The sequence below is a fragment of the Sorex fumeus genome, unplaced genomic scaffold (genome assembly GCF_029834395.1).
Source record: "Sorex fumeus unplaced genomic scaffold, SorFum_2.1 ptg000056l, whole genome shotgun sequence".
NCBI lineage: Eukaryota > Metazoa > Chordata > Mammalia > Eulipotyphla > Soricidae > Sorex > Sorex fumeus.
In genome coordinates, this window is record NW_026606113.1 from 11,815 (window position 1) to 300,172 (window position 288,358).

A 288,358-nucleotide genomic window follows, 5' to 3' on the forward strand; every position below is an offset into this window, starting at 1 on the left:
TATAGGATTTTCTAGTGTATTTTCTGTTATGATGAAAATACATATATGAAAATAATGTATTTTTCAGAACAAAAGAATTTTGAGCAAGCTTATTTTGAGAACCACGGTCTGTTTCTCTCATTTTGGTTTCACATCGAACACTTTATAGATCAGTCTCAATATTATTAAAATAAAACTTTTTTTCTTAGAAAATATCACTATGGTAGGCATTGTAGGAAGAACATCCCCTAGATTTGTTATTTCCTATTTTAAAAAATTGCATTTTTTAGACTGCTAAAGAGTGTGTAATGAATGGGGAAAAGGAACTTTTTAATAAAAGTGAAAAAAATAATTTGTAAAAAGAGATTGTGAGCAAAGTATATAAATATAGTTTATATAATAATAACTATGTTATTAACTATTCAGCTACCAACTTATTTAGTCCCATAATGTTTGGAACACTAAACAAGACTGTCTAATGTAAAATGCACTTGCTTTCAAACACCCTATATGGTATTTGATCCAAACTATTATGAATAGTAGCTGGTACCCAGGATCAAACTAGGGTCAGTTGTACGCAAGAAATTATCCCTTGCACTGTTTATGTAGTCCATAGATATGATCTATGGGAAAAATATAAAGTTAAAGTATATATAAAACTCTTATGATACTAAGCACTGTCACAGAACCAGAGAACTACTTGTAAACATACAAAATTATTTTTACTCATGGAATACTTCCTATTGCCTTGATATCATCTGTCCAGAACACCTGAGGGAAAAAATGCGAGATTGCCTTATTGGAGAAAGAAGTAGCAGAGACTGTCCTAATGAGGCCTGTCATGAAAAAAGTGACATAAGTCTGACATCATTATTATTCAGGTTTTCATTTACTCATGGGGTTTCACTCAGTTGATAATAAAATTGAGCATCATCAGCTGTGGCACTGGTGACTCCAAAGTACCACTGAGGCAGCACTGATGATCATTGTCATCACAAGGTCAGTAGCATACCCGTGGGCACTACTACTGAACTATCAGACCCAGTTGGGCAAATATCACCAGGAGTTGTTCCCAGGATCATAGAGCACTGCTTGGGAACCCCTGGCCCCAGAGAAACAAACACTAAATTCACCTTAGTTTCTAAACGTCATAGCTTAATATAACATGATCAGAACAGATAATAGCCTACATTTGGACATCATCACCTATGACAAGATATTTTACTGTAAATTACTGAAAGTTCTGTAAAATGTAGATGTTTAATAGACAACAGAGGGTAAAAACACAATACACACTGTCAAAATAATGGTGATAACACCTTATACTTTGGTTGTTTACTTTACTGAGGGGAAATGTGGATCCTTATATCAGCCCAGGATTACAGCAGATATCATACCACATATTTCTAACCCCAAACAAGTTCAAAATTTAAAGTGTTGTTTTCACTGAAAACAGATCACTAAAGTGTTATTTTAAAGCATAATAATAATAATGTCTAATCCATTTAAATTAGAAATAGTCTCCATGCTATTTGAAGCTTAATTTATTCATATTAAGAATTTTTCTTTTTACTTAAAATAATTAAAGTTTAAACATGGTGGTGTCTAAATAATATCCTACTAGGACATCATTATGTAGATGCTTGTTGGATAACTCATAGATGAATTACTTAACCACAGTACCAATCAGCTGTCATTCATTTTTTCCCCCAGATCAGCAGTGCTAAGTCAAAAATATAACTAAGCACACTTAAAAGGCTAATCAATAACAGACAAGTAAAGTTCTTACAAGATCAGTCCAAAAAATTAATTGCCCTATCCTTGAAAAGATACCTTTTTTAAGTTAATAAAGTTTTATTTGTTTTCTAGCTGCTAAGTTTATAGAAATTAAAAGTCTTGACTATACTTCTTTTGCCAACATGAATTTAAAAGTAGCTTTAAAAAATCTCATTAACATTGTGTTTTTTTCCTGTCCCAAGCTGATTCAATACAAAACAGATTACCTCCTGTCTGTGCCACTAAAGTGCACATAAATATTTCACAAGCCAATTTATCTAAAAATTTTGTCATTCCTCATTTTGAGTCTGGACACAGCACACACTTCACTATAAAGCACTTTAGTTTTTTCAGATAGCATGATCATTGAGATTATGATATATTTTTTCTCATTTTTGCTTGTGCTTAAAATATTGCTTTTGAGTGTTTCAGAATTTCATTATGCCAGATTGGTATACACACCATTATTGGGTCTCAAAAGAATAACAAGAAAATAATTCATTGACATAATTTAAGAGTCAGAAAACTGATAAGATTCTCACCAGTGATTTTCCACCACTGATCCATGGACTGGTGCCAACCTACAGGCAGAAAAAGAAAAAGGTTGAAAACCCCGGTCTACACTATTGAGCCATAAGGAAAGGAGAAAATAAATTTAGCTTTTACTGACCCATGTGGAGAATATAAAAGCTATAGTTCTGATATGAATAAAGTGGTCTAGCCCCATGTTTCTCAATCAAGGAACATGTTTTCCCCACCCCAGGCACCCAGGATATTCTAAGGTTGCCACAGGCAAAATCACCTAAATGTCAGGGTCAGAGCATGACACAAGAATAGAGAGCCAGGTAGTAGGAGGGGGCATGAGAAGTAAACATGGTCAGTAGGGGACCATTACTGGGAAATTGTTGAAAAATACTAGTTTAACATATTGAGAAATGCATAAAGAAATCTGATGAAATTTTGGCACTGAAATTAAAATGAGATCATTGGGGTCAAAGAGATAGTACTGGGAGTAAGACATTTATCTTGCAAGCAACCAACCCCAGTTCAATTCCCCATGTCACCTATGGTCCTCCAAGTCCCACTAGAAATGATCCTAGAGAGTAACAATAGAAGTAAGCATTAAGCATTGCTGGCTGTGGCCTCGAAACCCAAACAAAACAAACGATTTGCAGCAAAAGATATATCATGGATTTAAGGCATTTGCTTTACATTCCTGGTATCCTCGTCCAAACTTTGGCACCAAATGTCCTCCCAGGATTCAGGAGTCAGTTTTGAGCATAGAGCCAGGAACCGTTCCTGAGCACCTCTGGGTGTGGCCCACCCTCTCCCCCCCAGCAAACAACAAAAATTTAAGAAATTAAGTTAACACCTCCTGTCATTTTTTAATCAAAAGTTAAGTGAGCAATCTCTTATCTCTAGACCAACATTTGTCAAACTTTTTTTTGGAAAAGGTGAAATAGCACAGGATTTCTATGTGGTCATAAGACTTCTATTACAACTAATTTACCCATTCATAATCATGCTTATAAAATTCAATATATCTGCATTTCAACAAATATTTATTTATAAAAGCAAGTAGAAGTTCTAATTGTTTGCTAACTCCTGAGTTAAAGGACTAAAATCCCTAGATCGCAAGGTAGAAACTGCAAGTTGACAAAGGACACTGCTGAATCCATGAAGAAATGATAGAAACTTCATGCCCATTGGAGTAACTGTAAATAACCAAGAAAACCTAAGAAGGGTATACATGGAGTCAAAATAGGAAGAAGTTTTATTTATTTATTTATTTATTCCTATTTTTGTGAAACACCATGAGGTACAGTTATAGACTTACAAATTTTTGTGTTTGGGTTTCAGTTATACAATGATCAAGTACCCATCCCTCCACCAGCGCCCATCCTCCACCACCACGGGTCCCAGCATCCCTCCTACCCCCCACCCCACCCCCGATCCCACCCTGCCTCTGTGGCAGGGCATCCCCTTTTGTTCTCTCTCTCCTTTTGGGTCCTGTGGTTTGCAAGAGAGGCATTGAGTGGCAATCATGTTTGGTCTATAGTCTACTTTCAGCATGCTTCTCCCACCCTGGGAGGATCCTCCCAACACCCTGTTAGAAAAGATGAAGTCCTGAAATTTACATACAAATGGTACTACATGGAAAGTATCATGTTAAGCGAAATGAGTCAGAAAGAGCGGAATAGACACAGAAAAATTGCATTCATCTGGGAAACATAAAGCAACAAAATGGGAGACTAACACCCAGGAGTGGCCGAAGTTAGTACCAGGAATTTTGCTCCATGACTTGGAGGTCAGCCACACGTGCTAGGGAAATAGGAAGCTCAGATAGAGAAGAGAGCACCAAATAAAATAGGAAGAAGTTTTAAAGAAACATTTTGATTGACTTTAGGCTATACTATCACAATATTTTCTTATATATATTATAGAATGCATATCAACATAACACATAATATATATGATAATGGAGTATAATAGTTATATGAAACAATTTACAAACTATGGTCCTAATTATTTTTTCTAAATGCAATGCTAGAAGAATAGTTTTATATTCCTGGTAATTAACATGTTAATTTTCATTAAATCGCCATATTATGTGATCAGATCAGAAAGTCCAGTTTGTGTAAATTCACTTTGAACTTACAGAGATATGAACCAAAACCTATATTCTTCAGTCCTCAAAAAGTAATGAATAGAGTTTTATTTAGTACACAGGCTCTAGAACCTTACCATCTGAATGAGACTGACTGTGTTTCTAGAGGGAAACTATCCAATTTTACTGAGTCTGAGTAAAAATGACTAATAGCTGTAACTTCTTAGATTAGAGGTGATAGTCTGAAAATTTTGTAGACTACCATGTTTAGCTATTACAATATCTTTGAAGTTGATATTATTTTGCCCGCAATATAGTTGTGAAAACTGAGGAACGAGAAGGTTAAACATCTTATTATGGTTTCTCTGAAAAAAAAAAAGACCACTATATTAAATATGCAGTCTGGTTTCAAGGACTAAGATCTAAACAATGTTCTATATGGGTTGGGCAAACGACAATCCTTTGACCAAATTAATCATGACCTATGTCTTTAAATAAAGATTTATTGGAATACATATTTAGGCATTCATTTACATATTGTTTACATCTGCTATTGCATCACAAGATTGGTGTTAAGTTTTCTGGCCTCTACTCTAAGATATTCATAAATGGTCATCTGTCCTAGCTCTTACACTATTTCATTTATGTCAATCCCAGTTTTTATCATAAATTAAAGATCACGTCACAGACTTGCAGTGTTGTTAATTGAATTAATTTCTGCTATGCATATGCACTGTGCCCTTTAAAAGTAAGGAATAGTTAGTATTTTTTAAAAGTGATTTGCCCACAGAAGTTGTGGTTTTCGATTGCTTGTTTATTCCCCTATAAGCATTTTCTGCTAATAAAATTTAAAAAATTTCTCCAAAGGGCATATGAGAAATAGCTTATGCCTCTTATTTAAGAAGAAATTCACATATAATGCTTGAGATCTCATATCTTGTTATGTAAGGAAATTTTAAAAAGTTCCCTGGTAGTTGCATTTAGAACAATAACCAAGATATAAAAACAACCCAAATTCCCAACTATGGATGAATGGATCAAGAAGTAGTAATGTATCTACACAATAGGATACAATTCAGTTCTAAGAAAGAACAAAATCATATAATTTGCAGCAACATGGATGGAACTAGAATATGTAATGCTGAGTTTAGTCAGTCCAAAGGAAAGGGAGACATGCAGAATGATCTCTCTCATATAGGGGACTTAAAATACAACGAAGAGCAAGAAAAGTCTGAAGGCATAATAAAGAGAAAATTAATCCATGCAAGTGAGTGTGGGCAGGACTAGACTGGAAGGGTTCTGGCAAAGGGAGAATGGGTACACGGTGATGGGTAAAGTGCTGGAATTACATGTATGTGAAACCATTATTAATAGTATTGTAAACTACAGAACTCAATTAAAAACATAAAATAATTTTTAAAAATCAGGAGATCCTCCCAACAAGGCCTTATTGCCTATTCTTTCTCTCTGTCAACTACACTGCCTCCAAGGTTTAATTTAGTTATGTTGCTTCTCTGCTGTCAACTATTCCCAGCTTCAGACGAGGTTCTGAGTTCTTTAAGAAAAGAGTCATATTTTTATCTCTGTCCCCAGTAAATTATACAAGACATAAAGTATAGTGAATTGCATGCTGAATGCTTAGTATCTGGACAAAACCTCTGCACTTGCAATGTTTGGGATTTCCCCTTTCAGTCAGCATCTCATATGGCTAACTACAAGGTTAGATGTAGATTTCCCCCACTTAAAGCGTGGGATTCTCTCCTTACTTCTAGGGTAAGCCACATGCCTCTCCTGGTGCTAAATAATTATATAAGAAAGTATAATTTATTTAAATTACATGAAATCAATGGTACACCTTTGAAAATAATGCAAATGGATAGAAATAGAAATGGTAAATAATTTGACTGCAAATTCTGGAGTTCTCTTTAAATGTAGACCATTTCATTTCAGAGTATAATTCTATAGTTTCGTGGTGTCATATTCACTGTTGGCCTTCTATGCAATGCAATGATTTCACCTTATATTTAATAGAAGATGGAGTAAATTTTCCCAACCCCTGAAACTTGGTTAGATTTATTTTAATCGATGAGTCCTCTTACCCATCTCTATCCTGACACAATTATGGCCACAATAATGGAGTATTCATATCATCAGGATTCAATGAAAATAAACTTAGAAAATTGTTTTAGAAAATTTATGAAACTCATGCCTTGTTACTTGGATTTGAAATCAACACCTGCAACAGATTCCATTTCACTAAACTGTATATGTCACAAGTTTATTGTTATTAGAGTGGTGTATAAGAAGTAAAGACTGTCATGGAAAGCTAGAAAGCTAGTTCTGGAACCACACTCTATAGTGGTCAAGCACTTCTGAACTGGTAATGTCACTACACAAGTTAACAATCATAATGTCAGTGTACAGATTTATTGAAATCTGAAATCTATTTCCTATTAATCTCAAACTTCATGAGAATAAGCAGCTAACAAAGCCATTTGATTAGTGCCTTGATATGCTGAATGTTCTTGAGGTCAGATAATTTCCCCTCTTATGTGTGTGATTTTGTGCTTGGGGTTACTCCTGGCTCTGAGCTCAGGTATCAATTCTGGCAGGTTCAGGGGACTCTGTGGGGTGCTTGTGAAGGGGGGGGATTGCTAAAGATTGAACCCAGTTGTGCTTAGAGCAAGACACATGCCCTACCCACTGGTACTATCACCGTGGCCCTGGGCAAATTTCTCAACCAAGTTGGCTGAAGCCTCATCAGAGATCTTAATTTCAACTGATTATAACAGAAGGTTATTAATACCTGATAGATCTAAGGTAGCAATGATGGATCTTAAAATATAAAGACTCAAATTGTGAAAGCTGCCTAAGGCTCACAGTGGCTCCCCATAGAGCACCCTCTACCCTTGGCCCACCGCTGCCCCCCCCCCCACACACACACAAATGATGCATTTGGGCCTAATAACAACCCAAGACATTCAAACAAAGTCTTATTTTTGTTAATATGAAAACCAAAGATGATATCTGATCACTCACCCAGCAGTAGAGTATGTCAAAGTTAGTTCTATAGTAAAATTTATAGCTGGAATTTTTGGAGTTAAACTAAAGAAGGCAGCCTTATTTGGAAATGGCTGAGGAGACCACATATGAGTTTTTATTATTTTGGTTAAATAAATGGGAAACATAAAACCTTGAAGATGAGACCGTAGAATTTCTCAGTGATTTTTATTGATTGCAAGAAAGCTCCAAAAGGACTCAAACTAAAAATAAGCAAACTGCATTTTTTTTTCTGTTGGTGTTTCTTCCAAGCCAGGTTCCCTGAACCTGTGTTTACAGTAGCACTGTCCTCCCGTTGTTCATCGATTTGCTCGAGTGGGCCCAGTAACATCTCTGTTGTGAGACTTGTTACTGTGTTTGGCATACTGAACACGTCATGGGTAGCTTGCCTGATTTCAGATGGAAGTCACAAGCTGAAAGAAGAGGAGCCAGCGTCAGAGGATCTACAGCAAGGCCCCTGGCTCCTTTAACACATCATGAGTGTCTACAGTATTTAAGAAAAATTAGTTTCCAGGAAAGAGTAAGCATATGTATCAGATATTTTTTCAAAGGGTAGTGATCATTTTTATTGCAGTTATTCTTAACACTTCATGGTGATGTTTTCCTGATTTAAGTCATAAACCTATCAAAGTTTCTACCTGCTACTAAATATAGATCTCATATTTTGACAGAATGTTTTAAATCACAAAGACAGAAGACAAAAATAATGCAGAGTTAATAAATATAAATATAATAAATATTATAGCAACGTCCCAAAGTTCCTTCTGAATATGCTCTGAACTCTCATTTCCATACTATACTGATTGCTTCTGAAGTCAATCTGACGTAAATTATGTAGGCGAGGCTAAGATAATCTAAAACACCAATTCAAAAGTTCATTAGAATTACAAAAAAGAACATTCAACTAGGATTTTAAAAATACCATGATTAATAGTTATAGAATTAAAATATACACAAATTCTAACTCATTTCTCTAATTTACTAGCTAAAACTTGGTGTAAAACTCAGGAAAATAATGTAAGCTTTCTGTGCCTCAGTTTTAATCAGTAAAATCAGCATGCTAATAGCTACTTCAAGGTTAACAATAGCATGAATTAAAGCTAGAAGAAGACTTAACTTTTCCTTAAACATAATGAATATTCAACAGATGTGACTTATTAAAATATGATGATAGCAGTATTTATTATTCAAAGTTCATTTGTTGTTAGCGGATACCCTAATTCAAAGTATATGCTATGAACTGTTTTCTCTTTTGAGTACAATGCAGTTAAAACATCAACATTAATAGTTCAACTAGCATATGGGAGATATTGTGCTACCCAATGCTTCTGCATTTTCTCATTAAGCAAACACTATCAATTCATTTCTATCGAATTAGATAAATTCTTACCCTTATAATTTGTCTAAACTTTAATACTGAGCAAGTAAATTCAGGCCCAGGATGGGAGTGGGATGGGGGATAGGAGTGTTGAAACAAATACCCAACCAATCAAGCAAACAGAAAACACTACTTGATTTCAAATCTAACATTCATCATCACTTAGCAAGCAGCACTAACTACAACTATAAAATCAGACGGTATGCCGATCTTTGTACCTGCATTCTCACTTGTCTCCCAATGATCACTTAAAAAGAGTAAGTTAGAAAAATCAAAAGCTCAGAGATACAATGATCACTGGTCTGCCTTTCCCTCCTCCAGACCTTAAGTCAGAATATACTACATGGATCCTCTTTTTTGATTACCATGTCAACAAAACAAATATGGGGCTTATAATTTATTTGCCTTATTTTCATCTTCTAACCAATTTTGCCATAGCTCTTGGTTTTGTCAAAGGAGTTCCAGAAACAGAAACCATAATCCTGGACAAAGGCACTCTTACTGGCTTTGGGGTTTAGACCACTTAGTACTTAGAAGGGAAAAAACATAATAACCTCATTACTACAACCACCTGCCTGCCATCAGTGTTGAGTTTCTGACTGCTTCCAGGTGCTAAGCTGGCAGGTTTGGATCAACTACTAATTGTAGTTGAAGCTGAAGGCAATTAATTATAGAACTTTATACTGTTCAAGTTCAGTATCACAGGATTACTTCATGAAAATGGAATATAAAGAAAAATTATAGCAAATCAAGGAAAATAACTATAAATGAGTATTGTTTTGGGGTTTTGATTAAAACAAACTCGTGTATATAATGTATACTCGTCAGGCATGTTATACCCACCCATTATAAATGAAATACTTGTTAAAATCCGATTTATCATTCAGGGCTGAAAAAAAAGAGTGAATATTACTCTCAGAGACCAAGGGGAAGATGCTTTCTTAATGTTCTGCCAGGCAGGCTGTCAGTTGAATTCCAAGTGGACGAGACTGTGGACTATGGGGTCATAAGATTAGATTTTGAGTTATAGATTTATTTGCCCTTAGATAAATAGGAAAGTGATAACCTTTCTCTTTTTTTCAACTGAATCACCGTGAGATACAGTTTCAAGCTTTTGTGTTTGAGTTTCAATCATAAAATGATCAAACACTCATCCCTCCACCACTGCATATTCTCCTCCACTAGTATCCCCATACCCCTCCTTTGAACCCCCCCCCACCTCCATGGCAAACAATTTCCCCCACACTCTCTCTCTCTACTTTTGGGTATTATGGTTTGCAATACAGATACTGAGAGGTTATCACGTTTGGTCCTTTATCTACTTTCAGCACACATCTCCCATCCCGAATGATTCCTCCAACCATCATTGTCTCAGTGAACCCTTCTCTATTCCAGCTGCCTCCTCTCTCAGCTCATGAGACAGGCTTCCAACTATGGAGCCACATTCCTGGTCCTTGTGTCTACGGTCCTTGGATTTCTGTCTCATATTATGTTATTTTATATTCCACAAATAAATGGAGTCTTATATCTGTCCCTCTCTTTCTGACTGATTTCACTTAATATGATAATATCCATGACCATCCACTCATAAGCAAATTTCATGACTTCATCTCTCATATCAGCTGCATAGTATTCCACTGTGTATATGTACCAAAGTTTCTTTAATCAGTCGTCTGTCCTCAGGCACTCAGGTTGTTTCCAGATTCTGGCTATTGTGAACAGTGCTGCAATGAACATACAGGTGCAGATGTCATTTCTATTGTGCCTTTTTGAACCCTCAAGATATATTCCCAGAAGTGGTATTGCAGGGTCATGTGGAAGCTCAATTTCTAGTTTGTGAAGAAACTAATTCCATATTTTTCCAAAAAGGCGGGACAAGTCAGCATTCCCACCAACAGGAAAGAGCGGCACTTTCCCCCCACATCCACGCCAGCACTTGTTATTTTTTTCTTTTGAATGTGTGCCAGTCTCTGTGGTGTGAGATGAGTGATAACCTTTCTCAATCAACATTTCCCTCTATGTATAAAGGGTTACTTTTGACACTGGTGAAAATAAGCAAAATAGAGTGTATATTGACACAAATTCAATGCTTACTGCATGTTAAATGTCACCACTCTCTCCCGACCTTCACACAAGTTGGAAGATTGCCAAACCTTTGTTGAATTTATGCTACAATTAAAACTTCCCAATGACCAGGCAAGTGTTTGAGTCTGATATCACTATGAAGGACTCAGAATTTGAAGTGTAGCTATGTAAGTTTTTGCCGTGACTGTATTTAATGAAGTACATATCCAGGGACCAATAACGTAACTTCTTCATGTCCATATATCCTACAATGAAGAGAAAAATTACTTAGTTCATATAATTGGCTTGGTAATTAAATACAATAAAGCACAGCTTTTATATATGTAATTAATAGAGCTATATGTCTCAACATTGTTAGGGCATGAACTTCTATGGGAATTATAATATTTTTTTCTCTTGGTATTTTCCACATCCTCAGGACACCACAGTATATCAAACTAAATGTTTTGGATGGACTAGGAAGATAATGCCAGAAGTGTTTGTTTATGTTTGAAACTAAAAAAATAGGAAAAGCTATGTGAAAATGGAAAAAGTTAAAGAGGGAGAAAAGTAAAAAAGCAAAAACTACTCCAAGAGTAAAAGAAAGGTTACCCCAGAGCTGAAACACATTTCTCTTGGCAAAGTCTAAACTAGTAACAATAAGACCAAGGTATATTCCCCTAAGAAGGGGAAAATGAGGGTATTATGATTTTCACCCATAGCATGGGTATGGGAGAAAACAATGGTGAATTTCAAGAAAATGGCATGAGGTTGAATGGCTAGCTTCAAGCACAATAAGCTAAAGACCTCACATTTGGCAAATAAGTTTATATTTTACTATAATTCAGAAGCACAATGATCATAGCAGGGAATTACTAAATATTCATCAAAGCTTATTTCCTCTGCTTGGGTTCACAGAGAGATTAATTTCACCAGACTTTCTAGATGGGAACTTAGATCCATAATTACCTATGGAAGATAATCCCCCTTGATGAATATAAAATTTTACTAATTCCTACACCATGATATTTCTTTTTGGTTTTTGGTAGAATGCATAAAATTCAACTGGAAAGTATGAGGATACTTAGAAAATGGATGAAAGAACCAGGATCTCTAAATCAACATACAGTCACTGACCAAATATTAAGACTATATTAAGATTGAGAAATGAAACTATATTAAATCACTATGAATTAGATGTCACTTATTACAATAGTTTACATTAATTACTCTGCTTAGTAAAATACCTGGGATAGAATATTTCATTATTCCTAAAAGATAAAGAATAGAAAACAGTAATTTAAGGGAAGCAAATTAACATGGTAAAACTAATACCTAAGCTTATACATAGCTTTATTATGATTGATATTGGATTTTGCACATAGAAATCTAAGTAAAATGAAGTAACTAAATTATTAAAGGCTAGTATTCTATATCATGGGTTGTTCTGGTAACTAATTCAAACGATCCCTATGATAGGGTTCTCTTGTTCAAGAAAAATATCAGAATAGGGGCTCTAGAGACAATAATATGGTTAAGACACTAGCCTTACTTGTGGTTCAAACATGTTTCACCCTGGCACCACCTGGTCCCTTGAGCTTCTCCAATGCAGTTCTGGAAGTACTGAGAAATCTAGGGTAGCCCAAGAAATCCCCAGCAACATAGGTCCTAAACACTGGCTCCTCTCACCTGCAGATAGAACCACCTGCCTAACTTGTCAAGAGTAGTCAGGAGGGTTCCCTGGGTATCCTGTGCACAGGTTGGGATATCCCCCAAAATATCAGAGTAGAAGGGGCTGTCTCAACTTTTCCATCATGAAAGCAACTCATTATTTTGGTACTGGAATATTAACCAAATTGTAAAGTCCTTTGCAAATAGAAATGATGCTAAAAACTGATGGTTTTCTAAAGCATGAATAAACATGACCAAGCAAACTAAACTAAATTCGAGAGCTAAATTCCAAAGGCCTTCAAAACTATAAGTGAGCTTTTCAAACTTCATTGAAAAGACTCCTCAGGGTACCTGTACAACACCTCCAAATTCTACCATACTCAAATTCCAGTAGGAAAGAGCAAACCAAATGGGATGAGAAAGTAATTCAGAAACCACGTAAATTCAACAACAAAAACACAAACAGAAGGCTCAAAAAGGCTCAACTAGCAATGAATCGCTTAGTAAATCCTTAGACAAAGACTCTACAACCCCATGGTGAGGCATAACAATTTTCACAATTTCTCTTTTACTAAGTATTTTTGATAATTCCTTTAGTCGTTCAGTTCTAACAAATAATATAAAAAAATATTGCTTGACTGCTAAAAGGTGAGGTGTGATGGGATGGTTGGGAGAATAGGGAATGACAGAAGAAAGGTTGCTCACATGATGGGACTGGTATTGAAACACCAAAAGCCCATAACAATTCTATTAAGAACAACGTTACAAATACCATGGTGCTTAAAATAAAGATAGATAAGTAAAATGAAAAGCAAAATAAGAAAAACAAAAGAAAAGGTTGTCATCTTTCATCCATATCTTTTTACATCCCTCAAAAAGTACCTGATCCATCAAGTTCTCATATATTATATGAGGGTTTTTTTTTTTTTTTTGGCTGGGGGGGGCGGGACTTGGGTCAAACCCAAATGTGCTCAGAAATTATACCTGCCTTTGTACTCAGGGAATGGACTTGACTAAAAGATAATTTTGAGTAGATAAGTACCTTACCAGCTGTACCATATCTCTAGCCCCACCATTCAATTTTTAAAAGGCATGAGAAAGTGCTTGGATGCCTCTCACAAACCATTCTATATGTTTCAGTGATTTGAAGCACCTTGGACATAAATTCATTAGAATGCTAATTAGGTCTGATGTGAATAATTTAGTGCTATTTTATACTGACACACCTGACAGAGCACTGGATCGCATTAGATTTGATAACATTTTAATATTTGCTTAGAAAATTCTGCTACATTTAGTCCCTGGAGAGAAAACAGCCACTGTGCCAAAAGCAGAGCAAAGTATAACTTTTTTTTATTTACTCATGGCTGAGAGTTTTTGATAAACTTCCCTGCCCAACATCCATTCCTCTCATTTTAGGGTTTAGGTCTATTTTGCCTTTGGGAACCGAGATCTCTCAATGTCAGTACAAATGGTTCATGAACCATACTTCACAATCCCTGATTCACATGGTCCAGAAGTATCTGATTCCACCTCTGACCTCCTCATGCTTTCAAAAGAGGCTATGGAAACAAAGAAAGTATGATCAGCCCTTCCAGATTCTGTTTAAATTGGTGAAAGTGTGTTTCTAACACGGGTCCAAATCCCTATACATTTTAAGAAATGATATTGAAATTTAACCCTTTTACTTAAAATACCTCACTTGGCAGCACAAAAACCTGAAACTGGTTTGGACTGCTTCATCACCACTTGGAAGTAAGTAGAAAAGAATGGTAACAATGCAAAAAAGAGGCCAGTGAAATTATAAGGAGAAATAGATTCATGGTGATTATGTTTGAGCAACCTGGATCTAGTTTTATTTTACATAAGCAAATAAATTACTTTTTATGCTTCATCTGGTTTAAATTAGTCTCTTTATAGGCATCAAATCTAATATCACAGGACTGAATTATACTGATAGCATCAGGGCCATTTTTTCATGGAGGTGGTTTTTAGTCATTTTTACATTTGACTGCCCAAAGATTTTTTGTTCACTAACTTGTATCTTTGTCCCCGTTATAGTCACTTTATTTATTTATTTATTTATTTATTTGTGAAACACCATGAGGTGCAGTAGTAGACTTGAAAACTTTCGTGCTTGGATTTCAGTTATACAATGATTGAGTACCCATCCCTCCACCAGTGCCCATTCTCTACCACCAATGATCCCAGTAGCCCTCTCCCCCCTCCCCCCTTACCCACCTACCCCCTGCCTCTGTGGCAGGGAATTCCCTTTTGCTCTTTCTTCCCTTTAGGGTGTTGTGGTTCCAGAAACTTTATAAAACATGTGATTTTTACCTGACTAAAAATTATGTATATTCTATAGAAATTTGGGAAATTTATAGATTACTAAATTATCTGTTGATAAATTCTAACATAGAATGTCTTTTGGAAAGTTACCATATTGGACTGCTCAACAAACAACCTTGGTGATTCTGTCACAGGTAGCCACATGTTGAAAAAAATTACAGTGACAACCAGCTCAAAATTCAGGGAGTGATTATGGTTGCTTATTGGATAAACTAATTATTGTGCATTAGCTATTAGTTAATTAGTATTAACTACCACTAATTCCTATTATAATAGGAATGGAGCGATAGCACAGCGGTAGGGCATTTGCCTTGCGCACAGTCAGCCTGGCCGAGCCAGGTTCGATTCCTCCACCCCTCTTGGAGAGCCTGGCAAGCTACCAAGAGTATTCAATATGCCAAACACAGTAACAAGAAGTCTCACAACGTTACTGGGCCCGCTCGAGCAAATCGATGAACAACGGGAGGACAGGACAGTGACAGTGTAACTACTACTAATTCCTATTATAAATAATCACACTTAAGTTGGTAGTAATGAAACATAGCATACTTACATTCTGGTGTAGAAAGGAAGACACAAATTTATTTCTTGGTGTTATAAATGTTCTGGTGTTTAAAGAAAAGGAAAACAGATCCTTCCCATCTTACCAAAATACCTGCCAGTCCTATTCCTATTGTCATACTCACAAAGACTTACGACTTTAAGTTTGTGAATATATTTTTAACCCTCACACTAAAAACACTTTTACATTAAATAGTAATGATTTAAGTGCAGAAGTGAGCAATGGAATATGTAATATCAAAGAACATATATACAGCTTAACTAACAGGTATAGTTACACAAAGAAGAATGTTAATGGCAAACATTGAAGAGGGAATAAAAAAGATGACTGTGCAAGATCTTAGTTGTTACGGAATCTTAATTTGTAGTCCAAAGTTTGAGGGAGGGCTGGCCATCCAGACTTCTAATCACAGAAAATTATCATCTCCCATAAGAGCCATCATATAGGTAAGGCACTTAGCTTCTAGGTTTTAGAGTATAAATTGCAGGAAATGAAGCCAATATTGTGTAGGTGACTAGTGAAATAATGCAATATGTATATAATCTTTATCTAAAAAGTACTCATTACTCAATAGTATCTTATTTGGCAGAAGATACTATTGTTTGTATAAAGTGGCAAGACAAGGATACATTTCATCTGAAAAATATTGAACATTTTATATTTGTACAAATATGAAAGTGAGGAGAAAAAAATTCTATTCTATCAACTTCAGTAAGTGGGAATAAAGAAGAGAAATGAAGACAATTACTAGTGTAAAATTGCACTATTTCATTTCTTTGGAGAGGCCTTGGATCCCCTTTACCCATAGACATGATAGAATAGTGAAAATACACCAGAAACAACTGTGAATCAGATGTTAAGGGTGGCTAACACCTGTCTCCAAAATTCACTTTTTAAGGATTAAGCTTTTCGCCATGAAAGTTGGAAAAAAATCAATTCTACAATTTTCTTCTTTACCAAAATGCCCTGGGCCTCTGCTGATAAAGCATTGATTTAAATCAATGACTAAGGTGGGAATTTTAGTCTGTTCTTAAAGGATAATCACTAGTATTCTTCTTGGGATGCATCTGTTTTTAACCAATTTGTCAGCCCCTGAGTGTGGTAATTAAACAGAGTTGTGCAAAAAATAAATAGTGAAAACTGAAAACCAGCTTCATTATCTTCTGTATCTGAGGTACCTGCAGGTGTGTGTTAATGAATTACATGACTGGTAAAATAAAATTAAAGACAGGTGCATGTGTTTACGAAACTTCAGCCACAAATTACAGGTATCTGTAGCATCTATAATTCATTCATAATTGACAATTTTCTTATTACTGAGAGATAAAGAATTAAGTCATGCAGATGAGTACAATATTTGCCTTGCAGCACTAGAGACTTTGCTTTCTTTCTTATATAGCTTCTTAAATAAATTAGATTTTTAGGGACGTTTTACCTCAAATTAAAGACCAAAAAATTTCAGGCTGTCTAATCCCCAATTTCTTCTCCCGTCTCTAACATTTAGAAACCTCTCAATGCAATAGTGAACTTACATGTAAATGTTAGAAATCCACACACTGCATTCATTTCAATGTTATCTGAATCTAGAAGCCTGAGGAAGTGTTTTTAAATCCTGTTCCTCATTTTCTATATTATTAGATAAAATAAAAATAGCACCTCCTTAACAGGGTCATTATATTTAATTGAGTTAGCTAAGATTAATTGAATGCATACAAGAAGCTGTAGTGGCTGGCACAGAGTAAGCACTTAATGATTATCCATCTACTTATGTCTCCAAGCCTCAGTTTCCATAAACACAAAATGAGTATGAAAGCATGTTGGTATATGTGGTCATCAAAATAATAAAATTAGATAGTGCTGATCAAAAAGACAAAATAGGAATTATGGTGCTTACCTTGTAAGTGGCCAAGGGAACCCTGGTTTATTACCCGGCATGTGATACTAGAGAGCCCAGAGTAATACCTGAACACATCAGATTTGACCTCCCAAAAGAACAAAAACAATAACAACAAATCTTCCTAATACTAAGCTAGTTTTTCAAAGCCTCAATGATCTGTGGGTGCTGTTTGGATTATATTGAATACTGATAAATTCTTCCTATTATTGAGAGTATTTTAAATCATGGTACCTCAAATAAAATAAAAACATATGAGATGATCCATATAAATTTCCTCCCTTACTTTTAGGCACATGAACATTTTATGTTGTACACTGTAGTAGACATTGTAGTAGCAGTAGCTTGATCTCATGTAGACAAAATTAATTCATATTCTAATTTTATTTGAATTTAATTTTTTGTATTTATCCCAAGTCTTATACACAGCTGTAGGGCATTCGCCTTACAAGCGGCCAACATGGCCGACCCGAGTTCGATTCCTCCGCCCCTCTCGGAGAGCCCGGCAAGCTACCGAGAGTATTCGATATGCCAGACACAGTAACAACAAAGTCTCCAATGGAGACGTTACTGGGCCCGCTCGAGCAAATCGATGATCAACGGGAGGGCCTTTACCTTTACCTTTATCCCAAGTCTTGGCTTATAATTCATACATATTTTAAATGGTTTTATTTTGGCATTTTATGCAGATATAATTAAATTTAATCTTAAACTTCAATAAATTTTACCTTAATAAAATATTTCTCATACAATGCAGTGATCTGAGCATTGTTGATCTTTCAGCTCTCTACCTTGCCCCCAAATAGAGTTGAGCAGACATAGGAATGTAATTCTCTGCTATGTGATGAATCCGGAGGCTGCTTTAAACAGGTACCAGAATTGGAAGAAAGTTGAAGACAGCAGGGGAGTTGATGGGGACAGAACTGAGAAGCTATAAATAGACAGGTCAAAAGATTTTTCTAAACTATATATGGTAAGGGGGTATGGTGCTGCCAGCAGGTCAATCTGTACCTGTGAGGTGAGTGCATCAGCAGCCTGATGGAACTGTCAGACTTTCAGATACCCTAAAATTGCTGCTGTGCCTTTGGTCAGACCACAAAAAATTGGGGCAAAGTTTACCAAGAAAGTAAAAGGCCAAAAGTTAGGTATGTAAGAGACACACCAACAAACCAACTGCGGCTCAGCTATATAATTGGAGGCATGGCCTCTCTGGTTCCTAATTGAACTGCTTAATGGCCATGATCCCAGAGACTCAGAAATTAATCTCTGAACCCAAAGGCTTTTGGCAGAAATGTGTCCTGTTCCTGCAGTAGGTTACTGAGGCTGGGCCACTCCAGGTGGGAATAGGTGTCATGCCTTGGCCTGTTCCCCTTGGCGGCCCAGTGATCGTCATCCTCCAGAGGCCACTGGATGGTCAGGTTTGGGCCTGCAGTAATGAGACATGCAGGGACTCACCAGACGGGGGTGGAACCGGCCCTTTCCTTCCCATCCCAGCGAGACCTCGAGTCTCTGCCTACAAATGACCTCTCTGACACCTGATCAAGCTGATTAATGACCATGATCCCAGAGACTCAGAAACAAATCTCGAAACCCAGTGGCTTTTGGCAGAAATGCATCTGGTCTGCATACATGGCCATGACTCCAGAGGCAAAATGACTTAATCCAGAGCCCAGCAGCTTTCAGCAGAAAAGTGAATGGACCATGCGTTGAACTATGGTGCCATGCTTCTCCAGGAGGGAAAGGGTGTTGCTCCCTTCTGCCTTTCTCCCCCAGCAGCAAGGTGGCCACCGCCTCAGAGCTTATTGGAAAGCCAGGTATGAGCCGGCAGTGACAGGGGAACTGCAGTCTCATGGGAAGGGGGGTGGTACTGGATCGTCCTTCATGCCCTACCGAGGTCACGAGTTGCCCCCCAAGAGTGGCTCACCGCCACAGCCATAACACCAGGCGCACAGAAACCAATCCCGTAATTATCTGGCTCTTTGCAGAAATCCAAAATTGCAGCTGCATAACATTATATGATTCTCATAACCAGCTATAGAAAACAAAGTATTTCACAATGCCTGTTCAGCAATTCTGATTGTTGGGGGGGGGGGGATTCTAAACAATAATGGTGCATCTTTTGTTGAAATAATGAATGTAATCAATGTAGAGAAGAGTTAAGTGGAAATCATCTGCCTCACAGGCATTGGGAGGGGTGGGACAGGGGATATACTGGGGTTCTTGGTGGGGGAAAATGAGTACTGGTGAAAGAAGAGGTGCTTGATCATTGTATGACCGAAACTTAAAACTGAAAACTTAGTGACTTCCCCCACAGTGATTCAATAAATAAATATAAGATGAAAAATAAATAAATAAATATAACTATGAAAGAAAAAAAGTAAGTTGGAGTTCATGCCCAATTCAACCAGCTAATCAGTGGCTGAATAAAAACCAGTACTCCTACATAAAAAAAAATAAAAAATAAAAAAAAACTATACATGGTAGTCTGAATTTCTCAGGCACCGTTATTCAGAGATAAGATGTTGAGGGTCTGCCTTCATATTATGTATTTTGGTTTCTATCACTGTTATTTAGGGAACAGAATAAAGCAATTACCCAATAATGCTCAAGTGAAATTTCTTTGACAAACTGATCTGTACATGCATCCAAGTTATTGACCCAGTAGGTATAAAACACTCATTCATAATAACAGGAGAGGTTAACACATAAGAATTCTACCAAGGTATAGACTGCTGAGTTACTTCAAACGGTCATTGAAAGGTCATATTTTTTATCAGTGGTAGGTAACTTTATGGCACAATATGGCACAATATGAAGCCATCATCAGACAAATCCCATTAGTCAGAAACAAGTGAGCTATACAAGAAGCAAATGATACTTAAGTTGACATGTTGCTATAAATTAGTTGTACTCAATACCAAAATTTTTCCTGCTTTTTCTCCATAGAACCACTCCACATACAGGTGCTCATCTAAGGTCAAATCCAAGAAATGGCAGAAACAGAATTAATTCTTTCCCTCAACTTACTGTAGCATATAATCAACAATGTCAAATAATTTATTAAAACTTCAGATTGGGATATGACATTTTATTTCACAGCAAGATTATTCCAAAGCACTTGACCTGTGTCTCCTAAAATAATTTACCAAGTGTTTTCTCTATACAGGGTCAAATTTAATTTGCACACTAGGTCTGAGAAGCAGAAAGTGAGGTGCAAACCACATTTTTATTCACTAAGATCATGGAACCTAGATGAGTAAATATCTTTCTCCAAGTCTATCTTTAATTAGATAAACAAAATGTGAATGGAATACATGCACAGTAAACTATGAAAATGATTTTTTTCTTAAATGTTCTTTTTGCTTTTATTTGTGTGAAACCTGGCAAGGCTCAGGGCTTACTCCTGGATCTGTGCTCAGGAACTTCTCATAACATTTCTCAGGGAGGCCATATGTAGTGGTGGACATCAAATCTGAATCTGCTATGTGCAAGGCAAATGCTCTACTTGCTATCTTATCTATCTCTCCACACTTCTTTTCAATTTTTGTAAGTGTTGTAAGAAAATTGTTTCAGGCCAGAGACCAAAGTAAACACAGCCACAAAACTACATTCCAGAGCATAGAGGTTTTTTGTGGGGGAGATTTGGTTTATACAGGGTCATGATAAGGGCTTATTTCTGGCTCTGTGCTTAGGTATCACTCCTAGTGGTGGGCCATATGTAGTGCTGAAGATAGAATCAGGGTCATTTGTGGGCAAGGAGAGACTTTACCTGCTGTACTCTCCGAACCCAGCAGAGAGGGGTGTGAGGCATTTAAAACTCCTTGTTTATTCTCTAACCAAATCACTCAGATCTATTGCTGCTAAACTCCCAGCTTGAAACAAGAAAGTCTGTTTAAACAACAACTAAAAATATTTGTGTAAATACTGTTTCCCTCTTCAGGAGTATCACTCTATTTATCTGTGTTGCCAGATAAACTCTCTCCAGCAAAAGATTGACTCAAACTTACTCTGTTAGTAGAATTTCTTCTTCCATACTATATTCCTCAACCTCTGCTACACTTTAGAATCACCTTTGGAATTTAAAACTACTGCTGTATGGGTTTCATACTGAACTAGTGGAAAGAGATCTTGAAATCTGTAAAAACAAAACAAGACAAACAAACAAACAAAACACCCTACATTGTTTTTTTTTATCATTTTTTTTATTAGTGAAACACCATGAAGTACACTTATAGACTTATAAATTTTTGTGCTTGGGTTTCAGTTATACAATGATCAAGTGTCCATCCCTCCACCAGTGCCCATCCTCCCCCACCACGGGTCCTAACATCCCTCCCACCCCCACATCCCCCCCCCCGCACCACCCTGCCGCTGTGGCAGGGCATTCCCCCCTGCTCTCTCTCTCTTCCTTTGGGTACTGTGTTTTGCCAGAGAGGCATTGAGTGGCAATCATGTTTGGTCTATAGACTACTTTTAGCATGTCTCTCCCACCCTGGGAGGGTCTTCACAACACCCTTTATTTGGTGCTCTCTTCTCTATCTGAGCTTCCTTCTCACCTAGCACATGTGGCTGGCCTTCAAGTCATGGAGCAAAATTCCTGGTACTAATCTGAGCCATTCCTGGGTGTTAGTCTCCCGTTTTGTTGCTTTATGTTCCCCAGATGAATGCAATCTTTCTGTGTCTATCCCGCTCTTTCTGACTCATTTCGCTTAACATGATACTTTCCATGTAGTACCACTTGTATGTAAGTTTCATAACTTCATCTTTTCTAACAGCTACATAGTACTCCATTGTGTAAATGTACCAAAGTTTCTTTAACCAGTCATCTGTTCTCGGGCACTCAGGTTTTTTCCAGATTCTGGCTATTGTAAAGAGTGCTGCAATGAACAAACAATTGCAGATGTCACTTCGACTATACCTTTTTGCCTCTCTGGGATATATTCCCAGAAGTGCTATAGCTGGGTCAAATGGGAGATCGAATTCTAATTTTTTGAGAATCGTCCATACTGTTTTCCAAAAGGGTTGGACCAGCCGGCATTCCCACCAGCAGTGAAGGAGGGTCCCTTTCTCGCCACATCCGCGCCAGCACCTGTTGCTTTTGTTCTTGTGGATGTGGGTCAGTCTCTGTGGTGTGAAATGATATCTCATTGTTGTTTTGATCTGCATCTCTCTGATGATTAGTGATGTAGAGCATTTTCTCATGTGCCTTTTTGCCATTCGGATTTCTTCTTTGCGAAAGTTTCTGTTCATTTCCTCGCCTCATTTTTTGATGGGGTTGGGTGATTTCTTCTTGTGTAGTTTAACCAGTACCTTGTATATCCTTGATATCAACCCCTTGTCGGATGTGTATTTGGTGAATATTCTTTCCCATTCTGTAGGCTGTCTTTGTATTTTGGTCACTGTTTCTTTTGAGGTGCAGAAGCTTCTTAGTTTAAGATAGTCCCATTTCAATTCAGATAGAAAGGGGAACACCAAGTGGAGGGTGTTTGGAGGATCCTCCCAGGAGGGGAGATGCAGGTTGAAAGTAGACTGGGCTGAACATGTTCGCCACTCAATGCCTCTTTGGCTGATCACAGCGCCCAGGAGGAGAGAGAGAACAGGGGGGAATGCCCTGCCACAGTGGCAGGGGGGGATGGGGGGACGGGAGGATGGGGGGGGAGGGATATTATCCTGGTGGTGGAAAATGGGCACTGGTGGAGGGATGGGTATTTGATCGGGGTATGACCGAGATCCAAGCACAAAAATTTGTAAATCTACAACTGTACCTCATGTCGTTTCACTAATAAAAAATAAAAAAAAAAAAAAAAAAAAAGATAGTCCCATTTGTCTATCTCTGTTTTCATTTGCTCGGCCAGTGGCGTGACATCTTTGAAGATACCACTAACTTCAATATCATGGAGAGTTTTGCCAACTTTGTCTTCAATAAACATTATGGATTCCGGTCTGATGTTGAGGTCATAAATCCATTTCGATCTTACTTTTGTGCATGGCGTTAGGCAGAGATCTGAGCCCACTTTTTTGCATGTAGCCGTCCAGTTTTGCCAGCACAATTTATTAAAGAGGCTTTCCCTGCTCCATTTCACTTTTCTTGCCCCCTTATTGAAGATTAGATGATTATATGTTTGGGAGGAGATGTCAGTATATTCAACTCTGTTCCATTGGTCTGCAACTCTGCCTTTGTTCCAGTACCATGCTGACAAAACACCCTACATTAAATCATGTAATGTGTTTATGTTCATAACTGAGCTTCTCAGAGCTTTGAAACATTCATGTATCACATTGGTCTCTGAGATGGATGCTATAGTTTACAATAGCACTTTAGCACTGTCCTCCCGTTGTTCATCGATTTGCTCAAGTGGACACCAGTAACGTCTCCACTGTGAGACTTGTTGTTACTGTTTTTGGCATATCAAATACGTCATGGGTAGCCTGCCAGTCTCTTCCATGCAGGCTGGATACTCTCAGTAGCTTGCCGGGCTCTCAGAGGGAAAGAAGGATCAAACCTGGGTTGGCTGCATGCAAGGCAAGCACCTTACTTGTTGTGCCATCACTCCAATATTTGACAAATTTATTTCAGTTCAGTTATCTTTTGGTTCTTGAACATCCATTGAGACACAAACTGACACATGGAAGGAGGAGAAATATTTTGTTTGTAAGTGCCACAAGGTGTCTTTTCTTAAAATAAAGGACTATGCTGAAGAGACACTAGCGAGGTTAAGGTGTTTCCATGCATGCAGCAAACCCATTTGATCCTCAGTACTGCATTTGGCCCCATGAGTGCTGCCAGGAATGATTCCTAAGCACAGAGCCAGGAGAAAACTCTACACAGCAGTAAGTGTAACCCCAACTCCAAACTACCACCCCTGCACCGCCACACATTCTGATTCCAAAACCAACCTTATCTGTCTGTTGGAAATGCAGAATCTCGGGTCCCATCCCAGATCTTTGAACCAGTTTCTGCATTTAGACAAGATTCCCAGGGGAGTCATATATCAGAGTCATAATACTGATATAATCCACCATTTTAATAAAGTCATTCCTAAGTTTCATCTTCCTGACTTTCAGGTAAGTGTTATCAGTATGACAGCAGTAAGGACCTTTGCAGCACAATCTTCAACGTGACACTGAAAGGGAGGAAAGGCCAGGCTATGCCACCCCAGGGCTTCTACTCAAGTCGTACATAAAGTGAATGTATCCCTTACAGCTGTGAAAACTAGGGAAATATCTTCAAAACTCATAATGGATAATGGGGCTGTTGAACATCAGTTTTATTAAAACTTATTAGTTAAACTTCAAGTCGATTGCCTCGAGCAGGCACCAGTAACATCTCTTTCGTCCTAGCCCTGAGATTCTAAAAAGTGCTCCATTCAAGGCTCTTTCAGGGTCTCCTGCCCCCGCCTGGCTGTCCTCGCCAGGGCCCCTTGAAGGAGGATGGGTTGAGTTTCCCTCCCCACCCCAAGCAGAGCCCCGGCAGCCAAAGACCGCTGGAACTAGCCACAACCATGCTGAGACCACTCTGGTACCGGCAGAGGAACAAAGGCATGCAGGTCCTGGGGCTGAGATCTCCAAGCCTGCTCAGATGGGTGCTGAGCATCCTCCACCCAGATCCTCCAAATTCCAGTAGGCGGGGGTCACACCCACCAACTGCCCCTCCCCCACGCCGTGTAATCCCATCAGCGGTCAAGACCCAGAGACTATAAACTTCAAGTATTCATATTAAATCATCAATGTCTTTTCAATTTAATTCACACTATTAAAATTAATTGAGCACATATTAAGGTCTAAGTATTGTGATGTCATTTTCTAATTGTTATTTATTTTGGGTTTTGAACCACAGTTAGCAGTGATCAGGACTTAATTCTGGCTCTGAGCTGATGTATCATTGCTGGCTGGCCTGGGCTCCATATGTGGTGCTACAGACAGAACTCTGAGTTGGTTGTTTGCAAGACAAGTGCCCTACCTGCTGTACTATCATGCCCTACCTGCTGTACTGTCTCTCCAGTTCCTCTAGTTGTTATTTTATATTATCTAAGAAAGTGGGTTCAACTACCAGTCTGTAGACTGGCATTGGGTAGCAAATATTTCCTGCCAGTCTGGGAAAAATTTATTGCCACTTAACAGTTAAGCCCTATCAGTGAGAAAATCCAAACAGAGAAACTGAACAGAAGTCAATGCAATGCTTCAGCTCTCTGCAGCTGTGGTGATCAAACGATCTAGCAAAGAAGAAGCAGCAGATTGTGCACCTATATTACTTGAAATAAACATCACATGCTCAAAAGTTCATGATATTGTATTATTAGCATTTTTGTTTATGGCTCAGTTTCTGGTTATTTTAAATTTAAATAATATAGGATTTTCATTTTTAATATTAGATTTAAAAACGAATACACAAAATACTATTACAAATAATGGTTTTTATTATTTCTGCCTTAGTGATCTATGAAATATTTCTCCCTTTTCACCAGTTCAAAGATTTGAAAAAGGTAAAAACCACTACTCTAAAATATAATCCATTATTATCTCCTCCATTTTCTGATGAGGAAATGGAGGTTCCTGTGGGTTTATAAAAGATGTCATTCTCAAGGTCAAAAAGTATGAAAATAGCAGAGTTGGGATTTGACACTAAGTCTAACCTCAGATATCAGGCTCTTATAACAAAACACAGACTTAAAAACCTGAGGATAGTGACAAGTAAGAAAGAATTTAGTGAACATATCCAAAAAAAGGAAATTACTATAAAAAGTATTTCCAAGTGTGCTCTTAGGAGACATAGTTTTTACTTTGTCCAATATTAAATTAGAAATCAGCACAAGTAATGACAAAAGAAACGTACTATATTGTTTCGCGATTTTTATATAGAGAGATAGAGATATACAGATATAGATAGATATCTAAATGGCTATATAAATCACCATTCTGACAAATAATTTGCATTGTATTTTCAAAATCTGCAAAAGATTACACTCCTGTTTTATCCTCACAGCAGTACAGTTGAGAATCTTAACTTTATCTACATTTTAGTGAGTCATATTTTAGTAAGGCATAGGCAGCTTATAGATATTTTTCTGATAATTCAAACTCAGGATGTACTTGAAATGAATAAAGCGCCTATTCTGGTTTTAGCTCTCAGTGATGAGATTCGAACAAGGTCTTGGTGGTGGAGTGATAATACAGCAGGAAGGACATTTGCTTTGCACATGGCTGACCCACATTTGGTACTCAGCATGCTATATGGTCCCGGGAGCCTGCCAGGAATGATCTCTGAGCACAGAGCCAGGAGTAAACCCCAAGAATGGCTGGGTATGGCCCTGAAACCCAAAACAACAATCAAAACCAAACAACAAAAAAAAACCAGTCTTACAACTTCCAAATCCTAATCTTCCACTGTGACAGTCATCTTCCCAGCATCAGATGTTTAGGTAGATACACTCTTTAGTTGGACAGCCCAGCCTGGACAGCTGGCAGCGCAGGAGTGGGCACAGGAAAATGAATCAATAAAACAAGTACAAAATTTAGAAAAGGGCTTCCAAGAATTTTTCACACTTTAGCAGATGTTGGGTTCTAACAAATGGTTGACTCTGGCACCTAAGAGGACAGGAATTTATTATTCCACAGCCCTAGTATTTGAGTTTTTTTCTTCTACATTCAAAAAATGTTTCTGCCAGCCATCCTTGGAGGAGACGCAGACACCTCAAAAGAAGAGATTCCTCCAGGCTGCCTGGCTGCCTGCAGATATAAAGGAAAGATCAGATGGTGAGGCCAGGCCGCCTGAGGGACAAAGTCATTAGCACAGGCCCCCAGGGACTGGACTACACAGAAATTAGACCAGGCCAGGAGTAAACAGTGTCCCAGAACTCTAGAACCAGCAGGAATCTTGAGAGGTCATTTGAGTCCTTTCCTTTTCCTCCAGAAATGTCTCTGATTTATCCTTTTATCTGGACCTTCAAAGAGAAATATTACTTCAGAGAACACTGGGAAGCAGGGTTTACTGTGAACCAACTGAAGCTATCTCTGGAATTCCTCAATTCTTTTTTTTTTTTCCTAGCCTTTTGGGTCCCACCTTGTGATGCTCAGAGTTACTCTTGGCTCTGCACTCAGGAATTCCTCCTGGTGGTGCTTATGGGAACATAAGGGATCCTGGGAATTGAACCCCAGTTCGGCCGTGTGCAAGACAAATGCCCTACCCACTGTGCTATACCTCTAGCCCCAATCCTCAATTCTTAAACTCTGGTTTGAGATTTGGTCAGAGGTAATTTTGCACTCCATTGTGACTCCTCACTCTTCATCCTCTAGGAGACATTTAACAGTGTCTGAAGATTTTTGTTTGTTACAACTAAGACAGATTTTATTACTGTTTACCTAATATGATGACAAAAATGCTATAAGACACCCTACAATGCTGATTACACCTAAATGACAAAAAAAGTCTGACCCCAAATGCAATATAATAAAGTTAAAAAGCTTCATAGAAAGAGACAAAGGAATCATTCTTTGCATAGAGCTATGTGTATGGGTACAATGTTAGATAATAATATCATGCCTGTCAAACAAGGACCTGACAATAGTGGGGTTAGATTTCTAAGATCCAGAGATACATTTCTTCACAAGCTAACATAAACCCATCTCTTTGAGTTAGACTGGCCTGCCTCTTTAATGAGTATCTATTTAGCCTAACAGACTATGGAGCTGATACATCAAATATTCTTGGGTGAGCATTTAAAAATATGAAAGAAAATTCTACAGAACAGTTGAAACAAATTTGTGCTGTTACAAATAGAATACTACATAGAATGTTTATGAATATTTTATACACAAAAATAATATGTTTTTACCAAGTTAATCACAAAGTGAAAATCCTCGGGACAGCGCATTCTAATCGTAGATATTGCTTTGCCTTTCACAATAGCAACTCTACTTTGTCATGCTCTAGTCCACTCCTTAGAAATGAGTCACCTCTGAGAGAGTTGTCTTAGAGTACCAGAGCTGAGCAATTCATGGCATGTATTTAAAGTGCTCTTGGAAGGCTACCAACTACCACTATCACAGACAACCCATTTCTGTTTTAACAGGAACTACTTTAGCCCATCCTGTTAGAGTGGGAGGTTTCTCCAACTTCCTTTAGACTTTAATTGATAACACACAAATCTGTTGCCGCAGATGGTTGGGTGGGTAGCATCTGAAGCTGAGGTCTAGAGAAAGCCTTCCCACCCTCAACAAATGCAAGAATATTTAAGGGTGTAGATGCAGGGTACATCATGGAAACATCCGGAAAGCTCTGGATTCTACACCAAAGCATCAGGAGTTTGGATTAAAGCATCAGGTCTCCCACACAGAGAAAATTAAAGCTACCCTGCTTGCTTTTCTATCAACAGCAAATGATATGACATGATCTTGAGTTCCAGATTTATACAATTGTTAACTGTATGGTGTTGGGTTATTTATTAATTTTTTAAAAAATTTATTTTTCCTCATTTGCTTTGATGTTGGTAACATTCTTAAGATTTTGAAGAGCATGGATTATATATAAACTGTATTTCTATCAATTACATAATTTCCTGATGTATCACACATAGCAATCCTGGAGATAATATCTAATCTTCTTGTTCTGTCACTGTCACTGTCCTCCACTGTTCATCGATTTGCTTGAGCGGGCCCAGTAACATCTCCATTGTGATACTTGTTACTGTATTTGGCATATCGAGTACGTCACGAGTAGCTTGCCAGGCATTGTTCTGTGGGTGAGATACTCTTGGTAGTTTGCTGGGCTCTCCGAGAGGGGTGGATAATCAAGCCTGGGTAGGCCAGGTTGGCCACATGCAAGGAAAATGCCCTACCCGCAGTGCTATGACTAGAGTTCATATTTTTTCAAAGATGAATCTTAATAATTTTTCTAATGGGGAGATGGAAGGGAGAATTTCAGTGCTAAGGAGCTTAGGAACAGGGGCTGGAGCAACAGTACAGTGAGTAGGGCAATCGCCCTTCACATGGCCAACTCAGGCTTGATCCCCAGTATACAATATGGTCCTTTGAGCCTGCCCAGAATGATTTCCAAGTGCAGAGCAAGAAGTAAACCCTGAGCACTGTTTGGCGTGGCCCCAACACAAACAAACAAAACTGCTCAGGAACCTCACAATCTTTGGAAATAACTAATGGGCTCTTACCTAACGTTAATTACTCACAAGAAGGTAATAGTTATCTAGGAGGTCATGGATCTCAGAAAGAAGATGGCATTTCCATTTCTTTCAATAGTATGTAATTGAGTCAACCAAAATTGCCCCAAAAATAAACAGAAACTATCAGCTTTCATCATAGACAAAGAGCCCCAGAAGTAAGTGACACACCAGACAGGATCCACTGATCAAAAGTGATCACTCTGCCCAATTCTTTGCCTAGCTTTCTTTTGTGTTGGTTTAACACATAGTAGCAAGGCCCTTTTCAGTAATGGCAGGATTTCCAGGCAGATTGTCTTTCACTGTTGAAGCCAGTATAGCAAATTGTATTCTTCCCAATACTCCAGTGAAAGTCTCTACATTTAGTCTTTATGGATCAAGCCTGAGTTAAATGCCAATTATTGTCATTGGTATACATCTGAACCAGGTAAACTGAAGAGGCAGAGGAGTACCTAGGCAAAGGCAGAATAAATTCTAGGCTGACAAACAAAAGAAGAAAATTAGCCAATGCTTTTGCTAACTATCTAATCTCTCTCTCTGTCTCTCTCTTTCTCTCTCTCTCTCTCTCTCTCTCTCTCTCCCTCCCTCTCTCTTTTATCAAAGGCTTATCTTACCTGCCCCCATTTATGCTGCTATATTATGGGGTGATTATGGAACAGAGTTGAGCAAGTCCTGGAATGAAAACAGATTTTGAACACACAGAAGGCTTGAATAAATGTCTTGTGTAATTTTAGTTTCATTTAAATTTTCCTCCATAAGAACAAGTGATATGGTGACCATGTTGTTTATCATTCATGTAACAATTTGGCTTCATGAACAAAGCTGACTTTCACATGTTCCTGACATCCACTGACTTTTTCACTCCCCTTTAGTTTTTCTCAGATACAAAAATCTGTTAACAATACAAGAGGGAACCCTAGTTTGGTTTTGAGATTCTAAGCATAAACATACAAGCTGATTACCCTAAAACAAGCAGAAATTTGGAGTTATTTTAAAACGTTTCTGCTAGAACTTTCTCTAAGTCACTTTGTGTTTCTTTAGTTCATTGGGGACATGCCAATTTACTGAAAATAAGTACACTTTAAGGATTAAAGGCTTAAACTCTTAGTTAGCTGATGTTAGAAATAAGGGCAGTATGGGGCCAGAGCGATAGCACAGCAGCTAGGGTATTTGCCTTACATGTGGCCGACCCAAGTTCAATCCCTAGCATTCCATATGGTCCCCCAAGCGCCGCCAGGAGTAATTCCTGAGTGTAGAGCCAGGAGTAACCCCTGAGCAAAACTGGGTGTGACCAAAAAAGGCAAAAAAAAAAAAAAGAAGGGCAGTAGAGGGGCAAAGGCTGAGATTTTAAAATTAGGCACAGTGAGCACTAAAGTACTGAGAAAATTGTTTGACTATCCTGAAAACATTTCATCTTTAGTAAAATATATATGATAGTAATATGCTATCACTGCTATAAATAAATGCTTTCATGCATGGAATCTTTGCACCAAACTTCATGAGTAGTACCTATTATAATTTCCATTTTAAAGATGGTGGCACAAGAAATTTAAAAACCTGATCAATATTGCACCTCTATAAAGTTACAAGAAAGTATTCAATATAGGGGTGGGGATAGGGGATTCATCAAACGTAAAAGCCAATAAAAAAGGCTCACAGAAAGAATGCTGATAAATACACTTCTTTTCTGAAATGCACACTCTAAAATACTGAACATAATTCAAAGTGATTGAGAAGAAAAAGGTATGGTTATTGATTGGAAAATGCAGTAGTTTAATCTGAAAGGATTTCTGGAAGAGGAAATTTGTTTTGATGTTCTAGTAAGTGAACATTTATGTTCAGCTCCCTCTGACAAAAGTCCAGTTCTTTCTTTAGGAGCAATCATCTGTACATGAGAATAGTATTAGAAGAGAACCAACTCCCAACCAGGCCAAATTTTCTGAATCAACTTGTATGATCAATGGCAAATACTATTATCACCAAATTACCTAAACTGTGAATAACATATAGTATGTCAGGCTGTAATAGAGGATGCTTTTCTAATATATCTTATAAGCAAATTGCAATTTCAGATGCAGGAGTGAAACTGAACCCAATGTACCTCAGGAAAAGAAGTTGGGTAACACCTAGTATTTACGGAGGATTTATTTATAATTTAATGATTATTATTTCACTTAGTCATGAAAACCACCTAATGGCTATTACTATTCCCATTTTTAGATAAACAAAATAAAGTTTACTTGCTCTAAGTTTACATGAAGCTGGTAAACAGTAATTCCAGACAATGATGAAGATCTTGTATCTTTAACTACGTATACATTGCTTCTCATGTTAACATGGACTGAAACAGAGTAGATAAGTGCAGTTTTGTAGGAGATATACTATCAATAGAAAGAGATTCTATACTAGGCTTCAGTTCTAATCAAAATGCACATCAGCTCAACTCTTTAAAAGAATTTCTATTGTCCATGTGAAAAAAATCTTAAAGCCCCCCAAATCCTTGTTTATCCCATAATAGGAAATGATTTAAATGTCCCAACTTAGAAGAAGCAATTACATACATTTAGTTTTTATAAAGAAGTGAGAAAATAACTGGCCACAGACTCTGTCTTTATCATCACAAAACTCACTGTACCCACAGTGAATCAATATTTCCCCATATTGCTGCTTGTCTCCCACTGAATTCCTGGCAAATTCTACAGAGTAAAGCAATGCTTACAGTACATTATTACTTTGATGGTTCTGGGGATTATTCATTCCCATATATTACTGAAACTGTTCACTTTACAGCTCCTACTCCCAACTCGAATTTGCCATGGTTCATATTTCTTTTACAGCTATTCAAATTCACAATTTCTGATGTTAATTGACCTGATATTTTGCATCTCAATGTTTGCATGTACAGACTTCAATCAATATTACATATAATGGTGTATATTACAAAACAGAAAAATTAATACCCCAACGAAACCCCATAACAATTAAGATTTACTGATGTTTCCAAGAATTCTAAAGACATATGAATAAAATATAAAATTAATGACAAAAACTATCTTATGCTACATGACTATGCTCAACTCCTGGAGTAAAGGATTTGTCGTATACTGACTGGTTTATTCCATATTTCTCTCTTGTAAATAAAATTTAGGGCACAATTTTATCACTATTGTCAATATTGAGCCATATAGAATCATCCAGCTCTATTATGTAAGTTTTTAAAGTGATTCATATTGTTTTTTCTTTTAAATGCAACCTAACTATTGGATTATGGAAACTAACTATGGTTAAAAAGAAAAAACCAAGAATAATTACCAATACTGATGAATGTATCTCATATTCAAACAGTGCTGTTTCATGTGTTGCTAGTTGCTCCATACAAACTATACAAAAAGTTACAGATTATATCCTTCTAATGAATGAAGAGGCACAAAATTATTAGGTCACTTCTTATGGTCCATTAAGTTACTAAATATTGGAGTTAAACTTCCAATCCAGTTTTTAAATTCCAAAAGTAATAATTAATGTACCATCTCCTTTATACTAAAATGTATTGAATTACTTTAAATGTGATGACTGAAGTTGAAAGATAGCACAGTTAGGAGGGTGCTAACCTTACACTGACAACCCAGTTCAATCCTCAACTGGGGTTCAAAGCCCCCACACTACATATGGTCCCACAAGCACAGAGCCAGGCTTAATCCTTGAAAACCACCAGGTGTAACTCTCCAGCAAAACAGGATTCATATGTGTTACTAAGTAAATTCATAATTCATGACATAACACAAGTAATAAAATTCCAATAATTTTAATTTTAATTCTAATAAAATTAGAAAAAAGATACTTTTGCTGACTTCCGTACTCCATACTTCATATATTTATTTTAAGTATATTTTCTATATATTTGCTTATTGTCGACTATGTAGCTTGATTATTTTTTTTGATTATTTTTTCAAGGGAAATAAAAACAGAAGGGCCTTATACAGTCTCTTATGTATTTCAATTTAAAAATAACACATCAATTCAGTTCTCAGCCAATTGTCATGTGACAAGATTCTCCCCAGTCTCAAGGAGGTAGGAAAACAAATATTCCTACCTCCTTGAGGCTGGGGATAGTACACAAATACACAAATATTCAATAATCAAAATATTTTTCTCTAACAGAACTTCATTATTCTGAATTAAGAGAACACTGAATACATTGGCAAGCACGCTTTACTTTGTATTTTCTAGTTATTTACTATAGCTTCGTGTTTGTTTGGGGGCCACATAGAACAGAATTAAGGGGCTCGCTCAGTTAGATGTTTAGGACTCTATATAGATTTAGTGATTAAGCCCACACCTCCAGCGTGAAAAGCATGCCTTCTAGCCCTTTGAGCTTTCTTTTTTGAATCCTTTACTCTAACTTTTATGAGTTAAATATCTGTTCTGATCACTGAATTCATAATATTTCTTTAAGTTTTACTATCAATGATAGCTAAAAGTGTGTGTTGAAAATTAGGGCTTTTCCTATATTAAAATAAAAAACCTTTAATGAAGACATATATGGGGTAGGAAGAAACAGGTTTGAGTATTTCTAGTACCCCACCACTAACACAGCAACATTTCCAGATTTTGCTAAATATAATGCTGGCATTATTTCCTTAGTTTTAAAGGAAAGTGCTAAGCTTGAATGATATCCTTATGTAAGATGGCTTATTGTAAACATTGTTTAAATCCTGTCCCTACTTACCCATTATTTCATCAATTTTTAGCCATAGACAGTTGACCAACACAAGTGCAAATCTAATCATTGCTAAGGGCAATAACTTTGTGATAGTGTTGGTTTCCTTTTATCTCTTTCTACTTCACTTTAATCTAGAAGCAAAATTTTAGAGTAAGAAAACCTCTATATTCACAGAGTTAATGTTTGAGTTTCATTCACTCTTTGGGAGGAGGGTATCCATCTTCCCAGTGCTGATAAGATCCAGGAACCAATCCACCACAATACTTGGGCAACCAACCAAATTGAGTAGCTCAGTAGTAAAGCATGAGTGTTGGGGGCCAGCCACCAGATTGACACAGAATAGTAAGTGAGGTCACCCAGGGCTATAAATTTTGTCCTTTCTGTGAATGCCCAGATTTTAATTTGCCTGAACTCAGTCTGACCTCTGAACTATCTCTCCTGACCCTTATTCAATTTTTATATGTACCCATCAAGTTCCTAGGACTTTCTATTTTGTAGAGTTGTACGATCCTTTCTTTGACTATTTTGTTACAGACAAGCTACAACATGAAAACTTCTTTACTAGACTTAAAATTAAACTCTCTTTGATGAACATAATCTGATGGTATAAACTATTTAGAAAATTTAAATTATTGGAAAAAGGTCAATACTTAGAACCCATTTCTCCATTTAATCGTAAAATCAAGAATATAATAAAACATAGAAGACTTGAGAAGAAAAAAATATACTTTATGTTGAAGCGATAGCACAGTGGTAGGGCGTTTGCCTTGCATGGTTCGATTCCCCCGCCCCTCTCAGAGAGCCCGGCAAGCTACCAAGAGTATCTCACCCGCACGGCAAAACCTGGCAAGCTACCCATGATGTATTCAATATGCCAAACACAGTAACAACAAGTCTCATAATGGAGACGTTACTGGGCCTGCTCGAGCAAATCGATGAACAACGGGAGGTCAGTGCTATACATATTTGCTCTGCATTTTTGCTTTTGTTTCTTCCTATTCGAAGAAGTCTCTTATTCCAGGTGAAGAGAAAGATTTTCCTGCAAAGCAAGAGATAGAGAAAATACTTGGAAAACAATACTGCCTGGACATAATGGAAAAATAATTCTTGTACTTTCACTCTCATTTTGAAAAATTACATCCACAAAACACTATAATGAGATATTTTTTCTCCTTAGACAAATACTCTGGGCCTGAGTGACTATAATGCCCTTAATAAACTGGCAAAGGGAGCATCCTTTGAAATCTCATCACACCATTGCACCAAAACTATTTATTAACTGAGATGCAAATTAATTGATCCAAATAATATCTTACTAGGCTGCTCACTTATAGAATAGAGACTAATGTTTCAATTATTATTATTAACTTTCCTTTTTGACATATATCCATCAATAAGAAGGCAAATTAAGAAATAAGAATCCTCTGTACTTTCTCCAATGGTTGTTTTTAATCTTTCTCTCCATGGTAATTGATATGCATATAAACACACATATACAGAAATATTACACTTCCTTCCCAGTGTGCTCATTTAAAAAGAGAAGTAATGACTGCATGCACCATGTGAATAGGTTGCCATGGAGAAACTGTTCTAGGTTGGAAAAAAAATAAGAGCTACATAAAGGGGGTATACAGCTTGTCAGCATGAAAGCTCTAGCAGGGTCAGAGAGATAGTACAGTAAGGTTTAAGGTGCTTGCCTTGCATATGTCTGACCTAGTTTTATCCACCACATACGGCTCCTCAAGCATCTCCTGAGCACAGATATGGGAGGAAGTCCTGTCTGAGAGGTGTGCCCCAGAACAACAAGAGAGAGTGTCTCAGAGTGATCATAATTTCTATCCCCTATTTTCAATGCAATATTATTTTACTGGACTCCAGAAAAGGTTCAGTCCTTTCGTGAGTGTTCATTGCTATAGAGAAGAGCTATTCCCTGACTACTTGTATACATATCAAAACTTACTTCAAAAGCATATACACAATGTGATATATTAAATATATCACATTATATTTATTATATTTAAATATCACATTAAATAGAACTCTAAAGGCAATGTTTTGTTCGAAGCTATTTCCTCCCTTTAAGTAAGGTGTCAATATATTTTGTTTTCTTTTAGTTAAAAAAATTTGTTAATCTTTGACTTCTGATCTATCCCAATGTGAAAAGAATATGTTCATTATATGCTGTCATAGTTATATCTTCTTTCATCTTTCAAAGAGGCATAAACTAAATTCAAAAAACTATATGCAAGTTCATTTTTCTGGGGTGCAAACTTTTTCTCTGTTGATTGAGAATTATTTGAAGATAGAAAAGCAAATTTAGATTTTATTATTAGATTGCAGCACAGCTTCCCACGTTCAATCACTTATTCCCTCTCCCGCCCCAATCAGAATCCCACTGCCACACACACACACACAAACAAAACAGGTATCAAACACATTTTCCTCAAATGTAGAGTTATTTAAATGGAAAAATTAAAAAACCTGAATATACTGAAAGGAGCAAAGGAAAGATTACTGTGCTTCAATGAGACTTATTTAAATAAATTGGTATCAAGGCAGATCCAATGGTCTACTCACTGAAAAATTAATTTTCAACTTTGAACATACACTATCATTGAGATCTCTTGGGCATGCATTATGTTCAAACACTTGAGTAGATCTGTTATGCTCAAAAATACATTTGATCCCCAATGTGAAGAATGAGATGATAAACTGCATTCAAGAAAAAAAATTTCTTCTAGGAGAAAAGCAGCTTGCCTAAGTCTGTTCTTCCATGATATGATCAATCTGGGGTCTGAACCCATGTCTTACAGATCGTAGCATCTTTACTTCCTCCATGTTGCCACCAAATTAGAAAACGATAATTTCCAAATGCAGGCCCTCTGCCAAAAAAAAATGTGCCCCTTGGCAGAGTACTGGCAGGATGTTAGAGAAAAAAGTGTGGGTTTGATAAGGTCAGAGCTTAGAACTCTGGAGATGTATTATAGTGTCAAATACAGCTCAGGCACAACCTGAAATCCATTCTTTCCTCATCTTTACTAATAGGTGGTAATGTACCAAGCTAAACAAATGCATTTTCAGGATACAAAATTATGAATATGTTTGAATACTGAGATCATTCAAAAAGTTTTGGATAAAGTTTTCAGAAAGGTTTTTTAAGGGTCTCATTTGTTTGGCAGGTGGCCTTTGTTAGTTTTCACTTCTTTGTTCTTACTATCTAGATTCATCCAATGACTTAAGGTGTGTGATAAGCATAATCAAAAAAGAACTTGAGACATGAAACGACAAAATGAAAAATTTCAATATATGGAGAGAATGAGATTTTAAGTTAAATTTCAATATATGGAGAGAATGAGATTTTAAGTTCAAACTTAAAGTAGAATAACAGAAAATTACCTAATATCTTTTCTAAGTCACTATTAATTGAGATTGGTATTACACAAATTCAACTTAAAACTTAAATGTTGCTAGCATAACAAATAAAAGAGGATCAAGCTGCAAGCCCTTATTTTCCTGATAAAAGAATCTCTTAGGCTTTCTCTTTCAAGCCCGTGTTCTCTCTTAAACAGTTGTCTTTGTGTGCTTACTTTGTCTACTCTGAAGAAGTCATGTTGTCTCTTGAAGACATATATTTTGCCCTCACATCTATCTAAGTAAACTTATTCAGTGAAAACTATCTTGCTTCACTATTTTGCCTCCTTCTGAAATTCTTTTCTGTGAGGGAAAGGCAACTAACCCACAAGTTTGTGCCTAAGTTGGGCCTGACTTTCCTTTTCTGGAAAGTATAATTCCTCACTCCAGCCTGAGTCAGTGGCTCCCTGAGTGAGTCATCAGGAGACAGGTGTTATCTCCCACCCTGTGCATAACAGGTGAATTTCAAGCACAATTTGATCACTGCTTCACATGAGGCTGATTGGACAGGAATGTCTGTGTCATGTAGATGCTCATAGCAGACTTTACTAGTCCTGACCCAAGCCAGACATTTCCCTAGGATGGTCAAGGTGTTGCAGGCAGATAGGTAGAGAGCACTCTGGTAATGTACTTTTGGGAAACAAAAAAAACCTTAGAAGAGATCACTAGGCCCTAAAGTAGACCAGAAGCATATAAATTCTGAGATTTATGGAGAGGAGAAACTGAGGCACCGCCCACATGCAGAAATAGATGCGCCACCCAGAGAAGGGTGGACCATTTCCTTTTTTCACCTATGGTTCTAATAATTTTTCCTCTAAAATTGTCTAATATTTCTCAAAAGCTATAATAGATGAGAACATCCAAGTCTCTGAAGTTGTTGGAAGAAATTAGAATAATTTATACATCAATGTGCTTTAGTAAGTATCTATTCTACATGAAGCATTCCGTGAGTATTTGTGACCTTGATAGTATAATTTAATCAAATGTCAGGTCCAGGCCCTTTGTACAGCTTCATAGTAGAACAGATAGATTTTCTTTTATATGGTGGACCTGAGTTCAATCCACCCAAATTGGAAATGGACCTCTGAGCCCTGTCAGAAATGATGCCTGAGGGCAGAGCCATCAGTAAGTGGCCCATGTTTTGTGGCCCAAACAGAACAAAACACGCAAAAGTCAATTCCACAGGGTCAAGTGTTTATCACAATCAATAAATCTATTTGTCAGTTAATTCAAGGTTTTCCTTCTAATTACGTACTTCGATTGTCATTTCAATAAAATCCTACCTCTATTTTGATGTTCAAGTCAAATTCAACTCTAAAAACCTGATCTTATTACTATGGAGTTAGAAATGCTACATCCTTTGTTATTTCTTCTCTTAGAGGAGGGAACTTTCTTCATAACTTATGCCAACATAGATTTTGTGAGTAGAAACAAATATGCATATGAAGCAAAGCAACATCAGTGCAACTGTTTTCTAAATCACATTTTGAACACCCACCACATGCCAGATACAGGGATAATTATTGCTCATATGATGCTTCTCAATGAATGGGGATGTTCTACATTAATTCCTATTTCAAAAATGAAATAAAGAATAAAACGAAGGCACTAAAACTGAGCAACTGACCACAAATTACATCTCATAAAGGCATCCATGCACAAGGGGTGTAAAATATGGATTCTAATCTCTGTGTCACTGCATCTTTAAAGTACTTTCTTGGACCTGAAGGGGTTTTTGCAGCCTTTCTGCATGCAGCAGAAACCAGAACATCACTCAACCTGCTCAGCAGCTAAAGACATACTTACGTCCATTCCATGCAGATTTAATAGCTTACAGAAACAGCCAAAAAGTTTGCTTAATCTACCTTGGAACAGTACTAATAAGCAGAGAAGCAGATTGAATAATGGTAGCAGCATGGTCATGGAAAATCTAAAAATAAATATAAGGATTCAGGAAGGGTGAGATTTGAAGGTAATTAACTTACACTCTTGCACTGAGGAGAACAGAAGTCAACTAATTGGACAAAGTTAGAGTCAAATTCTCCTTTTTTTCAGCATCTGTGCTGTTTAGAGATGAATATTGAGAGATGGCACCACACCTCATGGTGGGTATGGCAGAATGTGGGAACTTCTAAGTTGGTTATGACAAAAGTCATAGATGAATAAGACAAGTAACTACCACTTAATGCTACCTTCAAATTTTAGATAAATGATTGGTCAATTGTGGTGTAAATACTTTGGAAGAAGATAATTCACCAATCATTCATTTCACCGGTATTTATTTTCTAAAATATTTGAGAATTCATTGTGAGTCATGCAACACGCAGGTACTAAATATAAAATGATGTACAGGTCATAAACCAACTCTTATTTTGTACAGCTTACGTTTTGCTTGGGAAATGCAGACAAGAAGCAAACAATTCAATGAGTGGACAAGGAAATGATGTGGTTTTTGTTGTTTTAATTCATTAATTTTTACAAATATGTTCATGATTGGATTTCAGTCATACAATGTTCCAACACCCATCCCTCCACCAGTGTAATTTGCTAACACCAGTGTTCCCAGTTTCTCACCCACCTCTCCAACCCTCACCAACCCTGTCTGCCTCTATGAAAGGTACCTCTCTTTTCTCTTTCTCTTTTTCTCTTTCTCTTTCTCTTTTTCTCATGTTAGGCATTATGCTTTGCAATACAGATGCTGTAAGGTTATCACGTATATCCCTTCACCTACTTTCAACACTCCGTTTCTGTGCAGAGTGATCATTTCCAACTAATGTTGTCATAATGGACCCTTCTCTATCTTAACTACCCTCCACCCCCATACCCTTGTGGTGATTTTTCCAACCACTGACCAGTCCTTCTGACCTTGGGTATCAGTTTCATACTATTTTTAATTTTTTTAAGGAAATAATGTATTAAGATAAACTGGCAATAGATTGTAAAAAGCCAGAGTAGGTGACAGATGGTTTTATTGAAGTAATGTTTGAGCTGAGACAACTAGGATAGAAAAGAAACATTTCTGTAAAGACCAGTATGCAATAGAGGCATTTTGGCAGAGGCATCAAGAAGTGCAAAGGACCTGAGGCTGAAAAGTTTTATGTGACTGATGAAGGAAACTATGATTGGAATGTATCACCAAAAAACAAACAGAAATGAAGAAAATGATGTGAACGGGCTACAGGAAGAGTTGGAATAAAAATGTGGAACTTTATTCTAAGAAAAAAGAAAGTGTAGGATGGCACCAAACATAGAGAGAACAGTGCAGTTTGTATTATAGAAAACTGCACTGCACTGTCCTCCCATTGTTCATCGATTTGTTCGAGTGGGCACCAGTAACGTCTCTATTGTGAGACTTCTTGTTACTGTTTTTGGCATATCGACTATGACACGGATAGCTTGCCAGGCTCTGCTTTGCGGGTGCAATACTATCGGTAGCTTTCCAGGCTCTCTGAGAGGGGCGGAGGAATTGAACCGGGGTTGGCCTGGGTTGTCTGCATGCAAGGCAAACGCCCTACCTGCTGTGCTAATATTTGTTATAGAAAAAAAAACATTAAAAATAGCAAATAGAAAAATATTGACAATAGTTAACAAGTTGTGGAGGTTAGAGTGGTTTGGTTGAACATGGCAGCAATAGAAATGAATAGAAACAAAAAGCTGTAATTGAATATTAGAAATTTCTTTGCCCAAAGGCATCATTGCCACATATGTCAGAAACAAAACTACTGGAATGAAATCATAAAAACTTAGTAGATTACATTCAAAATGAATTTCAAAGCAACGCATTAGGAAATTTCCATTCTAACATCACATAAAAGAGAGAATCAGTAGACTGTGCCCTATAGGACAAGGTCTTCCTTGGCTACTTGCAGTACTACAGTAATAAAATAATTAAATATTAAAAAATATAGTAAAATCCCATATGGTGCTTTGACAATATTTTGCAAGATGACATGTTTGCTTGAATAAATATGAAAGTAAGTATTCCATAGTCAAATAGATGCTTAGGCATCTATCTATATTGAAAAGGTATCAAAATCTTTAATAAATTAATATGTATGGCAATAAACCAAAACATATATTTCTCAAACTTATTTCAAGAAGGATCTTGTTTCTCTTAAGCCACTTATATACAACTCCTATAAAATCTAGATTGATAAACATGGTTTTGTAGTGATGTAAAAGACCATAATTGAAATGCCAGAAAACATTTTAAAATTTGAAGTTTTCTAACAAAAAATAAAATGCAATGCACAGTTTTAATTAGTGTTTTGGCGAATTATCAAGTTAGGGAGGAACTGTCATATTACATAGCAAAAACATAAACTACTAGTCAAGAATAATATGAAAACGAATACTTAAGTAAAACTCTGGAAATGCAGTCTCTTAATCCACATGAGTAATCTGTGAAATAGACATTATGATCTGCACTTAGCAGAAGAGAAAACTGTAGTGTAAAGAGTTTGAATAGCCTAAATAATTTTTTCAAACTGGTGTGCGCCAAAATGTTTGTAAAATGAACCAGATGGTTCTTTTTAAATGTCAGGATTAGATACAGTTGTTAGGCTGGCATGGCATCTTTTCTAATCCTAACCACAAGTAGCTACCAAAAAAAATCAAGATAAACAAGACACTTAAAATCTCCTGGTTGTAATACTCGCCATTTGATGTTAGATAAATCACTTAACCTCCCTAAACCCAACTAACTTATCCACACAAAATGAATGACAATGGTCTCTTTCTCTCACCCTCAAGTTTGTTGTGAGGATGAAATTGGATGAAGAAAGTTCCACACATAGTTTAACTACTGGCAGATCTGGAGGCCCTATTAAATGCTTACCCTTGCTCATTTTGTGCAATGTTATTAGTTTAATTTGGGATGAATGTGTGGCAATATATCCTAAAGGAAAACTGGATAACAAAATTTAGGAAAATATTTTCCTATTGCAGATTTTTAATATTTTATAAACCTAATTGTTCTTCATGTGACATGAATACAACAGTGTTAACAATTATGATTTGATGTATAAAGTTATTTGTTTGGGGGTCCCAGTCAGCAAGGTTTAGAGTCTTTACCTGGCACTGTTTGGCAGCCATGAGATGTTGGGAATTGAATCCCTGGTTTTCTACAGCAATGTATTCAAACTAGCCCTCTAAAATATCTCCCTGGAATCCCCTTTTGGAAATTTGTTTTATTAGCATGATTTATTCTAATGTTACAGACCAGGCTGGAATGACAAGATCTAAAATTGCACATATTCATTCAATCCAGAGATAGCATCTTTTTTCTTTTTCTAGAAATTGTCTTGAAGTAAAAATCTTTTCTCTCCCAGGGAACACTCATTTTTGAGAGAAGTTGCTGAACCAGAGAAATGGGAAGAAAATTGGACTCCTATTGAGAGATAAGGGCTTATTGGATTATAACTATATGATTCCCAAGGTGCTGTTCTACATACCACAGATTTTCTCTCCATAGAGTAAATACACATTGTATCGGGTGGCTAAAAAACAGGGAGAACTGATCATGAGGGCTTAGTAGACATTTGTGCAGGTGTGTGGAGAGAGTTTGTTCGATAAATAAAGCTACTGATTTCAAATCATAGCTTATTTTTGCCTTAGTTAAATCTACAGGAAATCAGTTTTTGACCTTTAAAACATATCACCTTGTTCACATTTCCCTGGGAGTCACTTGTCTACTTAATGAAATTGTTGCTGAACTAATAAACTGTGGTTGAAGTCCTGCCTCTTAGCTATTAACTTCAGAATCTGGCACACTTTTCTATTCATTACAGTCTTCAGACCCTGAGAACTAGGATGTAAGGCCTTACTTAAAATTAAATTTGGATGGTCTGTGATCTTGATGAGTTTGAATTAGCACAATAGATGTTAGATTTGTACAAAGACTACATAGAATTAAGTCTGGCTGGCCTCTGTGACTGAGTCTCAGATCCATCAATAACTAGGTGACCTCTTCAAGCCTTTTTCTTCAGCTTTGGAGCCTGAGTACTAATGATTATACTAATGCTAATAATAATAATAATGTATACTTTCAATGATTATGATTATTGAAGGAAAATAGTGTCTGGACCATATATACAAAGTATCATTATTGTCATTACTACAAATATATATATATATATATATATATATATATATATATATCAGAGAGTCCAAAGAGCTACCGAGAGTATCCCGCCCAAATGGCAGAGCCTGGCAAGCTACCCGTGGCATACTCAATATGCCAAAAGCAGTAACAATAACAGGTCTCATTCCTCTGACCCTGAAAGAGCCTCCAATACAGCAGTGTTGGGAAAGACAAGTAAGGAGAGGTTGCTAAAATCCCAGGGCTGGGACAAATGGAGATGCTACTGGCACCCACTCGAATAAATCAACGAATAACGGGATGACACTGATACAGTGATACAGTGATGCTACCAGCAGCACTACTGTCATCACAATCGTTATCAATATCGCCATTAATGTCATCGCAACCACCACAATCCTACCCATCATCATCATCATCATCAACAACATCATCACAAGCACCAGCATTATTTCTGTAATTATCACTACTTTGAAATAGAAATGTCATGACCTATTAACTCATCTTCATGATCTGTTTGATGTCTCTTTTCTTAAACCTAGACATTTTTATTTTTTCCCAAGTTTATTTTATTTATGCTCATGTTTTCCACATTTAGCTAAAAGTAGCCCTAAAGCTAACAACACATAATAAAAACTATCAGAAAACAAACTGACTTTAAAACTACCTATTGTCATCTCTTTTTGTTAGCTTAATTACACCACCTTGCTATGTGATCACTTTCTGTCTCTCACTTTAACAACGTCCCCAATATTTAATTATTGGTAACTAAATACAACATTATATATTTATAATATTTCTGTTGTTCCATTATTTTTAATAGGGGACATTTGTGGCATGTGGTGCTAGGGATTGAACTCTGGGACTTGCACATGCAAGACAGCTGTACAATTTGAGTCACATCCCTGGCACTCATTCTCATATTGAATTTATCTATAAGGATATAAGTAAAGAGAACACCCAATGTAACCTGCTTTGAGATCTCGTTGGGAATGGTTGAGAATCACTGTGACTTTTGAGAAGCACAAAGAGGACTTTGTAGAATTTCCCGTCTGGAGAATAGAGGTTGCAGTGCTTACCTGCCAGCACTAGCCTAGCAGTTAAGGGTTACTTTGGGGTTACCCTTGTGCATAGACTCAGAAGCATTCCTCAGTGTTGAAAAAGCTCATGAAACAGAAAATATAAACAATCTGAGTGCATCCAAGGCGGGATCCTCCAGTGGGAAGAGAATACAAGCCCCTAAGACACTGCCACCACAGCTGTGGCTCAAAGGAAGAGAAGTTGAAACACCAAGGACAGTGGCAATCATCCCTTTAATACCATTTTAATCAGTCACTGACCCTCATCTCAGAGTCTATGTTTGTGAGTTTAAAAGGACCAAAGGCTTTCACATCTCAGAGTTCACACATTTTTGGATAGCGGATCGCTCTAGCACTAGCACATTTAGAAGCATCCTTCAGTGCATAGCCACATACCAAGCAACTAAGTTTGGTGATGATGTTTATTTTCATTTTTTCAAGTGTATAAAATGATGATTTTCAAAACAGTAGCAACAAACTTCTAGTATCAGTAACCGCAAATAAAACAGAAGCATGGGTTTTCCTGTTGTACCAATAATTCTTACTCTTTGTTACAGTGCTTTGCATATAACATCTCTTTTATCATCATAAAAATTTAGTGTTATAGGCACCATTATTATTATTCCATTTTACAGAGTAGGCAAATGAGGAAAACGAAAGCCATTAGTTATGCTAGGAGTGAAATATCCAAGGGAGTTTCTGGGTGAATATTCCAATCCATGTTATCAAATTCTACACTCTATATATGCTACATCATATCATCTTACACACATCATGATGCACAGCATGTTACATACTAATGATATCATGCTACAATACATCATGTTGCTTTTCTAAATTTAATAAAAAATAATTCCCCGCTACCATTTTTGGTAGTGGTGCGAGTTATGCCCAGGTGCTGAGTGCCCAGGGATAAAATCCAGCAATCCTTAGATTATGAGGCTCTGCCTGTCAAAGTTGCATATTTGAGTTGATCAATGTAGTGGTCACCAGGGTCACCTCTATCTTGGTGGCTCTATCTGAGCCACCAAGGCTACACTCAAATGTTCTCAGGGGTTGTATTATGACAGAGATCAAATGCAGGTACTGTGAATACCAAGCATACACCCCTGTGTTTGAACTATCCTTCCAAACCTCTATCCCATTTCTTTCAATTTCATCCTCTTCATATATATATATATATGTATATATATATATATACATACATATATATAGCACATATGATCATCTATTTTCAAACATCACAAGAGCTTCAGCTTCCCCTTGGAGGAAGTATTGGTGTATTTCTGTTTCAGAACTGAAAAGAAATGCAAAACTTATCTCTTGAGAGACCGCAAAACAAATTTAGAAATCACCATCTTAATTCCTTACTCATACTTGCAGTAAAAGTTATCCACTTTTGAGTAGTGACACGTCGCAAGTGGTTAGTGACAGACAGGTTTCAAAAATTATATTCCGTGAAGGAGCCAGATGTTCACGCTTTGGGTTTTGCATGACATAAATAATTTAAAGTATTTGTTTCCTTATATGTAAAATAGGCATTAAGATGGTGGTTACACAGCCTTTTCCAAAGTGGGTGAAGCTGTTAACCCAAGATAGAGGCAGATGTTAGAAAAATATAGAAGTGTAGTAGCAGCTTTCAATGTATCAAGGAGCACTTTTAGTTTGTTCACTGGAAAAAAGTAGATAAACAGGATGTTAGTGGGAGAATTGCTTAAATGGGACAGTGTGCCAAATAGTTGTAAATAGTTGTAAATTCTTTAGCACAGTACATTAAACATGGAAAGCAGTTGCTGCTGCCATGCTCCTCAGGAGAGCACCCATGGCTCTTAACTTAAAGGGTTATGAGTCCATTTGAAAATTTCAAGATGTTATGTAAGGTCTTCCTTCACAAAAACACATGTACACTCAATACATTGCATGCTCTCATATATATAATAACTCATCCCTACGGACCACACTCTATCTGTATATCTCTAGGTGAACTCCATTAAATATTTACCAAATCAGCCAGTCCACAGGATTTCTTATGCCCCAAATTATATTCAGATTAAATAGTCACTTCGTAAACTGTTAACAGGACAAACAATAAAAAGCATAAACTTTTTTCATTGTTCAGTCCTTATTATAAAACCCTCATTACCACTGAGTAATGAAGCTTGCATCCATCAGAATTAAATTTATAATTAATAAAAATGGAGTCAACAATCACTTGTTTTTAAAATCTATAGATTCACATAGCTTAGCAAATAATAAAATGATTTTATTATTAAACAAATTTCATGCCATCACACTTCACTTGTCCAATACTCAAACTTAAGAAATTGCAACACACATAACAATTGGGTATGAGATGCTCTACTTAATGAAAACTTAAGGACAGTATCTGCAAAGTTTAATAAATCAAACTCATTTTCAAAATTACTGATCTTAATTAGAGCATTAAGCAAATCAGAGCATGAAGGCAACGTAAATATTCTTATAGTATAGCCAGTTAAGGAAGCAAAGATGACTATAGTATCAGTACAAATGGTATGTACAGGCTTCCCTAACAAATACATTTGTACACCAATCTCAGAGACATCATACCTCACTAAGCATTCCTGTCAGTCTATATATTAACTCTGCTTGTCCATCAATACTCTTAAAGAGGAATATCTAAACATCTCTAAATTATCTAAATTATCTCTATAGTTATTATTAAATTACAATCACATTCCAGGTGAAAAAGCATGCAGATTTACAAATATTTTCTGGTGATATCTCATTTTACAAGCAAGCCTTTAACCTTTTTGGATTGATTTTTGTGTATGGCAACAAATATCATTCTATTTGCATTTTTTCCAAGTGTCTGTCCTGTTTTCTCAACAGCATTTACAAAAGAGACTTTTTGTTTCATTTTATCTTCATTGCTCCTTTGCTCTCAAATTAATCTATGTGCATGTTGTGCAGGAGGTGTTATCATAGTGCCTTCAGTTCTATTCCATTTATCTCTACATCTGTTTTTACTTCAATATATGTAAAGAATCATAAAACTCAACAAAAGGACAAAAAAAGCAAAAAGAAACCATTGAAAAATGGTCCAAGTGTCTGACCAGTTAGCACTTATTCATCATCTTTTAATGATAGGTTCATCATCCTTTATTGAAAAATCAAAAATCATAAGATATTAGCTTGCAACCGTGGAATTTACTATTTTTCATTTTAAAAATGTGGGTCCCAGGGCTGACATCTCCAAGCCCGCTCGGATTGGGGCTAAGCATCTGCCATCCAGATCCTCCAAATTCCAGTAGGCAGGGGTCACACCCACCAACTGGCCCCCTGGCACTGTGTAATCCCATCAACGGCCAAGACCCAGAGACTATAAAACCCAGCTCCCAGAAGTGCACAGCCGCATTTGCGGCCGCACACCTTATTATCTCATTCTTACTTTGAACAACCTGGCAGGCTGCCGAATGTAACCTGCCCACATGGCAGAGTCTGGCAAAATCCCCATGGTGTACCCAATATGCCAAATACCAGTAACAATGTGGGTCTCATTCTCCTAAACCTGAAAGAGCCTTGAATATGGCACTTTTTAAAAAATTCTCAGGGCTAGGGCAAAGAAGACGTTACTAGGGCCTGCTCGAGGCAATCGATGAACAACAGGATGGCCGTGATCATGATCGTGATCTCATTACAAAATTGGATATTTATCCAATGCTAGGCCAAACCCCTGTGTTAAGAAATGATGAATTATGTAAATCAAATATAACTAACCACTTAATTAAAAGTAACATCGAGAAGAGATCATCCAATATTTCAGATGAATTAAAACATCTTACCAGACTTTGAGATCAGAACAAACATGTCTATATAACACGGTGTCCTGGGAACACTATAGGGATAGTTTTATACAATTTTAGGCAGGAGCCTTCTAAACCTGAGAAAAGTTGTATAAGAGAAATAAATCTTTTCCACGTCCCTCATTTTTAATCTTCTTTGTCCTTTATCAATCTCTTATTAGAGATTATTAGATATTATCTATTAAATGCAGCTTGAGAAATATTCAAATAAAGTGTAGCTTTAGAAAATCCTTCTAAGGTATCCTCTGACTTCGTAAATTGTAGGTTGCAATCCCAAATTGAATCTTGTGACTGTTGAAATCTCTCATAAATAGAGGTTGGAAAAGACTTGGCAATAATAAAAGGTTTCTAAAGGTGCAATGGCCAAAAATTAATTTAAGATCAACCATATATTAAATCCGAGGTGTTTTCACCATGCTCACACATGTTCCTTTTACTGAAGGAAAGTGGTCATGACTGAAAAAAGTTGAATAAGCTCTATGATATCCTTAAGGCAGTGGTCCACTTTATCTACTTCTTATCAGTTCTGCTTGCCCTTTCAACTTTTCTGGACTCAAAGTAAACATGAACATATGAGGAGATGAATCTTAAAAATTGTTAGAGATTTGTCAACAAAATAAATAACACATTTCTTTAAGGCAAGAGAAAACTCATTTGGGAGATATCTTCTGTGTAGGAAGGATGAAAGGAAGAAAAGATGAAGAAGTTTCAATAGACATATTTTTGAAATATGACATGAAATAAATGTAACATCATTTTCTTTATTTATATTTACAAAAGTGGTCCAATCCTGCTATCTCGTGCGTCATGAAATTTTCAGGAAAATATGTGCACCCAGAAACATATGATAATAAATTCTATGAAACCAGTTATGGTGAAAAAGAACGAGTAAAGTCTAATGTAGAAAAATTAAATTACTTGTTTTTTTCATGTTCTTTTAATGGAATTTTAAGCAAATTGCCTTTTTTCATTCCTTGCATTTTATGATAAACAAATAAACTATACCAGCGGCTAATAACCGTGTTTTTTTTTTACATTGGTTTTCATTGAACATGGTCTTAAGTTCTGATTTAACTCATTTTCTCTCTTCATTACTCAAGCCACTCTTTATGCTTAGCTCCATATAATTTTTGTTCTATTATTTGTATATCATTTATTATTCTTTTTACATTGGCCTTCCTCCTGGGATTTATGTGATTATTTCATTTTTGATAACTTATTTTTCATAAAATTCAGAATACCCTCAGTGTCAATGTCTTTATAAATATGATGAAATCTCTACATGCAAGGATCACTCCTAGGACTTGTGTCATGGTCATAGAGAAACAGTGCCTTGTATTCTTAAATAGAAAAATCTTGGAAATTTATAAATGGAGTTAAATTACATAGAAGTATTAAAAAAGATAAATTGGATTAATATTGATAATTAAAGGGGTAGAGTTTTATCAGAGGCACAGATGAAGTAGAACCATAATGAGAATTTATCTCTGGGATTAGATCAGTTTGAATTCTGAGCCAAAGTTTTTCTAAGATTTCAAGATTCTTTTTTTGCAAAATGGAGATAAATTGGTGACTGGTTTATGGGATTGGAGATGGAACATTGTATGATTAAAACCCTATTATTAGCAACTTTGTAAATCATGCTATACACATCAGAAGAAAAATATTCTTCATGGAACACACACACACACGCACACACACACACACACACACACGCCTATGTAGGAGCTATGAACCTAAAGGATTAGCAGAGTGCTTCAAACATATTAAGTACTATAAAGCAGTTAGTTGGTATTGATAACAGATTAAAAGGACCAAACATAGTTGCAAGCCTCCCACAATAATCTTTCCTTCTTGTTTTCAAATAACTATATCCACAAAGTCCAGATTCATATCAATACTTTAGTTTATGAAAGTAAAGATACCTTATCTTAAATTTATTGTTAATTTATTAGAAATTATAGTGTATACTGCATTTTAATTATCTAGATGAGAAAACTATGATATGAACAAAATAACAAATTATGTCCAATCTTGCTAAAATTTTATATTCAGCTGGAAAAATTGTCTTATTTGGAAGAGCTGAAAAACACATGAGTATTGAATTAGGGACACCATGGAGAACTTAGTATCCCAGCTGGTTCATTCACACTCCAAACACACACTGTTCTTATTCAATTACAGCCTGTACATTCAGTTCAAGAGTGTTCTTCAAAAACCTTGTTCGTGAACTTCAGATTTCTTGGAACATCAAAAATAAGCTTGCATATGTGAAAGATCCACTGATACAGAATAATTAGTTCTGTTGGAATTTTATAAACGAGAGAAAATATTATGTTCTATCATTTAATAATTACAAGCCAGAATATATTAAGTTCACACATATGAAACCTCAGCTCTAGTGCATTTACACACACACACACACACACACACACACACACACACACACCATTTTACATTCTAAAGCAATTTACATCCTATGAATAATTAGGAAGGGATGCATTATAAAAAGCATTTTCAGCATACATTGACACATTATTACCAAGAGGGCTAAAAAATATTGGGGTTTTTTTGATACTTGGAAAAAATTACATTGTAGCTTGCCATCCCAATACTGCTGACTTGATAATAATAGTTAGTTGAGTCAAAATAAAACGTAGTAGGAGAAAAAGGAGACTATGGTCACTAAATAGAATTTGAATTTGTAGTTTAGCCCTTTTTCAAGTTATGTGAAAATAAGGGTAGGAGTGAGTCATGGTGAGGAGTACCCTAACTACTGGGTGTGGATCCCAAATCCAAATAATAATAATATTAAATTTTCATCAATAAATCTTTCAGGCACTTGTCCATAAAAAAATGGTTGCAAACATTATATTCCAAAATGGACAGATACCTGGGTAAAGTGTATTAATCTTTCAAAAAATGCTTCAGATATTATTTTCATTATGAGGAAAATTAAGTCTCTTGAGAAGATCTCACCACAAATTCAAAATAATGGGGACTAAAAATTCATGGAAAATCAAGTTTCTCCAGTGAATTTTAATAAAAGAGCAGGCAAAAAATATATACTGTGCAGAAACATGAAGAAAGATAATGGTGTCTTGAAATGATCCTTTACTTCAAAGTTATAAACTTCACCACAAGTAAGATGAAATGGTTATTATTTCTGTACCTTCACACAAACCTTATACTATAGAGACTTAGTATGAAAATTGCAAAATATGGAGACAATTAGGGCTTTGAATATTTTTCAAACCATCCCCCCTGTTAAAGATAGTCTTGAATATTCTTTTTTAAAAAATTTTTATTAATGAAACACCATGAGGTACAGTTGTAGACTTAAAAATTTTTGTGTTTGGGTTTCAGTTATACAATGATCAGGTACCAGTGCCCACCAGTGCCCATTTTCCACCACCATGGGTCCCAGTATCCCTCCCACCCCCCATCCCCCTATCCTCTTCTTCTCTTTCTCTTCCTCCTCCTTCTCCCTCTCATTCTCCCTCTCCCTCCCCTTCCCCTTCCCCTTCCCCTTCCCCTTCCCCTTCCCCTGCCCCTGCCCCTGCCCCTTCCCCTCCCCTTCCCCTTCCCCTGCCCCTTGCCCTTCCACCTTCCCCTTCCCCTTCCCCTTCCCCTGCCCCTTGCCCTTCCACCTTCCCCTTCCCCTTCCCCTTCCCCTTCCCCTTCTCCTTCTCCTTCTCCTTCTCCTTCTCCTTCTCTTTTTCTTTTCAAAATCGAATCACCGTGAGATACACAGTTGCAAAGCTGTTCATTTTCAGGCTTCAGTCATACAATGTTCCATCACCCATCCCTCGAACAGAATACATTTCCGATCAGCGATGTCCCCAGTTTCTCTCCAAACTATCCCCCACACTCCAGACTGTTTATTCTTAATTATTAAGAAGATCATGTTTAATGAAAGAAATACTCATAACAGGCACTTGCATATGCATCCTCATTTTCCCCCTCATCTATAACAAAATTAGTCTTTAAACTTCATTACGACCAAAACTTTATTAACAGAATTGCAAGATAATACTCATGTAAAATTGTATGGGTTCCAATGGAAAAGTTGTCTTGTATAGCCCCTGTGGAAAACAGTGAGGAGAGTTCTCAGTAAACTTAGAATTGAACTGCTATATGACCCAGTAATGTGATTTTTGGCCGGGCTGGCCATGTGCTATATATATATATATATTATATATATATATATATTACTATAGAACTATCCTTCTGTTGTTCATCAGGCCCAGTAACATCTCCATTGTGAGATTTGTTACTGTGTTTTGAAATATTGAATGTGACAAGGGTAGCTTTCCAGGATTTGCTGTGCGAGCATGATACTCTTGGTAGCTTGCCGGGCACTCTGAGAGGGGTGGTATATTGTGCATATACACATATATATGCAATATGTTGCATATATATGTATATGCACAATAGATTATTATGTAGCTGCAAGAAATGATGAAATCATGCAATTTACTGCAACCTAACTGGAACTGGGAGATATCATGTTGAGTTAAGTAAGCCAGAAGAAAGACAAACACTATTATTGTGGTTCCTTTATGTATAAAATAATTTATTCATAAGTGCTCTTTTTTTTAGCAATAGTGTACTATTTATTTATTTATTTATTTATTTTTAGATTTTTATTAGTGAAACACCATGAGGTACAGTTGTAGATTTACAAATTTTTGTGCTTGGGTTTCAGCTATACAATGATCGATTACCCACCCCTCCACCAGTGCCCATTCTCCACCATCACTGATCCCAGAATCCCTCCCACCCTCTACCCACTCCCATTCCACTCTGCCTCTGTGGCAGGGCATTCCCCTTTGTTATTTCTCTCCTTTTGGGTACTGTGGTTTGCAAAAGAGGCATTGAGTGGCAATCATGTTTGTCCTAGTCTACTCTCAGCACACATGTCCCATCCTGAGAGGATCCTTCCAACACCCTTTATTTGGTCCTCCCTTCTCTATCTAAGTCTTGTTTTGTTTTAAGATTTCACTTACTGTGTAATCAGAACACTGGATAAGTTAATGTATTGTAATAAAGGAGAGATGCCTAGATCATCCTTGACCCCAGTCTTTAGGGGAAAGAAGAGATTGGGAAGTAGTGGGTGAACAAGCATCAGAGCTTCAGTTATACTGGTGATATGCTGAATGATATAGCCATATATCCAAATCACAGACTCAAAGATACTGAAAACATGAGATATAAGCTATAAACACTGAATCTTTGTAATGTGCCTGTCATGTTGACAGGTGGGGGATATGACAGGCATTGGAATGGAAAGAGAATATTGAAACACCCATGGAGGGAAGTTAACACCAGTGATGGATTGATATTGAAATGTCATATGCCTAATGCTAATGCTCAATTACCAATAATATTCACGGTCACACGGTCACGGTCCTCCCGTTGTTCATCAATTTGCTCAAGCGGACCCAGTAACGTCTCCATTGTGAGACTTCTTGTTACTGTGTTTGGCATATCGAATATGTCACAGGGAGCTTACCAGGCTTTGCCGTGTGGGCGAGATACTCTCGGTAGCTTGCCAGGCTCTCCAAGAGGGCCGGAGGAATCGAACGCGGGCCAGCCATGTTGCCTACGTGCAGGGCAAACGCCCTACTGCTGTGCTATCGCTCCAGCCCACCAATAATATTGTAACTCACAATCCTTTAATAGCACTGTAGCACTGTCCTCTTGTGGTTCATCGATTCCTCGGGCAGGCACCAGTAACATCACCATTGTGAGACTTGTTATTACTAAGTTTGGCATATTGAATATGCCACGGGGAGCTTGCCAGGCTCTGCCATGTGGGTGGGATACCCTGGTAGCTTGCCGGGTTCTCCGACAGGGACAGAGGAATTGAACCCAGGTGGACTGCATGGAAGGCAAACGCCCTACCCACTGTGTTATCTCTCCAGCCTCAAGAAATAGCTAAGAAGATGAAGAACTTCCAGTTCCGGGCACATCTCTTTGATTCCACTTTTCTTCCTACATTAACATATGCCTCAGAGAACTGGGCCCTATGAAAAAGGGTGAGAACGCTATTGGGGTTTCCCAAAGAGGAATTAAAAAAGCGATGCTTGGGGTATCACGCTTCACTCAAACGAGAGAGAGAATCCAGAGTTCCAACCTCCATCTATGGTCAAGAATAGGCATGCTGTCTCATTTGCCAAGGCATCAAAATTTAGATGGGCTGGACAAGTAATGAGATTTGGATGCGATCGCTGGACTAGAGCTGTTGCTGACTGGATTCCACGGGACGTCAAAAGATGGTGTGGCTGCCCACCTACGAGATGGTCAGGCTTCTTTGTCAAAACCCTGAACGATCGGTTTAAGGTTCTTTGTGTTCCTAGAATGAACAAACGCCATAGGGCTACACTAGTATACAACAGGGATGAATGGAGAGGTTACTGGCGCCCACTCAAGCAAATTGATGAGTAATGGGATGTCAAGTGATCAAGTGAAGTGATCAGTTCTTAGAAGAAAAAATAAGCTACTTCCCCTCCCAGGCCAATTAATCTGCCAGTATTCGAACCCGGGACTTGGCTTTCTTCATGCAAGTGCCCCAGACGTCCTCTAGGACCCTGGGACAACAGCAGTGCTAAGCCTCTTCCTCTTTGTCCCCAATGCTGTCCTGGTCTTCTTTCCCTCCCCGGTCAGTTAACCTGCTAGTATTCGAACCCGGGACTTTGCTTTCTCCTTGAAAGCGCCCCAGGTGTCCTCTAGGAATCTGAGACAACAGCAGCCCTTAGCCTCTTCCTCTTTGTTCCAAATGCTGTGCCAGTTTTCTTCCTCTCCCAACTAGTACCCCCCTCCACATACACACACCAGGCATGGCCTCTTCAGAAGTGGGCATGGTTCCTGTAGTAGTGGGCATGTCTATTTTGGGCCAGCCAATGCTCTCACATGGACGCAGGTAGTTTAGTCATACCAATAAATCTAGTGTAGCATCTCAGTTTCCATACTTACACACCAACATGAAAAAACAACACAAATCCCCACCACGTGGGGACAATGATGAAAAGAGTCCAGAAGCCTTAGTAGGTGCTACTCACCTAAAGGAGCTCTCTTAGAAAGAATTCAGATATGAACTCATGGAGATGTTCGATGAACTCAATGAAACAGTCAGACAGATATCCAGTAACATGAGAGAAACAATAAAGATATTAAGAGAAGAAATAAGATCAGAAATGTCACAAATAAAAGATTTTGTAGATAAAATTAAAAACTCAATCTGTGCCCTCAAGAGTAGAATGACCACAGCTGAAGACAGAATCAGTGAGCTGGAAGATAAGCTGCACCAAGCCAACAGGCAACAACAAACAATGGTAAGGGACCTCAAAATAGCTCTAGAGCAATTCAGAGTCCTAGGAGATGATTCCAAGAGGAACAACATTAGAATCACTGGAGTACCAGAAGCTCAGGGAAACAATCCCAATGAAAAAGCCATGGTTAAACAAATAATTGCTGAAAAATCCCCAGAGCTGGACAATGCAGCTATTCAGACTCAAGGAGCCTAAAGGGTGCCAGCTAAAAGAAACCCTAATAAAAACACTCCAAGACATATCATTGTTAGAATGATCAATGCTGGAGGATAGAGACACAACACTGTAATCAGCAAGGTCAAAGAAGGAAAACACATACAAAGGAGCACCCCTAATATTCACAGCAAGCCTATTAAAGGAAATCCTCTAAGCCCAAAGACAATGGTGGGATATAGTGAAAAAAATCACTGAAATGAATGCTTCACCAAGAATACTCTATCCGCTAAACTCTCACTCAAATTCAAAGGAACGGTACACTATTTTCTAGAGAGACAGCAGGTCAGGAACTTCATAGACTCAAAACCAAACCTAAAAGAAGGGCTAAAGTGGCTACTATAAGACAAGACAAACCCTACAAGCACAACAGACCCTTACAGAAAGATGACACAAAACCCCATAACAATAATCTCTCTCAATGTCAACGCTTGAAATTCACCAATTAAGAGACACAGAGTGGCAAAATGGATTCAGAGACAGAACCCAACATTTTGCTACCTACAAGAAATTTATCTCAACAGTCAGACCAAACACAGACTCAAAGTTCAAGGATGGAAAACAATCCTGCAAGCAAAGCACTTCCTCAAAAAAGCTGGGTATGGGTGGCCATACTAGTATCCGACAACATCAATATCAGGTTGAAAAAGATTAGAAGGGACAGAGAAGGCTATTTTCTATTCATCAAGGGATACATAAAACAGGAAGAAATCATACTCGTGAATGTATACACACCTAATGAGGGAACAGCTAAATATTTAAAACAAATGCTAACAGATTTTAAGGAGGACATTGCTAGCAACACAATAGTAACCGGAGACTTCAACATCACCTTATCACCTCTGGATAGATCAACAAGAACAAAACTCAGCAAGAAAACATTGGCTTTGAAAGAAGAAATAGAGAAAGGGCTCATAGACCTATACACATTCTTCTCCAGTACACATGGAACATTTTTCAAAATAGACCATGTTCTAGGACACAAAACATACCTCAATAGAATCAGGAAGATAGAAATAGTATCAGCCATCTTTTCAGACCATGATGCACTGAGAATAGAAGTGAATCACATACAGACATGGAGAACCAAATCAAACACCTGAAATTAAACAACTCAATGTTGAACAATGAGTGGGTCAGGAAGGAAATCAAGGATGAAATCAAAAGATACCTGGAAGCATATGAGAATGAAGACACGAGCCTCCAGAATCCATGGGATGCAGTTAAAGCCATGTTAAGGGGAAAATTTATAGCTCTACAAACATTTCTCAGGAAGGAAGAAAGAGCCCATATAAAAAACTTGATTTTAAAGCTCAAGATCTTAGAAAAGATCAACAAAAGGAGCCCAAATAATGAGAGGGAAAGAGATCATAACACATAGAGCATAAATCAATGACATGGAAACCAAAAAAACAGTCCGAAAGATCAATGAAACCAAGAGCTGATTCTTCAAGAAAATAAATAAGATCGATAAAGCACTAGCAACACTCACAAAGTAAGAGAGAGAGAGAACCCTAATAAACTGAATTAGAAATGAGAAGGGGGATAACACAACAGAAACCAAAAAAAGTCAAAAGATCATCAGAGACTATTTTGAAAATCTGTATAGCACAAAACAAGAGAACCTAGAAGAAATGGATAAATTACTGGATTCTTATAATCTCCCAAGGCTGAATCAAGAAGGTCTAGAGTATGTGAATAGATGTATTAACATCAAGATATTGAAACAATAATCAAAATTCTTCCCAAAAACTAAAGCCTAGGTCCAGATGGATACACTCGCAAATTTTTCCAAACATTTAAAGAGGACGTATTTCCAGTTCGTCTCAAGGTTTTTCAGGAAATTGAAAAAACAGATACTCTCCCAAACAGTTTCTATGAAGTCCATATTTCTCTAATACCAAAAGGAAACAAAGACACCACAAGAAAAGAAAACTACAGGCTGATATCCCTGAGTTCATCATGGATGCAGAAATTCTCAACAAAATACTAGCAAATAGAATTCAACAACTCATCAAAAACATCATACACCATGACAGCACAGAATCTCCTGTCCCTGCATCTGGCTGTCCTCACCGGGGCCCCTTGGAGGGGGGTGGGTTGAGTTTTCCTCCCAGCTCTGAGCAGAGCCCCGGCAGCCGAAGACCTCCAGAACCAGCCACAGCCATGCTGAGACCACTCTCCACACACATGAAGGTACTGGCAGAGGAACAAAGGCATACGGGTCCTGGGGCTGAGATCTCCAAGCCTGCTTGGATCAGTGCTGAGTATCCTCCACCCAGATCCTCCATCTTCCAGCAGGCAGGGGTCACACTCACCAACTGCCCCTCCCTTCCCACTGGCGCCGTGTAATCCCATCAATGGTCAAGACCCAGAGAATATAAAACCCAGCTCCTGGAAGCGACATCTGATTATCTCATTCTTATTTTGGACAACTCGGGTCAGCCATGTTGGCTGCTTGTAAGGTGAACGCCCTACCGCTGTGCTGTATTCTAGCACAGCGGTAGGGCATTTGCCTTACACACAGCCAACATGGTCGACCCGAGTTCGATTCCTCCACCCCTCTCGGAGAGCCCGGCAAGCTACCGAGAGTATCTTGCCCACACGGCAGAGCCTGGCAAGCCACCCGTGATGTATTCGATATGCCAAAACAGTAACAACAAAATCTCCAATGGAGACGTTACTGGATCCACTCGAGCAAATCAATGAACAAAGGGAGGGCCTTTACCTTTACCTTTACCTATTTTGGACAACCTGGCAGACTACCAAATGTAACCTGCCCACACGTCAGAGTCTGGCAAACTCCCCGTGGTGTACCCAATATGCCAAATACCAGTAACAATGATGGGTGTCACTCTCCTAACCCTGAAAGAGCCTTGAATATCACACTTTTTAGGATACGTTACTGGTGCCTGCTCGAGGCAATCGACGGACAACAGGATGATCGTGTGATTGTGACCATGACCAAGTGGGATTCATCTCAGGAATGCTAGGGTGGTTTAAAATTTGGATATCAATCAGTATAATCCATTATATCAATGAAAGAAAAGATAAAAACCATTATGATCATATTAATAGGTGCATAGAAAGCATTTGATAAGATCCAGCACATGTTTTTGAAGAAAAGCCTCACCAAAATAAGTGTAGAGGGGACTTTCCTCAATATAGTTAAAGACTACCACAAGCCTACAGCAAGCATCATCCTCAGTGGGGAAAAACTGAAAGCCTTCCCTCTAAGATTAGGGATGAGACAAGGATTTCCACTCTCTCCACTGCTGTTCAATATAGTAATGGAAGTACTTGCAATAGAAATTAGGCAAGAAAAAGATATTAAAGGCATCCAGGTAGGAAAGAAAGAAATCAAGCTCTCACTTTTCGCAGATGATATGATACTATATTTAGAGAACCCTAAAACCTCTACTAAGAAACTCCTAGAAAAATTAGACTTGAATAGTAAAGTTGCAGACTATAAAATCAACACCCAAAAGTCCATGGCTTTCCTAACACAAATAGTTAGAGAGAAGAAGTGACATGAGAAAACAATCCTGTTCAGATTTGTGCCCCAGAAAATCAACTACCTAGGAATTAGCTTAACTAAGGAAGTAAAAGACCTGTACAAAGAAAACTACAAAACACTACTTCAGGAAATAAAAGAGGACATAAGAAAATGGAAAGATATTCCCTGTTCTTGGATCGGGAGAATTAAAATGGCCCTCCCGTTGATCGTCGATTTGCTCGAGCGGGCCCAGTAACGTCTCCATTGGAGACTTTGTTGTTACTGTGTCTGGCATATCGAATACTCTCGGTAGCTTGCCGGGCTCTCCGAGAGGGGCGGAGGAATCGAACTCGGGTCGGCCATGTTGGCCGCTTGTAAGGCGAACGCCCTACCCGCTGTGCTATTGCTCCAGCCCAAAATAGTTCAGGGGGAACTGTCAGAAGTGGGATTAACATTGTCAAAATGGCACTACTTCACAAATTTTACAAATTCAATGCAATCCCTATACCTATACCCATGAAATTCTTCAAAGAAATGTAGCAAACATTCCTGAAATTCATATGGAACAATAAGCATTCACGAATAGCTAAAGCAATTCTTGGGAAAAAGAAAATGGGAGGAATCATCCTCCCTAACTTCAAACTCTACTACAAAGCAGTAATAATTAAAACAGCATGGTACTGGAACAAAGGCAGAGCTGCAGACCAATGGAGCACGGTTGAATATACTGACACCTCCTCCCAAACATGATAATCTAATCTGTGAAGGGAGCAAAAAATGTGACGTGGAGCAAGGAAAGCCTCTTTAACAAATTGTGCTGACAATACAAGATAGCTACATGCAAAAAATGGGCTCAGATCTCTGCCTAACACCATGTACAAAAGTAAGACCAAATGAATTAAAGACCTCAACATCACACCAGAATCCACAATGTACGTTGAAGATAAGGTTGGCAAAACCCTCCACGACATTGAAGTTAATGGTACCTTCAAAGATGTCACACCACTGGGCAAGCAAGTGAAAGCAGAAATAGACCAATATGACTATCTTGAACTAAGAATCTTCTTCACCTCAAAAGAAACAGTGACCAAATCACAAAGACAATCTACAGAATGGAAAAGAATATTCTCCCAAAACACATCCGACAAGGGGTTGATATCAAGGATATACAAATTACTGGTTGAACTCCACTAAGAAAACATCAAACCCCATCCAAAAAAATGGGACGACAAAACAAAATACACTTTCTCAAAGAAGAAATCCAAATGGCTAAAAACACATAAACAAATGCTCTACATCATTAATCATCAGGGAGATGCAGATCAAAACAACAATGAGATATCATTTCGCACCACAGAGACTGTGGCCCACATCCAAAAGAACAAAAGCAACTGGTGGTGGCGTGGATGTGGTGAGAAAGAGACTCTCCTTCATTGTCGGTGGGAGCGCTGAATGGTTCAGTCCTTTTAAAAAATGGTATGGACGGTTCTAAAAAAATTAGAAATTGAGCTCCCATTTGACCCAGCAAAACCACTCCTGGTAATATATCCTGGAGAGGCAAAAAAGTACAGTCGAAATGACATCTGCACTTGTGCGTTCATTGCTGCACTGTTCACAATAGCTAAAATCTGGAAAAAAACCGTGTCCAAGACCAGATAGCTGGTTAAAGAAACTTTGGTACATCTACACAGTGGAGTACTATGTAGCTTTTAGAAAAGATGAAGTCATGAAATTTACATACAAGTGGTACTATGTGGAAAAAAGTATCATGCTAAGCGAAATGAGTCAGAAAGAGAGGGACATAGAAAGAATGCATTCATCTGGGGAACATAAAGTAACAAAATAGGATACTATCACCTAAGAATAACCGAGATAAGTACCAGGTGGTTTACTCCATGGTTTGGAAGCCAAGTGCACATGCTAGGGGAAAAGGCAGCTCAGATAGAGAAGGGAGCACCAAGTAAAGGGTGTTGGGAGGATCCTCCCAGGATGAATAATGCATGCTGAAAGTAGACTATAGACTGAACATGATTGCCACTCAATGCCTCTTTTGCAAACCAAGCACGCAAACCAACCATCCCCTTTTGAGAGAACAAAAGGGAATCCTCTGCCACAGAGGCAGGGTGGGATGGTGGGAATGGGGGGTGGGAGGGACACTGGGATCAGTGGTGGCATAGCATGGGTACTGGTTAAGTGATGGGTACTCAATCATTGTATAGCTGAAGCTCAAGCACAAAAATTTGTAAGTCTACAACTGTTCCTCATAGTGTTTCACTAATGAAAAAAAAAAGAAGCACAAGAACAAAAAAAAAAAAAGAAGAAGAAAAAATAACAGAAAGGCTTCTTAACATTGTACTTGGCAATATTGTCTTGGACCTGACACCAAAAGCATGAGAAGTTAAAATTATATCATTTATATTATCTATAAATTGATAATTAACATCATGTGACACAACCATCAGACAGAAATGGCAACCTATGAAGTAGGGAAAAAATAGTTACAAATTATATAGTAAAAAGGGATTAATATATAGAATATATAAAGAACAAACTTTTAAATAAAAACTTTAATTAAAAATAGCAAAATATTTGAATTATGCATTTACGTATTCTAAAGTAGGTATGCAATTTATCAACACACACAAAAAAATATGTAAAATATCACTAATTATGAAAAAAATAAAACTATAATGAGTCTCAACTTTAATCCACAAGAATGCCTATTATTTTTGGGTTTGGGGGAGTGTTCTGGGCCTCACCCAGTGGTACTCATTGAAACATGCACTTGGGGGACTATATTTTGTGCTGGAGGTTAACTGGGACTGGCCATATCAAGGTAAGATATTTCTCAACTGTTCTCTTTGGTCCTAGAATGTCTACTTTTTAAGAAAATAGCTAGTGAGCTAGTGTGGGTAACAGAAACTGGATTCCTTGAATACTCTGGAAGAAAGGCAAAATGGGGTACTGATATGAAAAAGTGTATAGCGGTTCTTTGAAAACTTAAAAATTGAGTAATATAAGACCTGACAGCTTCACTTATAGGTATATATCCTAAATAATTCAAAACAATGTTTTGAAGAAATGTTTGTACATACATCTTCATAGTGGAATCATTCATAATAGAAAATTGTATAAACAACCAAAGTATGTTCTTCAGTGAATTAATGAATAAGATGTGTGTTTGATAGAAAATTATTTATCTTAAAAAGGATGGAAATTCTCACACATGGAAATATGAATGCTGAATAAACCTTCAGTACATTATTCCAAGTGAATCAATCACAAATACAAGTAGTATATAATTTTTCTTATATGAATTTCAAGGTTAGTTAAATCCAGGAAACAGAGAGTAGAATTGTGTTTGCCAGAGAAGGTGCAATGGGAGAATTATTATTGTTAAATGTTAGATTTTTTATTTTCAAGGATAAAAATATTTTTGAGACCATTGCACAACAAAGTTAATCTATTTAAAGTATCAAACTGCACATATCAAGATAGTCAAGAATGTAAATTTTATTCTATTTGAATTTTATCATGTTGCTGAAAAAGGTGATAGGGCCTCTTGAAAAAAATTAAAATTATTATGACTATATGAAACATTCTATTATAAAATCTTTAAAAAACTTTTAAAAATTTAAATTTTTACATTCAAATCTTTAAATTTATCATAAAGTTTTCAAAAATTAGATCTTTAAAAACCTAACCCTTAAGTTGAACTGCATTTTCACTGTAGTATCAGTTTATTTGTTATCATTTGTACTTATAATAAGTAAAAGCTTAAGGGAACTACATGTATCAACTAATCTAGGTTTTTCTAGGTAACGGAGATTAAATTAAGCAATATAGCTTACAGATGTGACCTACTGCTCAAATTTATAACTAAAGGAATTACAGACCTAAAAACCAATCTACTCTGCTTTCTGCTAGGTCTTTAAGAGTGTATTCCTAGATATTGATAATTTATTATGGAAATCTAACTGTCAGTTATATGAAATCATTCTTGACATTCAATATACCAGATTACATCCTTATTAGCTTGGTTTTATATGTGACTTGTAATCTGATATGCTAGTAACATTCTTCTGAGAATTAACGAAGGCTTGAACAAATCTTATAGTACATAATTAATATGCTCCTGAGAAATTACACCTAAATTGATTCGTATTCTCCCATATCTCATAGTACTTTAGCATAACCAAAACCCCAAATTGGCTCCAAGGGAAAATGAAGGGTACTTAATGACTCGAAGAGAGTAGTAGAGTTCCAAAGAGAGATCACAATGTAATAAAACAATTAATTAAGGGTGACATGCAAAAAGATACCAGTTCAGGAAAAAGACATTTGCTTAAGACACTAAGTAATAATTGCTTCATTATTCAATATTAAACAACTGAGGATAAATGACAATACTGTAGCCATTGCTTTAGATTAAGAAACAGTACTTTTTTCCATAAAGAAGCAGATGTGAACAAGTCATATTTACATTATAATAAGTAAATAGGTCCAGACAATCTGTTTCTAACTCCTAAACCCTGCCATTGTAGCACGAAAGTCATTATTAAAAAGTGTAATTTAGTGGCATATCATGCTCAATACAATTTTGTTTGTAAAATGGGAATAACTGGATTTGACCCATAAACAATAGCTGTCAACTTTTGTTTCATGTGTTAGAGTACAGTGAAGAGACCCAGAGGTTTTTGTATTCTTTAAGCATATTCCAGTAAATAGGCAGAGTAGAAAGCAAGATAAAAATAAATACCTGAGGATCTGTCTTTAAACTCTTAATTCAATTCCATTGGTCTGAGTGTCTGTCTTTATTCTAGTTTCAGACTGTCTTGATTACCACAGCATTATAGTATAATTTAAAATTGGGGAAAGATAAATCTCCCATCTTCATTTATCCTAGGATTTCTGTAGCATGCGTGTGTGGGAATGAGGGGTTGTATTTTTCTATATAAAGTTCAACAACATTTGGTCTATATCTTTTTAAAATGTTACAGATAATTTTATAACAACTATATTAAATATAAACAGTGCTTTTGGTAGTATCATTTTGATGAAAATAGTAATACTTTAATTTATGAAAAGGGGATGTATTTCCATTTCCGTGTACATACTTTTATTAGTATTAATAGTGATTTATAGTTTCAAGATTTTTTATTAATATTCTTGAATAAGCTTCCAATAATTTTCTTTAACTATAAGTTTCTTTTGGTACTTCGTACTTGTTATGAAAACCTTCTAAAATAAGCTGGGGATAATTAAAACTTACTCTGTGAAAGAAAATTCTATACATTATTTTCCCTTAAATATGTTCTTGAATAATTTCATTAAATTATTTAATAATTGAATCTCAATTGTAGTAAGTTTATTTTAATTCAATTGAATTTAATCAATGACTGCAGGTCCATTCATAATTAACAGGAATATTTTGGTCATACTTAAGAAATATTCCAGAGATCTCTTTTCATTTTACTGGGAAAAAAATTTATTTTCCATTTTTTCCATTGTCCTTACTTTATTTTGTTTTTAATTTTTATTAGTGAAACACCATGAGATACAGTTGTAAACTTACAAATTGCTCTGCTTGAATTTCAGTTATACAATGATTGAGTACCCATCCCTCCACCAGTGCCCAGTCCCCACCATCAATAATCCCAGTATCCCTCCCATTCCCCCATCCCCTCAGTCACACCCGCCTCTGTGGCAGGGCATTCCCTTTTCTTTGCTCTCTCCTTTTCCGTGCTGTGGTTTGCAAAAGAGGCATTGAGTGACAATCATGTTCAGTCTATAGTCTACTGTCGGCATGCATCTTCCATCCTGGGAGGATCCTCCCAACACCCTTTACTTGGTGTTTCCTTCTCTATCTGAGATGCCTTTTCCCCTAGCATGTGCGGCTGGCCTTTAAACCATGTAGTAAACCTTCTGATACTTATCTCGGCTAGTCTTGGGTGTTAGTCTCCTATTTTGTTACTTTATATTCCCGAGATGAATGCAATCTTTCTATGTCTATCCCTCTCTTTCTGACTCATTTTGCTTAGCATGATACTTTCTATGTAGTACCACATGTATATTAATTTCATGACTTCATTTTTTCTAACAGCTACATAGTACTCCATTGTGTAGATGTATCAAAGTTTCCTTAACCAGTCATCTGTTCTTGGACACTTGGATTTTTTCCAGATTTCGGCTACTGTGAACAGTGCAGCAATGAACATACAAGTGCAGATGTCATTTCGACTGAACTTTTTCTGCCTCTCCACAATATATTACCAGGAGTGGTATTGCTGGGTCAAATGGGAGCTCAATTTCTAATTTTTTTAGAACCATCCATACCATTTTCCAAAAGGGCTGAACCAGTCAGCATTCTCACTAGCAGTGAAGGAGGGTTCCTTTCTCACCACATCCACACCACCACCAGTGCCTTTGTTCTTTTGGATGTGGGCCAGTCTTTTTGGTATGAGAAGATATCTCATTGTTCTTTTGATCTGCATCTCCCTGATGATTAATGATGTAGAGCATTTTCTCATGTGCAAACACTCATGTGCAAACATTTTCTCATGGAGCAAACACTTTTGAAATTCATATGGAACGATAAGCACCCACAAATACCTAAGGTTATTCTTGGGAAAAAGAAAATGAGAGGAATCAACCTCCCTAACTTCAAACTCTACTGCAAAGCAGTAATTATTAAAACAGCATGGTACTGGAACAAAGGCAGAGCTGCAGACCAATGGAGCACTGTTGAATATACTGACATCTCCCCCAAACATACAATCATCTGATCTTTGATAAGGGAACAAGAAACTTGAAGTGGAGCAAGGAAAGTCTCTTTAACAAACTGTGCTAGCAAAACTGGACAGCTACATGTAAAAAATGGGCTCAGATCTCTGCCTAATACCATGTACAAAAGTAAGACCAAAATGGATTAAAGACCTCAACATCACACCAGAATCCACAATGTACGTTGAAGATAAGGTTGGCAAAACCCTCCACGACATTGAAGCTAATGGTATCTTCAAAAATGACATGCCACTGGCCAAGCAAGTGAAAACAGAGATAGACAAATGGGACTATCTTAAACTAAGAAGCTTCTGCACCTCAAAAGAAACAGTGACCAAAACACAAAGACAGTCTACAGAATGGGAAAGGATATTCGTCAATACACATCCAACAAGGCATTGATATCAAGGATATACAAAGTACTGGTTGAACTCCACAAGAAGAAAACTTCCAATACCATCAAAAAATGGGGTGACGAAATGAACAGAAACTTTCTCGTAGAAGAAATCCAAATGGCAAAAAGGCACATGAGAAAATGCTCTACATTGTCCTTACTTAAAATGCAAGTAAAATGAAAAAGAATGTATCATTATCATGTCCCTTAAATTTTTCCATATGTACAAATATATGAGATCTTATTTTTATTACTGGTATTACTTTTCCTCCTTCTAAAAATTAAACTTACTAGTTTATAATATTAATCCTTTCAAAGATCAATTTTAGGTAATCTAATATTCACTATTTTTTTTGTCATAAACATGGCAGTTTTTAATGTGTCTTTTACTCTGGTTATTTCTTTTGTGGTCCAAACACACACAAAAAAATTTTAAGTTGATGTCCATTTATTTATTTTGCTTCCATTTGCTTGGCAGTTGACATTGAATTATTGAAGATGCCTTTTGATTTAATGTCAGGAAGGGTTATGCTGATTGTGTTTGATATAATTTATGAAATTGGGCCTTCTATAGAGTTATTTAATGCTTTTTAAATCGACTTTTGTGAGTAGAGTGAGATAGGGATCAGAGTTCATTTAAGCAAAGAAACAAACATAAATGGCTTTAACTATATTGAGGAAAGTTACTTGTATCACTATTTTATTGAAAGATTTTTTTTTTTTTTAGCCATGAATGTGTGAGGGCTGGAGTGTTAGCACAGCAGGTAGGGAGTTTGCCTTGCATACAGCTGGCCCGGGTTCAATTCCTCCAACCATCTCGGAGAGCCCGGCAAGCTACCCATTACTTATTTGACAAAAGGTTAGTTAGTATCCAAGATATATAAAACGTTTGTAAAACTTAACAGGAAAGATGCTGGAAAGTATATAAATCATCGTGATTAACATAAATTCTTAAAAAAATCAGATCCTAGCTTTATAATTTCTTTCCTTCTACTCTCTTTAAATATTCTGTTCTTTGTGTTTTGAGAAGGACTTTGAGTGAGTTTTTTGTTTTAATATATGTTCTCACTGCTACTGTTTCCTCTGAGCATTGCTATAGCTGCATCTAAAAGCTTGTAATGTTGTTTATTTTAACTTAGATGAAAAATTTTCTTATTTACGTTGCAATTATTTTCTCAGATTTTGAACTTTGAACTATTCAGTAATATGCTACTTTAAACATTTGAAAATGTCTAGTTATTATTGTGTTCTTAATTTCTAAGTTAATTAAACAAGTTTAATTTTTGAAAATTTGTTGAAAGGTTCTGAAATAATGTAAATTCTTAAAAATTTATCCTTTGTGAAAAAATTACTGAGTTTGAAAAATACTTTATACACTTACTGATTTTTGGTTTGCTTATTATATTTTTATGGAGTCAAAATTGTTAAAATTTGCCAACTTTTAACAAAATTAACCCTATACATCATGAAGAATTGTAATAAAAACTTTGAAGGACTGTTTACAAAGAAATACAGTCTGAATTTTCTAAATAAATTTAACCTGAATAAAATAAAATCTGCACTGTGATTGTGTGGTTATTCATGTTTCTCATTTTATTTATAAATTTAGATCCATGTTCCTAAGCAAAATTAAAATTAAAATTCATATATATTCTTGGTGAATTTCATATTTTATTTTATTATATTGTCCTTCTATCTTTGCCTCTCATAAACTTTTCTTATAGTTGACTTTATCTGTTGCTAGTACGAAACCACGGTCCTCCCGTTGTTCATCGATTTTCTCGAGCAGGCCCAGTAACGTCTCCATCGTGAGACTTGTTACTGTGTTTGGCATATTGAAGACTTCACGGGTAGCTTGCTTGCCAGGCTCTGCCGTGCAGGCGAGATACTCTCGATAGCTTGCCGGGCTCTTCGAGAGGGGCGGAGGAATCGAATTTGGATCGGCCATATTGGCTGCATGCAAGGCAAACGCCCTACCCGCTATGCTATAGCTCCACTAGACCAATTTTACTTCCTTAGTATATTATGGAGAATCTGCCAGGCACACTTCTGATAAAATAGTAATTTGGAAAGTAACTAGCGTTTAATTAGAACAGTTGTTGAAACTGTTGATACAATTGCGTTGAGTGAATCTATTATCATAGCATGTGCTTTGGATTTCACTGTGCTCTACTATGTTCTCCCGCCCTCCCTCCTTCTCTCTTTCCCTCCCTCTCCTCTTCCCCCAGACCCCATGTGTGTGCTCATTTATATAATTCCTTTCCAGAATTAACTAGTTTTGCAAGTATTTGGTATTGGACCTGAAGATCAAAACATATATATAAATTATATATAATCAACATGGATTGATGTCTATATACATATACATATATATAGTTAACATGAATTAGAAAGTTACAATGATACTCATGATTGAGTTTCAGGCCTACAATGTTCCAACACAAATCCATTCTCCAGAGTCCACTAGCTTCCACCCAGGTCCCCAGTTTCTCTCCAGGCCCCTAGTGGCAGGTACTTTCCCCCTCCAACATTGTACTAGTGTTCCTCCCTTAACTCTTTCCATTCCCCTCACAGAGGTGGCAAACTTCCTACTGGAGACCAGTTCTCATTTGATATTCCCCTAATAGAGTTTCTTTGTATCCCATTTATGAAAGCCATCATTCTGAGTCTATTCCACTTCCTCTGACTGACTTCATTCAACCTGACACTCTCCAGATCCATTCACACAGCTGCAAATTGCATGACTTTTTCCTTTGTTACAGTTGAATAGTATTCCATTGCGCACGTACCATAGTTTTGATACCCAGTTATCTATATCCAATTTTTTAAACTTTAATAATCAATTAATATAATCATTGGTGTTTTAATTTTATCCTCTTTCTAGTTATTCAATAATCTTACAACAGAGGTAAAACTGAACCCCATAATCTGAATTTTCTAATAGTTATGCATTTTGACATTCTCTGAAGCTTATATTAATAATTTACCAATTTACTCTATATTCCTTTTTAATTTGATATCATTCCCCCTGAAAATATCTTTCTTCATAAAACTTTCTTTAGTTTTGAATTTAAGCATACTAGTAAAAATCTTGTATCCCAACAATAAACATCCTTATTGGCTTCCTTTGAAGACTGTTATTAGAAAATGTAATTCATGAATAAAATTCAGAATTAGACACAATTTGTTTTCTTTTGGTACTTTGAAAGCATATTTTTCTTCTTCTTTCTACTTTTTCTGCCAAGAATTTGACTAGTAGATTCTGCTTATCCAAAAAGAGCTTGAGTCCCAAGGGATAGTATAGTGGAAAAGCCATTTTCCCTCATATGGTCCACCTAGGTTCACTCCCAGACAGCACTTATGGTCCCTGGAGATCCAAAAGTATGTGATCCTTGAGCATAAAGACAGGAGTAAATCCTGAACACACTTGGTTGTATGACTCTTATGCTTCATGAAAACCAAAATGTGTTTGGGTTACAATTAGATCTGTAGTACAGGAGAAAAAAAATAACAAAGCTGAAAGAATCCAGGGATTATTCAGTGGTAGAGCAACTGCCTTGCAGTATAACTCTGCATCCAACCCACATGCTGCATGCTATTCTAGTAGCATTGCAGTTTAGGAAGACTTACACCATTCTGTGCTCTCTGCTACAACACAATCAAGTGCAGAATCCCCAGTAAGGTCTACAAATGTTTGTGAGTAACAAAACTACAGTGTGTGAACACAACTAAGAGTATGAGTACTTGGTCAGGGTCAATGCATAAACAGCAACAACAAAGAAGAGGAAATTTTTTGAAAATTAGTCTCCATTTATATGAGTTTTTATTTATTTATTTATTAATGAAACACCACTAGGTACAGTTATAGACTTACAAATTTTTGTGCTTAGGTTTCAGTTATACAATGATCAGTTATACATCTCTCCTCCAGCGCCCATCCTCCACCACCACGGGTCCCAGCATCCCTCCCAACCCCCATTCCCCTCATCCCACCCTGCCTCTGTGGCAGGTCCACTTAAATGAATTTTTAGAACTATAAATGTCATTATTGTGCTTTAATTGTTTAAAATGTGATTTCAAGGAAGAGTCTGAGTCCAAGGAATGTCCTATATTTCTCCATCATTATTACTATTATTTTTTAGGTCTGGCATCTTCTTTGAATATAACCTATTCCAAGAGACACTATACACTTACCTCACTACTAAAGTCTGCCCCGTTAGCAACTTTCCTGTGCACTTAACTATTTTAATTTTGTTCAAAGAATTTTATCACACCTTTTTTATTCTATTCAATAAACCTGTCAGAGATAATATGAAAATTAACTTTATAGATACAGCATCTGAAAATGTCACAATTGATAGCAAAACCAAGTAACAAGAAGTAGATGCACATAAAAAATGTAACACAATGCTGACATACATAGGCTATTATAAATATGTTTGCTGATACTGAGCTATGAATATCATAAATAAGTCAGTTTAATGAACTTTAATTTTTCTTTCATATGGCAACATGATTTCCTTTCTTTTTTATCTTTCAATCAATCCATTATCTCCCTCTTAATTTCACACAATCTCCTTTCCAAGAAAAATCTTTTAAAATTGTTTTCAAATAAAAGCATAAGCTTCCAGCAACATATAGAGTGTGTATGTGTGTGTATACATATATGTAAAATGAAACATTACTCAGCTATAAGAAGAAAAAAAAACACCATTTGGTGCTATTTGTACGGGAGTGGAAGGTATTGTGCTGAGTGAAGTGAATCAAAACCAAAGTAAAAAATCACTGTCACTGTCACTGTCCTCCCGTGGTTCATCGATTTTCTCGAGCGGGCCCAGTAACATCTCCATTGGAGACTTTGTTGTTACTGTGTTTGGAATATCGAATACGTCATGGGGAGCTTGCCAGGCTCTGCCGTGCGGGCGAGATACTCTCGGTAGCTTGCCGGGCTCTCCAAGAGGGGCGGAGGAATCGAACTCAGGTGGGCCATGTTGGCTGCGTGCGAGGCAAACGCCCTATCGCTGTGCTATCGCTCCAGCCCTATGCTTCACAATTATCATAAAATTTTTAAATTCCATTTGTTTATCTCACGTTTCTTTTGCTGATCTAAATTCATCGAGAATATTTTTGTCCTGGAATTATTGTTAATTATGAATCTAAGATGCTCTCATATACTTTTAAAAACACATCAAAGGTGTTATTTTTGTCTTATTTTTAACATTATTACAATGCATGTTTCACATGTACAACCCAATCACCATCAGATATATTCTCATGCACCACCAGGTGTGGCGCCTGATTTGTGGGAATGTCCCAACAAATAGTGCTTGATGCCACTCTTTATATATACATTCACATAACATTTTTATAAAATTAAAATAAAATTGGGAGGTTTATTTACATCTCTGCTTTGGCGTAAATTTTGTCCTTTGTGAAATAAAAAGACTTTCTTTTTTTTTTTTTAAAGAAAGTTACGAAGAGAAATATAAGGGGAGAAAACAGATTTGTGTTCAAGAGGGAACTTGGAATTCTGCAGAAAGAAAAATGACTGGTTTAATTATTTTATCATGTTTCCAAAACAACAGAGCCTAACAAAACAAATCAAAATATTGTAAGATAACATAGTCTATAATATTTATTATTTTACTTGATATAATTTTATATCTTCTAATCAAGTATGAAGACATTATTAAATTTATGAAAATTTGCTAATGCTCTTTGAAGTCTTATGGGAATTTAAGACTTTTTTCTCTTAATCCATGTTTAATCTGACAAATACTTTCAGTAAACTTATCACTGCAATATCTTAAACCTAGTATGGTAAGAATGACAGCTACTAGTTTTTTTTTAAAAAAGAATCCTTAACCATTTACTTTATATCACCTCCCCCCAAAATTACTAGTAATTCATATTTTTAATACTTTATCTTGGTTTTATTACTTCAGACATTCTAGAGAGAAATGCTTTTTAATTTAAATATATTTTGCTATTTTTAATTTGAAGACTATAGGTAAATTATAAATATTCACTACTTACTGTAAGTCATGTAAGTAGGTTTACTGCATTCAGAAATGGTCATAACCCTTGTCCAAGCAAGTCTTTAGACTTTATGACATGAAATAAACACTTTAGAGAACAAAAATAAGAAATTATCATAAGCTACTAAACACATCTATTCAAGATTTATTCAGTAGCTGCTTACTTATTATTATTTTGTTTTTACTCTTACAAATTTCTTGAAAATTTGGCCACATCTATTAGAAAATAAATGACTAGGGGAAAAAAATTCACCCTTTTACTAATCTCTGCATTTAGCACAGCAGGTAGGGTGTTTGCCCTCAGATAGGCCGACTAGAGTTTGATTCCTCCACCCCTCTCGGAGAGCACGGTAAACTACTGAGAGTATCTCGCCAGCATGGCACAGCCTGGCAAGCTACCCTTGACGTATTCAATATGCCAAACACAGTAACAATTGTCACAATGGAGGCATTACTGGGCCTGTTCAAGCAAATTGATGACCATCAGGAGGACAGTGACAGTGACATTCATATTGAATCTTTAGGGTTAGGCAGGAATCAGTAATTTAGTTTACTAATTTTTTTTAATTTTGCTTTTTAATTTTGCACCTGGCAATGCTCAAGAATTTCTTCTGGCTCTACACTCAGGATCAACAAGAAAGAAAGAAAGAAAGAAAGAAAGAAAGAAAGAAAGAAAGAAAGAAAGAAAGAAAGAAAGAAAGAAAGAAAGAAAGAAGGAGGGAGAGAGGGAGGGAGGGAGGGAGGGAGGGAGGGAGGGAGGGAGGGAAAGAAGGAGGGAAGGAGGGAAGGAAGGAAGGAAGGAAGGAAGGAAGGAAGGAAGGAAGGAAGGAAGGAAGCGAAGGAAGGAGGGAGGGAGGGAGGGAGGGAGGGAGGGAGGGAGGAAGGAAAGAAAGGAAAAATAGCATATGGTCCAGCAACACTATTCCAAGGCATTTTTTTCCTGAAGGATATAAAAACACCAAAATGCTTTGTGTGCCCCTATATTTATAGATATAGAATTTACTGTAGCTAATGCACAGAATCCAACTGAAGGTTAATTGATAGATCACTAGATCCAAAAATATATGAGGCATATCTACTTAATGGGATATCTTGTTAAAAAATAAAATTGTGCTGTTAGAGGTAAAATGAATAGAATTATTATGCTAAAATAAATAAGTGGGAGATTGTTACATATTTAATAAAATAAATAAGCTATAGTGAAGCTATAATTAAGCTATAGAGAAGACGATAGATAGTAAAGAGGTTAAGGCACTTGCTTGCATGCAATGGAGACGTTGCCCATCTGTTTCAATCCCTGGGCATCAAAACCTCAGGCATCCTCAGATTCCTGCCAGGTGTGATCTCTGAGCACAGAACTAGTAGTAATCCCTAAACAATGCTGAGTGTGGTTCCCAAACACAACCCACTCCTTGCCCTCCTATCCATCTCAAAAAAAAAAAAACACACTTAAAAAATTTAGAAAATCTCTCAGATTCTGAGAAAATTATTTGGTTACCAGAGAGAAAGGCAAAACAGAGTCCATGATCTTGATAGAAAAATGGTACTGACATATTGGTAGTGCATACAGAGTTCTATACAATAAAAATTATATGAAGCTTGAAGCTTGAAATTATATAGTATTACAAACAAATGACAGATCATCAGAAAATATTTAAAGGATTAACAGTTACTCTGTAAAAGCGTTGATTAACTAATTGAACTTTAGTTTTTCAGAACAATATCCATATTTTAAGTGCTCACTAACTTTGCTGATTTCAAAGTGACTCTTATACTGCACAGAGCAGCTATTGAGCTTATCTATCAACTGCTCATATTCCTATTGAACATTTTCCCAGATGCTTTATTCTTTCAGATTTACATTCAGTCTATTATATATTTCAAGCTAAGTATTTTTACAGGCTGTGAGAGATGAATTTACTTCAAATTGTTTTCAGAACATTTTTTTTATTTTAATTTCACTTGTATTCTCATGATTGCGTCTGTATTAGAAGTTCCATACATTTTTTTGTAGGGGTTAAGGGAGTGGGACCCCCCACACACACACACCGGTTGTGACCAACCTTTCTCTTAGCTCTGCACTACAGAATTAGCTGTGGCAATGCTGTAGGTTTAGAACCATACACAGTGTGAGCCTTGAAAGCTGGGTGAAATGCATATAAGACAGTGCCTTCCCTCTGTACTATCTCTCCAATCTTTGATATTAAAAAACTTGCATTTTAAAAATGCAATAATGGAATAAGTTATTATATACCAGTGTTCAGGGAAGGACCATCAACATTCCCAAGGAGCAGATACATCCGTAATTGCCCTTAATCTTCTAAATCTGTATCTGTTCCTAAAACCTATTCTGTTAAACCTCAGAAGATTAATTTCTAGTTACTAGATTTGGTTTATGCAACGAAATAGCTCAAATACAAAGGAATACTTTTCAAATATCTCTATTTAAAAGCAAATGAATATTGAACAACCTAATCAAGTTAAGAAAATAGTCTGAGAGATCCCTGACACTAAGCTAGGAGTAAGTGCTAAGCATTGCTGGGTGTGGTCCCAAACACCCTCTCCCACCAAACATAGCCCCATTACTGCATAGAGATGAATCTCTACAAATAGACTTTTCTTGGTGAGACATCAGATATAAGTGGGTTCGTATAAGTTAACTTAGTGAAATCAATTTTTCTCAAATTCTGCTCTCAGAAATAAGTGATATTTAGTTCTGGGTTGTTTTTTTTTAAATCTTTTATTCTTTTTTACCTCTTTAGTAAGTTTTGACACAAATATTTTTGTTAAACATCAACTTAAAGTGTGTTGGGAAGATCTGCCCAGGATGGGAGATGCATGCTGAAAGTAGACTATAGACCGAACATGATTGCCACCCAATGCCTCTTTTGCAAACCACAGTACCCAAAAAGAGAGAGAGAGAGAGAAAGAGAGAGAGAGAGAGAGAGAGAGAGAGAGAGAGAGAGAGAGAGAGAGAGAAAGGGAATGCCCTGCCAAAGAGGCAGGGTAGGATAGGAGGATGGGGGGGTAGAGGGATACTGGGATTGGTGGGGCTGGAGAATGAGCACTGGTGGAGGGATGGGTACTTGATCATTGTATAACTGAAACCCAAGCACAAAAATTTGTAAGTCTACAACTGTACCTCATGGTGTTTCACTAATAAAAAATAAATAAATAAATAAATAAAATCAAACTTAGTGGCTGGAACAATAGCACAGTGGGTAGGGCGTTTGCTTGGCGTGTGGCCAACCTGGGTTCTATTCCCAGCATCTCGTATGGTCCCCTGAGCACCACCAGGAGTAACTCCTTAGTGCAGAGCCAGGAGTAATCCCTGTGCATTGCCGGGTGTGACCCAAAAAGGAAAAAAAAATCAAACTTAAGACAGTGGTAACCTCATCTTATTATTGTTTCCCTTTTAAAGTCAATCCTGGTGGCAACAAAACTTATCTTGTTTTCTTAGTTAAGAATCCAAAGTTTACAGATGACTGGTTAAAGAAACTTTGGTACATCTACACAATGGAGTACTATGTAGCTCTTAGAAAAGATGAAGTCATGAAATTTACATACAAGTGGTACAATATGGAAAGTATCATGCTAAGCGAAATGAGTCAGAAAGAGAGGGATAGACATAGAAAGATTGCATTCATCTGGGGGATATAAAGTAACAAAGTATGAGATTAATACCCAAGAATAGCTGAGATTAGCACCAGGAGGATTACTCCATAACTTAGAGGCCAGCCGGGTATCCTAGAGGAAAGGGCAGTTCAGATAGAGAAGGGAGCACCAAATAAAGGATGTTTGGAGGATCCTCCCAGGAGGGGAGATGCATGTCGAAAGTAGACTATGGACTGAACATGTTTGCCACTCAATGCCTCTTTTGCAGACCACAACACCCAAACGGAGAGAGAGAACACAGGGGATTGTCCTGCCACAGAGGCAGGGGGGATGGGGGTATGGGGGTGGGAGGGATATTATCCATGGTGGTGAAAAACGGGCACTGGTGGAGGGATGGGTATCTGATCATTGTATAATTGAAACCCAAGCACAAAAAAAAATTGTAAATCTACAACTGTAAAAAAATAAATTAAAAAAAAAGAGAAAAAAAAAAAAAGAATCCAAAGTTTAGACCAGAGCAATATGACAGTGGGCAGGAGAGTCTCCCTTGCATAAGACCAACGCTCTTCAGTCCCTGTCATCATATGGTCCTCTGAGCCTGATCAGGAGCGATTTCTGAGCTCAGTGCCAGGAGCAAAACATCAATGGGTGTGACCCCAAACAAACAAACACACAAAATCCAAAACTTATCTTGATGTAAATTATTTTTGTTTATCTGAAATGTCTTCTACAGTAGAGAACTTTTATATATTATAAGAATGCATATTTATCAAAATATTTCAATTTGTATAGAGCAGGAATTCAAAGCAGGAGTCCATGAACTGATTCTATAAAGGGAAAAATAGTAAACAATTTAGACTTTTCTGCCTTAGGATTTCTATACCAAGTACTCAGCTGAGCTGTTGTAACATGAAAGCAGCCATAGATGATTCATAAACAAATAAGCTTGGTTATGTTTCACTGAAACTTTATTTACAAAAATAGGCTGTGGGACAGATTTGACCTCCAGGCTATAGCTTGCATACTTCTGATTTAAACTGATAGCTCTTTTACTCCTGCATCAAAAAAGAGAACATTCAACCAATTTGATTTGTGTAAATATAAATAAAATGTAAAGATAACTAATTTCCTTTAAAAGAAATTCAATATATGATGTGATATGTTTAACCACAATGTAAAATTAATGTATTTTCCTGTTAATATGTTTCACAGTATTTAGATATTTTTATAGTTTACCATGTAAATTGTTTTAATGGGAAACTCTTCATTGGATGATCTAATAATTCTAGGTGAATTATCTTGAATTTTTATCCAATTTACCACTTTGTTGGTTATCTGAAAAAACACAATAGATTCATATTAGTATGAATGTTACAATCTCCCAGGCCTCCTAATGACCATAATAGAAGCCTGGTATGGAATCAACATTCACTTAATCACTTAATCACTTAATCACTTAATCCCCGTTATTCATCGATTTATTCGAGCGGGTGCCAGTAACGTCTCCATTCATCCCGGTTGCGTGCTAGCGTAGCCCAATGGTATCTGTTCGTTTTAGGAACATGTAGAGCCTCAAACCGATCATTTAGGGTCTTGACGAAGAAGTCTGACCATCTTATAGGTGGGCGTCCACGTGATCTTTTGATGTCTCGTGGAATCCAATCAGTAATGGCTCTAGTCCAGCGGTTGTCTGTAAACCTCATTACATGTCCAGCCCATCTGATTTTTGATGTCTTGGCAAATGAGACAGCGTCTCTGATTCTTGAGCGTTGACGAAGATCAGAACTCCGGATTCTATCTCTCATTTGAGTGAATCGTGATATTCCAAGCATAGTTCTTTCGATTCCTCTTTGAGAGACCCGAATAGTGTTCTCATCCTGTTTTCGTAGGGTCCAGGTCTCTGAGGCATATGTTAATGCAGGAAGAATAGTGGAATCAAAGAGATGTGCTCGTAGTTGGAGGTTCTTTGTCCTTTTAGTTATTTCTTCAATGCTCTTGAAGGCATTCCAAGCCGCTCTCTTCCTCCTGCGTAACTCAGGTGCCAGGTCATTCATCATGTTGATTTCTCGACCTAAGTATATATAACTGTTGCATTCGGAGATGGTGGTTCCATTGAGAGCGAATGGAGCGTCAGGAACAAGGCTGTTTCTCATAAACATTGTCTTCATAAGATTCAGCTGTAGTCCGACCTTTCCACACTCACGGTCAAAGTCCGCAAGCATTTGTGCCGCTTGGCTGATGTTTGGTGTTATTAGAATGATGTCATCAGCAAAGCGGAGGTGGTGTAGTTGCCGACCATCTATCTTCACTCCCATGTTTTCCCATTCTAGTCGTCGCATGATGTTCTCGAGGGTGGCACTGAAGAGTTTTGGTGAAATGGTATCACCCTGCCGAACCCCTCTCTTGATATGGATGATTACTTCTTTGTAGAATGGTGAGATCTTGGTAGTGAATCCGCAATAGAGCTCACGAAGGATCCTGATGTATTGAGTTTGTACGCCCTGATTGGCTAGGGCTTCCATGACCGCTTCCGTCTCAACAGAATCAAAGGCCTTCTTTAAATCAATGAACGTTAGACAGAGCGGCATCTTGAACTCCCGAGATACCTCAATGAGCTTGGTTATTGTGTGGATATGGTCAATGGTACTGAATCCTTTTCGGAATCCAGCTTGTTCACATGGTTGTCCTTCATCTAGTGTTCTGCTAATCCTATTGAGGATGACTCGAGTGAATAGTTTGTAGATGACAGACAATAGGCAGATTGGGCGATAGTTGCCAATGTCGTGGATGTCTCCTTTCTTGTATAGTAGTACAGTCTTGCTGGTTTTCCATTGGGATGGAACCTTGCATTCAGACAGGTAGCGTGTGAAGAGTCGAGCTAATGTATTGATGAGTACTGATGGTAAGTTCTTCAGGTGTTCAGGTCTGATCTTGTCTGGGCCAGGTGCTTTTTGTTTCTTTACTGACGAGATGGCATGTTGGATTTCGGAAGGGAGAACATTGGGAACGACATATCCATCATGTGGTATGTGGTATGTGGGCAAGTGGATGTGGCTATTAAAGAGATCTGAGTAGAAGTCATGAATAATCTTCTCCATTGTCCTTCTGGAAGATGTGATAGATCCATCATGATGTCGGAGGGCAGTCATCTTGGTTTTGTAGTTGGTGAAGGACAGGCGGGCATTACGAATGTTTTTCCTAGCTTCTGCTGCATCTACCAGTACTGCTGCTCTCCTGTTTTTGAGGTCATCCTTGATGGCTTTTCTGCACTGTTTTGCCAGTTCGGACGTTTGCTTGTGGTTGCCTGAGGCACGTGCCACGCCACGTTGGCGAATAAGTTCAAGAGTGTTCGAAGAAAGACGGTTTTTTGTGGTTATCTCTCTCTTGGCATTCCTTGCACAATCATGGAGGTGCTGAATCATTCGATCGTATTCCTCATCAATGTTGTCAATGACGGCATCTTCCCATGTTGCTGCAACAGAGCCAAAGAGTTCCCAGTTGGTGGTTGTTCTGGGAGTCTTCTTCTTAAACCTTGCATTCTTTTCTCCTCGTTCTGTGAGGTAGAATTTTGCACGAAGAAGACGGTGGTCTGATCCCGTTTGGAATTTTGGGACAACAGCAACATCGGTTAGGCAAAACCGCCGATTGAATATGATGTGGTCTATTTCATTGTGGAACCGTCCATCGGGAGACTCCCATGTCCAACGTTTAGATTCAGCCTTTTGGAATTGTGAGTTACCATGGAAGGTTTTGGTTGACATGATGAACTCAGACAGTCTGTCACCTTGTTCGTTCCATTCCAGGCCATGGGTTCCGATGTGGAGTTCATCGACTGATCTTCTTGGTCCTATCTTGGCATTAAAATCACCGACAATGATCTTGTAGAAGGTGTGATCTTCTTTATAGAATTTCTTCAGCTCCATGTAGAATTTCTCAGTTTCTTTTTCACAATAACTGGATGTTGGTGCGTAGACAACAAAGATAGAAACTGCCGGTAGTGAGCCACATTTATTCAAGTGTAATCGTCCGATTCGGGTTGTTAGGCATTCAAATGAATCAATGCTTGTGACTAAGTTTGTGTTGACAAGGATACCGACACCACCGACGCCTCTTTTATCACATGTTCCAAGGAACAGTTCTTCTCCAGTGTCGAAAACAGCATGATGGGATTGATGTCTTCTCGTTTCGGTCAGACCAATGATGTCGTACTTGATCTTTCGTGCTTGTACCATAAGGTCTTCAATGGATGCAGCAGATGCCAGGGTACGAGCATTAAAAGTACAGACAATCATTTTTGTTTTTCTGCGTTTTGGCAGCCCATGTCTGCCTTGGTGTTTTATCAGCTTCTCCTTCCATATCCATAATAAATGGAATCAACATTGAATATAATTAATCAGTATATTTGAGGATTCAGAGAGATAGCATAAAGGATTGAGCACATACTTTGCATGTGGGTGGCCCAAGTTCATTCCCCAGCAACATAAGGTCCCCAAGCATCTTCATATGTGATCCAAAACCAAAAATCAATTTCACTTGAGATCAACGAAACATTGCAACTTACCCCAGATGCCTCCATCTCAGCAGAAGCAAATTCCCATTCCCCTCTCTTCCTAAAGCTAATTTCTCCTCCTAAAGAGTTGGGAATAATAGGCCAAACCAATCTCTGGCACTGCCATGTCCTGAAGCCAGAGTTTCTTCCTCCTCATCAGCCGACATGATTCCCCTTGATTGTATCTTGAACCCAGCCTTCACTCTAAAAATTATCATGAGCCCATCCTTTCCACCCTTTAGGTCAGCTCTTGTATTCAGACACCTAATAAAGGTAAAGGTAAAGGCCCTCCCGTTGATCGTCGATTTGCTCGAGCGGGCCCAGTAACGTCTCCATTGGAGACTTTGTTGTTACTGTGTTTGGCATTTCGAGTACGTCAGGGGGAGCTTGCCAGGCTCTGCCGTGCGGGCGAGATACTCTCGGTAGCTTGCCGGGCTCTCCGAGAGGGGCGGAGGAATCGAACTTGGGTCGGCCATGTTGGTCGCTTGTAAGGCGAACACCCTACCGCTGTGCTATCGCTCCAGCCCTAATATACTTGCTAATCTTTAAAGATAAACTTAGGGGGAAAGTCGAAAAGCAGGGGTCAGAGCGATAGCACAGCAGGTGGGGCATTTGCTTTGCATGCAGACAACTTGGGTTTTATCCTTGGCACCTCAGTAGGTTCCCTGAGCCCCAACAGGAGTGATGCCTGAGCAAGGAGTCAGAAGTAGCAGAGAGCGGTGACAGGTGTGACCCAAAAAACAATCAATCAATCAATCAATCAATAAGAGATTCAAAGCAGCCTCATAGTCTCTTGTTTTGAAGTCCTAGGATCTATAATATCTAGAACAGGGTAAAGGCGGGAGAGCATGAGCTTTTCATGGCCAGAGCTCAGAGTTCAGACTGAGAGGCAGAAACTATATTCTAAGGCATAGAGCAGAGCAATTTAACCTGGGTCTGAGGGTAGGATTGTTTATAAAGGATGGATGACATATATAATACTATGAGAGGTAGGATTACTCTCTTCCTGGTAAGCAGTTAGAGAAAACCACCAGCAAATGAAATGCACTTCTAGGCATCTTTTCCTTTTTTCTCAGAAAGAGATCAATAACGTGTGATAACCACTGTATATGACAGAAAGTAGATTCTTTTATATATGAAATCATATTAAGATTTATTCACAGTGACAGTATTTATAGCTGTATTTATTTCAGTATGGGGTGGCATTGGTGCTGAGTTAATGGTCTGCAACAATGAGGCCAATTTTTTACGTATATTATTGATTAATTCCCATTAATCTTCATACCAACTCCTCTAGTAATTAAGGTAGTGGAAAAATTCTTCTTTATATACAATTGAATAATTTAACAAAGCACAGTATGTTGCAAAATTGTAACATCACAACTACCTGAGAGGTAGATAATTAAACCATAGTTAAACTTCAGCCTTTTAAATCCTAAGCATGGGGAATTTAAAGAATTGGAACATGGTTTTATAACTTTTATCATGGGAGAGTTTACAGTCTTCTAGACTTTAAGAGGTCTTCTCAGCACACAGCTCAAACCAATCTTTTGGGTTTTACCTTAAATGAATTAATTCAAATGGAAAGAAAGGAAGCACTTTCCTTGAATTTAAAGCCACAATAAATTCTATAGTCAGAAAGTTATTAGATAGTATCATATATCTATCTTTACTCCTGTCAAAAGTAAAACATAATCAGGGATGTATTTTTGCCTTTGGCAAAGGTTCTAATTTTATAATTGGTCTTACCTCATCCCCACTCTGAAAGGTAAACAACCTTGACCCACTTGCTATTATTATTTATGCATGTTTTTTCACCCCAGAGTCAATCATTTTAATATCTATGTTATTCTGAGTCCCCAAAAGGGTGCTTAGACAAACAACTTGGCTAAAGCAGCTGTCTGACCTAAGAAAACATCTAGTTGGATATAAGAAAGGTATCCCAAAATTTTCAACAATCTGAAATGCCTAAAATGATGACCCCCCATAACCCCCCCCCCCCGACACACACACACACATACACATTTCCAAATCAATTTAGCAGCAGCACACCTCTCAGTCATAACTTCATCCTTCATCTTGGATTTTTGAAGATGTGGGCTAAGTTATTTTCTAGTTTTGAATATGTTGCCCTTCTCTTTCTGCTCAGAGACCGTCAGTAGAAAATGATTTTACCAAATAAAGTCCTACCTTTGCCTCTAAGACCTTCAGAATCTCAGCTACTTTTTGGGCTCACTTATTTTCTTCCAAATCAGTAGTCCAAATGTTCAGTGTGGAAGTAGAAAATACAGGCACAGTGCTGTAAACTGTGAAACAGAGGCATACATTGCTTCTCTTTATTTCTTGCTTAGAGTTTGATCCTGTTCAGACTAGGTTATGGTGATCTGAATTATTCCAACATCCTTTTCTACTTTAGAAATTTCTTAAGGGAGGGATAAAATCTCACACATATATAATTTCAGAGCACTTTAAAGCCAAACCCAATACTTGCTCAGAAAAATCCCCGTTAGTGATTCATGAAAGGGATATCAGGAAATATTACATTAATGATTAGTAGGCAGATAATGGATAAATATTAGCTAAAATAATGACATAAGGACTTCTTAGAATTGATTTGAGCTATGTTCAATCTAAACATGCACATTAAAACCATTGACAAACATTATCAAATACTAAACAAGGGGTTTGGATTAGGAAAGCAAAACTGTATCTGGTGCACCTGAAAGTCCCATGCTAAACTGAATTCTTCTATATGCTATGACTTCCTCTACCAAAGCACTGTTGCGTTGATTTTTCATAACCTGTTATATAGTGGGAGTGGAAGAGTGAGGCACCAGGTGAATTTAGCTGGCCAGTTTAAATCTCACCTATTGTAAAAGCATCCAATTAAAACAAATAATGGGACAGCTGGAAGTGGGAGACAATGGAACATGAAAGAAAGCCTCCAATCAGATTCTCTCTTCACACACCTAATCCCAAAAGGATTGCAGGATCAAGTAGGGTTTAGATGCTCAGGTAATGCTCAGTCCATCATACTTTAGAGGCATAGACGGCATGGGGACAAGACATCATACGCAGGACCAGCATCGTGAGACAAGATGAGTGATGTTCATCTACAGACAAAAGGAGAGGCCTGCACATGGGAAGAACCTGGACCAATTTATGTGAACTGTAAAACAATCTCAAACTTCTTAACCTTCTGAGTTTTGTATGAAAATCCTTCATGTAAGTCTCAAGAACGCACCAGCTCAGGAAATTCACTTTCACACTAACACCTGTACGGATATCTGTTTCCTCTTTTCCCTATTAGCAGATATCCCATCACCAAGGCAGATAATCCTTCAGACAACAGACTGGATACCTGATAGACATAATGATAACAAAAAATAAGTAAAAAATCAGAGACTGTTAGAGATCCAAGCCAGTCATTGGTGAAACCAGAGGAACAAAAAAAGGCAAACTCCTAAACAAGGACACTTTTCCTTATTTTGCTCTCTCTTCCACTCAAAAGTTTAAAGATTAGTTTCTTATTTTACGCTTACTTTCTTAGGATTTGGGCTGGAGCAACACCACAGCAGGTAGGGTGTTTGCCTTGCACACGGCTGACTAGGGTTCGATTCCTCAGTCCCTCTAGGAGAGCCCATCAAGCTACCAAGAGTATCCCACCCTCACTCCAGAGCCTGGCAAGCTCCCCCGTGGGGTATTCAATATGTCAAAAACAGTAACAACAGATCTCATAATGAAGACTTTAGTGGTGCTCACTCAAGCAAATCAATGAACAATGGGAGGACAGTGCTGCAGTGTTTAGATTTGTAGATGTGGTAAGGTGTGCTTTCAGGGACCAGCCTAGGAGGGGGTTTTCTCACCTGTCAGGCAGGCTCTGGTTTGAAGCCCACCCATTCTTCATTATTCTTTTTCTCTATAAAAACTGCTTTTAGTGACTTTGAGACAATAGGGTTGCTGTGAGGACAGGAGTCTATTGTTTTCAACTTGCCAGCCTATTGGAATAAAGCTCTTTCTCAGTCACTTTGATTCTTGGTGTCTCTTGATTGGTCATTGAGCAGTGGTAGAAACCTTCAGTGTTACAGTGGGTCTCTTAAAAACTCTCAGAGATATAAAAGCCAGTGTCTTTACAAGTTTGTTTTCATTCTTTGCATTTTATAGTTTTGAAAACTGAAGCTCCAGGAATTTCACTATCTATCTTCTCGTCCTGAGTGAGGAAGGAATAGAGAATACAAATGAAAGCTGATCTTCTAAAGAAAACATTAATCATGGGCAAAATATTAAATATTAAGTATGCAATAAAATGTTTTAAAATTTGTTACACTGTAAAAAGAATTGAGTTTGGAGGTTATAATTTATTTTTGTTTGATACATTTATTATTGATTTCTGTCATCCTTCTTCTAAGATACAGAATCTAGAAGGCAGGCGTGTTTGCTTCCCTTCCTCCCTATCATTATGGAATAAATAAGAGAATTCAATCCACATGAAACCAAAGAGGTGAAGAACTGTTTAGACACAACAGGATGATATCCCAAATTACACATAGAAAAATATCTCATCCAATTTCCATTTTTTTTTTTGTAGACGTGGTAAGGTGTGCTTCAGGGGACCAGCGTAGGAGGTGGTTTTCTCACCTGTCTGGGAGGTTCTGGTTTGAAGCCCATTGCTACCTGTCTGGCAGGCTCTGGTTTGAAGCCCACAGCTAATTGCTATCCAGCAGGTGTCCTACCCCGGGCTTGCCGGACTCTGTAAAAAGAATTGAGTTTGCAGCTTGCCAGGCTCTCCGAGAGGGACAGAGGAATCAAATCTGGGTCGGCCCTGTGCAAGGCAAACGCCCTACCCACTGTGCTTTCGCTCCAGCCCAAAGCTGTTTTCAAAATCCTCCAATTCAATGAATTCCTCTCCACCACCACCAGACAAAGGAGAGATGTTTAAAATCGGTGTGCCATGAACACAAAATTATCCACAGATTGGAAGAAAAATAAACAGAGACCGTAATTTATTTTGTTTACCCAAACATAAGTAGAAACTAATTGCTCTTCAACCTGAAAATAATTATACAGCCTGAAGGCTGAAGGATGTACATTTAAATAAGGGCTATTATGAGAAAGTAGCTTTTCTTTTTTAAGCCTATGCTAATAAGAATGGTATTCTGTAATTATTATCATAAGAAACATAACCCTGGATTATACTTACTACTGTGTCCTCTACTGTGTTTTTTGTGTCAGATGATCATTTCTCTTAGGACATGCTCTTCCTAGTGAACACAAGGACAGAAAATGTATTGATGGGAGCAAAAGGAACAACTCTTCTGCTTAATTCAGAATGATCCCAGAGCATCAGTTGTTAAATCTCTCATATCACTTAAAAACATTATAGGCAGAAAGGAAGAGCTATTCAAAGAGTATCCACTGAGTCCCAGATATTATTTTTACCTGCTGCATATGCCTGGGGGTAGACACCTGCTGGATAGCAATTAGCTGTTTTCAAAATCCTCCAATTCAGTGAATTGTTCTCCACCACCATCTCTAAGAATAACTTCCCCCAAATTTCACCTTTAAGCTATATAAAAGGACTTTGTGATTATAAGTCTCTCAAGGAATAGACTATCTGTATGTGTTTTACACTTATTTGTGCATATTTCATGTGAATACTACTGCGATTTTTCTTAGGTGTCAAAATTATGTAATATTTCAATCTATAATTTAAGAGTACAGGTATTTTTGTTTCAAATTCCAGCTCTGCCCTTTATAATCAGTGTGACCTTTGAGACTTTAATTTCTCAAAATAAAAGTTAAAATCAATGTAATTACCTAATAATTTTAATAGAATACAATAAGGACCTAAAGCACTTTTAATAACAGTGCAAAATGAGAACGTCTATGTTTACAATTTTAGTTAGTCATTTAATCAAGGGAGATCTGTTTCTTAATTTATAAAATGGGACACAAATATTATACCAAATTCATAGGAGCCTTTTTGTGCATTGAATAAATGCAAGGGAAGTGTTGAAATAATATATGAGACAGAGTAAATGCTCAGTACATATTATTATTATATATTGTTTTTTAAATTTATTTTTATTAAGACACCAAGATTTTCAAAGTTTTTCATAATAGAGTTGTTTCAAGCATACAAGTTTCCAACACCAATCCCATCTCCATTGTCCCTATCCCTCAATGTCCCCAGGCTCCCTCCCAACCCCGGTCTTCACTCTTGGCAGGCATATACAAATTTTATTTATTCATATTTTTCGCTCTGAAAAATTAAAATGATGGCAAATAGAATTATCAAAAAATAAATCACTTGGGGCTGGAGCAATAGCACAGAGGGTAAGGCGTTTGCCTTGCACGCGGCCAACCCAGTTTCGATTCTCAGCATCCCATACGGTCCCCTGAGCACCGCCAGGGGTAATTCCTGAGTGCAGAGCCAGGAGTAACCCCTGTGCATTTCCGGGTGTGACCCAAAAAGCAAAAAAAAGAAAAAACCCCAAAAAAACAAAAAACAGAAAATAAATCACTCAATTAGTAATGGCTGATTGCTATATGATTTTAACCTATGTAAATAAATTTTAATATACTACCACACCTATTTTCATTTACATAAATGTTTTTAAATTTGCATCTAAAATATAGTACATTCAATTTGTCTTTGTACTTGTATCTCACTATGGTAATTATCATGCCTTTCCTGTTATAAATAAAACTTTTTAAATACTTGTGCTAGTGTAGTTTACAGTTTCCATGAAATAGGTAAATGCTACAAATGTGAAATTTAGTAAGAAGAGAATTAAGAAATTTTAAATGGGAAAATTCCAAAGTTGTACAGAAGTACAAAGTGTTTTAATCATGAGAAAGAGAATCTTGTCTTTATTTAGAAAATATAATAGATACTGCTTAAATGTGCATTACTAAGTAAAATATTATAAGTACAATCTTTATGGATGCAAAGAAAATTGATCAGACATAGAACAATTGATACAAATTAGGTATTCATTTTTGAAAATGTACAAAATCCTGCAGGAAGCTAGAAGTAAAAATACCTTTCTTAATCAAGTTGATGGCAAACACAAATATCATAAGTGCATGGCACACTCAGTACCAAATGATGAGAAATTTTTTCTGTTCTTCACAGAAGCTCCTTTAATATTTCTTTGGAAAAAAATAGTTTCAAGACTATGAATTCCCTAAACTATTAAGGTAAAGGTAAGGTAAAGGCCCTCCCATTGATCTTCAATTTGCTCGAGCTGGCCCAGTAACGTCTCCATTGGAGACTTTGTTGTTACTGTGTCTGGCATATTGAATACTCTCGGTAGCTTGCCGGGCTCTCCGAGAGGGGCGAGGAATCGAACTCGGGTCGGCCATGTTGGCTGCGTGCAAGGCACATGCCCTACCGCTGTGCTATCGCTCCAGCCCTAAACTATTACCTGTCCATAAAGACCTGGATCCTTCGTTGAAATCTGGAAGATAATCTAATCTATTTCTTTGTGAGGTGATAATTTCTCTTTAGTTTCTTCTAATGTACAGAGTCTCATTTGATAGATCCACTGTGAATCTTGAAAATTCCTTTGGTGATCTTGCTGTTTTCAGTATTCTGTATCTACCTTTGGGTTTTGTAATTTTCAGTACACTGTACTTGGAGTTTTCCTAGTTGACTCTATTTTTCCTGGGACTTTTCAGGACTCTTGGATATTAGTGCCAATACTCCTCAACTCTCAGGCCTGGAGCGATAGCACAGTGGGTAGAGCATTTGCTTTGCACCCGGCCAACAAGGGTTCGATTTCCAGCATCCCATACGGTCCCCCAAGCACCGCCAGGAGTAATTCCTGAGTGCAGAGCCAGGAGTAATCCCTGTGCATCACCAGGTGTGACCCAAAAAGAAAAAAAAATCCTCAACTCTGGGAAATTCAACTATTGTTTCCTTATCAAACATACTTTTCTATTTTTTAGGTACTCTACTGATTCTTATACTATTCCTCTTGAACACATCCATTAATTCTCTTGTTATTCTGTTGATTTCTTTTCAGAGTGTTTTCTACTTTCCCTGATTTCTAGTTGTTTTATTCATCTTATCTTTGAACTCTTTGAACTTTTGCACATGATATTAATGTGTTGTTAATCAGTCTGCTATGCAGAGCTTCTATTGTGTTTTGTATATCAGTATCATACTCTTCATTTCTGCTTGTAGATTGTTATTTCAGCACTCATACTTTCTTGTGTTGTTCTGGATTTGCTGGGTACCAATAACATTCTTTGTTTAAGCTTGTTAAATATCATCTCAATGGTGACCTAAGGTCTGAGGAGTTATTGAGCTGGATAATTCTTGTGCATACTGTGTTACTGTTTCACTTACTGGAACTGGTGAATTTCTATGTGTTTTCCCTATTGGCTTTCTAGTAATTTTTTATGTGATGGAAGCTGAGTCTTTCTAGTTAGACTTTCTGGAAGAAGCTGAATTAGGCTGGGGTTTGTTCTTTTTCTTCTCTGACCATATACATTGAATGAAGAAGTATAACTGTGAGCAGCATGTGTTTTTCTGAGTAGATCTGTCACCTAAGTTGCTGTGGTGTGTCTACATATTGTTATTTTTACTATTCACCTTTAATGTCGTCTTCTTATATGTCATCATCATTATCACCTGGAAATCTACTGGAGGGCAGGGATGACAAATGGCTTTTCAAGTATATATGGTGACCTAAACGTACCTTACTCTTATTATTTTATGTGACCTTGTAAAATTTTAGGATGAAAGTTAGAGAGAAAAGACATGCTATTGAGGGGGCTAGAGCTATAGCACAGCAGGTAGGGCGTTTGCCTTGCACGTGGTCGACCCAGGTTCAATTCCTAGCATTCCTATGGTCCCCCAAGCACCACCAGGAATAGTTCCTGAGCATATGAGCCAGGAGTAACCCTTATGCATCGCCGGGTATGACCCAAAAAGCCAAAAAAAAAGACATGTCATTGAGGAAGAAGAGTCCTGATACTATATAACACATTAAGTTCTTAATATGAAAGGCCAGTGAGTTCCAAGTCTGATATAAAAATGATATAAAAAGTCTCAGTTCCCACAGACTTCATAGCACCATACAAAGTTATCCCACTACAAAAGTCACTGAAATGTACTCTGCATTAATTTGTTTTAATAAAAAGATTACTTAAAGGAAAGTTAGGCATGTTTTCATTTGAACTTATATCACAATCCAGGAATTTCTTCTCATCAGAAAGTCACTGATGAGAGCATTTGTAAGCAGCAGAGTTTCAAACCTAGTTGCTATATAAATTGTGAGCAAATGACAGGTACAAGGAGTTGTTAGCACTTTGGAAAACATCCTGTCAGATCCCTAGAGTTTTTTGATTAGTGATCAAAAATCTACTTGCTGAGAATAGGACACTTCAGGTTCCTAAAAGAGTCACAATAAATTTCCTGTGATTGATGGCCTTTGTACACTATGTTGTAAGTGTGATACTCATTGGCTAAAATTATTCTATAGGAAAGCTCTCTATTAGCCAGCAGAAAAATAACCAGAAAGAGCTAAAAAATACCCTCTATTATTTTGGGCTCAAAATTGAAATCAGTATTCAATTTCTTATATCTTCAATTTCATCACTGTTTGTCTAAATTTTTTCTAATCCACTTTGAGGCTGATACCTCAAAATGTACTCATGAAGCACCTATAATTATCAGCTACAACAACTTAGTGGCGATAACCACATCTACATTTTACAGATAAAAATTCTGAACACTGTGGATTAACTTCACCACCATCTCGTAACGGATAGAACCACAATTAGAATTAACTTAATCTCATTCTTTCATGAGAATTTGTATATGTTTATTCCATATTGCAAGTATTCTTCCTAAGCATTCTTCAACACATATCAATAAGAAAAAAACAAATCACATTACTTTTTCAAATTTTCTCATGACTTTTATTTATGTTGCTTTTTATAAAATGAGTATATATGTCTTTTTATTTCATGTGTTACTTTTTATTCAGCAAATAATTATAGCACTCTATAATTATATGGACACTGGACATACATTAATGAATAGAACAGGACAATTCTTTTTTTAAAAAAAATTTTTATTAGTGAGAAACCATGAGGTACAGTTGTAGACTTACAAATTTTCGTGCTTGGATTTTAGTTATACAATGATCGAGTACCCATCCCTCCACCAGTGCCCATTCTCCACCACAAATGATCCCAGTAACCCTCCTACCCCCACCCCCACACCCCACCCTGCCTCGCCTCTGTGGCAGGGCATTCCCTGTAGCTCTCTCTTTAGAGTGCTGTGATTTGCGATAGAGGTGTTGAGTGGCCATAGTGTTTGGTCTGTAGTCTACTTTCAGCACGCATCTCCCAACCAGAGCAAATCCATCAAACACCTTTTACTTGGTGTTTCCCTCTCTATCTGAGCTGCTTCCTTCCTCCCCCCAAATGTGCTGAAGGCTTCCAAGCCATGGAGCAAACATCCTGGTCCTTATCTCAACTATTCTTGGTTGTTAGTCTCCCATTCTGTTATTTTATATTCCACAGATGAGTGCAATATTTCTATGTCTGTCCCTCTGTTTCTGACTCATTTCACTTAGCATGATAATTTTCATGTAGATCCACTTATATGCAAATTTCATGACTTCATCTTTTCTAACAGCTGCATAGTATTCCACTGTGTAGATGTACCAAATTTTTTTTAACCAGTCATCTAGAACAGGATAATTCTTCACTGCTTAATTATATATTAAAAGAGGAAGTGTGACGGCAAGTAATAAGCTCAAGAAGTAAATATGCTACATGGGATATCAGAGAAAGATTTTTGACTTAAAGGGGAAGAGTACCTTTAATTAATGGTGACTTCATAAAATTAAGAATAATAACTATATGGAAATAATTTAAAGTTATATTTATGAAGATATAAAAACCCCATTATTTATTAATAAAAGCTGCAATAGTCTAGGTCCTCTTGACCCTAATGGATTTACTCTAGAACATCACCTAGAGTAAAAAAAATCTGTGCTTCAAGTTGACTGTCAAATTTGAGACCATTAAAAATTCATAGTTCTGACAGTTTAGAATTATCAAGAGTAAAAAAATTTAAAACCTCCTTTCTATCAAGAGACGAGTATGATGATATATGCATGGGGGTTTTCCTCTGTGCCACAGATGAGGAAAAATCTGGTAAGCTAAGTTAACATCTAAAGAAAAAAGAGAGAAAGTAAAAATAAGAGTTTTGTTTCTCATCGATCCTTACATTGAGGGATTATTCCTCAGTGAGAATATTTAAAATGCACAGATATACTGATATGGAGTCCTATATATAACAACTTTCTATCTATAGCTCAAGAAAAAATGACCAGCAGAAGACAATTTTCTAACATGGCACAGCTATCACAGAATATAGATGACATGATGGCATAGATAGCATTAAACACATCCCCACCTCCTTAATGCTTACCCTGGTGCTTTGGGAATATTTATATAATGAGAAAGAAAAAATATTTTCCTAATATGTCTTAGCACAAAATAGAACATATAAGATATAGACACAGGAACAGATTGCTATAAGAGTTCTAACAAAAAAAGTTTGTAATACATTTTTGAGTTGTAACTAGGCCAGACTCAACTGTATCCTGGGATCCCTCTTGAATCAGTGCTCAGGGGCACTTTTGGTGATGCTAGGGGACTCAATCAGGAGTCAAGAATTACTTGGGTGTGCTACATGCAAGACAAGCAACTTACCCACTGCACTATCTCTCTAGCTCATTATTAATTTTTAAAAGGTAATGAGGTGTGAGGAACTAAGATCATTCCCAGTGATGCTTTGCAATGTTTAGCGCAGACCTAAATACTTGGTTCTCAGGTCTAACAGGGAGATTGCTTAGGCCTGGGGTACTTGCAAGCCACCAATGTCACCCCTGAAGAATTTGTGGAGTCACATAAAGAGGTGCGAGGGATCCAACCCTGGGCCTTGCACATGCTAGGCATGTACTCTAATTTTAAATGTTATTTTCAGCCCCTACTAATATAATTTAAAAATTGTCCCTTGTAGTTAAAATCAAGAGGCTGACCATCAAGTCCACCTTTACATTAGTTAAAACCCAAGAGGACCCCTGAGTCAACAGGAGCTAAATGAGAACAAGTTATAGAGTGAAAGAGAAGAAGGGGAAAAATAGCTTTGGCCTACTCATGTGGAAGAAACATTTCACATATATGAATATGAGAGACAGAAAGACATTCAGTGGCCAACCTGAACACATACAACTTTAATAGAGGGAAATAAAGATCCAAGTGGTATTTTGGCTACCTACAACTAACTCCAACATGCCTTTCTCCATCATCATACATATACAAAACATTTTCTTACTTTTAATGCCATCTTAAATTTCAAGAAAAAAAAAAGAAAATGGGGCTGGAGCAAAAGCACAGGGGGTAGGGCGTTTGCCTTGCACGCAGCCAACCCAGGTTCGATCCCCAGCATCCCATATGGTCCCCTGAGCACCGCCAGGAGTAATTTCTGAGTGCAGAGCCAGGAGTAACCCTTGTGCATCGCCAGGTATGACAAAAAAAAAAAAAGAACACAAGAAAGTTAACTCCAATCATTAAGTTATAAATAGTTAATCTGTTAAAAAAAAAAAAGAGCTCATCTTAAAGAGACTGTTGAAAACCAGCAGCAAAATGAAATTCCTAAGATTAAGCTACTCCTGGGTTTGTTCAGCTAAGACAATAAAACTATCTGAGCTGTAGTGTGTAAAATCTTGATCCCTGGATAAAATGGGCTACTGACTCAGCTTTTATGATTTATCTTGCCCTATTCTATATGCACATAGAAGCCAACTGACTTCATTTTAGCACATTTGGAGAGCACAATTTCTGTTCTGGTAGTTGTCCATATATTAAGCATTTCTGTTTATGACTTCTGAAAACTGTTTGTTGGAAGAAAGAAGTGATTCTTGACTTGGTGATGTTATAAACTCTGAGTAGAACTGCGTAAAAAGCCCCAGGAAAGATTTACCTAAGAGTGAAGGAAGGGCTGTTTTGGTAGAACATAGCTCAGTTCCCTTCTTTACTTATTCATTTATCATACGAGATTGCTTTTTGCTCTAAAACTCTTCTTTGAATGAGTTGCAATTTCTTTTCATATTGCTCTCTAAAGATTCAAAGCATCTTTTAAACTTGCAGATCTCTCCCCAAATAATATGGTGATCTCCATATGCTCATAGACTTCCTCTTTATATGCCTTCAAACCTGTGCTTTTCAACATTATTACATCTATAGCTCTTCCCTTGACAACAAACTGGCAGCTGAAAATCACTGCTGGGTCTCTTTGTTTTGTATCAGACCACCATGTATGTGCTCAGCCCTGATGCCAATGGAGGGTTACTTGGAAAGACACCTGGCCTTGCCAGCCTTGGGACTGGACCACAAATACTTTCCACATTGGCTTGAGCAACCAGATGCAAATAAACACAGGCATCATGGTGAATACTGGGCCCGACTGTATTGCAGGGCTAATGGTTACTCAAATGCAAGACTCCTTGGCTACCTTGGTAGAACAACACTACAGCACAATAGGAAAAAGTCTTTGATTATCTGTCCTTTAGGTCACAGGGGCTCCAGTAGAATTGGGATGGCAGATTTTCAGCAGCAGTCCACAAAAACACACACAAAAAATACCAGTATTAGTGGAATCTGAAAACAGAAAATATACACTGCCACCCAGACCTGCATTAAACTAGATGCATTTCTAGGTTTTATATCACACCACATACAATAAAAAAGTACAAGGATTCACTTGCATTAATTAATAAAGGCAAAAACTTGATAAGGATTCCATGTGTTCTCTAAACTCAATGATAAAAAGTTCAATGACAAAGATAAAGATGTTCACTGAATAGAGGAAAGCGACAGAGAGAGCTCCAATAAGGAAAGGTAAATATGAAAAAGTTTCAATCATTAATCACTGAATTGAAGATTACAATAGATAAATTAAAATACAGTAGCAGGGCTCTAGAAGAATGATAGAAGTGATTTTAGAAGTTGAGGAACAGTTAAGAAACTCAAATATTTTACCCTTTTCAAAAACACATATTCAAAGAGAAAAACACCAAGACACATTGGAGATAAATTTATAAAATCTAAAAATATATTTCTAAGTATGTCAAGAGTAAAAAAAAATAAACGACAAAATGTAGAGTTCCCCATAATATTTATAGAGTATTTACAATAAAATCTTATGATATGACTTAGCCAACATATTGAATGAAACCAGCAATGCAAACAAGAATATTCCACCCAGCTAGGTTAAAAGTATGTAAATGCAAAGGATTGACACAAATATTTATAGGCAAACAACAACTGAAGAAACTCAACCACTAAACTAGCTCTACAAGATCACAAGATAGTCTTCAATAAAAGGAAAGGTGATTCACCTGGGAAGTAGTAAGGTATTTAGATAAAATGCAAGAATGGAGGAGAATCATAATGGGGTCTAATGATGTGTAGAACTTGAGGCTCACTTGTTTTTAATTAAGGGACAACTTTAGAGGTAAATCATATAACACAATCATGTTTAGAGGCAAAAACAGGTGGAGACAAATGTCAACTGTCATTTTATAAAAGGAAGGTACTAAAGTTCAGAAGCAAATAAAAGGACGATGAAGCAAAGACTGATTTTTATAAGGACTAGAGAAACAGTATAGCATTGTAGGGTGCTTGCCTTACATGTGGCAGACCCAGGTTCAATCCTCGATACCTCAATATGATCCCTGAGAACTGCTGGGACTGATTTCTGAGCACAAAGCTTAGTCATTCTCAAGAACTGCTGGTTCTGGCCCCCAAAACAATAACAACAAAAAGGCTAACTTTTTAAAAATTTTTTTTAGCTTTTCAGGTCACACCTGGCAATGCTCAGGGGTTACTCCTGGCTCATGCACTCAGAAATCACTCCTGGTGGTGCTCGGGGTGGGGGGGGGGAGGCATATGGGATGCTGGGAATTGAACTAGGGTAAGCCGCTTGCAAGGCAAACGCCCTACCCACTGTGCTATCGATCCATCCCCAAAAGACTAACTTTATAAACATCCAGAATTCACATTTAAAATGGCAATAAAATAATTTACTTTATTTATTTTGCTAGCATAAATTATCTTAACAATAAAAACAGAGTGGGCAGATGGAGTGGGCAGAAGTGTATCAAAACTTATGCTACTTATAGGAGACTCACCTAATCTATGGCTATAAATACAGGCTCCAAGCAAAGGAGTGGAAAACAACTCTACAGATTAGAATCCTGGGCTGGACAGATATACAGGATTTTAAGCATTTTCGCCTTGCATTCCAGTGACCCCTGTTTGATCTCCATCACCACATATGGTTTCCCAAGCACTACTAGGGGTCATTCTTGAGCCCAGAGTTAGAAATAACCCCTGAGCGCTAGTGTCTGCAGACCAAATTCCAGTTCCTTTCTTACCCCCAAAGGTCAAATTTAGGGCAATAGAAAGTGCAATAGAATGGCAGGGAGGGCATTGGTCTTGCATGCAACCAACCTGGGCTCAATGCCCAGTAACCTGTATGGCTCCCCCCAAACCCTCTACGAGTGATCTCTGAGCACAGAAACAACAGAAAGACCTGGGCACCACTGAGTGTGGCCCCAAAACAAAAACAAAAAATGGAAAATAGAAGCTTAGGAAAGATCAGGATGGGTGTATGGCCATATTGATATCAAACAAAATAGACCCAAACTAAAAATGGGAATAAGAGATAGGTATGAACATTATATAATGATTACAGAATCTATGTGCCAAGAAGACATAACACTTATTAACATATATGCACTAAGTCAAGGGGCACAAAATATGTACAGAAAGTACTAATAGGTTGAAGAAATATGTTAACAGCAACACAAATATAGTAAGGGCAGTCTCCTGCCCCCGCGCCTGGCTGTTCTTTGCCGGGGCCCCTCGGAGGGGAGTGGGTTGAGCTTTCCTCCCTGCCCCGACCAGGGCTCTGGCAGCCGAAGACCTCCAGGACCAGCCACCACCATGCTGAGACGACAAAGCCACGCGGGTTCCGGGGCTGAGATCTCCAAGCCTACTCAGATTGGAGTCGAGCATCCTCCACCCAGATCCTCCAAATTCCAGTAGGTGGGGGTCACACCCACCACCTGGCCCCCTCGCGCCGTGTAATCCCATCAGCGGCCAAGACTCAGAGACTATAAAAACCAGCTCCCGGAAGCGCGCAGCCACAAATCTTATCAGGACATCTTTTTATGACATCTTATTATCTCATTCCTACTTTGGACAAACTTGCAGGCTATCGAATGTAGCCTGCCCACAGGGCAGAGTCTGGCAAACTTCCCGTGGCGTACCAAATATGCCAAATACCAGTAACAATGATGGGTCTCATTCTCCTAAAGAGCCTTGAATATAATCTCAGGACTAGGATGAAAGAGACGTTACTGGGGCCTGCTTGAGGCAATCGACGAATAACAGGATGATGAATGAATGAATGAATAACACCTTTTCAACTGTTTGACATATCAACTAGACAAAAATAAATAAGAAACAATTCTTACAAAAGTAACGGCTGAGCAGGATTTAATGGACATATATAGGGCTCTTCAACTCCCAAAAACTGAATGCACATTCTTCATCAGTGCGAGAGGGTTACTCTCCATAATAAGCCACATACTAGTACACAAGGCTAGTGTGCATAAGTGTATAATATAGAAATAGCATCAAGTATTTCCCAGACCTTTATGCTGGGAGTTGTAAATAAATTACATACACACAATAATCGGGGCCAACTCAAACACTTGGAAACTAAGCAACATTCTACTGAACAATTAAAAATTAAAAGATTAAAAATAAAGACAAAAGTCAAAATATTACTTAGAATAAATAATAACAAAGACACAAGTACCAAACTACATGGGACACATCAAAAAACTGTAAGAAGGAAAGTTCATGGTTGGCAAGATAACTCAATAGCCTTGAGCACACGCTTTAAATACAGGAGAGCAACGATAAATCTCTGGCAACATATGGTTCCCTGGCACCAACAGAGTGGTGACTACTGAGACAGAAAGAGCAAATAAACATCACCAGGATTGAAACCAACAAAATATAAAAGCTGGAGTTGGGGGCCTTACTTTATTTTTCTCTTTATATATACCTACATTTATCAAATTCTATTCCAAGAATGAGGAAATTCAGTGATGAAATCTTTAGGTACAGGAGGAAAAAAGAATTCTATCTTACACACATTTGCCAATGCCGTCAAACCAAGGTTTGAAAAACACTTGGAAAAACACTTTCAATAGAACATTAATGAGTTTCTGGACTTTGCAAGGAAAAAAAGCTTGCATGGGAAATCTGTCCATCTATGTTGGGGTGGGAAAGGGAAGGTAATTAGTGAGATTTTATTATAATATTTAGTGTTAGGTCATTTGGGTATTAGCACAAAGAAATATGGCAGCATTGGTCACCTTGCTAGCATAAATTTGATTGAATTTCTTAATCGTTTTTGCTGAGAGATATCACTTCTAAGTGAATAGTAAATAATTTTATTTGGAAATGAAACTTGCACATTATGATTAAAAGTAACCATTGTTAGCAGAAAGGTAAGAACACAGTGAAATCAATGACTCTTTTGCAGACCACAACACCCAAAAGGAGAGAGAGAACAAAAGGGAATGCCCTGCCACAGAGGCAGGGTGGGATGGAGGGGATGGTGTGGGAGGGATACTGGGATCCATGGTGGTGGAAAATGGGCACCGGTGGAGGGATGGGTATTTGATTATTGTATAATTGAAACCCAAGCACAAAAATTTGTAAATCTACAACTGTACCTCATGGTATTTCACTAATAAAAATTTAAAAATTAAAAAAAAAGAACACGGTGAAAATTTAAGCCTGATTTCTAAAGAACCAGCAATCATTTACATATTAGAAAATTATTATAGAGAAACATTTGATAATTTTGTGTGAAAGCCACTGATGTTTTGATTATTGAAATTACACATTAACTTAATAATCAATTTTTATAGAAGTTCTTGTCAGATCTTCTTTGAATGTCCTGTGAAATTTTTATATCCATCGTGAACAAAGTCAAGATTCAACTTTTAAAAACAATTTTCATTATTTAATTTTTATAGTTTCATACCATTCACTGTCTCACTGTATCACTGTCATCCCATTGTTAATCGATTTACTGGAGCGGGCACCAGTAATATTTTCATTCGTCCCAGCCCTGAGATTTTGCAACTTCTCCTTACTTGCCTTTCCTAACGCTGCCATATTGGAGGGTCTTTCAGGGTCAGGGGAAGGAGACCTGTTATTTTTACTGTTTTTGGTATATTAAATATGCCACAGGTAGCTTGCCAACCTCTGCCACTTTGTACTATTGTGATCAGAAAATGTGTCTATATAATTCCATATTTTGCTTATTTTTCTTTAAATTTATTCTTATTAAGATACTAACATTGGGGCTGGAGCAATAGCACAGTGGGTAGGGCATTTGCCTTGCATGCGGTTGACCCGGGGTTGATTCCCAGCATCCCATATGATCTACTGAGCACCACTACAGGTAATTCCTGAGTGCAGAGCCAAGAGTAACCCTTGTGCATCGCCGGTGTGACCCAAAAAGCAAAAAAAAAAAAAAAAAAAGACACTAATTTTTTTCAGATATACAATGTTCCAACACCAGTCCCACAACCAGTGTCCTTTTCCACCTACCAATGTCCCAGGTTCCCTCCCTTTCCCAGCATCCCATTTTGTAGGATAACAATTGATTTGTCCTTTTCTCCTTACCACAAGAAGCTTAGGTTTATCAGGTTGCACCCATTGCAGTGCTCCCGAGTCACTTCCATTCCTTTGTTTATCTGTAACCACATCTCTATACCCTCCTCCCCAACCAGTTAATCAGCTTTCCCCCTAATCAGAATCTGTTCATTTGTAAGGTTAGAACCTTCTAGGACACTGAACTTGTATTGTAAATTAATATTGCCCTTCTCCTCTCCTTATGTCTTTTGAATAGTTTAAAGCAATGTCCTTTTTGTATAGATACAGAAAGACAATTAATATTATGCTTTGTAACTTAGGATTTAATTGGCTTTGAATATTATTCACTCCCGGGCATCTGCTTTCTCAACTTAAGCCTCAGTTGCCCTCGCTTCCCAGCACCCCCAAAAGCAGGGTCCAGATGAAGGACTAGATGGAACCAGGTCAAGCAGTAACATATGAGCTACCCGGGCATCAAGATGGGCCAGGCCAAAGTGCCACAATTCTAAACTATAAGTTAAGAGTTTGATCATAGACAAATGCAGTCATGAAAGTAATGACAAGACTAGGACCCTGCTAGGGTAGGAAAGACTATCTGGCCTGAGCACTGTAGTCTGAGATCGAGATGGCCCTAGGAGAGCAATTCTATAAGCTTAAAGTATTTCTTACTGTATCCATATAAAATGATTTATATTATGTATGCTTATATGTTGGACAAGGAGAGGAGAAACACACCCAGGGAACTCAGTTCTAGGGTGGGTTGATCTGCTAAATGAGAATCTTTCCTAGAAGCGACTGTGTGTGTGTCCTGACTAGTTTGGATGAGGCTGAACATTTTTCCCCTTCAAACTGCCTTCAGTAAATAATTTCAGTATATTGTAAGAGGCAGTTTTCCTTTTCTCACAGAAACTGCATGGTCTTAGATATGAAGATTTCAGGTGCTATCCAGACCTGATCTTTGGGATGCAGATTTCTGGCTCTAGCCAGACTAGTTTTTGGGATGAAAAGCTTAGATACTTGTCTTTGGTATGTAGATTCCAAGCTCTAGCAGACTAGTCTTTGGGATGCAAATCCAAGTGCTTGTAGCCTAAGAAAGGTTTCAGTTTTGGTTTTGTATCTTCTTTCCTGGAGGCCAAAATGACTGGCCTGCAGATATAAAGAAACAATGTATGTTTTGCTGCCTCAATGTTCTTTCTGTAACTCCTTTTGATGACATCCCTATATTGCACCCTTTAGAGGTACTGTGATCTATATAAGGAGACTTCGGGGCTCTCTATGGGGACAGTCTGAGAGAACCAGGGAAGACAGGCTGAGAGAATCTGGGACCTCCATGACATAAATTTCTGGGATATAATGAGACTGTAAGAGTGGGCTGAGGGAGGCAGAGGAGAGGCAGGAGTAAGTGAAGAGAGCATTGGAATAAACTGCAACTGACACCAACCAACCTGGCCCTTGTTTCCTTCCTCTGCCTGCCCATCGCCATCGACCTCCCTGAAGTGGGGGAAATGGCCTGAGACTACTGAACGCGGGCTGCGGGAGAGATAGACCGATGCCATCCTTTTGTGTTTACACACCATTTGGCATTCATATAACAAATTAATTTCAAATTGCTTGTTCCAACAAAAGCTAAAGGAATGTCAAATAGAATTATCAGAACATAAATCAATAAAAACCAATTTGTGATGACTTATTGCTATGTGTTTTAACCTATGTAAGTAAAGGTATTCAAATTATTTAATGCATTATAATGCTATTATCATTTACAGAAATAAGCTTTTAACTCTGGAATCTAAAATATATTGTATTAAATTTTATTTTGTACTTGAATCTTTCAGTCTGGTGCCTTAGACCACTCGGCCCAATAGCACAGCGGGTAGGGCGTTTGTCTTGCATGCGACCAACGTGGGTTTGATTCCCAGCATCCCATATGGTCCCCTGAGCACTGCCAAGAGTAATTCCTGAGTGCAGAGCCAGAAGTAACCCCTGTGCATTGCCGGGTGACCCAAAAATCCAAAAAAAAAAAAATAAAAACTAAATTGGAAAAGAGCTGAATAAGCCTATAAAAATACACAGATTTTTATCCTAAGAAAGGAAGTATTGGATTTAAGTAAAATATAGATACTGCTTAATATTTGTATTAATAAAAAAATTCAGTGAAAATCTCTGGAGCGATAGCATAGCGGTAGGGCATTTGCCTTGCATGCAGCCAGCTCGGCTTGAAAGAATCCATATTAGGGCATCAAATTTTTGTATACTTTAGCTAACTTGCAACATTGCTTTCTGTAAAACTGCTTGGCTGCTTTGCACCTGGGGGAGAGGGGACTTGCAAAGTGAACAGGGCATAACTTCTTTCTACAAGATTCAGGTGTATTTACTGTCCCTGAAATGTATTGTCTCAGTAAAGCACCCTGCAGATTTGGGTAAAGGCTAACTCAGGATGCTGGTGGTTGGGGGAAATTGCCCTTTCCTGGAATGTATTGTCTCACTAAAGCACCCTGCAGACTTGGGTAACACAAATGGATGGTCAAGGGAGATTACCTAAGGCTTAATGATTCCAGCTATAACCTTGCTTGTGCTGACAATCGATGTACGTAAATGCTGATCTTTGAATCTATAGGCTAAGGAGTGAGGTACTTTTAAATGGATTGGTTAAGAAAGTATATGTTGTTACAAATCTATTGGCTATGAAATGCGCGGGCTTTGCTGTAACGGCCAGTGAAGGCCTATATAAGATCCCCTTTGAAGAAGTTCGGGGCTCTCAGCCACTGCCCATTTTTGGGGTATGCTGCGGAGCCCCAGCATGCTGGTCTAAATAAACCCCGTTTTTACTCCTGCAGGAATTGTGTCTATCTGGTCTCTCCGCGCCTCCCAGGGCCAGGGAACTCCCGATCCCAACAGGCTGAGCTGGGTTCGATTCTTCCACCCCTCTTGGAGAGCCCAACAAGCTACCAAGAGTATCTTGCCCACACGGCAAAGCCTGGAAAGCTACCCGTGATGTATTCGATATGCCAAACACCGTAACAACAAGTCTCACTATGGAGATGTTACTGGGCCCGCTCGACCAAATCGATGAACAACGGGAGGACCATAACTGTGACCAATGAAAATCTCTATGGAAGTAAAAGTTGTTTTGTATAGAGCCAATTCTTGCCTCTCAGGGCTGTATTTTTTTATTTTCACTTTTTGTGGATTCATTTATTTCATAGTGGTTTATAAAAATTGGTAATTACTTAATTAATTGGCCCACTTACTTGAATTTTATGTTTCTCCTGTTAGAAAATAAAATTATAAAGATAGGCACCATGTCTCTCTAGCTCATTATATTGCCAAGCAATTAAACACCCAGAACACAATTCTTGAAAGATCTGAATTAAGGAACTGATAATTAAGTAAAAATCTAAGGCTCATAGCATTGAAAAAATTAAAATGTGCATAAAATCAGCCACTTCTTCCAGAAAACACAACAGAACATTTTTAAGGTATAGCATATACATTAAAAACTTGTCATTAGGTTATACTTTATTACACTGTTTTAGGTAACCTGCTAAGCTATTTTAAAAGCATAATTAACAATACTTCATTATTCTTAGAAAGAAACCTGTGGGTATACCTGGTGATCAGATAGAAAGGTTTCAGAAAGCACTAACTTCCATTGTCACTTGAGAGGGAAAATCATTTAGTCATGGTTGCCCAGCTTATCAGAAAAACATTAGAGAATTCAAAGTACTCCATCAAAAAAGGCTATTCTAGAATAGATTGTTTTTGTAGACTGATCTCAAGACATTTTGGTAGTTAGCTGGTTGACATTTATTTCTCACTGGACTGTTTTGAAGGAGAAGAATAACATTCCTTGTATTTAACATAAATAGATTTTGGTTGCTTTGGTAGATGGACTGCTTTGAAGAATAATATTATTTCATGTTTTTAACATGAATGTATTTGGTTGGTTTGGTAGGTGGAAGTCTTTCAAAAGAAAACATATTTGTACTCCAAGAATGAAAGGTCTACTTGACTTTAATTTTCAGTGACCTCGCCAATGTCCTAGTTTTCTCTAATTTGTCTCTGGGTGAACTAATTATTTTCTCATCCTAATAAAACTCATCTACCCTCTACTGGTTCCAGACACTTTGCCAGATGTCATAGAAACAGTTGTGAATCGCCAATGTCATTTTTGTCTTTTGAGGTTGTTATCACAAAGCAATGCTGACATTGAACAAGAAATTACTAGGGAGCTGAATGTCACAAAAGGAAAGATACAAAAGGTCGTGGGAGAATAGAAGGAAGGGCTGACATACTGGTGGAGGCCAGCATTGCACGTCTGAAATAAAAATACTGGTATTATCATAGAATATTTTCTTAATTTTTTAAAAAGAGAGATTCTAGCTAGACACACATTAGAAGGAGTCATTAGGAGTCAGTATAGGGTGACTCCTCCCAATGGAAATGAAACAGCAATGGCATTATTTATCAGCTAAGAGGTGTCTGAATATCATACTCTTTGCTTGAAAGATGGTATTTGTAACTAATGATTCAAACCCTAATCTTAAGATTCTAAATATTTCTTGAAGATGTTTTTATTGAAGTAAAACTAGTTTATAACATATGATTTTAGTTGTAAAGCATCACAAATCAACATCTCTTTATATTACATTATGCTCACAACCAAATCACAACCTAGTTTCTAACCTTCACCAGAAAACCGACCTTTTTGTTTTCGTTTGGAGGCTAGGCCTGACTCTGCTTATGGCTGATTCTTAGCTCTGAGCTCCAGGATCACTCCTGCCATGGGGTGGGAAACTGAATGATGTGCTAGTAATTGAACCCAGGTAAACTGTGTACAAGCTCACCCACTGTACTATCTCTCAGGCCTCCGAATTGGCCTCATTTAACCCAGACTATCCACAGAACTTCCCATCTCATTTTGTTATCACTATTCAGCTTTATTCTCTAAGAATTTTTGAAAAATTGCTCACTGTTTCAACTTCTTAATTTCCCACAGAGAGGTGAAATAATGATACAGTACTTGACTTTTGCCACCTAACTTCACTTAACCTTAAGACCTCCTGGTTCACATGTGTTCTCACTAGTTACAAAAATTAATCTCATTTTAACAGCTGATTATTAGCCAATGTGTCTTACATGTCTTTAAAGTCAGTTTCAAAATTATATTTATAATTCTATTATTTACATGTTAATGAAACTGTAAGATTCCAAGTCATAACAAAAATATCCATTGTTATTATCCTGGTTTGATATTAAGTATAATTTGATAAGAATGTTACCATTTGGGGGAACTAGACAAAAGGTACACAAGATATCTTAGTATGTGAATTTAAAGGACCTCACAATAAACTTTTTTTCTACACACCCAGCAGTGCTCAGGGATTACTCCTGGATTTGTGCTCAGGGATTACTCCTGGTGGCTTGAAAAACCAAATCAGGTACTGGAAATTGAACCCTGGCCAGCTTGCACAAGGCAAGTGTCCTACCTCCTAAAGTATTTCTCGGGGACCCAAAATGTTTATTTAAAAAAAAATAAAGAAGTCTTAACTGAGATTGGTCACTTAACATATAGGAAAGAAAATTCTTTCTTGAAAAATAAATTATTATTTTTTATGAATATCTTTATCACCATGAGATACAATTAACAAAACTTTCATGATTTTCAGGCATACAATGTTCCCAATGTTCCAACACCCAATCCGTCCTCCAGAGTACATTTCCCACCACCAATCCCCCCAGCGCCTTTCCCCCATGTCCCTTCTGCCTCCCTCCTCTATGGCAGTATTTTCTCTCTCTCTCTCTCTCTCTCTCTCTCTCTCTCTCTCTCTCTCTCTCTCTCTCTCCCATTTTTAGGGCATTATTACTTGTAATACAGAAACCGACAGGCTTGAAAGGCCATCATGTTTGGTCGTTGCCTACTTTAAGCACACATCTCCAATCCAGCCTACTTTAAGCACACATCTCCAATCCAGAGCAATCCCTTCCAACCATTATAATAATGGTCCCTTCTCTGACCCAACTGTCCTCTCCTCCAGTCCTTGAGGCAGCCTCCCAAACATGGACTATTCCTCCTTACCTTGGGAAAGAGACTTTTTGTGTCATTAACACAAGTTTGTACACAGAAACTCAAAAAGGATTGCAAATCTCAGTTACTGAATGTCTGATTCATATTAATTGAAAGCTTTAGTGGTTGAATGAATAAAAGAATTTTTAGTGTCTAGACAGGCTCGGGGTGCTAACCTCAACTGCAAAGTCTTGAACATTATAGTGAAAAATTCACTTAGTGTATAAGAGAGGGTCTTAAAGGTCAGGCAAGCAACTTCATTTTTAGATATCATACACATAATAGCTTCTGTGAGTCATGAACATGTTTTTTTAACTAGAAATTGTAATTCAAGTCAAGATTGTTTATATTTCTCTCTTTAATATTTTATTCTTCATTCCTAACAAGTCCTAGCCCAGACATCGAGGGACCATGTAAATATAGTTGGTTGAATTATTAACAGGATTTTCTACATTTCAAGGACAAGACAGATTTTTCTAGTTAACATTTCCATTGAGGCAAGGAGGGTCAGAGCCCCACTTTGGTCACAAAGATTAGAGGGAGCTCATTTGATGATATTGTAGACCCTGAGATTTATGGCATAGTTTACTGAGAAAATGTGATTAACAACTCATATTTACACGTGCACAATTTAAAGAAAGTTAAACCCAGGTTTAATCCCCAGCATCACACATAGTCCCCCAAGCATAATAGGAATAACTTCTGAGTGCATAGCCAGGAATAACCACTGAGCATTGACAGGTGTGGCCCCAAAACCAAAATAAAATAAAATAAAGTGGAAATAAAAGGGGCTAATAGTCATTATTTAGTATAAAACCTAATATATATTATGATTTTATATTTGTGTTTATCTTATTTCATGTTTATAAAAGAGATGATGTTTCTTCTTAGAGTTGATTAAAATGAGGTATAGTAAGATTAATAGCCTTGATGGAGACCATTTAGCTAATGTTGATAATTCTCGAACTTAAATTGTGACCTCTGATATATATTTCAAATTTTAGATTTATATGTGCCATTCTACAATCAACATCTCTAGCAGCGTAAGTAAAGATGCATCTCAAGTAGATCAAACACAAAATAAGAATACTAACCAGCCTTTTTCACCTCCATGACACCTTTTCTCCTCCAATATTTTCCATCTAGTGAACCCAGTGTCAACAAGTCAACAAATGTAGAGCAATCTTAAATATTGCTTTTTCTCTAATCTTAATCCAGTGATCTGCACATTAATGGGTTCTTCCTTCAAAATAGAACCCAGAATGTGATTATTTTTAACCAACTCTAGTGTTACCAACATAAGATCTCATACCTACTATAATTGCTTTTCAATTGATCTTTTCACATTTAACTTTCTACTAAGACTGCTTATACATATGCAGTGGTAATAATCTCTCAAAGTTTTATAAGTTAAATAATGTCTTGATTAAAAGCTATTAGTTTACTAATTATTTTGTCATTTGTAACTCTTATCTCTGGTTATGGATTCAATATTGATAATTAGGTCCAGGACCATTTCAATAGTAATTTTTAGTTGAAACAATAAAAATACCAACAATAAAAACAGCTATATTGATAGAAACTAAGAAATCATCTAATATGTTTTCACTTAAAGAAAATGAAACTTAGGAATATTAGATGGCCTCCAAAGATAAAGATGTTAATAAGTAGTTGATTCCTATCTTATTATGGAAGTTCTCTGGTTTCTGCCCAGTTATTTACACATGTCATCCTGTTTCTACCTTTGTTGGCTACAAGTGGAAACCTTAGATGTGTCAAAACCACAAATGATCTATAAAACTAAAGGCAATCCAATAATAACTTCTGCATGTTAGTCGAATATTTCCAGTTTATTCTAACTGTGATTTTAGTCATAAAAAGCTACTAGTTTATTATTTTTCAATAGAATCAGTATAGGTTATAGACAACCTGTTAGTATAGATTATTTACCCTTCTCCATTACTGCATTTTATATAGTCTTTTATAACCTTAAAAATAAAACCAGAAGTAAATATACACCTTTGAACGTGAAATAAGGACTATCTCAGCAAAAATAAACATTACTTCAAACTATATTAAAAAGCACTTGTTTTACTTATTTATAATGGAAAGTCAGAATAGTAGAAACATGAGCTATGTCAACGCTGTACCCTGAGTCTAGCACAGAGAAAGAGAACAATAAATGGTTATTGAACAAATGATATAAAATGTGTTATTTATTAAATATTGTATTTATGGCTGGAGTGATAGCACAGCGGTAGGGTGTTTGCCTTGCACACAGCCAACATGGCCGACCCGAGTTCGATTCCTCCACCCCTCTCGGAGAGCCCGGCAAGCTACCGAGAGTATCTCGCCCCCATGGCAGAGCCTGGCAAGCTCCCCGTGAGGTATTCGATATGCCAGACACAGTAACAACAAAGTCTCCAATGGAGACGTTACTGGGCCCGCTCGAGCAAATCGAAGAACAATGGGAGGGCCTTTACTTTACTTTACTTTATGATAAAATTAGAAACAATATAAGTACCTAATAGTAAGATTTGATACAACATTGATAAACTATTAAAATGTAAAAATAAAATTCTCATGAAATAGTATAATATTTACAGGCTTAGAAGATATTTCAGGTAAGGCATTTTATTTTAAAAGTAATTTGCAAAAACATATGTTTACATTGTTTTAAATATACATATGGTTGAAATGATAGATGAGTGGTAGAAAGGAAAGAAATGAGTAATGGAAGAAAAAAGTCATGGAGCTGGAGAGATAGTACAGAGAGTAGGGGGGCTTGCCTTGCATGTGGATGACCTGAATTTAACTCCCAGCATCCCAGGTGGTCGCCTGAGCACCACCAGGAGTGATTCCTGAGTGCAGAGCTAGGAGTAACCTGTGATCATTGCAGGTGTGGCCCAAAAACAAGAACCAGAGAGAGAGAGAGAGAGAGAGAGAGAGAGAAATAGAGACAGAGAGAGAGACAGAGAACATCAATGTATCTAAGTTTCCTCTAGGTAATACTTTTTTCTTGTTGTCTTTGTGTTAAAAATAGATTACTTGTATTAAAGTTTTTAAATGTCTAGTAAAGATAGCCAAATTTTATTATCAACCGCATGTCCTAACTACTTTTTTTAACCTCCACAAATATAAAAAAAACTCTGAGTAGTATAAATATCTCTTGCATTTTTGCTATTGCAAAAGGATTTCTACTGAAGTGTCTGGGTATGAGAGCTTTATGGACTTTACAAATCAGATTCAATTCCTTCATAAATGCAATTTCTGTACAACAGTAGGTATCCAATGGTAACTAAGCAGGGTTATTTGAACAATGCATAAATATTTCATAGTGTGCAAAAAGCCTCAAATGCCAGAATCTAAAATGTCTGCAAACATGCAAGATTTCCCAGTTCCAAGAATGTAATTATTGTCTTGAGATTTGTGGGGTGTCTTGTTGAAGACCCTTTACATTTTGATAAAACAATCTTGCAGGAGAATAATGCTCTAACATCTCATGTTAACCTCAATGATCCTGACAAAGGGAAAGGATTCTTTTGTAAACCATATAAGAGGGTACTACCCAAAACCTTTTGTTGTCTGAGGATATCAAAGAATTCATGCCCTTTCTATGGCGTAGGACATTGTTTGCAAAAAATGGGTTTATATCACAATAGGCTATGTGGCCAATAGTTCAAAATAATTTTTAATGACAACTTCAAAATCATTATTAATGGCAAAAAGCTGCCATCACTCTGTAGGTTAAATGAGAAAAAATAATTGTATATTATATGCCCTGCATTATCAGTACAAAGTTTTTAAAAATAATCCAACTATCCAGACATAAATATTTAAATAGTTGGGGAAAATATAGATAGAAAACCCCTTTGGGGAGGAAGGAACTAAGTTTTGACCACCTTCAAACATGTTCAATATTCAGGTTATGCTCTGGGGCCATGCAGGCCTGGAATGGAACCCAGATCTCCTAGATGCAAAGCATGTACTTGTCTTTTGAGCTTCCTCTATGACTCTTCAGAATGCTCTTGTAACATATTTTTTTATTTTATTGATTCACCATGAGATACAGTTACAAGCTTTCATGTTTGAGTTACAGTCACACAATGATCAAACACCCATCCCTTTACCAGTGCACATTCCCTACCACTAATCTCGCCAATATATCCCCACCTTTCCCACCCTCCCACTGCCTCCATGGCAGACAATATTCCCCATACTCTCTCTCTACTTTTGGGCATTATGGTATGCAATGCAAATACTGAGAGGTTATGGTGTTTGGTCCTTTATCTACCTTCAGCACACATCTTCCATCTCAACCGATTTCTTCAACCATCATTTTCTTAGGGCTCCCTTCTTTATTCTAGCTGTCCTCTCCCTACCTGCTCATGAAGTGGGTTTCCAACTATGGAGCAATCTTCCTGACCCTTATATTTACTCTCTTTGGGTGTTGGTCTTGTGTTATGATATCTTTAAGCATTTGGTTGATTATATGTATTAAGAGTATATAAAATGCAAAAAGAAAAGAACAAGAAAGCTGTTTAATATGTTAAAGATATTCCTACAATGACCAGGCCATATAAAATCATAAAATACATATCTAAGTTGTTGAAATGACTGAAATGAAAGGGCAAATAGAAAGTTGAGATTCCCTGCAAGTTTTGATGGGACATTCAGAAAATCTGTATATTCCCTAGAACCTCCAAACACACCTTCTATATCACACAATACTTAACACCTAACATTGGTCAATAATGTATGTGGAATAAGTCAGTAATTAGATCCTCAGTAGCACAGCGGTAGGGCGTCTGCCTTGCACGCAGCCAACATGGCCGGCCCGAGTTCGATTCCTCCGCCCCTCTCGGAGAGCCTGGCAAGCTACCGAGAGTATTGGATATGCCAAACACAGTAACAACAAAGTCTCCAATGGAGATGTTACTGGGCCCGCTCGAGCAAATCGATGATCAACGGGAGGGTCTTTACTTTACTTTTTAATTTAGACATATTCTTGAGTGTCTGTGACCACAGAATAATTTTGGAAAAGAGATAAAGTGACTGTAGGGGATTCTTATTCTGGATGACTAATCAAATTAGAATATCAGAAAATCTTCACTTTTACATGTCTTGATTAGTAACTGGATATTGAAATATTTACAAACGGTTTATACTTCTGGTGAACAGAGTAAAACCTCGATGGGCAATAAGGAGAACTGCACCAAGTATCAAATGTTGATTTCCTAAAATACCAGAATTATTATTTATCGACTGACATAGAATCAACACCTGTAGTTAAAGCTTTTACAGCTATTCCAAAGTATTGTATAATTTGGTGCAATTTCCATCTATTAGGTATGGGAAGAAAAGTGAAGAATAACACAGTACGTGCCCCCTCCATAAGCATGCTTCAGAAGACTAACAAAATTTTCACATGAGGTAGTTTATTAAAAACCTATTCAAATAACACAAGGTCTAAAGTTGATATTGTTCTTAGTCACTGCGTGATGAAGCAATTCTATTGAATTCTAAACATATAATAGAAACTTGAGTATTGGAAAAGACTTCGTAATGCACCAATGTGTAGAACAAATATAATTTATCTCCTATTTTGTTAGGAGACTAACATCCAAGAATAGTAAAGATAAGTACCAAGAGGTTCACTCCATGGCTTGGAGACCAGCCGCACATGCTAGGGGAAAAGGCAGCTCAGATAGAGAAGGGAACACCAAGTAAAGGGTGTTGGGAGGATCGTCCCAGGATGTAAGATGCATGCTGAAAGTAGACTATAGACTGAACATGATTGCCACTCAATGCCTCTTTTGCAAACCACAGCACCCAAAAGGGAATGCCCTACCACAGAGGCAGGGTGCGATGGGGGGAGTGGGGGGTGGGAGGGATACTGGGATCAGTGGTGGTGGAGAATGGGCACTGGTGGAGGGATGGGTACTCGATTATTGTGTAACTGAAACCCAAGCACAAAATCTTGTAAGTCTACAATTGTACCTCCTGGTGTTTCACTAATAATAAAGTAAAGTAAAAGTAAAGGCCCTCCCATTGATCATCGATTTGCTCGAGTGGGCCCAGTAACATCTCCATTGGAGACTTTGTTGTTACTGAGTCTGGCATATCGAATACTCTCGGCAGCTTGCCGGGCTCTCCGAGAGGGGCAGAGGAATCGAACTCAGGTCGGCCATGTTGGTTGCGTGCAAGGCAGATGCCCTACCCACTGTGCTATCGCTCCAGCCCTTCACTAATAATAATTATATATATACATATATATATATAAAATCTTTCAGCAATGTTCAAAGCTGTGTCTTGCTCTCTAGTCTCAAATGAGGGTAAGAAGCAGTGATCAGCTTCCAGACCCATACCTGACAACTAAGTAAGGAAATCTGTTTTTCGTGAGTTGAATTGATGAAAAGCAGAAATCACAGGAAGCAAAAGCAGAAAACAATACTAAACAAGAATTGAATGAAGTTTAATTTATTAACGTACCAAAAGCAAGATAATATAAAGAAGCTGGAGCAACAAAGGAGTTGAAGCCTGTAATTGTCAGAGCACAGAGAGAATTACCACTGAGATTTTTAGTGGTATTTTCCACTCATCTAAATTTCCCTTGAGCTTCAATTTTACAACAAAGCCTGTTCACAGACTCTCAAGAGAGTCGTCTGGCTTTCTGGTCATAAGCAATATCATGCTTGTGCCAGTTTGAATCAGTCTATCCAATGCAACTAAGCGATTCTAAACTTAAAAAAATCTAGAATAAAAATAAATAAAGACATTATTTTTCATTCCACTGGTCACACGTAGTGATCATTTTAGGTTATTCATCTTTGGTGATTTTGATACATAATTTTATTCAAATTATATTCACATTATAATTATAGAAAACAGGCACTTGAAAGTCAGATAGTTTAAGCAAAGACAAAAGTGACTGTCAGTAAAATATTTAACAACTTGAAAATTAGTAAGATTTGGGTTGGAGATTTGGTGTAAGTCACTGTCACTGTCACTGTCCTCCCATTGTTCATCATTTTGCTCGAGGGGGCCAGGTGTAAGTAAGGGCATCAATGATTCTGTTTTCACTGTGAACACTGTTTTCTCTTTCTAAACAGATTTTGAAGACACTAACTTAACTTGGCATATGCATGACAAAAGGTTTTGCCTTCCAAGTCCTCTTTATGCTGGTGAGTGTTTCGTAAGTACTAAAAAATAGAGTGAAATAGAAGGCTCTTCTTCATATTAAATATTAATTCCTCACATATTAAGGTACAATACGCCATTAAAAGTTAAATGTATTCTTACAACATCCCTGAAGGGTAGGTTGAATACTTCCTCTGTCTATATGGAAAACTGGTTAAACAGAGAAGGGCAGGCATTTCTCCAACGCCCCCAAATCAACATAACCCATAATGACAATGTTCATTCTTGATTGCTCTTTAACTCCAGTTAATTCAATCGTTTTCCTTATTTATTAAATTTCTCCAAGATAGTGGAAATATTGTCAGTCTCTAAGGGAGCACCACAAATACGCTACACTCCCACCTTTCAGATACCTATAAGCAGTGGGACAGTGGGAAATAGTCCCCTTGATAGCTCATGGTAAGGGACTGTCAAACTAGCTTAGATAGATTTGTGAGAGTTTGCAAAAAAGAAGGAAAAGTGCTGCTGCTGGAATAAAATACTGACCATGACTTCACTGCTGTACAAAAAAGACAGATACTTGAGGCTTGTTTAACTCCCCATGGCTATACCTATGTAAATATTCCAGCCTTTGTTTTTAATGTGCCTGTTAAAGGCACATTAAGGTACAAAGGCTTTAAAATTGGCTGGCTCACAGTTCTGAGGATGGGGAGCAGTGAATATTGCCTTCAATAAATATCCAGGCTTCCCCCTTGCTAAGGACTGACTGCTCAGGCAACTCTTGGGCTGTCAGTCTGTGTGGCACATTCTCTGTGACCGACTCTAATTGGTAGCAATTAGCGACAAGACAAGTAGATATAAATGAATTATTATAACACAGTATACAAAGGAGCATTATCCTCATTGTCATCATGATGAAGAAGAGTATGCTTCAATCCTAATTTTCTTCACTTGAGTTATGATTTTTAGCACTCAAAATACCAAAATAGTTTCTTTGGTTTCTTTGATATTGATTTATAATACTGTTAAGGATAGAGTTACAACTTCCAAAACCACACCCTGCATAAGTGTCTATTTCCTTCTATTAGTGTCTTTCAGTCCCCTCCCATCCACCCATCGACTCTCCCACCAACCCACCCCCTCATCTCCCTACCAAGGTAAACCAAGTTCTGTGACAAATTCGCAGGTTCTGTTCCCTTTCCCTTAGTTGTTAAGCTTCTTTATATCCTACCTGTAAGAGAGAGTATTCTGTACCTGTCCTTCTCCTGACTATCTACACTCAGTATGATACTCTCCAGATTGTCCAGATAGTAGCACGTGTTTGTCTTTTCTTATGGTCAAAAATATTCCATGCAGTTTCTTAAACTAGTCAAGGTTTTTGGACACGTGGGTTGTTTTCAAACTTGAACTATTATGAATAGTACTACGGCAAACAGGCATGCAAATGCCTTTTCAGAATAGTTTTGGGAATCTTGGAGCAAATGCCAAGTGATAAAATCTTAGTTCAAAAAGTAAGAACTATGGAAACTCAGTTCTTAGTTTTTTGAGACATGTTGATACTGCTAAATAAATATATGGAACCAATCTACATTTCCACCAGAAGTGAAGTTTGATTATATCCACATCCATGCCAACACTGTTTTTATTTTTTGATGTGTGCCAGTCTCACTAGTGTGAACATCTCATTACAATTCTTATTTGCATTTTCCTGATTAAAAATGATGCAGAACACTGTTTTCCTGTATCTATCAGTCATTTCTATATTTAATTTTCGCAGTTTCTATTCATCTATTTTTCAAAATTTTGATGAATTTGAATATTTTTTATTATTAAATTTGACAAGTAGGAAGATTGCTCCATAGTTGGAAGCCTGCCTCATAAGCAGGGGGGAGAGGACAGCTGGAATAGAGAAGGGATCACTAAGAAAATGATGGTTGGAGGAATCGGTTGAGATGGGAGATGTGGGCTGAAAGTAGATAAAGGACCAAACACCATAACCTCTCAGTATCTGCATTGCAAACCATAATACCCCAAAGTAGAGAGAGAGTAAAAGGCCCCTAAGTAAAGGCCCTCCCGTTGATCATCGATTTGCTTGAGCAGGCCCAGTAATGTCTCCATTGGAGACTTTGTTGTTACTGTGTCTGGCATATCGAATACGGGGGAATATTGTCTGCCATGGAGAAAGTGGGAGGGTGAGAAAGGTGGGGGTATACTGGGAAGATTGGTGATGGGGAATGTGCACTGGTAGAGGAATGGGTGCTTGATTATTATATGACTGTAACTCAAACATGAAAGCTTGTAACTATATCTCATGATGAATCAATGATTTTTTTTAAAAAATTACAAGTCATTTATATATCTTGGATATTAACTATTTTTTCGTGAGTTATGTGCAAATATTTTCTCCTCTTGTGTGATGACTCTATTCTGATCATCATTTCTTTTGTGTTACAGAAGCTTATTAATTTGATGTAGTTAATTTGTTTATCTTTGCTTCTGTTTACTTGGCTTGAGACCTTGAATCATTAAAGGTGCCTCTTATCTTGATAGGTTGTGCCTATGTTTTCCTTAATATAATTTGTTTATTCAGGTCTGATATTGAACTTTTAACCCATTTTGAGTTGACTTTGTTCATTGTATGACATAGGGGTCTGAGGGTTCTTCCTTCCTTCCTTCCTTCCTTCCTTCCTTCCTTCCTTCCTTCCTTCCTTCCTTTCTTTCTTTCTTTCTTTCCTTCTTTCTTTCTTTCCTCCTTCCTTCCTTCCTTCCTTCCTTCCTTTATTTTTCATTCTTTCTTTTTCAAAAACACATCAATGACTAGTTGTCCTAACACCATTTATTGAAGATGATTTACCTAATTCACCTCATACTCTTAGATTCTTTTTTAAAGATTAGCTGTCCAGACACCTGAATACCTCTCTGTATCAATTCTATTCCACATGTCTGTACTCCAGTACCACACTGTTTTGATATATTTATAACTTTTAAATATAATTAAATTTGGGAAAATGAATGCCTTTTGTCTTCATTTTATTTCTTCGAATTTATTTGACTATTTGAGACTTTTATGACTCCATATAAATTTCAAAAGGATTTTGTCTGGGTCTTTCAAAACTGTCAAATCTTTTTATAGGGATTGACTGAATCAATATAATGCTTCGGGCAGGACTGTCATTTTGACAATATTAATCATTCCAGATCACTAACAGGGAATTCCTTATGTTTTATTTCTTAGTAGTGATTTATAGTTTTCTTTACATGTGTTTCTCCTCTTTTGTTAAGCTGATTCTAAAATACATGACTTTTTGAGGTGCAGTTATATATGGACTTATTCTCTCCTATTTCATTGCTTGCCAGAGATTTCTGTGTGTTGCTTTAGTAGCCTGTCCACTTTCCATAGAAGTTTATTGTTTTTAGAAGTTTTTGTAGACATTTTAGGGCTTTCCAAGCATATTTTTTTGACGGCGTTAATGACCCTATTTACAGAAGCAAGAGAAGATATTCATAAAAGACTGACAGTGTAGCTATAGCATGCAATTTCCAGAGCACAGTCTTGTGTAAGCAATGTTTTAAAAGTTTAATAAATGATTTGATGTCACAAAGCTAGCAACATCATGCTTAGACTCTGAAATTTCGTCAATCAGAAAGCAAAATTTAACTTACAACTGCTGTTTTAATATGCATTCTGTACTTCAGATTTATAGGATTCTTTGTTCTTGCTTGAGAAAAAAAATATTGTAGCCTAATTAGAAGCAAGAATAATGCAATGATTCTTATGCTTTATGGACTGTGTGTGGGCTACTTCAGAGTGTATTGTGTTTTTTTCAAATTTTGATCCTCCAAAATAGCTATAACGGGAGTCAAATCACTTAAATCAAGTTTAAGCTCTTTCATTCATCTCCCACTCAGAATAATTAACTTTAGTATAATAACAAAAACATACAATACTGTGCTTCTTATTTAGTTTTGCTGATGAAACTTCTCCTTAGAAATTTCCAAGGCATTTTTGGTAAGAAACAGGACAACTCTTGGCCTATTCACAATAACGTGGACATTGATTTAACTTTTCTATCTAACTGAGATACTTAGGAGATGTCTAAGGGTTAGAAGTTTAACTTTCTTAGACAACATCTTAATTGCTGCTTTTTCACAATGAATAATAAAACAGCATTACTTTTAAAACTTAGTAAAATCCTTGGATCTTTAAATGTAAAATGAAAGAAATGCATTGTAATTCCACTGAACCGATCTTTTCTGTATGGAATTGGATGCAACATCCTAGTTGGGTTTTCAGTATGCTTATCACAAACTAAAAGTTGGTTTCTGAATCTGCTTATGAATAATGAACAGAGAAGGATCCTCACTGAAGGTACCTAATAGCTTATGAGTCTAGGCATACAAATTGGAGTCACAGGGGTCTCAGACTTCAACAGAAAGTAATGGTTGCTCATTTACCCCTGATATCAATTAATGTGTCTCTACAGAGAATAAGACAGTGATTTAATTCCCTTAGAGAAGAATCCTATCATGGCCAGGCTCACTGTAATATTGTACATATAAGAGGCACACAGATATACGATTTATTTTTCTGTTCTAAAGGAACCAGAGAGAAAGAACAGGGGTCAGGGCACTTGTCTTAAATATAGCTGACCCCTCCTGAGCAGCACTATATGCTACCCCTATGCACAGAGCCAGATATAAATCCAGACCACTGTTGGAGGAGGCCCCCAAACAAGAAAATATGTAAATATTCTTCCAGGAATGATATTTATTAACACTTCATCACTCTTCTGCAATTCAACTTCAATTAGTCAGCTACCAGGTTTTCTGGTAAAGGGCAATCAGTCATATTCTAAGGGACAGTATTTATAATGGGGACTTTTTTTTTCACAACAATTCTAGAGGATTCAGAAATGGAACATACTTTTAAAATTGTCTGGGATTGGGGAGACAAACATGCATAAATAAGATGTTTTTCAAGATTCAAGATGCTTAACTGGTATAGCGGGTTCGGTGTTTGCCTTGCACATGCCTGACCTGAGTTTTATTCCCAATACGCCATATTGTCCCCGAGCCCACCATGATTTATGCCTGGGTTCAGAGCCAGTAATAAGCTCTGAAAACCACCAGATGTGACCACTCCCCAAAATCAAGATTCAAGAAACTATTTTCAATGCTTAAGCATTTTATTCTTAGAAAATTTGTATACTGGTATGAGACAATCATATAGTTAGATAGAGCCATATTTGAATTTCATCTCAGCCATGAAACAGACAGGTGTATTATTTCATCTCTCTAGATGGAATAAAGAACAAAACCACCTTCACAGAAGTTACAGATATCGTCACTTTTATATTTTTTCTCCATTTAGTTTTACCACACCCCTTCATGGAGGTCCTTTGTCTCCTTTTACTAAATAACAAAATTAAAACTTTAAGAATTTAAATATTTTCTCAGCACATGAATGAAATATAATCCCAGGAATTTGAATTTAATATAAAAACTTTCAATTACAGTTCTAATCTATACAAAATGACATATAGAAAATAATAGACATGTGCTATCATTGTCATTACCACAATCATTGTTATATTGCTACCACTCCACCATAGTAACTACCACACCTAATACTCCCTACTGCTATTACACATCTCGGGGGAAAATTTATAATGGAACTTATGTTATGATGGGACAAATATCTTTTAAATATCAATATACTTTAGTCTGCTCTTCAATCCATGTTCTCCCTTGAACACATATCTCACTTGCTTGTCTCAATATTTCTTTGCCTGCCTATTTTCACTTTAAAGAAGCCCAAGTTCTCTATCTAACTGTATTCTATATCTCATATTTTTCTAAATAAACTTTAGTAGAAATTTTTTTCTTCATAAAATAATGAATATATTTCAAGTCAACAACCTTTTCTAACCAAACAGTATGGAATAATCAAAAACTACTACACATAAATTTCACAGAAAAGTGCTTCTCAAGTTCACATATCCACTCTGGTAGTGCTGCACTTGTCCATATTTTACATTCTTCTTAATTATAAGATAAGTTTGAATTAGTGAAAAAAAATTAAGGGATACAAAGACATATATAGATAGACATTAATTTTAAAATTGGAACCAGCATGGATCTCTACAAAATCTCACTAACTCCGAAGCAATATAATTTACTCCTTTATCCTAGTTCTTATTTCATTTGCTGTAAATTCTGGAGTAAATTATTCAATTTCAGAGGCTCTCTATTTTTCGCATATTATAATATTAGTTTCTAATTTAATATCATATATATTATATTATGTAGTTTTTTAAGACCAGAGAAAGTAGCTTTCAGGTCCTTGCCTTGCATGGAGCCAAGCCGAGTGTGATTCCCAATACCATAAGGTTCCCTGAGCACTGCCAAGGCCCACTACTGAGAACAGAGCCAGGAAAAGCACCTGAGGATTTTCAGGTGTGATTCTCCCCCCAAATCTTCTTTATTCAATAAATATATGGATATAAGTTGTCCTTCCAGGGCCCCTCTCTCCCCTTCTCCACACTCCTCTCCACACAAAAATAAAAAGTCATTCAAGGCTACTGCAAAGAGGTCTATTTTACTCTGCAGCAACCTTTCTAATTTGCAAAAACAGCTTAGTTTTTCTAAAAATTTCTTTCAAACTCTAGAACTTTTTTTGATTTGGGGGCCATACCAGGAATGTTCAGAGCTTACTCTTGGCTCTGTACTGAGAGATCGCTCCTGGTGGGTTCAGGGAACTATATGGGTTGCCACAGATAGAACCTGATGTGTTCAAGGCAATCGCTCTACCCACTGTACTATCTTTCAGTCCCTGGAAGTCTAGAATATAAAGGTACAGATACATAAAATTCAGTGACCTCTCCTCAGAAATCCTTCCAATGAGATGGAATGTGAAAGTATAACATTTACTTTCACAAAAGATTCGTTAGAGATCGAAGCATTCTCAAAGAAACAAATATTGCTGAGTAATGCAAATGTAGAATGACACTGATCTGAACATTACCGTTGTATGCTTTGTTCGATGTACTAGTGTTTGTGTTTGTGTTCTCAACTTCAAACCAAACCAGTGACTCAAATTTTAGACCTGTACTGTCATTCACCACCAAGATTTCACCATTCTACAAAGAAGTGGTCATCGACGTAAAGAGACGGGTTCAGAAGGGTGATATCATTTCACCAAAATTCTTCAGTGCCACCCTCGAGAACTTCATGCAACTACTGGAATGGGAAGGAGTGGGAGTGAAGATAGACAGCCGGCAACTACACCACCTCCACTTTGCTGATGACATACTTCTAATAGCATCAAATATTAGCCAAGTGGCACAAATTCTGACCAACTTTGGCCATAAGTGTGGAATGGTCAGACTGCAACTGAATCTCACCTAGATAATATTCATGAAAAACGAACTAGTTCCTAATGTTCCATTTGCTCTCAATGGAACGAACATATCTGAATGCAGTAGCTATGTATACCTGGGTCTAGAACTCAACATTAGGAACAACTTGGTGCCAGAACTGTGCAGGAGGGAGAGAGAGGTGTGTAATGCCTTCAAGAGCATTGAAGAAGTTGTTAAGAGGATGAAGAACCTCTGGCTCTGGGTACATCTTTTCAACTCCACCATTCTTCCTGCACTAACATATGCCTCAAAGATCTCGGCCTACGATATCAAGACAAGAATACTATTCAGGTATCCCAAAGAAGAATTGAAAGAGCTATGCTTGGAATATCACATTTTACTCAAGTGAGAGAAGAAATCCGGAGTTCAGACCTCCTTTGATGATCAAGAATCAGGGATGCTGTCTCGTTTGCCAAGGCATCAAAAATCAGATGGGCCAGACACATTATGTGTTTTAGAGGTGACCGCTGGACTAGAGCTGATACCGACTGGATTCCACATGATGATAAAAGGACGCATGGTGGGCCACCTATAAGATGGTCAGACTTCTTCATCAAAACCCTGAACAAATGGTTTGAGGCTCTTTGTGTTCCTGGAGCAAGCAGATGTCATTGGGCTACACTAGCATGCGACAGGAACAAATGGAGACATTACTGGCGCCCGCTCAAGCAAATCAAAGATCAATGGGATAACAAGTGATACAAGTGATTGTTTCACTACCTCTACATATCTCTGTGGGAATATCCTAAGGCTACCATAAGGTGTTCATTCAAAACTAAACTCATGGAATCCATAAACATTTCATTTGATCTCAATTTGTGGCATTCATTGTTGACCTAATTTTCAGTGCAGAAATCATTTTACCCTTTCCCTTAAAATTGGGACCTGCCTATTCTTTGGCTCCACAATAGACTTACTGCTTCTTTACTTGTTTCAGGGCCATATCTAGCAATGCTTAGGGATTACTCTTGGCTCTGCACTCAGGAATCACTCCTGGTGGGGCTCTGGGGACCAGATCCTGCTACACATTCCTTTTATATCCTCCCCACTGCCCCTGAATCTTTCTTTGTGGTCAGGATTTCTTTCTTCATCTGTTACCTACATTTCTGTAGTCCTTGTAAGTCTTATTTCCCTTAAATACATTTTCAGATTGACAAGAGTAACTTAAAATCTACCATGTTTGATACTCCAATGAAGGTTCCACTTCACTTTAAAATTCATAATATAAAATGCAAGAATATTAATAACTGACTTCTGATTACTTCTCCAACTTTGGAACCCAGACTTTATGCTCTAAAATCATGAAGCTGTTTCTTATCTTCATGCATTTTCACATGATGACTGTTCTGCTGAGGGTATCTCTTGCTATGACTACATCTGGCAGTTCACCTGGCTGACTCCTCCTCATTCTTTAAGCTTCATATTAATGAACTATACCATCAAAACAAAAATAAATAATAACATCAAATACTTAAATATTGACAGAGTGCCAGGCAGTGTTCTGAGCAAACCACAGATACTGAATCACTGAATTCTTTGACCACATAACTCAAATACTATTACCTCATTTTACACAAGATGAAATGAAGGCAGTACAGTATATTTGACTAATTAAAGGTCACAAAATTGGTAAGTGGGGAATTCAGGTAGTCCAGCTCCAAAGTTCTATTCCTACCCATTGCATTGCTCCTCCTCATGTGAACCTTCTCCAATTTACCAATATCATAAAACCCACTGGCAATGCATAATTAGTGGCAGAATCATCCTCTGGCTTTCCATTTCAATAACTCATCTATTAGGCACAGATGTATAATTGCTTCTCTGAGCAGTCCTATTACAGTCCTTCAAAAACTAGAAATTGAGCTTCCATTTGACCCCGCAATACCACTTCTGGAAATATATCCCGAGGAGGCAAAAAAGCACAGTAGAAATGACATCTGTACCTATATGTTCATTGCAGCATTGTTCACAATAGCCATAATCTGGAAACAACCCAAGTGTCCCAGAACAGATGACTGGTTAAAGAAACTTGGGTACATCTACACAATGGAATACTATGCAGCTGTCAGGAGAGATGAAGTTTGCTTATAAATGGACAGACATGGAGAGTATCATGCTAAGTGAAATGATTCAGAAAGAGAGGGACAGACCTAGAAGGACTGCACTCATTTGTGGAGTATAAAACAACATAACATGAGGCTCTGACACCTAAGGATAGTAGATACATGGGGCAGGAAGATTTCTCCATAGCTGGAAGCCTGCCTCATGAGCAAAGTTCCAGCTATTCCAATAGAGAAGGGGTCACTAAGAAAATGATGGCTTGAGGAACCGGTCAGGATGGGAGATGTGTGCAGAAAGTAGATAAAAGACAAAACATGATAACTTTTCAGGCACTTTTAAACCTTGTTTATAAAACTATACCTCAATATTCACAATTATGTAACTCACCAAACTCCCTGATTGAAATTTTCAGGGATGGAACTCAGAAACCTATATTATAGACCATGAAGTAGATTCATAAATACAACAATGTAAGGGATTAAATCAGGTAATTCATGTAAGAATGCAAACATGTAATTTTCACCATAAGTGTCTCTGGGTATATTATGGTTATTTTTATTATTGTTTAAAATAATAAACAAGAATAATTTTTCTATTCATTAAGAAATAGGCTAGGGAAAGTGTGACAATAAGTCATACTACTGAATCTATAGTACAGGTGCCTATCTTGGTCAGATAAAGAATAATTTTGGAGGAAATAAGTTTGTGGTTTCCAGTTCCAGGTTCTTTGGTGTTTGTTTTAGGTAACCACAGGGGAAGAGAAGTCACAGATACAATTTTATTTTAGCAGCTCTATTCCTGAGAATAGTGGCGCCGACTTAAGTAACGTGAACCCCAAGTACAGGAATTGGACTGATTAAAGATTTAAAAGCTTAGACCCATCAGCATTTCAATACTATGATGTCTGAAGCCTCAGAACAGCAGAAATAGTCAGCTAATATAAACAAAAGAAATCTGTGTGGCCTAGAAATAGGTGCATAATTTTGAAAGAGAAGTAGATAGCCCCAAGAGAATACAATAGCTTTAGTCTTTGATGGTCAAAGTGATATTTTAGCTTGTTAACTTCAAACTTTTGCTCATGTTTATGGGTTTGTATTTAATTTAAACCAGTTATTTAATTTATCTGTCACCTAAGTCAACTTGAAATATGTTTTATATCAGAGGTTTTGAGCTACTATAGATTAGCTATCAATCTGTAGTGACTGCTGACACAGATTTTAAAAAAATATAAAAAGTGAAACAGCGGGAAGTATCATGGTAGTCATATTTTCATGAAGGTTAAAGATTTTAATTCCTTATTATACTGTATTGTTTATGCATCTATCTTGTGTTCCTTGAAAGAAGGGTCTGGATCTCATTCAGCTTCTTCAGTTTTAACGAGAACAAAAACTCTTTTCTCAAAGGAATAATTGAAAGAAATGCAGGATGGAAAAGGAAGGAGGGAAGGAAGGAAGGAAGGAAGGAAGGAAGGAAGGAAGGAAGGAAGGAAGGAAGGAAGGAAGGAGAAAATATTTTCTGAGCACATTCTTTTTAAAACATATCTAATCAGAACCAGAGAGATATAACATTGATTAAAGCACATAACTTACATAAACCATACTCCATTTGATGTAGGCCCCCTCCCAAGGTAATAGCAGTAAATTTCCTGAGAAGTAAGACCCAGAAATTGTGAAAGCCAACCTTGCAGAAAACAGAAACTAAATCCTGATGAGACTTTTCACCTGACCAAAAACAGACCTAGAGAAGGCTGGACTCTCCTCCCAGAGAAGCTCCAGCAGAAATAAAAGGTCAGGAAATGAATTTCAAAGAAGACCATCACCACTCCCAACCCTAACCCCTTTGGCAACCCCCATAATAATGAACTTTTACTTAGGTAGAAGCCCCACATTGGGGCAGGTTGGAAAAACCCCATAAAGGCCACCTTGAATAAAGGAAGGACACATGTATGCTGCCCGAGCCCATGTGTTATTTGTGCCCATGTGACGGGCACATGTATGGCCGAGCACATATGTCACCCATATCTCCCCTCTTGAGACTTGTACTTTCATGCTTTCATATCTAATACTGTGATGTGTGTAGGGGCTCTCTTTGTCCTTGGTAAAGTCTGGGATCTCTGTTGAGTGTGATACTCTCTCTATTTCTATTTTACTCTCTCTCTCTTTCTCTCCCCTCTCTTTTCTTTTCTCTTCCTTCTTGCCCTTCCCCAAAAACCTCCAAATAAAATTTGTTTTATTTCACTGCTTGCCTAGTCCTGAAATTATTTTCTGCGAGGTGAGACAAAAACCCACCAACCCTGGAACGAGAGTGGCAGAGGTAAATCAGGAGAAAGTGACCGTCTTTCTCCTTCCCGCTTCAGATGAGTCACCTGTGTGGCCCACTGACATCACATGCATTACCTGGTACCACATATATACCTTCAGCACTGCCAGGCATAAGCCTTTCACCCCAACCCTAAAACTTAGACTCCCGGGAATTAGGGAAATTAAAACAGACTAGTTTGAGTCATTTCCTTTGGAGGATGTGACAACCTTTCCTTTGAAAAAATCACTTTGTTATAGTAATTCCACCTTGATTGAGCCAAGGGAGAAACTTAAGAATACTTTTATACTGAAGCAAACGATTATTGTAAAATATCTATTTTAATTGAGAGCATTGTGATTTACAAAGTTTATAACAGTTCCAGGCAAACACTATTCCAATACCAATCCCAGCAGCACCATGTGACTCTCCCTCCATCAGTTTCCCCAAATTCCCTCCCACCTTATACTCTGTATCTTTGGCAGCCACATTTTTAAACCTAGCTATTGGAGCGATGGCACAGCAGGTAAGGGTGTTTGCCTTGCACGCAGCCAACATGGCTGACCTGAGTTCGATTCCTCAGCCCCTCTCGGAGAGCCCGGCAAGCTACCAAGAGTATCTCACCCACACGGCAAAGCCTGGCAAGCTACCCATGATGTATTTGATATGCCAAACACAGTAACAACCAGTCTCCCAGTGTTACTGGGTCTGCTTGAGCAAATCGATGAACAATGGGAGGACAGTGACAGTGATTGTAGTATAAGTCTCCTGCTTAAAGGCTTGTTGGCTTTGTGGTTTAGATATATGTATATAACTGACCTCTATACTCTCTGTATGCTATGAGTCCCTTGCTCCTGACTTGATACTTCCCATCCAGCTCTTAATTCTCTTTGATTTTGTTCTTCACATTTCTATTTTCTAGGATGTAGGGTAATCTAGGCATCACCCCTTTGAAATCTTTGCATTCCTTTGTTGCATTATTCTATGTACCACGGAAAAGCAAGATCATCCCATCTTTGTCTTCCTGACTTACTTTGCTTAACATAAAATTTTCAGTTCCATCAAATTTTCAGTGAATTGCATGATTTTATCATTCTTTGCAGCTGAATATGCAGCTGCATATTTCATTGTGTATATATAGTACACATTCATTATCCACTTATCTCAAATTGGATATCTGGGTTGATTCCATACCCTTGCTGTTGTGCTAAGTGCTGCAATGAACAATAGTGTATATAGGTCCTTTTGTATAAAAGCTTTTGTTTCTTTGGGGTATATACCAAAAAGAGTAATTTCTGGGTTGTACAGTTGTAGCACTCTCGTCCCATTGTTCATTAATTTATTTTTTTAAAATAAAGTTTATGTTTACATGAACTCCCAAACCAGACAAAACTACTTGCACATTTATCAATTTTAAGATCAACATAACGGCTGCTTTAACTGGTTGCCCTTGCAATTATTTATTTTATTTCTTATATTTTGAGGTGGCTTGTGTTTAGAAAATGATAAATGTTTTATGGGCAGATTTTAAGATATCTTTGAAATATACATTGTCATATCGCAACTACCATTATTATGAGCACCTCTCTTCCAAAGAGCATGGGGATCCCTTCCTCTCTTTAATTTCCACTTATCAATCACTTAATCACTTAACTTCCCGTTAGTCGTCGATTTGCTCGAGCGGGCGCCAGTAACGTCTCCATTTGTCCCTGTCGCGTGCTAGTGTAGCCCAATGGCATCTCTTCGCTCCGGGAACATGGAGGGCCTCAAACCGATCGTTCATGACCTTGACAAAGAAGTCTGACCATCTGGTAGGTGGGCGGCCACGCGGTCTCTTGACATCCCGTGGAATCCAATCAGTAACAGCTCTAGTCCAACGGTCGTCTTTAAATCTCATTACGTGACCAGCCCATCTGATTTTCGACAACTTGGCAAATGAGACAGCGTCCCTGATCCTTGATCGTCGACGGATGTCAGAACTCCGGATTCGTTCTCTCATTTGAGTGAAACGTGATATTCCAAGCATAGCTCTTTCTATTCTTCTTTGGGAGACCTGAATGGCGTTCTCATCTTGTTTGCGTAGGGCCCAGGTCTCTGAGGCATATGTTAATGCAGGAAGAACAGTGGAATCAAAGAGATGTGCCCGGAGCCGGAGGTTCTTCGTCCTCTTAGCTATTTCTTCGACGTTCTTGAAGGCGTTCCAAGCCGCTCTCTTCCTCCTGCGCAGCTCGGGTGCCAGGTCATTTGTCAGGTTGACCTCTCGACCTAGGTACACATAGCTGTTGCATTCGGAGATGGTCGTTCCATTGAGAGCGAATGGGGCGTCAGGAACAAGGCTGTTTCTCATAAACATTGTCTTCGTAAGATTCAGCTGTAGTCCTACCTTTCCACACTCACGGTCAAAGTCGGCCAGCATTTGTGCCGCTTGGCTGATGTTTGGTGTTATTAAAACAATGTCATCAGCAAAGCGGAGGTGGTGTAGTTGCCAACCATCTATCTTCACTCCCATTCCTTCCCATTCCAGTCGTCGCATGATGTTCTCGAGGGTGGCACTGAAGAGTTTTGGTGAAATGGTATCACCCTGCCGCACCCCTCTCTTGACATCAACGATCACTTCTTTGTAGAATGGTGAGATCCTGGTAGTGAATCCGCAATAGAGCTCACGGAGGATCCTGATGTATTGGGCTTGAATGCCCTGATTGGCTAGGGCTTCAATGACCGCTTCCGTCTCAACAGAATCAAAGGCCTTCTTTAAATCAATGAACGTTAAGCAGAGCGGCATCTTGAACTCCCGAGAAACCTCAATGAGTTTGGTTATCGTGTGGATATGGTCGATGGTGCTGAATCCTTTGCGGAACCCTGCTTGCTCACATGGTTGTCCTTCATCTAGTGTTCTGCCAATCCTATTCAGGATGACTCGAGTGAACAACTTGTAGATGACAGACAATAGGCAGATCGGGCGATAGTTGCCAATGTCATGGATGTCTCCCTTCTTGAACAGTAGTACGGTCCTGCTGGTTTTCCATTGAGATGGAACCTTGCATTCAGACAGGTAGCGAGTGAAGAGCCGAGCCAGTGTATTGATGAGTACTGATGGCAGGTTCTTCAGGTGTTCAGGTCTGACCTTGTCTGGGCCGGGTGCTGTTTGCTTCTTTACTGACAAAATGGCGTGTCGGATTTCGGAAGGGAGAACGTTGGGAACGACATACCCATCCTGTGGAATTTGGTATGTCGGCAAGTGGACATGGCTATCAAAGAGATTTGAGTAGAAGTCAGGGATAATCTTCTCCATTGCGTTCTGGAGGATGTGATGGATCCATCAGGACGTCGGAGGGCAGTCATCTTGGTCTTATAGTTGGCGGAGGACAGACGGGCGTTACGAATACTTTTCCCGGCTTCTGCCGCATCTACCAGTACTTCTGCTCTTCTCTCTTTGAGGTCTTCCTTGATCGCATCTCTGCACTGCTTTGCAAGCTCGGACGTTAGCTTGCGGTTGCCTGAGGCATGCGCCAAACCTCGCTGGCGAATTAGCTCAAGAGTTTTCGAAGATAGGCGACTTTTTGTGGCTATCTCTCTCTTGGCGTTCCTCGCACATTCATGGAGGTGCTGAACCAGTCGATCGTATTCCTCGTCAATGTTGTCAACAATGGCATCTTCCCATGTTGCTGCAATAGTACCAAAGAGTTCCCAGTTGGTGGTCGTTCTGGGAGTTCTCTTTTTGAACTTTGCAGCCCTTTCTCCCCGCTCTGTGAAGTAGAATTTTGCACGAAGGAGACGGTGGTCCGATCCCGTTCGAAATTTTGGGACAACAGCGACATCAGTCAGGCAAAACCGTCGATTGAATATGATGTGGTCTATTTCGTTGTGGAATTGTCCACCGGGAGATTCCCATGTCCATCGTTTAGATTCTGCCTTCTGGAACTGTGAGTTACCATGAATGGTCTTGGTCGACATGATGAACTCAGACAGTCTCTCACCCTGTTCGTTCCATTCTAGGCCATGGGTTCCGATGTGAAGCTCTTCAGCTGATCTTCTCGGTCCTATCTTGGCATTAAAATCACCCACAATGATCTTGTAGAAGGTGTGGTCTTCTTTATAGAACTTCTCTAGCTCCATGTAGAACTTCTCGATTTCTCTTTCATCATAATGAGATGTTGGTGCGTAGACAACGAAGATAGAAACTGCAGGCAGTGAGCCACATCTATTCAAATGTAAACGTCCGATTCGGGTTGTTAGGCATTCGAATGAATCAATGCTCTTGGCCAAGTTTGTGTTGATAAGGACACCGACGCCTCCAACACCTCTTTTATCGCATGTTCCGAGGAACAATTCTTCTCCAGTGTCGAAAACGGCATGGTGAGATTCGTGTCTTCTTGTCTCGGTCAGACCAATGATGTCGTACTTGATCATTCGCGCTTGTACCATCAGGTCCTCGATGGATGCATCTGATGCTAGCGTACGTGCATTGAAAGTACAGACGATCATTTTTGTCTTCCTTCGTTGTGGCAGCCTATGTCGGCCTTGAGATTTTGTCGGCCTCTCCTTTCTCATCCTTCTCAGTGCTGCCAGGTCGGTGAAGCCTTCAGGGTCAGGTGAATGAGACCAGTTGTAGTTACTGGTTTTGGCATATCGAATACACAGCGGATAGCTTGCCAGGCTCTTCCGTGCGGGCGGAATACTCTCGGTAGCTTGCCAGTCTTTCCGAGAGGTATAGAGGCTTTTGGGGTGACCTCTAATCACCCTTGTAGGTGTTACCATATTTGAACCCTATCAAATATGGTACGACAATTCCAGAGGACGGGTATTTAGTGTCTTATGATGTGTCGCGCTTCTGATGGGTCCGGAAAGCATCCTGGAGTGTGGCGACGGCTGGGTAGTGGAAGTAGTGTCGAGAGTGGAAGTCTGCCAGTGGGGTATTTATCTGGGTAGGGTGGGTCTCCTGTGCACAATTCGATCCCTGGGTGGTTGATGGAAGCAGACAGGGCAGGGTAGGGTGGGGCTCCTGATTAGAATCCCTTTGTCACCTGTGGTGGTGGGAGCAAGCAGAGAAGCTCTGTCCCTGGGTCCGCCGAGCCTGGAGTCCAAGGTCTCAGAGAGTTCCGCTTACCTTGTTCTGTGGGTCTTCAGTTGTGCGTGGGTCTCGGCCGGAGCTGCCGCGCGGGTCCGGAAAGCGTCCTGGAGTGTGGCGACGGCTGGGTAGTGGAAGTAGTGTCCCTGCATCTGAGAATGTAGACCTCGTCAGCACCATGAGGTAATGTCAACATTTTCTTCTTACTTCCAGATCTGGACCTTGACTTCTTTTGCTTACAATCTAAGGCTGACATGGTCAGAGAAGAGGAAATACCGATTAAAGGTAGACGAGAAGAGGAGAAGGTACGAGAGTACGTCTGAACACCTCAGTCCTATGATAAAAGTTCAAGGATTTGTTTTCATTTGCCTTTGTCTCTGTCCTTGTTTTCTTTATAGCAGAGTTGACTGAGAGCAATTTTTTTTTCTTCTTCCACCATTTCTCTTAGCAGATTTTTTGCTCAACTTTAATAGAGTAAATATTTTTGTATCTCCACAGACACTCTTTGGCACTTAACTTGCCTTTTTGGTCTTTCTCAGTAGAACTTAACTCTGTAATATTATGACTAAATATACATACAATTCACATTTTTTCTTTGGTCCCAGTAAAAAATTCCTAAAACTCAAGCTCAGGACCCTTAAATGACTTCAGGATGATGGCAGGTCACCTGAAAGATGAAGGTATTGGAACTTTCAGTCCCATATTCCTGTTCAGGAGTCTGGAAAAAACTTCAATCATTCATGGCCATGATCCCGAGACACACAAAAGAATTTCCAAACCGAGTAGACCACTGCAGAGATGCCTCCAGACTTTAAGCCAGGCCAACTTCACCATGGTGCTTTAGACGGGGGCAGGCATTGTCCCTCCACCTATCCCCTAAAACCCCACCAACTTCCAGAACTCAATCAGAAGTGCAGATACATGGGTTCAGTGACGGCAAACTCCAGACCTCAAGGGATAGGGGATGGACTGATCCTTCTCATCCTCCATCCCCATGGGACCCTGGAGGTCACACCCACACACCCACAAACTGCCTCCGGCTGCTACTTAAGCTCCTTAATGGCCATGATCCAGAGACACATAAAAGAATCTCCGAACTGAGCACTCACTGCAGAGATTTCTCCAGACCCTAATTATCTAAAATCTTAGAACCCCAGGAGCACATGGCCACTCTCACAACTGCACATCTTATGCTATTCATCACTTGAATCACTTGACAACCTGTTATGCTATTCATAACAAGCAACAAAAAGAGAGTATGGGGGAGATTGTCTGCCATAGAGGCAGGAGGAGGGGTGGTATGTGGAGGTATACTGGGAACTTTGGTGGTAGAAGATGTGTACTAGTGGAGGATTGAGTAATCGATCATTGTATGACTAAAACTCAAACAGGAAAGCTTTGTAATTTTATCTCATGGTGACTAAAAATAATAGCACTGTAGCACTGTCCTCCCATTGTTCATCAATTTGCTCGAATGGGCAACAGTGACGTCTCACAATAAATAGTAAGACTTATTATTACTGTTTTTGGCATATCGGTAGCTTGTCAGGCTTTGCCCTGTGGGCGAGATACTCTCAATAGCTTGCTGGGCTCTCTGAGAGGGGGGGAGGAATAAAACTTGGGTCAGCTGCGTGCTAGGCCAATGCCCTTCCCGCTGTGCTATCACTCTAGCCCAAAATTAATAGTAATAAAAAGCAAAACATTGACATTCTTAAAAAAATGTAATGTGGCGTTCATGCCCAATTCCATCAGCTTAATCAGTGACTGAATAAGTAGCAGTACTCTTAAATTTAAAAAATAAATAAATAAAGACTACAAGTTCTGCTCTGGTGTGCTCAGGGAACCCTGTGTTTAATGGGAAAACAACAACAACAGTAACAAAAAAGAACTAATGGCCAGAAATATATCATGTCTACAAAATATCTCCATAATAGTCCTCAAACAAGTGACTCCAAAGAGTTCTCAGGTTGGTAAATGCATCCAAGTGCCACGGAGGTGACATACTGTGATAGGGATAGAAACTCCAGTGTGTGGCAACCTTTTGCACCTCTTGCTACATATTTCTTCATCGGCTCTTAATTTGTATCCTTTGAAAACTTATTTTTATACTGTTCTATTATAATAAACAAAGTGTTTTCTGAGTTCTATGAGTAAGAAATATGAGTAAGAAATCTTCATGCCACAAGAGAAGATGGTGGGAAATCTTAACTTATAGTCAGTTGGTCAAAATGTAGTAGATCTGGAACTTCTGGCAGGCAAGTAAAGGCAAGAGAGGCTGTCTTAACCTGTCTTAACCTGTACTTGTCTTACTGACTAAAGATGGGCCAAGATTTTTAACCTATGGAATCTGTGCTGACTTTGGGTAGTGACAGATTGATTTAAATGATCAGATATCCAGTCTATACTCAGAAATTGAAAGCTTGGTTGGTGTTCAAAGTTTGGAAGATTGTGATTTGAAACACTCAAATGTCACTAATTTGAAGAAATACATGTATCTTTATTGTTCACAATAGCTAGTATTTAAAAATCAACTAAGTGCTCATTATTACATCAACATATCAATGGTAAAGATGTCTCTCAAACACACACACACACACACACATGCACACACACATACAAAGATGGAATACAACTTAGCTACAAAAAAAGAAAGAAATCTGGTAATATATGACAGTACCTTTTTATTATGCTAAGTGAGTCTGATAAAAAATGCCATATGATTTCATTCTTATGTAGCAGATAAGAATAAAACGAAATTAAATAAGTCAAACTTTAATAAATGGTGCTTACTAGAAGGAGGGTGTACTTTGTTAAACCTAGTAAATGTGATCAATTGTATGGTAAAGAATGGAAACTAGGTATTTGGGCTTTATCACAGTATGTTCAAATAAATATGAATTATGATGGTATAAAACTGTTACTTCAATTAAATTTTCTAAATCATTTGTTTGTGAGAGTATGAAACTAAGCATTAGGATCTGAGAGCTAACACTGCAGTCAAGTCACTTGCCTTGCATGTAATTAATCCCAAATCAAATCTACTTCTGTGTGGTTCCCCAAGCACCACCTGAGAACCACCATGTGGGGGAAGGGGGAGGGGGAGGCTTCTAATGTCCAGCACCACAGGGTCTGAGTATCACAGGATTTTTGGGTGTGAAGCTTCAACAGAGCTGAAGCTTCAATACTCTAAACATCACTGAGGGGGACTTTGCCTCCGGAGCAGTGCTTTGTAGGCCCCCAAATTAAAAAATATGTAAATAAAATTCAATCATAAAGCCAGAATGATTGCTCAATTATATACACTTACTTATTTATTTTAAATTTTGGGCCAACATGGTAGTGCTTATGGATGATTCCTGGATATGCACTCTGGAGAACACAAGGTACTTGGGCGGTTTGAACCTCTCTGTTGTACACAAAGCAAGCATCCTACCTACTGTGCCATAGCTCTGGTTCCCAACCTCAATATCTTTAAACATAAAGGAAATATATTTTCACTCACTTATTAGGTACCTTTATAGTGTCTTTCTCCAAAACAAGAATTTATTGTCCATTGTAGATAATTATTCTCTAAATGTTTAGGAAAATCTTTTTCCAGAGCTCAAAAATTTATGTTTAAATTTATCTGATCAGCTGTAAAGTCATTTTGTGATCATCCTTGGGAAAAATCCCAAAACTAAACAAGTGAAAAGCCCTACAATATGCCAGGAAAGCAAATAGAAACAGAGAACCTGAAAGCCAACAACAACCAACCTTTCAAAGGACCATGACATGTGCTCTCTGTCCCTGGTAGAGATTAAAGCATTGTAACTTCTCTAATGAATCGAGCACTAATGTAATTTGGATAAAAGAGGACGATAATTAAATATATGAACAAGAGAAAAATCATGTGTAAAGTATAAAATCCATAACTTTGTACATGTATTTACTCTCCCTTTTCATAATGGCTTCAGGTTTACTCGTCACTACCTAGCTTTGATATACGACACTGCATGCTGTTAATGTATACTTCCTTTGGCAAGTGATAGTTAGCTAAGATATACAAATTAAGGAAATCTTTTATCAAAATCATGGACATATCCCAGGAAACAGTATATGAAGGAAAAAATACTGGTAAATCAATTCACAACATGAAACACATTTTGCATCAAATTATATAATGATATAAGCCACAATAGGATATTTCTCAGGCAGAAAACGGGGGGGAAAACAGACACACAAAATGTTTTCCAAGGAATTAAGAAGCTTTCTTGGACAAGTTATGTTACAATAAAATATTAATGTGTGCTCATTTGTCATGTGTTAATTAGCAGAATAAGCTGTAGGAAGTCCGGATTACCATGCAAATGTTAATTAGGTCATAATTTATGTTAAGCATTTCTAAGTTTAGGAGCATCATGTCTCATTTAGCAGCAGTTGAACTTTAGAAATAATTTGCATGTGCAACTGCTCGTTTTCAATTTTAATATGACAGTCACTTCATTTTAATAAATACAAGAAACTACATTTAAATAATAGCAAATTCAGAGCTAATTTGGTCACAGTCAGTATATTTCCCTGGGAGATGGAAACTCTGTCCTTTAATCATCACTCAGTTATAAAGTGAGAGAAAAAAATACATTCAGAAGGCACTTACCTAAGTCACACAAGTACCCTCTGTCACTAAACTATTAATACTCTTTTCCTTTGGGGGAATGTTTGCTTTTGGGTGGTATATCTTGACTGGACTTGAACATCTTTACTAGGGCGTTTGCCTTGCAAGCGGCCAACATGGCTCACCCGAGTTCGATTCCTCCGCCCCTCTCGGAGAGCCCGGCCCGCACGGCAGAGCCTGGCAAGCTCCCCGTGATGTATTCGATATGCCAGACACAGTAACAACAAAGTCTCCAATGGAGACGTTACTGGGCCCGCTCGAGCAAATCGATGATCAACGGGAAGGCCTTTATCTTTTTTATTAAAGACAAAACTACATAGCAACACTATCAATTTTCTCTTACCATATTTTTAAATGTTGGAATTTACTTTTCTCAACAATATTTATTTTAAAATTGTTTTGATATTCTGTTTCAGAATAACAGATGCCCCTAACCACTCTTGAATTCCTATGAGATACAGAAAATTTTTTGTTTTAAAAGCTGTCCTTCTTTTAGGGCGAGAAAATCGTAGAACAAGTGATCCTGTGTCATTAAATGGGCATCATACTTGGAATGCAGAGAGTGGCAAACATCTGGTAGTGTTAGGGATACTCCTGGCTCTGTACTCAAGTGGTCCTAGGGAGACCATGCAGTGCTAAGATTCAAATCCAGGCCTCCTGCATGAAAAACATGTTATTAGCCTATTAAGCTCTCTCCCAAGAAGTGACTTATATCCTTAGAACCTGGCTGGTACCTTGACTCTGAAAATCACCACCATAAAGTCATCCTTTTCTCTACACTTTATTGTTTATTATTTTATTATAATAATACGCAATTTAAAAGTTGTGTGGAAAAATGTTCTATTCTCTCTGGAGAATAAATTCTCTCTGGAGAAAAGACTCCCACACTCTGACTTTTTTGAATATGTATTATTACTTTCAGTAAACTGTTGGTCTCACTAGAAACAGTGCTACTCATTCTTTTGGAACACCTACACTTTGATTCTTAAGTGTTAACTATTTTCTAATAAGCCTATTTTATTCTCTCTTTCTCTGGCCCTATGTGTTTGAATGCTTTTCTGTGCTAGTCAAACGATACTGTTTCTCTGAACAGGGCCTAATGGCCTTATTCACAAAACAGAAGCATATTGCTTCTTTATTAAAGCATTGAAGAACATAATACAGCATTGGATCCAACTACTGTGATTCAAAGTGTATTAAAGGCCCATGTAGTTCAACAGTATTAAAAAACATGGTTTTCTTTTGTGACAAAGTCACAGGGGTGCTTGTTTATGCTTCTGTGGTTTGTTAACTATTTCACAATAGAAGGAAATGCAATTCAGCTAGAGCTCAACGAAAATAAAGAATCCAATTATGTTTTTGTTAAAGTTCACATAATTACCTAACTTCTCTTATGTTTGAACTAACTTGAAAAAAATTATTTTTTAATTTCTGAAAATATTTTAATATTTCTAACTTAAAAATTAAATTTTAAAATATAGACACTGTAGCACTGTCCTCCTGTTGTTTTTCATAGATTTGCTCGAGCGGGCACCAGTAATGTTTCTGTTGTGAGACTTGTTGTTACTGTTTTTGGCATATCAAATGTGCCATGGAGAGCTTTCCAGACTCTGCCATGCGGGCAGGATACTCTTGGTAGCTTGCTGGGCTCTCTGAAAGGGGTGGAGGAATCAAACCCGGGTCAGCTGCATGCAAGGCAAACACTCTACCCGCTTATTGTTTTCATTTCATACTTTTTGTCCAAAGTATATGTATTTTAAATATGTATTTGTAATTATGAGCATGCTATTTTTTATGTCTTCAGAGCTTTGGTGATACTGTTAACAGTCATATTTAAAAATAATCTGAGAGATCTACTACCAATTAAAAAAGGGAATATACACTTGGTAAGCAAAGACATGAGTAACTCGCCTTCCTTCCTCCCCTGATCCTTTCCCAAATCCCAACAGCATTACATTACCATTTTTCTTTTGAGTTTCCAAATAAAATTTGGTTGATGCTTTTCTTTTTCATGTGAATGTGCTGCCAATAATTAAAACCTATAGCTTTTAAATAAAAATTCAGATTTTAAAATTTTCATCAGCAGTGTTGGCTCTGCATTTTAAGATAGCCAAAATGCACTGGAGGGTGAGTGTATAACTTCTCCAAATACAGTGGATACTTTTTTTAAGCTACCTTCCCATGCTCTGTTGATGTTTGAATTTGTCATGGCCTACTAGATGATATGATAGGTCATTTGCTCTCAACTTTTAAATGATTTAGAACACAGGAATCTTTTTTTTTCCCTTTATTTTATTTTATTTTTTTTAAAGTTGTAGATTTACAATTTTTTGTGCTTTGGTTTCAATTATACAATGATCAGATACCCATCCCTCCACCAGTGCCCAATTTTCCACCACCATGGATAATATCCCTCCCACCCCCATCCCCCCATCCCCCCGTCTCTGTGGCAGGGCAATCCCCTGTGTTCTCTCTCTCCTTTTGGGTGTTGTGGTCTGCAAAAGAGGCATTGAGTGGCAAACATGTTCAGTCCATAGTCTACTTTCGAAATGCATCTCCCCTCCTGGGAGGATCCTCCAAACATCCTTTATTTGGTGCTCCCTTCTCTATCTGAACTGTCCTTTCCTCTAGGATACCCGGCTGGCCTCTAAGTTATGGAGTAATCCTCCTGGTGCTGATCTCAGCTATTCTTGGGTATTAATCTCATACTTTATTACTTTATATCCCCCAGATGAATGCAATCTTTCTATGTCTATCCCTCTCTTTCTGACTCATTTCGCTTAGCATGATACTTTCCATATTGTACCACTTGTATGTAAATTTCATGACTTCATCTTTTCTAAGAGCTACATAGTACTCCATTGTGTAGATGTACAAAGTTTCTTTAACCAGTCATCTGTTCTTGGGCATTCAGGTTTCTTCCAGTTTCTGGCTATTGTAAAGAGTGCTGCAATGAACAAACAAGTGCAGATGTCACTTCGACTATACATTTTTGCCTCTCTGGGATATATTCCCAGGAGTGGTATTGCTGGGTCAAATGGGAGCTCAATTTCTAATTTTTTGAGAATCGTCCATAGTGTTTTCCAGAAGGGCTGAACCAGTGGACATTCCCACCAACAGTGAAGGAGTGTCCCTTTCTCGCCACATCCACGCCAGCATCGGTTGCTTTTGTTCTTTTGAATGTGGGCCAGTCTCTGAGGTGTGAGATGGTATCTCATTGTGGTTTTGATCTGCATCTCCCTGATGATTAATGATGTAGAGCATTTTCTCATGTGCTTTTTTGCCATCCGGATTTCTTCTTTGAGAAAGTTTCTGTTCATTTCATTGCCCCATTTTTGGATGGGGTTGGATGTTTTCTTCTTGTGGAGTTTAACCAGTATTTTGTATATCCTGGATATCAACCAGAACACAGGAATCTTATTTCTTTCACAAAGCTAACTGGGTATATTTTTCACTTTTGGCTTATAGCCAGATCATAATCTATATTTTAAATCATGATTAAAAGATTACCTCCTCTACTAATCTTACTTTTCCACTCTATTTTAAGAACCAGAGTAATAACACAGCAGCATGGTGTTTGTGTCGTATGCAGCTGACCTGGGTTCAATTCCTTACACTCTGTATGGTCACCCTTGTTCCACCAGTAGTGAACCCTCAGTGCAGAGCCAGGAGTAAGTCTTTAGAATAGCCAGTCTGGCCTAAAAACCAAGAAACTGTATAACATATGTATAAATACGTCTTTCTATATATTTATTTTTATAAAATACTTGCATATATATGTATGTGCTTATATATGTAAATACATATACATATATTTACCTCTACTCTCAATGTGAAGCTGGCAGACAATAGATATTTTGCTTTCTGGTTTATACTTTGCTCGAGCGGGCCCAGTAACGTCTCCACTGGAGACTTTGTTGTTACTGTGTCTGGCATATCGAATACGTCACGGGGAGCTTGCCAGGCTCTGCCGTGAGGGCGAGATACTCTCGGTAGCTTGCCGGGCTCTCCGAGAGGGGCGGAGGGATTGAACTCGGGTCGGCCATGTTGGCTGCGTGCAAGGCAAATGCCCTACCCACCATGCTATGGCTCCAGCCCAATGAACAAACATTAGATAATGTATATATAGAGAGAAATATATCATCTCTTGATTTTATTTGAATTGGTATTTTCAGAACCTGTTCTTTTGTCCAGCTGATGCTTTGTTGTTATTTATTTATATGTATTAATTTACCTTATAATGATGATTCTTGGAACTCAAATATTAGTGTTTCCCAGATTATATTGTAAAGAACAGAAAAATTTGCTTATTTGACAAGATTTCTAACATCTCTTGAAAATATTTAAACCATAGTCCCATAATGTACTATGGACAGAGACTGAGTAGCTGCCTCTATAACAAAGTCATTGGAACTCCAGTGAGCTCAGTCCTTACCATTCCTCATCAACACCTTTGTCAATGTCTATATTAGCACCTGCCTAACCACTTTAGTATGAGTTAGTCTGAATCCACTTTGCCTCACAAAGGGGAAATTATGAAAGGAAATAAACATAAGAATTTGTGAAACAGGAGACTTTCACTATGAGATTCATAATGTCAAAGATAAATTGACAGCTTTCAAAATAAAATGTCACATACTTATGCCTAATAAATTAGACAGAGGCATTGAAACTCCTTTCAGTGTTTGAGGCATCATTTATACAATTTCTTGAAAGAGGAAAACTCCAAGTGATAAAGGATAAATGTACTGTGTTTAGAAAATAAGAAACTATGCTTACCAGTTGTTTACTTTTCTGGAGGGCTGGAGCGATAGGACAGTGGTAGGGCATTTGCCTTCACGCAGCCAACTTGGCTGACCTGAGTTCGATTCCTCCACCCCTCTTGGAGAGCCTGGCACATTACTGAGAGTATCTCATCCACGCAACAAAGCCTGGCAAGCTACCTGTGACATATTTGGTATGTTAAACACAGTAACAACAAGTCTCACAATGGAGACATTACTGGGCCTGCTTGAGCAAATTGATGAACAACAGGAGGACAATGTTACAGTGCTATTTTTAATGAGAAAGATGACTCCATCCCCCCAAATAGTTATTCTCTGAATGCCCTTAATGTACCTTTAATTATCAACTACAATTTTTATTCTTCGTTATCTGCTCTCTTTTGGAATCTTCATCTCTTTCAAATCCCTTCCCATGATCAATAGTTCTTATGACCCGTACAAAAAGCATCTGTATTCACATCTTAAATCACTGCTTTCAAGCTTTGACCAAAACCTTTAATTTCCAGGATGTGATAAATAAGTGGATATTCATCATTTCTGATCCTTTATGTGTATATTGTAGATACAAACATACTATACACAAAAGACCTAATACTTCTACACTGATTACTAATGTGTCTTTTAGCCTGTTCTCACAGGCAAACCACTTCACCACACCAACATGTTCATGTTTCTTTTCAGAACACATCCTGCTTTTCCAATTCTCCTTAAGATACAAACTGAATTAAATGTGAAATTCTTGGTATGAGAAGTCATAAACAGGCAACTCATAAAGTACCATGTTTTTCAAATTGCCGGCTATTTTCATAACCAAATGGAACTCTCAAGTAGAAACTAAAATGTCCTCAAATTCTGTGCCCTGTGGGATCAATGGAATCATTCATCCTGAGAAGCTGCTTTATTTTTAATTTACTTTTTATTTACTTTAAAATGTTTTAGTTAAAGAAAGCATAATTTACAAAGTTATCAATACTTCACTGTTAGGCATCTAGCATTCCAACACTAATCCTACCACCACTGTCAACTTCCCTCCACTGTTTTCTGAAGCTTCCTCCTACCCAACATTCCCATCCCACCCCATCCTGCCATCCTTGAAGGAACATTCAAAGTTCTATGTTGTCATTGAGATCTAAACTGACAAGCTGGTTTTTATCAGTGTTACTTGAAGAATCTGCATTTCATTACATAGAGCCTACTCTCTAAGAGCAGTATTCAAGAGGCAGCTAATTGATTTATACATGTGTCCACTTAAAGAAGAAATACTGCTCAATAAAATCATACAGCCTCTCTCAAGCCCATCCCTCCATCTCCACTTCTTTGACCTTTCCTTTGAAGCATGATTATCTTATATCCATGACAATGAATCGCAACTTAACAGAGAAGCAGCCTGAATGCAGTCAAGATCAGCTTTTCAACATATACTCCACTGAGGCAATGTTTTTATAAGCAAAAATGCAGTTTAGTTTAAAAATGAATGCAGAACTGGGAATAAGAATTAAGTGGCAGGACACATGTTTAACATGTGAGACCCAAAGTTCAATCCCTGGTGCTGAATCTGCAACACTGTCTATAGGTATAATTAGTGACTCTGAGCACCACTGGGTTAAACAACATTGGCAAAAACACAATGCAACATTGGCAACCATCAAGATCACATGTCCTTTTCTCCTGGAAGGAAGCATAACATGACACTCATCATAATCATGCTGATGGACCCTATACCAGGCTGTTTCACTTGGGGTGCCCTGGAGTGGGATGTGAGACCCCCTCCCCGCCCCAAGGGACCCCGCCCTGGCAGTCAAAGACCTCCGGAACTCAACTGTCCCCATTCTCACGGACGTTCTCCACACACTTGATCTGAGTCTCACCCAGGAATGAACCTATTCCTGGACCACATGACTGCATTTGTGGCCACACAACACTTCATAGGACATATCCTGACCATAGTCCAATAGTACCATACCACAATTAATGGGGTTCAAAGTAGGAGGAAGCCAATCTTAGAGGGAAAGATATATATGTATATATGTATATATATATATATATACACACACACACACACACACACACACACACACAAGACACAAGGGTCAACCATTAACAACATGTTAGTGATCTCTTACAGAAGGGCTTAATGGCCCCTGGGTGAAATACAAAAATTTTCCACTCTTTCTCCTAAGGATACTTTTTGTATCATTTTCAGTGCTTTTTCATAACAAACAATACAAAATATATTATTTCTGTCTACTTTGGTGCAGGGATTGGGGTTCAGGATGGAATAATCCAAAATATAGTGGTAGGAAGGCGTAATGGTGGTGGTGCCTGAATATTAAATGTAACCAAAATTTGTGACCTACTTTATAAAATAAAAAAATTTAAAAAAATAACAAGAGACATATTTTACTGTGGGAAAGTTTTGTATTTCTGAAAAAAAGCTAAAACCAAAATAATAAACCAAAATCAGAGCTTAAAAAAACATTGCCAGGGCCAAAGAGGCAAGGCCCTTGCCTTGCATATATAATAGGCATAATAGGCATAATAGGCAAGGCACTTGCCTTGCACACAGCAAACCAGGATTTATTCACTCACTGGTGCCCCACATTGTTCCCTAACCCGAATAAGAGGTATCCCGAACACTGAACCAGGAGAAGCATAGGGTGTGGCCCAAAAGTTAAAAACAAAAAGATAAAAGAAAATTAAATGCCACAATGCAGAGTTAAGCATTACCGAGAGTGGCTCTTACACCATCCCCCTCACCCTGATGCATCTCAGGCACTTCTAATGCAATGTTATTTTATTTTTAATAATTTTATTTTCTTCTTTTTAAAAAAATTTATCAGAGAAACACCATGAGGTACAGTTGTAGACTTACAAATTTTCGTGCTTGGATTTCAGTTATACAATGACCGAATACCCATCCCTCCACCAGTGTCCATTCTCCACCACCACTAATCCCAGTATACCTTCCAACCCCCCATCCCCCCATCCCACCCTGCCTCTGTGGCAGGGCATTCCCTTTTGTTCTCTCTCTCTCTTTGGGTGCTGTGGTTTGCAAAAGAGGCATTGAATGGCAATCATGTTCAGTCTATAGTCTACTTTCCACATGCATCTCCCATCCTGGGCAGATCTTCCCAACACCTTTATTTGGTGCTCCCTTCTCTATCTGAGCTGCCTTTTCCCCTAGCATGTGCGGCTGGCCACCAAGCCATTCAGTAAACCTCCTGGTATTTATCTCAGCTATTTTTGGGTGTTAGTCTCCTATCTTTTTACATTATGTTCCCCAGATGAATGCCATCTTTCTATGTCTGTCCCTCTCTTTCTGACTCACTTCACTTAGCATGATACTTTCCATGTAGTACCACTTGTAAATAAATTTCATGACTTCATCTTTTCTAACAGCTGCATAGTACTCTATTGTGTAGATGTACCAAAGTTTCTTTAACTAGTCATCTGTTCTCAGGCACTCAGTTTTTTTCCAGATTCTAGCTATTGTAAACAGTGCTGGAATGAACAAACAAGTGAAGATGTCACTTTGACTATACTTTTTTGCCTCTCCGGGGTATATTGCCAGGAGTGATATTGCTTAGTCAAATGGGAGCTCTATTTCTAATTTTTTTGAGAATCGTCCATACTGTTTTCCAAATGGGCTAAACCAGTAGGCGTTCCCACCAGCAGTGAAGGAGAGTCCCTTTTTCACTACATCCTTGCCAAAACCGGTTGCTTTTGTTCTTTTGGATGTGGACCAGTCTCTGTGGTGTGAGATGGTATCTCATTGTTGTTTTGATTTGCATCTCCCTGATGATTAATGATGTAGAGCATTTTCTTATCTGCCTTTTAGCCATTAAGATTTCTTCTTTGAGAAAGTTTCTGTTCATTTTGTCACCCCATTTTTTGATGGGGTTGGGTGTTTTCTTCTTGTAGAGTTCAACCAGTACTTTGTATATCCTTGATATCAACCCCTTGTCGGATGTATATTCAGTGATTATCCTTTCCCATTGTGTAGACTGTCTTTGTTTGTTGGTCACTGTTTCTTTGGAGGTGCAGACGCTTCTTAGTTTAAGATAGTCCCATTTGTCTATCTCTGTTTTCACTTCCTTGGCCAGTGGTGTGACATCTTTGAAAATACCATTAGCTTTGATGCCATGGAGAGTTTTGCCAACTTTATCTTCAATGTACCTTATGGATTCCGGTCAGATGTTGAGGTCTTTAATCCATTTTGATCTTACTTTTGTACATGGTGTTAGGCAGAGATCTGAGCCCACATTTTTGCATGTAGCCTTCCAGTTTTGCCAGCACAATTTGTTAAAGAGGTTTTCCTTGCTCCACTTCACATTTCTTGCCCCCTTATCAAATATTAGATGATCATATGCTTGGGGGAATATGTCAGTATATTAAACACTGTTCCATTGGTCTGCAGCTCTGCCTTTGTTCCAGTGCCATGCTGTTTTAATTATTACTGTTTTGTAGTAGAGTTTGAAGTAAGGGAGGTTGATTCCTCCCATTTTCTTTTCCCCAAGAATTGTTTTAGCTCTTTGTAGGTGCTTATTGTTCCATATGAATTTCAGGAGTGTTTGCTCCATTTCTTTGAAGAATGTCATGGGTATCATAATAGGGATCACATTGAATTTGTACAGTGCTTTGGGAAGTATTGTCATTTTGACAATGTCAATTCTCCTGATCCATGAGCAGGGGATATTTTCCATTTCCCTGTGTCCTCTTTTATTTCCTGAAGTAGCATTTTGTAGTTTTCTTTGTACAGGTCCTTTACTTCTTAGTTAAGCTAATTCCTAGGTAGTTGATTATCTGGGGCACAATTGTCAATGGGTTTGTTTTCTTCGTGTCACTTTCTTCTCTCTCACTATTTGTGTATAGGAAACCCATGGACTTTTGGGTATTGATTTTATAGTCTGCAACTTTACTATACAAGTCTATTGTTTCTAGGAGTTTCTTGGTAGAGGTTTTAGGGTTCTCTAAGTATAGTATCATATCATCTGTGAATAGTGAGAGCTGAATTTCTTCCTTTCCTACCTGGTTGCCCTTAATAACTTTTTCTTGTCTAATTGCTATTGCAAGTACTTCCAGTACTATATTGAACAGCAGTGGAGAGGGTGGGAATCCTTGTCTCATTCCTGATATTAGGGGGAAGGCTCTCAGTTTTTCCTCATTGAGGATGATTCTGATGCAATGTTATTTTAAACATACACACACACGCGAGCGTGCACACACACACACACACACACACACACACACACACACACACACACTAACTTTAGGTATTCCAAGTAAGAGGCATCCAATTTGTTTGTCCAGAATATTCCACCTGCATGACTACTTTTCTACCAGAAATTTTACCAGTCTAGCTTCAGACCCATAAAGTAGGTGTATGACCTTCAACAAAGTCTTTTTAAATTGAAGTACAGTCCATATCTGGTGGAACAACTTGACCTGCATTAGTCAAGAGCATCCCAATTTTCTGCCGTAGTGTTCCATCTAGAGTTGAGTTTAAGGAAGGATGAATTTGAGCTTCTCTCTGCATGTGAAGGTACTTGGGAACAGATGTGCCACTGTGACTAATGTGGTGACAGAGAAAGGGAAAGGGATAAAGGTAATCTATTGGTCATTTTAAATCTCATCAAATGAAGTACAGTCAGTGTGAAAGATGATGATTCAAGGGTAGAGACAGCAAACACATAAAGGCAGATGACAGGAGAGGTAGTTTCCTCTTTTTGGCCCCTACTGTACCTGAATAAATGGTGAAAAAGCAATAGTTCTGAACACAAAGTTCTGAACAAAACCAAAGACACAAAAACAGAGGGGCAGTGGGCTTTGAGAGGCAGGCTGAGAGTAACAAATTATAAACTTCAGGTCAGGAGGATGGCATAGGACACAGGTCAATTCAGAGCAAGGATAGGCTGAGTGTCCCTGTTCACTTGAAAGATTAGTGAATGGAGAGGAGCAATGGGGTTATTCATGGGAAGAAAATATAGAGACATGTAATTTGCAGAAACACCTAGAAATACCTACTTCAACTCAACAATAAAGGGGCTTTGATATCATAAGATTCAGTAGTTTCTATGTGTGAATTTTAAAGGCAAAAATTCAAGGACCCACTCTGCAGCTAGCCACTTTCATGGAAGTACCATGAACGGCCACTTAGTCATTATTTTGAACCAGAGACAATTGAAACCTACAGCATGTTCAGCAGAAACTTTTACTATTCCTTGTCTGCCAAGAATAAAATAAGTTAGGGATCTTACCCAGAGTTGGGGATATTAAATATATAAAAAAATAACCTTTCTGAATGACTTTCCTGGAATGGCAGTACAAACATACTGTAATGAAAACATCTGGTTTGTGTGGTGTGAATTACCCTCTCCTCCTCATGAGAGTCCCCGTCCATGATAGTTTTAAATTGTAGTGGTGGACTGTTGAGGTAGTAGATAGTAAAGGGCAATATGAAGACATTGATTGTAAACTTTCCTTTCCTAGATTTGTTTGGTAAACACTGATTAATAAGTGAACAAGCCTTAAGGAAATTCTCAGTAGTAAATTTTCTCATTTAAGTCCTCTACCTTACAAATGGATCACTAATTAATCTGGCTCTCAGATAAAGAATCCAAGGAGTCCTCACTACCTCACCAAACAGATTTATTTGTACCCAGCGATTTAGGTTTAGGTGCTTTTTGAAGTAATATCAATTATGTTCACTCCAATGCCACTTGGCTTATCAATTCCCAACTGAACCAGAAAATCAAGCAAGAACACTTCTACAAAGATTTATTTCCTTTGAATTTTTAATCCATTTAATTGGGGTCAGGCTTTGACTAAATTGTAGAATAGAAAATTATGTATAGGGCCTGTTCTGACAATTTTGTTTGTCACAACCCAGCCCCTCTTTGGTCACTGAGTTCCCTGATTTGTTTCTATGGCCAAACATTCTGTTAGATGGAAACTCACCTGAGTCTATACTTCATATGCAGTATTCTCAAAACTCACATGCCCTGTGTTCTGTTCTCTCAAACATGTGGTCTGTGCCTTCCATGCTAACATGTTAGTTAGTAAGAAGAGCTTTGAGTTCAGATGGTCTGAATTCAAATTTCACTTCTCACACTTACTAATTCTGTAAACTTGAGCAAGTTATTTAGCCTCTCTGACCCAGCTTTTCATCTGTATAATTTGACAACTTATAACTCCACCTCACACTCATGAATGCACCACACAGCAACCATAATAAAAATTGTAACTAAAGTTGTGATTGCTATAAAACTATATAGTTACATGAGAGAGATTAAAGAAATGCCTTGCTTTCTCCACACAATGTTATTTTAAACTCCCTGTGGAGTATTTGATATGCCAAAAAACAGTAACAAGTCTCACAATGGAGACATTACTGGTACCTGCTCGAGCAAATCGATGAACAACGGGAGGCCAGTGCTACAGTGCTACAGAGCTACTTTTTCTCAGCTCTTACTTTTTATCAGAAATAGGAGGTTGGAGAAGAGTCATGGTCATGGTCATGGTCCTCCCGTTGTTCAACGATTTGCTCGAGCGGGCCCAGTAACGTCTCCATTTTGACAATGTTAATTCTCTACATCTCCATCGTGAGACTTGTTGTTACAGTGTTTGGCATATTGAATATGTCACGGGAGCTTGGGTTGGCTGCGCACAAGACAAACACCCTATCACTGTGCTATCGCTCCAGCCCTGGAGAAGAGTAACTATGTTAATAGTAGTCACACCTTGGAAGTGACAGGAACAATTACTTTTTACTTAGCAAGTAGAATTTCCAGCCGGGTTCTATTCCTCTGCCCCTCTCAGAGAGCCCGGCAAGCTACCAAGAGTATCTTGCCCACAAGGCAAAGCTTGACAAGCTACCTGTGACATATTCAATATGCCAAACAGTAACAAGTCTCAAAATGGAGACGTTACTGGGCCCGTTCAAGCAAATCGATTAACAATGGGAGGACAATGACAGTGACAGTGATTAATTCCCACAATGTGGTCATAACTTTAGCAATCACCGAGTGACTTATAACCCTGAAATTTCTCAATTTATTTCAGTTTTCTTTCACCAGAGCTCATCTCTCTCGATAAATGAGCTCCAAGATAGAAAAGATAGAGAGACTATTATATGAAATTTTCTGTGACTTATACACTTTAAAATAATCAATTTATCAAGTTTCTAAAAGTTTACTTATCAGCATAGTTGTGTTCAACAAGAAAGAGATTATTTGGAGACATTAATATATACGATTTGTATCTGCTCTGTTTAAACACATTTCTTTAATTCTCAAATTGAGCATTTACATTATTAAATTTCAAACATTAAACCAGGAATAAAATTAAGAGCATTGTGTTAAGGGAACATCTCTGCTGTTATAAATAACTCAGAGAACTAATAGAAATTTTGTATATCTTCTAAAACTATATGTGTCTAATGTGATGTGGTGAGGAAGAAGGAGAAAATAATTTTACAAGACTGTTTTAACCATACAGGATTGGCTAATTTGTTTAAGCCAATATATGTGAGAACATTTAGTACATTATAAGACTATAATAATCTTAAAGATCATCATTAATATAATAAAACTATAAAAATTTACTTTAGCCCTTAGAATTCAGAAAGCTTTTAAATGAATTATATAGATGATCTTATTTAATGCTTATAACCTGATCCATACAATTATTATTTTATAGATAAATAACTTTCAGAGATGTTACATGACTTTTTGAAGAATATACCACATATAAGTAATAGAGCGAAACTTTGATTCAGTCAGTAGATTTTTAGAGTTTTTAACTCCACCATCCTTCTACCAGAGGTAGAAACATCACTGTCTCTACTTTCACTTCAATGATTATGGTCATTTACTATGGCTTGTACAATGGTTTCCTATTGATTCTATAAAACTATCATCAAAATGTAGTGTTTTAAAACAATAGTAACATATCATCCTACAGTCCTGAATGCCAGAGTCTGAAACAGGACGAAGATCAAAGTTTTACTGGGCTGATTTTTCTTTTTTTCTGAAGGTTCTAGAGAGAATCCATTTATTGTATCTTTAATGACTAGAAGATGCTACTATATAGTTTCTATGTGGGTTCCTGAATTAATTGTATATAAAATTAGCATACAGAACTCCAGATATTTATGAAATCATAGCTCTTTATTTACCAGACCTAGGAAAGCAGATTTGGATTCCATTGATGTTCTATGTCCAGGCCTCATGCTGGTTCTTCGTCGTTCCCTTGTACATCATCCTTGGTCCATGATTATCACTAGCTCATTTTTTCCAAGTTCTCCATTGTCCCCTAGACTGTCTCTAATGCTTTTTGATCACTTCTCCTTTCTGCATTTGGTCTCATTGGTATTTTTTCTGTCCTTTAGCCATGTATTACTTTCATGCCATATGCTTGACACTGCTGTATGATAAGGCATAACATCTGCAGGATAAAAGACTGAGACTGTTGTCCCTCCAGGTCAAAGAGAGGGTTCAGGAATAAGCTATCTACCCTGTGCTCCCCCTTTTAATTTTTATTCTTCTTGTCCCTTAGACATATTCATGATCTATCTGATTGGTTACCACTCATTTTAGCAAGACGTGGAATGATAAATTGCATTGGCTTCACCTAGCACCCTTTCCCCATTCTCTCCATCATCACTGCACTCAACGAACATTTTAGCTCATGGCCGTTCCCTCCTTCACTTTTAAAACTAACCATCATATCTCTCTAAGTGCTGTTTCCCTTATTGCATCTCTTTGACTCTCTCATATAAAGAATTTCTGTGATTACGTTGACTTTATGAAGATAATCCAAGATAATCTCTCCATATCAAGAGTCTTAATTCAATCGTGTCTGCAAAGTCTATTTTTCACATACTCATAGACTAGGAGGATTAAAGTATGGATATCACTGGAGGTAATATCTTGCCACCACTGCCAAGTTACATAATGACCACTTTATAAAATTACAATGAAAGAATCATTTTAATATATAAAAATGGGAAGAAAGTAAATTTTTATCTTACCATTTTATGTGACATGATTCACATTTTTTACTATAGAGGTAACATTAGTCTACATGACTGATTTACGAGGTATAATTTTAGCCTTTAAAATAGATATTATTACACTATGACCAACTATCAAATTATCAATACTCCTTCACCATAGTCCATCAGCTCTCCCTCTTTTCAAGAAATGGTGATTGGAAAACTGTATAACTACATATAATATAAAAGAATGAACTGTATCACTGTCTCAAATATGCACAGATTATCACTAGAATGGACTTGGATGTTAAGTCCTAAAATATAAAATACATCAAAGAAAACCCAAGCAAAACACTGTGATATTGGTTTCTGCGATGTATTGGGTGAATTGGACTTCAAAGGTAAGGGAAATAAAAGAAAAATAAACAAATGGAATTATATTTGTTTTTTAGAAAAACTTCTACACACTGAAAGAAATTATCACTAAACCTAAAATAGATGTTATACTGAACAACAAAAAACACTTGTACACTACACCTGTGATGTAGATGGGAAAATTATTTCTCCAAGAAAAAGTAAGTCTCTTCAGTGGTTGGCAAATTATGTTGCAGGTAATCTGACTCCTGACCATCTTGCTAGGTGTTGTAGGCAAGTTTGATGAAGTGTGGAGCAAGGAAAGTAGCCTGAAGCAAAGGGTACTACTATCTTCCTGTTCTACCTACGTTCGTCATCTGGGAAAATGCCTGTGAAGGATAGGACTGGTAAAGTGTGTTAACAGCATCTACACATTGAGGATGCTAGCATCTAACAAGACCAACAAGGAACCCATCATGTTTCACCCGAAATCCACTTGATCTACATGGTGCAAAAACTCCTTTCTGACACCTGAGTTCTCAGGGTAAAGGTAAAGGTAAAGGTAAAGGTAAAGGCCCTCCCATTGATCATCAATTTGCTCGAGCGGGCCCAGTAACAACTCCATTGGAGACTTTGTTGTTACTGTGTCTGGCATATGAATACTCTCGGTAGCTTGCCGAGCTCTCCGGGAGGGGCGGAGGAATCGAACTCGGGTCGGCCATGTTGGCCGCTTGTAAGGCGAATGCCCTACCCGCTGTGCTATCGCTCCGTTCTCAGGGTGGAGAAAAAAAAGCTTTGCTCCAGGTTGTTGTGAAACCAGGAAAAGAAACTATAAATTGCAAACTCTTCTAGACATGGGTATATCTTTATTTCATTCTCTGCTCCCCTGCTTCGAGTAAAAAAAAAAACAAAAACAAAACAAAAAACCAAAAAAAAAAAAAAAACAGGGAAACTTTGCTTTATTCTTTCCCAAGAGTTTACTTCTTAGTGTAGGGTTGCATTTGCAGATAAAACAGTTTGTTTTGTTTTATGAACATGAATCCACCATCTTTCTACCCGCTGCATTCTTGACAATAAAGCTGTTTTTCAAACCATCACTATGTCTCTTAATTGACAACCCTCAAGAAACAGAAATTGGAGCTTTGCACTTACAGGGAGACTCAATCCCATAATAAGCTAACCGTAATATTTCTAGCTCTAAACTATTATAAACTATTTCTATTCTCACAGTGGCAAATCTTCAAACAGGAGAATTCTGTTTCTGGTTCCCAATTCAGAGGAATAGATTAGTTTTGGACTCTGATCTAGAAAAGCTATTCTGCCCTTACTAAAAGAACAACTAACCAACAGAAGTTCTTGCAATAGTTGAGAGAAATGTAAAATAGAAAAATGTAAAAGAGAGAAAAGGTACTTAGATTGTACATAAAATCTAATATTCAGTATTTTTTTACTTATCCACTAAAATTTCTATTGGAAATTCCACCCAAATACTCTGTCTATGACAGAGTTAATTTAACATGCATCAATGTAGATCCAGTATTACAAGAGAAAAAACAGATATTGTATTGCCCCACTCATAATGTTTTATCTTTAGTGTCACTAACCAAATTTCCCTGCTGATTTTGCATTGCTATACCTGGAAGACATTTTTGCCTGGAACGACAATCAGGGCACACTATTTGGAATCAAATACTGTACAGAATAGTTCTTCACCAAGGACTCTCAAGAATTGCCATGTAAATGTTCCAGTATCCTTAGTTCTTGACTGATAAATTTCTGGTGTATGGGTTTTGCCCCTGAATTATTCACTGTCATATCTAGTTTAACAATAATTCTTTGATTAAATTTTCACCGTATCCTATTCTGCTATAAAAGACAATTTAAATCAGGGTAATTTGGGCAGTGTCTCCCAAGTCTCTCATAATTCCAGAAGTCCTGGCAACCACACCCACCTCTCACGTCCTCAATCATGTCAACTAATTAGCTCAAATCATAGATTCTGAAGTCTCTGGACTATAATCAATATGCATGGCCACACAGCACCTCCTAATTTCTCAGTATTGAAATTCCAGAAGCATATCAAATTAGATGGGAAAGTAACATAGAAGCCAACTAAATTCAACAAACTAAAAAATATCACAAAAGGCTCAACTAGCAACCAAAAGATTAGTAAATTCTGAGACAAGGACTTAACAACCTCATGATCAGTTTTTAATTTGCATATTAAAAGAAGATTTTATACTTATTGTTTTTAACATTGGAGCTTTGTTATAAATCAATTTCAACTCTTAAATTGTATTAACAGTTGTTGCTTTGTCACATTAAAATAAATAGAAAAATGTCATAGTAGAAAGCAGTTATTCGTTGATTACCTCGAGCAGGCCCCAGTAACGTCTCTTTCATCCTAGCCCTGAGATTATATTCAAGGCTCTTTAGGAGAATGAGACCCATTATTGTTACTGGTATTTGGCATATTTGGTAGGCCACGGGGAGTTTGCCAGACTCTGCCTTGTGGGCAGGCTACATTCAATAGCCTGCAAGTTTGTCCAAAGTAGGAATGAGACAATAAGATGTCATAAAAAAACGTTCTGATAAGATGTCGCGCGGCCGCAAATGCGGCCCCGCGGTTCCGGGATCTGGATTTTATAGTCTCTGAGTCTTGGCCGCTGATGGGATTACACGGCGCCAGGGGGCCAGGTGGTGGGTGTGACCCCCGCCTACTGGAATTTGGAGGATCTGGGTGGAAGATGCTCGACTCCAATTCGAGTAGGCTTGGAGGTCTCGGCCCCGGAACCCGCGTGGCTTTGTCCCTCTGCCAGTACCTTCATGTTTGCGGAGAGTGGTCTCAGCATGGTGGTGGCTGGTCCTGGAGGTCTTCGGCTGCTGGAGCCCCGGTCGGGGCGGGGAGGAAAGCTCGACCCGCTCCCCTCCAAGGGGTCCCGGTGAGGGACACCCAGGCGCGGGGGCAAAAGACTGCACTGTTCTCGTCCGGGATCTGGATTTTATAGTCTCTGAGTCTTGGCCGCTGATGGGATTACACGGCGCCAGGGGGCCAGGTGGTGGGTGTGACCCCCGCCTACTGGAATTTGGAGGATCTGGGTGGAAGATGCTCGACTCCAATCCGAGTAGGCTTGGAGGTCTCGGCCCCAGAACCCGCGTGGCTTTGTCCCTCTGCCAGTACCTTCATGTGTGCGGAGAGTGGTCTCAGCATGGTGGTGGCTGGTCCTGGAGGTCTTCGGCTGCCGGAGCCCTGGTCGGGGCGGGGAGGAAAGCTCAACTCGCTCCCCTCCAAGGGGCCCCGGGAAGGAACACCCAGGCGCGGGGGCAGAAGACTGCTATAGTAGAAAGCTATCTTTGTTAACTCAAGATTTGGGCTGGGTGGTTTCCTAGAATATGAAACTTTTTATTTAAAGCAAAGATAGTCTAAGAAAGTTTAATTTTTGTCTGAAACTCAGATTTTCTGGACATGAATCTTTCAGAGCCAAAAATTATAAAATTCTGGAGAAACTAGAATTAATTATTTATCTAAGTTAAAACTAGAGTGGTTCTTTGTTTCCCAAGGAAACAAACCTTGGGAATTGATTCCTGTTACTAGGCTGATAAAATGGCAGCATAATCACTATAGCCAATAGTGAGAAAAGTGGTGTGCTATAATATAATATTTCCTAAGACTTTCACATGAAGTCTAATTGGATGGATCTTGGCTGGAATAGCATGTACTAGTTTATGGAATCCCTTTAGTTCTTGAGAAATGCAGTGTCAAAGATCAGGGGAAGGCTGTGAAATGTGATAGCTGTATCAAGTACCATCTGTAAACTAGGAGAAAAAATGGCAAGCTCAAGTGAGCTGAACACCCAGATATATTAAATTTTGACCTTGAAAAATGATATGTGCCTTTTTTAAAATCTGTTTCCACTGTCCCACATGGTGACTAGGTCACTAACTACAATAAACTTTCAGTACTTACAGCTTGACTGGAGAAGCACAAACTCTGCTTTAGGAATAAAAACATTGGTCAGCAACAGAGTTTTAGGATCAAGCTAATAAATATCTGAGAAAAAAAAACACCACACACTTGGAAATCAGGCCTGGTAATGTATCTTGAAAATACTATAGTAGGGGCAGAAGAGGTGATCAAAATGAAATCTTAGAAAAGAGAGAGTTTGATATGGTGATATTTGTTATACAAAGCAAACCATAAAAGCTAAGAAACTAAAACATTTCCCTCCTAAAACACACACACACATATCTCTCACACACAAACACATTAATAACACATTAATTAAGGAAACATCTTCAATTAATAATTCTTGGGAGTTGATTTATAAATATATTGATTTATAAATCTATTACCCATTAGATGGGCTATTTCTGAGCATTTTCAGACTCCCCATTGAAGTGAGTTATAGTCATCATTATTTTATCATTATTTCATTGTTTTATCACGTTTCATTCATTTTAGGGCTGGGATAGAGGTCATAACCAGAGGTTATTAGTAACTCAAGGTCTATTCCTGCATCTGTGTCAGGAATGATCCCTGACAGTACTCAGGACTGTGGAAAATGCTCAGCATTCAAACCAGAGACATCTCTATGCAAGGCAAATAAATGCCTTATTTTGATGTCTTTAGTACCCATCCCCCTTTTTTGCAACTTTTCTCCTTAGGGTGTTTTATTACCGCCTAAATAAATTTCACCCCAATTTTTGTCTAACAATCTGTCTTCTGAAAAGTTAAAACTCAAATGCAAATTTTCGTTGCTGAAACTTAAGAGAACATTTAAAAAATTCAATTTAAAAATTAAAATGAGGCGTCTGGCTGCTATTTAAGCTCCTGAAAGACCATGATCCAGAGACACACAAAAGAATCTCGGAACCAAGCAGCTTGCTGCGGATATTTCTCCAGACTCTAATATCTAAAATTTTAGAATTCCAGGAGCTTATGCTATTCATAACAAGCAATACAAAATAAATCATGGAGCATCTGTCTTTTCGGCAGGATTGAGTGATGGTGGGAAGTCAAAATAATGGTGGTGAGAAGGTGCTATGGTGGTGGGGCTAGTGTTGAAATATTGACAGTAATACACTAATGTGAACAACTTCATGAAAATAATTTAAAAAAATAAAAAACTCTTTAATATCACACTAATAATTAAAGATTCATAAAATTATCTATTATATTTTCCTAAAATCTTGTACCTTTGAACTGTTTACTACATATAGTAACTACATAACAAATGCTAAAAAAAGTTGCAAACATAATGGAACTCAGGAGTTGATAAAATTTTGCCTGCAATGAATTATATGGTAAATACCTTACACTTTGCAGGTCATACAGTCTAACTATTCAGTACTGCTATTATACTGTACAATCAGTAGCAATATGCAAAAAAATGCATTCAGTTACATCCAATAAAACTTTATTTATGATAAGTGATATAAAGGTAAAAATGAATAATTGAAATATGGATGCTGATTTTTTAAGGAGAAATATGTATAAATGGAGTAGCTTTTAATAGGAAAATTTAGTTTGTTTTCATTCTTATTGGAAAAGTACCATGAACTCTAAAGGTAGATTATACTTACGCCTTTATTATAATTATTTTCTCCTAAAATTAAGTTGTTCATCACATTTATTAAAATTTAAATAGGCAATATTCTGAGTGTTACTTTAGTCAATTTTCTGTGGGGTTCTCTTTCACTATCAAATATAAAGAAGATCTATGTACAACTAACCAAGTTTTTTGATAGCATACTGTTTTATTTTCACCTTTGCACTCATTATTTTCTAACATATTTTGTACCTGAAAATTCTCAGAGCCAGTGTTAGGAGAAATTGGGAAGACTTCTAAACAAAACAAAGATGACTGCTTTAGAATGCTATATGCTGTAGAATTCTGTGTAGTGCCTAATGGATCCTCCTGAGAGAATCTGATTTTATAGAGGTGGACATTTTCAACTGACTTTTACCAGTCTAGACTGTCATCCTGAGAGGAAAATTTAAATTGTGAATAGTCCTGGTAAAATGTTTACCTAGGACAGCAAGAAAAATGATCCCTGGTTATAATACTATAGTGGATATCTTTCAGTAGAAGTAATAAAACTTTGTATACTTGGTGCTTATTGGAACGTATTATAAAATATTGGCTACCTCAGAGAGCCTGGCAAGCTACCTAGAGTATCCCGCCCACATAGCAGAGCCTGGCAAGCTCCCTATGACGTATTCAATATGCCAAAAAAGAGTAACAACAAGTCTCACAATAGAGAAGTTAGTGGCGCCCGCTTGAGCAAATCAATGAAAAATGGGACGAGAGTGCTACAGTGCTACCTCAATAATTATTAAATTAATTTTTTCATGTGTTATTTTGTATTTGTGTCATGTCCATATCTTTTAAAAATAATTCCTCAATGCTAGATATAACATTCAGAAGTAAATAAATAGGGAATTTATATTCATAGAGGTACCAGGTACATAGTAGTAAAAACAATATATATTAGCTAGAAGAACACATAAATATTTAAATCTATGAATACATGAAATAAGTGGAGACGATTTAATAACGTAGAAAAGTAGGAACAAACATAGTTAAAATATGACTTTAAAATATATCAAGAACACTGTAAGCAGGTATGAGTTGCAAACTGCTTAAGAGAAACCCAAACAGGATTTTGTCTTCATTAGGGGAAATATCTCCATTAGAGGAAAGAATGCCCCTTTTTAATTGACCCAAAAGTTCATCAAGGACTAGAAGAGAATGAAAAATGTGTTCAGAATATGGGAGGAATCAGAATAGTTTTAGACATAAGGGTAAGTTTAGGTGAAATTTGAGCATGAAAGAGACTGACTAGGGAAGAATATTTTGTTGAAGATGGCCTATTTAGAACCGTTTTAATAAAAATTCTCCTTCAAATTCATCTGTCAGGTTGAGAGAATATCTCAACACTTAAAAATAGGAGAAAGAGGATGTCATGGTGATTTCCGACAGTGAAGAGCTATTAACAATCACTCCAGTGTGGAGATATTCAGAGCAGAATTCATTTAAATTGGGAAAATCCATTTCAAAAATCATGTTGTCATAATATTGAGAGTTAAACAGGTATAAATAATAGCTTTGCACATTACTCATTGCCAGATACCTTGGTAATTCATGGATAAAAGCCTCCCTTATATCACAACAAAAAATGATGGAAATTTGAGGTTGTCCTTTGTCACCACAAATTGCCCTAGATAGATAGAAGCAAATGGAATATAAAGAACATTATTTGTATTGGTAAAAAAGACTCTACACATTTGAAATTGTTTCAGAGGAAAATTAGGATGTGAGTTTGTCAAGTAGGCATCCAGTCTTATTTTTAAAAACAGTTTTCTACACCTAAATCTACTTATTTTGACAATATATTTCCATATATCTTTTTAAAGCCTATGGACTAGAGATACATAAAAACTATGTAAAAAAATTCATGGAATATTAAGGCATGTAGATTTTGAAATGCTAGAGGATAAAAGTTTATAAAGTTGAGGGCAAAGTGATATTCTAGTGGGTAAGGTTCTTGCCTTACATATGGCGTACCTGGGTTTTATCCCTAGCATCTCATATAGTCCCCCAAGCCCTGCCAGGAGTGATTCATAGTGACACAGCAGGAGTAAGTTCTGACTTTTCTGGATGCTGAGCATGAACCAAAAACTGGCATAACAAAAAAGTTTATAAATGAACTAATAAAATGTGATAATCTAAATAAAGATTTTTTCTAACTCAAGAGTAAAGGATGCATCCTTTTAATTAACCCAAAGTTTCCCAAGGTGTCAATGTCTTTATTATACAACTATCCTATGCAGCCTAGAATGTTTAACAGAATTTTAGACTCTACTGTCTAAATCCAATAACCCCACTTCTCTTAGGAAAGACGAACAAAATCAGTAGACACTTCCAAACGACTTTTAAGGGACAAAAGCACCCCCACTAAGAACCACTGATCTACTTGTAGTTTCATAGGTTATTCAAATATAGCTGGTAAATATTTGTACCAGATATGAATGTTAACAAGGATCTCACAAACCATCTGCTCTTCTTTCTCCAACAGAATAATACCAAATCTTTCCAATAAAAAGTGAAATAGTATTAAAATCAAAGTGAATGTAATGGGGACACTTGTTGAATTATTATTAAATGTGAGAATTTATGCTGAGTCTAGTACATAGGTGATTATTTAATGCCCATGAAACACTATGAGGCAGATATTCTTATCTACATTTTACAGGTAAGAAAATTCAGAGATACGCAGATGTGGTGAGAAAGAGACCCTCCTTCACTGTTGGTGGGAATGCTGACTGGTTCAGCCCTTTTGGAAAACAGTATGGACGATTCTCAAAAAATCAGAAATTGAGCTCCCATTTAACCCAGCAATACCACTTCTGGGAATATATCCCAGAGAAGCAAAAAAGTACAGTTGAAATTACATCTGCACTTGTATGTTCATTGCTGCACTGTTCACAATAGCTAAAATTTGGAAAAAACCAAGTGCCCGAGAACAGATGTCTGGTTAAAGAAACTTTGATACATCTACACAATGGAATACTATGCAGCTGTTAGAAAAGATGAAGTCATGAAATTTACATACAAGTGGTCCTACATGGAAAGTATCATGCTAAGTGAAATAAGCCAGAAAGAGAGGGACAGACATAGAAAGACTGCACTTACCTGGGAATATAAAGTAATAGAATGGGAGTTGAACACCCAAGAATAGTTGAGATAAGCACTAGGAGGTCTGCTCCAGGGCTTGGAAGCTGTCAGCACATGCTGGGGGAAAAGACAGTTCAGAGAGAGAAGGGAACACCAAGTAAAGGATGTTTGGAGGACTTGCTTGGGATGCGAGATGCATACTGAAAGTTGACTATAGACCGAACATGATGGCACTCAAAACCTGTATTGCAAACTGCCAGACCCTGAAGGAAAGAGTGATCAAAAGGGACTGCCCTGTACAGAAGGAGGGTGGGGTGTGAGGGAGTGGGATGGGGTGGGGTGTGGCCGTGGGAGGGCTACTAGGATCATTGGTGGTAGAGAATGGGCACTGGTGGAGGGATGGGTACTTGATCATTGTATAACTGAAACCCAAGCACAGAAGTTTGTAAGTCTACAACTGTACCTTATGGTGTTTCACTAATAAAAAAAGACAGGTAGAGGACTGGAGAGGAAGAAAAAAAAAACAGAAAATTCAGAGAGAGAACAGCACTGCATAAAGTTAGAAAGGGAATAGTTATACTAGCTTATATGTAAAATATGACAGATTGAAAGGCTGACATTGATTCTACTTTTAATATCTATGCTCTATTGTCATCTGGAAGGAAATACTTTTTTAAAATCTATCTTTGAAAAAATACTTCCATTCACGGGCTTAACAATGACACTTGAACAAAATCCAGCTTGTCACCTCTTTAGTAAATATAGTTTCATTGGAACATTTCCATGCCCATTCATCTTTCTATCCTCTAGACCAACTTTCATTCTATAAAAATATAATGTTGAGACAGAGAGTGTAGGGCTAGCAAAGAAGAAAATATTGCTATCTGAACGTCTACACAAAAAGCATGTCAATGCCCACCCTTCCTTTAAAGGTTGAGAAGCTGACTTATTAAAATGGCAAGAAGAATAACCAGAACAGGAATCAAGCCCCAGGCTTCAACAATTAAGGACCAGAACAGAGCTAGACATGACTGTTTGCTAGGCTCTGTCAGGCTGTCATGCATATATTTTGTTTGCTTTTCCTAATGCGTTAAAATGTTCTGCAAACACCATGAGATGTTGTAATGAACATGTCACTGTAATCACTGTTAGTACGTAGGCATATACCCTCCTCAAAAAGAGGAACGGGTTTTCTTCCCTTGCCTTGGGAGCATATTTGGTCCATGTACAGGACAGAATGGAAGTATCTAATAGTAAATAACATATTCGAAATCTTCAAAGATTTAGTGATGATTCCTCAGAGTCTTTTTCTTTGGATAAATTTGAGCTCTCTCTCATACACTTATGTCCCACATTTTTAAAGATAAGTTTTTAACTAAATCACTGTGAGATACACAATCATAAAGTTGTTCATGATTGAGTTTGAGTCATACAATGTTTCAACACTTATCCCTTCCCAGTGCACATTTCCTACCACCGGTGTCTCCAGTTTCCTTCCTGCACTAACACATCCTTCTCAGCCGGATGCTCTCTCTCTCTCTCTCTCTCTCTCTCTCTGTACCTCCCTTTGTATCTCTCTGACTCTCTCTCTCTTTCTCCCTCTATCTCCATATCCTATGGGGCATTATATTTGTAATATGGGCACTCTAAGTTATCATGTATAATCCTTTACTTCCTTTCAGCACTCAGTTCTTCTCAAGAGTGATCATTTCCAACTATCATTGTCATAGCAGTCCCTTATCTTTCTTCACACATAACCAAACCTCTCCAAAGAATTAGTAATTTATGTAGTATTTCAATATTCTTTACTCTTTCTGTGCTGAGTAGAAAAATTCAACAACAATGAATTCTGATATGTCAGGTCAGGTAACAGTCAGTTTCTGTACCATCACCCATAAGAGGGACACAAGAAAACTTGTGTCTAGTCTTAGAAAATAGCATTCATATGCTCCCCTTACTTGTGCTCCATTACCAACCCTCACCTAGAGGTTCCCTGAAGTACCAAATGAATATTCAATGTTATCATTTCCTCAGATCTCATGATATAAGAAACTGTCCAGGTTCCATGATTACGATGCAGAACGTCTGTGTACCACTAAAACAACCACATATTTATTCTACAATTAAGTGCAGAAAAAATATTGCTCTTTTCTTTTAGAAATTAAAAAACACATTTGACCTATGTCCTACAGGCATAATTTGTCCATCATCCATAATCCGTATATAATGAGAGATATTGAAATTTTGTTCCTGTTATGATCCGTCTTGCCTGGTAATTGATTAGAAGCTGTTATCCCAAAGGAAAGAGTCCATCAATGGGCTTACTCCCACCCTTGGCTTTGTAAGCAATGATTTACAGTTTACTTTATATTAACAACTTTTGTGGTATAATAAGGAAAATTTTTAAAATCTCAGTGATCTTAGACATGGAAAGTAATAAAGTAAGCTGATGCCAAATTATAGTCAAACTTGTGAGTCACAGCATTATTTCAGTAAAACACAATATTTCCAACAGTACATGGCAGTTTATGAAGTCTATATGAATTTGACTTGCTAAACATAGTCTACTATGTTTATATATACTATGTTTATATATATGTTTATATAGAAAAACTACTATATGAAATTTATTTTTCACTGCAGTTTGAATACAATAAAATTGTATAAGAATCTAAAAGAAAGTCCAGAATTTATTCATTCTAAAACATTCCAGTGATAAGAGCTTTAGGTCCTCATTAAAAATAACTATCATGCATACAAAACAAACTTTCCTTTGTAACTTTCCATGAAAATTCAGTTGGTTACTATGCGATTCTTTTGTGAAGAGCACCCTTTTGAATTTACTTATTTTTCACTTCTCTTCAACTGGAAGACTTTCAAAATAACTTCTCTTATTAAATTTTTCCTTGATATTTGATGTTTTGGAGCACTATTTGAAAGTGACAGTCTTTTAAATTTCTTTTTCTTCTGGTTTATTATTGCATACAGTAATGTCACAGGGTTTTTAGTATTGATTTTATAATCTATTACTTTATCATATTGACTTATTATTTATGGACTTTTTGTATAGTCTTTAGGGTTTCAATGCATAACATTATGTCATCTGTAAATAGAGATAGTTTGACTTCCTTGTTTCCAATTTGGATCCCATTGATATCTTTCTTTTTCCAATTGCTCTGGTGAGGACTTCCAAAACTGTGTTGAATAAAAGTAGCCATCCTTGCCTGATTTCAAGAGAAAGACTCAGTTTTTCACCATTGAATGTATTAGCTGTGGGTTTGATTACAATGATCATGTTGGGCTATTTTGTTTTATCCCCATTTCTTTGTTGTTTATTTGTTTTGTTTTGTTTTGTTTTGTTTGGGGGTCACATTCAGCAGTGCTAAGGCCTGGTACTGCATACCAGAATCACTGCTGGAATGCTTAGGGTTCCATATAGGGTTCCAGAGACTATGTCTGGGTCAGCCATGTACAAAGCAAACACCCTACTCATTGGACTATTGCTCAGGGCCCTCCTATTATCCCTATTTTTGAAGGTTTGGTGATTTTTTATGAATGTATGAATGGGTTTTGGATTTTGTCAAAAGTCTTAGATTGATTCATTTACACATATTAATCCATTCTTGCATCTCTGGGATGAACCCCACTTAATCAAGGTTTATAATCTGTTTGATATATTGCTAAATACAATTCACTGGGATTTTTTGAGGGACTTTGCATAAAGGTTTTTAGGGGATATTGGTCTCTAATTTTTTCTTTCAGTAGTGTCTGTCTGTTTAGGTATTAGATATTGGTTTCATATGCTTAACAGGGGAATGAAATACATGGGCTTTGAAACACAAGAGCTGACTACAGTGTAAACTATAAATCACTGCAAAGAGAAATGAGAAAGGACACCAGGAAATGGCAAGACATTCTCAGTTCATAGACTGGGAGAATCAACATTGTCAAAATGATCATTTCTCCCAAGGCATTAGACAGACTCAATTCAATACCCATTATAGTTATAAAATGGTGTTTTTGTCTGTTTTAATATACTTTAAAAAAGAAATAGGTTCATCGCAGAGCAGAAGGAATAGATAAATATATTAGAAATAGCACTTTACCATGCTTAGGTGTATCCTTCCTTCTTATCAATGTCCACCAGCAGAGTGGTGGATGTTACAACTGATGAAGTTCTGACATATTATTATCACAAGTTTTATTTTATATCATCATGGGTTTAATCTTGACTTAAGGTTTTCTCTGGCAGAGTCTCCTGTCCCACGCCTGGCTGTCCTCACTGGGGCCCCTTGGAGGGGGGCGAGTTGAGTTTCCCTCCCTGCCCCGAGCAGAGCCCCAGCAGTTGAAGATCTGAGAACCAGCCACAGCCATGCTGAGTCCACTCTCCACACATCCGGACAAGCCTCATGCATGAAGGAACCAGCAGAGGAACCCAGGCATGCAGGCCCCGGGCCTGAGATCTCCAAGCCTGCTCAGATTGGGACTGGGCCTTCTCCACTCAGATCCCCCATCTTCCAGTAGGTAGGCGTTACACACACCAGCTGCCGCCGGCGGCAGGTGGTCCCATCAACAGCCAAGACCCAGAGACTATAAAACGCAGCTCCTGAAAGCGACATCTTATTAACTTTTTTTTTACTTTGGAGAACCCGGCAGGCTACCGAAAGTATCCTGCATGCACGGCAGAGTCTGGCAAACTTCCCGTGTCGTACTCAATATGCCAAATACCAGTAACAATGATAGGTCTCATTCTCCTAGCCCTGAAAGAGCATTGAATATGGCTCTTTTAAACTCTCAGAGCTAGGAAGAAGATGATGTTACTGGTACCTGCTTGAGGCAATCGACGAACAATAGGATGATCGTTATCGTGATCGTGATGTTTTTAACAAATTCTACTAAAATTTTTATCAAAGCATAAAAGTTCTTGAATAGCCCAAGCAATCCTAAAAGGGGGAAATGATAAGAGTCATTACATTTCCCCATTTTGAACAATTATATGAAGTTTTAATAATCAAAATTTCATGGCACTGGAATAAAGTTAGACCTGTAGGCCAATGAAATGAAATTGTGAATCCTGAGTTAAACTCCCAGATTTATGAACAGTTAATATACGACAAAAGAACCAAGTATTTTAAGTAGGCATAGAAAATCTCTTCAACAAAAGACATTAGAAAAACTGAATAGCCAAATATAAAAGTAGAATATTAGATTTATTTCTTATACCATTCATAAAACTCAAAGTGGATTAAAGACCTCAAGATTAGACGAGAACCTATAAAACACATTGAACAAAATATCATCCCATTTTCCAGGAAATTGAATGAAGAAGTGTCTTCAGTGAGATTACCCCAGAGTCAAAAATAACAAAAACAAAAACACACAAATGGGCCTATATCAAATTAAAACACTTCTTCATACCAAAAACAACTCAAGCTGTAACAAAAAGACACTCTACTCAATGGTAGAATTAATTTGCAAACAATACATCAGATAAAAGGCTAATAATTAAGATCTCTAAAACACTCACAAAACACAAGAAATAACAGTCCATCCAAAACTGGGGTGAGTAAATGAATAAAACATTAGCTAAAGAAGAAAGACAGATGCCCAATAGACATTTGAGAAAATACTTGTCACTCAGGATGACGGAAATGCAAATTAAAACAACATTGAGGCATCATTTCATGCCAGTGAGACTGGCACATATCAAAAAGTTGAAACAGTCAGTATTGTTGGGGTTGTGGTGAGGAATCCTCATCCACTTTTGGTGTAAGTGTCCACCCTAGCAACCTCTGTGGAAAACAATACAATGATCTTTTCAAAATAAGAATAGATCTCTTATTCAACCCAGTGATACCACTTCTTGGAACCTATCTTTAAGACACCAAAACATTAATGCAAAAGGTTATATATACAAACCTATTTTTATCACAGCACTTAGTTTACAACCCAAATAACCAACTAAAGATGATGGATAAAGAATGTGGTATATATTACACAATGGATCATCATAAACTCTAAAAAAAGAATTAAAATATGCAATCTGCAATGGCTAGACCATATCAAGAGCTAAATCGGTGAGAGGGAAAGAAACAGACAAAGAATGATCTCTCATATGTGTGACTCAAAAATGCACAGCAAGGTGGCAACAAAGGGCCAAAGGTAACACAACAGAATTTAACTATATTTAACTGAGTGTGTGCAGTGGTATGTGAGTGGGTGTTGAAATGAAGGAACAGTAGTGTCTTCAGGAAAGGAAGGTGGGCACACTGGTAATGTGTGGTTTTGGAATATGTACCCAGGAAACAATTACTAATATCATTGTAATCACAAAACTTAAACTAAATTTTTTTTTCATTTTAAAATTAGTTTATATGGGAATTAGGGTAGGCATATTTATGTTCACATCTAAAGAGGGGAAGTTTGAATCAGTACATAAATTTACTGTGCTGAAAGATGCAATAGTATTCTATATCACATAGTTGCTTTCATGTAGATACTTTATGAAGCTAACATATACAAACCACACTTCTCTTCCATTAATAATGATATGTACAATTGTGAATATTAGAATAAAATTTAATTGATATGCACCAGAACATTTTAGACAAAGATTTTCCATAATCTTTATTAAGTATAGTGTTTTTCGGGGACTGGAGCGCTAGCACAGCAGTAGGGCATTTGCCTTGCGTGCAGCCAGCCTGGCCGAGCCAGGTTCAATTCCTCTGCCCCTCTCGGAGGACCCAGCGAGCTACCTAAAGTATCTCACCCGCAAGGCAAAGCCTGGCAAGCTACCCATGACGATTTCGATATGCCAAATACAGTAACAACAAATCTCAAAATGGAGACGTTACTGGGCCTGCTCAAGAAAATCTATGAACAACTGGAGGACTGTGTTTTGTGTTTCTAGGAACTTCTGATACTAGAGGTATATCTTTAATTGGATTTATAAAAAATCAATATGTCTACTCCAGATAGTACCAAGGTTAAGTGTTTTCTTTAAATATAATCTAATCATAGTTCAGTTTTCAGAAATGAATGTCTCCCAAGCACCACCAGCAACGATCTTTGAGCACAGTCAGAAAAGTCCCTGAGCATCACTGAGTGTAGCTTAAATATCCCCAGCAAAAGCTACCAATATGCCTTCTGTTATATTACTTACCATACTAAATTAATTTAATAATTTTACCTTAATATGGCCATACTCCCTAGAAAAGTAACATCTAGAGCCCAATTCAGAATTGGAAAAAATCTATGTCCATTTAGGTCCAGGGCTAGTTGTTTGCTCTCTAACCACTGTTATTTTTTTTTATTTTTTTTTAATAATTTATTTATTTATTGAATCACTGTGGGAAAAGTTACAGAGCTTTCGGGTTTAGGTCTCAGTCATGTAGATATCAAACACATTTCCCTTTACCAATACTTATTTTTAACCCCGAACCCCAATAGACCCCCACCTCCCACCCCTCCCAATTCTTGTGAGGCAGATGAGTTCTAGTTAATACTCTATCTACTTTGACTAGATAGATTATTTCGATAGAAGATGCACAATTATTGTTTAGAGTTTACGACCCACCCCCCACAATCAGACATGCTGAAACAGTGTTGTGAAATGATTTGCTTTCTACAACTTGGTTTAAGAATAAAATGATGTTTTGAATTTCTGCTATTTTACTTATTGACCCTGGAAGAATTTCTATTAAAAGTTAGCTAGTTAAGAGATTGGTTTCTGTGCCCTGGAGTCGTGGCCATGCCGGAGAGCCGCTCGTGGGGGGCAGCTGGAGACCTCGGTGGGGCGTGGGGGATGGCCCACAAAGCCCCCCTTCCCATGAGGTCCCTGCCGCTCCCGCCAGCCCCGGCTCAAACCCGCTGTCCACAAGGCTCCCGTGCGGCCGCCATCTTTCTTTCCAGAGAGGAGCGGGCGGGCCGGTCAACACCCTTTCCCCTCCGGGCAGGCTTGGTGGCGCGGTTTAACACATAGTCCATTTGCTTTTCTGCTCCAAGCGGCTGGTTCTCTGTGCTAAGTCCTTGTGCCTCCGGGGCCGTGGCCGTGCCGGAGAGCCGCTCGTGGGGGGCAGCTGGCGACCTCGGTGGGGCGTGGGGGACGGCTCACAAAGCCCCCCTTCCCATGAGGTCCCTGCCGCTCCCGCCAGCCCCGGCTCAAACCCACTGTCCACCTAACCACTGTTATTTAATCTACTTGAGCTGTGATTAAGTTAAAGATGCTATTGGTATGTCTACAGCATAGAGTGTTCTGTGAATTGTCTTATATCATCCCTGGGACACACTTAACATGATTCTTGACCAAAATAAGCACTTTGTCAGTATCTATGGTCACCAAACAAACAAAACATTCAACAGCTACTTAACAGTAAAACAATTAGAACCTAAATTGATAGTTTTTCTGACTTATTTCAAGATAGGTAATACAATATGTCATAGTCAATTACTTAAAACATTGAATGTATATTATTTCATAATCAGAGGAAATTATAATCATTAATTTGTTTTAAAATTAAAAAGTTGAAAACGCTAAATAAATAAAACTACAATACTTAAAATAGTTTATATGTATTTGTTTTCAAGATTGTTTATTTCTGTGCCCTGAAAATATCTCTTAAATATAACCTTGTCATTATTGCTTAAAAATATATAATTAATTACTCTTTAAATTTCTTATAGAATTGAAATACATGAATTTGTTTCTACTTCTGAAAACCACTGAAAAAATAACCAAATCAGATCCAATACTGGAACTGCAAATGTGAACATCCTCAATGAGAATATGGTTTATATAAATAATGTAGATAAGAGAAAGAAGAAGGATTTACTGTAAATCTAAGAACTAAAACCTATTAGGAGAAATATGCGGCCAGTGGGCAACTTAATTAAAACATGTCATTAAGATAATTCCCAAAACCTGGATAGCTAACGTATGACAACATTACTAGAATACCTTAGATTATCTGTGGCTTTTAGTTATTTATGGATGAAATGCTCTAAAAATTAGAAGTGTTCTCCAAAAATAGAGCATTGTCACACTGTTTATTGCCTTATTGTTAATGCAAACACTATACTCCCAAAGTGGAATGAAACTTGGGAAAATAAATTATTAGAGACCTGGAAATGACTATATAGATCATCAAGTAGCCAGATAATGCAAATTATCAACACTGTTACTTTTTTGCTCGTGCTCATATAATACATAGCTTAGAAAAACACTCACTTCAAGTATTGGATCAGTTCAGCTATTTCCCTTAAAGCACAGAGACAGCTACTACCAATTAATCTGTATTTAATTCAAATATGAGGATCAGATTCTTCAGCTACATGTTTAGTAAAACCCCATAAATGTACAGATGTTGCAAGTAAACCTGGAGATAGAATTTTGAATGTAAAGACAAGTATAAGATATAACCAGTCAACTTATAGATATATCAAGAAAAAATCTAATATCTTATGCCTTGATATTAAGTATTAAGTGAACCTTTGTCACAGAACAGTACTGTATGATCATGAAATACATATACATATATATATATATATATATTGCTTTTTGGATCAATCCTAGAGATGCACAAGGGTTACTCCTGGCTCTGCACTCAGGAATTACTCCTGGTGCCCAGAGGACCATATGGGATGCTGGAAATCGAATCAGGGTCGGCCGCATGCAAGGCAAATGCCCTACCCATTGTTCTATCGCTCCAGCCCCAAGTAGCATTATCTTGAATAACTTCTATACACCATGCTTTGAGACTTCATTTCTAATCCTCTTTAACAACAGTATGATTATTATTTCTATAACAGTGGTATTATATCAATTTCAGGATTAGAAATGGCATCAAAAATGTTTTGAAAAGTTGTCCAGGGTATAACATCTTGTAAATAACTGGTATGAATTTTAGTCCAAGGCTAAAAATTCCATGATCTTTCTTCAATACTAGATTTACTCTGCTATTTATTTTATATCCTGCTTAGCTATCAATATCAACATATAAATATAATACAACAAAATTTCCCTAAAGAGAATATATATTACTTTAAACCACAAGAAAATCTAGTTCATGGCTAAATGGACATGTAAAAAGAAGACTTGAAGATCCAAACCTCCCAAATCATTGTAGATAGCTCACTTTTTTCTCCCACCCTCACCCCCACCCTTTTCTCATATATAGCAATGCTCAGAGTTCATGATTGACTCTATGGTCAGAGATCACTCCTTGTGGGCTCAGGGGACTATACGGGATACCAAAGATCAAAGTTGGGTCAGCTGCATACAAGGCATGCGCCTTACTTACTATGCCATTTCTCCAACTAATCTTTAGTCAGAGCAAAATGGAAGGCTAGAAAATCAGTTTTATATGTATATATACATACATACATATACACACATATACATAAATATGTTTATTTATTTTTAAACAGATATTTATTGTGCAGTTGGTAAACACAACATTTTCATGGTAAGCAATTAAAAAGAAAGCTACTCTCATCACTGAGTTCACAGCAAATGAGGGAAAGATTTTTAAAGAACCAAGAATACAGGTGGAATATAAAACTTTAATAACTGCTAGAAGTGTATTCTTTTTGAAGACCCTGGCACAGCAATCAAATAAATGGAATAGTGAATAGTGAATGAATGAACAAAGAAAGTGATAGAATTGTTATCTTAATATAAGGGCATGACATAGTTGACCTAGTGTGTGTGCATTTTCAGAGTAGAATGATAAAATAAAAGGTTATGCGTTTTCTCACATTCAGGTCAGAGTACAAAAGGTGTCTGGTATGATGGAAAAAGGTTCAAGGTCAGAAAATAAAAATGTTCTCTCCTTGAAAACCCTCTACATATATTCTTCATAAATAGCTCCCTCAAAAGAAATGCCATCAGCAACAATGTAGGCATTTTTGACTCTGGCAAGCAACAACTATGTGCTTAGAGCAAAACCCATGAAGAAAAAAATAAAGGAGGCAAAAAAAGATTTAAATCCTGCAAAAAGCCCCCGTCTCTTGTCTCTTTGAGGATTCAAAAGGGAGAAAAGAAAACTCCAGCTTCAGTTTTAGTTGCCAAAAAAAATACTCATAGAAAATTCTATGAATAATGAACTCACATTTATATTTTTCATGTTGTGAGTTCAACTTTTTCTTCAAAAGAAAAAAGCAAAATCAACCCCTGAAGAGTTCTAATATATTAGGAAAATCAAATTGGTTTCTGAACTGGTCTACATGTTTATGTGGTTTTGTATGGAGCGATAGCACAGCGGGTAGGGCGTTCGCCTTACAAGCGGCCAACATGGCCGACCCGAGTTCGATTCCTCCGCCCCTCTCGGAGAGCCCGGCAAGCTACCGAGAGTATTCGATATGCCAGACACAGTAACAGTTTTGTATGGGTAGTCTTTTAATCATTTTCCCCCAACAAATGTTAAAATAAATCTAAACATATACTTACAAATATAAAAATGAGTAATTGCTTTGTAACAAATAATACTGCCTAACTTATTTGTATAGTGCTTTGCTTTTGAAGAAATTTCTTCGACAGTTATCTTTCAAACAAGCCTGAAAAGGAATCTGAATCTCACCCTAAATAAAAGAACACAAAGACAGTCAGTGGATTCATATGAATTTAAAATGAATAAAAATGAGAAAATGTTGAGGAAAAATTTTTTTCCTTTTGGTTAAAGTCTGTATTTAATTTATTATTTTTATTTATTTATTTATTGAATACTGTGAGAACAGTCACAAAGCCCTTCAGTTCAAAGTCTCAGTCGCTCATACAATGATCAAACACCCGTCCCTTCACTAGTGCACATTTTTCACCACCAAGAACCCCAGTATGCCCCCTCTCCCACCCAGCACCTGACTGTGTGGCAGATTTCCACTTTTCTCTCTCTCTCTCTCTCTCTCTCTCTCTCTCTCTCTGTTTATCACATTCAACATTATGACAAAAGACCCAACATTGTTATTTGGAATTTTCCCCAACATTTAGACCTACCACAAAGACATCATTAGAAAATTTATTTTCTGTTGTTGATTATGAAGAGCATATGATGTTGTGTGGCCACAACAGTGGCCATGCAAATTTGGGCTGGAGCGATAGCACAGCGGGTAGGGCGTTCGCCTTACAAGTGGCCAACATGGCCGACCCGAGTTCGATTCCTCTGCCCCTCTCGGAGAGCCCGGCAAGCTACCGAGAGTATTTGATATGCCAGACACAGTAACAACAAAGTCTCCAATGGAGACGTTACTGGGCCCGCTCGAGCAAATCGACGATCAACGGGAGGGCCTTTACCTTGGATTTCTAATATTTAATAATAAACCTAGAGGGATTACTGCCAGAAGCACCTGGGTTCCGAGATTGGTATGTGTGCCTCTGGGTTCATGGTCAGTAAGAAGCCGGAGGAGGCGTTTGAGGGTGGCAACCTGGAGCATTGTCATGGTGGGGAGCAGGGCCGATTCCACCCCTAATCCCAAGAAGCCCCATATGCCTCATCAATGCAGTCTCATCCCTGGCTGTTCATTAGGCTCTAAAAGATGCAGGCCACCATGCCACTGCCGCAAAGGGGGTCAGGTGGAGAAACAGACACCCTTCCTCTCCCAGGGGGGCATAGCACTATAGTTAAATACACAGTCCAGATGCATTTCAGTTGGGCATTATATTTTGCTCAGTTTTTCCCATTACCATTCAAGCCTGTTTTTCAGAGACAAATGCTAGATCATTTACTTTCCATTAATCACTTTGCATATCAGGAAATGTCGGAAAATAGTGCTGGTATCCACATGCTAGAGCCATGTTTGCAGAAGCTCATGGTCACCGGGATTCCATTTGGAGAAGGCAGGGAGACACCTACCCCATCTGGGTCCTCCCAGTGATATTGGCTCTGGATGGGGCCCGGAGAATTCTCCAAGAGCTGTGGAGCCCTCCAGCTGGTTTTTTCTTTTTTGCTGCTGTGTGCTGTAAGATGGCGCTGGGGGCAGGTTGTGGGCATGACTTCCCGAATCAGAGGTTGCCTGGGGCAGAGCCGGGGCGGCCCCATTGTGGTTCAGAAAATAGTCCTGGTACCCACATGCCAGAGCCATGCTGAGGAACAATAATTTTAACATTGTCTTCTGTTTTTACTTTACCATCACCTTTCTCTTCAAGCAAACAGTCACCAAACTGCAGAGCAAAGGGCCGATTGTCCTATTTTTCACATAAATTTGTAATCTCCTTGTGTTACAGTATAAACTCAGAAGAGAGAAATGTATATGATGATTAAAATGAAAAGTAATACAGCCCAAATTTGGGAACTCTAATCAGTTATCAGCCTATGTACTACTCAACTGCAAAGCAAAAGATGAACGTTACAGTTCTAAATGAAGTATTGTGAGAGCTAAATGAGTATACACACGTACACACATACACAAACATACACACATACAGAGTATAGACAAGTATGGTCAGAGTTATATGTTAAAATATATGCATGATTTTCAAGATAACAATGCATTTTCATAGAAAACTAATACATGATGTACACAGAGATAGAGTAAATCAAAAACTTTATATGTAATATGTCTTACGAAAGGAAAAGTTAAAATAGGAAGAGATTTGATATCTTGCTCAAAAATTAAATTTTATTTTATAAAATATGATTGACCGTGTGTTTTTGGATAAAAGCTAATTGTAAAATATCTATAACAGTGCTCCTCAAACTTCAATGAAACCCAGAATTTCCTTTGGGAGGGCAGTCTTGTTAAAATCAATTGTTTTATAGTCAATGATCCTCTGTTGGTATGAGAGAGAGAGTGCCCAATAGTGACACTGGCCACACATTTCAAGGTGACACAGATGTTGCTGATTTAAGGAGCAACTTTGTGTGCCACTAGGCTAGTAGAAACCATAACACCCTATTCAAAGTGAATCTCCAGTGACTACAGGCAAATTATAAATCCGCCACTAGAGCACAGACAAGAATTACATTCTGCTTAGTCAAGCTTAAAAGAAAAAATAAGATTTTGGGGGGACATAGGTTACATTTAGATTCTGTCATTAACGCAGAGATTGATTAAAACAGACTTTGTTTTTAACCCTGCTCACTTAATCCCACCTCTAGGAGCAGTGAATCTCCTCTGAGGGGAAGTTTTTTCTTGGCTTATTTATCAAAAACTCAAAAAAAAATGTTTTTAGTTAATGTGAATTGTTGACTCAGCAAAAGAAGATGCTAAAAAGGAATAGAAACAAATCTTGTATGGAATGTACAGTGGAGCAGGTGAGAAAGCTTGCCATGCAAGAGAACATTTTGTTGAAAGAACAGTTTAAGTTCCTCTCACTGTAGCACTGTCCTCCCATTGTTCATGGATTTGCTCGAATGGGCACCAGTAATGTCTCCATTGTGAGACATGTTGTTACTGTTTTTGGCGTATCAAATTCTCCAAGGGGAGCTTCCAGGCTCAGCCGTGTGGGCGGGATACTCTCAGTAGCTTGTGGGGCTCTCCGAGAAAGTTCCCTTCAAAAAATAATTAAATTTTGACCACAAATGCATATGAAGACAAGTGCTGTGATATTGGAGCAGATGTTTCCAACGGCCTTTCATAACCTTTCAGCACTAACAGCTTTTACATGCAAGCAGCTTCCTACTGTGAGCATTGACTGAGAACTTTCTATGAACGCACATGTTAATACATACACAGTTCACTCACTGGACAGGTCAGAAATTCTATAAAGTCTATATTCCTGGGAACAACTCACAGTCAATGATAAGCTGAAATTGGTAGATTCACATCAGTTTATTCAGTTTTTACATGGAACTTGGGCTGGAGCCAGCACAGTGTGTAGGGCGTTTGCCTTGCATGAGCCTGACTTGGGTTCGATTCCTCTGTCCCTCTTGGAAAGCTGAGCAAGCTACCGAGAATATTTTGCCTCCATGGCAAAGCCTGGCAAGCTATCCCTGGTGTATTTGGTATGCCAAAAACAGTAACAACAAATCTCACAATGGAGACATTACTGGTGCCCGTTTGAGCAAATTCATGAAAAATGGGAGGACAGTTCTACAGTGCTACAGTTCACATGGGACTTCTCTGAAGCACATTCCACACAATCTCTCAAAGTATCACTGTGGGACCCAGCAGTACCCTCAGTAAAGGTGCTACTCACATTACTTCCTTCCATTTCTCTCTTATTTTCCCACATTCTCCCTGGCTTTCCTGAGAACACCAAACACTTCCAAGAAAACTGTTTACATCTAATGGAAATCAAACTGCTAACCAAAATTAGTAAAAAGTCAGTGTAAAAGAAAGCAAGCTATTAAACTGTAGTTATAATTTTCATAAAAGTCTCTTCATGAAGACAAATGTGTCGATATATTAAAGAAACATGAAATCCACTGAAATAAATGCAAAGACCAAAGAAACAGAATGATGACATCATTCAGTGTTCCATTTACTTAAGACACATGATAACATCACAATCAATCACAACCATCCTGTTATTCGTCGATTGCCTCGAGCAGGCCCCAGTAACGTCTCTTCATCCTAGCCCTGAAATTATTTTAGAAAGTGCCATATTCAAGGCTCTTTCAGAGTTAGGAGAATGAGACCCTTCATTGTTACTGGTATTTGGCATATTGGGTACGCCACAGGGAGTTTGCCAGACTCTGCCGTGTGGGCAGGTTACATTCCATAGGCTGTCAGTTTGTCTAAAGTAGGAATGAGATGATAAGATGTCGCGCAGCCATGAATGCTGCCGCGTGCTTCCGGGAGCTGGATTTTATCACATGATAACATACACAAGCATTATCCCTTAGGTGCATAATCAATGAATCTATGACAAAGGCACTTGCTGACTGAATGGAGCAATAAAAGTCTTTTCAACAAATGTTGCTTTGAAAACCAGGTAGCCATATTCTCAAACCATCACCACTATCCAGGAAGGAAGGAAGGAAGGAAGGAAGGAAGGAAGGAAGGAAGGAAGGAAGGAAGGAAGGAAGGAAGGAAGGAAGGGTGGGAGAGGGGGCAGGAAAGGAAAGGGAAGGAAAGGAAAAAGGAAAGGAAAGGAAAGGAAAGGAAAGGAAAGGAAAGGAAAGGAAAGGAAAGGAAAGGAAAGGAAAGGAAAGGAAAGGAAAGGAAAGGAAAAAGATCTGTCATATCATTCACAAAAGCCAATACAAAGCAGATTAAATACCTTGAGATTAAACAAGAAACCATAAATTACATTATGGAAAAGAGCAAAACATCCCAGCATAGGGACCTTAAAATGTCTTCAATGATATTTTTTATTACCAAAGATCATAAAACAAATGAGAAAATCTCAAGTTCAATAACGTTTTTAAGGGTGACAGAGAGATAGTACAGCAGGTTGTTTACTTGAATTGCACACAGTTGACCTAGGTTTGATGTCTGGCACCACATAGTTTACTCTAAGCACTGCCAGAAACGATCCCTGAGCCCAGAGCCAAAAGTAAGCCTTGAGCTCCTTGGGGTGTTGCTCCCAGACCTTCCCCACTCCTCCATGCTCTACAAAAAAGAGAAAAAGATGTGCATGGCAAAAGAAACCAGTACTGAAATAAAAAGACACCCTGATGAATGAGAGAAAATACTTGCAAATAAAACAACAAATTAATAGGCTATCATTATATATTTAATGCACTCCTAGAGTTCAACAATAACAAGCAACAGCTGCATCAAAAAATGGGAAGAGTAAATTAATGTACACCTTTAAAAAAAGGCATAAAAGTGGCCAGAAAATATATATAAAAGTGTCCATCATCACTATCAATGCAAAATAACAAGATACTTCTTAACTGAGAATGGCATATATAGAAAAGACAGGAAACAATCAGTGTTTTCTAGGATTCATCATAAAATTTGCCCTCATTCACCACTAGTGGAAATATCACCTCTATAAAAACTTTGGAAAAATTTTGGAGATGCTTCAAAAAGTTAAGGAAAAAAAAAACTCCCATACATATAACAATTCCATTTCTTGGCATCTATCCTATGAACTAACTAAAAAAAAAAACTAATTAAATATATATATATATGTTTATACATGTTTATTGCAGTGTTTAGGACAATAAGCAGGATTTGAAAATAACCCAAATGTTCAAAAATAGATGGCTAGATTAATAAATTGTGGCATATATACACCGGGGAATATTTTTTTCTTCGGTGAGTTTCTTTTGTTTTTTTTTAAATTAATTTTTATTAGTGAAACACCATGAGGTACAGTTGTAGACTTACAAATTTTTGTGCTTGGGTTTCGATTTTACAGTGATCAAATACCCATCCCTCCACCAGTGCCCATTTTCCACCACCATGGATCCCACTATCCCTACCACCCTCACCCCCCACCCCACCCTGCCTCTGTGGCAGGGCATTCCCTTTTTTTCTCTCTCTGATTTTGGGTGTTGTGGTCTGCGAAAGAGGCATTGAGTGGCAATCATGTTTGGTCCATAGTCAACTTTCAATATGCATCTCTCATCCTGGGAGGATCCTCCAAACACCCTTTATTTGGTGCTCCCTTCTCTATCTGAACTGCCCTTTCCCCTAGCATGCCCAGCTGGCCTCTAAGCTATCGAGTAATCCTCCTGGTACTGATCTCTGCCATTCTTGGGTATTAATCTCCTATTTTGTTACTTTATTTACCCCTGATGAATGCAACCATTTTATGTCTATCCCTCTCTTTCTGACTCATTCCGCTTAGCATGATACTTTCCATGTAGTACCACTTGTATGTAAATTTCATGACTTCATCTTTTCTAACAGCTTCTTAGTACTCCATTGTGTAGATGTATCAAAGTTTCTTTAACCAGTCATCTGTTCTTGGGAACTCAGGTTTTTTCCAGATTCTGGCTATTGTAAAGAGTGCTGCAATGAACAAACAAGTGCAGATGTCACTTTGACTATACATTTTTGCCTCTCTGGGTTATATTCCTAGGAGTGGTATTTCTGGGTCAAATGGGAGCTCAATTTCTATTTATGCACCTATAAGGAAAGATAAAATCATGTAACACTTCAATGACTTGCTCTTCAACTGGAGAGCTTGGTGTAAAGCAAAATAAGTCAGAGGGAGATGAACAAATACCAGATGATTTCACTAATTTGTGGAGCACAGAAGCCAACCAAGGGTAAAGACAGACAGTATTGAACAATGCCAAACCTTTGGTCGTGGATTAAAAAACTGTTAAACAAAGAGTGGTTGAAGTTCTTTGTGGGGATTGAAGATGTGACAAGAGATGACAGAACAGTAACAGAAGGTCACTTGAGTGGTTGTAGGATATAGTAAACTTTAACACTATTATAATTATATTATCTTTGCTATAATAAAATTTTTCAATAAAACAAAATGCAGAAAAGTTTATATACTGAAATGTTTACAATAATGCCTTTCAGATAGTAAAATGTATTCCAAATCATCTTGGTGAGACTGATACAGAAATCTAAATTTACCATTTTTTCTACTTTTACTTTGTAAAAATAAGTGGCATTATGTTATAATACTATATAAGTTCTAGGTTAATGTCACTCAAAATCAATATGTGGCGCTGGAGATGTGGTACTGCAAGTAAGGTACTTGCCATGCACGTGGCATCCTGCTTTGAATCCCTGGCACTCTATATAATCCTCATGCACCATAGGGTTTATCTTTGCACATCACTTGGTATAGCACAAAATCCCTGCCCCCAGATCAATATACTGTTTTTAATTCATCACTAAAAGTCCAAATGTATCCTTTCAAAAAAAATCTCTCTCACAAGATTCAGCCATCGCTCTGAGAAGTACTATGTGTTCTTATGTTCTATTTTTTATTGCTCAGTTCATTTGTTTGGTTGGTCAATGAGCCTCATACCTGTAAAATTATTCTGTGTTTGTCTTTCTCTGTCTCATTTCCCAATTATAAAAACAATATTCTCTAAAGTCTATATTGCTTTTAAAAGTATTTTTAATGAACATTGACTTATATAGTTTATAAAATTTACATATGCATATATAGAAACATAAAATTTAAAACATTAGCTCTGCTTCAAACTACTTCTGGTACAGAAGATTTGAATAATCTCCACTTACTTCCACTTAAGATTCCTACTTCTTTTCATTGTTTTCAATCACTTCGAGGTTAGAGAAACATAGCAGCCTCCCAGATGCTATTCATTCATGTTATTAACATGCGCTGATACCACAATCCCATGTGCAGTGCAATGTTATTTAAAATTACTGAAATCACAGAAAAAAAGTTTTGTGTCTATCTGTGGATGAATGGTAAAGAAAGTGTGGTATGTAGTTGTGTACAAAGGCACTAGAAAGAAGAATATTATGCATTTTGAAATGGCGAGATGAATTTTGTACACTCTTGTTGGGAATGCAAATTGACAAAGCCATGTGGAAAGCAGTATGAATATTTCTCAAAAAATAAAAATTGAACTATCATATGACTCAGACATATTGCTTTTGATTATTTTTCTGAAAAATCTAAAATAAATTTTGAAAATTATTTGTACCTATGTTTTTTGATTTTTTTGTTGAATCACTGTGACCCTAATTTTGCAACATCATTTATAATGGTTAAAAGAAGGGAACAAATTTTAGTCATCAATTATTAATCAGATAAATAAGATTAAGTATATAGACACAATGTAGTACTATGCTATAAAAGTACAAAATCCTGCTTTTACAACAACATACCTGAACCTAGAAGATATTATGCTTGGAAAAAACGTTAAAATGAAAAAGATAGTGTGTGACTTTACCCATATTTGTTAAATAAAGAAACCAAACAAAAATTAAATAAAACAAAATGATTTAGTGGGGCAATAGTGCCACACCCTACCCCGTGGTACTCAGGGCTTTCTTTCAACTTGGCATTCAAGGGATCACTTCTGGTGGGCTTAGGGGAACACATGGGATGCTGGGGATGAAGCCTGGGTCAGTTACATGCAAGGCAAGCACCATATCTGCTGTACTATTGCTCCTTCCCCACAAAAAGAAAAAATTGACACCTAGAACAATTTGGTGGTCCTCTGAAGGCAAAGTGGAAATAAGTAGGTTAATTTGGTAGAGGAGTCAATTGGATGATGAATACAATTGATTAATACAATTTTAGTGTAGAACAAAATGTAGCGTAGGTGCTGATTCACAATACCCCACAAATAAAATTATAGAATTTTATATGTCATGCTACTTCCATGATATTATGTTAAAAAGGAATTCTTTGACATAAAACCTAGATTTTCAAAAGGCTTTAAGTTTTGTCTCAAGTTCCTACTTCTCTCCTTTCCCATCTCATCCCTTAAAGTCATTAAAAAACATAAGGAACACTTTTCAGAGACAATGATGTATAGTTCTTAAATATGACAATGAAGGTCTTTAAGGTTATGATAAAATATGGTAAAGTATTCTACAAAGCAAAACATTAAGCTAAATATACTCTAGGCAAAATTCAGCATTGCTCTGGAATTTCCTAATGCTTCTTTGTGGTCTGTTAATGGTATGATTGCAAGAATCATGTATAATACAATGATTCAAATGGCATCAGGCTATTATGTAATTATATGGAAAGGTCTTTTGTGGTCGTTTTTGTCTTTATTTTCCTTATTTCTTTGAAGCAAGGAGGAAAGGAAGGAGACAGAGAGAGAACAGAGAAAGCACACAATTTTCCTTTTCTATTCTCACCTAAACTGACTGGAATTTAGTGAGAAAATGTTTCCTTTTGTCATCTTATCTTATGATATAAAACTTTTCAAAATAAATTGCTTATAGTGAGTTAATGGTAAATCAAATTCTTTTATTTTTTTAAATTTGCTTAATCTGAACCTTCAGTGTAATCAAATATAACTTGCCTAATTAAGATTTTTTTCCCTTTCCCGCCCCTCTGAGGCTGAGAGTTGCCTCCCACAAACAGCTCTCTGGCACAGACATGGCCCCAGAGGCACTCAGACCTAATTCAGAACCCAGAAGCTTTCGGCAGAAGTGTGAATGGACTATGCATTGAACTATGGTGCTGCGCCAACACCACCCCGGGAAGGAAAGGTTGTCTGTCTCTTCTGCCCTCCTCCCCTCCCCCCTGGCAGCACGGTGGCCACTGCCTCAGAGCTTATTGGACAGCAAGTAAGAGCCAGCGGTGAAGGGGCAACTGTGGCCTCATGGGATGGGGGGGTGGAACCGGCACATCCTTCCCATCCCACCGAGGCCTAGAGTTGCCCCCATGAGTGGCTCTCTGGCACAGCCATGGCCCCAGAGGCACACAGACCAATCTCCTAACTATGAGGCTTTGGGCAGAAAACCCTTCAGACTTAATTAGTAAAATATCAGAAATCCAAAATCATGCAGCCGCTATCACGGCATCGCGACATCATATGGTCTTCATAACCAGCAATAGAAAACAAATTATTTCACAAAGCCTTTTCAGCAGGACTGATTGTTTGAGGAAAATCCCAAATAATAACGGTGCATCTTTTGCAAAATAATTAATGTAATCAAAGTAGAGAGAGAGTTAAGTGGAAATCATCTGCCTCACAGGCATTGGGAGAGGTGGGATGGTTGGTATATTGGGGTTCTTAGTGGTGGAAAATATGCACTGGTGAAGGGATGGTGTTTGATAATTGTGTGACCCAAACTTAAACCTGAAAGCTTTGTAACTTTTCTCATGGCAATTCAATAAATAAATTAATTTAAAAAAAATTAAAGGCCCTCCCGTTGTTCATCGATTTGCTCGAGCGGGTCCAGTAACGTCTCCATTGGAGACTTTGTTGTTACTGTGTCTGGCATATCGAATAAGTCACGGGGAGCTTGCCAGGCTCTTCCGGGCGGGCACTGCTCCATGTGCGTCCCTCCCGAAGCTGCGCGCTTGGTCGAAGAGGGCGGCCTTCCCCGAATAGAGACAGACTGGTCTTTGGTCGAGGGTATAAGAGTAGCTGCGCTCCCCTGCTAGAACGTCCAAACAAATTAATTTAAAAAAATAAAAAGAAAATCTCATTGTAAAAAAATAAAAAATCTTTTCCCTTGACTGGAGAGATAGTTACAGCATGTAAGGCACTTACTTGCCTTGCATGTGGCAGACATGGTTTAACCCTTCATACCGCGTAAGGATCTTTGAGTAACGCCTGACTGATGGTTGAGTGCAGAACCAGGAGTAAGCTCTAAGAAACCACAGGTGTTTTTGTGTTTTGTGCACAAAAACAAGATAAAACAAACAAAAAAGTCAATGATTTTTCCTTTCTGCATTGATTTTGCTTATTACAAAAACACACATGCTACTATGTCTCTTTCCTATCTACCAAAAGCCATTTTAAAGACTCTTCCACATACTTCACTATAAGATGAAAATATTTTTAGGTTGTCTTTTTTTCCACAAAAGCTGCAAATATATTTTTTCTGGAATCCCGTGCTAGAACTATTCTTCCCCAAATGGATTACCTGCTTTATTGAATAGAAAAATATCATTGAGAAAGATTGAGTTGCAATTGAGGTGTGCAGTGTTAAAGCTGAGACATTTTTGAAAATCGGCAACAAGTAGGAACTTTCTAATCTTTCAACATGAAACTAATTTGTGGGCTCATGGAGAAATGTGGCTTGTGGTTAGAGATCACAGATGTGCAAGATAAAAGCAAACATTCCTTGGCAAGGTACACAAATCTAGTTCTCACCTCCCTGGCATCATCACCAGACACCAGCTCCTTTATGCAACACCATTCAATGATTCTTCCTATTTGCATTTCATGAAATAGTCTGTCTATTTAATGATCCCCCTGCCTCTTTACTTATTCTTCCCTCTGGGGTTTCATTTCCCCACCATTCTCTGCCTGAAAAAATGTACTTACCATCCAATACTTAATGCAAGTATCATCATTTCTGTTCATTTTTTCCTCATTTCCCTCAGGAAAAAATATCTCAGCTTATTCCTCGTTTCATGAAATCAGTGCAATTATGCTTCCTCTAAATATCAAATTCATCTGTGACACCTAACTATAAACTTCAAAGGGCTAATTCTTCATTACCAGTTTGTTTTTCAAAACTGGAACTTAGTGGGTGATAGATAAGTAGATAATAAAATTATAGAAATGAAAATACTAAATACAAAGTAACAAGAAAAGTATTCAAAGCATTCATAAACTCTGCATAGGTACACCACAGTTTCCTGGATTTCTGGAAATAAATGATCTACAAATAAAAGAGATACAAATGATTTCCCTAGGAGTAAATGCATTTCAGGAGTTCCTCAAAGTAGCCTTCATGCTTTAATTTTTATTATGGACAAAAAATATTTAAGATATTTGGGCAGGGAATAATAGGAGAGAGTGGCAAATGATCAACCTTCACCAATCACAGAATAATTAGCTCAAACTTGTAGGAATTTACATACCCGCTCTATCTTCAGTCAAACAGTGCTACACCCACATACTTATAGCTTTAGAGCTGTACCCAACTCAGTAAATAAAGTGTCAAAATAGAGATCGACATGGTGTGATGTTAGAGAAAATATATCATCAACTTAATGTTTCTTTTATATTTTATCATTTTCACTTTTATTGGTGAACTATTATATAATGTTTGGCATATCCATACAAGTCATATAAGCAGCAACATCATGATGTAAAACATCTTCATCACTGCACCAAAACTATTTCCTCAAACTACACCATTTTAACCCACATTCCTTAGCCCTAACCCTGGACTTTAGTTATTCGTTTTCTGTCCCTGTAATTTTAACTTCACCTGAATATCCTATAGTTGGACTCATAGAAATCAGTTTTTGGTGGTTGATTTCTCTGTCTGAGCCTAACATACTAGAGACTCAGTCATCATTTAGCTTGTTATTGCTATTCTGTTGTGTGTATGTATTGTGGTTGGTGGATGTAGAAATTTGGAGCATTGCAGAATTTCTGTTCTTAGTAATTGTGAATAGAGCTTTTATAAATATTCATACATGGCTTTTGAGTGAACATAAGTCCTATTTTTCTTGAAAAAATATCTAGAAGAGGGATTGTTGAGTCATAAAAAAGAACATAATTTCATTTTTAAAATAAGTAAACCAGCAGGCAACTGTTTTCAGAAGTAACTGTGACATTTGGTTTTTCTATGAAGTTGTTTTACATCATTACCAGCAACTGGAATTGTCAGATTTTTGTTTACTTGTGTGTTATTTTGTTTTTTGAATGTGGTGGAGGTGGCGTATTTTGGTGAGAAAATCGTTGAGATGTGATCATTGGAAATAGAGGCAAATTTTTTCTGTGTGTGTGTGGTGGTGAGGAAGGACTCCTGGGGGTGCTTCAGAAATCCATGGTGGTGTCAGAGATTAAAGCCTAGGCATTTTCATGCAAAGCATGGTCTTTAACCCCTTTTGGTTATCTCCTTTGGTTATAACATTGTAGCACTGTCCTCCCATTGTTCCATTTGCTCCAGCCGGCCCAGTAACGTCTCCATTGTGAGACTTGTTGTTACTGTGTTTGGCATATGGAATACGTCAAGGGTAGCTTGCCAGACTTTGCCGAGATTGATTATAACACAATAAAATACATTGCTAGTATTAATGATGTTGCAACATTGTAAAATGTGTTTTTATAAAATATATTAAAAATTAATTTAAGAGGAATTGAGATTAAATATATAGTGCAAGAACATGAAGTTTAAAAAGAAGCAATTAGGTTAGTCAACGTGTCATTGCCCTGTGTGCCCCACATGCCCCTTTTCTGCGCTGTGCTCCCCACCACTGGGCAGCCAGACAGGATCTGAGATGAGCATCTGGGACTGGCTAGGGGTGTGGTCTCCACTGTAGGGGGCATGGCATCCTCAAAAGTGGGCGTGGTCTTCAGGTGGCCAGTGGCTACACACGTGGCCACAGTTATTTTCCCCATTCCCAGCAGTCTCAACTCATATGGTATCCTAAATCACCATTTTCTGAGCAAAACATACTGGCTTCCTCAGACACAATACAATAACAATCCACTGGTCTACACCAACTCTATTAAAAGACCAGTGTGTACAAAAAGTTGTACAAGCACTATATAAAAGAGCACATCATCCAATGCTTCACTAGATGCTTAATCGATTCGTCGATTGCCTCGAGCAGGCCCCAGTAACGTCTCTTTCATCCTAGCCCTGAGATTATATTCAAGGCTCTTTAGGAGAATGAGACCCATCATTGTTACTGGTATTTGGCATATTTGGTACGCCACGGGGAGTTTGCCAGACTCTGCCCTGTGGGCAGGCTACATTCGATAGCCTGCAAGTTTGTCCAAAGTAGGAATGAGATAATAAGATGTCATAAAAAGATGTCCTGATAAGACGTCACGCAGCCGCAAATGCGGCCACGCGGTTCCGGGAGCTGGATTTTATAGTCTCTGAGTCTTGGCCGTTGATGGGATTACACGGAGCCAGGGGGCCAGGTGGTGGGTTTGATCCCCGCCTACTGGAATTTGGAGGATCTGGGTGGAGGATGCTCGACTCCAATCCGAGTAGGCTTGGAGATCTCGGCCCCGGAACCTGCGTGGCTTTGTCCCTCTGCCAGTACCTTCATGTGTGCAGAGAGTGGTCTCAGTATGGTGGTGGCTGGTCCTGGAGGTCTTCAGCTGCCGGAGCCCTGGTCAGGGCTGGGAGGAAAGCTCAACCCGCTCCCCTCCAACGGGCCCCGGCAAGGAACAGCCAGGCGCGGGGGCAGGAGACTGCACTTGTCTCGTCCGGGAGCTGGATTTTATAGTCTCTGAGTCTTGGCCGTTGATGGGATTACACGGTGCCAGGGGGCCAGGTGGTGGGTTTGATTCCCGCCTACTGGAATTTGGAGGACCTGGGTGGAGGATGCTCGACTTCAATCCGAGTAGGCTTGGAGATCTCGGCCCCGGAACCCGCGTGGCTCTGTCCCTCTGCCAGTACCTTCATGTGCTTCGCTTAACATAAGTCACAGAATAATGTCTGAGAGGAAGGACATATTCTAGAAAGGGAGAAGGGTGACCACCATCAACTGAGCTCATTCAGAACCCTTTCCAGCTATATGAGGCAACAGTACTAGTGTACTTGAAGGTTCTACCACTATACTACCACAACAACATGAAGAGACAGCACAAATCTCCACTATGAAGAGAGGACAAGAAGAGTCCCGAATCCTCAACAGGGCTTACCCACAAATACAGTCTCTACAATAAAGAATTTCAAGATGAAATAACGAGGATGTTCAAGGAATTCAAAGAATCAATGGAGCAGACATCCAGAAAATTAAAGGAAGAAATAAAATAAACAGCAGATCAGACAGTCAAGAAAATACAGGAAGAAATGAGAGCAGAAATAAAAAAACTTACAAAAAATAGTGTCACAAGTAAAGGATTCAGTAGATGAAATTAAAAATTCAGTGGATGCCCTCAGAAGTAGAATGACTACAGCCGAAGACAGGATCAGTGAACTTGAAGATGAGAAGCAAAAATCATATAGGCAACAAGAAACAATGGGAAAAGACCTCAAAATAGCTCTAAGGTGAATCAGAGACCTAAGAGATGATGCCAAGGGGAACGATATTTGAATCATTGGAGTACCAGAAGGACAGGGAGGCAACCCCAATGAAAAAGCCACAGTGAAAGAAATCATTGCTGAAAAGTTTCCAGAATTAAATAAAGTAGGCATTCAGATCCAAGGTGCCAGAAGGGTGCCAGCTAAAAGAGACCCTAATAAAACACTCCAAGGCATAGCATAGTCAGAATGATGGATGCCATAGATAGAGAGACAATACTGCAAGCAGCAAGGTCAAAGAAGAAAATAACATACAAAGGAGCACCCCTTAGACTTACGGCAGACCTATCAGAGGAAACCCTCCAAGCCCTAAGACAATGGTGGGATATAGTGAAAAAAAAACTCAATAAAATGAATGCCTCACCAAGAATAATTTATCCAGCTAAACTCTCACTCAAATTCAATGTATTGATACAACATTTTGTAGATAAACAACATCTCAGGAACTTCATAGACTCAAAACCAAACTTATAAAAAGGATTAAAGGGGCTTGTGTAATACAAGAAGGAAAACACCGATAAGCACAACTAACCCCTACAGAAAGATGGCAGAAATCAATGGTTGAAATGCACCAATCAAGAGACACAGAGTGGCAAAATGGGTCCAGAAACTGAAACCAACATTCTGCTGCCTACAAGAAACACATCTGAAAAGTCAGAGCAAACACAGACTCAAAGTTAAAGGATGGCAAACAATCCTGCAAGCAAACAGTTTCCTCAAAAAAAGCTGGGGGGTCATGGTGCCGCCAGCAGGTCAATATGTACCTGTGAGGTGAGTGCATCAGCAGCCTGATGGCAACGCCAGACTTTCAGGTACCCCCAAATTGCTGCTGTGCCTTTGGCCAGACCCCAAAAACTTGGGGCAAAGTTTACCAAGAAAGTAAACGGCCAAAAGTTAGGTATGTGGGAGACACACCCACAAACCATCTTTGGCTCAGCTATATAATTGGAGGCATGGCCTCTCTGGTTCCTGATCAAACTGCTTAATGGCTATGATCCCAGAGTCTCAGAAACGAATCTCGAAACCCAAAGGCTTTTGGCAGAAATGCGTCCTGTTCCTGCAATAAGGTACTGGTGCTGGGTCACTTCAGGTGGGAATAGGTTTCGTGCATTGGCCTGTTCCCCTGGCGGCCTGGTGACCACCATCCTCCAGAGGCCACTGGACAGTCAGGTTTGGGCTTGAAGTGACGAGACACACAGGGCCTCACCACATGGGGGTGGAGCCGACTCTTTCTCCCCATCCCAACAAGACCCCGAGTCGCCGCCTACAAACGGCCTCTCTGGCTCCTGATCAAGCTGATTAATAGCCATAATACTGGAGACTCAGAAACAAATCTTGAAACCCAGCGGCTTTCGGCAGAAATGCATCTGGACTGCATACAAGGTGGCTGCCAGCTCAGAGCTTATTGGAAAGCCAGGTATGAGCTGGCGGTGACAGGGCAACTAGAGTCTCAGGGGAAGGAGGGTGGTACCGGCTCATCCTTTACACCCTACCGAGGTCACGAGTTGCCCCCCACAAGCGGCTCTCTGACATGGCCATGGCTCCTGAGGCAAAAGTACTTAGCCCAGAGCCCAGCAGCTTGCGGCAGAAAAGTGAATGGACCATGCGTTAAACCACAGCGTCATGCCTCGCCAGGAGGGAAAGGGTGTTGCTCCCTTCCATCTTTCCCCCCACCCCCACCCCCCGCCCCCCGGCAGCAAGGTGGCCGCCGCCTCACAGCTTATAGGAAAGCCAGGTACTAGCCAGCCGTGATGGGGCAACTGCAGTCTCATGGGAAGAGGGGCGTTACCAGCACGTCCTTCACGCCCTACCGAGGTCATGAGTTACCCCCCATGAGCGGCTCTCCAGCATGGCCATAACACTGTACACACAGAAACCAATCTCGTAATTATCTTGCTCTTTGCAGAAATCCAAAATCATGGCCACGTGACATTATACGATTCTCATAACCAGCTATAGAAAACAAAATATTTCACAATGTCTTTTCAGCAATTCTGATTGTTTGGGGAGAAATTCTAAACAATAATGGTGCATCTTTTGTCGAAATAATGAATGTAATCAATGTAGAGAAGAGTTAAATAGAAACCATCTGCCTCACAGGCATTTGGAGGGGTGGGAGGGGGGTATACTGGGGTTCTTGGTGGTGAAAAATGAGTACTGGTGAAGGGAAAGGTGTTTGATCATTGTATGACTGAGACTTAAACCTGAAAGCTTAGTAACTTTTCCCACAGTGATTCAATAAATAAATATAAAAATAAAATAAATAAATAAATAAGGTGAAGTTCATGCCCAATTCAATCAGCTAATCTGTGGCTGAATAAATAGCAGTATTCCTACAAAAAAAAAAGCTGGAGTGGCCATACTACTATCTGACAACATAAATTTCAGGTTGAAAAAGATTAGAAGGGACAGCAAAGGCCATTTTCTATTTATCAAGGGATACGTACAACAGAAAGAAATAAAATCACACTCTTAAATGTATGCACACCTAATGAGGAATCAGCTAAATACTTAAAACAACTGCTAACAGATTTTAAGGAGAACATTGCTAGCGACATAATAGTAGTTGGAGGAGACTTCAACATCGCCTTATCACCTATGGATAGATCAACAAGAACAAAACTCAGCAAGAAAACATTGGCTTTGAAGGAAGAAATAGAAGAGAGAGGGCTAATAGACCAATACAAGGCTCTACACCCCCAAAAGAAAAAAATACATATTCTTTTCCATTGCATATGGAACATTTTCCAAAATAGAACACGTTCTAGACCACAAAACATACCTCAATAGAATCAGGAAAATAGAAATAGTATCAGCAATCTTTTCAGACCAAGATGCTTTAAAGATAGAAGCTAATCACACACAGACATGGAGAACCAAATCAAACACCTGGAAATTAAACAACACAATGTTGAACAGTGATTGGGTCAAGAAGAAAAGGACAAATTCAAAAGATACATGGAAACGAATGAGAATGAAGACACAAGCTACCAGAACTTATGGGCCACAGCTAAAGCCATGTTAAGAGGAAAATTTATAGCTTGCAAGAATTCTTAAGGAAGTATGAAAGGGTGTACATAGATAACCTGACCTCTCAGCTCAAGAGCTTAGAAAAATATCAAAAAAAAAAAAAAGGAACACAAATTGGCTGAAGGAAAGAAGGAATAAAACTTAGAGTAGAAATTAACATGGAAACCTCGCCCCCCGCCAAAAAAAAAATCTGAAAGGTTAATGAAACCAAAGCTGGTTCTTTGAGAAAATAAACAAGATTGATAAACCACTAGCAAGACTCAAAAAGAAACAGAGACAATAACCCTAATAAACCAAATCAGAAATGAAAAAAAGGGACATCACAACAGAAACCAATGAAATTCAAAAGATCATCAGAGACTACTTTGAGAGTCAGTATGCCACGAAACAAGAAAACCTAGAAGAAATGGATAAATTCCTGAATTCCTATATCTCCCAAGACTCGACCAAGAAGACTTGGAATACCTGAATAGACCCCTTCATATCAAGGAAATTGAAAGTGTAATCAAAAGTCTTCCCCAAAACAAATGTCCTAGATGGATTCAATAGCAAATTCTTCCTTTAAGGAGACCTGTTGAAAATTCTCCTCAAGCTTTCCAGGAAATTGAAAAATCAAGAACTCTTCTAAACAGTTTCTATGAGTAACATATGTCCCTAATACCAAAAGCAAACACGGACACCACCAACAAACAAAACTATAGGCCAATATCGCTGATGAACATAGATCCGAAGATCCTCAACAAATTATTAGCAAATAGAATCCAACAACTCATCAAAAATATAATACACCATGACCAAGTGAGATTCATTCCGGGGATGCAAGGATGATTTAACATTCGGAAATCAATCAACATAATCCATCATATCAACAAAAGAAAAGATAAAATCCATAAGATCATATCAATCGACACAGAGAAAGCATTTGACAAGATCCAGCACACGTTTATGATGAAAACTCTCACCAAAATGTGTTTTGAAGGAACTTTCCTCAAGATAGCCAAAGCCATCTATGAAAAACGCATGGCAAGCATTATCCTCAATGAGGAAAAACTTAGGGCATTTCTTCTAAGATCAGGGACAAGACATGGAAGCTCATTATCATCACTGCTGTTCAATATAGTACTGAAAGTACTTGAAATAGCGATTAGGCAAGAAAAAGACATTAAAGACATCCAGATAGGAAAGGAAGAAATCATGCTCTCACTATTTGCAGATGGTATAATACAATGTCTAGAGTATCCTAAATCCTCTACCAAGAAACTCCTAGAAACAGTAGACTTGTACAGTAAAGTCACAGGTCATAAAATTAATACCCCAAAATCCATGGCCTTTCTGTATGCAAATAATGAGACAGAGGAAAGTGACATGAAAAAAACAATCCCATTCATAATTGTGCCCCAGAAAATCAAGTACCTAGGAATCAGCCTAACTAAAGAGGTAATGGACTTCTACAACAAAAACTACAATTGCTACTCCATGAAATAAAAGGGACATGAGGAAATAGAAAAAAATCCCCCATTCATGGATAGGAAGAATTAACATTTTCAAAATGGCAATACTCCCCAAAGCATTATACATATTCAATGTGATCCTATAAGGATACCCATAAAATTTTTCAAAGAAATAGATCAAGCACTCCTGAAATTCATATGGAACAACAAACATCCATGAATAGCTAAAGCAATTCTTAGAAAAAAGACGTTGGGATGCATTACCCTCCCCTAACCCCAAGCTGTACTACAAAGCGGTAAATAATTAAAACAGCATGGTACTGGGACAAAGGCAGAGCTGCAGACCAATGGAACATGCTGGAATATCCTTACACACAAGCCCAAAGGTATGAACATCTAATCTTTGATAAGAGAGCAAGAAATGTGAAGGGGAGCAAGGAAAGCCTCTTTAACAAATAGTGCTGGCATAACTGGACAACCACATGCAAAACAATGGGCTTAGACCTTGACCTAACACCAAGAACAAAAGTCAGATCAAAATTTATTAAAGATATCAACATCAGACCAGAATCCATAAGGTTCATTGAAGACAAGTTCATTAAAAACCCTCCACAATATTGAGGCTAACGGTATCTTCAATGACGACACTTCACTGACCAACCAAGTGGAAACAGAGATAAACAAATTGGACTATCTTAAACTAAAAAACTGCTGCACTAAAAAAGATACAGTCACCAAAATACAAAGACAATCAACAGAATGGGAAAGGATATTCACCCAATACCCATCTGATAAGGGGTTGATATCAAGGATATTTAAAGCACTGGTTGAACTCCACAAGTAGAAAACATCCAACCTCATAAAAAATAGGGTGATGAAATGAACAGAAATTTTTCAAAGAAGAAATCTGAATGGCTAAAAGGCACATGAGAAAATGCTCTACATAATTAATCATCAGGGAGATGCAGATTAAAACAACAGTGAGCTATCATCTCATACCACAGAGATTGGACACATCCAAAAGAACAAAAGTAACCGGTGTTGGTGTGGATGTGGTGAGAAAGACACCCTCTTTTGCTGCTAGTGGGAATGTCGACTGGTTTAGCGCTTTGGAAAACAGTATGGACATTTCTCAAAAAATCATAAATTGAGCTCCCATTTGACCCAGCAATACCACTCCTGGGAATATATCCCAGAGAGGCAAAAAAGTATAGTTGAAATGACATCTGCACTTTTATGTTCATTGCTGCACTGTTCACAATAGCCAAAATCTGGAAAAAATCCGAGTGCCAGAGAACTGATGAATGGTTATAGAAACTTTGGTACATCTATACAATGGAATACTATGCAGCAGTTAGAAAAGGTAAAGTCATGAAATTTGCATACAAGTGGTTCTATATGAAAAGTGTCTTGCTACGTGAAATAAGTCAGAAAGAGTGGGGCTGACATGAAAGACTACACTCATCTGGGGAATATAAAGTAACAGAATGGGAGACGAAAACCCAAGAATAGTTGAGATAAGTACCAGAAGTCTGCTCCACGGCTTGGAAGCTGGCAGCACATGCTGGGAGATAAGGCAGCTTAGACAGAAAAGGGACCACCAAGTAAAGGGTGGTTGGAGGATTTGCTCAGGATGCGAGATGCTTGCTGAAGGTAGACTATAGACTGAACATAATTGCCATTCAATATTTCTTTTGCAAACCACAACACCCAAAAGGAGAGAGAGAACAAAAGGGAATTCCCTGCCAAAGAGGCAGGGTGGGGTGGTGGGGGATAGGGTAGGTGGTGGGAGGGATACTGGGATCGCTGGTGGTGGAAAATGGGCACTAGTTGAGGGATGGGTACTCGATCATTGTATAATTGAAACCCAGCAAAAAATTCTAAGTCTATAACTGTACCTCATGGTGTTTCACTAATAAAAATTTTAAAATTTAAGTAAATAAATTAATTCTCGGCCTTTTGGCTAAGATCAAGTGTAGTAAAAAGAAGCAATATAAGTAAAATTGAAATTAGTGTAAATTGAGAAATAGCTCAAAGTTGGATGTAAGAAACAGTGCTTACTGAGTAGATAAGATCAAAAGGTAGATTATATCAAAACTCTCTAGAAAGAATAGTTCTAGAATTGATTTCGGCAGATAAATTAGATGATAATCAAAGGATTGTATAATTTCTTCAAATTGTACATGATGAGGCAAGCTCTGAAAAAGAAGTCATTAAAGGCATGCTTTCTTAATGCAATTCTGAAATGAGAAGAATGTCACTGTATTGACCCACTTATCTGAAATACTAGTTGGTGACATAAAGACATAATATTCAGGTAAAAATAGAGAAGTGTGTTATTTCCTTACTATGGTTTTTTATATCCTATATATGAACAAATCAAAAATACATGAGGTCAGCATAGCAGGGAGGTGGGGGGGGGGGGAAATAATGAAAAGAAAACTAAGACAATGGTGGAGGAAATAAGAAATTCTAGCGTTGCATGAAATCCTCCCATTATAAGTATTGTAAATCAAGTGTGCCTAAAATAAACTTATATTTGATTATATAAAAAAGGAATTTGTGAATAAGACCTGAGATCCATGCATACTGGACACCACTATATGGAGGAAGACTGTCACTGTTCTCGCATTGTTCACTGATTTGCTTGAGCGGGCACCAGTAACATCTCCATTGTGAGACTTGTTGTTACTGTTTTTGGCATATCAAATATGACACGGGGAACTTGCAAGGCTCTGCTGAGTGAGCAGAATACTCTGGGTCGCTTGCTGGGCTCTCCGAGAGGGATAAAGGAATCAAACCCAGGTCAGCCGCGTGCAAGGCAAACACCCAGCAGCTGTGACACAAACAACAATTGATACGTGTTACATCTTTTTGGGACTATAGAGTTTTTTAATTTCTTCTTTTGACAACAATATCAGATATTTTGCAGGCTACATGTCCTGTTAAATATTCATCCTGGATTCCTGTACTCACCTAACTATATGTGACGTGAGGACAAGATATATGGAAGCTAAGTTCCTTATGCTTCCTTCACTTGATACATGACAATGTTCCCCAAGCTGAATGTAGACAGGGAAAGAGATCTTGGGTTTTATATTCTGAAATAGCAAATATTCTCACTCTCCAAGCATGAACATGAAAAAATTCCCGTGTTCTAATTGCAAGACTGACAAGGACTTGAGGCAGAAAGCATTACTCTATAAAAAAACATTTAGACTTCCTGTGATAGACCAGCATGGAGTAGAGTCAACTTAAGTAACTTTTAAAAGCCTAGAATCTGGAATCAATGATGGGTCCATATTCTTTTCCCCATGTACTAGTTGTTACAAAACTACAGCCAAATATGAAGAACTGTATTGCAGATTCTTTCTAAATAAAATTGGGTAAATGAAAGTGGTAACTTAAAGGAATATAAGAAGGATTAAGTGAATTCATACAAATAAGATTAAAGGAGTGTTTAACGTGGTAAATCATGTGATACGTATTATCCATCAATAGTAATTTAATTACTATTATCATTATAAATAGAATTATCATGTATCAAGTGAAGGAAGCATTAAAGAGGAACTTAGTTTCCATATATGCTTAACTCACATAATTTTAATTTTTACATAAGATTAATGTACTACTAATGTGGTATAATCTATAAATTAGGACATTGCAGGTAGATATGGGGTAGGATAGAGATAGATTTTATCGTCAAAAGATCCTGTTTTCTCAAGGTAGCTGCTTTTTGTTTCATAAATAGACATTACCTTTAAATGATGTGTGTGCATATGATTGTTAAGGTGAGGAGTCACGATGATTATCTTCACTTCTACCAATATCATTTTCTATTTGCCCCTTTCATGTCCTCACTTGTTTCACAGTGACCTTATTACCTGTGCCATCCTGCCATTAAAAGAATTGATCTTAAAGGTACACCAGATTCTGAAATGAAAGATGTAGGAAACTCAAAGATAGTGGCCTCTGGTCTAACTCAAGAAAAAAAAACTATTTTTTCAGCATTTATGCACAAAATTTTCAATAATAAAAATTTTGACAGGAAAACATATTCTGGAATACTTTCTATAGATAAAGAGGAAATTCTGCTTAATTTATCAAAGATCATTGCCTGTTAGTTTTTACATTGTATTTATGGCCTCAGCTGGGAAGTACTCAGTATAACTTTAATCCAGCAAGTCACAAACTCAAGTTGTATAATATTGGTTTAGATGCATAAAATGTACTTTGTTACCAATGGGCACTACCACTGGGCAAAGAATGTTCTTAGTGGGAAAATAAGTGTCTAGTATTTACTAAAAAGTCATTTCACTGTTGACTTGACTGCTTTCAATGTTAATGCCTTTAAAAATACACACACAAAAAAAAATAAACTAAAATATAAAATCCTAACGACCCGAGAAACCAAAAAGAAAAATATAAAGACGAATGGCTTCAAGAAAGACTGTTTCAGATATGTCCGGTGGTGAAAATAAGAGCATGATCCCCACTGTGAGGATAGAGAAAAGGTGAAGATTAAAAATCTGAGCAAGTGTGTAGAAAGGAAAGTCAGTATAAAAGCTTAGATATAGAAAAATGTATGAATCCCACCTTCATACAATCAAATAGTCACAGGTCAAGGAATAATAGGTAAAGTTGCATGAGATATTATCTATTTTTTGAAAATTAAAGTCAGTTTAGATGCTTCTTGTTTCATAAATAGACATTACCTTTGAATAATGACTAAGTATGCATGATCATTAAACATATATTTTAATTTACCAGGTACGTGTGTATACGTGCATGCTAATCTTCTTTTGAATTTAATTTAGAAGAAATTAAGTATATTAATCACAGGAAGAGAAAAGGAGGGAGCGAATATTTGAGAGAAGAGAGAAGATAGAGTTGAAGAAGAACTATCAGAGTCAATAATTAATGCTCACTATCAGCACCCTCCAACTGCTAGGTATATTGGTATGGGTTCTTTGTGAGACCCTTGGTTTTACAGAGCAGGATACTATGTGAGTTAGGTGCAAGAGTAATTTCTTTTAAATATTTCTTTAACTCTTTTTGGTTTAAAATACTATTAAGAGCGGTTTCTCATGGACACGAACCGAACACCATACCCATCACCAGTGTGTACCAATTCCCTCTTCCAAGCACGTCCGACCAGGGCTCCGGCAGCCGAAGACCTCCAGGACCAGCCACCACCATGCTGAGACCACTCTCCGCACACATGAAGGTACTGGCAGAGGGACAAAGCCACGCAGGTTCCGGGGCCGAGATCTCCAAGCCTACTCGAACTGGAGTCGAGCATCTTCCATCCAGATCCTCCAAATCCCAGTAGGCGGGGGTCACACCCACCACCTGGCTCCCTGGCGCCGTGTAATCCCATCAACGGCCAAGACTCAGAGACTATAAAATCCAGCTCCTGGAACCGCGCAGCCACATTTGCGGCCGCGCGACGTCTTATCAGGACATCTTTTTATGACATCTTATTATCTCATTCCTACTTTGGACAAACTTGCAGGCTATCGAATGTAGCCTGCCCACAGGGCAGTCTGGCAAACTCCCCGTGGCGTACCAAATATGCCAAATACCAGTAACAATGATGGGTCTCATTCTCCTAAAGAGCCTTGAATATAATCTCAGTGCTAGGATGAAAGAGACGTTACTGGGGCCTGCTCGAGGCAATCGACGAATAACAGGATGATGAAATGAAAATGAAATGAAAGCACGTCCACTGCTCTTTCTCACCAGTAAGTGAATCTCTGGTTTCATTTACTACCCCTTTAATTATTGTATCCTGTCTTCTGTGGTATACGACAACTTTGCCAAATAAAAAGTTCACTCTAACAAATAAAAATGATTATTTTCAGGTTACTCCTATACCTAATCCTCTGGCATTTTTTATTTCACAAATGCAGTCTTCCCCAAATCCAGATTTGAGTCATTAGTCTTTTCACTTTCTCCTACCTCTATTCAGCACTTACTTTTCCCTGCCTTATTTTACCTTTGATTCCTTAGGAATCATCCACTGAATTATAAGAGTTTTGGTGACAAAGTTATTTTTATCCATCTTTTCTCATGAAACTTAACAGTGTCAGCAAGCATAAAATAAATGTTGGAGGGATAAAATGAGAATTTGAGAATTCAGGTGGCAGACAAAATGTGACCAGCCATTTCACAAGAAAATTACTTCAACATCAGTAGTCTTTCAATATGGGTAAATCCTGGTCACAATTCATTAAAAAAATTCTTTTTAAATAATAATTATATTGAAATACCTATGGGCACAGCGGGTAGGATGTTTGCTATGCATGCAGCTGACTCAGGTTCAATTCCTCCATCCCTCTCAGAGAGCCTGGCAAGCTACCAAGAGTATCCTGCCTGCAGGGCAGAGACTGGCAAGCTCCCCATGGGCATATTAGATAGGCCCAAAACAATAACAACAAGTCTCACAATGGAGATGTTACTGGTGCCCGCTCAAGCAAATCGATGAACAACAGGAGGACAGTACATTGCTACAGTGCTATTAAAATACCTATACTTTCTACTTTTTTATAAGGATTTTTTTATCTTAGTAATTTGTAAAATTCTGGATAGAAACTTCTGAGTTCAAGTAGGAAGGAATTATAAAGTTTCAGATTGTTGCATGCTGCCAAATAGTAGCGATGTGTTTCACTAGGTGGACCATCTCAAAAGCCACATTATTTCTTTGTTGTTATTGATCTAAGCTCTTGTAATATAATATAAGCTGACTTGTGGTTTTTTATTTTTTTTAAAAAAAACATTAAAAAGGGGACATTCTCTTCCTAAGAAGGGTACATTTCAGTTTAGGAGTGCTATTAGGAACAATCAGCTTTGTATTGTGAAACCTCTCGGGCAAAATGTACTATATAAAAGACAGATGACTTAAAACTGCATTAAGTTCTACATTTGACAAAAAGAAGAGAGGAAAACCATGAACTTATTTTCTTTTTATAACTTGTTTTACTGATGTGACATTACTATATGTCATTATTAAGAATGTATTTTTTTCCAGTAATATTCACTTTCTTGACATTTTCAGCATATTCTCTTATTTTTTTCATCTTAAAAAACACCAAATTAATGTCCTGAAAGAAGTTGATACAGAACCTTAGAAGGGCATTCAGAGCATACTTAGGGGAAAGTTGAAAACAAAGAATTATAGGTTCTGAGCTTAGAATTTCCTTAGAAAAAAAGTGACTCTTAGGTAAACACTTTCAGACATTTACTTACAGTAGTTCTATCATATATAATCTCATCATAATTTCTAATAATAAGCAAATATACAAGGTACTAATGCCAAAATTAGTTCAACTAAAAAATGCCATAGAAAAGAGATATCATTTATTAGATTTTTAGATTTTGATCCACTGCAGATGATTAAAAATAGTTGTAAAATTATTTTTAAAACAATGCTAATATTAAATCAGCATTATATAAAAGAGTAGACCAACTACTTTACGTTAAATTCAATATTTAACTACTGAAGAAAATTCTAGCACTTCACTGTTATATTCATTAACCACTAGCAGAATTCAGATACTGAGCACTTAAAATGAGACCAAATAAAAACTTCAATTACATTGATTTATTTGATTCCAAATTTTAAATGAATATTTTCGTTTACTGAAAAGCTTTTTAGTAAGTTGGAAATAATTAAACTCTGTTGAGAGTTTAATTATTTGGATAAAATTATTTGGATAAACTCTGAAGACAAAATAGTATTTATTTCTAATAAAATTTAGCATCTGAATTGACTTGTGCTGTTAGTATAAAATACAAAAATATTTTAAGGACTATGCACAAAAGAAAAGAACAACAAAATATCTCATGAATAGTCATTTGTATTGGTTACACATGGCCAAAACCATTGTGAAAGACTGGATTATGTTCCCCTAAAAGAAATGACCTTTCCTTAATACTCAGAATCTCTGAATATTGGCTTATGTTATAAACAAGGGAATGCTATCTTACATTCCAAAAAAAAAAATTAAAAGGATAAAGCATCTTAAGAAGAGGCACTTATTCTGGAACACTCAGGTGAACTCTAATTCAATGAAAGTTAGCTTTATAAAAGGCAACTCAAGGCAGATTTGATGGTAAGATGCAGAGGAGGCAATCGGTTATAAACGTAGAAATACAGTGACTATGTCATAAGTCAAGGAGCTTTAACAGTCTGAAGAACTGGAGGAGGCAAAGGGAGTGATTACTAATTGACAGAGTCTACTAGGCCCTGTTGTGCCCCTGATTTTAGACATCTGGTTCCAGAACTATGGGCGAATATATTTTTTTTGTTTTATGGAAATTTCTTACACCAGTTTGGGAAACAAATGAAATAATATTTTTAAATATTTTCAGCAAAAAAAATTACTAAAATAATTTTACTTATTTTTAAAACTTTTAAAACGTGAACACTTTAAACCACATACATAGTTCTCATTATATTTATATTGTTGTAATAATCTATTGTATATCTATCATATATGATCTATTTATTTTTTATATTATCTATTGTAAATGGCTTTTGAAATACTTATTCCGGAATTTTCATCTCAATGACATATACAAGAAAATGTTCAACATCCCTCTTAGTCTCACAAATGATGAAATGTAGGCATAGTCTCACCATTAAAATTTGGTATTAATTAATGCTTAGGAATAAATTTTCTAACATTTCATTTCTAGATTTCTCTAGTCATTCAAAAACATTAGACTGAGAAGTCTGCTTTGTATGTTGGCTGAGAAAAGTTGAATTTATTAAGCTCCTAATAAGATAGAATGAAGATTAAAATCTAATGAGATAGAATGTAACAGGGACAAATTTAAAGTTCACACGTGGGTCCAAATAGCTGGCTGTGAAAATAACGGCTTGAGGAGCTGTGACTTCACTGTGGTGTTGTGGGAAAGAAACCTGGCAATTTCATTGATGATAAACTCAACCTGGGTTGTCAGAGTGGTAGAATTGCCAAAATAGCTATTGTAACCTTGGGCTGTTGGAAGAAAAATTGGAGTTCCACAAGTGATAGTCCTGTCATAGCCCACAGCTGAACAATTTCCTTTGACAATCAATTAGTCTGGAAAAGGATGGTCTTTAAGAAGCAATCGGTTTATACATCTGAATGGCTCATTGGTATGACATGTTGGACTTCCATTATGATCTGCCACGAAATTCTGAGCAACCCAGATATTCCATCTTAGCACTAATATCCCTAGAATTTTGCAGAATACCTGTGTGTGAAGTGGTTTGAGGGGTGGGGATGTGCAATGTGAGAAACTAAAAATTTTAGGTAACCCATACAGAAATATTTTACCAGTAAAGATCATAAACTTTTCATGTATTCGAAGTAACTCAGTACCTTCCATGTGGTCTGAGAAAACTTTTTATTTTCCTGAAGACTGACATCTCAAGATAACCATGCCCTTTTTCCAGAAACAAAGTGCACTGACAGGATAGTTGTTAAGGGTACAGTGGTAGTTAGCTCTAATGTTATTCAAATGGGGGGAAAGTGATAACTTTAATAAGTGATGATATAAATAAGATATTGCAAGTCATCAAAAAGTAGTTCAAACAGTCATATAAATAAAAATGGAGCATGGAAAAGAAAAAAATTAAGTAACAGGTAAAATATCACTAAAATTGTGATATTTGAGCAAAGATGTAAAGTAGGCTAAGTGGATGGCATTCACATACCAGAGGGAGAATGTTCCATGCAGATCAAAAGGCAATGACCATAAAGTGTATGTATTCATCCAAAAAAGGACAAGAAGAAGGCCAGGATGATTGTAAGAGTGAGAAAAAGGAGGGTACTGGAAGATGCATGGAAATGAAGGGAAGAATGCATTACATAGGGTCATTGGAAATACTTTGACTCTTACCTGATTGAAATATGAAGCCACTGAATCAGATATATGACCATTTACCCTACCATTTTGCTTGCTCTAAGGAAATAGTCTCTAAATGGAAAAGGAAAAAGCACCATAGACTTTTATTTATTTATTTATTTCTCTTTTTTAAAAAATTTTATTAGTGAAACACCATGAGTCGCAGTTGTGGACTTACAAGTTTTTGTGCTTGGGTTTCAGTTATACAATGATCGAGTACCCATCCCTCCACCAGTGCCCATTCTCCACTATGATTCCAGTATCCCTCTGACACCCCCATACCCCCCATCCCACCCCACCTTTGTGGCAGGGCATTCTCTTTTGTTCTCTCTCTCCTGTTGGGTGCTGTGGTTTGCAAAAGAGGCATTGAGTGACAGTCATTTTCAGTCTATAGTCTACTTTCAGCATGCATCTCCCATCCTGAGAGGATCCTCCCAAACACCATAGACTTTTAAATAGCCCACCTCAGTGAAATAATGACTTGGAAGAGGCAAACAGCAGTGGAGTTGGTGAGAAGCAGTTGGAGTCTGCATATATTTAAAGTTAGGGGAAATATTTTTGTGATACAGTGAATATGATCTCCGAGGGAAAAATCCAAAAGGTGTTGAGAGACAGAAAATAAAATACTTTGATAGGAAGAATAAGAGGGATAGAATTGCCATTTAACCAAGATGATAAAATGAATAAAAGAGGGTTGGAGATGAAGTATATCGGTTTTAAGATTAAAAATTACTACAGTAGAGTTTAAGAGGAAGTATAGCAGAGAGGGCACATGCCTTGCACATGGCCAACCTGAGCTCAATCCCCGGCATCCTTGATGGTCTCCTGAGCCGCTAAGGAGTGATCATTGAGAGCAAAGTCAGATCAAAGCATAAGTTTGATCCCTGGTACTGTGTGCTCCCTGAACTCTGGCTAGGATGATGCTGATAACACCCAACATTCCTGGGCCAAGTGTCAGGTCAAGGGAGCTGATGGAGTATCAACAGTAGTGGCCGTCAAGCTGTCTCAAGCATGCCCCTGCACACTGGTTGTACAAACCAAAACAAAATGAACAAAAACCTAATTCTGTGCCAGAGAAAGTGGTCTCAATTTCTACTTACCTGGAAACAAAACAGAAAAAGTACAAAGTGGTAAATCAACAAGCACTTGAAACATATGTTTTGTAGCAAATGAAGTGTCCTTTAAAAGTATAGTCAAAAAAGTTACTAAGGCAATTTGAACTTTTAGGTTATTCAAGTAAAATTTTTGAATATCAAAGCAATGTATGATGATGATGATGATGATGTGTATGTGTATGTGTGTGTAAATAAAGAGAGTTTGGGGTGTCTTATATGATCTTGGCAGAATAATTGTCTTGGACTTATTCTACCTGAAATAACAGGTGGAAGGTCAGATTTAAAGTAAAATTTCACAAAACTAAACTTCATATGTGAGTGCTGTCTTCCTGAAGCGTCTTGCTAATAACATTTATGACAGAGTATTGATGAACCAAGCTTGCCTACTGATTTTTCTTCTCTCTTTTTAGACTCAAGCATAAATTACAGTTTTTTGTCATCCCCATCAACAAACACTTTTAATTCTAAGGTAAAAGAATTCCCTATTTATTAAATAAAATTTTTCAGAAAAACTAACTCTCAGTAAATGAACTTCCTTCAGTTGAAATCACTATGGATTAAAATATAATTAAAGAAAGAGGAAAGAAAATAATATTACCATACTCCTATGGTTTGAAAGTAAGTCCTTTAGCACCTAAAATTGCTTTGTTCTCTGTTATCACAGTTTTCCTAGCTTCATTAATTTTTTTCTTCCAAAGTCAGCATCCATCCTTATGTGTTTTTGTCTCCTGTTGTCATCAAAGCACTCATATACATTGATTCATGACAAATGGGTGCATTTGATCCATAACTGATTTCTCTGACAACTAGAAACATATACCCTTTTAAAAGTGAAAGTAAAAAATAACAAAATAACAAGAGTAATGGAAACATATTATCAACTTAGAAAATATGCCTTATAAAAGTTTCATCAAAAGCGAACAGCAATATTCCAAATAATATAGTACTAAATGCTTTGGTGCTTAATTCATTGGTAATAATTCTTCACAGAACTGGGAATCAGTTTATACAAATGAGTAGGTAAAGGGAAAAGAAGTTCATGAATGGCTGTGAGTGTTCAAAATGAGAAACAGACTCAGTGAATAAAAGGGCAAGATCTTCAAAATCTCTAAGGTTTGCCTCACAGGACTCAGATGAAGAGCTGGGCTTAGGCACTCCTATTCACAAAAAAGTCAGCTATGTGAAAACTAAAAGCAAAATTGAATGCCTGGTGTGACATTGGGTGTTTTGCTTGTTTTACTTTCTTCCCCCTTAAATTCACTAGCTTGGATGCCCTTTTCTTTATGAATGGAGCAATTTCTGGAAACTTCTAAAATCTGAAGTGAACTTAGTGATTTAAACTCAAGTATTTGAAAGTGCAAACGTACTAAATAATAAAATTATTATCTCCAAAATACTGAGAAATTTTAGGGTGTTATAAATTCTTACCACTGAATTTATCTACCAGTCTCTACCTTCTGGAACAAAGTTCTGATATATCATGGCTGTGTCTCAGAAGGACCACCTGGGAAAATGGGCTGTCCATACTCTAATTTGGCTAACGTTTTATTTTAAAGATTTTGAGTCATGCCAGGGATCGAACCCAGGTCAGTGTGTGCAAGGCAATCACCTTACCTGCTGTGTATCAGCCCTAGGCTAATAAGTTTCAAGCAGAAGGGATGTATGTCACTTCCGAGTGAAGTACTATTTTGTTTGCCATAATGAAGAGTAATGTTTTAAACACATGCTTTCCTTGGACTGGAGCAATAGCACAGCGGTAGGGCGTTTGCTTTGCACACAGCCAGCCCATGTTCAATTCCTCTGCCCTTCTCGGAGAGCCTGGCAAGCTACTGAGAGTATCTCGCCCACATGGCAAAGCCTGGCAAGCTACTTGGAACAAAGCCTGGCAAGCTACCTGTGACATACTCAATATGACAAACACAGTAACAAATCTCATGATGGAGATGTTACTGGGCCCACTCAAGCAAATGGATGAATAATGGGAAGACCATGACTGTGAATCAATCCTATTATGAAATATATTTATTTTGATATTGATATCAAACTACTAAAATAATTTATACTGACAAAGGCAAAAAATTTAGTGAGATAGTCATTTAGAAGAGTATGGGGGGGGATGCTGAATCAGTATGATAGGGGTTAAGTCAATGATCTTAAAGGTGGTCAACCCGAGTTCTATCTCTGGCACTGCATGTGGTCTTTCAAGTGCCAGAAGTAGTCTCTGAACAAAGAGCCAGGAATAAGACATGAGCATCACCAGGTGTAGCACACACACACACACACACACACACACACACACACACACATACACACACACACACACGCACAGAGAGAGAGAGAGAGAGAGAGACAGAGACAGAGACAGAGAGAGAGATACACAGACATACACACACAGGCACACACAGACAGAAAAAATAAAAGAATATGAGATCTGGAATGATTGTTCTAGTTTAAATCCTAGATTCACCACTTACTATCTATGCACTTGGAGGAAAGCTATTTAAATTCTCTAAATCGTATTTTCCTCATTTAAAGAAAATAAGAGTAGCTATCTCTCTGGGGGTGGATAGGTAGTACAGCAGGTGGCACTTTTCCTTGCACATCACCGACCTGGGTTAGATCCCTGATATTCTGTATGATCCCCCGAGCTAGGAGTGATTCCTGAGTGCAGAGCCAAGAATAACCCTTGATTATTACAAGATGTAGCCCAGAAACAAACAAAAAATATAGAGTAGCTGTCTCATAGTAAAGATTAATAAAATAATATGAAATTTTTAGCACAGTGTCATACATGTGGTGAATAATTAATAAAAACCTATTTTGAATGTATACAGAAATATTTGACATAATCAAGAAGTACTATATATATATATTTTTTCTCCAGAGCCATCCTCACTTTTTGACTCTTATTGTCTTCAAATCACTTACAGGGACTGTAGAGGCAGTGCAAGAAATAAGGTGTTTTCCTTGCATAAGATTGTCACAGGTTCAAATACCAGCACCACATATGGTTGACTAAACAAGGTTAGGAGTGATTCTTGAGCACAGAGCCATGAGTAAGTCCTGAGTACAGCTGGGAATGGCCCAAAAGGAAGAAAAAAAAACAAAAAATAACTGAAGCATTAAAATGTTAACTTATGACAAAGGCATGTCTTTTCTCTGATCTTCTAATATTCTATAGGTTTTAAAAAAGGTATATTCCTTTCTGCCTGCAGGCCTTCGTATAGTTATTACATTTGTCAACAATCTTTTACTGCCCAAACTCCATCTCTTACTCTTGGTATAGTGACTCTTACTTCTTCAGTTTTCACTTATTGCTTTTACTCATGGATGCCTTGAAATATCTTGACCCTTTCCCCATAAATAATGTCTTTAAGAAATAAAGTAAAAGTGAATAGATGCTTTTAGAAATCCTCATGGCACATAATAGGGAAATCGTGATATTTGTTTTAACAGTGATTTTTTGGATAGATGCCTATGTTTAACTAATACAAGGTGAAAATTAAACATTGTTGGGGAGAGGAACTTCAAATTTGGGGATTCTCTTCCTCAGGGAAGAGCATACATCTGAGCTCTGGGTCCAATTCTAGACATTGAAAACAAGATTGCAAATAATGTGTGAAATTTTGATCTCCAAATCTAATGTAGCAATTTTCCAGTTATTATTTTATTATATTTTATTATATATTATATTATTTTATGTTATTTTCCGTTGGGTTGGAGCGATAGCACAGCTGTAGGGCATTTGCCTTGCACGCAGCCAACATGGCCGACCCGAGTTCGATTCCTCCACCCCTCTCGGAGAGCCCGGCAAGCTACCGAGAGTATCTCGCCCGCACGGCAGAGCCTGGCAAGCTCCCCGTGACGTATTCGATATGCCAGACACAGTAGCAACAAAGTCTCCAATGGAGACGTTACTGGGCCCGCTCGAGCAAATCGATGATCAACGGGAGGGCCTTTATTTATTTATTTTCCGTTGATGAATCATCCTATACTCAGTAGAAATTACTTTAAGCCATATCTTATTCATATAAACAAGTACATCAATAGAGATTTCTGTTTACAATAATAATAAATTGCCTTTACTTGTTTTCAAAAATTTAATTAAATAAAATTAACTCTAGTTTGCTTTGGCAAGCTATTAGTGTCACAACTGAATATAAATAGACTTATGAAAGATTATAATTAATAAATCCTTTATACTAATGTAAAACTCCTTGAATACTTTACATGCCAGAAATACTTAATTGGCTTTCTTGTTGATGAAGACAGTATAAAGGAGATAATAAAGTTTTATAAAATAATTTGGCAATACTTCTATAAAGCTTTAACCTCTGCAATAGAGAGTTCTTGCCTATTGGATCCTGTTCTTAGAGACTCTGAAACATCAATGCCAATATTTTCATCATCTTATAATAACATTAATACATTCTTCTTTACATAAACTATTCAGACATGATAATTCAAATTCCTGAGTCTTAAAACACACTATTGGTTTTTCATGGTTTAACCACACACACACACACACACACACACACACATACACACACTCAAAAACACACACATATATATACACATATATGATATATATTTATCATGGTTTATCATATATGGATATGAATAACCATGATAAATATATATGCCTCATCCATATATTGCTTTTGAGTCACACCCAGTGATACTCAGAGTTTCTTCTGGCTATACACTCAGGAATTACTCCTGGTGATGCCCAGGTGACCATAGGGAATACAGGAGATGGAACAGTCAGTCACTTACAAGGCAAGAGCACTATACTTACTCTCCAGCTGGTTTATCATATTTTTGTTTTTTGCTGAAAGTACTAGATACCATATTAACCTTCAGTACCATTTTTACAGACCAGGTTAGCATATTTTTATCTTTCAATAATTCTCAAACTGTTAGACACCATGTTACCTTGATAACGCTTAATACACAAAGTTATTATACTGCATTTAGAGTAGAAAATATGGGATACAAATGAAGCATTGCTGAACGCATAAATGTACTTAGAATAAAGCCATGAATATTAAGATATTAATAGTTTTATCAATGAATATATGACCTTCTATTTATCATTGAATATGGTGAATAAGTGCTATTCGATATGCCAAACACAGTAACAACAAAGTCTCATAATGGAGACGTTACTGGGCCCGCTCGAGAAAATCGATGAACAATGGGAGAACAGTGACAGTGACATGGTTAATAAGAGGGAAAGGATTATTGTAAATAAAAAAAAGAAAAGAAACTTACAAACACAAAATTAATGGAAAAGAAGTATACCCAAGGACTTAAAAATAAGTTGCATGAGATTTTACTAGTCTAGTGATTCTTTTAGCCCTTCAATAGCTCAGCTGGCAGAGCAGAGGACTGTAAACATATTAAAGGGTTATAATCTATGGACTAGAGCAATAGTACGACTGGTAAGGTGCTTGCTTTACACATGGCCAACCCAGGCTGGGTCCCCAGTATCCCAAATGATACTACAAACCCTCTAGAAGTGATCCCTGAGTGAAGAGCAAGGAATAAGCACTGAGTACCAAGAGGTGTACCCCACCTTTAAAAAAAATCATTCTGAGGGGGTATGGTGCTGCCAGCAGGTCAATCTGTACCTGTGAGGTGAGTTCTTCTGCAGCCTGATGGTGCCTTCAGACTTCCAGATAACCCAAAATTGCTGCTGTACCTTTGGCCAGACCCCAAAAACTTGGGGCAAAGTTTACCAAGAAAGTAAATGGCCAAAAGTTAGGTATGTGGGAGACACACCCACAAATCACCTCTGGCTCAGCTATATAATTGGAGGCATGGCCTCTCTGGTTCCCGATCAGACTGCTTACCAGCCATGATCCCAGGGACTCAGAAACAAATCTCAAAACCCAATGGCTTTTGGCAGAAATGCATCCTGTTCCTGCAGTAGGTTACTGGCGCTGGGCCACTCCTGGCGGGAATAGGTTTCGTACCTTGGCCTGTTACTCCTGACGGCCCGGTGGCCGTCATCCTCCAGAGACCACTGGACAGGTTTGGGTCCGCAGTGACGAGACACGTGGGACCTCACAGGATGGGAATGGAACCGGTCCTTTTCTCCCTGTCCCAATGAGACTCCGAGTCTTGGCCTCTCTGGCTCCTAATCAAGCAGGTTTTGGCAGAAATCCCTCCAGATTTAATTGTTAAAGTTTCGGAATTTCACAATCGCGTAGCTACTACTGCAGCTGCGCGACATCATATGTTATTCATAACCAGCAATAGAAAACAAATTGCTACTGTTGCCTTTTCAGCAGATCTGAGTGTTGGGGTAAATTCCCAAATAATAATGGTGGGTCTGGTGTCAAAATATTGAATGTAATCAAAGTAGAGAGAGAGAGTAATGCGGAAATTATCTGCCCCAAAGGTAGGGGGAGGGTGTGTGGGATGGGGGTATACTGGGTTTTTGGTGGCAGAGAATGGGCACTGGTGAAGGTACATGTGTTTCATTGTATGATCGAGACTTAAACCCGAAAGCTTTGTAACTGCTCTCACGGTTATTCAATAAATAAAATTATGAAAAAAAGAAAAAAAAAGTATGGTGGAGTTCATGCCCAAATCAATCAGCCTAATCAGTGGCTGAATAAATAGCAGTACTCCTACATTAAGAGAAATTCATTCTGAGACTCACACAACATTAAACATTAATTATAACTTTTTTACTCTATTTCATTAATGAATTATAGATCAAATATTTCAATTAATTAATCAAATTCCGTATTATTGGTATCATACAGCTTTAACAAATTTACTGACTAAAGCACCTTTATCAGTATTATGCTTTGGAAGGAGAAATTGTTCATATTGATATAGACCTCAAGGCTTACTATTACATATTCTGGAGTAGAAATCAGATTATTATTATTATTATTATTATTATTTCTGAGTACACAGACTTTATCGGAAGGTTTGGTTATCATCATGAAGTATGTAAGTCCATGTAATAAAATGCATATATGCAAAATTTTATGCCATAAAATACTGTGGGTATTTTTGTTCTCAACAGTCCTTCTAAATCATCTTTGCTTTCATGTTCATATATTTGCATCACAAAACAATGACAAGCCACTTGATGGACATCAATTATGTGACAGGTATGAACAGACATCTGGATTCCTTTCTCAAGTCCACAAGATGAGGTTCTATAAACATGAATTCATATTTATGGGTAGGGCATTAGATTATATGTATTAACTTAATCATTTAAATGGTGAGCTTTTAAGGAAATAAAATGCCAGAGGGGTAATTCACTTACATATTAGAGTAGCCTAGATCAAGAATGTATAATATTTCAAAATTAAGCAATAAATCCCTGGAGGATACTTTATACATTATCTGATATAGTAGGTGTGAATTATTGTCCTGGGCATGACTGTTGTGGTTGTTTCCATATGAATACTATCCTTTGTAACAGTTCAATGATCTCTGTTTTGTGTGCTAAAGGATTTAGAGACTGAACCTGAATTCATATACAAAAAATGTTCCAGTTAGCAATGTCTATATAATATGATCAGAGGAAGAGTGATCTCTGTATCAGGAAGTTGCCATCACTGGACATGGGATATTTTTAAAATAGAGAAAAATTTACTTTATTAATAAGATAATTGAAAGTGAGACCTTATGTTCCACTATATAAGCAATTTCTCCCTAACATGTTATTGGGTAATGAGATAAGCAAGTTTATCTGAAAGACAGAAAATTCCATATTTTAGAAAAAAGACTGCTGCAAATGATCAAACCTCTTACCAAAAAGGTCAGTCCACTTTACAATATTCTAGATAATTTATAAAGTCTCAATATGATAAATGTCAAAAAATCTTATCAAAAAGTTAAATTGCACTTAGAGGGAAATCTTTTCCAGTGTGAATGATTTATAACTTCATTTTAAGTAAAACAGAAATCTACACTGAGACTTGAGTCTAATAAACGCAGATTTATCTTATGCTGCAGTCTCCCTGCCTGGAGCACAGTCTCCAAATCTAAGAACCATTATCAGGAGACAAAAGTTACCTATAAAAATAAGGTGCTGTTGTCAGGAGAAAAGGCGTATTCTTGCTAAGGTCTGCTTGCTCAACAAATAAAATGTTATTCAGGAAATGCCCTAGAAATTACTACATGATATAATCAAGCTAACTACCCAAGAAAAAGCTTCCTTGTAATGAAGAACAATGCAACTGTACTGTAATTTGAATGTACCAAGATTAGCTTCCTAATATTTAGAAAGTAGTATGTACTAAAAGTAGTATTTGGTTGGGCTGCAAATAGCAACTGACTGAGAGTTCATACACAGCTTAACTATTGTTCTCAGTTTTATGATTATTATCCATATTTTATAAAGTTTTGGAAAAATAAAATAATAGTACCCACCGTGTTGTATTTTGGTACATAGCAAATGTCATATCCTAGGTAATACTTCATATCAGAGTTGTTATTTAGAGGCCAACACAACCTCAAATTTGCCTTCCCATGCTAAATGATTTCGAATAAATCAATTAACTTCTATTTGATAAATTATTTACGAATAAAATTAAAATATGTTATGCCCCACAAGGTTATTGTAAAAATTTAATGAAATATTAAGAACTTAGGACAATTCACCTACTCTTGCTAAGAATTTTTTTGGCCTTAACCACATGCCAAAGAAAATGTTTCAAGATACTGCCTGACTGCTGGTATCTGAGATTATAGACTGATGGCAAAAACAGTATTAACACAATGGTTATTACAGAGTGGCATCACTAGTATTATTGCAGAATAATACTAGCATATTATTCTATGTATTTCTGTGAACTAATTTAGTGCTCAACAAACACATACCGAATAAAAATATTAACTTGTTCCTTGTTAAAACTATAGATTACTATACTTAGTTTAGCTTTAGAGATATGCAGTTTCTTTAACAAAACTTAGTAATATCTTATTATTCTTTTACAAGAAAAATTAAAAAAATTCAAAGGTGCATAAACTTCATATTTTGTTATTGGGTCTCCTTTCAACCTCACCCAACTATCCATGTTGATCTTCAGGGTACATTGGTAAAGGACCCTTGAGATTTCAGAACACTATTAGTTTTTTAAATTATGTTTACCCTTAATTGATATAGTACTAAGTTTCTCAAAGTAGGTAAGTATCTATGGGATAATAGACCCTTAATGTCTACCACCCACTTTACCTGACTACTGTCTTATACTTGTTCTTATATTTTTGTTGAAGGACTGCTGTCAATTACTTCTTATGGTACCTATCATTTCTATCCAATATTTAAAACCCAACAAAAATTATACCCATTGATAACGTTTCCCTAAATCTTCTCTGAATAGAATAAAACACTTCTTTCTTGCTTTATAACCATATAGCACCCTACTGGGACCACACACCTGAAGCAGCTTTGCATCTTAAACATCAAACAGAGATAAATAAGAATGGGAACCTTTTGAATCATAAATTCATAGAGATCATAGAAAGAAAAGTCTACAACCTGAAATGACCAGATTTCTCCAAAGCTGTACTATCTTAAACATTAGTTACTAGACATGTGTTCATTTAAATTTAATTACAATTTGATTAATTGATTTGCTTGTTTGTTTTTTAAGAAATATTTTCTGACATGAATTTGGATAAGAAATTCTGGAGATGATTATCTAATTAACCCGGGTCAGCCATAATCAAAACTTACATGTCAGTATCAATCAGCTGATAAACAGGGCCTGGAGAAGGATTGAGAACAATTCTGAAGTCACGTCTAGACTCTGTGAGAACATCACTGTGATTGATTTCTCAGGCCTGAGAGATAGAGGGCTGGAGATTGGCAGTATGCAGGCCATAAATCTGCTCTTACTTCTAAACAATCTTGGGAGTAGCTGTCAAAACGTTGCTCTACAAATGTTCACACAGTGACCTAGTTTCTCAAGCATATGTCCAGTACATGGCATCTTGCATTTTCATTGGATAAGATGACATAAGAAGCTACAGAAACAACTCAATTTAATAAGCCTCACCTGTATTATTCCAGAGACCAGGTTTTTCTGTCCTACATCTAATCATTTTATTTCAAAAAATTAGTTTGATTTATTTATTTACTTTTGCTATACAACGTTTTAAAATCCATAGTTCCACAATGGTCTAGTCTCTAGTTACAATTTCACTGTGAATGTGTTGTGGAGCTTTTCTGGTCATTGCATACTGAGGAAGTAGAAGTCTTATTCCTCTGTTTCTATTACCCAGAGGTTTTAAAAATACTCAGGTTGTAAATAGTCAGATGCATTTATGAATGACTATACTTATCAATAAGATGAGCTTTTTAATATGGTCATATATAGAAAAAGAATACTTAAAGGCAAAAACAATCCACAGATATTAATTATTTGCAGAATTGTTTTGCACAGGTTTATAAACAGTATATAAATTATCTATATAAGTGTACCCACCAAAACAATTTAAGGGTAACTACACACATGCTCTCACATGTATTTGTTTACAGTAAGAATATATTAGTCATTTCTAAATCGATTTTCAAAATGCCTGTAGAACTAGTCTCCAGAAAATTTAAAATCTAAAATGTGCAAATATGTATCCACTGTTACTGACTATAGGTTTAACAGAACAGCCCACAGCAAAGTTAATTGATAATAATTAAGCTAAACCAACACTAATTTATAATTAAGAAGCAAGGACCGCAGTGATTGAAAATCACTAACAACTCAAATAACACTCATAATACACTAATAACAAATTATCCTTCCCAAATTACATAAATTCTAATTATTTGCATGCAGGCATTTTGCAGTGTTTCCTAGAGCTGGTAGCCAGTTTCCTTAGTAGAATACTGAATTACAGAAGCTCAGCAAGTCTCAGTTACGTGTCACTTCTAGTAGAAAAATAGCTCAGGTATTTAGGCGCTAATATAGGCACTAGTAAATTACCTATATTATATAAAAGCATAGTGAATTTCATAATCTTAAATTATTTCCCCAAGAAAATAACCACAAACACACTCATTGGCTTTCAAGATAAATTTAAAATACACTAGTGGACTGCAGACTAGATTTGAGAACTTTGATATATTATTAAATTAAGGGGTTTAATATGACATTACTACATGCCTTATTTTCTCTCTTTTATTATATTTGCAAATTACTATTCTCCCAAATCTAAAAGAAAATTAATTAATTTTTAGCTAAGATTCAAACCTTTGTTTATGCTTTTTACTTCATTGAAGAGATAGTTATTTATATATGTAAATAAACTGTATTTATATATAGTTTTGAGATGGTAGTTTAGCATTCTTGCTATAACTGGAAAAGTCTCAATTGTGGACATCCTTTTAAAGCAGAAGGAGAATAGAGATATAAATTTTCCTTGACCCCACTACCTTCTCTCCTCTCCATTCTTTTTGCATAAAATAATTTAATAAAATAATTAGGGATTATAAAATTCTGGAGCAGAAGACAGTATTTTTTGAGGTTACAAATTGATAGACTTGATAGACTGTAGGTATGAGATAACCCTGAGTCAAATTTTGTTTGGCCTGTAAAAAATATAAGTAAATTATATATATATATATATATATATATATATATACACACACACACAATCCTAAATTTCTAGATTCTCTTGAAATATAAATGGATCACACCACATTGAATCAAGCTCATGTGTAACTAAGCAACAACTAGATGTGCATATTTAATGCCACCATTTGGGACATTTTATAATCTCTGCCTTCTGGATTGGTACAGTATATTTGTTACAGGGCTGGTCTATGAAGGTATTTGCCTCTGACAACATCCAAAACGTTTTCAGAAGAAAATTCTTCTACAGTTTCAGAAGGATTCCTTTCAAACATATATGTTCACAGAAAAATGTTGTACTTAATGTTTATCTAATGATAGAACTCTTTTTCTTGAGCAGTTTTAAAACTTAACTATTTGGCTGAATACACTGTTCTGGGAATGCATGGATCATCTCCCTGGAGCTGCTAGGCACAATATGAAAAAATCAATAACACCCAACATCCTATTTTGGTGCTCTTTCCTCATTACCATTAGATACAAAAATAAGTTTAATGTGATGCCAACCTGCCAGTATTTGCATTTTTAAAGACTGCATGTCTTTCCTAGTTAATCAGAAAATATCTGTTGAATGCAATATCTTTACATCCGTATCTTTTCACCCAGTGGGAAGTCTGACTTCATGACTTACCAGCCCCTCATCCAATAGCTGACCTTTAACTCCGTCTCCCTTCTCTATGATGGCTCATCTATACATGGAAACAGGGATTCTATATTAATTGCACAGCACAGGATTTCGTTGGTCCTGAAAATATATTTTACATCCTGGTATCATAAAGCAAATATGAGTAATTATTTCAATAGAGAAAAGGCCATAGTTGATTATGGAGAAGGTCTTGCTCACTTTTAGACTTAATGGAGATTTAGGTTGACACCTTTACTTCATGGACAATGGGATCCCCTTAATGAGCAAATTAGTAATTCAGCATGTACATCTTCCTTCTGAGATAAAAGACATTGCCATGAAGATATATTTTTCTGTATCTTTTTGACTTAAAGTCAGAAAAGAAGCCAAAAGAATGAACCAAAATATGCCAAGTAAGAACATTGTCTTTGGAAAATCCAGTTAGTGTGTACAAATTGTTAACAAAATAATCCATCTTCTCTTTACCTAAAGAAAGAAACGCTGTTTGGTGTTATTTTCTTATTTTCTCCCTGGTACAAAGGTGAAGCAAATATTTCTCTTGACGACAAAAACATTGAAAGTATGTGACTTTTCATTATTTGCTAAAGAAAGTTTCTTCAGTTCCTCTACACTATGCTTCTATTTTCTAAGTCTACAGTAACAATATATAATGATGTGACTGAAAATCAGGGATTTAAAAATTATATTGTTAGTATATTCTTTGGATTATTTTATATTCATGGAACAACTGTCAAATATGAAAGAGAAAAGTATCTGCACAAAGATATTGCATTCATTACACATCCATACCTATGTATGTTGCCATTAAATGTTTATATTAGTCTTCTTTTGAGGTATGCTTATAAGGAACTGATATAAATAGATATTATAGATGTCACTCAGATAAGTATTTAGAAAATGTGAGTTAACTACATTCAGGTCTCTATATACAAATCTTTTATTTTTTGTTTTTATTTATTTTATTTTACACTACAATTACAAAGCTTTTTCATGTTTGAGTTTCAGTCATACATGATCAAACACCCATCCCTCCACCAGTGTATAGTTTCCACCACCAATGTCCCCAGTATCCCTGTCCCTCCATCCCACCCCTCCTCTTTGGCAGACAATTTCCCTCTTTCTCTCTACTTTGGGGAATTCCATATACAAATCTTACAATAGCTTTCATTAACTTACATTCACTGCAAATCTCCATACCATGCAGTGAGTGCTTTCCCAGCAGTTAACAGGAGACCTGACCCACCCTCCCCCCAAACCCTCCATCACACACACACCCTCACCCCAGCCAAAGGACATCTTGAAGAGACTTGTTTCATGAAATGGGAAATTCTGGTCTGCATATTTTATTGGATTTAGAGTTTTATAAGGAAAAGTGTCATATAATACTTACTTTTCCCCTTTTGGCTAACACTGGATCCTTTAATGGACTTCTAATTTTACCTTAAAATTTCCCATAGCTAATATGATAAGCTTTTTCTTAAAGAACAGTACAGGTTATTCCTCTTGTTCCATGGAATATAAGTATATTCAAATACAATGTTAGGAAAATCTAAGTCTGTTATTTAATTCTTCCACCAAACTTAACTACCAGAGTATAAAGAATATATTTATTTTTTATGAATGTACCATAATGACTTAGAAGCTGAGCATTTTGCTCTGTTTTCTACACTCAGCAGTACATCATGAACATTTTTCTGATCTTGTAGATATAAACATAGCTCTCCCTTTGTGAAAGCTACATTTAATATCAGTGTATGAATACACTATATTTTATTTTGCCAATTACATTATGATGGAAATTAAATTTACCATTAATAACATTGTTACCAAAACTAAGCCTTAAAATGTATTTTTTCATACTTGTCTAATCATTGTCTTATAACAAATGCCTGAAAACATACTTGAGTCCAAATTTGCACATTTTACAATTTAGGAACACTGCCAAATTGTTTCTAAACTATGATGTAACAATTATACATTCCATCTTTGAAACTCTCACATAAAACTGAAAACTGGAAACAATTTTAAGCTATTTTCTTAGAAAAACTTTAAAATTAGCAATTGAAAGATCATATTTGTTTTGTGCCACTTGTGAATATTTGCAGAGTGATATAATATCTAATATCTTTAATCATGAATTAGTTATGTGCTTGAATTCACATAATAGTATCTGTATAACATTTTAATTATTCTCTTATAATTTCAGGAGATTAAAAGGAAATATTTGTTTTTCTGTATATCTACTTACTTGTGATGTTTTGGGGAGTTATTAAATGTCCATAGTTGCACTCTAAAATGAGATCAATATTATTGATCAGATGATCAATGGATTATCACTAGCACCAGCTTACACCAAATAACAGCCTGTCTGCTCTAATCCTTAGTTCAATTTACTACATTTAGCAATCCAGTACTGGTATGCATTCTTAAAAAGCCAATATGCAACCATTATTGTTCTTACTACTTCTTTTATTTTACCACTATAGAACAATCCTTTCATGTATAAGTCCTTGGTAGTCTAGTGAATATTCTTCAAGGAGATTTAAATAAAGCTGTAATGGTTGAACAAAAAACAAAGTACAAGAAATACAAAAACGCTTTTCCAACATCGCAATTAAAAGTATCACTCTTTAAATGGTGGCGATATTAGTGTGCAATAAATAAATCATAAATGAATATTACTAAATGCATAAATAAATTGGGAGTGTATGATATAACTTTAAATCAAGCCACATCTGAGTTATGTAGATAATTCTATTTGAAAAATCCTTTTATATATAATTTTCATCTAGTTGTGTCAATAAGATAGTAGTGAGTCAAGAATAAATAATTCATTAGGTACTTATAATTTCTTGTCTCAGGTAATTTATCTTTGTAATTTTAAATTACTAAAGAATCCCATATATAGTTCCAAACTATAGTAATGATATGTTTATTAAGTTTCAAGGACAAACCCCTTACAGACACATCCCCATAAAGCGGAAATTCAGTATCTATTAAAAAATGCTGTTATAATTCAAATATCTATAAAAAGAAAAAAATTCTAAGCATAAATTACATTTAGCAAACAATTCTTTATAAATATATATGTCTATATTTTCACAACAATTATCAAAAGATGAAGCCAGTCTGATTATATATAATCATGGCACACCACTTTGGAATTTTCACTGCTTAATTTGTCTTTTCAAAATTAAAGCTGGAGTAATAGTACAGGGATTTAGGTATCTGCCTTACATGTGGTTGACCCTGGTTCTATCTCAGTTACCACTTTTTCCCACCACATGGAACACTCTGAAATAGCCCTGAGAAACTCTGAAATCACAGAGCCTTATCCACACCATATTTTGAGCACTCACAATGAACTGAGGTCTGCTTGGCCAAAAATTACTGGGAGGGGCCCCAAGTGTTAATATAATATATATATATATATATATATATTTAAGTAGATATAAAAAGACATGTCTAATCTTCAAATTGTTATTGTAATGTCCAACATCATTCTTAAACTAGAAACTTGATTTAGTCAAATATTAAATTATTGAAATTACAAACTTGTTCCTCTGTAGCACTTTCACTCATTTGTGTAACTTTCAAAATCATTTCTATTTGATTGACTTTTAATCCTCCTTAACGCATCAGTAACTGAAAATAAATGACGCACTTCTAATACTATACACATGAAAATAGAAAATACTTAGATCTGCAGGGGAATGCATTAAAACCAGTGTTTTCTAGTTAACATGTTCTCATTCTGTTTGTGAGCAAACCAACTGCATTGAGAAGACAGATCACAAATTCATGACCTCACGAAAACATTGTCCTGATTTCATGTTTTGACAGCAGAAATTGGTCTAAATCTCTAACCATTTCCCCTAAAGGCCCCTGGCTGGCTGGTGCCATCCAGGTGTACACAGGCTGAACGAGGGGAACATCGCGTCAAATTCCACTCATCTGTCAGTGTAGTGGATTATTTCTTGAGAGACTGAAATTGGCTGCATGAGATCAGAGCACCATCAATCTTACTGTGGAAGGAATGGCAATGGTGCCTGTTAAAGGCTAGTGAGAGGAGGGGCCAGTCATTCCTTAGCAGGTGAGGAGGCAGCTGTACAGCCTTCACTCTCTCTCCATATAGGTCTCTGAGTGAAAGATTTGTCATTTTTTCACATTTCCTGAATACTTGGTATGCACATGGTGTCTGACTGCTCCTGCGTTAGGGAAGAGGCGATTTTTCAAGCTTAGGCAAATGTGGCAAAGCTCAGGGTCTGCTGGTGTCTCATTTTTTCTCATCATGTCAATTGTTTTAACCAATCTGAGAAAATGAGATTATGTTTTTCCTTTTTTTTCTCATTTATCCATTTATTTATTTATTTATTTGCTCATTTTGGGATGGGCTGTCACAGATAACTAGCCCTGATTTCTCTCTTGTTTTTATCCACATTTCATTAGTGTCCCTGAAGATTTAAGACCCACAAAGAGAAACATCACAGCACTCATCAAAAAAAGCATAGAGTTGCTCTTAAAACAGCAAAACAGAAAATTGTGTTAAAGGAGATTGTATTCTGACTGAAATAATCTAGACTATTACTTTGTCCATGATCTATCACTTTGATCTTTGCAGCTATTGTTGAAGACCCAAGGAAGTTGAATAAACATATTACATAGAACTATTGGACTTGCATTTCAATATCATTTTCATCTTTTGCATCAAAAAAGAGTGTTTATAGTTTTTTCATCCCATCAATGAATCTGAAATAGGCCTCCAATGTATAAGCACTTGGGGTTGAAATTGGTTTCAGTGCTGCATTTTCTTGGGCTATTTAATATACACAAAGGAAGAGAATTGATGAAAAGCAGTTTCTAAGAATGAATAATGGGAAAAATCAAGACAGTTTAACTTAAGTCAGAACCTAATGATGTGTTTCTCAATTTTAAATTATAGCATTTTGATAAGAAACCCCATAAGACATGTATTTATATAAGTAACATAGCCATACCTTTCCACCAAAACCAGTAATCTTGTAACTGATTAACAGAGACAGATTAAATGAAAAATTACTGTGAAACTTTGCTATATTTTATGACTATCCTACAGAGTGTAAAATAAAACATAGTGCATTTCAGCAAAGAACTGTAGTAAAAAAAACAGCAAAAATAAAGGCAAAGATTTTTCTATCTGTATTGTAAGGTTTGTGAATAGTATACCTTCAGTTCTACAACATATCTGAGAGGTGCTATTTACTAGTGGTTAAGTGAGGATGTTAGTAATTCATGATCTATGAAGAGCTTTACAGTTTACAAAGCACTCCCTAGATTTTTTAATCGACATAGCACAGTGTCCCTTCAACTGGGAATTTAGGCTCAGGGAAGAAAAGTGAAGTTGTGCAAGGTCCCGGAATGTGAGTCAATCTCCAGCTCTGACTTCAGCTTGTGTGTGCCAGAACACTTTGCAGAAAGGAGTTTGCGGTTCAAATGAGTCCAGGTATTGACTTGACAGTTTTGACAAATTAGGCAAAGGTTAGCACATCTCAAAGAGGTCTCCTGGCGTGCTTTGCACATACCAGTCAACTCGGCATCTGTCTTAGAAAACAGGCTCTAGATATGAAGTCAGACTAACTTGACTTCCAAAGGCAGGCAGTGGTGGTGGGCTGTGTGATCTCAACTATGCCCTCAATCCCTCAGACTCTGAGTCTGGGTCAAAAGTGGTATGGGGTGAAGTAGACTTGCGAGCTTGCCTAAAACACAACTTCATTTTTAGGGGGGGCATGGAGAGGGGCTAAGGCTTCTCATTAAGTAGTACAACGAATGCAAATCTCCCACCTTATTTGTATGAATATGCAACAAATCAAAGATATCTATGCCAAAACAAATTGTGGGGGCTCTGGGGGGTCGGGGGATTCCCAAGCCAGAGTTCGCCTCTACTGGGTCTCGGAGTTCTGCAGCTCCGGAGCTTTGGCAGAGCTGGAGCCGGCTTCAAGTTCAGGGGCCAACTAACAGGAATGCGGGAGAACGGCGCGGTTTCCACGTCCACCTGCAGGGGCACCAGCGTCCTGACGCCTTTCTCTCCGAACCCCAGGGCGGGAGGAACGCGTGCGGCAGGGACCCGAAGGCAGCCTCCGGCCTCAGCCGCCCCCTACACTCCTTCTGCGGGACCGGCCGGGCAGCGGCCACCAGGAGGCCGGCGCCCGCGGCGCAGGGCGCTGGAGGACCCCCGGGGACCACCTCCCCCGCGCTTCTTCACTGCCGAGAGCTGGCAAGCAGAGCCCGGGAGGAAGCGAGCGGCGTCTCAGAAGGCGTTGCTGCAAGGATGCTTAGCCCAGGATCAGTGCGGAGGCCGGCCTCGAGCCCCGCAGAGGCAGAGGCGGAGCTGGTGGACCGCGCAGCTGGAGTGGACCCGAGGAGGCAGGGGGGGCATTTGGAGAGTGAGGGACTGGGAGCGCAGACCTGGGGGACGCAAGCTTGGGTGCGCAACTGGTCCCCAGAGCCCAGATCTGGCTGTCGACCGGGCGGGGGTGAGGCGCTGGGAGCTGGGAGCAGGCGGAGGATGGAGTAAACGGATGCAAAGATTGGAACTAAACAGAAAATGGAAGGAATCCGTTCGGAGGAGGAAATGGTCAAGACAACTGAGTTCGGGAAGAAGAAAGCCGCCGGACGCAACCGAGAGAGCAAAATCTCCAGTGAAGGGTGCACAGGTCACGCAAGGGTAAGAATCACACTTCGAGCAGGAAGAAAAAAACAAAACGTGTCTGGAGCTCAAAATTCAATAAAGGGACCAGCGCGGGTGGGGGCATCAGGAATCCGGCAAGAGGAAACTTGTCCCAGAACTGCCCCGGGCGAGGGAGGAAAAAAAAAAGCAATCAAAGACTGCACGAACAGAAAGTGAAGGGAGAAAATTAAGGAGACATATTAAATTAGAAAGAAAGAGTAAGTTACCACTTAATCTCTATTTCATTGACAAGTTACTTCCAAAATTCATTTTGGAGCTAACATCTGCTAAATCCTTAACTACACACACAGAAATTGTTACATGTATACTAGATAAAATGTATGCCAGGAATACAGGCACATTGTTTTATCAGTGCTTGCAAAGATCATATTCTGCTTCCCTAAAATCACAACTCTGGAAAGTTAGCCCACTTTTCTCAGAATGGAGAATATTCCCCTATAGGGATTAGTCTCCCAAAGCCTTAGACATCTTTTCTTAAGGTGTGCGGAAGTGGGAGGGAGACTCAGTGAAAAACCACCTTTTCTGAGAAAGTAATGGAAATACGTCCAAGAATTTCCATATCAACCTTTCCCCTAGAGGATCCAGCCAACAATATGTTTTGGGATGCAGAGACGAGCTGCCCGCATACATAGCACTTTCTGTCACTTGCATTCGACCATCTGTTAAGTAGAGAACACTGAGACCAGAGGCTGCACAGCGAAGCCGCTGGACTTACCTGGTCTGTGCAGGTGATGCTGCTGGAAAGTGTGCTGTAGAGATCCATGGCAAAGCAGCATTGCACAAGCACTTATCCACAAATACAGGACCCAGGACATCGCAGAGACCATGGCCATTCTCTAGAGAGAATGTTATACAGAAAGGATTACCCCAGGCCTCAAGACCGCATCACTGTCAGTCCATTGCAGTGAAACCAGGGGGTCTCAAATGCCATGTCCTTTCTCTACTTTGCTGGCTGAAATTAATGGCTCAGCAGAGGTCATGCCTTGAAATAGAAATAAGATAAAATACAGCCAGGAGATCATTAATTTATTTCATAAATCTGGCAACACCAAATTTGAAAGATTGCTAAAATGCAAAAATAAAGTTTTTGACTCTCAGTAGTGATTTTTTTTTAATCGATCGTTATCCCAGGCACAGAAAAGCTGCATACCCCTGCCTATTCTAACTTCATTGCAAGTCTGACATAAGCCTGGAAGGAAAGAGCAGATTCTTTTTTTTTAATTCTACAGTCATGAATTTTTAATCATGATGCTGTCTTCTAACCTAAGTGATCATTTCTCAGAGGCATGTTGTAATCTCCTGATAGAGCCCGTCGTTTCGGCTGGACTTAAAATAATAAGGGTTTGTCTCCAACCAGAAAGTCAGAATGAGTTTTGCATGCAAGGTCTTTGCATCTATCCAAGAATGCGTGAGCATGATTTTTAATATTGCATTACCTCCTATGATTCCTTTGTGGAAACTGTTGTGTAGTGTTGATGAATATGCATACACAGGTGGCATATGTGTGGCTGAATATACACTTCTCTCAGGCTTTGAAACTTTGTCTTGTCTGCACCTATAAAAATCTTAGGCGCTACACAGTCTCATCTGTGCTACATATTGTTCGATTTCTCAAACAACACCTTATGCTGCATTTCATATTTCCAAAATTAATCAAATTTAAGTATCATTTTTACTCAGCCTGTAAGAGAAAAACAATTTCTGCTCAAGCGCTTTGTTACATATTTAGTTTTCTTCTAGAGAGAGCTTTGGAAGGAACATTGTTTCTTCTTTTTTTCCCTGTCAAATCATATACTTCAAGCATTTCAACTATATGTTTAAAGCATGCTAGTAACCTCTCAGCATGCCTTCTTTATTCATGGAACTTGGTACTCTTCCAAAACTGATGTTCAGGAAGCAAAATAAATTATATATGTGTGTATGTGTTTGTATATATACAGACATAATAGAGGATAATTTGTGGGTTTTATGAGAGAGATGTAGTTTTTATATAAGGTTTCATGACTGTAAAGACAATTGGTGACAACCATAATTAGAACAAAGTAGAAAAACATTATTTTCAACAGCGTGATGCCTTTTATGCCACAGCCTGTGATTCACATGGACCATTCACTTTATTATTAGTTTCACTGCCTACTGTTTACTTTTGTATACAACAGTTTTGGCCCTTTTGTCTTAAAACTAGGCATGAGATAGATGCATTTTCTTTAGTAGAGATAAATGGCAGCACCCCTCCTGTGAATCCTAAAATGAGTGTGTTTGGGAACCTTTTCTGAATATCTTCCAAATTACAGAAAGACAAAACAGAGGTGACTACGGCATACATTGCCTGCTAGTTAATTTTAGTTCAATGCACTTGGAGTGAATTTACACTAGGAATGAAGATGACTACAGTGAAAACTTAACAGTTTGTCAATAATTCTGATTACTCTGATTCTCGTTTGCAATATTTTACTTTTCAATCTCTATTTTCCACTTAACTTAAAAAAATCTCAGTATTATTTCCAAGATTCATGCACATCACTCTCATTACTTACTTTCTTACTATCTAGAGGTTGTCTCTATTAAGAGGTGTTCCCCCCACCAAAATGCACCCAGATTTACATAGTTCTCTTGATGTGACTGAACAGATTAAAAATCTCCTTTCCAAATATTAAATCCTTAAAAAGGTTTCTTACCTGAAAAATCCAGCCAAGAGCAGAGAGCTCTATTAGTGTTCATTGGAAAGCTCTAACACTTTCTAAAATCCATCTGTGCCACAAATTGGAGAGTTTTTTTCCTCTCTCTCTGTCTTTTAAAGAGCTTCCCAGTAATCTTCTTTTTCAATATTTAAAAATATAATTTTTTCTTCAGATGCTGTTTCCACAGTAAGAAGGCATCAGTTTCATTCAGACTGTATTGTCAGAAAAGGAACCAAGGTTTGAGGGGTAGAAACCTTGTCATTTTCACCTTTAAATCTTCTCCTGGCGTCACTTCTGCCTGACGAGAGACCTTTGAAGTGGTAGTTAGATAATGTGCAGTTTCCTGATGAGAACCAGTTTATAGTTAATGATGAACCATCCCCAATCCAGTGTATTCAGGGCAGAGTAAGGCAGCAAAATGTGAAGCAGGGCTGCTATACGGTGCTGTAAGTAGCAATAGTCTGTTTCAATACATCCCTCCTCTGTAAAGTATCACATGTCTTAAAGTGACATTACCCTCTATTACAGCTACAGTGAATTGCAATACCTGCCCGCTAACTCCTCAACAACTCAAGCAGCACTTTAACACTGTATTGCCTGGTATGTTATGTTAAATGTTTTACTAATATAGTTAATTTGCCAAAATAATAATAGGAGAAGGAGAAACAAAAGAAATAGCCTGCAAAATATGGAATTGGAAGAAAAAGTGTTAGACTTCTAACAGTAAATGGTAAACTGAAATATGAACCATTTCTTACCTCTTACTCTTCTATTAACCTATAAGTTAACAAAACAAGATTGTTATATTTCTACAGATATAAGTCTGTCATTTCATTTTGGTAGTTAAATTCTTGGATTGTAGTATTTTGGAAATACAATATAAATGTTTGTATGCCCAATAAGAAGTTCTAAGTTTTAAAAAGATATTTTAAAATAGAAATATGTCCTTTTCGGCAACACACTCTAAAATTTGACAAAGAAGGATGTTCAAGGCATTTTATTATGTACTTATCTGGTTGTGGGGGGCTTCACCTAGTAGTGTTCAATGGCTACTCCTGGCAGGTTACTCAGAGGTTTTTCTAGGGAATATTCAGAGAATTATAAGAGCATCAGGCTTCTAGCCAGTGATTCTAAGTGCGATGTATGCAAACAAGTCTTTTGAGATAGGTCCACAGCCCTCAAGACACATTTAGGTTTGTCTATTTCTGAAATAATATGCTGCAGTGAAGAGAAAAAGCATTCAATTCAACATCTTACTTATGTTACCATGTTTTGAACTCTTTATTCTTTGGAAATAGAATGATTGTACTGTAATATCCCTGATAAATGTAAAATGACTTCATGTTCAATGATAATTAGCACTAGAAATTATTTTAGCATATTTTTTCAGTTATTTCACAAATCCTTTAAAGTAATACTATGTATTTAGATTCATCATATCCCATTTTATCTGCTAAATGATTAGTCTCCTTTAAAATTTTCTCACACTAAGCTACCCATAATTTTCATTCCTTAATACCATTAAAATTATATTTCTTTTGCAAGTATTATAAAGAAGTTTTTAGATAGATATTCATCTTGAAAGCCATTCTTTTTTTCTCATGTAACTCAGATTGAGAGAGGGAGGGACCATTCAGACTCATCAATCCTTCACATTGATTTTCACACTGCACAATGCACACTTCACTAGCTCATTGTAATAAACCATTCAATAAATTTTACCATTAGATACATTTCAAAATAATAACAAGTAGTCTTCATACAGTAATAAAGAAAGACAATGTCAAAATTTTACTTGACATTGCATGTTGCATTTCTTTTTATTTCTGGTTCTTGTTTTCTGTTTGTCTGTTTATTTGGGGGAGGGATTAATTTTTCCCAGACTAGTGAAGTTCAGGGATTACTCCTGGCTCTGCCTTTAGGACTCATGCCTGGAGGTGCTCAGGGAAACTTATGGGATGCTAACTATTGAACATGGGTTGGCTACATTCAAGGCAAGTACTTGAACTGCAGAGCTCTCTTCAACTCCAATATTTCTATAGTTCATTATGAACCCGAGTTGGCTACATGCAAAGCAAGTATTCTATATGCAGTACTATCTATTTAATCCCAATATTTCTATAGTTGGGCTGGAACAATAGCACAGTGAGTAGAGTGTTTGCCTTTAACACAGCCAACCCGGGTTCAATTCCTCCCCCTCTCAGAAAGCCCGACTCGAGATACGAGAGTATCTCACCTGCATGGCAAAGCCTGGCAATCTAGCTGTGATGTATTCTATATGCCAAAAACAGTAACAAGTCTCACAATTTCTTGTGAGACATTACTGGTGACTGCTCAAGCAAATTGATGAACAACGGGACGACAGTGCTACATTTCTATAGTTTATTACTTTTCTATTAGAGATTTCATACAGCACATGTGCACCAACTGCAGAAATGCAAAACAGCAGTAGCAGAATCTGATGTCTATTAAACCTTCACCATATACTAGCACTATTTAATAGTATGTAGCAGACACCCTACCCTCTGTGCTATTGCTCCAGCCCATATACTATAGTATATTTCTCAATATTTTCTCTTCCACGTATCATGCATTTAATATTTTTATTAGAGCCAATTCATTTCAGTAATGCAAACATCAAAATATATTGACATTCAAGGAATTTTAGACAATTATCCAAAAATATTCTCACACATTTCAAAGAACTTGGCATTTTACACTTCCTTTACATGGCGAGATTGCGCTTGCTGATCATACAATGATTGTATGGACAATATAGTTCTTGTCAATGAATATCAACATAATTGATTTACCACTTGAAGATAAAGCATCTAATTGTTGAAGCAATGTCTTCCTGATCTCTCTTTTCATTTGGAACAGGGACTAGTACTCACTTAAAAGTCTTACCCTATCCTTAACAAAACATAATGCATGTACATAGATAATAAAAAAAAATTTGTCCTCTAAGTAATTGAAACTTGAGATTTATTTGTTATTGTAGTATAACCTCTCCATTTATGACTGATGGAACTCTAAATTCTATTATGCATATATCAATAACAGTGATATGTTTCATGAAGTGTTCTAAGTCCTGAGTAGACAATAGACCAAATTCTTGCCTTCATTGAACGTCCTTTAATAACAATCCATTGAAAAATTTATCAGAGCAGTGAAACAGCCAACGCATTGATATTTTGTAACTAGAAATTCTTTAGGTTTATCTAGTCTAGGAGTTATAAACTGATGACATGTATGGTCCATGATTATGTTTTTCATATATATATATGCAATATTAATGTTTGATTAAAAAGGCATCAGGATTTATAATTTTATTAATATTAGTGCTCTAATCATGCTATGTTATAGCACCAAATCATACCCAGCGTACCAGTATAACTCCACTTCTTCTACTGCTGCACACCCTTTTGTAGAACTTTAAATCTGAGTGATTTTAAGCACTAGAACATCATTGCATGGTCCATCTAGTTTCATAAATTCAGTATACCCTACAAAGTTGGTGGTTCAAACCATGGTACATACCAAACTCTTAAGCATAAGATATCATTAAGTGTAAACAAAAAAGACAAAGAAAATCTTATTCCCACATTTATTCAGAAGAGAGGACCAATGAAAATAATTGAGAGTGAAAGCTGAAACACACAGAATTTAAAAATAGCCAGGAGTGTTTGGTAAATTTTCCTAAATAATAAAAGAGGAAGGGAGGGGTGGGTAGAGGGTGTCATTGTGTGGAAACTCAGAGAGATAGAAAATATTGATAGACACAGAGATATGGTGGAATATATTAAAACTTGGGACACAAAGGATTGAAGAAAACAAATATCCAACAAAGGTGTCTTGGTGGAAAGTAGTTTGTCGAGTATCGTATGTATGTGTGCATTTCAGTGATTATAAAGGTCTTTAATGGGACAGGGGCATGATTCAAATATCAGCAGTATATGCTTTGCATGGGGGAGCCCCAAGTTTGATTTGTGGTACCACATAATCTTCTTTGCACCATTAGAAGTGATTCCCGAGTGCCAAGCTGAGAATAGCCCCTAAACATCACTGGGTGTGTGTGCCCCTAGAACTCCCAACTTTATAAATTTCATGTTTGGTTATATTAAGTCACTTGTGAAACCCATTTAATGGAAAGAATCCTGTACCTAACCAGAAGAATCATCATTCTTCATTTTCCACATCATTACCACTTTCCTTGGCATTAGTAGACACCATCCTTATTTCAATTTAATAAAATTTCGCCTAATAATTTGACTACTTTTAACAAACATTAAGAAAAAATCAAGAGTTATGCAATTTTTTAAATCTCTGTCTATTTCTAGATTTAAAAACAACTAAAATAATTTTAATAATTACAGCTGGACTGAGAACCATGCCAAGTTTCAGTCCAATGCAAATTAAAACGACTTAGATGTATACTGTTTTAATTAATTCTATGTATTTTTTAAAATGATTCATTTTAGTCGTGATTCCATAATTCTGATAGATTTACTTTAGTCCATTTCAATTGGCTAATGATGCTGGAGTCAAAGACGAAAAGACTATTGTCATGGCACCCTATCTTGAATCTTATGTCTTCTGTAGTATTGAAACTTAATTTCCCTTTATTTAGTTACTGGGGCTACTTATAAGTTGACTGCTGAAATTTTCTATTTTAAATCCTTGACCATGAGAAGGGAATAGACTTTTTCTTAATGAACAGTAATAATGTAACTCTATTTTCCTACCATAGCTCACTTATTTTCTCCCCCAAAATTCACATGAAATATACTAATCTACTATTATTTCCTATGCCCTTGCCCATGTAGATAACCACATCCACATCCTTAGCTTATCAATTTTACCTTTGGGATATAAATGAAATATAGATGTAAATATAGATGCACTTGTCTTGTTTACTTCTCTATTTTATAGCCTGTTTTATTTGAAAATATATTTAAGCTAAGAAGAGAAAAATCTAATGAAAGAATTCAAACAAATTATAATAACATAAATATATTTGATAATAATTATATTATACTCTTGTATAAAATGGGCTGGTGCAATAGCACAGCAAGTAGGGTGTTTGCCTTGTATGCAGCCCACTGGGTTCGATTCCTCTGCCCCTCTCTGAGGGCCCGGCAAGCTACCAAGAGCATCTTGCCCGCACTGCAAAGCCTTGCAAGCTACATGTGGTGTATTTTATATGCCAACAGGTCTCACAATTTGTTGTGAGATGATACTGATGCCCACTTGAGCAAACCAATGAATAATGGGAGGACAGTGCTATATTATATAATACCTGTGTGTGTGTGGGGGGGGGAGGGTTCTTTCTTCATGTCAATCCTTAGACTGAGCAGCATCTCATTTAATTTTCACAAAAATTCTCATAGTTCCATGATATTGATCTCTATTGTATGGGAGGGAATTCAAATTTTACAGAACTTAAGCAATCAAAAGAATGTTCACACTGCTAGAAAGTCCAATAACTATGATTCATACTCATATTTTATATCCGGAGCCTAAGCTCTAGGCACTCAGATGCTAGGCCAGATTGCTAGGAAGAAATAAGTATTAATAAAGAAAGAAGTGCAAGTCACTAAGATGAGTTGAATATGAAGTTTGTAAATTACTTTTAAACTATCAGTTGACACTCATTTGAAGAATATAAAAATACACAGCATGAGACTAATATCCAAGGACAATACAAATATGGACCAGGAGGATTGATCTTTGGTTGGAAACTTGCCTCAAGTACTGGAAAGAGAAGGAGGGGCTTAGAACAGAAAAGGGTCTGCTATAACAATGATAGTTGGAACTGATCACTCTGGATAAGAGCTCTGTGCTGGAAGTAGGTCAAGGAACCTCTCAGTACTAATATTTCAAACTATAATGCCAAAAGGAAAGATAGAGAGAGAAAGAAGAAAAATGCCTTCCATAGAGGCAGACTTGTTGGGGGTGGGGATGGTGGGAGGGAAACTGGGGTCATTGGTGTTGTGAAATGGGCAGTGGTGGAGGAACATTGCATGACTGAAACCCAACCATGAACAACTTTGTAAAAGTGTATCTCATGGTCATTCTGTTAGAAAGAGACAGAGAGAGAGAGCGAGAGAGAGAGAGAGAGAGAGAGAGAGAGAGAGAGAGACAGACAGAGACAGAGACAGAGACAGAGAGAGAAAGAGATATCCCAAAACCCATCCATTAGTACAGAGGGAATACAATTTTGACTCTAAACTTCCTGGCACTACAAACAAAACGCATGCATTGTTTCATAAGCATTCACGGTACAAGGAGTATTAAAAATAAAACGAATGCAAATAGATATACAAAACAAAACAGAACAACAACCACTCAAGAAAAAAGCAAAAAAAATGAACGGTAACATAATATATACAGGTAAGTAATGATGATAACATTGATGATAATGCTATATTTTGGATGTAAGTATGTAAGGTATAAATTTAAGTAACTATGAGAGAAATGGAATGCAGACTTTTCTAAGTCTGGAAGAAAAATTTCTTTCAGATAACCATCTATTTTTTTCCTTCAGAACTATATGTGAATAATTACTTTATCAATTATAATATTTTATTATTTACATTGTCTATCTTTTGGTCAGCAGAAATAGAAAGAATAAACTCTACATTTATCTACTGTTTCTAATCTCTTTATTCAAGGTGAAGTCATAATATTTGCATCTTTCTCTCTAACCAAAGATATAATAGTCATATTCTAACTCATAGTAGCCTTTTAATACAAGTATGTGAACATATATTAAAAACAAATGAGCATATATTAAAAGCACATGCTAGGCAGTATATAACTGTATTGATGACAATAATAATAAGAGTAACATGAGTTCATTTGTTCATAAACTCTCAGACCCCTAGCAGATTCATAATTACAGTCTTTGCAACCTACTCTGATTTAAGAAATGGCCTTTTACCCACCCAGTGGTTCAAGTCAGAGATGAAGATTCTCTTCGCCACTGCCCTCTCCATGAACTCTCACATCCAATCAGTCACTTCTGTTAATTTGATTTCCTGTCTATGCCTTGTATCTCTTCTATGTATCTTCTTCCCAAACATTATTAGACTTTCATAATTTTTCACCAGGACTATGACAACACTTTGTTAACTAGTTCTCTTGCTGTCAGTGACCTTCCTCCCTATCTTTTCCCCACTCTGGTGGCAGAGGGATTGTATTGCAAAACTACGTTGATGATGTTAATCTACTACTGAAAAACCATCTGGTCTTTCCCCACTGAGTTTTAAATAAAACTCAGGAGGTGGGGGAGAATATATAAAGGTTAAGCACTTGCTGTGCCCTCAGCCAATGTCAGTTTGATCTCTAGCACCACACTGGTTTCTCCATGTGGAGCACGAGGTGGGGACCTTGAGCACAGAACCAGGAGTAGACCCTGAGCATCACATAGTGTGATATTTAATTTTTTGTAAAGGGGGTATTTGGCTATACGAGTTAGGAAACCTCTCATCTAGATTTTTTCCAACTCTCTGCTCTCCATGATGTTAATTTCTTCTAAGGTGGACTCACTCCATGGGTGAAATATGGCTGCCAATGGCTACCTGGGCAGTGTGCTTTGTTGTTCACATGACAAGAGAAAGCTTTGTTTCAAAACATCTCTCAGATGAGCAGTAAATTTTCTTTTCACTCCTAGAAAACAATTCTCTTGTTTCTTTAGCTTGACTCTGATCACATGTCCCTCCTTGAGCCAGTTGGAATTGCAGCGAAAGCCTATCACTTAAATAGACTTAAATTTGAACTACAGACCTCCTAACTAGATCAAGACAGAAATCATATTTCTCTACAAGAAATTCATTGAGTGACAGAGGTATAAAAATGTGACGAAAAAGTAGACAATAAAAAGATTAAATGAATATTAAAGACAAAATCACAGCTTATGAGGTTTCCATAAGTATCTGACAAAGTACAATGATATTTTCAGAATTTTTTAGGTAATAAAGTAATATATTCATATCTGTAATGAGAGGAACCTCGATGACTAAATGAAAAAATTTTAAAGTCTTCTATAGCCTAGCATATAAGTCACCAGTATCCCATTGTAGTTATATAATCAGGTTAGTGTGTGTATTTATAACTTATCTAATTAAGTATATTTATATTTTTCTTTTGAAATAATTATAATTCAATATAAATTATGTTTTATGATTTACATGTTCTTCTCTGGAAATATCACTTTTTATAATGTAATTATTTCTCTAATGATAACCTTTTTAAATTTAACCTAAAATCTTTTTATTCTTCTAAATAGTCCACATGTATATATTGCCTATAAACTGTAGTTGATATTACTTTTGTAACAGAGACTGAACAAAGGAAAATGCTTGATATATTCTATATCACAGAATCTTTTAAGATTCAGGTAGTCATCTCCATCACAAAAGCATAAATCCCTTTTGTCTTGTGTATTTAATCCTATTAACTCTTCTTAGCTCCTTAGGTTTTAGGCTGATTTGTCTTCAAATAAATTCCTCTCTGAGTCTTCTCTTATTTTGAATATAGCTGATTATTTATCTTCTCTTTATTTGGTCTGAATTTTAATTTTTGGCAATATATAGGAAAATGTATAAATCCTATCTCCTTTGGCCTCCTCCCATTTATTTACTTTTACTTGGCCAGTGAGGCAATAGAAGAGCTTTAAGAGTTGACCTTGGAGTCAGACTATGTAGGTTCTAATTTCAGCAACTCTTGCCCCCTAGGCAATTCCTTCACTGAGGTTTTCTCACTGACACCTTTTTCAGAGACTGTTGTTAGGGTGTTTGGCATACTACTTGTTACAAACATCAATAAACTTTGAAATTAAATTTTAGGGCTGGAGATTTGGATAATGTCAGACAACAATTATTCCGGTGTGTAGTCCCTGGTACCACATATGGTACCCCCCAGCACTGCCAGGAGTGATCTCTGAGCACTGAGTCAAGTATCCTGAGCATAGCCAGGTGTGGTTCAATATCTATATCTATATGTATACCTATATCTATATCACTAAATTTCTAACTAAAAGATTTAGCTTTGAATTTTCTAATAAATTTTTACTTCCCTATACCCTTGCAGATCCTGTTTTCTATTTCCTGTTTTCTACTCCTTATAGGTACTTAGCTTGGAACATGAGAACATGAACACCAGAACATGAAGGCATATACAAATACATATCCCTTCTCATTTCCACTTAACTTTCTACTTTCTCTTCCTTTTTATAAGTCAGATGTCTAGATTTGGACTGTTGTATCATTAGCCTTTGTATTTTTTTGGAGTTTTTCATGGTCTCCCATGTTAGATACCCTCTTTTATACTCAGATATGATTTTGTTACAGCACTTATCTATACCATGTTTTTCCAACCTCTCCACATAAAGCAAAATGTCTTTCAGAGTATGTTGCCCTTCTTGCCTCAAACATATTGTAGATTCTGTCCCCAATTTATAAAAATTACTGCTATCCCATTTATCAGCCAAATTGTCCTTTTCAAAATATAATTCAAGAAGGATTTCTCCTGGCCTTATAATTTCCATCTTGAAGAGATGAAATGTTCTCTAATACACAGAATACATATATAATATATAGCATAATATTTCATATTTGGGGCCATAATATCAATGTAACTGACTTGCCGATATCAGTTGTTTGTCAATATACAAAACCAAAATATCATTCCCCTCCTCTCTCCCTACACCCACCCCTGAAATATTTAAGTCACTCTGATCTCCTTAGATTTAGCAAGTATCCATTCAACAAGAAAGTTACACAAAACAGAGCTCAGAGAACCATTAAACAGGAGAATAACTTCCCCACTTACAAAAAATAACTTCCCCACTTTCCAGATTCAAAGGCCTTACACACTCTAGCTTTTTGTTTGATTTATCACTGGCTCATCATCTCACAATGTAGTCAGTCCATAGTAGGTATTCAATCAATATTTATAGAATAAGTGAATGTGTGAGTGAATGAATAACATAGTCATCGCTCATTTATTCATGTTTAAAGTGTTTTATAATTTGCAGCAATTTCTCAGCAAGCGGTTGGCATGGGCTGCGCAGGGAGGAGTTTGGGAAGAACTTCAGATGTGTCTGTATGCGTATGGGTGTTTGTGTGGGAATCTGAGTCTGAGAATGCCTAAAAGTGCATCACTCACCACATCTTGGTGCCAGAGGGAATGGCTTTCTGCATTGCCGCTTATTGCTTCTTTTCCATCCTTTGTCCCTTTCTCCTAGCACACCATATTGGCAGGAGGCCTTTCTCGCTCTTGGTTTCCACCCTCACATTTTTTTTTCTCCTACTGTAATGGAGAACATGTGGTATCTCTTGGAATCCAAGTTTAGAAAAGAGAATCTAGCAGTTACTAGCTTAGAGTAGAAAAGAATTATAAAGAAGAATTCAAAGGCTGGTGATGCAGATCAGTGGTACAGAACTTATTTGCATCTGTAAGACCCCGGATTTGATTTCCAATACCATATCCACAAAACTGAAAAAAAAGAAAGAAAAGGGAATTTAAGGGAAATTTTAACACAACTGATTGGTTAGAGAACACATTTGAGCATGCCCATACTTATGTTTTCCAGATAACAGATTAATTCTTGGCTGTGAATTACAATGATCTGGGTTATTTTTAAAACTCTAAGTGCCAGGCCCTCCCGTTGATCATCAATTTGCTCGAGCGGGCCCAGTAACGTCTCCATTGGAGACTTTGTTGTTACTGTGTCTGGCATATCGAATACTCTCGGTAGCTTGCCGGGCTCTCCGAGAGGGGCGGAGGAATCGAACTCGGGTTGGCCATGTTGGCCGCGTGCAAGGCAAACGCCCTACCGCTGTGCTAAGTGCCAGGGTCCTCACCCAAGATTAATCAAATCAGGATCTATGGAGATGAAGTTCAGTTATATTATATTTCAAAACACCCTTGCTGATTCCAGTTTGCATTGTGTTTTATGCCAGTGCACTAAAACAAAAACTTATTTCTGTTCTCTATGGCAACCCCAGAAATATCTTTAATTTTTGGTTAAGTAATTTCCAACAAAGAGGCACATATATTCTCTATGTTTAACATACTTCAGAACAGCTCAAAAATCTCTGGCTCTTTATTAATTGCTTAATGGACTTGATTAGATAATAGGCATTATATAAAATCTATATTTTATTGATTTTGAGATTTCCCCTCAGCACATATTTAATGCAAGGATTATATGAGCCCATGATGTTTCAAGCAATAGTTATATCTCATGGGTATATCCTTTGTATATAACCACCCATTTTTGATTTTTAACCATTTAACCAAAACCTCTATTGCTGAGTCAGTGGCTGGTACCAAGAGACTCTTGTGGGACTCAAGAGTATTCTTTTTCATCCAGACTGATACAAAGAAGCAGAATATTGACTTGGAATACTTAACAGCCATGTGAAGATTATAAAGACATACCAACTTTAGTATGAGGTAGATAGTATGAGGAAAAGGAGAGTGAACAGTAGATTTTTCTAAATCCAACCAATCACAAAGGACACTTATGCTTTCCCATTACATTTTTTTCCATATTACAACCTGCAAAATATACTTATTTTCCTTTCCTTCTGTTCCCCCTTGAATATTTCAAAATTAATCTGTTACTTAAAAAAAAACCCTATACTTTCCCTTTTTAACACTGTCCAAGCAGGATTTTCTAATTAAAAGAAAAAATCTAATCCACAATACATAGACATCTTAAAACAATGGGATTATTAAGCTATAAATAGTCCAAACATTTTTAAAGGGACCCACACCCAGTGCTCAGGGTTTCCTCCTGGTTCTGTGATTGGGGAGCACTCCCGAAAGTCCTCAGGAGACCGTATGTAGTGCTGGGGATCAAACCAGGGTTGGACGCATGCAAAACAACATGTTAGCCCCTATACTATCTCTCTAGCTTCCCAAATATTATTTTACTCTAAACACTCAATTTAAAAATAAGATTAAGAGATTGGGGTGCTGATTAGTAATCGAGAGCTTCCCGTAAAGACATGAGGCTATGAGTTCCATCTCCATCACTAACCTCATGTTGAGTGAGCACGATGGCACTCCTATTTGTGGTCCTTGGTACAGCAATAAAATATCCCATTTCAGGCACATCACAACTAAAACATATAAGCCACACAACTATAGTGCGTATGACCCACTATTATTGTAACAATAATAGCTAAGAGAAGAAAGGGGAAGAAATGAAGATTTAGGCCTAAAGAGCTAAAGTGATTAATGCATATTAACACAATTCACCTGGCCTTCAACTTCCAAACAAGACCTTGATTTCATGTGCCCCCACTGCAAACCATTGCTCATTGGACTAAACTCTAAAGTGTTCTATAATGTGAACCTTCACTTTGATTTTCTAATGCTGTTAAATTAGCTGTGATGACCCTAATTTTTTAAATGTCATAAAATTTCCTTGGAAGGAACTCTCTCTAGAAATAGATATTCAGCCCTCTCTCAAAAGGCATGCTTGAAGTCTATAGATAGCACTTGATTTTTTAAATGTATACGTCATGAAAGAATATGTAAAACTGTTGAAAATATATATCACACAAATTACCCCCAACCAAAAAAAATTAAAAGTTCTATCCATCTAGGCTGCTTCAGTAAATGATGTTGCTGAATATATAAAATACTTGAATCTAAATTTAAAAATACTCCCCCCTCCTCTTGATTAACCAGATTGTCCCCTCCCCTATATATAGGAACACTGTGTGCCTGAGCCCACTTGCCATCTGTCACCACATTTTCCTAACTTCTCTTCCACCCCCTCCTCTTACACAATCTTATCACATAAAAATATTAGATTTCAGGGATTTGTATAATTTCATTAACTTTTCTGAGCCAGATGAAAATAGAGGAAGTTCCAGTTTATCAAAGAGACTCAGTTTTTGAGTGTTTAACAGATAGCCGTGATAGCCATCTCCCTTAGGTAAAACTTAAGTGGTCTGGAATAACAAATTTGTTTCCCCCCTAATTATGGCATTTCCTGTTAGTAATTTTCAGGTGTTCTCCATATTGCAGAAAAGAATTTGGAGAGCTTCCAGGGAACCCTGACTCATATAGCATCATATTGCTTTCTTACCTTTATGTAAAGAATTGTGAGTTTCTCTGATTGTTAGAATACATATTAGTCAATTGGGGGTAATTTCTGTCTTTGTTTTCCCTCGTAATTTGAAAGGTTGCTTTTATCAATCTAAGGGTCCTTCTGCTCATCCAAATATTCAGGATAGAAACTTAAGAATCTTCCTTATGTACTCTATCCTGCCGGTTACATCAAGTTCAGTAAAATTCTTAACCAATAATTTAGTTCCTAGACTCCACAGGAGTCTTTTTAAAAACTGGGGGTTTTCAGAGGTCATATCCAGGGATGCTCAGGGTTTACTCTTGGCTCTGTGCTCAGGAATCACTCTTCGAGGGGCTCAGGGGACCATAAGCAGTGCCTAGGATCAAACCAGGTCATTCTTGTACAAGGTACGCCCCTTAACCCCTAACTGTCGGTGAACCCTACACATGAGTTGGTGAAAATGTCTAGAGAGACTTTCCATGTAATATTAAGTAGACCGGGAAGAACTTTACGGGTGGATCCAATGAACTTTTTTTTTCTCTTCTTCTCTGAATATATAAGAGAAGAAAAGATATAAACTTCTAATAGCTGTTCCTCTCATGTCTCTACTTTCTAACCCTGGTGGTTCTGAAGGCACATCAATATACTGATCACTATTCACTGATGATGGTAATCAGAGGACTTAGGCTTGACCAAACAGGAATTCCCAGGTTTTATTAGTTAGGACTGATACCAGCGTCAGTGTATTAACCATGGAGGATATCTTGGGAGAAAGGGGATTGGCTTTGTTTATATCATAGGCTTTGGGCTGTCTATGGCCATTACTTTCACGAGGAAAAATATACCTGCATTGGAAATTACAGAACACTGGTATGCCAAGAAGAGAAAGAGGCATGCAATAAATGAGAAACTAGGAAGGAATGAAGGGGCTGAGAATATTGTCCAAATAAGGGCTATAAAAATTATGATTTGTTTCCTGATTTTTTCTCTTGGAGAGCCCAGCAAGCTACCTAGAGTATCCCGCCTGCATAACAGAGCCTGGCAAGCTTCCTGTGGTGTATTCAATATGCCAAATAAAATAGTAACAACAAGTCTCAGAATGGAGACGTTACTGGTGCCCCCTCGAGCAAATTGATGAACAACGGGAGGACAGTGCAGTGCAGTTCCTGATTTTATAAATTATGATTTAATGGAACATAAAATATTCTAATATTTTATGTATTGTCTCTGATTTTCTATAGAGGGGAACGTTTAATTTTCTATAGAGGGGAACATCTAACTCGAAAGCCTGAGTAAGGGTACTTGTAGTATCTTGTCATTTTAAAATATTTTAAAATTTCCTGAAGAACTATAAATGAAATATATGTGTACCAACTAAACACAAAGGAGGGGGAAATAACAAACAAATGTAACAAAATGACAAATGACAATGGTGATGACATTTCTGATGTTGGCGAGTTCTACTGATCGATTGCACACACGTTCCTTCTTTCGTCCATTGTCACTTATTCTCCAAAACACGTTGCGATGCAGTTGTCCATCGGAATAGGATGCTTTGTTTCTGTAACAAATAACTCCAATGTCTGTTACATTATAGTTGAATGGGATACTTCTTCTTATGGCATCCAAAGCCTGGACTGATAGAAAATTCTTGTTGAAATTAGTCTCACTGAGGGAAGGAACTATGGCATCCACATGTTACATCTAAAATCTTGTTCCTGCATGAGAAACTAAGACTACTCTATTTACTCTCAGATAATATTAAAAATGTTATAGTACTTAAATTGAATTGTGCTTGTGAAATATAATGCTGCCATACTCAGAAGGAGAAGAGTGGCAAAACTGTATAGAATGATAGGAATGTTTACCAAAAGTAGGCATTCATTTCCTCTTCTTAAGGGGGAAATTCAGAAAGGTAATTTAAAAGACTTTCTCAGCATCTGGATAATAAACGCGAATATATGTCAACAACAGAGATAAGGTATAAGAACTACATTGTTAGACTATTTTGTTGTCATGTGAAAGTCATACTTACACAAAACTTAATGGTATTATCTACTACATTCCTAGGCTACAAGATATATCTTATTTGGACAACTCTTCTATATGTAATTTTTAGTTATCCAAAATGTTCAGCAACATATGGTGGTACTAGTGTTTGAATTAAACCCAAAGCAGTATGAATTTTAAATTCTTTAAAATCTTACCTATTTAATGAAGATTTCTGAACACTTTTAATAAGACATTTACATTTTAAGGACGTAATTAATAAAATATGGATGACAATTTAATTAAACAACTGAGCATGGGATAAATTTCCCCACCCCAACCCTAATTATGACATTTGTGATTATTGGAAGTATGGGAGGCCAGTATAGAAGAAGATATGAGACAACGCAAAAAAAAAAAATAGGTGGAAGAAGGGAGAGAGAGTTTGAAGGAAGATTTTAAACTAAGACCACTTCTGTTTTGAGTTCCTTAAGTATAATTCTTTCCTAAAAGGTTCAGGTTCAAATATTGATGAGACAGAGTTACTATTTCTTTTAGAGCCTTGTCAAGTGTAAAAGAAGAGGAAAAATCTGTTTGTGAAGGGAGTTTACAGCATACTTAAAGTTTATTTTAAAAATAAATAGGAGTTGATAGATAGGGCAATAAAAACAGGCCCCACCAGTAACCTGCCAGGAACACTAACAGGAAGTATCTGTAGGCTGCCAAGAACCAGAAATAAGAATGAGCAGTTCTTATAATCAAAGAGTCACAGGAACATTCACAAACAAAGAAGATATTTGGGGTGCAGCATCTCTAAGCCAAATTACTCTCTGTCATGAACACCCTCACAGTTTATATAGAATGCACCCACACAGGTAAAGTCACATCTGAATCAGCTGTCATTGCTTCTCTTTGCTGTGAATTCCTCAGTTGGTTTTAGCCTGAAATTGTGACACAGTGTACAAAAATACTATGTAGAGGCCTTTAGAGAAATTTGACACCATAGATATAGTAAACATGGTATGACTTCAATAATCAGGGGGTACTTGTGGCCAGAAAAGAACCCATGCATTCTCTCAAAATATATGACTTTACTATTTATTAAATGCATTAGGCACAACTGCTTATGAGTGGGGTACAATTACAGGAGGTGAGAATAGAAACAAAGACGATAATTAATCTTTTTTTGTGTGTGGACTTTCATGTTAGTGAAGGAAAAACTATAGAAAACAAGGCACTGCTTGACTGATCTACGAGGAGTATAAACAATGATATAATAGAGTCAGATTAATTTATGCAGTGAACAAGTAGCCCATTGAAGTAGGAATTTCTATCTAGGGCCCAAAAGGTCCAGCCAGGTGATAATAAAGTAGGATATATACATATACATATATATACACACATATGTATATATATGAGGACATATCCTCATACACACAATATTAGGGGCCCTTCTCAATTAATAGAGACTCTTTTTGGAGTCAGAAATATAATAGAGTTGGGCTATAAAAGTTCACTGAATGAGGACTCACGAGATCAGGGTCTGCTTTGTCACTTACTAGCGGTTTGCCCTTAAGCTAGCCACGTAAACTTTATGAGTCAAGATTTCTTTTTCTGTGAGTTGGACCAGAGTCTCTCTAAGGTCTCATTTGGTACTAAAATTTATATTTCCACCTCTCCTTTTCCTACTGCAGTGCATGAACATGAGCACAAGTGTTTGACTATTCCTCCATGCACTACCCACCAACCTGATCTAGTTGTTTTTGATCGGAGCAGAAGCAAACAATGCTTGAGCAGGCCCAGTAACGTCTCCATTTTGAGACTTGTTGTTACTGTGTTTTTCATATGTGCGGGCGAGATACTCTCGGTAGTTTACCGGGCTCTCCCAGAGGGAGGGAGGAATTGAACCCTGCTCGGCCAGACTGGCTGCGTGCAAGGCAAATGCCCTACCGCTGTGCTCTCATTCCAGCCCGAAGCAAACAATTAACATGAAAAATGATAAAGTAAAAGCTAGCCATTCACATTAATCCCTTTTCCATAAAGGTAAAGGGTAAGTTGGACCAAAAGATTTGCTTGCAAGAAATTTTAACTAAGATTTTTAAAACATTGCATAGGAAGGTAGTAGGGCTGAAAATGAAAAAAAAAAAACCACATACAATTCTGCAGGAACATATTGATAATAAAGTACGTGACTAAAGTCTGTGGACTCTGTCTTCTATGGCTTCTGCCTTCCGTGGCTTTTGGAGCTCTTACGTCCAAACTCATTCTCCACTTTTGTTTGTCTGATATTATAGAATATTTGTCCCCCCGCTCAGTGAAGACCTCTCTTCCTATCAAAAACCCCCATTTGGACATGAATTGTTTTTACTGGATTTCTTTCAGTAAATTACATCTACTAAATACTTACGTTAGATTTAATATGTAAACTAATCTCAATGGAAATATCAATGATGACTAATTTTTATAATAGGGTTAACATGGGTATGAAGATCCTCTTTTAGGAAATAAAGGTCAGATGACCATAAGCTGCTGGCAGGGGAAGAAGTAAATGGCATTTGCAGCAAAACATGGATTCCCGGAGACAAGCAGTTTAGGAGAAAGCTTCAGAATTGCCCGAGAGTATTTAAAAGAGTGAAGAAAAGTGTGAGAAATATGGGGCTAATTTGATAACTTTGTGAATGAGACCTGCTTAACTCTGTAGGAAATACATTAACTAAATATTTATTCAAGTATTTAAAAAAATCACCTATTATTTAAATAAGTTACCCCCCAAAAAAATGACTCAGACTTTTTTTATTTACTCTCTATCTTACTTCCTGCATCATGCATATTGTATAGTAAAATCGCAATAATGCTAATAGAGGTATGAAATTTGGTCTCTTAAGAACAGCACTGAAAGCAACTTTTCCTAGTTACTCTCCAAAAAAACACCCTATTGTCTTACCTCTCCATCTTTTTTCTTCCCCCACCTTTTTTGTTGATGGGGGGAAACTCACCTAGCAATGCTCAGTGGTTACTCCTGGCTCTGAACTCAAGTATTGTTCCTAGTGGTTCTCAGGGGACCATATGGGATGTCAGGGATGGAACCCAAGTGGGCCACAAGCAAGAAAAAGCATCTTACCCACTGAACTCCAGCTCCCACCTCTTCATAATTTCCTTAAGTCCTAAGTTATTTCTATGACTTTTAATCCTCACTGTAAAGATCCTTTGCAACAAATCAAGCCAGTTGACTTTTAAGAAGAGGGTGATATGAAGGGAAAGTCCAATAGTCACTTCCAAATGCTATCTGTGACAAGTCTGTAAAATATTTCATATGCATATATATGGGCACTCTATTGAGATACAGCACAGTTACAAGAAATGGAAATATTCTCAGCCAATTATGTCTCCCCACAAAACTGTTACCCTAATACAGACAAGAAAGCAGAGTTTGTCTGTATTGCTTTTAAACTAAAAATCCATGGCTGAAGAAATTATGCAATGAGTGCAAAACCTGTTTTAAGCCAATGTTGTAGCCTGTTGTGAAGTTATAACAAGAGTAGGGGTAAACATAGGTCCTTTAGTAGAAAAATGCCTGCTTGGATGGTACATCTCTGCTCTAGGGTAAGCAAGGACAAAACAGCAATCAGTTTATAAAAGCAAGCACTGTGTTCCATCCATAATGTAGACCTATATATCTGACCTAAAAAGGCCATCACTCGCATTTCCAGAATAGAAAGATGTATATCAAATACTTTATCTGTAAGAAAAGATCTCTATCTTTAGTCAGAAGTGGGCCAGCAAACTGATGTCTTGACAGCGTGCTGGAGAAGCTAGTGAAGTAGAAGGCAGAGTACTTAGACTTATCATTCATTCCCTGCGTTAGCCTTTAAAACACATACAACATTCTTGATCTAAATTAGGAAACTTTGTTAGGTTAAAAATTATCTATTTTATTAATATGTTATGTATGCATTTTTCCATAGTTTGAAGCTGCTATGGCCACAAATACAGTTTTTATTTCTATTTTTGGGGGGTGGGGTTACGTGAGGCACATCCATCTGTGCTCAAGGCTTACTCCTGGCTCTGCACTCAGGAATCAATCATTCCTGGCAGTTCTGGGGAACCGTTTGTGGTGCCAGAGATCAAATTCTGGTTGGCTTTATGTAAGGCAAGAACTTAGCCACTGTAGTCTATCTCCAACCCCACCAATGTAATCTTGAAAAAGCTACCAGGTTAACAAAGAAAAAACCTCGGTTGTTATATATAGCACTCCCCAATATCTTATCCAAATTTTAGTAAATCAGCTGAGGGCTGGAGCGATAGCACAGCGGGTAGGGCGTTTGCCTTACAAGCGGCCAACATGGCCGACCCGAGTTCGATTCCTCCACCCCTCTCGGAGAGCCCGGCAAGCTACTGAGAGTATTCGATATGCCAGACACAGTAACAACAAAGTCTCCAATGGAGACGTTACTGGGCCCGCTCGAGCAAATCGACGATCAACGGGAGGGCCTTTACCTTTACCTTTACCAGCTGAGAAAAATATGAAAGTTGAGAAAATAACATGAAAAAATGGAAGATTTCTTTTAGTATTTTAATGAACCCAGTCTAAGGATGTAAATTGATTTTTTTTAATGAATGTCTTAAACTTTGTCGTGGAAGCATTCCTGTTGAAGGGCAAGCCTTGGAAATAACCTTAGGATACATTTTTAATGGACTGGAGTGATAGCACAGTGGGTATGGCATTTGCCTTGCATGCGGTCAAACCAGGATTGCTTTTTCCGCCCCTCTTGGAGAATCCGGCAAGCAACTGAGAGTATCACACCCGCACATCAAAGCCTGGCAAGCTACCCATGATGTATTTGATGTGCCAAAAACAGTAACTAGTCTCACAATTTGTTGTGAGATGTTACTGGTGCCCACTCGAACAAGTCAATGAACAATGGGAGGGCTGTGCTACAGAGCAGTGCTACATTTTTAATTGTTAGTTTCCAACTCCATACAGAGTGCTCAACCCAAAGCTGGAAAAACTTATAAATGGTTTTCCTCCCTCAACAGTCTGAATGACACCCACTCTATGTCATACTTCTTTCAAGACAGATGGTGAGAGCACAGTTTACTGTTCAGTTTCAATTCACTGCTGTCTTTTATAAGCAACATGGTTAAAGTGAGTTGCTAAAGAGAAAGGCTGCAAAGCCATACTGCTTTATTTTAACAATATCAAGATGAAACCTCCTGCTTTAATATAGTGATTTACTTCCTTGTAGTGCTTTATGAAACCTGCCTCAAATTTGTCATTCAAAACTAATAACTGATCATGTAGAGACAGTATCCTAAAAAATATCAGAAGCTTGCCATTTCCTATGCTGTTTCTGGTGTGATAGTCTATCTTTTGATTTATACAAGCATTTCACATTTTCAGATCTCTGGCTCATGTTGTTTTCATAGCTTCATCTCTTTTATATCATGAAGCGACTAAAGAGAAGAAAAGAGTTACCAAAATAAGGAATGTGCCGCATCTGGGTTTGTACTTTCCTTTAACACACTTAGTGAGTGTTTACTGTGGGCCAGCTGCTGTGCCAAATTTCTATTTATTTTTGTTAATCTTGCAGAATTAAAATATTTTGACTATTTATGGATTTAAAAAAATTGACTGATCAAGTAACTTATTCAAAGTTACAGTGATCATAATGGACAAGCAGAAATGCAAACTTGAGTAGAAGTGACAGCCACACATTCTAACATATTTTTCTAATCAGATCCTTAATGTTTTTTGCTCAGAAGGAAGCTTGAACAGTACCCTTATTTAAAATGCCCAAAAGAAAGGAGAGAGAGAGAGAAAGAAGAAAAGTGATGGTAGGACATGTACACCATTGCAGGTAAGGGATGAATGATGCAACATTATGTGACTGACACTGATTATGAATAGCTTTGTAACTGTGTATCTCATGGTGATTCAATTTAGAACGAAAGAAAGAGAGAAAGAAAGAATAAAAGAAAGAAGGAAAGAAAGAAAGAAAGAAAGAAAGAAAGAAAGAAAGAAAGAAAGAGCCCCTCCCCCCACTAAGGCATTACAGAATCTTAATGAACTGTCACACTTAAAAGAGACAACTAGAGGAGTCAACCAGCTTCCGCCCACCACCACCTGCTTCTATTCTTGCTAAGCAATTTAAGATTTTTTTTTTGCGGGGGGGATCTCTCAAAGTTTCTAATCCAGGTTCTCACTAGATTAAGTATATGTAACCATCAAAGTGACCAGTGACTAATATTATAACAAGTGGCTATGCTCAATAATTGGTAATCTTGATCTCAGTCAAAAGAACACATTTGCTCTTTTGTAATTCACGATTTTGCCAATACAACATAACAAGAAATAAGTTTGGGACTTAAAAAAATAATACCTGATCAACAGCAGTCTGGTCTTCAAAATTTTAATCTGACCTTCCATTTTGATTGATTCCCATTGGGTCACGAAACATATCAATTACCAGAGAATTGTAACTCTGTTCAGGCATAATTCAAGCAGGACATTCCAACTAAATCAGGCTTCTGTGGTGTAACTATGCATTTACTTGTTTTTATACCTTAATAAAGTACAAGTCAAAATACCTAGTTTTATATCTCAACTTCTGATTGTAGAGGTTAGCACTTACATAGCCAAGTGATTATAGGGAAATATGTCTTTGAAAAAGGTTATTTCCATGGAACTGTCTCTGGAATCAGGAATGTTACCTTAAAATATATACTTACCTATGATCTTTTCTCTATAAAATAATTCTCAGATGAAACATAATCCCCTTATCTCTTTTCGATAGAGAAGAAAAAACTTAAATACACATACGTTTTGTAATCTATTTTTTCTTTTATTTTTTTCTAACTGAAATTCCCTTTATCTTCACGAACATCCAGTGTCTAATGTCATAACAAATTTTTTAAGGACGGTGTATGAGGTCAGAGTATAGTACATCGATTGTTACTTTCTGTGCATGGTTACATCATTGGCACTGCCTATCTTTCCCTGAGCATTCCAGGAGTGATTCCTAAACACAGAGCCAGGAGTAATCTCTGAGTACTGCTAGGTGTGGCACCAAAACCGAAAAAGAAAAAAAAAGATAGTGTCTGAAATAAAGTGGTATAAGTTACTCATTTTTTTTCACCTTTACATGCATAGAGATAGTATACATATTGTTATTAAACTAGTTGTTACAGTTTCACTTGTAAAAATAAGTCTAAATGCACGATTATTTGTATAATCTCTGAAGAATCCAGAGAAGTTAGGGATGATTCCTCCCTCAAAATAATTGGTGAATAAATGAATAAGTGAAGTTAAATTTTATGAGCAAGCACAAAAGATCTCAGTAAAGGACACTTTCACTCCAATTCCTGCATTGACTACTTCTGTTTTGCGTCCATTCCCTCAGTTCTAATTGCCAGTTTAGTTGATAATCTAAGAATTCCAGTTATAAATCTCTTTCATGTTTTTCCTGAGTGACCTAAAGCCTATATCCTTAGGGGCAAGAGTTATAGTACATTAAAAGTAGGGTGTTTGGTTTCCACACAGCTGACGCAGGTTCCATCCTTGGCATCCATTATAGTCCTCCAGGGAACAGCTAGAGTAATTTCTGAGTGCAAAGCCAGGAGTAACCCTGAGCATCTCTGACTGTAATGACAAGAAAGAAAGAAAGAAAGAAAGAAAGAAAGAAAGAAAGAAAGAAAGAAAGAAAGAAAGAGAGAGAGAGAGAGAGAAAGAAAGAAAGAAAGAAGGGAGGGAGGGAGGGAGGGAGGGAAGGAGGGAGGGAGGGAGGAAGGAGAAAGAAGGAAGGAAGGAAGGAAAGAAGGAAGGAAGGAAGGAAGGAAGGAAGGAAGGAAGGAAGGAAGGAAGGAAAGAAAACTCCTTGTCAGCTAAGAATCTTATCAATTTCAAAATAAAGTTACTTCTGTCGGGGGGTATCTTCATACTACAGTCTCCATTTTAGCTCCTAGGGGATGAGAAGCAATTGGTATTGTTCATTTTATGCTTTAAACATAAATAATCATACTATTGATCCATAAAATAATGCTATTAGTGGGATATATTATTAATTCGTTCGAAAACATTATTCAGCTTAATGGGTATCAGGTAACAAGCAAGATAAGAGCAGTAAGAAAAAGATAAAATAGACAAAATTCTTGTCCTTCTGGAGCTTGAAATATTTTGAATCAAATCCAGGTCTCATCACATACATGGAAGGCAGTGGTCTATTGTTGAGTCACATTCCTGGCAGAAAGGCATCTACTGGCAATTCAGATGACTTAAGAAAATTTCTCTTATATATCTGGTCTTAATAACACTTCTATTCTTATAGCTCTCAGAATTTGAAATTTCCAAAGTTATTAGAACAATGGGAGAATCTTTTGTCATACTAATTGGGTTTTTAGTTCTCTGGTTTAGAGGCAAACTTAGAGTCAGAAAAAGTTGCAGAAGTTCGAATGGATGGCTTAAAGGTCAAAAGGCAGTTAATTGGAAAACATCTGAGAAAGGTGATAGTTACTAAGGAAACTTGGGAAGGAAAATGAGAGTTGAGGGTGGGACTTTGAGTTCTAACCACTAATTTTCTGAGATTGACAAGGACTGCAGGTAGATTTCATTGTCAATAATTTTTTATGAAATAATCATTGAATGAGTAATGGTTTAATCAATATTGCTAAGTAGTGTACTCCCATAAAAGCAAAACAGATAGGGACTTCAATGAGCTCTAACTATAGGATTCCAGTGTTTCCATATACTGTCATGGTGGACCTCAAGCATCATGCCTACAAAACCTCCTTTTTCTCAGGACCGTGTCCCTGTTTCTCTTTATTTGATGGTTAATTTTTATCTTTTAATATGTTTTGTAATAAATAATAAGTTACTGAGTTAGCAGATTTTTGGTGTTTTGTATGCTGTTCTAGCAAGTTAAGGAAATTTGGTGAAAGGAATCTGAAGAATCAAGAAGAGTAGATTGTCAGATGAAAACAAAAAAAAAACAAAGGAAAAAATCCACAATGGTAGATGAAAAATATATAAACAACTCAACAGTATGTAAGTGTTCACAGTCTTTTAGAAGCAAGAAATTGACCTCATCATGACCATCATCCTCAGAACAGTCCCCAGCATTCTTCTTTTGACTATCAGCATTCTAGGGACATCTTGTTTGTCCTCTGTCCCTTTATTTACTAGTTTCACAGCATGTTTTCTGCTGGTTGGCGTTTCAACAAAACTGACATTGGAGCCAGCACTTTAAAAGTCTGAGGGGTAAGCACTGTATTGCATGCTACCAACCATGATTTCCATCCCTGCACTCCATAAGGTGCTCTGAGCCCCATCAGGAATTGTTCCTGAGCATAGAGCCAGGAGTCAGCTCTGAGCACAAATGCAGGGTAATACAGCAGGAAAGCACTTGTCTTGAGCTTGAACCCAGATTCCATCCCCTTTATTCCCACCAGGAATGATCTCTGAGCATAGAGCCAAGAGTCAGCTCTGAGCACAAATGCCTGTGTCCCACAAACCAAATTTTTGAAAGTCTTCAGCCAGACACCAAACTGATTATATCAAAGCTTCACAGTCATGCATCCCTTTTAATTAGTATCTGCCAGATGAAGACTTTAATCTCTGCTATTTCTAAATCATTGTTATGTTACTTAAGAGTGTAATGCTGATTTTGTGTGCTAGTTCATTAGTCTTTTATAAAACCTGCAATTTACTTATGAATGTAATCTTGATTCTATGTGAACTACTTGGCTAACTCTTTTGATACAGAGTCTGTATCTTATTTAAGTAGTTGTAAATTCTCAGGAAATAGGGACAAGTCACTGTGCTTAGTAAATTTTTTTCTGACTTGATCATTGTATAACTGAAACCCAAGCACAAAATTTGTAAGCCTATAACTGTACCTCATGGTTTTTCACTAATAAAAAAAGAAAAAAAAATTTAAAAAAAAGTGTTTCAGTAAAACAGCATTGTGGAAAGACAAAAATATTAATTATTATGCTTCAAAATGACCATGAGACTAAGTATATCACTCAAGGCAGGATAGCACAGCGGGTAGGGCGTTTGCCTTGCATGCACCCAACCCAATCTCGATCCCCAGCATCCCATATGGTCCCCCGAGCACTGCCAAGAGTAATACCTGAGTGCACGAACCAGGAATAACTCCTGTGCATCACCGGGTGTGACCCAAAAGGTTAAAAAATTAAATAAATAAATAAATAAATAAATAAATAAATATTTTTTTAAGAAAGTATTTCAGTAAGACAGCATTGTGGAAAAACAGAAATCTTAAATGTTATGCCTCAAAATGACCATGAGATTAAGTATATCACTCAACGCAAACAGAAAACAGGGTTGGGAATGAAAGTGGTAGCTGAGGAACCACTTGTGAGACTATAAGAATAAAGAAGGTATGAATGAAGCACATATTTTTAAGTAGATTTAAACTAGGATATGTTGCCTATGACCTAGAATTCGTAGGGAGTGGAGAGAAGCATTTGGGTTAATTCACAGTAAACAAATATTTAAGTAAGATATTTGAGTTAGATGGTTTCCTGAATAGTAGTATTTTTTTTAAACAACACTCTTTCCCTACAAAATCTAAAGCCTTAGAGCGGCACTAATTTCCCCTCCACTCTCTTCCAATACAATGAATGAAATAGCCAATTTAACTAGAAATCAAAAATTATATTCAGGCATTTTTAATGGGATCAGAGGCTATCTAGTGGAATTTTTAATTTCCTAGGATGCATTTTAAGGTGAAAATGTTATTTTTCCTATCATATCACCTGCCCAATATTCTTTGAATTTTAAGGATTTTTGTTGAAGTAGCTAATGAGGACTCTGCTGTGCATGTCCTGTTAAAGTTCTCAGATCATTCACAAAATGACCTTTAAGAAGGTCCTAAAATAGATTTCTCTATACATATGCAATATAAAAACACATATTTATTTAAAGTCTAAATCGTATAGTTATAAAATTTCCATACATGAGGAGTAAAAAGAAAGAAAGGGGCTAAAATGGGCACAAAAGTAATCTTAAAAATAAAATAATTTCAGACTTTTAAAAGAATTTTATTTCCATTGCTACATCTTCTTTTCACATTTTGTATTCTATCCTCTTGCTATTGCTCTATCATCTTGATAGTATACTAATCACATCTATCCAGACTCATCAAAAGCATAATTATTGCCTATCTAAAAATCATTATGAATATTATAATGTTTTTAAATAATACCTTGCTTTTTAAAAGGGTAACTTATTAAGAAAAACAAATTACTTAGAAACTGACATTTAATCTTTCGACTCCTTTTCTCCCTATTTTTGTGAGCAATATCTTTGGGCTTTCACTTAACTGTGCTCCAGAGAACCAGCATCTACCAGTGAGGAACTTCTACAAATACTTGGTGCCTTGGTGCCTTGGTTTTCGAATCTTCCAAGAAGATTTTATATCATTATCTGGTGTTTGATTATTGTCACTGTTGTCAGGGACACCTCTATATTACTGAGCAATGGTAGCTTATAGGGCTTATCCTCAAAGACCCCAAAGGAGAAAATGTTCTTAAGCAAATACTGTCTTCAAGGCTCAGAAAGAGGCAACAGACCGAATAACTCAGTCTTTCTATCAAAGCAGTTAATTAGCTTATCATCATAGCTACAGCCTTGGGGGCATACTTCTAATTAAAACATATTTACGGGGTGACTGCAAACCTTTCCGGGGGATTCGAGGACTGAAGCTAACTTTATGGTTTCTCTCTGACATAAAGCAATATACCAGCATATTGCAAAGAGGAAATATAATATGTATTTGGTACCCTGATTTTTATATTTACTGCCCCATTGTTGGGTCTGCCATCAAAGAGCTTGCCCTAATTCACCTGAGTCAAAGAGGGCTTGTGCTTCCTAAATCCCCTGGGATGGGATTGTAAACATCAGAAGATAGTTCTTGGTAAACAATTTCTCCCAGATACTAACAGTGTGAAATGCATTCCTGTCTTTCTATCAAAGAGGCATATTTATTCTTGAACTTCAGCCTTAAGTCAGGCTTTTGGCTTGACACATATTTAACAATGTAGAAGATACTTTCTCAGAGAATGTTGGCTAAGGAATGCCATGATTGTATCTTTTCTCTCGTGCTACAGTGCTCTATCTTGCTACGGTGACCTGTAACTCCCTGAAAAGAGCTAGCTCCTTTTTTTGGAGTCACATTTTTTGATAAGTGGCCCAAGATTCATTTCCAGATCACTTGACTCCCCTAACCAATGAAGTTTATGCTTAAAATCCCATAGGACTGTATATGTTTTCATATTTTAAAAGAAGCTTTCTGAGAATCTTGTCTCTGTCTATTGAAAAACAGCAGATTATGTGGGACACTAGTAGCTATGTGGGATACTAGTAGCTCTTTCTAGACTCAGTTACTGTAAAACAGGTTGGTTTATTTTTATTTTGTTATTTTTATTAGTGAAACACCATGACGCACAGTTGTAGACTTACAAATATTTGTGCTTGGGTTTTAGTTATACAATGATTGAGTACCCATCCCTCCACCGGTGCCCATTCCCCACCACCAATGATCCCAGCATCCCTCCCACCCCCTACTTCCCCATCCCACCCCACCCCTGTGACAGGGCATTCCCTTTGGTTCTCTCTCTCCTTTTGGGTGCTGTAGTTTGCAAAATAGGCATTGAGTGGCTATCATGTTTCGTCTATAGTCTATTTTCAGCATGCATATCTTAACCTGCAGTGGGGGGAGTCCTCCCAACACCCTTTACTTGGTGTTCCCCTCTCTATTTGAGGTGCCTTCTCCCTCAGCATGTGCGACTGGTCTCCAAGTCGTGGAGTGAACCTCCTGGTACTTAATAATCTCGGCTATTCTTGGGTGTTAGTCCCCCAATTTGTTACTTTATATTCCCCAGATGAATGCAATCTTTCTATGTCTGTCCCTCTCTTTCTGACTCATTTTGCTTAGCATGATACTTTCCATGTAGTAGCACTTGTATGTAAATTTCATGACTTCATCTTTTCTAACAGCTGCATAGTACTCCATTGTGTAGATGTAGCAAAGTTTCTTTAACCAGTCATCTGTTCTCAGGCACTCGGAGCCTTTTTTTCCAGATTTTGGCTATTGTGAATAGTGCAGTAATGAACATAGAAGTGCAGATATCATTTCGACTGTACTTTTTGCCTCACTGGGATATATTCCCAGTAGTGGTATTGCTGTGAGCTCAATTTCTAATTTTTTGAGAATTGTCCATAAAAACAGGTTGGTTTATATTTCACAAATGTTTGAAAGAAAATGTATTAATACCTAACATTTAACTTTTGACAAAGAATTCCATTTACAAAGAATGCATAGAGCTCAATAATTAAAAACAAATCTGATTGATAGTGATGAGAAAATCTGATTAGTGTTTTTTTCCTAAAGAAAACTTTGATGTAAGCCACAGGTACATGAAAAATCATCATTTTCACTAAGTATCAAAGACATGCAAACCAAATCCATATGATCAAATCAAAACTTTAGAGCAATTAGAAAGGTTCTGTGATCAAATCAAAACCTTATACCTATTATATCTAGTAGAAAACTATTATTAAAAAGAGAAAAAAATAAACAATGTTGAGGGTTGGAGAAAAAGAATTTCTTGTACAATTCTTTTGGGAATTGTAAATAAATTAGTGCAATCAATTTGGAAAACAGTATGTCTGTTCCACAAAAACTGAAAATAAACTTAATGTATAAACCAATTGTACAGAATTCTCTATTATTATCCAAAACATAATATAACTTGAAAATATTCCTGCATAATTATGAAGATACAGAAACAACCTTGGTGTTTGGCAATGAATGAATAAATAAATAAAATTTGGCATATAAATGCAATAAAATTTTATTTAATCATAAGAACAAAATCTATTTTGTCATTGATGAATCTTGAGTGTACTAAACTAAATGAAAGAAATCAGATAAAGCACCATATTATTTTACTTATATGATTAATCAAAAAAGTCAGTTTTATAGAAGAATAGATTGGCTTTTATTAACACTATAGTAGATTATGAACATATTGTTCAAATAGTTTTAATAGGACCAATTTTTTTCCTTAAATTTTTATTAGTGAAACACCATGAGGTACAGTTGTAGACTTACAAATTTTTGTGCTTAGGTTTCAGTTATACAATGATTGAGTACCCATCCCTCCACCAGAGCCCATTCTCCACCACCACCAGTCCCAGTATCCCTCCCACCCCCCAACCCCGATCCCACCTTACCTCTGTGGCAGGGCATTCCCTTTTGTTATCTCTCTCCTATTGAGTGCTGTGGTTTTCAAAAGAGACATTGAGTAGCAATCTTTTTCTGTCTATAGTCTACTCTCATCACGCATTTCCCATCCTGAGAGGAACCTCCCAACACCCTTTATTTGGTGCTCCCTTCTCTATCTGAGCTGCCTTTTCCCCTAGTGTGTGCGGCTGAATAGGACCAATTTTTACTTAGACATGTGACTCATGTGGGAAGTAGTATATAACATGCAACTATAGTTAATATTGTATTGACATTTCTAAGTTACTATAGTAAATCTTAAAATATTCTCAACAAAGAAAAAATATGTGACTTGTGTGGTGGTAGATATTAGCTAGATTTTTTATACAAATAATTTCACAATATGTACAAATATATACATTTAAATATAGACATCAAGTAACTGTTATATACTGAAATATAATGGTAGATAAATATAATGATAGATATTAAGTATGCTTCTTAAAGAGAAATAAAGTTTTAGATTGTCTAAATGATAACTTTTTAAATATACAGTTGCCCATAAAAATTCTAAGATAAGTTACTTAGATGTATGGACTACCATATAAAAATAAGATCTCTAAGATAAAATAGAATATTATTGGGGAATCTTGTTAATTTGTGTGGTGTGTTTGGTATCTAAGGTCAAACCCAGGACCTCACATACAAGGCAAATGCTCTACCATTGAACTATATCCCTCTCCTAAAATTCTTCATTTTAAGATATTGGCATTGTGTTCATGTACAAGATATCATTGATTTTTTAAGATGGCTTCAGCAAAGAGTATATATAAATTAAGTAAAATTTAAGAACAATTACATTTTAGTATACTATTTATTATTAATAAATTGACATTTATTATACTGTTAAAAATAAGATCTCTATCAATTTGCCTCTCCATTACTGTAACACAGTAAAATAAAGGTGAAATGAATACCTGCCAATTTAGAGACCGTAGTTAAGATGGTATAAATGAAATAAAAATATAAACTGCATTTATACAATCTTGTATCATACAACTTGAAATCCGTCTCAAGTTGGGTTTCTTTTTAAAATACCTTCCACAGAGTCTTGGGTAATATATTTGAGAATTCTAATATGTAGGAAGAATGAAAGGAGATAAAGTTAATTTATCTTCATTGTTGAATTGGTTGTAGTTCATTCCTGCTAGAGAACCTATAAGAACTGTGAAGAAGACATTTAGAATGGCCCCTCCAAAACCAAATAAACTGGTTTATTTAAACATGAACTCTCAAACTCCAATAGTTTAGAATATCCAGAGTATCATATTTTCTGATTGTAACTGTGTATAATGCTTTTGGGGTAGTGTTGAAGTCGGAATAAAAGATCTAAAATGGCTGTATCACTTGATATTCTGAACAGCAGGGAATGAGGGTCACTTTTTCCTCATATCCTCACCAACACCGGTTATTGTTGTTCTTGTCGATGAGCGCCAGTCTTCGGGGTGTGAGGTGGTATCTCATTATTATTATGATTTGCATTTCCCTTAAGATTAGTAGTAGAGAACATTTATCATATGCCCTTTATTCTTTAAAGAAGTTTCTGTTCATCTCTTCTATCTAGTTTCTGATGGCATTAGATACATTTTTGGTAGAGTTCTACCAGTGTGCCATATATATATATATTATATATTGGATTTTATATTTATATATAATATATATTTATATATATATATTGGATTTTAATCCTTTATCAGATAGGCTGGAATGAGAGGGAAACTGGAGACATTGGTAGAGGGAAGTGTACACTGGTGAAGAGATTGGGGTTGGGATATTTTATGCCTGGAACTTAATAATGAATAACTTTGTAACTTTGGAATTCACAAAAAAAAATTCACATTTTTTTTTAAAAATTTTAAAAAGAACAGCTCATGGGACATTTGAGAAAGGACTCCATTAGTATTAGTATCATAAGGACCATTCATCAGATCTTCAGATAAATTGCAGCTAAATTAAAAAATGTTTTATAAGTAAAACATGAGCATAATGATTTTTACAAGTACAAAATAGTAATATAAATTAATATACAAAATTATCATATAAAGGAAGCTATTCTTTGGAGGAGCTGGAACTGAAAAGAATGTTTGGCAATCAGAAGAGAAAAGCTCCGCTCCTCCTACTTTGTTGGGTGCTGCCCAACAGTTCTATACGTTCTATACGTTCACATGGGTCAGTTCACTTTTTAATACAACTCAATGTCCTACTACAGTTGTTAGAATATATGAACTAAATATCAGGAGGTTATACAGCTCAAGTAACACTGTTTTAATATATCAAGAAAACAGAGCACTGGGACTGGAGAGATAGCACAGCGGGCAGGGCATTTGCCTTGCACACAACCGACCCGGGTTTGATTCCCAGCATCCCATATAGTCCCCTGAGCACCGCCAGGAGTGATTCCTGAGTGTAGAGCCAGGAGTAACCCCTGTGCATCGCCAGGTGTGACCCCCCAAAAAAAGAAAGAAAGAAAGAAAGAAAACAGAGCACTGTAGTCCAAATACATGAGCAAATAAATAATGATAAGAAAGACAACTCAAATCTCTATCGCTGATTTCTTTCAAAAATCCATGCGGGTCATTTTTAAATTCTTCAAATTTCCCTAAATTTGAGAATATTAAACAAAAGATTTGCTATAATGATTTATTGTATTATTGCTTATTTTTTCTCTTAGGCAATGATTGAAATTCTAGAAAATCAAGTTTGTTGATAAACTAACCAAACTCTGGGGGACAAAGAAAGGTTAAAAAACATGTTATGGGTATTTAACGTTTAAAAAAAAAACAACACGTCACTGTACATAAAAATATCCACTTACATAAAGCAAGCACTTATGCAAGTTTACCTGAAAAGAAATTCACCAAAAGGACTTTATTTTCTGTTTTAAATAAAAGTAGTTTTCTCTCCTGCTGAGTACTACCATTGTGGGTCTCTAAAATACAAGCAGGTATTTAGAGTGGGTTACCTCTGTATCACTATTTGAGTACCAAAGACTTGTGTGCCCCATGCAGAGACCTTGGTTCTCTTTCATAGTAGTTTTCATGCTATTGACATTCCAAGCTTTTGTTTCTTTTTGACTTCCAAGGTAGTTATTAAAAGAAAATAGAAAAAATAAATAGAATAGGAGCTGCTGAAAAATAATAGGAATGTTACATCATGTCACAATGAGTGTTTTTATTCTGATTCCTTCAGTTTTGTTTAGGCAGGTCCTGCAGGTAAATGTTAGGCTTTGTCAAATGAATCCCAGTAAGTGAAATAATTTGAAATTCTTGGAAAGATGTCAAAGCTGTTAAAACCTGATGTTTAGCAATTTAGACATTTGTCCATCTACATTGGAGGAATGTTCTATTTTCTTCACTGTTGTTCATAGATCTCTCTGTGATTTGAGTTTCAATTATGATTCAACTAGAGGGATTTTGTTAAATAGTTTTCTGTTATTTAGTATTATTTTAAATTCAGTTTTCTGGGATATTAAATCAAACTAACAGGCAGACAAACTACTGTCTCAAATATCTTTTTTATGTTGCTTAAAAAAGCAAATGGCAATACAATGGAAAGAAAATAGGTACCTAAACAGTGTAGCCATAATTGGATATGAATATGTGAAACCTGAGACAGTTGGCTTATCAACCTGTATGTATACTGTCAGAGATACCAGAGGTTTGCCAACAGAATTATTTTTTTTGTAAAAAGTCTGATTTTCAAAGCATATCATTCTATTATTAACTAGCTAAGCACCATTAGCGTGTAATTAAAACACAGTTTGTAAGTTTATAACAGTGCTTTTTTATGGTGTAGGATGGGGGAAATGTTCATCTTGGAGTTTTAGCTTCAATGTTCATAAACTTTCTGATACCTCAACAGTGTTTGCCAAATTATGAGTGGACAAAATGTGTGCTCAGGTCCATAGGTATGGAAAAGAGAGGTGGGGGACAAAAGGGAAAGTCACAGAAAGGTAGAGGCAGAGACAAAGAAGACCAAAAGGAATGCAGTCGTGTGAGAAAAATTGATATCTAATTTCTTTATTACTTTTGTTGAATAGTTTTATTTGATGAACAACTGGCTTCCTTCAAGAAAATCAAAAGTCATCTATTCTATGGTACTTGTTCCATCCCATGAAATCTGTGTGAATATTAATTTCAACAAAGCGTTCTCATGAATCCATAGATGTTACTTGTGATTGGGACATAGTCATTCTTATCACATGTCTAAAATTTCTTCTTTTTTAGGCATGCAACTTTAGTGATATGTCTGCAGCTTTCAACCACTATACTAGGCTATATGATCTATTTTACTGCAATATAATTTAAAAATCTTGGAATGTAATCGTTTCCCTAACCTTGTGTACAACTTCAAATATTTATGTTTTATACTGCACCTATATGTTTTTTATAATCTACTTTAATTTTGTGTGCAAAGCAAACTCAAAATGTTAAGCTAGTTGTGAGGAAAGTTAAATCCAAGGAAATTATGTCACATAATTTTGGGCCTGTACTTACTCTGTTTACTCCTTTAGCACCTATAAATAATTCTTTGATTCTATAGTATGTACCAATTTGTTTATGAGTTATTTTATTTTTTCTTTCTCACGCCAAAAGAAGGCAAATACTGTCAGGCAAGGACATTGTCCAGTGCCTATAACAAAGTGCATTTATAGTAGGACTTCAATAGAGATTTGATAAATGAACTTATTTATCTGAGATCAGAAAGGTACGTGGCCCTTCGGTCTCCAGAGCCCAGTTATTTAATTCTCTCAGTCGCTATCTATATCCTTCCTGATGAAGACTCCAAAGTATTCTAATAGAAACGTTTCAGTTTGCAATCTCTTAAATTTACACAGAAATCACTCTATAGACACGAATGTTTCCTAGTTTGAAAACAATACAATTCTTACCACTTGTTTTAAGTGATTCTAAAAGGAGGAAGTCATTGGCTATATCAGAATTGTATAATTGGAAATCTGGGTACATTTTAGCAAAGGCTAATGGATACATATTTATTTTCAGTGGAACAGTTTCTCTATATTGCTGTAAAAGGAATTCTTATTAAACTTTTAAAGATATTCAGAGCCAAGCTTTCTTTTATGTTTCTAAAGAAAATTAACATACTTTTTCTGTAGCCTTATAGCAACTTCATTTTCATAGCCCTTAAATCATCATTTATATACTCTCAGTGTTCAGTAAAGAACAAAATATATGTCCCATAGAATTTGTGGTTTGTTTTAAGGATTCATGAGAGTACAATTCAGAAGTATGCAATTCATAACAAATTCAATCTAGACAAGACAGCATACCATTAAACGCAGCTCCACCTATTCCTTCTTTCCCACAAGAGACTGAAGAATGTAAGTCATTTGCTCAAATATGAAATTCATGAAACACTTTAATTCTATGACAGCCATACACCAAGGACCAGAAAAATCATTTCATCTCATAATGTTTTAGAGACCCCAGGCAAATGTAAACAGTAGATGCTGTTAGACATTAAGGATTCATTATGAGTGCTAAACAGCTAAACTGAATATCTATTGATTTATATTCAATTCCATGGGATTTGGGTAGGGGATTTATTAAATTATTTACCAAACTTTAACAGGAGAATTTACCACTAATTGAATCAAAATGTAGTGCTCATAGATTTATTTATTTTAAAACATGGATTTTATTAAATGATAAATACATAGCAAAATCACAGCTAGTGTCTACCATTTACTTACCAGTCATGATCATTTGTGGAACAAAAAGAATGAGAACTAGAAAAAGCAATCCCACATAAACTCCTTACAAAATTAGAGTTCTAATTTTAATAAAAATTGCTGGCCCACATGTGCTAGGTGAAAAGGAAGCTCAGATAGAGAAGAGAGCACCAAATAAAGGGTGTTGTGAAGACCCTCCCAGGGTGGGAGAGACATGCTAAAAGTGGTCTATAGACCAAACATGACTGCCACTCAATGCCTCTCTGGCAAAACACAGTACCCAAAAGAAGAGAGAGAGAACAGGGAGGAATGCCCTGCCACAGCGGCAGAGTGGGACGGGGCGGGGGGGGAGGATGGGGGGTCGGAGGGATGATAGGACCCGTGGTGGGGGAGGATGGGCACTGGTGGAGGGATGGGTACTTGATCATTGTATAACTGAAACCCAAGCACAAAAATTTGTGAGTCTATAAGTATACTTCATGGTGTTTCACTAATAAAAAAAAAATGATAAATAAAAAAAATAAAATAAAAAAAATTGCTGGCAATTAAATTATTTAAACTTGGGCTGGAGTGACAGTACAGTGAGTAGGGCATTTACCTTGCACACAACCGACCCAGGTTTGATCCCCGGCATCCCATATGGTCCCCAAGCATGGACAGGAGTAATTCATTGAAAAGTAAAAAGAGAAAGAAACTTCCCACGTGGGGAGAAATTTAGTATATGAGTAAATTCAGAAGTTTTTAATAGGAAAGTAGATTATATAGTAGAAGTAGATTGCAGTTATATAAATGTCCCATTTTAATGAAACTTTTCAGATATTATTTTAGATAGATAATGGAAGAAATGAATTAAAACAATTCTGAAATTAAGATTTCTGAATGATAAAATCATGTCTATTTTCATTACCCTTTTTATTTTTAAAACCATAAGAACAATAAACTTTATTATAAATACATATCTCTTCATCGGTGTCATAAACAGCTCAAAACATTAGGAATATTTAAAATTTTGGGTGTGTGTAAGTGGTGGGAGGTTTGGGTTACACCTAGTGGTGTTTAGAGGCTACTGCTGACTTTGCTCAGGAACAATACTTTATGCCCGGGCAACCACATAAACTTCTCAACCATCTCTTAGGCTCTAGCACTGTGATTTTTATTCTAAACATACATCTGTGCAGATGCTTTTTTTTTTTTTTAGTCAATTTCATCCAACCAAAGCTCCGGCTCTTCAGGCTAATGAGAAATATAAGCATAGACACTTGAGTAACTCTCCTTTACCACAGAATCCTAAAAAAACCTTCAACATTACATGAATGACACAGCACCCAGATCCATTGATCTATTTGCCTTACTGCTCCATTAGCCAGTGTGGGATCTTGACTTAGGCATTAAAGGCAACATTCTCATTTTATTCTCTATGAGGAATAGACCATCAAGAATGCCTGCAAGGGAGGAGAAACTATAGCACAGCAGGTAGGGCGTTTGCCTTGCACGTGGCAAACCCAAGTTCTATTCTCAGCATCCCATATGGTTCTCTGTGCACTGCCAGGAGTGATTCCTGAGTGCAGAGCCAGGGGTAATCCCTGAGCATCGTTGGGTGTGACCAAAACGCCAAAACAAAAGTAAGAAAAAGAATGTCTGGAGGGAGGATATGGTAGCTAGAAACTAGAGCTAAAAGGAACTCACAGCCCAAATGAGAAGGTAGGCCGCACATTTGGAGAAAAAGTGGCCAGAGACAGAGGCAATTATATACGTAGTAGGTAAAAACTGGGGCATAGATTTCATTGCCATTTATTCCCATTGCCTTTAATGTTATCTGTACCTCTTTATTTCCTGTCTAATATCTGTGACTCCCCCCCCCATGTGTCCTTAATCAGAATTTCAGTCCTTTAATCAAATGCAAGAAGCCAGATTTCTTCCTTTCTATATACATTACTCAGTGGGTCTGTCAAAAGAGTTATTTTTATTTCTCACAAAGAAGATTAGAAATGTCAAGTGTCAGGTGGACAGATGTGTGAAAGTTCTTGTTAGGAAGAGGAAGAGAGATGGTCAATATCTATATATAAAGAATGCACAACAGAACTCGGTCTTGTTATGTTTTCAAGAAATAGCCTCCTTACAAAATTAGAGTTCTAAGTTATTTTAACAAAATCTCTGTCCCTTTCAAAGTTTTCTCCAGAAATACAACCTTATTGAAAATAGTAAAGTGATATCAGCACATAACTAGTTGTTTTTCATTTCACCGTCTTGTTTGTCAATTATTGAAACTATAGTGGCCTAAAAGTCAGCATGATGAGCTCAAGCTCCTGCTTCACATGTGGATCCAGGCTTGGGTTCCATCCCTGGCACTGCATAGTCACCTGAACACTGAGATGAGAGTAGGCTCTGAACACTATTAGGTGTAGCCTGTCAAAAATGAAAGAATGAGAGAAAGGATGAAAGAGAAAAAGAATGAAACGGAGGAAGGAAGGAGAGAAGGAAGGAAGGAAGGAAGGAAGGAAGGAAGGAAGGAAGGAAGGAAGGAAGGAAGAACAAAGTAAAAAAAGACTTCAAAGGGACATCACAGTACAACTGACTGCCTCTTATTTCAACCTCTGTCTTCTGACTAGGTGAAGTTCTTAGTAAGCATTTCTTTCTGGGGATGAAACAATAGTACAGTGAGTATGGCATTTGCCTCATCATAGTGAACCCATATTCGATCCCCAGAATCCCATATGGTTCCCTGAGCATAGCCAAGAGTAATTCTTGGTTGCAGAGTCAGAAGTAAGCCCCAAACATCAGCGGGTAATGCCCCAAAAACAAAACACAAAAAAAAAACAAAGCAAAAATAAGCATTTTTTTCTTTCCTAAGTTTGCCTTCTTTAATGCAGGAAACTTAGTTTTTCCCAAATCAATAAGTTTGTCCAATACAGTATAGCATCATCTAATATAGACCTTAGTCTATCTTTTTAATCCATAACACATTGAAAGAATGCAAAATAACAAATATATAATTTTTATAATCCTAATATTAGAATTTGATTGCTGTAGCAACATTGTAGGAAAAAATAATCTTCTTGTTTTTAGAGGAGAAACCTAGGATTGATTTATTCATAACTAAGAATGAGAAAAGAAATTCAAACCAACCTCCAACTGGTTCTAAAGTCTCTGCCCTTTATGTCCTTTCAAATTAAATATTTGGTCTTTGATACTGAGTTTAAGAATACTAGACATTTTCCTTTGGGGTAGGGGGTACTTCAAGCCTGCCAAGAAGGCCCCAGAGCAACTATTAGTAATTCTCAGACAATGGGATTGAATGACTGAATGGTTGAATGATTGAATGCTGGGGAGGCATCAAGTCCCCTGTGGAAGGACCTCTATAGCTGCTCCTGGGACTAGGCTGTCCTGGAAATCTAACCCATTGACCTTCTAGGCAACTAATAACATAAATTTATATACTTCTTTAAGAACTGTAAAAATATTTTTAATTTATATAAATATTTCAGTTCCTCCACATCCTCACTACATTCTCTGTATTTCCGATGAAAGTAATTGGGAGGATTTAAGATATCTGAGATAAAATTTTTACTACTGATTAGTGTTGAGCATCTTTTTCATCTGTGTAATGACAATTGATATGCTGCCTTTTGTAAAATTTCTATTCAAACCCTTCACCAATTTTTGGGCCACACTTGGTGAAATTTGGTAGCTATTCACAGCACTGTACTTGGGGTAACTGTTGGTAGTGCTCAGGGGACCATGTGATGTTGAGGATCAAGCAGGAACTGGACACATCCATAGCAAGTGTATTAATATTTCTGCTACTTCTCTGGCCCCATTTTTAAAAATTTATGCCGTAGAACTAGAAATTCTGGTAGTGTAGGGAACTCAGTGTTTATTTACTTGGGGTGGGGGGACCATGGAAGGCAGACGATTGAGTGTGGGCCCCTATACATGATGCAACTTCTCCAGCCATTTGAGCGACCTTCATAGCCCACATACTTATATTTTAAAATGATAATCAGTATGACTATTTTTAACAAAAGTAAGGTTTTATTTTATACCTCACCAATAATTAGAACTAACATTTATATGCACCCTTAAAAGTGTTAAGAATTCTATCCATATCTCTATCCAAACCTCAAGTATGTCATCAGGTGACCCTTTAGGGCAGCATGTATGTTTTAATTTATTAAATTTTCCCAGAGATTAGACAATTTTTAATACTTTTAGAAATATTTTATTATTATTCTATTATTTCACACAGATTGAAAAAAGTGTAATGTGTGAGGAGGAGGTGGGTGGAGGCGGTAGAATAGAATTAGACTATGATAGCGCTTGATTTAATCAGCCAAAGAACTGATACATATAGGTTAATAGAAATAAGAAGTAGGGTTTTAGTCTCCAGCCTGTATTGCTCTGCGTTATCGCATAATCTTCTTCTACAACTGGCTGGTCAGTGGTTTCCGGGAACTTGGCCTAAACTGCCTTACCCTCCATGGAGGACTGTGATGATTTTTCATCCCCCTCCATAATCTAGAAGATGGCCTCTGTCTGATCTTCCAGTTCTTCCTGGAGTGTACATGAGGATTGCAGCCAGGGAAAGATCGAACGGGATGTGTTGGTTGGGTGTCCTTGGGAAGGGCAGTCCCTTCCTGGCCCCTAACAGAATACATGGATTTTCAAGGAGGTACTGAGTGGAGGTGGCCCAGAATGTCCCATGGGAAAGCTGGGGGTTGAGAGAAATTAGGAGAGAAACCAAGAGGTAAGGAAGGTTTGTCCCTGGGGACCCTGAGGGCAGCAGTCAGGCTCACTGTGTATGGCTGCTTCTGAATGGCATTGTCCTTGTCTGTAGGTTCCATCACAGCCACACTCTCCTCGTGCTCCTCCTCCTTCACCTCCTGCCCCTGTTCCTGCTCCTTCTGTCCTGATCCTCCTGACCCTCCTGGCTCTGCCCCTGCTCCTCTTCCTTCACCTCCTCCTCCTGCCCTTCCTCCATCTTCACCTCATCCTCCTCCTGCCCTTCCTCCTCCTTCACTTCCTTCTCCTTTCCCTCTTGCTCCTCCTTTACCTCCTTCTCCTGCCCTTCCTTCTCCTTCACATCCTCTTCCTCTTCCTTCTCCTCCATTTTCTCTTGCTGTTTTACCTCCTTCTCCTCCTCCTGTTCCTCATCCTGCTCTTGCTCCTGCTCAGCTTCATTTCCTGTTGGAGGATTCCCAGGGTCACAGACAGCCAAAGACAGTGGAGCCCCCTAGGGCAGATCTGGCTTGCTTCTGCCTCCCTGTGTAGCCCTACCCTCACCCCGCCCCCACCTCACCCAAAGCTAGCTTCTCCCTCCAGGGGTCCCTGTCACTTACTATTTGCATGAACTGTCACAGCTGTGAGCTGAGCGCAGAGCTACAGGTTGTCTTCTTGGGTCCTTTTTCACAAGTTTCTAAAGGTGAGGGAAGAAGGTGAGGAATGAGGAACGATGCCTGCTTCAGGTCTTCCTGCCTAAGTGTACAGGGCCTCTCTCTCACTTGATTTTTTTTTAATTTCTCCTTTAATGTTATTCAATTTAAGAGTTGTGTTTTATTTTCTCTTGTTCCAACTCTTTCAGGAGCCACCGCTCCTTTTGCATGGCTAACTCTTGGCATGCAACCAGAAAATTAGCTGCATGTTCTTGCATCTGGCGGATATAGAGGCTGTTCTGCTTTCACAGAATCCGGGCCCTTTGGTCATGTTTCTTCACCTGCGGGCATGAGCTGGGAGTAAGGACGAGCAGCAGGAGAAGGCTGAGTGTTAAGCACAGGTGACTTAAGTCACACACATACTCCCGGGCCCAAGGAAACAGCATCTGGCACAGTCTGTCCCCACATAGGTCCTAATGGTCTTACTCTCAGGACCTAAGAGATGCTACCCCCCCCCCCCCCACACACACACACCCCTCAGGCCCTTACCTCCTTTCCCTGCCTCCCGCCTCCTAGGAACCGTCCTACCTGGCTTTAAGCTCCTGGATCTCAGTGGTGTGTAGTGAAGCTTAGGCTTCAGCTCAGGGCTCAATCCCTGCACTGTGCCCCCCTCCCTCCCATTTTTTGGGACTCACTCACTCTTGCTACTTACTTCAGCCTTGACTGTGATTTCCAGGCCAGGCCCTAATTGACACAGAGACCTTCATATTGCCCTTCCCCCTTTCCATCTTGGGAACTGCCTTTGTTCTCTCATGCCCTGGCTCCCAGCAACACCTCCCCCTTTCAGGCTCCTGCCTGAAAGGGGGAGGTGTTGCTGGAGCTGGAGCAGGGCTTACCTTTTCGGTTATCTCCACTAACATTTTCTGTAGAAGTTCTTCTTTTACTACCCCTGGGTCTTCTATGTATTCTCCACTCTGGAAAACCCAAGTGGGTCCGTCAATCAATGCCTCCCCAGTCCCTCACTTGAAGATGTCCTGCCCGCCTCTACCCCTATCATCCAAGTAGGGCTCTGTGCCATCTTTCCTGTTCCCTGCTTCATGATATAAGGGGGAAGAGGGAAAAAATTAAAAATATCCAACTCAATAAAGCAGTAGAGAAAATGGGCCTGAGGGGAAGAAGAGAGACAACTCCACAGTGGAAATGCAGCTAGCAGCTCATGCAGATCTGGCAGAGGGCATGGCACCTAGGCAGCACTGCCTGCCCTGACAATTTTCCGATGGGAGAGCACTCTCCGTTGCAGCAGTAAAGGTCACACTTCACCCCAGTCCTTATTCTAACGGGAGTAAAAAGAGCAGAGTGGGCAAGGGTCAGGGGAAAAGAGAGAGTCAAACAGAAACCAGGTGTCCAGGGATGTCAGGTCCCCTTGAAATGCCTGCAAGTTTACCCTGCCCCATCGCAAGGCTTTTTTTCCATTGAGTCCCTCTACTCAGGCCATGAGGATGGGGTGGACACCAGTAGGACTCCACACATCCACCTAACCTTCTCCATTGTAAGAAATAAACTTCTGATGAAGAGGCTTGCTTAAATTAAGGGAGCTACAGCTAAATTATCATTCTGAAAGGTGTTGATATGATTTGACCATGGCATGTGACAGAGAAGAGACAGAAAGACTCTTGTTTGCTGAGGCCATCCAGCATGCTGGTTCCTGAGGAATGCTCCTTCCCACTGTGCCCTAACTCAATCTCAAAGGCCAAATTTGCCCATTCCAGTGAAACACTTGAGCCCAAGGCTGAGACAGTGCGCCCCATATCAGGCCAAGCAGGGGCCGAACATGTGGGGACCCAGGACCAGAGTTTCTGTGGTTTCCGCCCTCCTTCCACATTCCTAAACATCTTCGCAGCACTCCTTGAGCACCTATCTACTTGGGATGTCACCCCAGTTGGCAGTTGGCAGGCCTGGGAGGTGGCGGTGTCCTGGCCACTTTCTCTGCAGTTTTTGTTCTCCTCCTGCCTCTGTCCTGGGACCAAATTATGTTTGACCTCAAACTGGTTGAGCTGCAGAAAAGCAAAGCAACACCTGCTTGAGCCTGCTTATTCACATCCTGCTGACAAATGTTCTCTTGTACTCGTCTTCATGAGAGGAACCCTGTCAGCAGCGCATGGTGTTTGTCCTGAAGAGGGGATCCCTAGGGGTTACAGGACCAGAGTTCCCAGGAGTCCGAGGAGGGCAACAGCTTCTGGGTGAGACTGTCTTGGATGAAGACTTGGGTGGGTCTGTAAAGGGGCTCATCAGCCAGTGGCCACACACACACACACACACACACTGACCACTAATGGGTCATCATAGGGTCTTGGGTTATACTCAGTAACCAGGTTTCAGCATTATATTCTTATGATTTTCCTAGCTCTCGGCCGCTGTAATTTTTTCTTCTTCTCATAGATCTCCATCAGGGATGGGGGTTAGGGCCTCATCTCACCACTCCAGTTGTCCATGAGGATTTCTCATATGAGAGGGTGCCACAAGAGGCTGAGGCTGCGCATTTATAGAGAGGGCTCATGGGTGTGGTCCAGGTTCTACAACCCCATTTTCCAGTGAGATTTTCAATCCCCTCCACTCCCCTCCCCCTCGGGGCCGCTGGTTTGTATGTCCTACAGCCCAGGGAACAGGGACATCACAATGGAGGGTGCACCCACTTGTTCTCATGCAGCAGTTGGGCCTGACCCTGACCTCAGGAGCCCCAGCACTCCCCCCTCTCCATGGTTTTGAACATTCAGCTGAAGAGTGGGCAAGAATCGTCCTCAGAGCGAAAGTGCATTATTCTATGCCCTGACCCTTCCCAGCAAGCTACCGAGAGTATCTCGCCTGCACAGCAAAGCCTGGTAAGCTCCCCGTGATGTATTCGATATGCCAAACACAATAACAAGAAGTCTCACAAAGTTACTGGGCCCTCTCAAGCAAATCGATGAACAATGAGAGGACAGTGCTACAGTGCTACATACTGTAGTTTTTTTTATTCAGTCATCTATTCTGGGACACCTGGGATTTTTTGGATTTGGGGCTTTTTTTCCATATTTGAGCTATTTTTATAGTGCTGCAATAAACATAGGAGCATGTTGGATATTAACACTAAGTGCTTCATTAGTGAATTTCTCCTTTTCCTCCTCCTAGAGAAACTTACAGTGCTCTTGCAAGCACCCCTAATTCCCTGAGTTTATCTATAACCTTTCCTTTGTGTTTTACCTTTCATTGTCTCAGTACCCCAAATCAGCCAAGATTACCCAACTTAGGTGACTCTAGACTTTTTTGTTTCAAGTGAGTTACTTGTTTTCATATTTTACCTATAGCCTTTTTATATTTTACTATAGAGCAACATTCTTTGTGTAAACACAAAAAGACTGTTAATGCTATGCTCCTAATATTTGGGAGTTGATTGACTCTTTCTTGTGCACCTATCATAATTCACTCAGGCCTTGGTTGTTGTAATCCCTAACACCCCAAAAGGGAGATCCTGCCCTGGGACTGAGACGGACCTGGGATGAGTGGCGAGGCTATTCTGGGATTGAAATGGGACAGTCTAGAAAGCATAAATATTCAGTCTTGATGCAAACTGTTATGTCTTAAGAGACAGGACCCCCATTGGGAAGAACAAGCTGAACTGGCAGTATTTTATGTATATTTTCTGTTTAAAAATTCTTTCTGCTTGAGGTAATTCAATTCTTTTTAACTCACATTATTCAGAAACTTGAAATAAAAGTATGATTAAATTTTTTCAAAGATCAATCAATAATAATATCAAGAGTTGCTCACATATACTACCACATAAGTGTAGAATTATGCAAGTAAAACAGTGTTTATTTGAAGTTCATCTCATTAAAATATTTGTAAGATTGTATATGAAGTGGGCTGGAGCTATAGCACAACAGATAGGGCATTTGCCTTGCATGTGGCCAAGCCGGGTTTGATTCCTCCGTCCCTGTCAGAGGTCCCAGCAAGATACCAAGAGTATCCCGCCCCCATGGCAGAGCCTGGCAAGTTCTTCGTGGCATATTCGATATTCCAAAAACAGTAAAAACAAGTCTCACAATGGAGACATTACTGGTTCCCACTCAAGCAAATTGATGAACAATGGGAGGACAGTGCTACAGTGCTGTACATGAAGCAGAAGAAAATTTTTCTCTTGATAAGGCTGAGTTACAAGCAGAAACTTTAAAAAGGACAGTGGCATATGTAAATCAATAAAAATTACTAGTAGTTTAAAATGCAATAATTATAAAATTTTGGAGTGATATAAAAATGGTAGATGATGGTTAATATTTGCATTTAAGAGATAATATGAGTAGTGCTGCTATAAGTCCTTTTATTGTTAATACTATGGTGAATATACTGATTAATCTCAAATATCTTTAGGATAAGAAGGAATGTCACAATGCTAGGTGATGACTAAAGTAGTAGATATTACACATAGATCTTACGAACAAATGTAAGGAAATTTAATTAGGAAAAAAATATTATCAATATGTAATAAAGGGAAAAAGAAGCAACAGAGAGGATAAGGGAAACCTAGGCATATAAAAGACTTCAAAAATTGAAAATGTGTTAAAATAATATAGAAACAAATAGGCTTAACATTTTATTAGTATGTTATATAAAATTGTCATGATTATATTAAAAATCCAACAGCTATATATATATGTACATATATATGCCATTCATAGAAGATACATCAATACATCTAAAGGTAGAGATTCTGGGAATTATAAGACAAGAGATATATCAACTAAACACTAACCAAAAGAAAAATAGTATAGTTCTAGTATTAGATAACCTAGACTCCAATAAAAATGTTCATATAAAAGTACTACAAAAAAGCAATTTAATTCACTATGAAGGCACATAATTCTATACTAACATAAACCTAAAAACTTAACGTTAGAACAAGGTAAAAATGATAAAATAAGTTAAAACAGGAAGTTTGCCACCAGAGTATGCATCTATTATATAACAAGAAAAGAAAAGAAAGTGCGACAATTGACCAACACAATTAAACATAATCTTCATATATAGTATCTGCAAACTCTTCTTAAAGTGTTTGCCCCCCTTTCTAGAGGAAGAGAGAAAACTAAGAACATAGTTAGTACTCTGTATCCATGATTTCCTCCAGTCTTCTGCTTACATAGACTGTAAAAGACTTCTAGGAACAATGGGACAGTGGTAGCTCTTACCACTCTCACATAGAAGACCCTTACTGACTCTCTTTTTAATAAATATGTGCCTGGTACCCCAATTCCATAACAAGTGAGGCCCTGTTTATTATTGCATCATACTTTCAAAACTGTGTAAGGGGTTAAGGTGCTAACCTTGCAAAAGGCTGTCTCCCGTTCTATACCCTGGCACTGTATTGGTCCTATCTCAAGCACAGTTTGGAGTGATCTCTGAGCCCAAAGAAGGTCTTAAGTCATGAGCACTCTCATCTACGCACCATCCTCCCGCCACACACACGCCAAAATGTTAAGGTATCCTAAACAGGATAATCATTACCAATATATGTTCTGCACTGTAGGACTGTCCTCCCGTTATTCATCGATGTGCTTGAGAGGGCCCAGTAACGCTTCCATTGTGAGACTTATTGTTACTGTGTTTGGCATATTGAATATGTCATGGTCACGGGTATCTTGCCAGGCTTTGCCACGTGAGCGAGATACTCTCGGTAGTTTGCTGGGCTCTCTGAGAGGAGCAGGAATTCAACCTAGGTTGGCTGGGCCAGCCATGTGCAAGGTAAACGTCCTACTGCTGTGCTATCGCTCTACCCCTGATTTTATACTAGAATTAAATCATTATAGATAAAGCATCACTAAATCCCTAAAATCCACAAACGCGTCAATTCTTACACATATTTAAGTAATGAAAACACTTGCTTTCATTGATAAAAATATTAAAACACAATAGCTCCTAGATGAGACAGAGAGAGATCATCAAATTCTTCTGCAGTACTTTCTTTTTCTTTTTTCAATTTTTATTAGTGAAACATCATGAGGTACAGTTGTATACTTACAAATTTTTGTGCTTGGGTTTCAGTTATACCATGATTGAGTACCCATCCTTCCACCAGTGCCGATTCTCCACCAACACTGATCCCAGTATCCCTCCCACCCCCCAACCCCCCATCCCACACGCTCTACCCATTGTAATCACTGTACTGTACTATTCTATCAGAAAAACTATACCAAAGACATACCGCCATCATCTCATTGAGCTGGGTCCCACCTTTCTCTACTTAAATGAAGAGATAAACAGAAAGATAAATATAAATCCAATGACACTTCACAAACAATCCCTAATTATAAAGATGTTTTTAACATTGCATAATAAGACACAGAAATGACTCTGCCTCAAAGGTCAAATTGACATTCCAAAGTTTACCCACAAAGAATTTGTTAATCTGACAAAAAAATGGTAGATATTCAAAATTTAAATGTGTTCAAGACTGATTCATAGGTGTGAGAATATATGTTTGGCTTGAGAATTTTTTTGGTAGTTATAATTAGACTTACAAATGAAATTGAATGTGCTAAAAACTATTATACTCATAACATAAACTATTTATAAAATGACCCTTACACCACTCTGGAGAATGCCTCATAGTACATAAATATTTTTTAAAAATCAAAATAAAATATATTAAATATCTTCTTATAGATTGCTTCTTTTTATCTTTCATAAGTTTATTTATATGCTAGATACTGTGGGAGTGTTATTAGTGACAACACGTATATAACAAGAATATTCACAACAACCAAGACATACATCATACAACACCCAATATAGTTAAATACTAAATTGAAATTAAATACTAAATAAGATTTTCTACAAAATTTGTTACTGTTTCATTTATTAATTCAAATAACACTATTAATATTTCTATCAAATGTCAGAGACTATTGAATATGCAAAATTGACCAAGACACATAAGATTCATGCTTTCATTGAGATTGCAATCCTAATTGGGAGACAAATAAAATCAAGAAAAAAATGAATGAGATACTTTCAATGAGTGCTTAGTTTTTCATGAACAGAAGAAACATATGCATTAGATCCATCCACTTGAGTAGCATAGATATACTGTGCAACTCATCTTGTGTTGTGCAATGCAGCATGTTCATCAGAATCCATTTCTTTTACCCACTGAACGCCATGATGTCTGCTCAGTTATTGCAACAAAGGCTCCAAACATTACCAAGTGTCCCAGGGATTCAAATTCATCCGTTATTTAAGAAACATTCTACAAGTGTGAAATGGAAGAATATGTATTATAATATTACTCTCATCATTATAACATAACAGCTAATTTGTTATTATGCATTACAATTATTAATTATATGAAGAAAGAACTCCGTGGGCCAGAGGGATGGCACAGGAGGTTAGGCATTTGCCTTGAATGAGGCTGACCCGGGTTCGAAACCCAGCATCCCATATGGTCCCTCAGGCAATGCCATAAGTGATTCCTGAGTGCAGAGCCAGGAGTAACCCCTGAGCATCGCTAGGTGTGGCCAAAAAGGAAAAAAAGAAAGAACTCTGAAGTTTTAAAAATTAAAAATATTATACAGGGATAAAGCTTTTCAGGCAAATTTCAACATAAGTTCCAAGACAAGATAGAGATAACAAGCATGTGTCTAAATGAACAGCCAGACCTGTGATACTAAGGCAGGCGATGGTATCAGAAGCATATGAGAACAAATCACAAGATCAGAACCTTACAGGACATGGAAGAGAGTACAGGTTGTTGAGCTTTTCCTTAAGATTTTAAGAGGTTTTAATGATGGAGAAAATTTCTGAGAAATTACGAATAAATTCCTCTAGCTGGACCTCTAAAGGGAGTTAGAGCTGAAATGTTCTCAGACTGGGGAGAAGGACAAGTATTTCAGCTGTGAATAAAGATTAGAGATGGTTAAACTTACCCGGGTGGGGCAAAGGATATAAAGGAATGGATTTATAGAATTTTCAAAAATATAGATTTTATTGAAGGAAGAAGGGACTTTTGAAGGATATCTACTTCTACTCCCAAATGAAAATTCACAGGAACTCTTTCAAGGAGACTGTGTTCTAGGTAACATATTGGTAGCAGCTGTAAGCTGTGGGCCACAGTGAGAATGTAAGAACTCTGGCTCAGGACCAAGAAAGCCTTTTTAGGAAGGGAGGGACCCAAGGCAAGAGCAGGGTGAGTAAACCAACAGGAGACAGAGATCAACATCCCAGGGACAGGGGACTAACTGCAAAAAGATGTCAACAGCTTGGTTTTCATATATTCTTTTATAGAGATTTATAGAGTCCAAATGCTGAGAACAATGGTGATAACCATAAAACATTTTAGCTATTTATCTCACTGTAGTTTTGCTATTACCACCTTTTCAATATGAGATGGGTAAGACATTGCTAAATGTGATATTCATCTAGTTTTTTAATTTAATTTTCTGAACAATATTACAAAATAGATTTTCCTATGCTTAGCTTATACATAAAAAATTGTAGGTGCTAGGGGGTCAGAGGACATTTCTTTAGCCCTTGGAACACATGACCTCCTGAGTATTACAGGATGTAGCTCCAGAGCCCCAAACATCCCTGGTTGCCCCTGGCCATTTCTTCAAGGCCTAAGCAGCATACATCATAGCATTCTCAGGCACTAGCTCTGAATCACCTGCCCAGGAAATGGGCATCTTTGGGAGTGGTCTCTGGTTTGGATGAGCACTAATTTGGAATTTCTCCCCTACATAAAAACACACAAGCACTATATCCTAGAGAACTTGTTACTCTATCAAATCTAAAACTTAAGCAGTCTGTTGCGAGTTTAATATCTTAATCAATACCAGCTCTAGCAATTGGTAACAGTAAAATCATTTGCCAAAGGTAATTATCTAGCTAATGACTGTTTGAGGATCAATAAGTTGCTAAAATTTGAATATCGATGAGTGCCAGTTATTCTAAGCACTAAATATGAAATATCTTTTTTCATCTATTATGAAAAATATCCAGTTGGTTGTTCCATTTGAATAATAAAGGCGCTAAGGCTTAGAGATCTTTAGAAACTTGTCTAGAGTCCCATAGTAAGTGGAATGGAGATTGTCATTTAGGCAGCATATATCATGGATGACAGACTTTTTTTGAAAAGCAAGAATTTTAGAACTTTATTTTGGTGGGGACACACCCAATAGTACACACAGTAATATACACAGTACTAGAGGTCACTCCTGACAGAGCTAAGAGGATGTTCCAGTAACAGAGATTTAACCAGGATTCCCATGTGCAAAAAATGCACTCAGCCCTTTGAGCTATCTCCCTTGCCCTATGAAACATGATCTTTTCAATAGGATATCCCCTGAACTAATGAATGTTTCCCCACTGGTGCAAGAGAAATCATGTGGCAGAGTAAGAGCAAATGAAAACTTATTTGTTTTTCCAAGATAAGAGGAAGAGAGAATTCAGACCACAATTGGCAGCAACTGTAGATTTCCAAGATGCCCTTTGTACAGAAGAATTTTATAGCTATCTGGTTTTGCATGAAGACTGTGTGGTGTCTCATTTCATTGCCTCATCTTTGTAGGTTAGATTTGGGCCTGAGAAGGAATGAGGAAAAATCTATAGAAAAAGTTAGAGTTTACTAGTTTTCTTCCTCTGTGCATGTAAGTAAGACACTTTGTTAGTAAGACACTAAGTAAGCCTTTGTTAGGTTTTCATGATGTGAGACCTCCATCTGGAACACTGATACAATCTAGTGCTATATGTTATAGCAGAAACCACTGTCTTAACCTGGAAAAGAATTTTTGCAATTATATTGTGGTATCTGTCATGGCCTATTTAGCCTCCAAGTTTCACACATTAAATAAGTGGCAATTTAATAAGTAATTAAAATTATATGAGTAATAATGATAGTGAAGGTTCTTTTCCCTGGAGCTTTTCTTATACTAACTTGACAGTCTTAATTGATAAAATAACAACCAATGCATTTTTATTTAAAAAATCATAGACAAGGACATCCACTAGTATTAAACATAGAAGTCTCCAGAAAATCCCCATTTATCTGTTACTTTAGAAATTTCAAATAAATATGATAAATTCATTTATCAATTAATTTCACATAATAGCTTAATTTCCAAACAGGTATGTAATTATAGGAGTTGCTGCTTTGATTACTCAATATTTTGTTAATATCTAGGATATATCATGATATAGGACATATCATATTAAGTTACATTAAGTAAATATTTGTCCATAATTTACCCACATGACTCATTGAGCACAATTTGAAAAATTAACAAAGCCCAAGAGTTCCAGAAGCCACAATGTTTTATAATTAGTGCATTTGCCTAAATCCCTACTACTGACACAGGGATGATGGCCTGCTGTCTACAAAGTAAGACAAGTTTCATGGCACCATGGTGTCTTAAAAGATTCATCCAATCTGCTTGTGCCTCAATAGGTTCAAAAGTTTGTATTTTCAAATAAAAAAACTGGAAGCAGTAAAAACGCAGTGAAAGCAAGCTGTGCTGCTATCGTAAGTTGCAGATTTCATCCTGTTGTACTATTGAAGAGTTTTGTGGCCTTGGGCAAGTCATGACAAAACATTCTGAGATTACTTTGTTATACAAGAAACAACACAATTGTGATCCTGGCTATCTAGAAGGTTGCAGTGCAGATCAATAATACAATTTGTGCATGGGTGGTTTATGGACTGTACAATGTTCTCAGGATACAGGGAGACATTCATAACATAGATGTCAAGCAATTAGTTACAAAGAACTAGGACAGGGGTCTTTTGTCAATGGCAGTGTGCTGAAAGAGATCTGAGACAAGCGTTTATATTCTGGAGCAATAGGAGATATGAGGACAATCAGAATAAGACATCTATGTTTGAGGCAGCTGCCAAATATAGAAACTGAAAATTCACTGTGCTTTAATGCATTAAACACAACTTGTCTATGTAGAAATGCATGAAATAAACTGCAGATCCAATATATCATGAAGTTGTAGACATGAATAGTAAATATATATATATATAATATCCATCAACAAAAATTTCAGACAAAATGTTCCAAGAGTCTTGATCATTTGATCACTTGATATCCAGTTACTCATTTATTTGCTTGAGCAGGTGCCAGTAATGTCTCCATTCATCCCTGTCACGTGCTAGTGTAGCCCAATGACGTCTGCTCGTTCAAGAAATACAAAGAGCTTCAAACCTATCGTTGAAGGTCTTAACGAAGAAGTCTGACCATCTCGTAGGTGGGCGGCCACGTGGTCTTTTGACGTCCTGTGGAATCCAGTCGGTAATGGCTCTAGTTCAGAGGTCGTCTCCAAATCTCATTACGTGTCCACTCCATCTGATTTTTGACTCTTTGGCAAAAGAGACAGTATCCCTGATTCTTAACCTTTGACAGAAGTTGGAACTCCGATTTTTTTCTCTCATTTGAGTAAAGCATGATACTCCAAGCATATCTCTTTCAATTCCTCTTTGGGAGACCTGAATAGGGTTCTCATCCTGTTTTCATTGGGCCCAGGTCTCTGAGACATATGTTAATGCAGGAAGAATAGTGGAATCCAAGAGATATGCCTGGAGCCAGAGGTTCTTGGTACTCTTAGCTATTTCTTCAATGCTCTCGAAGGCATTCCAAGCTGCTCTCTTCCTCCTGTGCAACTCAGGTGCCAGGTGATTCATCATGTTGACTTCTCGACTTAAGTAAACAAAACTGTTGCATTCGGAGATGTTCATTCCATTGAGAGTGAATGGAACATCAGGAATGAGACTGTTTCCCATAAATATTGTCTTCGTGAGATTCAGCTGTAGTCCAACCTTTCCACACTCACAAAGTCAACCAGCATTTGTGTCAGTTGGCTAATGTTTGGTGTTTTTAGAAGAATGTCATCAGCAAAGTGGAGGTGGTGTAGTTGCCAACCATCTATTTCACTCCCATTCTTTCCCATTCCAGTCATCGCATGATGTTCTTGAGGGTGGCACTGAAGAGTTTCAGTGAAATGGTATCACCCTGCCAAACCCCTCTCTTGACATCAATGATCACCTCCCTGTAGAATGGTGAGATCCTGGTAGTGAATATATAATACAGCTCACAGAGAATCTTGATGTATTGAGCTTGAATGCCCTGATTGGCTCAGCTTCGATGACTGCTTGTGTCTCAACAGAATCAAAGTTCTTCTTTAAATCAATGAAGGTTAGACTGAGCAGCATCTTGAACTCTTAAGAAACCCCAATGTGCTTCGTTAATGTGTGGATATGGTCGATCATGCTGAATCCTTTGCGGAACCCAGCTTGCATGCATGGTTGTTCTTTGTCTAGTGTTCTGCCAATTCAATTAAGGATGACTAGAGTGAACAGCTTGTAGATGACAGACAATAGGTTGATCGGGCGATAGTTTCCAATGTCATGGATGTCTCCCTTCGTGTACAGTAGTACAATCCTGCTGGTTTTCAATTGGGATGGAACCTTGCATTCAGACAGGTAGCGTGTGAAGAGACGAGCCAGTGTATTGATGAGTACCCGTGGCAGATTCTTCAGGTGTTTGGGCTTGTCTGGGCCATGTGCTGTTCTCTTCTTAACCGACAAAATGATGTGTCGGATTTCAAAAGGAAGAGCGTCAGGTATGATATATCCATCCTGAAGAGTTTGGTATATGGGCAGGTAGACGTCGCTATCAAAGAGATCCTAGTAGAAGTCATGGATAGTCTCCACTACTTCCACTACCCAGCTGCCGCCACACTCCAGGATGTTTTCTGGATGCTTGGGCCAGTCTTACACATGAGTGAAGCCTCATAAAACCAGTTAGTGGAACTCTGAGACCTTGCATTTGAGGCTCAATGGACCCAGGAACAGAGATCCTCTGCCTGCTCCCACCAACCACAGGTGACCAAGGGATTAAAACCAGGAGCCCCACCCTACCCTGCCCTGTCTGTTTCCACCAACTGTCAGTGACCCAGGGATTCCACACAGAAGACCCACCCTACTGTTACAAGATAAATACCTTACTGGAAGACCACTACCTCCACTACCTCCAGTACTCAACCACCACCACACTCCAGGATGCTTTCTGGACGGTGCGGCCACTTTACAGCCACGCGACACAATATAACACATGTAATACCCATCTTCCAGGATTGCTGCACCATATTTGATAGGAGTCAAATATGGTTTAAACCATGGGAACACCTACAAGGCTGATTAAAGGCCACCCTAAAAGCTTCTGTCCCTCTCAGAGAGCCTGGCAAGCTACTGAGAGTATCCCACCCGCATGGCAGAGTCTGGCAAGCTATTGGTGGCATATTCAATGTGCCAAAACCAGTAAATATAATGGGTTTCATTCCACTGACCCTGAAAGAGCCACCAATGTGGCAGCGTTAAGAAGGGTGAGGAAGGAGAGGCTGATAAAATCTCAAGGCCGAACTAGGCTTCCAAAAGGAAGAAGGACAAAAATGACTGCCTGTAGTTTCAATGCACGTACGCTGGCATTGGATACATCCATTGAGGACCTGTTGATAGAAGTGCGAAAGAATAAGTATGACATCATTGGTCTGACCAAGACGAGAAGGCATCAATCACATCACGCCGTTCTCGACTCTGGAGAAGAACTGTTTCTCAAAACATGCGACAAAAGAGGTGTCGGAGGCATCAGTGTCCTTGTCAACATGAACTTGGCCATGAGCATTGATTTATTCAAATGCCTGATAACTGTAATTGGACGATTACACTTGAATAGATGTGGCTCAATGCTGGCAGTTACTATCTTTGTTGTCTACACACCAACATTCAATTATGATGAAGGAGAAATTGAGAAGTTCTACATGGAGCTAGAGAAGTTCTATAAAGAAGACCACACCTTCTACAAGAGCTTTGTCTGTGAATTTATTGCCAAGATTGGACTGAGAAGATCAGCTGAAGAACTCCACAATGGGACCCATGGCCTAGAATGGAGTGAACAGGGTGAGAGACTGTCTGAGTTCATCATGTCGACCAAGACTATCCATGGTAACTCACAGTTCCAGAAGGCCAAATCTAAACGTTGGACATGGGAGTCTTCAGGTGGACAGTTCCAATTGACTAATCATATTCAATTTACGGTTTTGCCTGACCAATCCGCTGTTGTCCCAATATTCCAAATGGGATCAGACCACCATCTCCTTCATGCAAAATTCTTCTTCACAGAGTGGGGAAAAAGGGCTGTGAAGTTTAAGAAGAGAACTCTCAGGACGATCACCAACTTGGGAGCTCTGGCATTATTGCAGAAATGTGGAAGATACCATCGTTGATAACATTGACAAGGAATAGATCGACTGGTTCAGCACCTCCATGATTGTGTGAGGAATGCCAAGACAGAGATAGCCACAAAAAAAATGCCTGTCTTAGAAAACCCTTGAGCTTATTCGCCAACGTGGTTTGGCTCAAGCCTCAGGCAACTGCAAGCAAACATCTGAGCTTGCAAAGCAGTGCAGAGAAGCAATAAGGAAGACCTCAAAGAGAGAAAAGCAGCAGTGTTGGTAGATGCGGCAGAAGCTGAGTAAAGCATTCACAAGGCTCGCCTGTCCTTCGCCAATTACAAGTCCAAGATGACTGCCATCCGACATGCTAATGGATCTATCACATCTTCCAGAAGGACAATGGAGAAGATTATCCATGACTCCTACTTGGATCTCTTCGATAGCCATGTTCCAAGAGTTAAAAGGTCAATATAAATTTATTCTGAGTCTTTCAACTGCTTGTCAAATAGGGATTGATCTCTGCTTGGGCTCAGACAGGAAGCTCTACCTTTCATTGCCCACCTATTCAGTCTTGGTTCTTCATTACTGGTTAACCTCATGATGGGTCATTTTGATGTCTATGTAAAAGGCCTTGGTAAATGGTCTTTCCAGGGCAATAAGAAGCATGTAAGAGAGCAAGTGTGTGAGCTTATTTTAGACCTCTAACCTAATATATTTAGGTTATGTTCAGTAGGCATATATTCTTCAAACAATGTGACTAAGAAATTTTTCCCTATTCTTTACAATAAAATTGTGTGATGCAATACATATTTTATTTATTAATTTTTATTTAATTGTTTAGATTATTTTTTTACTATTTTTGTTTGTGGGTAACACCAAGATTTACTCACTCCGAATCACTTTTCTTTTATGAATGACTTAATCACTCACGGTCACGGTCCTCCCATTGTTCATCGATTTGCTCGAGCGGGCCCAGTAACGTCTCCATCATGAGACTTGTTGTTACTGTGTTTGGCATATCGAGTATGTCATAGGTAGCTTGCCCGGCTCTGTGGTGCAGGCGAGATACTCTCGGTAGCTTGCCGGGCTCTCCGAGAGGGGTGGAGGAATCGAATTCGAGTTGGCCATGTTGGCTACGTGCAAGGCAAACACCTTCCCGCTGTGCTATCGCTCCAGCCCAACTTAATCACTCAGAGGACCATAAGACACTGAGATCAAACAGAGCTCCCTGGTGCAAAGCAGGCACTGCAGCCCATGGACCTCTCTCTCCAGCCTCCTTATCTTCATTTTAAAGGCAATACGAGAAGAGCAAAATGTCACAAGCTTGGATATTGCCACACCTTTGTTTATAGCAGCATAATTCATAATAGCTAAGATATGTAAGAGATGTAAGCAGCCCGTGTGTTCCACAAATGAGTAGAATTTGAAACTGTGATAGTAACACTATGGAATACTATGAAATGAGAAAAGATGAAATTAAGCACTTTTTTGGGGAACTAAGTGAAACTGGAATTTATTGTGCTAAGTGTAATCAGAAGGAAAAAGACAAATAACAGATTACCTTGCTTAGATATAAAGCAGAGACTATTCCCTGGCATATTGTGAGGAGAAAAGTAAATAGGATATAAAGGGAAAGTGAGATAGGGCCTTGGACAATAATGGAAAATTATGACACTCAGGAGATGGGGAGGTGAAATAGTATTGCAAGTACAAAATGGCATGATGGAAACTGCTGGAAATAATGTTATCTCAACTTAAAAACAAATGATATTATGAAGAATTTAGAGATGGGCAAGAGAGAGAATCCTGGTCTCCCAGGTATAGGAAAAGTGAATTGGGCACTGAGTTTTGTGAGGATCTTCACAGAAATGCTAAACCAGAGAGATAAACAACCATCTCCAGTCATGGGATGTAAATCAATGGCCACTAACGACGAAGTTAGAGAACTTTCTGAGTACCCAAGATAAACAACTCATTTGTACGATGTTTCTGGAAATTACCTGGTGATTTTCCTGGGAAACAGCTCCATGATCATCATAACTTCTGAATTACCACTTCCACTCATACACAGCTGCACTTTCTTTGTAACCGTTCCTTCAAAGTTTGATACACATTCTCCTTTATTACCTCAATGTTAGCGTGTTTCAATCATATGAAATAAAACATCTTCACTAGAAGTAGGAAATTTTCTCAGTATCTTGAAGCTAATCCATGACTGAGTCAGTACTCAAGGTATTAAAAGATTTGCCACTACATTTCATTTACTTTTAAAATATATTACATCAACACTGGAACTTAATGGGACTAGTTAGAAACATTATATAATCTCTCTCTCTTTCCCTCTCTCTCTCTCTCTCTCTCTCTCTATATATATATATATATATATATATATAAAACACTGTAGCACTGTCCTCCCATTGTTCATTGATTTGCTCAAGCAGGCACCAGTAACGTCTAACAACAAATTGTGAGACTTGTTGTTTACTGGTTTTGGGCATATTGAATACGTCACGGGGTGCTTGCCAGGCTTTGCCGTCAGGGCGAGATACTCTCAGTAGCTTTCCAGGCTCTTCAAGATGGGTGGAGGAATCAAACCCAGGTCGGCCATGTCAGCTGAGTGCAAGGCAAATGCCTTACCCGCTGTGCTATCACTATATATATATATATATATATGTATATATATATATATATCTGATTTCCCATGTCACTTTAGCACTGTAGCACTGAGCTCCCATTTTTCATTGATTTGCTTGAGCGGGCACCAGTAACAAATTGTGAGACTTGTTCTTACTGTTTTTGGCATATCAGATACGTCACGAGTAGCTTGCCAGGCTTTGCTGTGTGGGTGAGATACTCTCCATAGCTTGGCGGGTTCTCCAAGAGGGGCAGAGGAATCGAACCTGGATCAGCCGCTTGCAAGGCAAACGCTCTACCCACTATGCTATAACTGTTACCTTATTAATATTATAAAATATTTGTTATTCAAATATATTGATATTAATTTATTATAAAAATTTTAATAAAATAAATATATTAATTTACTAACAAAGAATTGGAATATTACCAGTATATTCATAAACTCTTTCTTTGGATTTACTTTCTGCCTCTTCTTTATCTTGAATTTTATTTGAATCTTGTTTTTAAACTTAGATTTGATAATATATATCTGTACCAATGATTTTTTCTTAGATGTAATCGCAACTGTGTTTTAATTTGCATACAGAGTAACTTTGTTTTATTGTAAGCAATAGAGAAACTCTGTCACAATTCATCAATATTCTACAATAGAATGTTGGTTGATTCTAATGTTTTGCTATTTAATGACAATAATCTATGAACAAATTCACTAGCTATCTATGAATATTCCTATTATGCTGTATTGCTTCCAATACTTGGTATGTGAGATTTAATAATTTAAGAAAGGTATAATAATATTTTATTGTGCAAATAATTTTATTGTCCTGCTTACTTAGGCTTAATACATTTTCAGTAGGCAATCTATCATTTTTTCTTTTGTGAAAAGTTTATTAATAAACCTGTTCAATTTTTATTAAGATATTTATGTTTCTTATTTATTTATATATGGTATTTATGCATTATAAAATTATGTAAGTTTATTATATATTACTAATAACTTTTCAGCTTGTGTCTTATAAAACTTTTCACTAACTCATAAAAATGTTTATCAATCTTTTCTTTTATGGTTGTATAAATTTAATAGTGTTTGGTCTAGAGATTGTTACCCTATTTTGAAATAAGGCCCTTACAATTGGAGTAAAGAAGGGACCATTATAATAAAGATAGTTGGAAGTGATCATTCTGGATAAGAACTGTGCAAGTAGGTAAAGAAACAAGCATGATAACCCCTCAGTTATCTGTATTGCAAACCATAATGCCCAAAGAGGAAGAGGAAGAGGAAGAAGAGAAAGAGAGAAGAAGAAGAAGAAGAAGAAGAAGAAGAAGAAGAAGAAGAAGAAGAAGAAGAAGAAGAAGAAGAAGAAGAAGAAGAAGGTGGAGGAGAAGGAGGAAAGGAGGAGGAGGGAAGGAGGAAGAGGAGGAGGAGGGAAGGAGGAAGAGGAGGAGGAGGGAAGGAGGAAGAGGAGAAAAGGAAGAGGTGGGAAGGAGGAGGGAAAGAGGAAGGATGAAAGGGAGGGGAAGGAGGAGGAGGGAAGGAGTAAGGAGGAGAAAGGAAGAGGAGGAGGAGAAAGGAGGAGGAGGAAGAAGAAGAAGGCTAATCATCGAGTGCAGGTGAAGTCACAATGATTAAGATGAGCCCTAAATGCAATCACTGATATTGTTTGTAATCCACATAAAAAGAGAGAAGACAGGGGAAAGTAAACCACATGACTACACAACACATGTAGACTTTGGATTGATTTTTCTCCAAGCTAAGAATCACCAAGACTTGCTCTTATTCACCAGGAGATGTGATGAGGTAAGTATTCATTCTTCTATATGGCATTCAAAATGCACAAGGAGAACATTCCCACGTATAAACAGACATTACCAAAGCAGAGTAATACATATTTTATTTTGATTTGAGGAATTCAGGGAACCATGAGAGCAGAGGAGTGTGGTATATAACACAAACCTGACTTCACTTAATCTGTACATTGAGGATTGGGGTATCATTCCACCTTGAGTAGTATCTAAGCATCATAGCATCTTGAGTAGTGTCTAACATAGCATAAATGTTAGAACTTTGAGGCACATTCTCCTGTCCTTTAGTATGTTCTATTAAAGGAAAACATCTAAAAGATGTTCCGGAGGTTTAAAAAATGTACAAAGACCTGTAAACACCATAATTTCAAATTTCTAACCTTTTACTCTGAAAAACTTCTACTGTAAATTTCACACACTGTTATAATCTATACAGTGTGTGAAATTTCATGACGGCAATAAAGATGCAGTAGTACTCTCATTAATGTTTTTGTTAAAATTATTTTAAATTTCAAACCTATAAAGATACTGTGTATATTATTTTCTAAAGTTGTAAATACATGCCTTTACATTTAAGTTTTTTATTCATTAAGTATTGATTTTTTATGAGCATGAGTTAAGGATTCAGCTTTATTGTTTTATTGCTTTAATTTTTTTCTTCTTAGATAATGAATGGTCTCAACACTGTTTATTGAAAGCTTTATTTTTTTTCTCCATTAATTTGGCTGGAGTGATAGCACAGCGGGTAGAGCATTTGCCTTGCACACGGCCGACCAGGCTGACCTGAGTTCAATTCCTCCTCCCCTCTCAGAGAGCCCGGCAAGTTACCGAGAGTATCTTGCCTGCACTGCAAGGCCTGGCAAGCTACCTGTGATGTATTCGATATACCAAACACAGTAACAAGTCTCCCAATGGAGACCTTACTGGGCCCGCTGGAGCAAATTGATGAACAACGGGAGGACAGTGACAATTTGCAAAAAATCCAGCATTCGCGAAAGTTCCATATAAATATAAATCCTCTGGCACTTTAGTGTCTTTTCAATAGATCTATTTGTCTAACACACTAACCTCTGCTATTTAATAGTTTTTATCTGTTCGATTCAGTGCTTCCACCTCCTCATTTTTATTTTTGGTTCTTAAGACTATTTGATACTTTATTAACATTAAATTAGTTGGAAAATTTACTGTATTAATTTATCGTTGATTTTCATTCTGTGGAATTCTAGGAAATTATCTCTAGCCACCTATATGTGTAAGTATTACAGCCAACCTCCTACCCCCATCAAATAAAAAGTAAGAGAGACCTCTATCCAAAATATGAGCTTTACCAAAAAATATAAGACACATGGTTAAAGGAGAAAAAATGGTCAAGTTATCAGAACTGAAGTTTTTGTTTACAGAACTGAGCTTACATGGGGGATAGTGTGTGGGAGAGTTTTTGGGAACACTGGTGGAAGAAGCTAGCATTTTGGTGATGATATATTGTAGGAATGCTATATCCATAAAAATATAATGACAAGTATTGTAAATACACTACCTCAATAAAATGTGTTTTAATTTATAAAATATAATAAAATATAGGGGAAAACTTATGTTTAGTATCAGACACTGTATACTATTTTTTCCAAGCTCTTGGTTACTACTTTAAGCAGTGATGCAGTATTGTCCTGGGATTATGCTTTTTAGAGAGCTACCTAGGAGTGGAATTATTGGATGATGCATTAGGCCATTTTAATATTTTGAGTTTTCTATAGAGATACAATACACAATGGACAATGTACATTCCCACCAGTTGTATGTGATGGTTACTATTTTCCACACTCCTGCCAGAACATATTTTTGTCAATTTATAGGAAGCTGAGGCGATATGTCATTATCATTTTGATTTACATTTCCCTAATCATGAATTATAGTGAGCATTTGTATGTTTCTATGGGCTAGTTGTGTATCTTCTTTGGTAAAGTGCCTGTTTAGCTCTTCTGTGATTTAATGATGGGGTTGATTTTTTTGCTGAACTTCGTGAGTTCCTTGCTTCTCTTGCATAATAACCCTTTGCAAGTGGTATTAGGTGGGATACATCCATTCAATAAGTAGTTGTTGTTGTATGCGTGTGTATGTGTGTTTTGGATCAAATATAATTTGCAATATTGTGAATGATAAGGTTTTCTATGCTTCCATCTCTGCGTCTACTTCCCTCCACCATTATCTGAAGTTGTTTTATATTTCAGTCTAAGTTCTTCAATCTCCCTCTTATAATTGGTGCTCTTGAGGGTCTGTGTGGGAGTTGAAAACTGAGATTGCCTTGGTAGGCAACAGCTGGTTTTCTTTGAGTTACATTACAGCGGGTAGGGCTTTCGCCTTACACGCGGCCAACATGGCCGACCCAAGTTCGATTCTTCTGCCCCTCTCGGAGAGCCCGGCAAGCTACCGAGAGTATTCGATATGCCAGACACAGTAACAACAAAGTCTCCAATGGAGACGTTACTGGGCCCGCTCGAGCAAATCGACGATCAACGGGAGGGCCTTTACCTTACCTTACCTTACTTAGCACAATGAACTCAATGAACTCAGTTATACTGTCACAAAGTGCAGAATTTCCCTTTTTTGTTTCAAAGACTGAATTGTATTCCATTACATGCCAGGTTGTCTTCACTGAGTTTCCCTCCCTGCCCCAAGCAAAGGTCTGGCAGCCCAAAACCTCTAGAACCCATCCACAGCCATGCTCAAGGCCACTCTCTACTTGCTCATATGAGCCTCACACATGAAGTAACTGACAGAGTATGCAGGACCCATGGCTGAGATTTCCAAGCCTGCTATGATTGGAACTGGGCCTCCTCCACACAGATCGCCAGTTTTCCAGTAGCTTGGTAGTCACACCCACAAACTGCTACCAGCAGTGCCATGTAATCTCATTACATGGTCAAGATCCAGAGACTATAAAACAAAGCTCCTGGAAGAGAGCAATGCAGATTTTCCTGGAGTGACCTACTATTAAGCCTCAGGCATAACCGAACTGGCAGAGGAACCCAGGTGTGTGGGACCTGGGACTGAGATCTCTAAGCCTGCACGGTTTGGGACTGGACCTGTCAGTAGCTAGACAGTTACACCCTCCAACTGCCGTGTAACCCCAACAAAGGCCAGGATCCAAAGATTATCACAACAAGCTCCCGGGAGCACGCGGCCGCATTTGCGGCCGTGCGACTATTTATTTAATAATTTTCAGGATACCTTAAATATCCTTAAATATCCAACCCACACGGCAGAGCCTGGCAAGCTATCCGTGATCTATGCCAAATAGACCAAATTGATATGCCAAATCCAGTAATAAATGGATCTCATTCCCCTAGCCCTGATTATGCAGAGTCGAGAAGGATATGGAAGGAGAAGCTGATAAAACACCAAGGCAGACATGGGCTGCCAAAACGCAGAAAAACAAAAATGATTGTCTGTACTTTTAATGCTCGTACGCTGGCATCTGCTGCATCCATTGAAGACCTTATGGTACAAGCACGAAAGATCAAGTACGACATCATTGGTCTGACCGAAACGAGAAGACATCAATCCCATCATGCTGTTTTCGACACTGGAGAAGAACTGTTCCTTGGAACATATGATAAAAGAGGCGTCGGTGGTGTCGGTATCCTTGTCAACACAAACTTAGTCACAAGCATTGATTCATTTGAATGCCTAACAACCCGAATCGGACGATTACACTTGAATAAATGTGGCTCACTACCGGCAGTTTCTATCTTTGTTGTCTACGCACCAACATCCAGTTATGGTGAAAAAGAAACTGAGAAATTCTACATGGAGCTGGAGAAATTCTATAAAGAAGATCACACCTTCTACAAGATCATTGTCGGTGATTTTAATGCCAAGATAGGACCAAGAAGATCAGTCGATGAACTCCACATCGGAACCCATGGCCTGGAATGGAACGAACAAGGTGACAGACTGTCTGAGTTCATCATGTCAACCAAAACCCTCCATGGTAACTCACAATTCCAAAAGGCTGAATCTAAACGTTGGACATGGGAGTCTCCCGATGGACGGTTCCACAATGAAATAGACCACATCATATTCAATCGGCGGTTTTGCCTAACCGATGTTGCTGTTGTCCCAAAATTCCAAATGGGATCAGACCACCGTCTTCTTCGTGCAAAATTCTACCTCACAGAACGAGGAGAAAAGAATGCAAGGTTTAAGAAGAAGACTCCCAGAACAACCACCAACTGGGAACTCTTTGGCTCTGTTGCAGCAACATGGGAAGATGCCGTCATTGACAACATTGATGAGGAATACGATCGAATGATTCAGCACCTCCATGATTGTGCAAGGAATGACAAGAGAGAGATAACCACAAAAAAACGTCTTTCTTCGAACACTCTTGAACTTATTCGCCAACGTGGCGTGGCACGTGCCTCAGGCAACCACAAGCAAACGTCCGAACTGGCAAAACAGTGCAGAAAAGCCATCAAGGATGACCTCAAAAACAGGAGAGCAGCAGTACTGGTAGATGCAGCAGAAGCTGGGAAAAACATTCGTAATGCCCGCCTGTCCTTCACCAACTACAAAACCAAGATGACTGCCCTCCGACATCATGATGGATCTATCACATCTTCCAGAAGGGCAATGGAGAAGATTATTCATGACTTCTACTCAGATCTCTTTAATAGCCACATCCACTTGCCCACATACCACATACCACATGATGGATATGTCGTTCCCAATGTTCTCCCTTCCGAAATCCAACATGCCATCTCGTCGGTAAAGAAACAAAAAGCACCTGGCCCAGACAAGATCAGACCTGAACACCTGAAGAACTTACCATCAGTACTCATCAATACATTAGCTCGACTCTTTACACGCTACCTGTCTGAATGCAAGGTTCCATCCCAATGGAAAACCAGCAAGACTGTACTACTATACAAGAAAGGAGACATCCACGACATTGGCAACTATCGCCCAATCTGCCTATTGTCTGTCATCTACAAACTATTCACTCGAGTCATCCTGAATAGGATTAGCAGAACACTAGATGAAGGACAACCATGTGAACAAGCTGGATTCCGAAAAGGATTCAGTACCATCGACCATATCCACACAATAACTAAGCTCACTGAGGTATCTCGGGAGTTCAAGATGCCGCTCTGTCTAACGTTCATTGATTTAAAGAAGGCCTTTGATTCTGTTGAGACGGAAGCGGTCATGGAAGCCCTAGCCAATCAGGGCGTACAAACTCAATACATCAGGATCCTTCGTGAGCTCTATTGCGGATTCACTACCAAGATCTCACCATTCTACAAAGAAGTAATCATCCATATCAAGAGAGGGGTTCGGCAGGGTGATACCATTTCACCAAAACTCTTCAGTGCCACCCTCGAGAACATCATGCGACGACTAGAATGGGAAAACATGGGAGTGAAGATAGATGGTCGGCAACTACACCACCTCCGCTTTGCTGATGACATCGTTCTAATAACACCAAACATCAGCCAAGCGGCACAAATGCTTGCGGACTTTGACCGTGAGTGTGGAAAGGTTGGACTACAGCTGAATCTTACGAAGACAATGTTTATGAGAAACAGCCTTGTTCCTGACGCTCCATTCGCTCTCAACGGAACCACCATCTCCGAATGCAACAGTTATATATACTTAGGTCGAGAAATCAACATGATGAATGACCTGGCACCTGAGTTACGCAGGAGGAAGAGAGCGGCTTGGAATGCCTTCAAGAGCATTGAAGAAATAACTAAAAGGACAAAGAACCTCCAACTACGAGCACATCTCTTTGATTCCACTATTCTTCCTGCATTAACATATGCCTCAGAGACCTGGACCCTACGAAAACAGGATGAGAACACTATTCGGGTCTCTCAAAGAGGAATCGAAAGAACTATGCTTGGAATATCACGATTCACTCAAATGAGAGATAGAATCCGGAGTTCTGATCTTCGTCAACGCTCAAGAATCAGAGACGCTGTCTCATTTGCCAAGACATCAAAAATCAGATGGGCTGGACATGTAATGAGGTTTACAGACAACCGCTGGACTAGAGCCATTACTGATTGGATTCCACGAGACATCAAAAGATCACGTGGACGCCCACCTATTAGATGGTCAGACTTCTTCGTCAAGACCCTAAATGATCGGTTTGAGGCTCTACATGTTCCTAAAACGAACAGATACCATTGGGCTACGCTAGCACGCAACCGGGATGAATGGAGACGTTACTGGCACCCGCTCGAATAAATCGATGAATAACGGGGATTAAGTGATTAAGTGATTAAGTGACCTACTATACTCTAGCCCACTGATGTACCTGCTCTCTGATGCCCAGCAAGCTACCGAGAGTATCCTGCCTGCTTGACAGAGCCTGACAAGCTATCATGGCGTATTCAATATGCCAATAACAGTAACAATAACAGGCCTCATTACCCTGACCCTGAAAGAGTCCCCAGTACGTCATTGGGCTATGCTAGCACATGACAAGGACGAAGGGAGTCATTACTAGCGGCCGCTCGAGCAAACCAGTGATCAACAGAATGATAAGTGACAAGAGTATGTATAACATTTTTTAATCAATCCAATTACTCATGGATATTTTGGTCGTTTAAATATTTTAGCTATTGTGAATAATGCTCTAACGATTATAGAGCACAGTATTTCTTCAAGACCCTTATCTGTTGTACCCTTACCCATGTTTAATGATACTTAATGATGTTATTTGTTAGAATTGTTAAGTAATATGCTAGTTCCATTTACCATCCAATAAGAAATATTCATAGAATTTTTCATAGTGGACATAATTTGCATTTCTATCAACAGTGTACAATGATGCAATTTTCTCCTCATACTTGCTCTTATTTTGTTTTAAATTATAGCCACCCTGGAGATGCCTCTGAACACTGCATCAGGTTGTCTTATCTGTGGCAACCCAGGGGGGTCGGGTGAGTCATACCACTTGCCTCAACAAAGTCCCAGCAGCCAAAAACCTCCAGAACTCAATCACCGTTATGCTCACGGCTCATCTCCACAGGCTAAAATGAGTCTCATCCTTGAGTGAATATGCTGAATAACCCAGATATATGGGATTTATGATCAAAATCTCCAGGCTTGCATGGAGTTGGGAATGGGAGACCTCCCCCCATCTCCTTGTGCTTCCTCATGCCTGACAGTCATGCCCACAAACTGCCTGTGGTGC

The 288,358-nt window shown here is 37.6% G+C and overlaps 1 long non-coding RNA gene across 1 annotated transcript; it reads right to left on the bottom strand.

The window, feature by feature from the left end:
* Nucleotides 1–2,291: 2,291 nt before the first annotated feature.
* LOC130034069 (uncharacterized) lies at nt 2,292–222,580 on the bottom strand. Its single transcript, XR_008794058.1, has 3 exons — nt 222,007–222,580; nt 220,044–220,164; nt 2,292–2,336 (listed from the first exon to the last, which is right to left on the bottom strand). It is a non-coding gene; the product is annotated as an uncharacterized LOC130034069 (long non-coding RNA).
* Nucleotides 222,581–288,358: the final 65,778 nt, after the last annotated feature.